The sequence below is a fragment of the Parus major genome, chromosome Z, assembly GCF_001522545.3.
Source record: "Parus major isolate Abel chromosome Z, Parus_major1.1, whole genome shotgun sequence".
NCBI lineage: Eukaryota > Metazoa > Chordata > Aves > Passeriformes > Paridae > Parus > Parus major.
Window position 1 is genome coordinate 41381627 of NC_031799.1, and position 288358 is coordinate 41669984.

Here is a 288358-nt window from a genome sequence, read left to right on the forward strand (position 1 = left end):
GTGTGTGTGTGTGTATATATATATATATGCATAAGATCAGAGATTTCCCTTACTAAATAGGTCATACAACCAAGCCACATGAAAAGGCTACACATCAGTCCAGGGGACAATTAAGAGAATTTCTCTTTATATGAGAGTCCTTTGCTCAGGATTACCAATCTACTAACAAAAGAGCTGCCTAAGAACGCAGTAAAGATTATGAAATCACATAAGAATGTACAAAGATTTCAAGCAAGGTTATAAAGATACAAATATATTAAAAAACACATTCTCATGCATCTCTGGGCAGCTCATCCAAGGAAAACAATCAAAATATTTAACAAGCATGTGAATTTGAAACTCAGACATCCGATGCTATCTAAATATAAAAGTGACATTTATTGTCCAGTAGATGAAACAAACATTTTATATCCAAAATGGCAAATCAGATCATTGAAATGCTCATGAGAAGCAACGCCTATTTTGCTAAGAAGAAAACAGAGGGGATAGAAATTATATAATGACACGACATTTCATGCCCAAGCCATGGATAACATTGATGCTACCTGTGATTCTACATTAAGCATTCCTGGTTCTCAGTCCCAAAATGGCATTTGGAAACTTATGTCCATACACTGAAGGGTAAGCAGTAATAATAAGACTTTGCCAGAAAGTTCTTCAATATCAAAACAACTGTCAAGCTCTAGCCTCATCATGCAGGAATGAAGTTCAAAACAGGAAAGTATTAAGAAGCACAAGCCCTAAAGCCACATTCTTTGTCTTGAGATACGTTATGAACCACATAACACATCCTGTGCCAGCAGATTTCAAATCATGTCAGGCATGCAGGGAATAAAGAGATTATCAAAACTGGGATGAACTAAACCCATGACGTACAACCCTGCAAACGATCTGCTATTCAACAGGTGCCAGTACAGAGCTTTCTACACTGGGGACAGACTTTTGAAATGCTTAATGGGAGCAAGAAACCCTGCCTCTGCATGTTGAACCTGCTCCTGGAGCATCCACAAGTGCTTGGCCAGGCAAGTTCAACAGCAGTTTAATTTTCTCTTCCAGGAATTATGACTTCCTACACAAGATGCTAGATCTAGGTGAAATGCTCAGGGTTTATGCTTTTGAATAAGCAAGTCTCTGGCAGCTGCATGAAATTTGATTGTTTTTCGCATATACAAAAATGGCAACTCTAAGCATTGCAGCTAAAAGCAAACATGAGAATTTGTTACAGAGCATGTGTACTCACAGATTAGTGACCTATGAATTTAGTCGTATAGTGTATTAGGAGAAAAAAATGTGTTTAATAAAATTAACTACATCTTAATAAAAATACAGTGGCACATATTTCTATCACTGCAAACAAATAATCTTAAATATATCCTCTTAGGTATTGGGGGATGGTCCTCTTTTCATCATCACATTTTACTGATAAAAAAATCAAGACAGCAGCTTCTTGCATGAGGAACTTGTTATAATTTACATGTAAAAGAAAATTCTTTCCAGCTGTAACTTTGCTCCTGTTTTGGGCGTGCATGATTCTTTCAGGACCTTGAAATGGGAGCAGGATTATTTGAACTAAGGCTTAAATGATCAACTAGCAAAAATAAGCATACTTTCCTCTGTTTGACTGGACCAATGAAAATACATGCAAACATATGATCCTACTCTTTTATTTTAAGGGGATCTGAAAGTATTAAACACTTCTGACCTGCCTTCTTAATAATTAGGAGATCTTCTTTAAATGAATAACAATATCAAAACAATTAATTTTATTGGCCTACAGAGTCTGTCTTTGCTGCCAAGAGATTTTTTTTTTTTGTCATATCCATTACTGGGTTTTTTAAGGATTAATTTTTCTAGATAATACCTTGGGTTGATGTCTTCTTCTTTGCCCCATAAGTTCTGCCCTACAGATTTTTTTCTCTTTATTTGGAAAGTAAAATTGAAAAGGTTTATTTTGATCTGAAAATTAAATAGAGAATATGAAATGGAAAGAACATACATGCACTGCCCTTCTCTCTACATTTTATCTTGAACTTTCTGTGTAGGTGTCATGTGGACACTACAGTTTATGGTACAGATGCTAGTAACATAGCATTCTTGTACCAGAATAGAGAATAGAGAAATCAGGAAAATATTTCCCATTGCAGAAGATATTTCACTTTGCACTTAAAAGGCCACGCTCCCCATCAAAGGAATCTTTGGTCACCTTTTTGACATCATGATAAGTACTAAATGTAAAGGATTCATCATGAAAGAAAAATGGACAAGTTGATATTCTCCATATTTGTATACTGAACTCCACCTAGAGAAAGGCTTTAACAGTGCTTAGGAGGAGAGGACACCATTAATTCTTTTTGGAGTTTGTCTCCCACAGAAAAGGGCTGTTTGAGAAGCATTGGATTTTTCCTACTGAACTTTCTATGACCTGCCTATTTTAAAATGTCACCAAAGCAACAAACTGCCTTGGATATTCACAGAAAAGTCCAAAAATCCTTTCTCTGGATATTTGAATAGAGGTGCCTAGGGATCTTGAAATTTATGTAGAGACATTAATGTCTGCACAATGAAAATAATTTCTCAAGCTTTCAAATGTTTTTTCTAGCTTCTCATATTTCTCCAGACCTGTGATTCCAGACTTCAGTCATTCTTTCCCCACCTCTTAAAAACTAATGTATTAGACTGCACAACATTCTTTATTCCCTATTACAGGAAAAATAAATACAATTGCTCCTGCCTGAAGTATTCTTTTTCCCAGTAAGCCGCTCCTCCTCCCTGTCCAACACTGAATTTAAATCTGATAAACATGGTGAAGAATCATACATTTTGTGCGATCCCAAGTCATTAGGGAATCAGCAAGTACTTTTCTTGTATTTTGCAGTAGTGCTAACAAAATACATAATTGCTAGAGTTATTTTTTTCTTCTTTGTAATCAAAGGCAATTAAACAGTATTTACTGTGTGGTCAGTATGAGCCTGAATAATATGAATTACAATCACAACAGAGCTTTTAGGTGAGTGGAAAATAGCAGCCATGATTTTTTTTCCTCTCTTTAAAAAAGCCTAACAAGCAAACCCAAGAACACAAACACAATACCATTTTAGTGCATTTCTGGTAATACTTAATTAGAACTACACAGCACAAGTCAATATTAAAGCTCCATAACAAATTTATACCTTTTAAAAATTCACTGGGATTCAAATGCAAACAAAAGCTGCTAAGTGACAGAGAAATAATAGAATTACAGCTGTATGCTAGGATACTGGCTGTAACAAAGGATGATGCCAGTCCCACAGAGGTTCCAGTAGAATTGATTCCTCTCCTGCTCCAGAAGAGAAAAACAAAAATACAAATATTTTCAAACCTGTTCCAGCTGTACAGGTGTTACATACTTTCTAAATGAAGTGTTAGTCACAGAGTTTAGAGGAGCAGGTCCTATAATACAAAAGATCAATACTTTGAACTAAATTCTCTTTTTAAAAATGTAGGGGGATGTCATATGGCATGAAAGTGACAAGTACCATGCTGAAGTATACGTTTAAACTTAAATGTTTACTCAAATACCATGCTGAAGTATACCGTAAAACTTAATAGAGAAAAATTTTAAGACCACTTTGAGCTTTTACACAATATATCTTCATTAGCAGCAACACCCCTTCTACAGACATCTTCATTTTCATAATAATTGTTCCATTTTGTTTCAATACAGAAACATATTCAAATTCAGTGAGCTTCGTGTGGAAACAACCTAGCATTTGTATTACAAAGTAAAATGACCAGCAAGAAACCTGGTCCCAGTTAATCATAGCTGCAGTTCAGTTTCAGTTTTTTCTACATGATATTTTTACTGCATAGAAACTTTTTTCTCCCACCCATCCAGTCTTAAAAATTATGTCTGGCCTATTTTTTACAGCCACTCACAGATCTTTCTCATGGCCCTTGACAAATGCTGGAACATACATTCCCTGTTCATTCACAGCTGTTCCTTTCTGACCTGCCTATTCTTCTCACTGACTGTGTTTCACATCTGCTGTAGCTTTTCTTCTTCACGTCAGCCTAAGATGAGCTCCCTGGCTTACCTACAGTCCATCCTCTCCTCATCCCTCCCTGTGTCTGACTCCTGCCTACACACAGTCAGCTACACCAGACACTGCTTTTGCAGCCAGCACCATCCAGCTTTTCCAGAATCTCCTCTCAGAGATGGAAGGAGTGCTCAGGGAAGGGACAGCAGCCGTGTCCTTTGTGGGGATGCTTGGTCAAAGGTTTTGTCCCTGCCATACTCATCAGTATTGTCTCATCAGTATTTCTTCTCCAGGTACTGCTGACTTGCAAGAGAGACTTAATGTTTGATGTTGCAAGACCCTGCAAAGTGACCTCTGTGCTGCACCAGTTCAGTGATTTGTGGCTGGTGGTTGTCCCCAGCCCCCTGGGACCCATGATGTTAGTTGGCACTGCTTTATTAGCAAAGAACCCAGAGCAAGGGTAGCAGCAACTCAGAGAGTTCAGATCTGATTATTTTTACATTCCAGCTTTTTATTTCCTTTGGTATTACTACCTTTTTAGCATAAAATAAAGCTGTTTTTTAAACCTGATGATATTACAGGGCTGTGAGACAGAACTTATGAAAATCACTATTAGCTTGCTACATGGTGCACAAAGCACTTTAAGCATGATGTTTGCACAATTCTTCCACTGTAGCTGGTTGAGCAAAGACATGACATAAAGTCTGTGTTTTAAAAATGTCACGTAACCAAAAATTTTGCTCAAGGAGTTACATGGCAGAAGCATGAAATAGTTTTAATATAAAACAAAAAAAACCCTGACTTTGATCAGTACTTAGAAGTGAAAGCTATCCCTAGGCCACTTCTTTGAAACACAGGCATCAGGAGAGCAGAACAGCATCTTGTTAGAGATGGACTAGGCAAAGAAGGTGCTAAATGAGAATGACCTTGATAGACCTTTGGTACCCACTGCTTACTAGAGACCCAGTAAGTGTCTCAATCAGCATACCTCCATGGGAAACAGCATTTCATCGTCCAGTGTTAATTATACCTTCTTATATACTAAATTCTTCATCGGTGACCTTGCTGGTTTTCAAAGGAAATGTGAATAAGAAAAGGTTTTGCATTCTTTCTAACATTCATATTTAATACACGCCCTGAAGTCTGAACATGTTTTTAAAAATGTATTCAAGTATAACCAAGATGTGGCAAAGCAGATCATACATATTAAAGTGCACTGTGGATTGCATATACTGAAGTCTACGTATCTATCTAGGCACATAGCTGGAAACCAGCCCCTTGCCAGAGATGCTTTGACTAAGCACATGCATCCTAGATGTTTAAACATTTTGTGGTGCAGATTTTCACCCTTTAGGTTTTGGTGTGTGAATTTAATTTTCAAAATAAATGTTTGTGGATTAGTTTTGGTCTGCAGACTGCAATTTAGCACATGGATGAAAATGAGACAGACTCAAATCTAATTCACACCATAAAATGCAGCTGGATGTACTGAAGTACAGCTGGGATGCAAAGGCATGGAGTTTTCTGATGGTTACAAATATTGTGAAGTATATGAGCATTTCCAAAAGCAGTGAATATAACACTATGAAATCACTTTTTTTTTTTCAGCATTCTGTGTTGAAGAATGAAAGGTAGAAATGTGGTCTGTTTTGTCTTTCCCAGCAAAATATTTCTTCCCCTTTCTATACAATTTATGTTGAAAAGAAATGATCAAGCTGATGAGATTTACTTTTTTATACACACCATACATCAACACAATCCTGAGATGAATTTTATGTTCCATAATCCTGTCCAGAAATGTTTTTATCATGAAAAAATAAATGTCCTCTTGAAATTCAAATCTGTAACACATAATTGAGACATTAACTCTAGAATCGAAAGAGGATATATGGAACTATTTTCAGTTGCATTGAATTGCACACGACTGTGCTTCTGAAGCACTTAGCACATGGGGATTGCTGAAACATTTTTTGAAGGGGATAGGTTTTATAGAATGATTATTTCCATAAAGAGATACATCATAGGTTTTTACCTTCAGTTTCCACAACACACATAGTAATGCCTGGGAAAGTTAAACACATTGTAAAGTAGTCAGACTATCAAAAAAAAATTAAAACTGTGTTTTAAACATTTTACACTGGCACTGACATTGCTTTATATATCAAGAACAGAGGATGCGCAAATATTTTCTCAACTGGCTCCTGAGCTGAAGATGACATGACTGGAAAAAAGAATTGCTTATGCAACTAAAATTTTCTTCTGAATAGTTGTGTGTGTGATTCATGCAAAAAGTGTAATTTTAGTCTCCTTTCGCTTGCCCTTGAAAAGCTTTTCAGGAAAACCTTAAGAAAGTCTAAAAGAGAGAGAAAAGCCAGGATGTAGAAAAATATGATTGTCTTTGTTCTCTCTGTATTTAAAGATGCACCGAAAGAGCTTATTGCGATTATAGGCCATATCCAGTAAAAGATGAACTACACAGTAATTTAGTCACAGATTAGGTGTCTAAATGGTAATCCCAAGAGATTTTCCTGTCCAAATCCCTTATGTCCTCATTAAACACTCTGATGTTTCATGTGCAAAGCAGCAGGCTTGTCTTGTGAGCCATGGTGCAGAATGCCACCTCTCCACCGTAGCAGGGGAGATGCTTAAGGTGGCACCAGGCTTGGCAGCTCTTTTCCCAGAAGTGGACAGCTCTCTGCCACTTGTAGCATCACCAGGCAACACAGCCCTGGTCTGCACCAGGCTCCAAAAGTCCTTCTCTAAAAGGAGACCAAAGATAACTTTCTCACATATCGAAATAGTGGATGCAACCTCAAAAGTGTATGCTAAAACGATCAGAGTCACCAGCCCAGGATCACGGTCACTAAAGGAAGATAGTTTTTATGGTGTGATGAGAAACGGCTCCATCTTTCAGCAGAGCTGTGAAAGATCTTGTCTGAGCCACACAGATGATACCAGCTAGTCAGAAAACCACGGAGGTGCCTGTCATCTCCCTGACTAAATACTTCATTGTACATGCATGCATACCTCTCATCAGCTGAGCCAGTGACCATTTCAGCACATTTCCTTGTTATATGTATTTATTGAGGGAGGGAAAGCTGAGTATTTCCAGCTTTTTTTATGCTGAATACTAAGGTTCTAATGCTAGGGAAAACTTGTCACCTGTCTGTGTTTATGCTTAAAGAATTACTGAAAAAACTTGTGGTGGAATGCACTCATGCTTGGGTTAAACCCCACCTACCTTTGACATAGTATCAGTCCACACTCCAAGGAAAGTAACGTAGGCACTTGGATGGAATATATTTTAAAATAGATCTTTTCCTAGCAAAATGTGATTTTATGGCTATTGCTCTGCAAGGTAAATATTAGACTTCATATACATTCAGCATATTGCTGCAGATAAGTTTAGTGAACTTATTTTGCTGAGCAGCTGAAATTTGTGTGATGTGGTTTGATTACAAAACACAAACCTTTGACTTTTTTAAAAATACTTATCAATTCTGTAGCTTGGGCATATTCAGTTTGTGGAACCCAAACATTGTCATTATCTACTAAAACAAATTTTTCTCTTGAGATTCTCCAGCAGAATTCTCCTACAGGTTTCCCTGCTAATGCAGGAGAGTTTTCTTATTGTTCAATTTTTGTTGCTGGGATTTTTCTAAAATGTCTTCTTTCCATATCTTGCAATGATCTTTATAACAAAGCTATTAGGTGTTTAAGGTTGTTAAACAATAGAAGGAATAAAATCCAGCCTGCCATGACCAGCCAAACTTTGAACCTATTACAGACTCTTCTTCCATAATGCTCTCCTGCACCTCTACTAGCAGTCCACAGACAAGATACATCATAACTCCTCACGGGAAGCTGAGTGTGTGCTCATGGTGCCAGCCCACCTACATGAGCACCTGGATTGGCACGACCACTTCTGACAAATACACTGTGCTCTTGTAGAGAAAACTCACCTATTACAGGGACTCAAGACTCTTCCCACCTTCCCTCTATGTTGTTTTAGACACTAATTTCAACAGACATTAAAGGAAAATTCCTTCAAGACGTCTATTACAAAGTTAATAGAAATTGGTCACCAGATTCAAATTTCTTAAGCAAAAAGAAAGACAGACAAGTAGAGATTGCATAATGATAACTCCATCAGGAAACAATGTTAAATACAGGTTCCTGAGTGCTTGGAAGTAATAATTACAGTTATTACCACTTAATACATGTTTCTATTAACTTTAACTCACTAAATACAAATAACCTGTGGAATTTTCAGTGGCTATCACCCCGTTAAGTTCATTTTAAAAAGAACTAAATCGGAAGCAATTGCAAAGTCACTAAACACAAAGATCCAGTTTTCAAATCTGAAGGCATAAATTAGCAAGTTTTCTGTATTAATGTCTTTAACCAATGTGCTAGATGGTATTTGTCACATACCTACCTACATTGTCATTCTACTGGAAATTTCAAATTCCTGGTATGGTCTTGGTCTCCTTGATTCACACAAAGATACTTGTATGGCAAATACATACCACATCTGTATTGGTTATACACAGATTGCTACACAGATTCTCAGTTAAAGGGTCTTGTATTTGTCCAGATATAAGAAACTACACTGCCTGCTTATGATGAGATATGTAGCAGATCAGGTAGGGCACATCATAAATTTTATATGACCACAAGCAGTGGAAATGTATAGAATAAATATTCCCTTCTGGAAAACTGGTGAACTTCATAAGAAGTTAGTAGGTGGCAATTCAAAGCAAACAGGAGGAGATGGTTCTTCATCCAACACATATGAGTTCAGTTGTTGAAGTTTTTCTCTCTGGAGATGATTGAAGATGCTACCAGACAAACTGACAAAACCCCTAATAATCTGCAAGCCAAAAATTATTCTGGAAAAGTATCTATTTCTTGGGCATTTGCTGCTGACCAGCATTTCCTCTGTTACTTTGTTTTGTGAAGAAACAGGATTTTATTCAGGCAAGTATCCATGAAGTTGCATGTGTCTGTCAAGCATTCCAGGACACAGCAACAACATCCTCTCTGCTCCCATGTCCTATGTTCAAGGCCACACCCTGATAGCTAGTAGTTACTAGAGCACGGAAAACATTCAGCCCACTATGGCTGCCCTGAACTCAAATTTTAGCAAGCAAGCAGAACTGGGGGGGAAAGAGACTTTCAGGTTCAAAACAGTTCTTGGATTCTTGTAAGCTGAGTTTTCAGTCTATTGATAGAGAGGCTCTAGTCCTCAAGCAGTACTGGAACTTGGTGCATAATGATAGCAAACCACAGTATACTTTGACATCACTTTTAATTAGCTACTTTATATGGAAGGAGTATTTTGTCTTGTTATTAATTTTCATACTAATTGTTTTCATATAATTTCTGTTCTTCGGAAGTCCTACCTCATAAGGTGTTACGTAAATTTCCTTACAAAACTTAGCACTTCTGTAACTGCTGAAATCACAGCAGTCAGAAGGCATCAATAGCGTTTTTTTGTCAGAACATATTTCATTCCTTAAATAAGGCTTTGCATAGCCCTTTCACACTAATGCTTTATAAATTAATCATCATGAAAGGATGCCAAGTAGGTTAATATATTTTCTTGGTAAAGGGGAAATGCAAAAGGCCAGTCTTCTATTTGCTCTAAAACAGAGGCCTCCTGTTTATATCTTATTGCCTATTTGATAGGAAATATTCTGTTTGTGTTTTCAAGAAAGTTCCCATGCTATTCTTGTGTTGCAAAAAAGAGACACTTTCCCAAATTAAATGCACTTAGGTTGTCCTTGACTTGAAGCATGCTCATTAGGTGTGCATCTATAAATACAAGAACATTCTATGCACATAATTTGTTTGCACAAAGTAAACTATGTTCAGGCAAATGAATGTAGTGTAATACAATGCACTTCACAGGAAGAAACAGTGAGTGTTTTTCAGATTAATTTTTTTGAAAAATGCCATTTCATATTGATGAGTGTGCTTACGACCTTCAGCATAAGAGGTACCAAATACAAGGGATTTTGAACATTTTTAAGCAAATGCAACATTTCATTGTTTTATCTGGAGAAAAAGAAAAAAAGTTTTTATAATTCAATTACATTTTAAAAAAATATTCTCAAAAAGAATGTTTCAGTTTGATAAGAATCAAAGTTACTACCTTGTCGAGATGTAAAATTGACTCAATAATTATCTGTAGAGTTTGGCTTATAAGCAAAGTTGAAAGGGGCCATTTGGATACAACTACACAGAAACTATTTCATTACAACCTGAATTTTACCAAGATAAACTTCTAAGGCCACACCTACAGAAAAATACTCAGAATTTACTTCTGTAAAAGCCTTAATCTTATCTGATGTTCACTGATTTATTTAAAAGTGAGCATCCATGATATGTATGCCTAGAGAAGGTAGTTGTCAAAAAATGTATGCAACTTCATTATTTTTTCAAGTCTCTTGAGTTTTATTGATTTATACATGCATGAAACCCAGAGCATATAAATTTTAAACTTTATTTAATACAGAATACTCCCAATTTTACAGTAGATAAGACAATTAATTTCTTGCATGTCTATATGCAGAAAGGAAGATTCTATGTATTGCAAAAGTAAAATAGTATAATAATATAGTAATACATAAAATATAGTAAAATAATAAAAAGTAAAATATAGAATATCAGAATTGTGTGGAGATCCTACAAAGAATGACTAATTAAAATACAAAATCTTTAAGCTCACTGAATTTCCTTTTTCAAGTAAGAAACACTCCGTGTTTTCCACCAAGGTTTTAAAAAACAAATTGCAGAGCCAGGTAGCTCCCCTAGTAATACTGGGATGGTGAGAATTTTTTCTTCCTATAAAGAGAGAACATTTTATTCAGTTTATCCAACTAATTCAGATCAATGCACTATGATACTTATAGCCTGAATGAGATATTAAGAAAAAAAGCAACAACATAATCTAGAAATTTGTCAGTTTATATGAAAACAGGCTACAGAACCTGAGATCTTCTATCAATAGGTCTTGGCAATGAGAACAATTCTTTCATTTTCATTTCTGTACACACTGCTTAATTTCTTGTTACTAGATACATTCATTTAGTGTCTAAATCATATTTTAACTTCAGAAAATGCATTACACAGCCCATACATTTATTATAGTGCTACTGCTTAATAGAAATATTTTTTTAAAACACCATTCGTGTTCATTTTAAGTGAATTCCTGCTCTATTCAAAAGCAATTTGGCATCAGTCATAAAGATAAGAATAATCACAGAGTAACTAGAAATGTATCATTGACTATTTTTAACAAAATTAGCTAAACTGTTTAATAAAAATGCACAGGTACATAATTGGGTTCTTGTTAGCCTTACATATGAATCTCAAAACTAAGTTCATTAATTTGATAATTGAAATGTTTAGGTTCTTACCAAACAATAACAATTTAATATTCTTGAAGAAACTAATATTTCTAATGCAAAAACGAACAAAAGAAAAAAAGAAATCACCAAAACTACTTACATCAAGCGTGCTTGCTTATTGATCTAAATCAATCTCTGTAAAAAAAATGGTTTGGGCTGCTTTAAGGTCTTGTGAGCTGATCCCTTCCCTTCTGCAAAGGAAGATACTAATTTTCAGAGAAGCCACAACCATGTAGATTGGTTGTTCTGTAGGTATAACAAAATGGTGTTGACACTCCTGTGTCTTAAAATAGGGCTATTATTTGGAATGTTTTCTGATAACTGAACCTTTACAGATCATCATAACATGATATTGGGATTGATAATTACATCAATGATTCTTCACCATGCATTGTACATGACCTGCATACTGAGGGAGAAGAGTACAAGTAAGGAAGGAATGTTTTCTGAACACGCTTAAACTCACCTCATCTCATTACATCCACTCTGTTCAGTCTAACTCACTCTGAAGACTGATGTAAAACCAGCAACACCCTAAAATCCACATTCTACATGCTGTTACTGCTTAAGTACTCAAGAAATGTTAAAATAATGATGAAATAACCTGAGATATACTGCTGAAAAAACTCCAGAAAAAATACTCTGACACAGATTCAGATTTGTGTAAATGCCTGCAAGATATTTAAGATTCAAGCTAAAGTTTCAGAGTTTAGACTGAAAAAATGCAAGTGAAGTACTTAAGCAAAATTGGCGTGATTTTCAGAGACACTCAGCAGTTTCAGCTCCATTTCGCTCACCTCTAAAATTACATAAAACAATCTATTTGTGTAATCTACGGCGTTGAAAAAAAAGGTCTCCTGTGATCTCTTGTAAAAGATTCTTGGCAGATAAATGTAAGTAACAGAAGAGACATTGTCTCTTTTCTGAAAGAGAGTGCTGAAAGTCCAATAGCTTTTTCAAATGCATTGTTAATATGCATTTTATTCAAAGAGGATGAACACTTTTAATGTTCTCTTTTCCTCAGAGTGTGTTTCTGTTTGGTGGCTTTCCTCCAAGTTTTCCCAAATTGTGTTGTGAAGGGATGAGGAATGCTGGATGGAGATAGGAATAGCAAGTACTACACAGAAAAGACAGCAATGACTCTGAAGTGATTGATAAAAGAAGTCAAAAATAGAATTTAGTTTTCTTTCTAGTTAGAAAGAGAAGAGTTCTGCTTCAGAATGTTTAGTCTAAAAAGGACACGGTATGTCTTCTAGGTGAGCAATTGGCTGGCTTGAAACATACACTATAGAAGTGTATATTTATATAAATATGTATACATGGCAACACACACATGTATCAGTGTATATTTAACTGCTGAATACAGTTTATGGTTTACTGCTTCATAATTTTTTATTTTCGCTCTTACTTCCACATTTTCATTTAAGAAACAGAAGTCATGGTCTTTGAGCACAGAGTCCACTGCAGATTCTGAAACTCAAGATTTTGTTTCCTCTTGCCATCATTAAATGACCTGTCTTTAATTAAAAGACTAGGAAATTATGGCATTGTCTACAAGCTACATAGACCTTAGGTATTAGTGTGCTTCTTCACTTTCAAATGCTCTTCCCTTGGACTGTTTCTGTAAGGGGGAGCAGCAAATTTGAAATGGAAGTGCACAGTATCTCACCAAGGGAAGACCATGTGTCAGTAGAACAGCCGAGCCCTGGGACGTCCTCCCAGGGCACTGCAAGATTACACAGGGCTAGGGAAGCAGCAAAGGACCTTGGACAATGCTCAGGGTGCCAAGGCTGTAGCGTGGGTGCCAAAGATCATGAGCTAATGTGCCTGTAAAATCTCTTCCCACACAATGCCCAGGGCTATGGGTTTACTTCTGTCTTGTGATGTGACACAGAAATTAAAGACAGGCAGTGTTGGAGAGTCACCTGGGCAGTAACCAGGTCAGACCACAGCTTGTCACCACTACAATTATGGTTCCCTTCTCCTAGGATGGGCCAACACTCCAACTAAAGCTGTTCCCAAAGATCTAATCTTCATTCTGCAAGCGGATAAAATTCAAAGAGAAGTGTAAAGAAACTTGCCTAACAGATCTTAAATGTGTTTTAACACAAAGAGCCCAAGAATATTTAACTATTCATTGGTACCTTTCCCGCAGCATCTGGAAAAAAAAAAACCAGCTAGTTCAGAGTAGACTTCAGGTTAGAACTCCCCACTGGGCTGTGGGAGATGAATGTCAGCCTGTGGGTCACAAGAGTCAGGGGAGCAACTTGATCCCAGGTGGAGCAGGTCTCAATATTCCTGTCCTTTATAGTGGAAAGGGAAGGAGCACAAAAGAATTCAGTTTTGTCATAATGCAGAGGGGAAAGGCCAAGGGAGAGTACACCCTGGCTTCCTTTCACCCTGCTGAGGTCATTCACATCAGTGCAAGCACTAACACACAACGCTTCCTTCCTGCTAGCTCTGCTCTCAGACTTTGGAATGTAACACAAGTAACCAATTTCATATTAATCTGTATTGGAGCACAGTAGCATGTTTGCCTTATTTACTTTTTATAAACCCTTAACAAAGGCATATAGGAAGACTGGATGAAAGGTTAATGTTCATATCTGCCCTGAGCCCAGGATGCTCTGTACCCAGCCAAAACAACACCCAGCTTACAAGATCTACATCTGTGAAATTCAGATGGAATTAACAAAGCTTGTATGTTCTTATTCATGTAGTCACTTCAGAAGAAAACACTTTTAATGGAATGAATACCATGTACTAGATAAGACAAATAAGATTTCCCCAATGACTACCTTCAAACTTTGTTTACAGCATCACTAAAAAAAAACCACCCAAAAACATATGACTCAATTATTTATCTACCCATTATTTATTCATTCTCCTAGTAGTAGCTCAGTAAACTAGCATGTGGTTTGGCTTCTCAGCTATCCCCTAAGGATTCTGGCCAAACACTCCTGTACAAAGGAAAGCCAGAGAGTATTTTCATTTGAAAACACAAAGAATGCAGACATATCTTTTCTAATCTCTTTCACTAAAGCTTTAACTAGTTGTGGACATATTCCAGACAGTCTAGTTCAAGCTTGGGTAAAGTCCTCAAATATTTGGAGACTTCTGAAGAACCATTGTGCTCTATTGTGTCCCTGAAAGCAGGTCCTAGAAAAACTCCTTATCTCTGGAACACACTGAAAAGGTATATTTGGTTACACATTCCAAATACAAAGAAGAAGAAATTAATGTGGGTTTAGACACACACACACACACACACACACACACTTGTTCATGTAAACTGAACTGGTTAATCTGAGGATATTTTTATTCTCAGAAAGTGTAACTTACAACTCCAGCAGGCTTGCACTGTCTCACTTTAAGTTCCCCTTTTTTGATTTTTGCTTGAGAAACATTTCTCCTGCCCTAGCTATGCAAAACTGCTGCTTTCACTTCATATCATTTCCCCAAAATTAATTTCTCTCTCTATCTTGTTTCTCTTTAGTGAAGAAGAAAAAAGATCTGTCACAATAAAAGAAGTATCAAGTTTTGTATTTCATCATTGTCAAAAAAGACAAAATCTATGGGGAAGGATGGATTTGGACAAAATTTGGTCAGGTTCCAGCAGAGAAAAATATTCAGAAGTGTGGTGAAATTCTTCCATAAGCCTGGGCCAGTCTTCACCATTAAAGGATCTCACATCTATAGTCTAACTACACCCTCTTGTAAACAAACCCCTTATAAGCAGAGTTCAGCATGAATGCACCAAAGCCCAGCCACCACAGCAACTCCCTGTTACAGTGAACAAAGAGGGGGAAATACACCCCCACCCCACCACCACCCCCTCAGACACATCTTCAAACTAAAAGAAGTCAGAAGTTGGTGGCTGGAGAAATGCAGCTCTCAGTGTAATAAATTTAGTGGGGAAGGTCTGAGTCTATGCCCTCCTTACTAAAGAATAGAGTTGGTAAAAGGCAGAAAAATCTAAATAACCTGAGAAGGCAATAGCAAGAAATAGCAAAAAACAATTTGGTGAAAGAATGAGAGCTGTAGTCAACCACTCACTTAAGCAATCTGTATTTTAAACATGATTGGTATGTTCGAGGACAACTATGGTTCACTAAGATTATATTATTTGGGTACATAGAGGCTCTGAAGTATTAAAAAACTCTGTTAGTCATTTCATTACGTAATCAATGTTATCTGTTTAATAGGTTATAAAAATCTCGATTAAAAAAGTTGTAAATTGTACTTAGGAATGAAAATCTTCACAATACTGGAATAAAGAGTAAGACAGCTAACAATGACTCTGTAGAGTATGGCTAAAAAACCTGTGTTTTTCAAGTCATCACCTTCACAGGAGGAGACAGTAAATATTATGGGAAGGCACACAGAGATGTTTTCACTTATAGCAAAGCAAATTAATCCATCTACATTTATTGTGACTCTTGACACTTCACTTCCCAATCCCAAGGTTTAATTGTAAAGTTCCTTGAAATCCCAGTAGATAGGGTAAGGCACCCAAGTCCAAAGCACTAGAATATTATAACGCTGCAGTGAAAATTAATTTCACCACAACTATAATTTAAATCAAATTTAATCACTGAATGCTATTCTTGTGGCAAGATGGTTTTGTCTTGGCTTTTTGTCCAAGGCTGATATTTACTTACTGTATATTTATCAGAACAAAAAGACAATGTCTAAAGAACTGAAAGAATTTCAGGATTTTTAATAAAACAAAACCTCTCTAATGACTCTGTAATTAGTGTAATGTAATTCAGGAATGCAAAAGATCTAGAGATTTTAATAAACTGAAACACTTCACTGCATTTGCTTTTGTTCAGGCATGTCCTGCGTTTACTTTCTCATAAATCCTCTTTAGACCAGCAATTTACCTAAAACTAGCATAATTGAGCATATTTGTAATAATACACATGGTAATGTTTCTCACTAGGAGACTAAGGTCTAAATTTTCTTATTTCAAGAAAAGAACAGTAAGTGACTTATTGCACTTCAGAATGTGAAGCTTTTAAATTGTATTCATGCACCTCAAAATATGACACCATCGTGGTGAGATATACGCCATGACAAAATTAATTTCTAGAGACAAATGCATTTTTGGTATGAGCTTGTATGGTATGGGCTTGTTGCCCATTCAGACTCTACAAACATACCAGCAATACCAACAGGACTGTAAAAGAATAAAATACCTTGCTCCTGGATCACATAACAAAATGGAGGCTGATTGTTTCCCTTGCCAATATGATTATTTTATGATTTTTAATTTTTTTTTTATTTTTTTTTTTTTAGATAGAACAGTTTCAATAAAATTTTGATGTTCTAGTGTTTCCTGTAAAAATTTTTAAAACAAAGTCCTTTTGCAGACTGGAATATGCAGAGGTGAAAACCAACTTGTGAGGCACCAATGTCTGCAAATAACCCAGTGATTATATATCTCTAAAGAGAAGCTTCAGACTGTCCACTTCAGAAAGGTTGGACAAAGCTTGATCACAGCCCTCTATTATTTCTCATAGATGCCATTTAGGCCATGCTTGCAGTTTGCCAGTTGTAAATTGTACTCTTATCATATTTTTTATTATTCCTTCCAACCTTATCTGACAAGCAAAACCAAGACATTTCATCATAGCCAGACAAGAAAGTATCTTTCAGTGCAACTTACAAAGAATTTGGATTGAAACTGGCACTACCTATCCCTTACCTTTTTTTATTCCCTCATAAACTCATTATGCTTAATATTTCAGAGGACTCCACTAGGGATTTATTACAAATTTTACCATCTTAGCCACATGAAGAGGGATTGGTTTGAGAGGGATTTTTTAGATGTCATTTTCTAATTGAGCATTAAGTGCCCATTGTAGCACTAAGTCCCTCATGGTGTAACAGATGCCTTTGTGCTTTAATTCATGTAAGTTACATGAATATTTATGTATATTAGTTAAAAACAATTCAGCTACAGCAGTACTATTCTGTGTTCCCTCGTCAACAAATAAGAAGTGCTCCCCTTGCCACATGCTTATCTCTCGGTTATTAATGTACAATAACAAATTCCAAGCTCTCAGCTGGGAACATTATATTGTAATTGCTTAGTAGGCTATTAGGGCATACCTGTCTGTCAGAATCAAAACACAAGAATTAACTCTCCTCATATGGGTAGAGAAAGATTGATTTCTTGTGCCATCTCGTGGAAAAATTATTAATTGCAAGACAATTTTAAATATATCACAGGGTTCTGTATATGAAGTAATCTGGGGAACATGGTTCAAGACAGCTTTGTTTCCTACACAAAAAAATCTGCTGCTTGTGAAGTAGTAATCTTGTTTGGTAATGTCTTACAGTCAAATATTTTCAATTAGTTGTCTTAAACTCAGTGGCTTATTTGCCTGTATGCTGAGTGGACTGTATATCATAAAGCTTTGATTTATTTTCTTTGATTTATATTTCTTTCCTACAATTTATTTTTAGGAATTCCTAAAATGTTCACATTTATACAGAAAGATACTGTAGTTCTTTTAAAATTCGTTGCACAACAGAAGCATTTATTTTCACCTGGACTGCTGGCTGGAATCTGATTTCTTTTCCCTAGTACTTTTTTTGAAAATCACAAACTGATTGTTCTGAAAATAAATATTCAGTGATTGCTTAATTAAACTTATTAAAATGCAAATTAAAATCCCAAACTAATGACAATAATTAAAAAAGAACACATTACCACAGTGATGAAAGATCAGATTTAACTTTTTCCATTATCCAATACAATGTCAATTAAGTATAATTGGAAAATGAGAAAGCACAAAAGAAGTCTGAAAACAGCTTTTGCCACAGAAACTTAGCCAGGAATGAGTTACCTCATAGACAGCTCAGAAGAAGATGGCAGTGTGTTATTCTGCAAGGGGGTTTTGATACTGTTGGGTTCTAAGTCCACTTGCAGTCCTTGAGAATTTGAAACACAGGTTAAATCTTCTGTCCTTTCCCCTCCACCCATAATATTTCGGCTGTAGGAAACTGAAACAATTTTCAAGATCCCATCTCTTTAATCTGTAACCACTTTCTAAGCTACATTCACAGAAGAATACAGTGGATAAGCTCTAGGAAACCCCAGTGGGTGTGTGGTGGAATAACAGTAATACTTGGGGATTTAGACATGCAGCTCTTTTTAGCATAAATGTGAGCCAATAAACTTAATCTCTATATTCCACTTTGAAACTATGTGTGCAAGGCTTTGAATTATTTCCCTTTTTTTATGGTTATCCTTTGATATCCTTCAGCATGTGAATATAGCAAACAAGATGATAGTGGAGTTCAGTGCCATTTAGTCACAGCAAAAGAAATGAAATAGAATTTCCTGGATGCAATCTAATCCAGCAAACATTTCAGGAACTGCTCCACCCCTCTCTCAGAAGCAACAGGCCATTTTGCTACATTTCTGATTCTTTCTAGAGCAGATATTGCTCTCTTACACTTCTGCATTATATTTCAATTGGTCAAGTATTTTCTACAGGTAATGTCAAGACCAATCTTGAATTGAGTGATTATCTAAATAAAAGCCACTTGATATGGCAAGCTACTGTGCTAACATATTACTGCATAGACCACCTTCAAACTGTAGTATTTAAATTCCTCTGGCTTCTTACATGCAGTTTGTGCATTGATGCTGCTGCAGTACCTGTGTAATAAAGTACAGGTGGACTTTTCAGAGGGGCTTTGGAAGAGTTTTTGTGGGAGAAAGCAGTTATTCTTCTGATTGTGTCAAGCTCTCATTAAATGTGGGTCAATGACATTATGGAGAAACACAGAAGCACCAACAGTTAACCCACTGCTGGGAGTGTCTCAGACAAGAAACAAGGTGGAGTCCCAGCCCCGGTTACCTTGGTCTCAAGCGTGTGGTACATTAGGAGACTACACAGACTTAAGTTCATACCTGAGTGCTCTCACCACCTTTATTGCATGCTGTTGTCTCCAGAGGATTTGTGATCTCAATAGCTATCTTGCAAATAGTGAAGCGTTGAATTACGAAGTATCCATACAGGCCTGGTCCAAGTCACGCTAACTCAAGAGCTGACATGAGTCAGTTTTACTCAGGCACAAATAATTTGCTTCTTAACATGGGTCACAGCTTACATACTGTTCTCCATACCATTTGCCTGTGGAAAGCTTTGCTCCATCATTCACGTCACTACCAAAACTGGACCTGCTGTAGGTGGTTATTGTTGACTTTTTTCCTAATAGGAGGAGAAGTGAAGTCCTATTCCAGTCACATAAAAATTAATGAGACTATAAAATTAAGTGCTGACAAAGTACAAAAGATGATGCTCTCTTCCTGTCAGAATGTGTAATGTATGTTCCTTTGTGGCAAGGGTTCACATAAGCATGCTTTCCCATTTGTATATTTTGCTGCTACTGTACATCTGTTGCAAATAGCATTGTTTTCTGGTCATAATCTCTCACCCATTATTTGATTACTACAGTAAAACCTGCTGTCAAAATGTTGTCCCTGATATCTCCTCAAGAAACTTCCCTGCCTTGCCTCAGGCGTGGCCCGCAGATCTGTGCACGCTGAGGATTCCTGCAACACTCAGCATAATTTCCAGACATTGGATCCATTCTCTTGACCACATGGACTCAGATGACTTATGGTTTGGGTAAGACTACTGGCTACCTGGAGTTTCTTGTGTTGCCCTAAGCATACAGAAACACTAACCACTGAAAATTACAAGATTTGAACAAACAAAGTTGATTCAAGGGAACTTTCTTGGGTTTGAGGTTTGGAAATCCTGTTAAATCTTGTTTTCCTAGCTGTCTTTGAAGGATTAAGTACTGATAGTTTCTTTTCTTCAGGTTTCAGAATTCTGCCAGATATTAAGTGTGAGACTTGGTAAAACTGTAGCTGCTGCAGTCCATTAAAAATTAAATCTAATTACCCTTAACACAGTGAAGTCAATGAAGTTTTCCGAGGTCAGCTTGAGTCAAAGGACAATTTGGTAGCTATGTTAATGGACCCATATTCAAGGAACTCAAGTACATAATCAGCAGTAATAACAATTCTGAAAGACAAATTAGGTGGTTAATAACATGTAAACAGAACCACAGTATTCAGATTACGTCATTAGTAATAGCTGTGCAACTTCGATGTCGTCAGAGGGAACACACACAGAGACCTAAATGGAAATTGCCAAACTGTTTTGTTGATAGGGAAAAAAGGGAGGAGAGCTGGATTCCACCCTCCCAGCTGTGTTGCTTGTGTAAGTTTAGCAGAGTGGAAAGTACTACAAATTTAATTTTGCTTTGGAAAGCCTGCCAATTTTCCGTATTCACACTTTCATAGACAATGCCTCACTCTTCCTCACTACTCTCTTACTTGCTGTCAGGCATTTTCTTTTCAATTCATTATTGCACTGCTTATTAACATGTTTTGTTTCTTCTGTTTAATCTTCTTGTACATAAAGCTATGGTGGCATGAAAAATGTCATCAGTTGCCTCAGAGAGGACAAGGAGATGACTTACAGCTCCTCCAGTCCTTCCACAAGGAGCCACAACTCTCTTTGGTGTTTAACCTTTGTGAATAAAGAAGAGGGTATGACCATCTCTGTCCCCATGGATATGACATTGGACACAATGCAATTATCTGTTGCAGCGAAAGCAATGTCAGCTTCAAAGTTAAACATTCTTGTTATTATAAGTCTATGCAATGACAGGACAGTAATACATATTTACCGAGTGTTTTGGTGAGTCTTTCTCAGACAGTTATAAATTATTTCTTAGATGAGAGCTTTTTATACTTGATGAATAGCAGATGTTTGTCACTACTTTACTGTTTAATTTTTAAATTAATTTGAAGTACAATTTTCCAACTATAAAGTGCTCTGAGACTACTAAGAAATTAATCACATTAAATGAACTTCATTATAAATCATCATCCTTACATGACTCTCAAAATCAGGCACTGAAAGGAATTAATGCATCAAAGTAGGATTCTCAAGGCTTTATTTAAACAGAAAATGTTTATCAGGTATGTACTGAAATTGTGGAATTGTGTGGAACTCCTCTATTTTATGTAAAACCTAAGTTTATATGTAGCAAGAGCAAACAGGTTTGTAACACCTATGAAATTAGAACTCATGCATTGAGGTCATATTATAAATATTTTTTTAAAAGTATTATAGATCTGAACAGTGACCTACAGTTTCGGTGTTATACCACAGAAACACTTCCAGTAATTACATTTAAGAAGACAAAAAGCCAGTCATGCATGAATAAAAGAAAATATGTTGCACTTTCTATGAAAAACCATGACATCTTCATATTGAAAAGAAAAACATAAAACACAGAAAATATGATTATTAAACTTACTAGAAAATAGCCATTAAGCTCTTTATTAAGTATTTATTTCTTATAAAAAAGAATGCACAAAGTTTAAAGAGACACTGGAGATAAAATATGATGCACATATCAAAAGCTATAGTCTGTAACCATAGTTTACTTTTCTGGCAAAATCCTTTGAAATTATAAAGAAAAAAAGAAAAAACTACTTCTGAATAAGGGAGTGCTAATTTTTTATAAGCATATGGATATTTGCAAATCTTTAGTGCAATGTCAGAAAGAAAAGGCAACAGGCTCTAAATACCCAAGCTATTCAGCTGAGGCAGCCATGCAGAATACTCATATTGAAACAGGAAATTATAAATTAATAAAAACATAAATTTCTTTTTTTAAAATACAATTTTAAATTATATGTAGATAAAATACAGAACTTGAGTAGGAAGTCTCTTGTGTTAGTCTTTCTGCTAAATGCTCAACTATCTAGAGGTACTATCCAGTGGCCAACACTAAATTCTAGAGACCACTATTATGATTAATTTAGAAACTTGCCTCTGCTCGACTCACCTATTTTTTCTAACACCTACTAGGTTGTTTCTTTTTTTTTATTTTGTCACATAGAATATGAATATAAGTCATAAAAGCTGAGTAAAAAATGAAAGCGAAGTTTGTAAAAACTTTTAAAAAACTTGTCAAAACAACAAACAAGAGCTGAGAGTGAAATGTTGGAAACCAACACAAATTAAATTTTAGATACCATTCATCTCTCCAGAATTATTTTAAAGAAACTGATATACAATACACAGATTTAAATCTGTAATTGCAAATTTGAGCATGTTTTTGCATGAAGCTTCAGTGTCTTATTTGTAAAAAGGTCTGCTTAAGGTGAACCAAGGGTGTTGCAGATCTATTGAACATACAGAAAAAACAATGCAAAATAAAAATTATCTAGATGCACACTAACTAGATTTAAATTTAATATGCAAAATAATTCTTAGACTTCAATGAGGTTTTAGATTCCACAGAGTTGACTATTTTTATCCAGCTGGTTTTTGGAATTTCAGGGAAGCTCTGGAAGTACTGACAATTATGGAACTAAAAAGCCAAAATGCTTCCTCAGTCTGAATGAACTTCCTAAAGTAACCTCATTTTATAAAGGTTTGGGGAAGAGTGGAGTTAATTCTTCTGCAGCCTTTTTTTTCTATGTGTGAGCAGACATTTCAACAGCTGAAAGCACAAAATACTTATGCACAGAGTCCAGACAACGCAGTCTTAAAAGGTTTGTTTTTCTTAGCTGGTTTATACCTACTTGATGAGGCAAAGGTCTACAAAATAAGTATTTTACAGCCACAGACTACAAACCAAGAGGCAACTTTGCTGCCCCTGACCCTATGCACCAGAAAAACAGAAGTAAAAAAGAAAAAAGTGTGGTAGAGGGGCTGCCTTCATTTTGCTCCAAAATAAACATTTACTTGCTTTTTAAAGAAGAGAGGGAGGAGGGAAGGAAAACATTGACTTAATGGAGCATAAAAGAAAACAAAGTTTGTTAAGTTCCTTTGTTCCTCTCTAGAGAATTACCTCATTTAAATACAAGACCCATTTATGGATAATGGGAAAAATAAAAGCTTTGTGAATGTAGGCATGAAAAATTCTTGTACTTGCAGAAAACATTGATGAGTCAATATCTACTTATTTGGAAGATTTATTTGGTGTAATAGATAAGTACTTTAATTAAAGCTTTCATCTGTGGAAGTTGGCAAACACTGCACCTTTACTGTTTTCTGACCGTGATAATGCTGAAGGGGAATGTTTCTGTGCAATAGTGTCACCAAGGTCATTATATGGTATTTAATTATAATGTTGAAAAAACGGAGCATCACACACTTATCTCTAATGTGAATGTAAATGTGACCTTTTCCAAAATTAAAAGGACATGAATATAAAGAAGGAGCAACATATTCCACTTATTTCACAGTATTTCATCAAGAAGGCAGATGTAAACCAAGAGTTGCAAGTGAATATGACGTTGCTGTAAGTGTACTTCAATTTTCAAAAAATGAAAACTGCAGATATAGACTGTATAAGTATGTGGGTATTGATATCCCAGTGTATTCTTTTGGATTACATTTTCATTGTATTTTAGTTTTATTTGCCATGTGTGCTGAAACTGCTTAACAGAATGTTCCTTTGTCACCAGAGGAAGTGTATCATCAAGATGTAGAAACACAAATTCTTTGATTAAACAGAAGTAAATGGTAAAAACAATGCTTTATAAGTAAACCTACTGGAGATACAAGGAAAACTGCAAAAGAAATATAAGGTATAATAGATTATATGTGGATTGCAAAATAAATACATAGAAGTAAATAAAATGTATGGGACTGGCAATAAAAGTGAACATATACCAGCATGCCATCTGCAAAAGAACACCACTGCCACTAGCATGAGAGACAAGATGCAGAAGTGGAAGATTGGAACACTGGTGTACAGGTAAATCAAAATTTATGCTCAAGGAACTGTATTACCCAAGTAAAGAACTTCATTTTAAAGGAGATAAACTAGGCAGCAAACGATCAACACCATTACCTAGTTTTCCATAAGGTTGTCATACAATTGTCAACACAAGATGTTTTGTTATATAACAAAAGATTCCAAATAAACTCATAGTTACAGTGCCATCATGGGTAAGACATCTTAATACTCCGCTGTTGGCAATGCTATGCTCATACAACACTTTAACCAAACCAATAAAAACCTTTGAGAAAGTGTGAAATGAAACATATGGGCAAATCGGTCTCACTATCACAACTCTGGGATATTCCAAAAAGCATCTGCCTTGTTCAGTGCCCTTCATTTTATTAAATCCTAGAGGTTCCAAGTGTTCTTTTTTCATAAAGATTGTGAAATCAATTGACAACATATAAATATTGATTTAATTGTTTTTACCCACAGTTTCTAGATTCAGTATTACTGATAATAGGCTTAAGCTTCAGAGAAAAATGCATGAATTTTGGTCTGTTAAAAAATTTACTGAGGAACTGCTGGAAGATCAAAGCACATTGATGCACAATTATATAAGTGGTTTTATCCCATTATGGAACACTCTACTGCAGAAGTTTTAAGTTCTCAATTATATGGAAGTAAATGTGCAAACTGAACTTCAAAAGTACAACCACGAAACATCTCACAATGTATCTCTGTTATCCTATCTCACACTTGCAAAAAGACATGGTATATTTCCTAGAACTGTTTCTGTGATTTATGATTTCTAGAATCACATTTTCTTCGTTGCTTCTACAGTTACTTAACACTGTCCTATTGCAAGCATACTCACAAAAGTCTACCCTTTTCCAAAACATGTCTGTATTTCCATGAAAAATGGAAAACCTTCAATGAAACTTTTCCCATGCTGCTGCAACTGTATCTTCGTTTTCAGAAGTAATTAGTTAGGGACACCCACACTCATACTTCATTTGATAAGCAAAAAACGCTTATTCTCTCCAGCTAAAAAATCACAGGCCAAAGCTGCACTTATGGTTGCAATACATCTTGAAATACAGCACATCCTCTAGTGATGCCAGCTGAAAAACGAAGTGTTGCTACAAAGGCTGTCACTGTCTCTAGCTACACATCTCTTTCCCCATTTGCTTATGTGACCAATGGCCCGTGCTACCACCTGTGACACAATAAACAGGGAAGGCCAAGAAAGCATGGTCATTACCTTTAGTGAGATGTAATTTCTGCACTGGCAGCAATATTCAGTAATGCTCAGTAACTTTCCAAGGTAATGGAGAAAATTAATTTTCTAAACACAACTCTTAGGACATTATCCCCTTTCATTGCATAACAGGTCTCAATTTTGAATATTGTGTTTAGAATTAGTGGAAAGGATTGGCATGAAGAATTAATTTTTTTTTCTTATGTTAAGCATATACTTCCAAGTCTTATCAGATGTGGGCTTATATGGAAAAGAATAGCAAAGAGTAAATGTCAAACAAGGAACCTCCTTCCTCTTTATCCTTTTTCTTGAAAAATGAGACCTAAACAAGGTTTTGATGAAGCACCAAGGTTAACTCTTTAAAAGGGTCTTCTATGAACAGCTAAAAATATTGGCCAGTTTTGCAAGTGTGTATTTATTCAATAGTCTGCTCAGCCGTGTGAGAGTACATAGGTACGCACGTGCATATGTGTACAGCAGGAATCCAAATAAGCAAGAATTTAATGTACGTGCAACTCATTTCAAATCATCTTGGCTTTATTGAAATTTCTGTGAAAAAGTATTGAAGAGGTTTAGCATTTCCTCAGAGGTGTAGCACAAATATAAAACTTGACTTGCAACCCAGTATTCACAGCAAAACCGATCAAGAAGAAGCACTAGGTGAAAGCGTGCACACAAGAGCACACAATGGTAACACTGTCTTGGAAAACTGCAAGTCAAAGATAACAACCTAGCTAAACATAAAAGTTATGCTATCTAAAGTCCACATTAAGAACTAGCATAAGAACTTTGTGTGTTAAACCCAGAAAAAGATCATGTAAATTCATTTTTATTAAAAAATCATCGATTCATCTAAACCCTGCATTTTACTTGCACAAAATGCTTTCTGGGACCCCAGAAAATGTCTTCTCCCTGTGAAGACATCCTCCACGATGACATTCTCCGTGTCATCACTGTGTCATGTTTCCCTGCTTTCAGGAGCCATCCAGAAGCAGAAGTGCTGGAGCAGCAGGAGAGGGTTTGCAGGGCTGTACTTCTGTCCTGGAAAGAGGAAGCACTAAAAACCCTGCCTGAAACCTGCTGGCAGAGCAGATCCCTGACAGGATGAAGACAAGCGTCTTCTTACTGTGCATGCATTTTCTGGAGTGGGCCAGGTGAAATCTCAGGAGCCCCTGAGATGGGGTCTGTATCATCCCTCCCCAACATGACACCTTGCACTGTGCTGGGCAGCTGTTAGTGTCCACCACCACATTCCCTGGAGCCACACAGAACACAGTGGTCAACTCTCAGTGTGTGCCATGGGACACACACCATGTATCAGGCCCTTGGAAGAATGGAATAAACACTAGCTGGAGGTCAGCAGGGGAGGGTCCAAGGTGGCCAGGAGATACTTGGGTGGGATGAGGCCAGTGTTTTATCCCTCAGGCTCCTGGGCTCACAGACTCCCCCCTGATGTTGTCTGTTTTAAACAAATGCTGCCCTGGGACAAAGCAAAACCCTACTCCCTCCATTGCTCGGGCATAGTCTGTCAGATCTGCACCTCAGAGTGGAGGTGGACCTCTTCCAAAGAGGCAGACTTCCAACTCTCCCTCCCCCTCCCCCAAAAGACCATCTTATCTTAGCACACTTTAAAATGCATGAACAAGGTAGGTATATTAACTCGCACTTATTAAAATCAGATAATTGCAAATATGTATGTGGGTTTCCAAGCAAAGTCAGAAAAAAAGGAGAGGTTTTCATGAATGTTATTTTGGCAAATATTTTTCCCAAGGGCATAGGCTAGTGAACAAAATGATTACAAGAAATTACAGTATGTACCGTGAGTACTTTTTGGTATGCACAGAACAATTTAAGGCATTATAATGTCACACTGCCATATGAAAAATAAAAATAAAAATTAAAAAACAGACTTTTAAATTTATTCAGAAAATCATACTCTCTGACTGATATAGAAGCTTTAAAAGCAAAGCAGGATTGTTTTAAACCATTCTTTGAGCACAATGTTGATTACAAGTTGGGGAGTGTTTATTTTAAAAAAAACAAACTGAAATTTTCTTATGGCTTTAATCCAAACCCCTTTGAAGTTGCAGAGTTTTTCCCAATGACTTCAACTGGTTCAGGCCTCAAACCTATTTTTTTATGTGTAACCACTCATTTCAGAGCAGCGCACCCCCAAGGAAGTGCTACATCTGCACATGGTGCACCCACAGTCAGGCAGCCTGCACCAAGCCCAGGGGTACCAGCAGCCTCCTAATCCACTGATCTCCTGGGGAGCAGAGGATGCCTTTGTGACATGTCTTGCATGAAGCCTCACCTACCATTCAGTGCTAATCTTGCCTGCAGTAAGAATTCCCTTTTATCCCATGTGTTTTCCTTCAATGTCTGAAGAAGCACCAGCAGTTTTGTTGTTTGCAGGAGAAACAACAAACCTAAACAACTTACATGGAGTCTCACACGGTGCCAAGTGGACATTCAGCCCAGAATTAACCCCATTCCTCAAACAAACATGATTAGGAAAAATACTCAGTCCCAGACCCTTGCTGTCAGCCAGCACCACCTCAGTGTCTCAGCATCTCCAATACAGCCAGCCAAAACGACTGGTTTGAGGCTGCAGAGGTAAAGGAGGATTCACACCGTTCCCTGCTTTGGCTTTTGCTGGGTGTCCCAGAGCAGGAGGAGTCCTGAGCTCAAAGCATCAAGTTTTGGAGGTGAATTCTTCATTGGTTTGGTTGTATTTGCTTCTTTTAAACTGGGGAAGCAGTCTCTACGAAAGCAGCAGACACCACCAGCACAGGACTGTTACAGGAGTCCTGCTGGATTACCTGGATAAAAGAACAGGTAAAGAAATCACAAAAATAGTCACTAATTATGAGCAAAGACGTGGAGAAATGCCAGAGAACATCCAGCACTTACATTTAATAGGATGCAAAATTGCAGGCCACAGCAAACTCAGGAGCAAACTTGTACTGAAAACCAAAGATCTTTCTTCCACACACCTTTTTATTTGGGAATGTTTGATTCTGCAAGTAAGGGAACAACAAAATTCTTACTCCATTGGCTTTTTAAAATGTTAAGACTGAGTCCATTCATAAGCATATCTATTTATATATATACATAAATTTTGGTTTTTAGTCTGCCTTAAGAGAACAGTTTTTCAAGTAGAGGAGATTTGATAGCGAATGCTGTCCTCTGAGAAATATCTAAGAGAAGACAAGGGAGAGGGATATAATAAAGGCATAAGGAACAGAGGAAGCAAAGACAGCATGAAATACCTTCCCTTCATAAAGAAACATATTTTTTATTCCCAGTGCTCTCAGTGTTAGCAGTATATACAGTTTGAAAGGCTTCCTCAGTAATTTGTTGTGAAATCATCAACTGAGCTGGGAAGAGAAGGGTTCACTTAGGAGACATGAATTTGGTGTGGACACAAGATGATGGAACAAAAATGGAGCACAACATCCCTTCTTCAGTATGAAAAGCACATGGCTGCTAGCATTTTGCAAGATAGTTCTCCCACCACCTCAGCTTAATTCTCATAAAAATATTTCATTTAAATCTGACATGAAAGTAATTAAATGGAAAACAACATCAAGTTATGAAAAAGTATCCACGGGATTAACAACAGAGCAAGACAATGATCTTTATCGTAACTGTAAAGCCTCAGACTACATTTGAGAATAATCAGCCTCAGCTGAAGTAATAGTATATCTAAATTAAATTAATGTACCTTAAATGTTTCTGGTTTTAAGTTACTTAGGGATTCACTTCTTTAGTTTACTGTCTGTTTTCCTACCCACTATCCTGTCTGTTAATTATTTTATCATTCTGAAAGGAATTGCTTTTCTTTCATAATGGTTGTGGGTATCAAATAGCTACTTCTAAAGCAGACTAAGAATTAAACTTCTTGATAAGATTTTAAAAACTGATTGTTATGAATCAACTACAACAGTTCCAAACACCTCCAGTAACTAGTTTATTAGTTTGAAAAGAAATGTACAAGAAGTCTATATGGAAGATGACTCCTAGAAAAAAAATAGTCTTCAGTAACAAAGTATGGGGTAACAAAAACACTTTCTATAAATCTCCATGATGTATTTTTTATTACTTGGTGTATGGAATAAACATTCAATTAAATGAATGTAGTAATTTCAATTTAAATTCCCTCCTTTAATTCCACTGCTTTTAAAATTAACAACCTACTGAACAGATGGGATTATTTCAGTTTTAGACAGAGGTTTTAAAAAGGACAGTTAAACCATCAGGTACACTGTAATCGAGATAAAGTAAAGTTCCTCTTTTAGATCAATAGAAATGAGAAGTAGCTACATGGGATTCTGCGTTCCCTCAGTATTTTATTATTTTAAATTCTGACTCTTCTGGAGATTTACAGCCCTCAGAACCCCATACTATTTCCATCTCCTGCCATAACCTCTCTTACATTACTTCCCCTGCTTGTGCAATCTTAAGGTATTCAGCTAAGATTTAGAGCCATATTTTTTTCATTTTAATCAAAAGTGGGGCCTAGATGAGACAAGAGGGACACAGACAGTGAAAACCCTCTCTGCAGTTCTGTGTGGAGGCAGTGTTCCATGGGTGCTGCTAGGGATTCCTCACATACGATTTGTCCTGTGAGTCTGCTCCTCACAGCCCCGAGGACTGTGACTGAGTGGAAGAAGTGCCCAGTAAACACTTGGAGAAATTGGATTTGGATTCAGAGCTGCAGAAGATCTCACACAGCCCTGGGACAGCAGCACATCATCCACGAGTGTGTCCGTACATTTCATGTGACCCCAAACACAGAGCTGTTGTCATATATTCCAGCGTATTTTTTCTTGCAAAATCAGGCATGTGAGCACAGAACACATGCAGGTGTTGCCTTCTATTTGAGGTTACAAAGCAAGCCAGGTGGCCCAGTCTTCTGCAGTGGCAACCCACTGCTAGGAGCCTCCCCTGTGTATTTTTTGAGAAATTGTTATGGACTCCAGACACTTCAACTTTACAACATCAATCAAGCCAGGAACAGTAGGTGCAAAAAGTTTTTACAGCATTTTTCTGGAAAGGAAATCCTGCTGAACCAATTCTCCTATATTTTATCACAGCTGACACAGTACATTTTGGTCTAGAGAAAGATCTGACTGACACAGATATTGCAAACTTGGTTTATCTTGCCAAGTGAACACATTTAGTATTGCTTAACAGTCCTTAGATTGTTTATAATTCATGTTGGTGATTGGTGAAGGACACCAAAACTTGTCATATCTGGAAGCCGTGCAAAACAAAAACTACACAAGGTCCCTTTTGAAAAACAAGAAACAAAATTCAGATTTCTGGCTAGGCGGAAGTAGAACTTATCCACTGAGCCATGCCATTGTTTGTGCTGTATACTACTACTATTCTAATATCAGTTTTCCATTGTTTGAGTAAATCCCCCAAACTTGAATCTACTCATGGAGTCCACTAATATTTATAGATTTATTTATATAACAGGAACATACATGGTTGTCCCTTACAATATGAATTTAGTCCCTTTCCTCAAAAAGAGGATGGTTTTGCCAGTTGATTTTTTTTGAGTTTTTAATTTTGGGTGACTGAAATTATGTTTTGGAGAACAGTTTGCAGTAGCATTTGCCTGTCTAGAAAGAGAATTACTTTCTATGCATGGTGAAACTATGACTTGGGGTTAATTTGAAGATGCTATTCTCCATGCAGCTGCATGTTTCTCCTCCTTATAACTATTTTATCAAACACCTCAAGGTCTGACATCTTTTGAGAGAGCTCCAACTCAGCAAATGTTCCTGAGCAGTCTTCCAGAAAGCATCAGACCTTTTCCCTTCACTCCCACATGGCTGAAGTGAGGCGATTCCTCTGGACACAAAAACCAGTGACATCTAATGCACTCCTTAGAAAATAAGTAAGAAAAGAAATCAAATTCATCTCTCTAATAAAGTTGGAGGTACTGTTACCATGATGCAAATTCCCTATGACTCATTATGATGTTCACAGCCATGGCAGATACAGAAGCAAAGGATTCTTATCTTAGCAGGCAGCTTGTTCCACTGGATAAGTCTTTAGGGAAATCACTAGATGAAACTAAGAGTAGTGACATTTAGATGAAGGAATGAACTGGCCTATCAAAGTTTGTAATAATGTCTGTTTGTACTTAACATCGTGGATGAATCCTCAGCTTTTATAGAGCTGCCTATACTGTACTCTTTATAGCCTGGTCTTCCTTATAGTCTCAGTGGGTAAAACAGAAGAAAAGACCCTGCAAAAATGCAGATCTTGGACAAAATCAGAGCAGAAGTCAAACTGGAGCTAGTGACACATCTATAGTCAGTTTCCCCATTCAGACAAGGAACCATTACTCAGTTTTCCTGCCCTGTCATTGTAAATCCATTCTCCACCTACCCTATATCCTTTTGTGAGCAGGGACCTTCCTGCCTCACCAGTGGACTGCTGTGGACAGTGTCAACGCCTAATCCACTTTTTCTAATGTCAGACCCAGTCTTCTTATGAAAATCATATAGACAGAGTAGTATGAAAGAGAAATATTTTTGAGCAATCTCACAGTGTTCTCAAAAATACCTTGCCCTTTACTGGCCATCCAGACATGTATTTGCCACTAGAAAAGGTGTTTTGGCTTCAAGAAAAATTCCAGCTTTGCTAGACCTGCCAGGACAAAGTACCTTTGCAAGCCAAACTGAGTAATACTGTGCTGGTTTTGTTTGGACCCACCCCCAATCCTTCCCTCACTTATTGCCACCTTATCACCTTGTCCTATCCACTTACCTCCACATCCTTTCCCTGATCTCTCTTCGGCTTTCTTCCAAGTTCTGGGGAGCAAAGGCAGAGTCTGACACCGGCTGGGGCTGTGCAGCAGATATCACCAGCAAGAGTAGTCTGGGAAGTTGCAGAACAAGAAGTTACTGGCAATCCATATGACTTAGAGTAGCCACTAACACGTTGGTAGTGGTGCTTGTGCTCTCAAGAGGTGAAGAGGTGCTCACCTGAAGTGCAGAGGAGGTGTTTGCATGCCGTCATGGCTCAGATCTTGGCAGCTCAGATGAGCCCACCCACATCAACAGAGGGGAAATACCCCACTCCAGTACTGTGTGTATTACCAAGGCTGACCTAGAAAATTCTGTGCGGCTCCTCGACTATCACTTTGAGAACACATCCACATTAAGTGGGGATAGGAAAATCAGTATAGAAATCTGACCCTTTTTCCTCACTGTAGTGAATTTATGAGGCTTAAAGAAGAGAATTAGGAGTTTCCCAAATTGTATTCAAAGCACACAAAGTCATAATGGTCTTTAACTACTAGAAACAGGCAGAACTTCAGACAGTACAGAAGCTTCCACTGACTGCCATTCATTTGCTTAGTTTTCTCTCACTGAGAAATCTGTGGTGTAACTTGAACCATTTGTTCTCCACTTACTTTGAAGCAAGTTAGCAAAGGAACAAAGAAAGTCAATGTAGTTTAATCAAGTTCATTTACCTGAGATAAGGAGACCTAGAAAAAAACAAAGAACTTCACATAAATAAATTTCACCTTTTTTTTCTTTTTTATTTATCCTTTATTCAGTAAAAGCACCCAAAGCTGCATTATATTAACACAAGTAATAAAGCTTTCATATTTTATTCCTACCAGTGCATTTCCAAGTCCAGGTGAAATGCCAGAAATAAGTAATGCTGCCACACCTTGAACACTGGTGTAGATCACAATGATACATGACTTACAAGTGAATCCCAATGTAAAAAAAAAAATAAAAAGTTGTAGTGTAAGTGTGAAACCTGTAACTTAAGCAATTGAGGCCATTTCTATTTCCACAAAGTACCATAACAAAACGGTGGCTGTAGGATAACATACTTCATCATACCCTTTGCATCACTTTATTGAATACTCCATGCTGGATGTAGAACTTATAGCTATAGTGTGTATTGGCTGCAATGCTGCAATGAGAATGTGTACCGCTTGTATTACAGAAAGGGGTCATGAAATGTATGGACCTGTCCACATGTTTGACAAAATGAAACAGCAACACCATAAAACTGCACTGCATGTGAATATTGCAGATGGTTAAGTTATATAGTCATTCATTCAAAAATCCAAATATTCCAATGAAAAAAATGTATATAAAATGTAGTAAAACATAAATTACATTTAAAGGTCTGTACATGATTCATCCCGCAAATAGAAGCACAAAAACAGCACCTTGTACATTATTGCTCATTTTGGTCTTCTAAAGTTCAAAGATAATTTTTACTAAAAGTCAGGAAAAAAAAACATGGTTTCACATGCAATCCAGCAGTAACTGTGGTAAATCAAGTAAGTCACTCACAAAACCCAACACTTTCACAATGTAGGAAAACACATGTGGAGCCCTCTTCTATACTTGATAACCAATTAAAGTTGGATTTATTAAGTTAGTGCACACCTATAATATCCCCTACAATATCCCCATTTTTGGTTAACAGTGTATTAAGGCTGTTTGCTGTTTAAAATACACAGCAGAGAAGGAATACTTTCATCCACAAATGCAGTCAGATGATCTCATTTGGAAGCTTCTGTCAGTCATTCACCCAAAGTGATGAAAGAAAACCATCCATTCTCCTCTCAGGTTATTCCACAAGCTGTTGTGGATACTCTAGCTCTATGTGAGTCCTAATCATTTGGATAAATCCATGGTAGAAAATTCCATCAAGGGCTATTTAACAGAAAAAAAAATACACTTCTGTCTTGGGAAGACCCTAAGCCACAAATTGCTGGAGGCTGGGGCAATATCCTGGGAAGTTTCTGCAAGGGAAATTGCCCTTGCAGTCTCTCCCTTGGCAGGCATTATCGATGGTCTTTCAAGACATGATACTGGGCTGGACAGACCTGTGGTCTTACTCAGCACAGTCAATTTTATGTTCAGTTTCCCCCATTTTCTTGTTATTGTAATACAAACACAGATCATTATTCTCAACTTCATTTTTCAGACTCAAAAAACAAACAATCTTGTGTCCATGATGTCGAAGAGATAAATACTACAAACTAAGCCGTCCATCACATCCAGGGCACTTCTTTATGCTTAGAGCAATTCTGCAACCATAGCTGGATTCCTTTTTGTGTTACTGGATTAAGCATAACTCACTAACATTACACCCATATATCAAGATATACATGGTGTGCAGTGCTATTCTGCAATACGTTGCACAGCAACAGTACATATTTGAAAAGCAGCTTCTCTCAAGAACTGTAGGACAGTAAAAAAGGTTAAATCCAGCAAGTCTATGCCACCATATTTGAAAAATCTACTGGTGGCAATGGAAACCTGGTATGTTATTACTGTTGCACTTTTAAACGGATGTAACTTTTTTTTAGTTTTGTTTGAGTCAGATCAAAATCACTCTATTAAGCCTAAAGATCTACTCTCTCCATTCATGGAAGTGATGTGGAATTCTCATCAATGAGGCCAAATTCCTTAGGCTTCTGATTGAATTTCTGCTTCATCCATCTGAAGTGTGTCATTATCTCCCAGCAATTCTGTTTCAGGCACAGAGCCCTCTTCTTCCTCCTCCTCCTGGACAGGGCTCTGGGCAATATCTTCCACTCCATTGTGTGTGTCATCCGTGCCTTCTGACAGCAGAGCAGCTCTGTCGGCCACTGATGCATTGGAAGGTGCTGTTGTTACATAGCCTGTGCTGGTAGATCCACTCCCACTGTGGTGGGAGCCCGGTTTGGGAATGATCTGGGGAGGTATTTGCTGAGGAGCCATTTGCATTGGAATTTGGACAGGATAAAAATTTGGCAAGTAAGCACCATAGGCAGGCATTGGCTGGTAACCATTAACTGGAATGTAGAGCTGAGGAGGTGGGACCATTGGTCTCATCTGGCCTTTCATTTGTATGAACTGAGGTTGAGGGAAGGCTGGAGTTTTCTGCTTTGGTCCAATGTATCTAGCATTGCTGACATTGCTAACAGGGCTTGTGCTGAGAGAACTTGTTTGTGTGGTGTTGCTTGCCCCGGAAGTTTGCGCTGAGCTGTTGTAATTAGAAAGGTTCCCCCATGTTCTTAGTCTGTTATGTATATCCTTAAATCTTGGTCTTCTGTTGGGAAATTCATTCCAACACTCCAACATCAATGTGTATATCCATGTCGGGCAGTCATCGGGACATGGCAAAACTTGTCGGTTCCTGATCATCTCAATGACATCCTGGTTGGAATAACCACAGTAAGGCTGCAGGCCATAGCTGAAAACTTCCCACAACACAACTCCGTATGACCATATATCCGAATCAATAGAAAACTTGCCATACATAATAGCCTCAGGGGACATCCACCGGATAGGAAGAAGGGAATTTCCCATCAATTTGTAGTAGTCAGCAGCATAAACTTCCCTGAAAAGGCCCAAATCAGATATTTTCACATTCAGTTTATCAAACACCAGTATATTTCTAGTGGCCAAGTCCTTGTGGACAACATGGTGGCTAGAAAGATATTCCATTCCTGCAGCTATCTGAGTCACAATGTGAAAAAAGTCTGCTGGTTCCAGAGTAGATTTTACTGTCTTGTCATCATCAGTGCTGCCAACATCTGAGTGGGGAGATCTCATCACCAGGAACTCATGGAGATCACTGTGGGAACAATAACTAAATATCATACTTATAGGTTGCTCCTTTGTCACTATTCCCAGCAAACAAACTATGTTTGGGTGCTGTAACCGTGATCTCATCATTGCCTCATGTTTAAATTCTTCCCGAAGAGCCAGTTCTGCTTTGTCTTTAAGAGTCTTAATGGCAACAGCTTGTGTCTGTTCACCTGGTGCTGTACCAAAGAGATGCCCCTTGTAGACTTTGCCAAACCTCTCCTCTCCTAGTTCCTCCATAAATCGCACAGTGGAGAGATTAATTTCTTTAAGCTTAGCCTGAAATGAAGAAAACACAAGTCAGTACAAAAAAATCACAATGTTTTCTGAATAACAGGATCTCTTATTAAAGAAAATCTCCCAGTGGTTAAATCTCCAAATGGAAGATAGATTGGGCCAAAAGGAGTTTTCTGGGTTTTTGTGTATTCACATCAGTACATTGATTTCACAATTAACATTGAAATGAGTTACACTACTTTCAGAAATATAAACTGAATTATACTGCAGGACAATGTATATAGTTATTTTATAAAGGAGTGGCCACACTTCCTGCATGCTAAATGAATATTGGGTTCAGAGTAAATCTGGCAAGAAATGACATCTATTAACTGCATCTGTACTTTCCCTGCAGACCAGTCCCAAGCTGCCCAGTGGATATCTGTCAGAAAAGCACAGAGGTTGAGGAGGTGGCAGTCTCAGAGTGAACTGAAACATCCTTTCCACAGAAGAAGGAACAAAACCTCTCTCTTTCAGCTCTGCAGTACCAGATAATGCCCTTTCTTCTCTGTTGCACTATAGGCATGGACCCTGCCCATGGGCAGAAATGTACAGTACCCCAGCTGAGGAACCTTCAGTTAGCTTCAATAAAGACAGGGGTGGAATTGGACAAGAAAGGGGAATTTCTCTCTGATACTTGAAGGAAAAGGTTGCAAACCCAAGAGTGGGAAATCCCCAGAGCCTTCCTCCTGCAGCTGGAAGGGAAAGCAAAGAAGTTTGTGATGGTGATGTAATGCATCTGTCCTGGTGGAGCATGAGGTGGAGGAGTCCCTGACCAAGTGAGGTGAAGCTAGTACAGCTTCACATGCAGGGCAGCACAGCATGAGGGAGCAGGGCAGGCTGGGAAGACACTTTAACAAGTGATTTGTGATCAATCTCTGATTTTTTGTGTCCAACAGCCTGTAGACTGGGCTGGAAAATTTCATTTAAATATTCAGATTAACACACAAAATCATCACAATTAGTTACAATTGCTAATATTCAACAAATACTCTACCAGTTTCCTGAACAGATGTTGCCAGCTTCCAAAGTAAGCATTGTTTTTAGAGTTTGCATCTTGTAAATGCTGTGATTAAAAATTCAACATTAGCTCTGAACAGGATTTTGGTGCAGAGATCAGTTAGCTGACCCAGAAAATCCTGTGCAGGAGCTGACATATGTAGACATGAGTTCAAAGCCATTTTCCTTTCAACATCTTTTGTGATACACAGCCTTGGAAACACGTTGCATGCCATCTCAGCTCTCAACTCACTTATGGATCAGAACACCAGAGGTCTTGAGCTGAAGGATTAGAACAAGAAACCCCACTGTGCATCATGCTTTAAACAGGCAAACAGGCCACACATCAGGCCATGTCATTACCAGGAGCAAAAATGAGCTGCAGGCTGAAGACTGGATCAGAAATAACCACTTTTTCAGTCATTCAGACAACAGGAAGAATGGCAATTGGTGGGTAAGGACAAATGCCATTAAATACTGTGTACTGAAAGCTGTTGTCCAAGGTCAGGATTTTTAGATACACCTACAAAGTGCAAGACCTGGCTTTCCCTGAAGTGGATAGCCTACACAGTATGAAAATTAGGTCCCAAACAACATGGCTCAGTTTGAACAGACAACCTGAGATGCTGAAAATGGCGACACATTGAAAATACGAGGGCCTAAGCAAATTGTGTAAGAAATACCTGTTTGTGTTGATTAATGAGTGGCATTTCCATGTCTTGGCTGGGAGATGCCATCAGCTGGCGGCGCTGAGGTGTAGCAGCAGATGCCTTCTGCTTGTTTCTGCACATGCAGACCAGGAAGAAAAGACAGGCTATCACCAGAGGGATGGCTATGCTGGGAACAAGGATGTAGAGGATTCCCATTTTGCTGTTGTCACGTGGACCTGTCAAGCACAGAAATGCTCACTGCTTACAATAAGTATTTTTAAGCTATTTGATAGTAACACAAATGATTATTAATGCTATATTTTAAACCAAAAGTAAACTATACCCTGAAAACAGAAGTCACATTACCTTCTTCCCCTTCTTCATAATTTTCCATTACATATTTCAAAAAAGCTTGAATGGACATAGCAATTAACAGTATGAAGATAAACTAGCAGCCCCACATTTAATGTGAGGGCTGTAAGAGTATGTGATTAATTTTACCTTATTTTTGAGACTTACAGTAGAGGAAACTGCAGAACACAGACCAGGGTATCACTGCACTATCCTGTTTAGGGTATAAAAAGCAACTGAGCAGTCTCTACCACAATATATAAACCAGAGAACTCAGCGTGACCCAGCAGAACAATGCAGTCTGACCCACTCTCACAGATTCAGCCATTTAAATCAACACTTGGCCCATTCTTTACCTCTACTGGTGCTACTTCTGCCCAGAATAAAATAAATTTCACTTCTCATTGGTAGAGATATTATTTGTTCTGTACTTCATATATTTGCAGATTTGATGTTAGAGATAGACATGAAAAAGTCACCAATACACTTAGCTCTGGAACCTTCCTAAAATACTTTTTCACTTAATACTTAGAGACTTCAGGAAAGTCTAGTGATGTCAAAAATGTTCAATGGAACTGCCTGGGATGTTTTCTGTAACCTGTGGTTTTGCTATTTGTGGCAACTGCTTTCACCACAACCACATCCCAGTGTTATCTTTACCCTATGGTACATGCAATGTAGAAATTTATTATAAATGTCAAATCATGTTTCTGCAAAAAAAAGTGAACTAAAAAATTTCAAAGTAGTTCTGGGCAGTTTTAGAGGTCCACATAAACCATTTTTGTGGCTTCAATGATATATCTGTATCTTGCTTCAGGAAACATTCTTTTCTTCCTAATGAAGCACAGTATTAACTGTCATATTCAAAGACACTGTCATATCCAAAGACCATTACCAATGTGTGAAGTCTGTAGCAATACAGAGAAAATGAGCAGAACTGTACTAATTTGTGAGCTTTACTTTTTATTTTTGCAAACAGTTGTGCTGTACAGAGCCACTAGCAGCTAGTGTGGGACTCTTCTGATGAGATCATCTGCTTTATGCACTCCAAACTGCTCTGTTTCTGCACTTGAAATGGTTTCTTTCCAATCAGGCGTGGTGCTATATCTCCCTCTATAGGATTTGAAAATCCTTGCTGCCTGCGAGATGTCATACAGAGCAAGAGAATATACCCTTGAGTAGCAGGAACAAACCAAATGCATACTGGTGATTTGCATGTGCAATCTGTCATTTGACAGGTCAAAATACGAACTGCAGCATCATCATTAATTATTACCTCAGACTAAGCCTCCAGTATATAATAAAAAAGCGTCACAATATCTCACAAACTCTGATCTCCAGAGAACATTAAACAATTACAATACAAAACAAAGTTGCTGCAAGTTAAACATTTAAAAGTATAACCCTCCTAAATGAATTGTAATAACTAGAAACATTCAAAATTACACAGGATTCTGAACAGTAGTAGGAGAAAAAAGAAAGAGAATACATACTACAAGAAGGTATGTCACACAGTTCCATGCGTACGTTTTTGTTCTTTGTAAAACACCAGGGACCATCCATTTGACCTCCAGGATTTCGACAATACGCATGTCCTCCACCTAGCTCTGGAAACTGTGTGCTTGTCAGATCATGGTTGTGGGGACTCTGAGAGTCCCAGAGTTGGCATGTGTGGCCAGACTTGGTAACACTGACAGTCCCTCTGTAGTCAGCTCCAGAGCCATTGTAGCACTGATGATCTAAAACACAGGATTTGGGAAAATGTTAGAAAAATCAAAACAATCAAGGGACATCAAGACCAAAACAGCTGAAGTTCACAGAACACGTGTGGAAACAAGTACTTAAATTTAGATGCCTGAAGATTTAATGAAAGCTGTTCATTTTGCAATTTCAGTTCTGTGTGTATCTGTACTTTTGCACCCACTTATTTCTGGATTCTGTCCTGGAATGCCTCGTGTATGGTACACACATCAGTATTCACAATTCTGAATTTAATTTGAGACTAAGAAGCATGTATGAACCTTTAGATACAGAACATGACTAAGTTAAAGTAAATCAGAGATAGGAGTTTCCCATCAGGAAAAGTCCTGAGTAAAAAATGAAAACTTTTATTTCTCATAATCTGCCCATCTTCTTCACACTGCTCACTTGCTGTAGGAATAAGGGCTGCATTTTCTAATGCCTCATGCCTCTTTTTCCTTATTTTCATCTTCAGAAAGAAAGGATTCAGGATCTTCTTCTCTTAAGAAGCATCATTTTCTTGTCTTTATTCTTTGTTTTGCTGCTTCATACTTTCTGAATGCTTGTCCTCTATATGCATCATCTGAGTTGAATCATGCATTTTCCTCAATATTTGCACCATTACCTTCTCCATAATCTTCTTCTTTTTCTGTTGTCCCGTCTCCAGACCTCAGGAATCCAGTTCTCTCAAACCCCACAAATACTCAAGTTTCAGCTGTTCCACCAGCACCACTGGCTCTGAGAATCACAGACAACTTTCACCAGACTTTTTATTTGGCTTGTTCTCACGCCTTTTGCTTGGTATCTCTTCCCTGTCTGATTTGTCTCTGTTGTTGCATTATTTCTGCTTCTCAACTACACTACGTTATTTATATAAAAGCAAAGACCTAGTCTTTCATGTCCACCATTATATCATGGTTCTTGCTCCTAACTGTGGATTCAGACAATGGATAGTCAGAATAATCTTATCACACTTTAAATACCTTTGGTCTCTTCAGGTTTTCTTATTTTACAATATAGGGGGTTGTGATTCATTGCTATGACATGGAGTAATCAGAAAGACTGTCTGAGTATAATTAGTGACAACAGAACAGCCCTTCTACTTCTAGATGTAAATAATATGAATTCATTGAAGCAAGATCCATTTTTCAGCAATTCCGTGCAGGTAAAGAAAGATAATTGCACCCCAAGTTCAATTTACAGGATTAATATTCTTGCGAATTTCCATATAGAAAGAATGAAAAGGTGGTTCATTTCCTGACAGATCTTCCAGTGAAGCTTCCACAAACTATACAAAGTCTATCGATAGGTGAGCAAAACTCTCTAATAGGCGTATGGCAAGGTTCATCCAAAAAGGCAAGGATTAGTGGAGGCAACACTCTGCAAATCTGCATCAAATCAGCCAGTGAACACAAAGTTTCATAGCCCAGGGTGGTTGATATAACACACTCTGGTACAAGCCCCATCCTTTAGACTTCCTTGTCCTCCCATATATACCTTACAACAGTGCAAGATTATGGTCAGTATTAACAAGACAAAAACGAGAAGTTCAGCGCTTTCTTTACAAAAAGAATGGCTGATAAAGTATTGTCTCTCAGACTCAACCAAGGAAGCAGCAAGCTGTACTTTTTCCCAGGGATGAAACACCCACACTTACACCGGCTCAGTCTCTCCACAGGGATCCCAATTCTTATGCAGTTGGCAGCTTCCAAGGTGTCGGGGCGCGGGAGGTCCTCACACTTAGGCAACTGCAGCTGCATCAAGATGAGGGGGTTTGACCTAGCAATGTTGTACTCCTGCCTACAGAGATCATTCTCCAGAACTTCACATTCATCCCGACACAGCTCCCGTGGCTTAGGGTTCCGAGAACGCTCGTCGCACAGGGGAAACACGAAGTGGCAGAAGGAAGGTATAGCGAACTGCGAGCACTGGTCAGACAAATGCGTTGAGGTGCCAATCATGGTGAACGCAGCTGCAAAGGAACAAAAGTACTGATATTGCATGGATTCACAGCATGGGAGAAAACTTAGTTTTGATGTCATTTGCCTTTACCACCTTTATTCTTTCACTGAGGGTCTGAAAGCCTATTGTGCAACAGGTAAATGAGGTAATTTCTGCTGTAAAGGACAGCTGACATGTGCAGAAAGAAAACCCAGCATCCCAGTGTCCTTCTGACATCTGCACAGAGCTTGTAGGCCTCAGTTCCCAGGAATTAACCCATGTGACTACCATTGCTCAGACTACAGGCAATTGGTTAATTTTAACTTGAAAAGAAAAAGAGCAAAGGCAAGATACACCTGCCAGGATACTGGCATATCCAAAGATCCTAATTACATAAAATCTGAACAAAAATCACCTAACATTTTGATATATAAATAAGTATTTTTCAAGTATTTTCAGGCAAAAAGAAGTGTATCATTGATATCTGTGGAGACATGGCTTATAACATACATGAGAAGCCTAACAGGCAGCATTCAGGAAAATTAATGTAATCAGTCTCAGCATGCTGATCACATTAAGATGAATGTCATAATGAGTCAGGAATGTAACTCTTCTCTTCAGTTCTCAGCACCTACACACTAACATTTAGCTCAAAGTTTTCTTGCAAATTGAAAAGGAAAGGCAAATGTATGTGTGCATCATGTATGTGTGCATCATGTATGTGGTGCTGAATCAGCCTTTAAATGTAGGAACGTTCAACTCCCCCAGTAAAGCATCATTTAAGAGTGAGAGTTGCCAGACTACATGTTCCACCAACTCAAACTGTAAAAAGAGAGGAAATGTCATTCAGCAGTCTATTTACAACCTACAAATAAATTCTTTCTCTCTTTTCCAGCTCTCTCCTTTCAATGATCTGTTTCCTGTGGACACATGGTACCAAGGCTCCCTTCCATGCCAAACATGCAACAAGCAGCTGCAAATCTAGCATTTCAGACTGTTTACACCTTTGCTTATTTTAATTCAGAAATATTAATGCAGGAATACAACCATTTACCAGTCAGGTTTGGAACACTGCATGCAAACAGACCATCAGACCTCAAAAAGCAGTTGTAACATATGCTTGTCCCAAAGACTAAGACAGAAAAAAATAAAACTGAAGGACTAAAGTAGTCACTGTTGGTTGTTTGAAACTCCACACTAAGTTTTGTGAAGGCACTGCATTACAGACTCTAGATCATCATGAGAGAAGAATGCACAATTTACAATTCTATCTTTATTTTGATGGAAGGTGCAAAAGACAGCAGTACTGTGTGGTAGTTTAAGGGGTTTATATTTTACTTATAAAACAGATGTTAAACAGGACAGCAGAGACCTTGCTAGCCAAACACAGACAGGTCAGGCATCAAGTCTGTGCACTATTCATTGTTTGCCTTTCACTTTTCCAAGATACATCTAAAGTTTTTTTCCCAGGAATGTTATTCTTTATTTAATCAAAGATTGCTATTCTCACACAATCACATGGCCAGGACCAAACAGCACAAGGGCCAATGGAGACAAAGAATATGTATTTCTCACAACAGTACAGCAGGGAAATGAAAATCCAGAATGAAAATTCCCCACAGACATAACCTTGCTAAATGCTCCTGGTGTTGGACAGTAGGTGTCCTCACTTCCCACGCACATTGAAACACACACTTACCATCAAAAATTCCATTTATGAGGTATGGGCAAAACTATCAGCAAAATCTCAGCAGCAATTATTCAAGTGATTTTTTTTTTTCCTTTAGCTAACAAGTTACTGCAATTTCAAAAACACCCTCTCATTTGGATATAGAGCACCCAGTCTTATGATACTTGCTTAACATATAATGTGACTTACAAGAACCAATAAAATGCTATGAAATCCTCAGGGTACATAAGATGTTTGGCATGACCTTTAGAAGTATGTTGTTTGAAAAAGCTGTATTATTAACAGACTGTCATTACTGCCTAGCTGGACATTGGCCAGCTCTGTATGGTGGTTCTCAGTGTCTTCCTGAAAGAGTACATTTCCATCAGGAATTCTCTCCAACTGCAGGAGAGTTCCAGCACCTTAGCTTTGGAAATCTAACCAATAATTGGTAATATTAGGAAAACAGCAGCCAGGTCATCAATTCCAAGTTCCATATCCCAGAAAGTAGTACAAGTCAATGAATAAACATTTCTGGATATTATCACAGTTTCTTTGTTGTTGGGTTTGATTTTGGTGTTTGAAAAGAGCATTATAAACATAATTCACAAAATTACGGATTTAATAATTTCAGATAGTTAACATTTCTAAAATATTTTGTTTTGTTGATGAAAAATTTCCAAACAGGACAGAGATTATGTAGCTGGCAAAAAAAAAAAAAAGTATCTATATGTATTATTTAATGACATAATGTTTAAAGAGTCTGAAATTACAAAAGATTACAGGAGAAAGGTGGGAGGAGAATGTGCTGTAATAGCATAAGTAAAGCACCTGGATCCAGCACCTGGATTTTGCCAACCCCAGAATCCGGTCACCATTTAAAGAATGGGGGGACAAAAAATGGACCTGGATTTCTGGCTTAACAATGAGTCTTTAAGGTAATATCTTAAGGGAGTTCGAGCTGACAAGTGAAGTTAAATTCCTTTTGGCAACTAATTATGCTGAAGTTGGAGAGTCCATTAGTGAGTTGTGTCTGGCCTGATGTAGACCAGCTCCTGCTGCACTGAGTTAATTTGCTATATATTATGACAGTTTGCTCTATTCCATGGGTTCATTTGCTTGCTCTTCTTTGTGTACATCAGAGTCACAGCTGATAATATAGTATAATATATTAATATCAGCTAACTGAGATCCAGTGAAGAAAACCCATGTTGACATACAGCCCATTAAAAGTCATTAAGGTTTTGGATGCATGTTTGCAACTCTGTACAAAAACTATGTTCAGAGAAAGATTAAGCATAGACAGAGCACAGGAAGGTCAGCTCTTGTTTTATATAAATCAATGTGAAATCCAGACTCTGCCAGAATTATGCAAACAGGAAAGAAGCCTGAGGGAAAGGCCACCATACACTTTTTCAAGAAAATAAAAGATCAGTACTTTTTCACTGCATCACAGATTCATTAAAAAAACTCAAAAGTTTTTAATCCGTCCTGCAAAAAGCTCCAGTATAAACTAGAAACTGTTAAAAATTCAGTACTCTGACATTTAACATAAGGATATGGAAGAAGCTTTACACATTACCACAGATACTCACCCTCCTTGCTCCAAATTTTACTAACTGCTCAAGCGAGAAACAGTCTCACCCCCTGTAAACCTTAATATAAAGATGTCTTTGTCATTGCCTGACAAAACTAGAAGGATGATAGCACTGTTTTTACCTGAATTGGATACTTCTATGAATGTTTCTTTCTCCCTCCTAAAGAGATGTGTAAGCTTACCAGTAATTCGGTTTTCAATTTCCCCTTGCATCTGGAGGGAGTCCACATAAATGGTTCTGTTTCCAATGATTCGTGCACACGCAATTCCCCTATACGGCTGACAGAACCCATCTTCATGGTAATCTTCTCTGCAAAAGATATGTTAGGATTTTATATGCAGATGTCTCTCTGCTGCCAATGGATTTTTACAAAATACATTCTTATAAAAGTGGAAACACTCAAAATACTGTAAATCTGAAACTGTCCCATTCCCAAGGTGCAGCTTTTTCCTCCAATTCTCTCTTACCTTAGAAGTATTAATGAGGAACCCTGTAAACAGCCCATTGCAGAAAGAAGAAAGCAAAACCCAATATTTATTTTAAAATAATAAACAAATAATAATGGAATTTGACAGATGAATCTATTAAAAAGTCTTTAGACTGAGACAGCAACATAGATCTAGTTACATGTCCTCATGCATTTTTGGCATCCAGCTGTACCACATAAAATTAAGCAGTTTGTTCTCTTCTCCCACTTCTCTCTCTCCTGCTCTTCATTTCCTGTAGTGGATAGCAGAAGAGATCTTGCCAAGGCTGAATTAAAACATGGAATAAGAATAATCAAGGCTATAACCTCTTTTCCTCTTCTCTCTAGTGAAAGTCAGTGCCAAATTTCTCTTTCAACATACATTTCAATATCATTTTCAATTCAGTGAAGCTTTGGGCCTTTCACTCCCTTACATCAACATGAATATTTTGGCACACATAAATAAAGCCCTAATAAATAAATTGAAGCCCTAGCCTCAAGTCTCAGAGGTTCAACACTTCATCCCCAAAGTCCTTGTAAATAATACAGAGCTGATCTGCATATCATAACTGTCAGAGCACTGAAAAGGGACTTCAGAGTAAATAGCCAGTATGCCATGCCTTTCCTCCAGCATGGCACTGCCTCTGTGCTAGGATTCACTAACCTGATGGATTTAGGTTATCATGCCATTTACTGCATGGTGGTCCAAAAATAGGTAAAAACATAATCTAAAAAAAGTGTCTCTAGAGTAGGACATCTAAAAACTTAATTAGCTTTTATAACTAAAAGGTTCAAAAGTTTGAAATACCTCTCCAAAACCAGAAACATTTGAAGTATTACTTCAATGTTCCTCTGCACTTTGTACTTTTTTATCTTCGGATATTAACTCCTGCTGTGGTCACCCATGTTCCCAATTCTCTTACAAATACCTTCACCCTTCCTTCAGGTACCATGTGAGCAGGACAAACTTGTCAGAAACTATGTGTAAAATTTCATAACTTTAGCTGGAAGAAATCAGCATGAAAGCCTTCTGTCTGACAACAGCTAGCCAGCATTACCTGTGCCTACTGCAGCCCCTTACACTGATACCTTACTCTTACTTAGGAATCTTTCCATTTTTACTCTGCTGTGTCTCCCTGATAAAGCCCACCTCTTCAGGGAATTGTTACCAATATTTCTTACAGTTTGGCAGTGGAAAGCTGGGCAGGACTCTCTGTACACTTTACCAAAAGGTGGAACCACCAATCACCATTGGTGAAGCTGCATCTCCTCTTCACCTCCCAAAAAATAATGACTTAACACGACTCTTGTAAGTCATGGATATAAAGCGTATCATGCAGTTGTTATCCAGATATGGCCTTTATTTCCTATCACAGTACTATTGTTAATATTCATAAAGCAACATTTTGTCTACAAACTCTGAAACAAGTTCTCCTTCCACAAAGATATATAAGTTTTTGATTAGGGTGGATGAAGTAAAGGAGGAGTCATAGGATCAACTACTCCCTTCAGTGACATTCTTTCATTCTTACAACAAAACCTGTAATTTTGCAACAATTGCATCATGCCTGAAGGGACAAAAATATCAAAGTGTTTTGTCTGTGCCTGTTTTATGATCCTTGACCACTTCAGTAGGAAGTCAGCAATTCCCAAAAGGAGCTGAATGAATATGAAACCTCTATTTGACCTCCTTCTTAAGAGTGAATTCATACCCCTATCCTGCGGAACAAAGTCTGCAATGTATCTTACTGAAACTGTATCTCACACTTCAGGTCTCAGTTCAGGGTTCTCTTGTCAGTAATAAAAAGGAAAAAAAAAAAAAGGAGCACTCCAAACAGCATGGGTTTGGTGACAAAAGCAGTGTGATCTCTTACTTAGCTCCGTTTATTTATTTCTGTCAAGAACTTTTAAACACAGCTTAGATACTATAAATACACACATATGCTCCCCTCTCCCATGTTATAGTCAACCACAGATTATACTAAACTAGATACGACCATTACCATGGACACAAGCTAAAGTAAACAGTAACCTGATGTCAGTAACTCTGACAGAAGCGCGGCTGTTTTTCTACATGCATCTTTGTCAGGTCAGGAAACTCGGTGAATGCTGTTTGACCAGTGCTAGCGCAGAGAGAACAAAATTACATAGTCTTCTTAGGGAAAAAAACTGATCTCAGCTGCACAAGTGCCAGCAGTAAAAGTCTCCTTACAGCTTACTCTGTCCTTCAGCTACATGTACCCTTGGGACATGGCAAAAAATCTTCAACAAAAAGCAACCTGATAAGATAAAGATAACCTATGAGTCTGATAAAACGACATAGGAGTGTCATAATGCTCAGTTCAAATGGAAGACCTTGGAACCATGTGCAGCTTTGAATCTTGCTCCAAACCATATGCCAGCAATTCAGTTGCTGATCAGAGCAGTAATTAAAAGCTGCTGAAAACAGGCAGAAGTACTGACTCCTCCATTTCCTGCTGCTTGAGCTATAATGTCTGCTCTGATCAAGAACCCTGGCAAAAGCAGAAATCTGACTCCACAAAAGGAACCCAGAAGAGTTCAATTTGTTCCACTTGCAGAAATCTTACAAGCTGTCCACCAGAGGTACTTTTTTACCTTTGTTCTTTAATTTGTGCATGCTTAAAGGCAGCATTAACATTTCTCTATTTTTTCCTGTTTTTATAGTATTTACTTCTTTTTACAAAATAAATTCCAGTGCATGTTAAGCATTGGTCTTTTTTCCAACTTTGCTAGAAGGCTGAATCAAAGACAGTGCACCTGGAAACTGAATTTTCTCAGCACTCAGCATGGAGGTAAGGTATTCTCTTACTGAGTGAATTCTTTTACAACTACTCATCATATGTTTGACCAGAGTTTGTATTTAAAAATAAAATTTTAAAGAATATGACTGAACAGACCTTCTATTCCTAAAATCCCAATTCCCATAGCTCAGGATCAGTGTCATCAGTTTACCAGGCCCACAAGGTGACCTTCTGTCTGAACAATTCAGTTTAGAACTAGGCTATCTAATCAAAAGCAAAAGCAGAAGAACCTACTACCTCAGCCACAGGTAAATAAAACCAAAATATTGATACTGTTTTTATGTAGAACATGGAATTTGTACCAGGCCACATCTTGACGAACCAAGTGCTGATAAGCATTTACAAGTTCCCTATCACACATGCACTGCAACACCTCATAAAATACATCCTGCCTTCAGGTTTGTGGGCAGAAGTCCATATGAAATGGAGAATTAACCAGGCAAGAAGTGTAGAAGAAAAATGTAGATTCAATCATACAGTGGTACTCCTCCGTAACTTCCAGGAACATCTGGGTCTATAAAGGAAGAACTGGAAGAACCAGGTACATCTGAAGAGGAATAAAACCTAGCATGATGAATAAGAAAACTCTCTAGATGGAGGCCATGCAACTCTTCTGTAAGACAGCTATCTGTTCGAGAAACACATAAAGAGATTTCTAGATGTCCTGGAAAAAACATAGTGGACATCTAAAATCTCCACCCTCTCAGTAAGCACTACTTTAGTTTCACATATGACACAGAAAGGGCACCAAACAAAATACTACAGAACAAAACACATTAGCAACAAAGGCGCTTTTCTTCATGGAAAATTTGAAATGCAGAAAGAATACATCTCTGCACAATACACTAAATGCTGTCTCTGTAACACCACCTATTAGTTGCAACTGTCACAGCTGAACAGACCAGAGGGCATATGAGACAAAAAAGTCACAGTAAAAAAAAAAAGGCAACCACAGAAACCTCTGTTTAATACTAAAATAACCTGAAGCACCTAAATCTGATGAACATTTCCAGTATGTATTTAGTGCCCCTTAAAGCACAGTAAATGCAGACCTTGTGGTTTTCCTCAGAAACAGAGAAAACAGATGAAGCTCAAGCAGTTTTCAGCAAGGATTCAGAAAGGGAATTATGAAAGGAGAACTGAGAGGTACCAGATATTCATTTGCTAGTGAATTACCTTTATTCTGATTGCACACCACAAGTTTTACTTGGAAAGACAGCAGAAAATTCTAAATGAAGGCTATTTCCCTGAGAATAAAAGAGACAAAACACCATGCACCAGCCACAGAAAGAAACTCATAAATTCTTCAGAAAACTCAGAAAGAATAAATTTTTCAATTGAACATATTGTAAAAAAATCTCATTTAGTAACACCCTACCAACCATACCTACCATACCAGTAATATGGACAGACGTATTCTCAGCCTACACTTTACTAAAGTAAACAATATAAGCCAGTTCATAGACTATAACAGGATATTCCAAAGGTTAGCCTCTAAAAGGTAGTAGCAACTTTGTTACAGAAGTTTCCCACAAGCAAACTACATTCAATTATAATTTCTTGTAAATTTTACCACAACAAACAAACCTGAAGCTTTGACCCTCTTCCGTCTTGTCCAGGGATTAAGCAGCTTTTAATCAAGATCTGTTAAATACTGACAATGTTAGACCTCCCCACAATGTTTCATTACAAGAGGAACAGCAAAGCAAGGACAAATGCACAGAAAACCGCAGACTGTGATAGATGAAGGAAAGGACAAATTATTTATGTCAGTCTATTTGCTATCCTTAGAGAAATACAACATTTGGTATACAGTTGCTCATCTTATCAGGAGGTCTCAGGATTTTTGTTACAACTTGATAACTGATGTCAGAAGCTGTGTAAAGAGAATGATCATGAGGGACACTAAGATCAGAGGAAAAAAGACAGGTATCATATTTCAGACTATGAGATCACTTAGCCCAGCGTGTGTCTTCTTTGTAAATATAAACCAAAGAAATCAAATTACCTGCAATACTAAAAATAATAAAGGAATAAACAGTCTATATTTAATCAAAGAGAAGCAAATCTCTCTGACTGGGAAGGGCATTATAAAGAGTAAAAAAATAAGGTATTTCTGGGGTTTTTACATATTTATTTACCTGCTTGTTTGTTTGTTTGTTTACACACACACATATCTATTTATATATTCATGGTTTTTTGTACTGAATCTCAAAATCAGGACATCTTATAACGTTGCATTACAATCCTCGTAATTCATTACCCTTACACTTGACATTTATCATATATCATATCATAGTGCTGGGGAGCAAAGTCTGTTCACAAGAAGATCACTTTTCAGTGATTAAAATGATTTTACATCCCCAAATATTCGCTCCCTCAACAAGTCAGATGATATCTGAGAGAAATGTACTACCTTTGTCATATGCCATATCGCATCTGTAAGATTTGCCTCCTGTCAAAAGCGTACTGAATATATATTAATGTTACCATTGAAAAGTACTTGGTACCTTCTGGCCAGGTTCCTATATTTCTATATTACAGAGAAAATATCAAATACAACACTCAATTTCTTGTTTCACCATGAAGTAAAATTTGTCAAGAAATTCTGTATTTTAAAGGAATAGTTACAATGAGCTTTATGATTGCTTGTTCTCATAGGCTTCCCATTGTGCACAGATCATCAATGGAAGTTTTGCTACTGACACTCAAGGCAACAGAACTGGGGTATAAATATTAGGTGGAGAAAAAGAACATATCTTTTTTTAAAAAGTATGGTTTGCACTATTACTATCCATTGAAGGGCCAGGCTAATGCCAGATATTTCTGACGTCACCCATAACACAGGGAAGAAATTCAGTAACACACAAATAGGTTTTTGGTTTTAGGGTAGTTTTGAAAACCCAGATGTACAGGAAAACCTCAAAAAAAAAAAAAAACCCCAAACCCACAAACCATAAAAGCCCCAAAACTCCACACTTGCACATTTGTGTCGTTCCTTCTGACACCAAGAAACTAAAGGGTGGCATGGACAACTTGACTGCAGCATTGGCCCCTTGCCTGAATGAAGGCCACCCTGAACCCACATCATGAGAGAAGGGCACAGGCTTCCTGCCCTACCTGTATCCATTGTCTGAACAAACAGTTTCATCCTCCGACCAAAGGTTTCTGCAAATAACCCACCTTTCCGGCACTTAAAATCCTTGTTTGCACATCTTCACCTGCTTGTAAAGATCAGTGCTCCTGGGATATCAGGAAATCCATACTGATGTACTTAACTCCTCTGAGAGACTTAGAATACTACAACAGTAAAACTTTTCCATTGCACTGGAGGAATGTAAGAAATACCACCAGAGAAGAAGGGGAGTCTAGTGTTAAAAAATAAAAAACTAACAGGCAGGGGAATTTGTATAAATAGTCATAGCTCAGTTGAAGTTAATGGGCCTATGACAATTTACACTCACAATGGATATGGCCCGTGACTTCTGCTACCAGATCCTTATTGAGTGTAACAACAGACCCAAAAAAGCAATATTCCTTTACATTGAGCACACAGCATGGACAAATATTTCCTCCTTAATATCTGAAAAGTAGTACATCACAGAATCCCTTAAAGAATTCACTGAAAGTTCCAGTTACTGAACAGAACAATTATGTTGCATTTGACTTGAATATTTATCTACTAGTTACTAAAAAAACAACCAGTATGAACTGAAACTCCATATTCAATGCCTAAGATCAGTAAAAAATAGCAGCTAATCTTTATTCTACAGATTCTATCAGATTATGGACTTGTTCATATGAATCAAGGTCTGAGAGAGCATTTTAAGCCAGTTAATAAATAAATTATTCACTGTATTTATTATTAACTATTATCTATAAATTATTATAGATGAAGTAACTAATTGAAATGTCATTAGCAAAAACACAGATACAAATGGACCTAGTATTTGTGACAAACTAAAGAGAATATGTTTGTTTGTCAAAGAGCAACCTAACTTTGTTGTAAACTTTACAACCTAATATATAGGCTGTTGAAAATATTGCCAAAATGGATTATGAAATCAGTATTTTTAAATACAAAACTCAGGCTCCAAAGTCTGTCTCTAAAACATAATCCAAATAATGTTTTAAACATATATTCTAATTACTATGGTAGGAGGATTCTTTTATTACTAAATATTTAAAAATTATTTGAAGACAAGAAAGGGACAGAATTATCATTAGTGTTTAATCATAGGCCTTCACTGATTCTTGACACAAACTGGTTTCCTCAGTAGGCATTGCTTTAAGCAGGTGTCAGCACTCTTAGCTGAGCTGTGTCCTTAATAAAATATACTATGATCAATTATTTAGGTGGATAAAACCAAAGGAAAATGGTGTTGCCTTCCTTTCTTTCACACACTCATCCATCATTGCTCCTATAACATGATAAACAGCCCTCACAGGCAAATATATACAAGAGAAAGAAACACATATAAAGGTGGCAGGTCTCTCATTAGATAACTACATGCTGCTATGGCTTCTTGGTATCATATTCAGGTATTTATGATTGCTTTGCACCTTTAGAAAAGTTTTCAGTGTACATGTAAAACATGTAGTAGTTCCCAAGTACAGCACATATGGAAGCATAGACATAGGTGGCAGGGTTGCTTTTACTACAATAACCTGGATAAAACAGTCAAGGAAGCAAAACTAAACAAGGATGTCAATGTTCTGAATTTCTGTAAGAAACAGATGATTGTCCCTAGCTGTATAACCAGCCACAATCCTCCTGATTAACACATGTAACTTCAAACAGATGATCTAATATTCTGCCAACAACATTCTAACTTCTGCCTATGAACTCCCTCTTTCAGTTTACTCAAAGGACATTTTTGTAAATTCTCCCTTGGCTTTCATAGGTGTTAGCACGTTGGGATGAAATCTTGAAATTACATGAGTCAGCTGGCAGTCCAGGGAGGGCTGCAGATCTGTTTTGCTGAGTGTCAGATACCTTTAACAGAAACATTTCTGTTACAACCACAGTTAGTGAAAATTTGAAAATAAAAACCTTCAGAAAACTAATTTCAACATATGGGAACACAAACCTGGCCATGCAGCATTCCAGCTTCTCACTCACCAAAGAAGCCATTATGAGCCTTCTTCCCCACCCCTTTATTTCAAGGCATGTTATCCCCCTCAGTCTTATGACCGTCTAATAAATTGTCTTTCTCTGACATCTCCAAGGAAAGTCAGCAGGGCCAACAGACCCTCTCTGAAGAGCCTCTAACAAGCTGTTCCCTCTGCTGACAGAGGAAAGCAAAATTCATAGCAGTTATCTATCCTCATCCTGCCATGCCGCCCTGAGTGAACAAGCACACGCAGGTCAGCTCCAAAAAGGTCTTAGAAGAGTCCACCAGATGGAAATGTCATTATAACTGCTGCTGTGTCAGACAACAAGTAAAACTGGCAGGGACCATCCTGGGCAGCTCAGGGAGGGCTCCAGCACTGGGGTTGCTCATGCCTTGGGGTCAGTGCTGGGGACCAGGTGGTTCCACCTGCTTGGATAGGCTTCGGCAAAGGAGGGATGTGGCTGGGGGGACAGAGCTGAGAGATCATGTCAGCTACCAGAGAAGATGGGAAAGCCATGCAGGGCAAGGAGAAAATAACTTTGATGGCTGCAGTGCTGAGGGAGCGGGGGAAGGGCTATCTGGCCTCACCAAGGGGACTGGTCTGGGAACTGGGGTCCCTTCTCACCCTGCAAATGTGTGACAGAAGGACAGCCCACCTCCCACCAGGCTACTCTGACCTCGTCTGGTGTGATCCCCACACCACTCTCTAAATGCCACCAGGGATAAGCACAGTTTGGTGATTACTATCTTTTACAAAATCCTTTAAATTTTCAGGTAGATGTTAATGCATTGTGATTTAGCTACAGAAGCAGATATTGTGCACAAAAAAGGAAATTTTTAATATATTAAAATATATACAATAAATAGATTAAATAAATATTAAAAAATATATATATTAAAGTGGATTTAAATCCACTGACAGAACTTTATATATATGCCAGGAAGACAAGTAGGAAATAGAAAAACTTGAGAGAAAAGACTGTGAAAGCATGTCTGAAAATTGCAAGTTATAAAAATCCAAAGAGAAAGGGAGGTTAAAAGTAGAACAAAGGAATGATTTAAAACAAAAAAAAAAAAAGAAATCCTCTGGACATGTCTTAAGCTTTTCATTTTGGTTGTGGGGTTTTTTAGTTTCTTCAATTATGGGGAATATAAGCTTTCTACAAAGTGCTTCCTGGCCTTTTTTTCAGAGGTTAAAAATTAAAATGTTTCTGCAAAAAGGAAAAAAGTCAAGTAATTAATTTTTTTCAGAATTAAAAATGTTTTAACTGACCATGCCATTAAAAATTTCATTTTTGGAAGAATATAAGCAAATGAAAAAGTGAAAATAACTGTACTGTATAAAAAAAAAACATATTTTTTTCTTCCTTCGGAAGAAAGAAGAAAAAAAAATATGCCAGTACAGTTAAAACAGAACAAAGGTGGCTTTTCTATCTCAGTTACCACAGAGATTACACATCAGATAGCAAACAGCTTTGCAAAACACCTAGAAATGATCATAGCACCACCTATAAACTGACAATGTAATTATATGTAGAAGTGTGCATCTTCAAAGTCTTCTGCAGAACATTTTCATTAAAACTACAGAAACATCGGGTATTTACTGAATTGTCAGTTTTCCAGTTTTAAGGAAAAATTAGCATATTCCACCCACTTGAAAAACTCAACATCATCTAAATTATGTCTTTAAAAACATCCAAGTGACAATATGAAATACTTGTGAGTTTCTCTGCTACTTTTCATTTATGCAAAATGAAATAATTCTAGGCAATGTTGCAGAAAGTTAGTTTGCAATTACTTCCCAATATTACAGACAATTATCATAGCTTCTCTTTGATAAGGCTTATTTGAAATTTTCCAGTCTGAAGATTTTTATTTTTATTTTTTTACTTTAAAGGAAATTATTAGGTGTTTCAAAAAATAAGGGAAGCTTTTAATATTTCATTTCTCTTCAGAAAAAAAGTAAATTTAAACCCCAAACACAACCAGTACTAGTAGAAGGAGCAAGCAGCCACTTGTTTGTGATGCTATTACATTGTCTTGCCATTGAGCAGACACATGAGACTCTCATCAGCCCAATATATGAGAGTGCACCTGATATTCTCCAAATACTGCGTATACAGCAGGCTTTGCATGCATATATGACAAAAGAAAACTGCTTGGCACCCATGGTTATCTCCTAAGGTTGACTGAGGCACTGCTGTGAGGAGTTTGCGGGGGGCCCAGGATGGCAGGGACTCTGGAAGTGGGATGAAGAGGCAGGGCAGGGATGCATACAGTGGCTACCACCAGAGGAGCACATGTCTCCCTCAAATCTGGAGCAAAAACAAATGATTTTTGTGTCTCACCATTTCTTTCTGTCAATGGGCGAATAAGGATGTGTCTCATGTTCTGGGATGGTCAGTGCTGGAGACAGCAGTCTCTTATTAGTGTTCCCCACTTGTCATCTGGCTCCAGCAGCCAAGGTCTGGCTAGAACAACTAAGGAATCCAGAATTCATCAAATAATTTTGGTGTGTTGTCATAACTTCACATAAGAGGTTTGTTGGCTTTTTCCAAATTAGGAAAATTAGCTTTTTCTCCACAGGAAATTCTATGCCAGTTTCAATCAAGGCCTCTAGAGTTCTCAAAAATTAAAAATAAACAGACACTCTTCTATTTCAGCCACTGGAAAAGGGTGGAAATAGCTCTGCAGCTTCCCTTTTCTGGAGTTGGAGTAAGAGCACCCTGAATCACCCAAAACTGCTGGGAGGCTGAGATATTCATCCAACCTTTACATAATCCCAAAGGTAATTTCCCCTTACATTTCTTCCTTTGGACTTAAAATTACCTACTGAATGTTTATTAGACTGTATTTGCAAAAACTCCTCACTTCTTTTTCTTTACTTCCTGTGTATAACCAATTAATTCCTGATTGTCACATTTTTCCATTTAAATCTTTCCTCAATATAATAGTGGATGCTGGCTGCATTGTTCCACAGGCAAAATAGCTCACATTCCAAAGTCAGAATTAATATATTTTCAGATGCCACACACATGATGCCATGCAAACATCATTAGCTAGATACTCTCTGAGTAGCAATTGTACCAACACCCAGCTGTGTAAATTAATGTAATGGGGTTTAACATTAGTAAACTTTTCATGAATCAAAATATATGGCAAACTCAATTAGGAGAACAAATGCTTACCCAAGTTTGATACTTCAGCATTTAGTTCTCAATGCTTATAAACTGAGATTCTGTATATACTGATGTATCTGTCAGTCTGAATCACAGAGTATATAAAGGCACAATGATCACCCACAGCGCGTTATTGATGGAGTGCCTGGAACCTGAAACTGCTGATTTTGTGTTACATTTTTGCTCTTCTCTCCATTCCTCAACCTGGTAAAAAAAAATATGCAGCTTCATTGCTGTATATGTAACTTCATTACACACTGAGGTGGTCTTTTCTACATTAATTACCAAGTGCAGTATGAAAATGCTACTTTCAGCTATCTACAAATGAATATCACCACAGCAGCTCCAACCTGAAAAGTGACTACAGCTTCAGCTCTCTAACATGGCACACCTACAAGGATGCCTTAGTTATAAGATTCAAATTCCTGCATAATTTAGCAGACATTTGAGCTGAGAATATGTTTTTTATGTAATGAAGCATTCATTGGACTCTGTGAACTTAAGGGTCTTTTCCTCCTTAAGTGAGTCTATGGCTGGGAAGCAGCCCTGCAGAAAGGGATCTGGGGGTGCTGGTCTGCAGCAGCTCAGGGTGAATCAGCAGTGTGTGCCCGGGCAGCCAGGAGGGCAAATCCCATCCCGGGCTGCATCAGACACAGCATCACCAGCTGTGACTGGGATCATCCTGCTGGATTCAGCCCTGCTGCGGCCTCACCCCGAGTCCTGTGTGCAGTGCTGGGCCCCACAGACTGACAAGGGTGGGAAGGGCCCTGAATGCTCCAGAGGAGGACAACAGAGCTGGTGGAAGGGCTGGAAGATATATGCCATGAGGAGTTGCTGAGGACTTCGGATTTGGCTGCTTTTGGAGAGCAGGAGGCTGATGGGTGACCTCACTGCTTTCTCTAGGGCTATGAAGGGAGGAGCAGAGGGAAGCGCTGGTCTTATCTCCCTGGGGTTCAGCTACAGTACACATGAGAAAGGTTCAAAGCTGCATTGAGGTAGGTTCCAAATAGATAATCAGGAAACATTTTCTTACCAAGAGGGTGGTCAAACTTAAACGGGCTTCCTAAAGAGAGGGTCTATGCCCTGTGCCTGTCAGTGCCTTAAAAGGAGGCATCTGAACAACAGTCTTAATAATGGGCTTTAACTTTCATCAGCCCATGGAGTGATCAGGAAGCTGGAATAAATGGAATAACTGTAGGTCCCTGCCAACTGCAGCTACTGTATCATATTATGCTGTATTGCATTATATTTTATTGTATCATATTTTATTCTATTATTTTCTCTTTTGTGTGTTTACTTCTCTGTTACTTACTGTGCAATAATAAAATTACTTTGTTGTGATTAGGCAGGCAGAAAAAAGGAGGTTTGTCAACATAATCTTGCAAAACTGAGTCATATATAAGTATAAGAATATCTATATGCAGGTCAGACTGCTGAACTTAAGAGATATTTCCCAACTTGAAGGAAAGCACGGTGAGGCAGGAGAAAAATGCTTTTTGGCATGCAAATTCAACAGCTGGGAAAACTTAGGATGGGTGGAAGTATGTGTATGTGTGTGAATAAATATTTATAAAAACAGAGATTCTGTGATATACCATTGCTTGTGTCCCATCTAAAGTACTCCTTTGCCTCTATTATGTTATTGGAGTGAACAAAATGAGAATTTGGATGCTTTAGATTAAGCTTTTTGCGTAGTATGAGAAACTGCTGATGACACATGCTTCTTGCAGCCCTACTTTCAGAGTAGTATTACCTCAAATATTTCAGATTTTAGACTTAACAACGCAGTACCGATTTAAAACAGATTTCCTTTCTGAATTTTATTTCTTCTTCTCCAAAAATAATTCCTTCCATCACTGCTAATGCTATTTAATTTTGAATAGAATGGTTCAAATGTTATTGGTTTGTACCATCTGTTTGAGGGTACATGTTTTTCTCATGTACACTAGATTAGCTGCATCTAGGTTTTTTGGCTCTTTCAAACTGAAATAGAGAACATAATAATACAAAAGTAGGGAAAATCTAACCATAAAGCCATAAAAATTGAAAGGATGATTTATGGTGTGGTGTTCCAGCATTATCTCATTTTGTTAAATTACCTACTTTTCATTAGAATAGTCTTCCTTTATCTTTGTGCCTAACTACAACATTCACGCTTTCCTTGTATGCAGTTAGACGCTATTCAGTCTCCTAAGGAACTCTAATTAAACTCAATGTGGCATCAAATGCCTACAGGAAGTCTCAGGGACATATAACTGTCCTTTTGTAAGACGTACAATAAATACTTTGAAAGCCATTTAAGCTACTGAACAAATGAGAGTAGGGGAGGGATAGAGGGAAAAAGTAAAATCTAAACACACTAAAGATTGCTGGTTGTATCAGGGATGTCCAACAGCTGCAGTAGCTACTTGCCAAAAGCCCAAGGGCCATTACTACTTTGAATATCAATTTACATATATCCTTAAAGGGAGTAACAAGTGTCTTACTTTGCTTGCAAGGTCTTTGGTAGTTTAATACAAACTGTTTCTCTGAGCTACTAAAACCTAAGCACCTGCTGCTGATCCGGAATTTGCTGGAAGAGGGCGTGTTGGGGTCACATATTTACAAAGAGCTGTAAACTGGCTCTTTGCCATGTGTTGCACAGCTTATGAGTCGCACCTTACAGCTCATCTGATGTAAAAGCCCAGGCTTTTTTGGCTATCAAAAACCAAGCCACTGCTCTTTAGACTAGGAAGCGGGCTGTGAGTGAATTCTCATCCACAGAAAACATCAACTCCCTTAAATATTCATATACAAGCTAAAGTTCTAAATTTTGAAAAAAGAACTCTTAGGAAAGAAAGTATTTGTGTTTTTGGGTGTAGTGCATGCTTGTAGCCCTACATATAATGAATTACATTCAGTACAATGCATGATCCAACCCATTTAAAAGCATCTCGATGGTACTGCTAATAACAAGTGGGCAAGTGTTTCCTACATTTAACCCTACATTAGCTTAACTGTAAGAAATGTAACTAAATACCACTTCTTCATGAGGTATTTAGAAACCTTGCCCAGATACAGGTCAAGTCCTGTAAGGCTGGTTTTCTGTCTTTCCCACCAGTCTGTCTCAGTAAAGCAATGCATCTGCATTACACTTTAATTTACACAAGGGCATTCGATTTATACAATAGCAAAACAAAGGTAAAACTTTCATGAAGATTTATTTTTCATCACCTGTGCATATGCTTGGCTTCCTTTGTGTTTTGGGGGAACAACATGGGCTAGAGAGCATAGCAGATTGAAACCAACCATTATCCTGTTTTCTCCCTACCTATTCCCTGTAAACTTCTTTCTTCAGTTCTTCCCTTACTCTAACGGAAAGGAAAGAACCTACCACTTGTAATAGTTTCCCCAGATAACAAGCTGCAGGAATACAGACACTTGTGGTATGGATATCAGTTTAAATACACACCTGGCTTTTAAAATTCATCAACTTTGTATGTGCATTGAATTTCTACTTCTACCACTAAATAATGTAAAATGCATTAAATTGTTCATTATTTATTTACTTGTGATTAGAAAGGATTTAAGTGGAAGATTAAAGCTGAAGAAACAATGTCATGCAGGAAGAAGTCGTGATCTGGTGCAGTGCAAAGCAATCTGAAAGAGTATTTCCACTGCTCTTTAACCCTGCCTTGAATTACATATGTTCTGGGGGTTAAAATGAGAGGGGGAAAAGTATTTTTTGAAATGCATGAGTAACATTAAGATAAAAATTTCAGGTTTTATTACAAGATAAACTGTCAGCTTCCTCTGAGTACATCTTACATCTCTGGGCAGAACAGAGTATAAATTTTAGTTATATGTTAATTTGTGATGTCATAAACTTCTGAGCCTTTTTAGGCTGTATCCTCCATAACAAGAGGAAAAACTGAAAAATTGCACTCTAGAATAGATAAGAAAGAAAAAAATTTAGTGCAACCTTTGTTTTAGTTCTGTCCTTCCTCCAAATTTCCTGTCTTGGCCTGAAGGGCTGTCAAAGGACATTTAAAATGATGAAGTCAAAAGCAGATCTGAGATTGTGGATCAAAATCCCCTGAAAGGAGCCCCAAACCCACAGGAGGGTGAAATACAGCCTCCCCCTCAGCCTTGAGAGAAAAGAAGGAAACTGACACACAGGGGCTAAGAGGGAATTGCAGCATGTTTCAGCCAGATCCCCAAATTGGATTGTCAGGGAGTCAGGAAACCTGCCAAGACAAACACATGCTGTTTAATGTAGACCAGCCCAAGATAATCTGTGCCCCAGTTCCTCACTCATAAAACAGGATAACATTCCATGCTTTATGGGGAGAGGAACGTACCCAAAACATTTTGAAATAATCTGATCCCATAGCAGAGGAAGGCAAAAAATTCCCAAGATCCACCATGTCCATTTGATGTACAAAACATGGAAAGACAAAGGTTAAACAACTTGCTGCAATCACACAGAGACACAAGTACAGTCAGAAATTAAATCCAGACCTCTGAAATTACAGTCCAGTGTTTTAATCACAAAATTCTTTTTTTTTCCTTGATTAAAACAGGAAATGAAAACACAAGTATGAGCTTATTCTGTAACTTCAACATATTACCACAAGCATCTTAAAAAAATATACATCCTAAAAAAACATGGCTGTCTCAGCCACATGAATATTTTGATGAAACAAAAGACATGCATGTCATTCTGGAGGAAGCACATCATCAAACACCTGGTCCTTATGGGCCTGAATAAACACTGTAACCTCTGAGTTGAAACAACCTTGTATTGTTTAAAAAAAAACATCTGTTTATGTGAATTTTAAGATAATCTTGTATAATTTACAAGATTAATAGCATTATCTGTGGCTGAACCACATTGAGAACAAAGAAATTTGCCACACCACTTAAGGAAAGAAGAAGATACAAGTGGTGCTATTATTTGACGGTAAGGAAATTCTTTCTTTTTATTGTGATGTCAGATACCTTTGGTTTGCCAGACAAATTCAGTTTACAAAACTATTTTCCCCCTCAGTTACTGTCTTTTACATGGTAGACTCCACTCAGGGTTAGGGAAACAACCTGTGGGTGAAGGGCTCTCATGATCCACTGCTTTCTACCCTCTTTCCCAAGACCTTATATTCTCTTTTACATCTAGTAATTCATGATGAAGATTCATCACATGATGCAAATGACTTTGTTTCTATCATAAAGATATACGAGCACCCCTCACATCATACAGAAATTCCCCTTTGGTATCACAGAAAAGGTGTGCTTTAGGATATGGAGACCATGGAGAATAAATTGCACAGGAACCCAGCCTCGTCGCTGGAGTTTTAACACAGCCACATTACTGGTTTTTAGACATTCTGTTTTACACTGCTTGAAAGAACGTTTCTTTTTTCCTAACTACAATTGCTTCATCATTTTTCTTCAATGGACTGAATCTTAAAAAATTTCCTGTTATCCCAAATTACTTGAAAATCAGGCATAAGGACATGCAAATTTATTCTGGATGATTAATACCTAAAAAACTCCTCCACAGAGTACTGTTGGTTTCTATTTGGTGGCAGAGTTTCCTCTCACCTATTTCTCCTAAGAATCCAGCATACAGACATCAAAGGCTGCAAACCCATAACTGATCTTAGTCAGAGTTCAATAAAACAGGGACTTCCCAAAGTTTCTTGGAAAACCCAATTCCTCAGCATAGGGAAAGAAATGTTCAGCTCCTGACATCCTGAGCAGATTTCAGAAAGGTCACCTAGGGAAAAATGCAGCAGTGACAACAGAGATGTTTCCCATACACTTGGCAAGGACTGAACTTAGGGTCATTACTTTCAGACTGCATTCTGTGTGCCTTCCTTACTTTGCAAAGGCCTCATCAGATTTTCCAGAAGCCCTTAAGAGCCAACAGACTGAATATTCAAATATTAGATGTCTTCCATCCCTTCAAGGTGTCACTAATATAGTTAAACTTCTTCAAAACAGGAATTTCCTCAACGGGTAAAATTTAATCTAACCATTCAATTCAAAAGAAAAATACTAGACTAGAGAGCACACAGTCTTTTAGAATGATGTTATCTTCTAAGAGCAACACTTCTAGAAGGAAAAACAACTGTTTAATTCTTCTGTTCTTAGATGCCAAGATATTAATGCCCATTGCTTTGTTTTAAATCACAGTATAATATCTCTGGTATTTGTCAAACTTTTTTTTACATTCACACACTTGTAACTTTCTGAAAGATAGGATGTCCCTCTTTTGAGAGGCAAAGCTAAAAATATTAATGATGCAAAAGGTAAAAGCGTAATGCAGTGACAGAAAGGACTGCTAAAGGGTTGTGCTCCAGTAAAATAACCCTTTAGTAGCACAGTCCTCTGGATAGCAAAGACTAATCAGAAACATTTTTTTGACCACATTTTGATTTTATTTTTTGTTAATTGATTAATTTGATAAATAGAATAGATTGTTACTACAGAGAAAATCCCTAGAAATATTTACACATAAAATAAAGACAAATAAATAAAATAAAATAAAAAAAAATTTTAAAAAAGAAAGTAAAGACATCTCCAAATAATCTGCAGCAATTTATGACTATGTATTTAGTTGAAAGTTTTTACATTTAGATTTTTATGAAAACCTCTCAGCTTCTTTACCTGAAGATCAAGATGCTCTTTTGTGCTGGCAAGTCTGACTGCATAACACACATTTTCTCTCCGGCAATCTTTAATTGCTGATTAATTCTAAGAATCTACAGCATGGTCTGCATAAAAATACCTTGCTAGATAGTATCTACATAGGTAATGTTTCTTATCCCTTAATATTCATTAGGTATAATTTTAAACCATATTACAATGGTTTTATGTTTCAGGTTTCCACTGAAGCATGTCTTTTTTGAAGCACTAATACCAACAGCAATAGCTCTTGTGTGCGAGGCTGCACTGTGCAGACAGTGAATGGAAAGAGTCCTTTGCTCCATGAGAGATCCTTCCAAGCAGTTAGATATTTCTTTGCCTTTTTCCACCCTTCCTCTTTTCTGGCTTACAAAATAACCTGCATGATTTTATACAAAATATTTGGTTTTTAAAAAATCATGATCAGTTTCTGAGAATAAAATGATTGTACCACCAAAACATGGCATTTTATTTGAAGGACTGATTTTAAGAAAAACTGATACAAGTAAGCATGTAATGAGGCAAAGATCTGTAATCCCTGAAAGTTCCTGGGCCTCATATGATAAGACCCTTATGACTTCTTACTAGACCTTTGACCTGACCTCGTTTTTCTGAAGTTTCAGGTTTCCCTTGAATCTAGTGGATATTAAAAAGAAAATAATCCAATAGTAGTGTACTCTTCACCTTTTAATGGCAGGTCCAGAACAATGATGGCACACTATGCTTCCAACACCAACAGTACAAGACACAATGTGAAGTATCATAACCCAAATGACAGGATTTTTAAATTATTTTTTTTCCTAGTTATTTATTTATTTTAATTTAGCGTTCCAAACCAGCAAAAGTTGCATAGCAAAGCAAAAAAAAAGTAGGAAAAACCAGGATTAAGGATGTTTTGGGAACCCTAATTTATATCCACCTGAGGAAGTCACATATGCAGTAACTCTTCACTCTATCAGTTGAAATGTTCTACTTATGTTGGCATATGTGAAATATTTAGAAGTTCATTCTCAGTACAGGAGAAGCACTTGGAAAACACTGGGAAAGCCAAAAGAAAATTAATTACTTGCTCTATAACAAAAGTATCAATGTAAAATTTGGTTCTCAGGTCTATTGGTCTGACAGAGGCCAGAAAAGAGAGGCCAAGGAAAATGTACCCTGTGATAAGCAACAAGGACCAACTGGTGGTGGCTGATACAGAGAAAGATGAGCTCTTCAATGACTTCTTTGCCTCAGCCTTCACCAGCAGTCACCCCTTCCACTAAAGACCTTGATCCTCTCTGTGGCTATGGGGGAGTGAAGTCTCTCCCACTGTAAGTGAAGTTTGGGTTCACTCTTTGAAGCTGAATAGCCTCAAGTCTATGGGACCTGATGAGATACGCTCCAAAGTCCTGAGGGAACTGGCTGATGTTCTTGCCATAACAATATCATCATATTTGAAAAGTCAAGGCAGCCAAGAAAACTTCCTGGTAAGGGAAAAAGGGAAACATCACTCCCATTTTTAAAAAGAGGAGAAAGGAAGATGTGAGGAACCACAGACTGGTAAGCCTCATCTCCGTGCCTGGAAAAATTATGAAGCAGATCCTCCTAAAAGTTATCCCAGAGTATATAAAAGACAACAGATTGACCCAAGGCAGCCAGCACAGCTTAACTAAGGGCATATTGTACCTGACCTATTGAGTGGCCTTTTGTGACAGAGTGACAGCAACAGTCAATAAGAGAACACAATAGATATCATCTATTTAGACTTCTATAGGCCTTGATACCATCTCACATGGCATCCTTATCTGCAAATTGAAGAGACATGGATTTGGACTATTCAGTGGAAAGGAAACTAGCTGGATAGATGAATCCAGAAAGCTGTGGTCTAAGGCTTTGTGTTTAGATTAAGGCCAGTGATGAGTAGTGTCCCTCAGGGTTTTCTCTTGGGACTGGTGCTCCTCAATATCTTCATCAATGACACAGACAGTGGGATCAAGAGCACCCTCGGCAAGTTTGAAGATTATGCAAAGCTGAGAAGTGCCATTGGGACAACGCAGGGACAAACCTGAGAAATGGGCCCATGAGGACCTCATGAAGTTCTACAAGTTCAAGTGGCAAGTGCTGCACCAGTGTTGGGGAAATCCCAGACATGAACACAGAGTGGGAGATCAAGTCATTGAGAACAGCCCTTTGAAGAAGGACTTAGGGATTCTTGTGGATGAAAAGCTGGATGCAACCCAAGAGTGTGAGCTCTCAGCCCAGAAGGACAATTGTATGCTGAGCTGCATCCAAAGTGGGTGTCCATCAGGGTGAGGGAGGGGATTCTACAACTCTGAACGTTCTCCATGAAACCCCATCTGGAATCCTTGGTCCAGCTCTGAGGTCCTTAACACAAGAATGATGCAGACCCCTTTGAGAGGGTCCAGAGGAGGCCATGAAAATGATCAGAGCGTTGAAGCACCTCTCTGTGAAGACAGGCTGAGAGAGCTTGGGTTGTTAAGCCTGGAGAAAGAGAAGGCTGTGGGGAGATCACACTGCGGCCTTAAAAGGTTCTCTATAGGGAAGGAGGGGAATTTTTATACTGGTAGTGCAGGACTAGGGGCAACGGCTTTGAATTGGAAAAGGGCAGGTTTAGATTAGATGTTAAAAATAAATTCTTTACTCAGAGGGTGGTGAAAAGCTGGAACAGGTTGCCCTGAGAAGCTGTGGACACTTCACACCTGGAAGTCTTCAAGGCTAGGCTGGATGGGACTTTGAACATCCTGACAAAGTGGAAGGTCTTCCTGCCCATGGCAGAAGGGTTGGAGGGGGTGATTTTAAGGTCACTTCCAATCCAGACCATTCTATGATTGTATGATTCTTTTTCCATCCTTATAACTCAATCAAGTGAGCCCAGGTGTCTTGCAGAAATTACCAAATCACCACTCAAGTCAAAATGACACTAACAAACAAGGAAGTTTTGCTTAGCTACTCAGTGACAGGATTCTAGTCTCATTTTACCCTGCTCTTCAAGTTATAATAATATTACATGGGTAAATTTGCAACCACAGCAACCTAAGCATTTTACCCATTCATTTTTAACCATTCTTCTAGCCCATACTTGCCCTGTAAACAATTACTGTTCCAACTTGGCTTTGTGGTAATTTGCTTGTTCAAAACATGAAATAGGCAAGCAGAAGTTGCTGAAGAATAGTCAATCAAATCAACCCCCATTGTAACACAATGCTACCTCTGTCTAAAATAGTTGCATCCATTCTGTGAGTTTTTGGTCAAATTAGATACTTCTTTAGCAAGAGCACTGTGGCTGCAGACAGCATTTACTGAGTTTCTGGACTAAATTCTGACAGAACAAAAGTAGTCAGTGTACATTAAGTAATTTTCCAAAGAGTACTTACTGAAGATTGTGATTTGGGCTGTTTGTTGGACCTGCAAACATAAAACAAACAAGTATTACTGACAAGTTTAGCTCAAGGACAACTTAATAAAAAAAGTCAACAGCAATCTAAAGGAAATTGTGTCTTTAAAGAAGGTTTATCTCAAGATTCAAACAAAACCTTCTGCATTCCTGAACATAATTATATATTGTTATTTTCAAAGCCATAAATAAAAATCACATCAATCTACTATCTGCTCCAGCAGCAACTTGAATGGACTTAGCTTTTTTCATAAAATATTTTCCACCACAAAAACACAGGCAGCTAGACAAGGTGTTATCTTGACACATCACCTACCTTTTAATAAGCACCAACTGAGCCTTACTATCAGAATTTAGGATGTGGCAAGGGGCTGATGAGCTTTTGTCAGAGCAGGAAAAAGGTTCAGTACTCAGCACTTCAATACTCAATCGTTACAAACTAAACTGTGGAATTACTTATTTGCGTTACAAAATTAAAAAAAATTAGAGAAATGCATCTAGACTTTTTTTCTCCCATTGATCCAAGGGCAAGCTACATAAAAGGCTGGCTTTCAGATTGGATTATTAAGTCTCCAAAATGCAATACAAGGTTTGAAAGGTGTGGTATACCACATGTCACATGTCAAAGGACAGAATTTGAGGCCATGCTTCACACAGCAGTACAGAGCTGATATTCACAAGGATGGGCCCAGAACTATGAACATTGCATAGAAAACCACTTCTTGTTCTTCTCATCAGTTTTTGTTTTTTTCACAGACTGAGTTCAGCAGCAGAGTGAAAACTACAGGCAATGAAATGCTACCTTTTTGTACTTTTTACTGACAGTTCTTTAATTTTTTCTTCACTGAGTATTTACAGACCTCTACATCTGTATTTACTTTCTTTTATTACCACTAAAAGGGTATCAAGTTCAACTGAGAAGTTCTGTGCTGGGAGAGAGGCCCCAGGCACTGACTTTATTTTCTTTTGTGCTGAGAATTTTTCTTAAAACATTAAATTCATTTCTCATTACACTATGGTTAAAACTAATACCTAGTCTACAAAGCAGTCTGAGTTTTATGACTATAAAAGCCAGGAACTCACCAAGCCTGACAAACAGAACTCCTGTTGCAGTTATTGTCTTCATGCCATTCGAAGCCACGCACTGGTAGTATCCTGTGTCTGTGGTATCCAGATCCTGGATTCGCAGACGTGAACCATAATCTGTTTTTCTGATGATGATCCGTCTGGGCTCCTGAACCACTGGAGCATCGTTTTTAAGCCATCTGACATTCGGAGATGGATTTCCTGCTACCTTGCAGTGGAGGATTGCTGTTTGCCCCTGGACGACAGTGATATTGTTTACTGGTTCCAAGAAGGTCAGGAAATAACCTAAGAGGAGGATAAAAGGTCATAGAAGATCAAACTTTACTTTGGTTGAGGTAAAAGCCTGCTCAAAAGTACCTTTGCAAGAAAGAACATTGGAAACAATTTCAATTTTCTTTCAAGCTCAAAAAAATGCAATTCGCTGTCCTAAGGACACTGTGGAATCACACTTCAATTTTGTTTCCAAAATGTTTCATTGCTGACTTCATGTTTGTGTGCAGATAGGTATGCAGATTTGAGGGTCAACCAATCAATCACTCCACAGTTTACACTCCTAACTGCCTATTTGGACACCTATTTTGAAGCAGTAGTGACTTTTTCTACATCTGACATGCTAAAATACTAACCTAACATACATCTGGTGATGTTATGTTCTAACAGCAAAAATACACCCTTGTTCCATAAAACAATGATCCCAGTTTAAACCACATTGGAATATCATTGTGATTTTACCACATAATCTTCCTGCATGATCAGACAGATTTGTCTCAAAAAGAACTACAACTGGAAAAGTTACTTTTAGATATTAATTTGACTTCTTTGTTACTCAATCTTAAAATTAGACTGATGTGGACAGGCTTATATTATGATAAATTTTCAGGATTATATGTCTCACACTCAATTTGAAGAAATAATGTCTCAGTTGCTGAAGTGACCTGTGATACAGAAGGGACCCATAAGCAGATTATAGACTGCCATTTTTTACATCAAGTCAAAATAATATGGTCAAGGAAATGTCTGTATGAATATTGTGCAGAAACATTTTGTAGTTATTTTTTAAGTGAAAACTACAAACTCTAATTAGTGGTTTGTTGAAAGTAAAGGGCTTATCAAGAAGGCTGTATTGGTGATCTCTAGGGATGACAAAAAAAAGAAAGAATTGATGGAAGAACACTGTCAAAACCTGACAATCAAATCTTTTGTAGGTTATTATTTATAAATTTAATTTGGTGTTAGGAGTCCTGCAACTGATACACATCACACACTGAAAGCTTGACAACATGTAATTCCACTGAAACAGTAATGTTGTTGTATTACCTTACAGAACAGGTAAGAAAATTATCTAGCTGTCATGCTCATATGTTTGTTCCAGTAAATTTAGACCTTCTAGACATGAAGAACCAGGAATTCAAATTACATTATGTTTTTATGGAAGTTGGATCCAAACATCAAAAAACTTTGATGGATGCCTACATGTGGACATTTCCTGTCAGATTATTTTGCAGTTGTTTAATTAAGAAATAGCATATGACAGTACACACATCCAACACCAGTAAAAAAATGGTCTACGCTGACAGTCTAATTGCTGAAATACCTTAAGAAAATTGATGCTCTGCTTTGATTTATATTTGACAGAACCATGAAATCAGTTCCTCTATAATAGCTAAGTATAGCATTGGAGAAGGGAGCAAACATCATAATATAATAAATGTACAAAACCAGACATTACTGGAAAACTGAGTTTTGTGTTCTTTACCATTGGCCTTTCAAAAGAAATCCTGTTATAATGAGTAGTATGAAAATACAATGTAGGCAAGTGAGAATTAATTTGTCACTAAATAGAAAATTAAATAAATCCAAGTACATAGAATCTCCAGATATTAAAAACCTACAGGAAAATTACTTATCCTTTTTTGTCATAAAATAATAGATTATTGTTTATGTAATTTTACATTAGCTGCCCCTATTTTTAATTTAAAATCTTTAGCAGACTTCAAAACATTCTGACAGAGCACAGACAATATCTATTTTCAAATAACTTATATAAATAGGGGGAAAAGTATATTAATGTTTTCAGCAATGTCACACCACAACATTGTAATTTGTTATGGTTTCCAGTTACATTTCATAGCTGAAAAAATAGAAATACTACAATGACATTCTGGCAGGGAAAACAAAACCAGTAAATTTACTTCTTGATATAGTCAACTGAAGCCATTGATTAAAACTTCTACTTAAGCTAACATTTTACGTACATATTTCTAGCAGCATGAAAGAAAGCATGACCTACTACAAGTTAGAAAATTATTTTATATGGCTTTTTCACTAATAGCTTGCTATTTAGAGACTAATTTCACCACCTTTTAATTATCTCTATGTAGTTTATTCTCCTAAGCCCCATTGAGATACTAGGCTGCATCCATAGGGGCATTACCTAGCAGAGACAGAGATATCACAATCCAAATCAGCTCAGTGCCTACCAGGCCACACCTGGAGTATTACATCCAGTTCTGATCCCCAAAATTCAAACATAACACAAAAAGACAGGAGAGGGTTCAAAAGAGGGGGTATGAATATCATCACAGGGCTAGACAACCTGTCCTGGGAGGAAAGACTTGAAGTATTTAAGTCTCTTCTCCCTGGAGGGGAGAATGGCCAGGAGGGCATCATCACAGTTTCTCAGTATCCACAGGCATGTACAAAGAGAACAGGACACTCATCACTAGAAGCTACATGGAGAAGACAAAGGGCAATAAGTGAAAGTAGCCAGGAAATGTTTTGTTTCAGTGGAATAAAGACTTTTTTTTGCAGTGAGGATAATTATTGACTGGAAAATGAACTGCCTGGAGAGATGGTAGAGGGCTCATCACTGGATGTTTTCAAGATGTGACTGGACAGAGTACTAGACAGTTTTGTCTAAGCTTTCTTTCCCCAGAAATGTTGGACTGGATGATCTTTTGAGGTGCCTCCCAGGCTGGAATGTTCTGTAGTCCTTTAGGTCTGTGATTCAGCAATCATGGGGGCAGGCTGAATATGTTCATAACAAGGGAGGCAAATAGACTGGCTTAAGACCTTTTTTGAGAAGAAGCTGGGCCTTTTCCAGCATGGAACCAGCACAGAGGTGCATTCCTCTAGCCCAGAGATGCTTCTGATACCCAGGAAAGGAAAGAAGCAGAGATCTGTCTAAAAGGTGAGACCAATTCAAGCACTGTAAGATGACAGACAGGGACTGTGGTTTTTCTGGCTCATTAATACATTTTTTCCTCTTCACATGTAAGTGCATGAAAGGGCTACATAGCTCTTGTGCCATTGGTCAGCTTATACCTTACTCAAACCCTTTCACTATTTCACTTTTTCTGATTTAAAATCAACTAGATGGAGTCTTCTTTTTGGTATAGTCATGGATATTACATTCAAGTATTTTTGGCTGAAAACAGATAGAAATTTTATTCATTAGGACTTATTAACTCAGGATTAAATCCATGCTAGCACTTCCCATTTTACTAATTAAAACAGAGCTACTGCAGGAAGTAGTTAGATCAGTATCTTTTAAGCCATCAAAATATTTAATATGAATCTATTATTCTGATCCTAATAATAACTACAACAAAACTATTACCATGAAAAGCAACGCCTAAGATTTATGGGTTAGTTCAGACCCAGTGCAATTAGACAGACTTCACCTGGAGTGAGCATCACTGCATCTATTTCCTGCAGATCAGAATTCAGCTTTAGTTCATCATAACTCTTGCCAATTTTACAGCTATTTTATGCAGTGCTTTGTATTACTTTGTTATTACAAACCAAGTAACATTCTAATAATATTAACCTAATGACCTTTGAAGCATTTCTGTTTTCCAAAGTTCCTCAGAGATGCCGAAGAGCAGTAGGGCTCTTTTCTGCCTCTGTCCACCCCAAACTGCACACTTTCTATTTGCTGGTTTCATTGACTCTTTGAGAGGCGAGGTTTATGTATCCACTGATTCTGAAGCATTGGTATGATGGAGCAGCCAGCCATTTCTTGAGCTGCTCTGTTATTTGGTGTCCACTTTAGATAACCCATAATTGCAATTCTTTCAAACTAAGTGGAAAATTTAACCAACCATATTCTAAAGAATGTTTTCTTTATTTAATTTCTGTGGTGATAATCAGCAGTTACATTTTTGGTAATGTACGTCACACCACAAACACAGTGTAGATGCCACTTTGATTGAATGATTTGGGGAAAAAAACCAAATTTTCCCAGGATAAATTAGGATCCCAACAAAGTGCAAAGCAATTTTTTTTCCAGTGCTGTTCTCCTTCTGTCTTAGTAAATCCTAATTTGGACAGGTATGAAGGAAAATGAAATATGAAAATTCTAGAACTTGTATTTGATTTGTGTCCTGTATTTTGTGTTAAGCATCAGTCAAGTAGAATTTTTTAAAACTGGAACACAATTGTTAATCTGTGTTAATATTAACATAATTTTGAAGCCAAAGATAAATACTCTCTATAAAATTTTTTGTGCCTGATACATATTGCCAAACTTATAAATGTCCTATTGTAAATGTCATATTATAAAGAAGTATATTTTATTTGGGAGCTGGATAACAAATACAATTTTTTTTAAAAAAATGCAAGCATAATGTCCAGAAATTTCCTGTGTTGTGAAATTAATATTGTTATATACTGTTTTTCATAATCTGGCTTGTTTCCAAGGGTCATTGAAATGAAAATGCTTCCTCTGCCTTCAGTGATCTTTGGCATGATTCAACTATGTCAAAAGAAAAATCTATCTGGTACATATTTCTGTATGTGCTGTAGGCAACAATGTTGTAAATTAAATTTCTCTTTCATTATGGTTTCTAACATAGTCTACAACCAATACTAATATTTATTTTGCTTGAACAGATTAAAAACTGTTCTGTCAAGAAGCTATGAGAGGACAATGCAACTTAATCTATACATTATGTTTTGCTATCATATTCTATGTACTCTATGAATAAGATAGCTTAGGGAAAAGATTGACATGAATTCCAGCAGAACTCTTTCATATTTGGAAAACCTTTGTTAGGTTGCCAGTACTTCATATTTTTAAATTGAATAAATTTGATATAAATATATCAAACAGAATCCCACAGCAAATCAACATTAAGATGACAGGTCTATTATTCATGTTTTGGCAAGAATATAAAAATAAGCTTTTCCAGTATGTGTCAAATCATTGTCAAGATATGCACAAGAATAGATACTAAACTAAAAACCTAAAGGGTGCAACTATCCCTAAGACCTCACATGCATATTGTGTTTCTTAGCTTTATTTATATTATTCTGGCACTTACATGTCCAAGTTATTGGCTTAAAACATATGTGTTGTTCTTGGCATGAATACAATATAAAACTATTGCTTTGCTTTTGTTATTTTAAGATTTTAGCTGTGATTTTGAAGTTCATTCTAAAACAAAATATTTTAAATCTCTTTAGTTATTCTAGATTGTGTAAATTCTGGCTTAATTGTTTTTAATTCAAGTTTTAGTTCCTGTTCATCTTTTATTGGTTTAACTCCTTTTTTCTTATGTGATTTTAAAAATAATTATGCATTCATAATTTTTAAATGAGCTTCAATATGGCAACCATGAATAGTACTTAGTAAATTTTTTTTCTTTTTATCTCAGAACTTGCAAATCGGTTATGAATATTGAAGTCTCCTGAGATGGGATGATACCATCACCCTTATTTTCCAAAAGCAGAAAGCAAAGCATGGGGAGTCTAGGTGATCTGACAAGTTACACATGGACTGTCAGTATCTGTGATACTACACTGAGATTCACATCTTCTTGTATTTTTGAGACAATGATGCTTTGAGATAATCATCCACTTTGACTCATATCCAAGCTGACTCACCTTTCTTTCTGCACTGCACAAGGAACACAAACACTGTTTTTGGGGAAAATAAAGGAAAATTGACTCATAACTTGCTAGATACCTGAAGATACAAAAGTCTTTTCAAACCAAGTAGTAATAATTGTGTATATGTATTATCACTTGTTAGAATACTTACTTCTCCAGAAGACATATATATTTATTTAAATAACTTTATGCAACAGTCAAAAAAGCCCATAAAGCCATCAGTTTGGCCTTACAGAAAACATCACAGTTTACAAGAGTCTTGGCTTGAGATACTGAGAATTAAAAATCAGCTGTTTTTTAAAAATGACAAATGCATTTCTTATGCATAATTGCAAAAATTTAAACAATTTTCATTTATTTAATGGAATAAAAATTTCTAGTGTTCAAAATCCCTATGAAAATATGTATATTATGATTTGTGTAAAAAGCAATGTGGGATTTTTTTCCCTAAGTTTTTTTTGTTTGTTTGTGTGTTTGTTTGAATGCCTTCCCAGCTTTTTCACTTTTGTCTTCAAATAATCTTTTCTTAGGTATAAGTAAAAGAGCATGATCTTTCTTACCACAACTCTTTCAAATGTCAAATTTCTCCCCTGGCATTTTAAGACTAATACAAACTTAGATCCAACACAAAAGGGGACAATATTTTGAATAATTAAACTAATTATATTTCCACCATAAGCAAAGTCACATTTTCCCACAATAAGCCATAATTTTTCACCTAGGATGCATGCTTTATCTTATGGAATACTGGGGAAGACACCATTGTTCTAAAATTTCCTGTGTTATGAACACAGTACGAAGCATAAATTGTTCACAAAATTGACAGGTAATTTATAAAAAATATCCAAGAGATGCAGAGCTTCTTAGGCTTATAAAAGAACTGAAGACTGTAAAAATAGGAAATGTATGTGAAAGGTGCTGAAATTCAAGTAATATCTGTCTAGAGGTGTGTAACAGCATTGCTGTAAGTACATGAGTTCAGGGGACACGAATCACACCACAGCATCTTGTCAGGTCACCACTAAAGGGACTCCTTCCACAACGAAATCAGAACTCCAAATAAACTGAGAAGCATCATCCTACTAAGGAGGGTAGATTGATGCAGAAGATTCATGATTTCTTGCACAGGACATTTTCCTAAATAAAAAACAGTCTATCCAATTCTTCACCCTCTGTTTTATTTAATCCAAATACGAAGATGAGTGATTTACAGGTTATTTGAGCCAGGTCAGAAAATGGAAGGAATGTTGGCAGGTCTCTTAAAATACACATGAGTAGTTAAGGAAACTACACTATTATATAATGCCACATAATATTTCCAGATGAAATGATACCTTTACAGCCTAATTTAATCCAATTTGCATCTCATCCTTCATCTTATTTTTTTTACCTCAACATACAAAAATCCATCCAGAAACATGTAAAATAAGTTGATTCGGTTCACATCCTCTTGACAAGTCCTTAGGAACAAGGAATGAGCAACTGACAATCCAAGAATGAAGCAGAATTGCCTTGAAACACTGTCACAATGTGTACATTGTTCTCTCATCTGAAATCAGTGGGTTTTTAGGACCCAGTGGGAGTATGTTAGAGTGCTTGTGCAAAAGAGGAAGAGACCAGGTGATGCTTACTTGTAAGTTAAAGTAAGATTGAAGAAACTATCATCTTTGCAAAGACTGACTGGACTGAGAGAATGTACTCATTGAATGTTTTATTTTTATTCCAAAGCAGACCTTCTACAGCAAATGCTCACTGCTCTGCACTGGTCTTCAGTGAAACATTGCTCAGAGACAATGCTTTTTAGTCATTCAAGTGCTCATTTAAAGGAAACAAGGAAAAATAAATTCTCCTCAAAGGCCTAGCCAAGCTAATCCCTTCTCATCAACTATGAGAAGGCTAGCTTTACTTGTAGAAAGAGACTTGCAACATTTTTGTAAATGTACATTATTAATAATACCTTGCTAAAACTGGTTTTTTCTTTGGAAACACAACTATTTCTCAGGACTTCTGGAAGATTCTAGAAAAGAGGATGACTAACACACTTGTTACTTCTAAAGTGGTAGAATTTTTAATTAATTTAGGCTTTTAATTTGGGTATTATTAAAGCTGCTTATATCCATGCCTGTTTCGAATCTATTCTAAAATAAGAAAAATTTTAAAAATGGGAGGCACAAGCAAATCAGAATAACTAAAGATTTTGGAAGAAGGAAGAAGGTTGATGTGATGGAAGGGCTGAAGAACATTTCTAATGGTCTCAACAGTATGCCCAAGCTTTGACATAGGACTGTCCAGTTTTGGGATTTTTTTGTAACATAGCCTGATACCTTACTATGACACAGAAACATGTGGGCTAACATTCCAACTAGTTTGTTTTTGGAAAAAAAAAAGGGGGGGAGCAAAATGAGGCCATTTCCAAACCAGGCATGCTGGAAACTTTACAAGTGATTCTGTACCGGTGAATAATTTAAGAACTTGGGGCTCTTTTTTTTCTTCCTTATTTTTTTTCTGAATGAAATATACATTTCTTATGGTGTAGAAATGTTTGAGATGTGATTAATTACTTCCTCAGACAGGTATTGCCTGTGGCTCTGCAAAAGAAGGAAATAACTGGAACTCCTTTTTCAGCAAGAATTTAACCAAGTTCTGTCACATGAGTAAAAACCCCCTCTTTTATGTCTGCAGCCTTAAAAGGTCAGACATAACAAAAGAAAAAAGTGAGACCAACTTGCCAAGCAAACAAGCCTATCAGATGCAGTTAAAAGTTATACATGGCCCTTTTCATCAAAACTAGTGTGTACTTAAATGTGAATAAAACAACTGGTAATAGAGTGCTACTGACAGGAATGACTACTGCTAAAATTTGTCCCCAACATACATGGAAAATTCTAAACTTCTAAAATATTTCACAGTTTCAGAAAATGGCAGAGTTGAAGAATGGAGTAGACCAGATCTTCTTTCCAAATAGGAGGGACTTAGTCCCACGCTGATAATCAGTAGCAAAGTGGTTACACATATGCAAACAGAAACACACCTTTTTTACCTCTTATGGACAAAAATTAAAGAAAGATTCCATAAAAAACCTCTTAATATACATAGTTAGGGTAAGAAATATAACTACTATTCAGGAGGACAATAAGGATTAGATAACACTGGATATCTATGAGAAGAGAGACTATATTCCAAAGCACCCTCAAAATTCATGTTCCTCTGAAAGACAAACTACAAGAACATCTGGTCAATACCAAAGAGCTCTGTAGAGTTCAACATGTGTTCATTAAGGAAGCTGACATTACTATTTGACACTTTTCCTTAGCATAACGGTTGACATTGCTACAGCAATGCACCCATAAAAAGATTCAGTATACAACTCAGAACACAACAGAAAATATGGTTCAGGTAGAATACTGAAAATGTCTCGCTTTAGAAGCATGCACCAAATTGCAATTGGAAGCAGAATTCTCTGTAAATATGTGCATTTTCAGATCCAAGAATAGCATTTGGATCTACAGTTTTAAATGCTAAAGTATCATAAAATTTATGTTAACTAATAAATAACTAGAAATTCTGACACTAGATTCAGTTGAAAAAAACAAAAGCACTAATGCTCAGAGCTACTTAAAAAGTAGGTATTCTTGCTTTGTAATGGGCTAGATTTAATTACCTCAAACAAAAGACACCAATACTCAACATTTCCCTAGAAATGGATGCTAAGTGTGGCACTGTACAAAATTAAATAAATTTCATGGCAACAATGTGAAATAAAATGTGCTAGGAAGGTAATAATAGCACTCTGTGTTTGAATCAAACATCTAACCCTTGCATGTAGTGGGGATTCAACATGCATCAAAATGAATTTTTATAAACTCTTTTAACCTTGGTATCCCTGCTTGGAATCAGAAGTGCTAATTCACAAAAGGAAGGCTTCCTTCCTTACAGACTTGTATTAATTGAAAAATACAGGGAATGTACATTTACAGGATTTTTCTGATCCTTTCTGAGGAATGTTTGTACTTAAGCAGGGTGATGAAATTACGATTCATTTTACCTTTAGGTGTTGGAATTTGTCTATCAAATCCATCCACATGACCTAAGGGGTCATTTGAATCTGGAATTTCCATTTCACCTACAAAGAAAAAAAAAAAATTGTTGAATTGAGGTGGTGAGCTAATCTTTCTGTTAAATAGCCTTGTGTAACAGTGAGTACAGCAAACTCTCTCAGTCCATATTCTGCCTCCAAAGTAGCACAGAAACACAGCACACACAAAACACATATCAACAGAGTCAGAATTTATCCACTGCAGATTAGAAAATGCTACAGTAATTACCTTGTGGATTACTTGGTGTTTGGCAAAATAGACATCTTTTAAAAACTACATTCCAGTTCTTAGCAGAAAAAAAAATCACACATTTTCACAAAGAATGTAAACATCTCCTCAGAGTAATGCTGGCTTAGCAAATTAAGTAGTACTTGAGCTTTACAGACAATCTTAGTTATAAAATGGAATAAACTTGCTTTTAAACATACATCATGGTAATTCAGATTGTATCTCCAGAGGTCAGACTCATTATCGCTACTGATTTTGCTATCCTATTCACAGCCTCATCCCTAAAAGATATCTTTAGAAATAAAACTATAACTGTTTTCCAAGGATTTCAAAGTGTGAGGAAATGGAAAAGCATCTTTGGTATGCACTCCTGTTTCTGTGTCTATCAGTACAAGCTAGCACACTGCAGGTAGTACTTTGAAGTTCCTTTGCATTTGCAGGTCTTGCAAAACTGCAGCTATTATAAATCAGAAGCTGACCTGCTGGCTCTCCCTTTTAAAAATATTAGGTAAGGAACAGAATGGAACTTCTAACTCAGATGATGGTATTGATGTGCTTTAACTAAAACAACTTCTAAAATAACACCCCCTATTTTTTTTATGTTTTCTAAGTTATATTCATTCATCCAAATTCCTTACATCCTTAGCATATCCCCAAGATGTGTAAATGTAAGGTCATCAAGATCTAAAGTGAAAGATCTGGCATTTATTGTAGACTGTTAAGAGTGCTCATAGTATTGTTTGGGGTGAAATTAAGCTAGACTCTCCCTCTTCCTATTGTCCTCATTACCCTTTCTTCAAACTACAATGTCACTCTGAATGCAAGTAAAATACAACTAATCTCAACCATACCTTACACCATATTATGAAAGAAGAAAATAATTGAGACTCCTTTTTTTGTTTGTTTCTTCTTTCACCTATTATTTGAGAACAGATTCAGCTGACTCACCTTTAACTTTGCCAGATAAAACACAGAAATCAGAGAGATTTTCTACAATGGATGGGTCTGAAAGTATTTTTTTTTGTCACAGTAGTGATCTTGTCACTACTTCATCTCTTCCTTTATCTCCCATTGTTTGAGATTCTTTTCCTGGCAATAGTACAGATTCCACTTGATTTGTGTGCTCATTCTCAGACACCACAATTAGAGTGATGGTGAAGGTGGTGTTGTACCCTTGGTAGCACACTGTTTTGATTTAGCACAGATAAGGCTTGGGCAGACACACTCCATCTTCTGCCACTCCCAGCACTGGCCAGTGGAAATGATAGATAATATTCACCTGCAGACTGAAGGGAGAAATGGAGATGGGTCTCCAAGGTGACTATTGCCCACCTTTGTCATTGAAAATCCCAACATGTCTTCTTACCCCTGCAGGCATGGTACAGACTTAGCACCTGACTTAGCTGCACAGAAGCTTTGCTGTTCGATGCAGTGTGAAGTGGTGTATGCATGACAGGCATATTCTGTCAAATTTCAGCAGAGATACATCACATCTTGCTCTTACCAAAGGGCAGCAAGACAAATTCACCTCTATCCCTTGCTCCTGCTGGAACTTCTCTGTTTCAGAGAGGTTCAGAAGGGACAGCAGCATCTACAGGCCACAAGGAAGGCAAATCCAAGATGAGGCAGCCAGAGCAGAAAGAAGAATAGGAAAACCAACCAGTTTTTTAGTCTACAAGTACCTGCTCATATCTTATTCTGGATAATAATCCAGCAGCATTCACAGAATGGAATTATTACAAACCCATTTAAGGACACTTGATTGCTTAGCACTCAGCTCTCCAGACTCCAGGCTGCCTGAGATCTGAGTGGCACTTTTGGTGCATGACCAGACAAGACTTCAACAGAACCAGAACTCAGCTTGAATGCCAATGGCAAGTACAGGACAACATACATGCTAGATGTGCCACATCCCAGATACTAAGGAATACCTTATTAATCCTCTTTTCAGGGAACACACAGTCAAGTAAAATGCAGGTGCTGTAAAAAGTAACTCTTTTAAACTGCTCACCCAGACAAAAATTATTTCTTAAATTTTCAAAGCAGTAAAGCAAGCCACATCAACTTATGGAAAATCCCACTCTGAAAGAAAACCCATATTGAAAATAAATATAATAATCTATATTCTTATGTAAAAAGTGCATTCAGATCCTTAGATTTATATAGCCAATTGTAGCAAGGAAACAGGTGATACAGAAAATTCTTTTTCTAAAATAATTATCACATATTATAACTTATTTTTTAATTTTGCTTCACTTGAAAATATGAGAACGACCTTCTTACTGACAAGATCCAGCACAGGTAGGCCCATTGCTCTATTTTATGCAATGACCAACAAAATACAGAAGTAAATATCCAGTGTTATTGAGACAGAAAGGCTTTTTTACACTTTTGAAAATTCAGTTGCCTAGCTGATCACAGTATCAACTCACAGGGTATGCACCACTCATCACAAAAGAGCTGAATTTTTTCTTCTGGAATGGTTATGACTTTGCAGATCATTCATTACTTGAGAGGTGAGTGCAATAAACAGATTCCAAAATGCTCATGGCCATAACCAGACATCAAAACAATGCATCAATCTTCATCAAAAAGCCGGTCACAAGGAGGGGGTTACCATAATTGATACCAGGAACAAACCAAGGCCTCAGACTCACACAGAAAGAGAAAAGCAGCACTCAGGTATTTTCAACCAGAGTGGGCCTGATTGATTTAGAGCAGTTAAGGGGTGGCTGATGCAATACCATGCAATGTTATTAACTGTCTTTCATTATTTGCAGAGCACAGATGAGATCTTAAAAGATGAGGAATTGCACAAACATTTCCTATTATTTATTAAAAAGGGTAAAAAAAAGGAGTGCCAGAGAATTATAGAGCCATCAACTTCAATTCCTGGAAAAATAATGGAACAAAGGAGTTATTTTTAAGCATTTACGATAAAGCAGAGAGATGAGTAATAACTAAAATAGAAGCCAACGTTGACTTGGCTGACACTGATTAGAATCAGACGTAAGTCAACAATTGCAAGGTACTGCAAACAAGGCAGACTTCACACAGAACACATAAAAAACAGTGATCTTCCCCATGTACTCAACCTAGTAAGGCTCTAGACTACTTTCTCCATTTCAAGATGGATGAGAGCAAAAACTAAAATACAATCACTAGCATCATGAAGATAGTCTACAAAATATGGCTAAGAAAATCAAAAACATGATGATTACTACACCTGCTTGGTCTGAAGAAGATTAGCTATGGACAGAGAACAAATACTCTTCAAACACAGAGGTCTCAGTGCATTAAATCATCCAGTGTGGCAGATTTGGCAACTTCATATGAATACCAATTCATATGATACTGAAGAGGCAAGAGACACTTCTCCCAGGTGAAAGAGGACTTTTTAAGATTGTTTTCAATCTTGTGATTCTATGAATGAGCCATCCCTCTACCATTGTATTTCATATCCCATAGCTTACAAATAAATCCTTCAACACTAAAAATTACACAGGTCTGCAACTAGAAAAACTGCAGATTTTTATTCCAACATTTCTGCCATTCATCAATACTCCTGTTGCTGTAGCTGAAACTATTTTCAGATTTAAACATCAATATGCAACCTTTGCTTCCTACGGCTGTAACCTTTTACTCAGGTTCTAACTTTCTTCCAATAACATAAAACTCCCAAACTCTCTCTCTACAGCCTAATACCCTCTAATATTCTGTTCTTTTCTTCATAAAACTTTGTTGACCTTCTGTCAATTACTAGCCTCTGGAGCTCCCAAACAAAGGGCCCACTGTACCTTTTGATTCAGCTGCCAATCTGATTACTTTGGCTGGGGGAGGCAGGCTGCTTCGGTTGCTGAATCAGGGCCTTTCATTGAAATTTCTCTTTTCCAACATCTGCAGCCCCTAGCAACCAATTGCAGAGTGGGCTTGGCAGACCTGTAAAGGGTGGTGAATAGGCTACAAAAGATGCAGTTTGTAGCATAAAATCAGTGCACCCCTTTCATAGTGATGGCAGATTAGAACCTTCACAGCGCACGTTTCTTAACTGCTGCAGCTTCACATAAAAATAACAGAAAGGGGGGGAAATAACATTCACTTTCTCTTGCTCTACTGAGACAACAGTGAAACCTGCAAAACAGTCACTTTTTAGCTGGTTATCAGCTCACAAGGCATGCTGCTCATAGTTACCATGTTAACCAATTAAATGTATTCCTTGGCCATCCAAAATTCTTCAAAATTACTTTCCGCTAAATTCATAGTAATAAAAAGTTCTCACCACGAGACCATTAGAAAGGGAGTAAGCTCTTCTAAGCCTGCTCTGTTATATCAAAATAACATTTAAAAAGTATGTTTAAAATAAAAGCAATACCAGCCTAAAAGTCACAGAGCCTTCAGAAAGGTAGGTATATTACACAGACAAGAAACCTTTTTAAAAAGCTAGGGTTGAGTTATGCAGAATACATTCTCACAATTCATAATTCATTTAAATTCCTTTTTAAAGCAAACATCTTGTTTCATTAGCATGGATTTTCCCCTCTATAGTTTTTTTTTTTTTTCTATTTTGCCTAATAGCTAAATTGAAATGTTTTCATTTCAGTAAGTTTGAGGAAAAATGTTCTATTGCAAAATGTGGGAATTACACTACAGGACAAAGGCAGATACAACGTTTATGATCCGTAGCAATAAAAAGAGTATCATTATTTGATGGAAAATAAATAAATTTTAAAGAAAATTTTAAAAACCCCTAGACATTTATTCTGCTCAGTGAAGACTCATTTCTCCAGCACATGTTAAGGGAGATTCAAAATTTTTCATTTTGTCACTTAAATACATAAAGAAGGAAGCTGCATACTGCATTAGTCTCTGTTGCTGAGAATGTTTGTTCACAGATTGATCCAAGACAGACTAGTAGTCTGCTTTGGAACACTTGTTGTTAAATGCATGATGAAAAATACACTTTATAAATTTCACAATGTTCCTGCAGCAACTTCTTCATTTAATTAAATAATCCTTACTAACCTCCCTCTGAAAACACAGTAAAAAAAGACCAGTTGGTCATCAGCACAGAACTATAGAGAAGGAATGATTCTTGATTTTCACACAGAGCTGCAATAAACCCTCAAAACAGAAAAAAGTATACTAAAGATGCAGTTTATCTTCTTAGTCATCAGCCAGGCGCCTTAGCAAGTATGATGAAGTCAGTGTGAGAAGAAAGAAATCAGATAAGTTATTTAAAATATTATTAACAGGGATTCAAGCACAGACTTCAATGAATACCTTGACTTATTTCAACACCTCATACTGTTAAAGTGTATTTTACATTAACCACACAGCTGCATTTTCAATTGCACTGTCAATTTTTATTCTTTCATTGCACAACTTTCATCATAGACCTTAGCTATTAAATAACTTAGACACTTCCTCCTGCAGCTCCTATTTGCCACTTAAAATGAGAGTTCAGAAACACAAGTTGTGAGAGTTGAGTTGTCTCACATAGTGAGACAAACCAGAGATAAAGATTTGTTCAGATTTCAGTCACAGAAGAAGTCTCATTAACAGCTGTCAAAACATTAGAGTGAAGCAAACATGGCCCATGGAAGGTTCTCATTTTGAGTCAACATTTTCAGTGTGCAAGTTTTCAAGATATTCAACTCTGGATTACAAATTTTTGTATTGATTCACAGCCAAAACACTCTGATAAAGTTGCAGTAAAGCCCAGGTCCTCTTATTTTATATTGCAAAGTGGAGAACATTTAACATAGCCTACAAAATGAAGGAATATCCAAATCCTATTTTAAATTCTTAGCACTTCCTGCAAAGTCCTGGCCAAGTCACCTTAGGCCAGATTAGAAAAGAATTTGATGCCAAAAGATGCAGACAGATGTCTACCAGGATTTTCAAAAGCTTGTGGGCACCTGAATCTCATGTCTGCAGTAAATATCCCTTAATCTTTTGTACTTCAGTTGCCCAGAGGCTGAGAGGGGAAAAGGTTAGCTCCCTGATGTGGTTCCCCACACAGCTGCATGAGTGTTTCAGTCAGCACAAAGAAGGGAGCAGTATGGAAGCAAGAAACTAAGACAGAGAAAAGGAGGAAGAAGAAGTCTTTTCTGGAAGACTGTTGTGATTTATATCACTACAACTCACTACAGAATTTCAGACAAATCTGTGACAGAGAAACTTCACAGTCTCCCAGAGACCTAGTTTTGCAAGAAAAGCAAAACACAAAGCACTATTTGGAAACAAATTAAAATAATAAAACTGTTCTGAATGTTTAATAAGTAAGAATTACTTCATGGTATTTACAGTGAAAAATACCTGCGGTTTTTAAAGCCACAAATGGATTTCAATGTAATTTCCAATTTAGCAGAAATGCAGCTAAATCTACTAGCTATCACAAACATAGCTTTTCTGTACAATTGTATGCTAAACAGAGACAATATACCAGAGAGAATATAAAAGCTTTGAATCATAGGAAAAAAAACCAAAAGTAATTATGGATTTCACAACAAATGGTATTTGTTGCTAGTACATTATGCTTTGGGGGGAAAAAAAACCCCGCTTGCAATTGTGGGTACATTCCAAAGCTCTTTGCCACCTCAGTTGTAAAATCACAGTTTAAACACAACCAGTAGAAGCTCTGAACACACCTGCAGTAGCTCAAAGAACACCAAGAAACATGATAATTATCCATGGCATTATTACATGATTGATTATTTTACTGCTTCTGGCTGTGAAAACAAAATAATCTCAACCAAAAGGTTGAAAACAATCATGATTTATGAGTGTAACACTCTATCAACTGGAATAAACAATTATTTTCACAGTGCTCTTTTTTTCTGAAAAAAAGAGGAGTAGAATCCAAAAATGCCAGTCCTGTTTGCAGCCTTAGGCTGAAATACTTAACACTTCAGTTCAGGAAAACACCCCGAGTCAGAAAAACACTTGAAAATGGGCTTATTTCTAAGCATGCTCTTAAAAGCTTTCCTATATTTGAAACAAAGCAACAATAATAATATCCCTCAGCCTAAGAGGCAAAAAAAGCCCCAGCACAGACCACAGCCAAGTGTAACAGAATATAGTAGAACTTACTACCTATTCTAGTAATTATTCTGGGTTGACAAAATCAGGGGAACGGCCATTAGTGCAAAAAAACCCTTCCTACAGTTGCCTAGTTTTTGTTCTGTAATTGTACTTCAAAAGCAGGAATTGCAGCACCAGTCTTTGATGGTAGAGAGTTTACAGCTAGCCACTCTGTAGAAAACAGTGAAAGTAAATAGCCTGTTCATATTAATCAGAGCACTTTCTGGATTATTTATATTAATTATTACAAACATCTCCCTGACCAAAAGGATATAGCGAAAACCAAAGAATAATTAGTTCTCAGACACTAGGAGATGTTTCTAATTTGAGAAACCTGGGCACCTAAGCAGGACATCTGGGTTATCAGTGCTTTAAAAACCAAGGCTGGGAAGTGAGCCAATGATAGGGCATCATTTATCCTTCAATAAAAATATTGAATAGATGGCCATGCTCTTTTCTACCAACAGCTATCACAAACAGATGTTCATGGTCTCTCCTATCACAAAGCAACAATTATTTTTAAAGACTCGAGTAGATAGAATATACTGTACTGGCTATCTGAAGCTTTATCTAAGTACTTGGGATTTGTCTGCTCAAATTCAGAGTAGAATGGAATTTTACAGAATTGCACTGATAAAATTAACTTTGAATTGAATTGTGTTCAAAGAGAAGGAGTTGATCACAAGTAAAGTTTACTGCTTCCTATTGGTTTTGATGATGTCCAGTAAAAAAATGAAATTAAATATACCAGATTCAATTGTTAGAGAGGGAAAACATCTCTTTGTCAGAAAGTATTTTGGTTTTTAGATCAAAAGTTTAAAAATAGTAATTTTCCACTGGAAGTTCTCTTTATAGTGAGTAATTATCTATGGTCTGTATATATAGAAAATATTAACTCCTCCCTCCAATAAACAGTACAGCTGTGATGGCCATGGAGCAAGTAGGGAGAGATAAAGTTGATGTGCAGTTGGTGTGGCCAGGCAGGTCACAAGTGAGCACTCCCAGAATTTTTGACCAGATCAAATATTGTCATACCTAAATATTACTCTGTGTGTACCTGTGCATGTGCATGTGTGAATATTTTCCTCTGTGACTTGAAAAGGAAGGGAAAAGATAAGACAGTGTGCCAGGATATAAAAGAAAATAACACCTGATCTATATTTTAGCCATTGAAAAATGCAAAATAGTTATCCTAGTTGGAAGTTCTAAGATACGTTATTCATTTGTTTAGTAGGCTTTACTAATTTCCCACCATGAGGTTATTTTATTTAAATAACACTAACAGTAAAGTTTAAGTAATATTTATATCTCTTCATTTGACAGTAGATGCCTAAAGCCCAGATTATTTCTGTTGACAGGTTTTATCCAGTCTACTTTGGAAATATGTTCCTCCTACTTCATCAGTTTGACTTTTTGGATTATAACTGAGTGCACACAGTGAAGTACTAATACTTGTCTGGTCTTAAAGAAACTCCCATTTCTCTTTCTCCTTTTGGTTAAACTACCTTTTCTTCTACAGAGAGGGGGAAAATGTTCAGATGCTTAAGTGGACTTTGATATCGTTCCTCTTTGTTATTTAATTAACGGAGCTAAGCAAGCAACAGTCTTCAAAACAAAAAGAGATGGCATATTATTTGCTTTTATTCTCAAGAAAAATAATAAGAGTAGAGCTCTGAGGTGAAAAACAGTGTGTTCAGAATGATTCCAGATGTGGATACACACTGTTTTCAGTGAGTGGACAGTGAAAGAAAATGAAAATGGAAAATGAATACTTGGTGAGAGTCCCACTGACAATAGCCAACATAGTCATAAGGATGCACAAGAACCCCTTTCAGCTGTGCCTGCCTGAAAGCAAAACAAGGAACAGCTTCATTAACCCTACAGTGCAGACAGCCCAGGCATGCAGTCACTAGCAAGCAAGCTCAAAGCATGTCGCAGTTTCCACCCAACTCACCTATTTCCCTATAGCAGGAAGGGGTTTCCTGTGTTCCCACTATCACTGTTCATTACCCAGTTTAATAACTGTAACTGGTCACAAGATCAGAGTTAACCATTGTATTAATATTTAGTTTCAGCCACAACATTCAAGGCTGCCATGCTGCCCATTTAGTGCTCTGAAAGGAACACTTGGGTACAAGTGCAGAGCACTTTAAAAGTTTTATCCTCTCCATCAAAGAGCTCTGAATCTTACATGTATAAACTTTTATTTTACAAACTACCATCTTTTCCACCTTTCTGTTGCTCTGACAGCAGGACTGACATAGATTTTTGTTCATCACATTGTCAGTCTTGCTTCTATGTCCTCAAAAATACTGTTTGTATTTTTGTATTGTATTTTACTGTATATGCAGTAAAACACCTGTTTTCCTGACGTGCAAGTCAGAAACAATTTTACATTGCAAGGTTACCTCATGGCCCAGTGCTGTGACCTTGAATTCCCACTTACATATTGAACAGAACTTGTCAGAAAGTCACATACGACCACAGCTGAGATTTCACTGGATAGGTTTTCAGAAACACACTCACTTGAAGAGATAGCCTCTTATTTTGAATAAATGCAACAAAAAAGCTCATTCTGATCATGCGGACATGATCACAGAAGGAAGTGGAACAAGCTGTGTGGAAGCAGCAACTTTTACCACTTGAAAATTGGTCAGATCCACCCCAGAAGTGCAAAGCACACAGAAGACAGCAGCAACTGCATGCAACTGACAAATATGATGGTCTTAATTCCTCACACTTCTGAGCCATAATGCTATCTAACTCTAGTAAGAAGGAACTAGAAGCAGACTATATCTGACTGCGCTGCAATTAAAGCAGCCATTATAACAGAGAGTAACATTAAGAAATTACATGATTTTTGGTACTTGTAGGAATCTGAGAATTTGTTGATAATGAAGCTTCAGTGAAAGTGTCCCATTTTGTGTGATGCACATGGAAGTAACATTTGTATAGCTGGGACTTACTGTGCAATATAAAGACAGAAAACTGCTAAGCTTAACAGGCAACTTCTTAATGGCAAATGTTTTTCTTTATACTCAATACTGGATATTTTGTCAAATACTAAGTGGGTTTCCTCTGGTTTAAAAAAAAAAAAAAAAAGTAGAATCAAATACTTCCATCCTTCCTAGCAATGCAGGAAAAAGCACTTTCTCTGTGCTATGTGAAATTCCCAGGTCTGGCTGGTACAGAGCCCATCAGATAATTACCAGCTTGTTCTGCACTCCTGTGCAGGCTATGATGTGCAGTATTTGGCACAGCAGCAGATTCAGAGAGGGCACTGCCACAGCTGGAGAGGACAGCATTTTGAGCTCACCATGGACAACTGAGGGGCTCAGTCAAGACCAGAATGAGCAAAGGTGTAGGAGTGACAGCAGCATGCCCTGTCAAGCAGGATGGAAGAGAGAAACTCCCAATGTTATGAGACAGCTGGCTGGCAAGCCAACTTGAAACCAGAGTGCATTTCTTCTCATGCATCTGACTTCTTTGCTGCCCACACAAGTCAAAATTAATACAAGGTGAACAGTTGTTTCTTATCAAAAATATAAGACTGCCTGATATGAAATAAACCCAGTCACCTGGGTTTAACCTGGCAAAAGGTCACAGCAATAGAAATAGTTATCTAATTGTTGCCCAGGGCTTCAGCTTCATTTACAGTAAATGACCTTTACATGACAAAACTCTAAAAATTAGCAAACATTAGCTGTTGTTGCTAGCAGACACAGAGATCATTTTAGTGGTCAGAGTGATCTGTCATTTTACCTAAGACAAGGAAACTTTATTACATGTGCATCAGTTTAATGAAAACAAAGTTTTTGCTCTCTAGTATTATCAGGCATTAATTTCTTAGCACTTACCTTCTAAAAATGTTTGTTATTTACACCATGTTTTTTTCATTTGTGAACATCTAGTTTCTCTTCCTCACTCTGTGATGTGTGAGAATATACATCTTCCTATAAAAAATTCAGCTACAGATACAATTTTAAATCTTGGTGGAGTATCTGCATTAAGTTGCAGTTACTGTGTTAACTAACAGTAGTGAAGGTTATTTTTCCTGGTGTTCTCAAGCTTTGGGAAAACATTTAGGAAATTTTGTTCAAGGCAGGAAATGAGATGCCAAGCACAACCTAACCATTAGCTGTCTGTTGTGGTACTGAAGAAAAGCATCTTTGAAAAGTCTGGAAGTGGCTATTTGCTTGTGCTGCACTTTCTGTTGATATATATGAAATTATGAATACACTGCAAAAAAGCTCCTGTGGATCCTCTACTATGTCCACTACTTACTGCCTCTCAGACTTTCTACAAAGCAGCCAACTTGAAAGAGACTGGGTGATTTACAGTCCAGCTCCATGAATGTAGATAAGATCTGGTCAAAGATCTAAAACCAAACAAAGAACTCTGTATTACTCTTGGAATGGATTTTCAAATATTTAAAACTACAATGACCCATAGAGCCGAACGATTGATATATTACCCTTGACCTTGTATTTCTTAGCTGGTCTGTTTTGCTCTGCTCTGTCTCTGTATTCTGCTTTGTATATATTAATCTGAAATATCTAACCTCTCTTATTTGATAAAGTAAGCACTGTAGAGACAATTGGTGATATTAAGTGCTCTGCTCAGTTACTTGGCTGTCCATAGGTATCTCCTGACTGTGCAATACAGCAGAGACATTTTGTTAGTGTCACTATTCAGAAGAAAAACATCATTAGAAAAGCCTATGAAGATTCCTTTGAAGGATAATGAAAGCAATACCTAAAACATATTCTAAGGATAATTCTTTTCATTTGTATATTAATTCAATAAAATTATATAATCTTTGTATTTTCTCTTTCTTGGAAAACATATGCAGTGAATTAATTTATTCATCAAAAATAAAATTCTCTATATATTTATAAACATAATTATCTTAAATAATATTAAATGCTAGTCAAACTGAAGGAAGTCTTATTTATAACACAAGGTAAATGAACTCCATTTTCTCCTTATATTTTTCTCCCTAACACAGTGGTAAGCTTGAACATGTAAATTTAACATGGAAACCTAAATATAATAAATGAAAAAAAAAATCATGCATATAGAAGAAATAAAATAAACTGCATTACATATATATGTTTCTTCCTCCTGTTTTTCTCTTCTTCTTCATGAAAATAAGTACACAACAAAACCCCAGAACAACCTGTGAAAGAATCTAAATTTCACAGCTCATGCAAAAATTGGAAAGAAGTCATAATTGAGTATCTTTCACTGCAATTCTTGTAGGCTTACAACACCTAATAGGAGTTTCAGAAAAAAACTATAAAGATGAAGTCTTTAATTGGCATGAAACACTCTTCTGGATTTCCTGGAAAAGGTCTACAAAATGGCAAAAGTAAGATTAAATTACAATGATGAAGAAGGTCATTCACAGACTGTAAAATTCAGCTTTGAAGAAAACATACCTTAGCCACAGCACTGCCACTCAACTTTCAGTAGACACAAAACGACAGAATTAATTTACCATAATCCACTTTCCCACCCACCAATTACCATGAGACAAAGGCTACCACAAACTTTCAAGCATTTGGCTTGGCAGGAGTTTGTGAAATTACTTCATATACAAAAGAAGTAGCAAATATACAGTATTATGTTACCATAACAAGGCTTTTAAGCAGATTGTAAGTGACCTTATTGGCCTAAATCGTAAAACGGTAATTCTTAGTGGACTTAACAATTCATGGAGAAATTTGACATGAGCAACAGCCCCTGACTGCTTTAGTTAGTAGAAAAAGCTATAGCATTTATATATATATAGCTAAATTCTGATTTATTGCATTATAATTCCTATGCTTTTAATTTATTTTTTAAAATAATTTGTAACAATGTTATTAATAAAACTCCAGTTCAACAGCAACAAGCAAACCAATAATAGTTTGAAATGCATTTTTATTTCCAAATAACAAATACAGCACTCAACACCAACCTCAAAGTGCTACCATATCAGCTACAATCACTGTATCATCATAAGATCCAGTTATGTCAGTTCACTGCAAGTGTGTCTAATGAAGCGTATTCAGCAAAATCATTTATTACAGAATTTAAGTATAATTAAAATACTGTCAAGTATAATTAAAATACTTTCCCACATCCCAGTGACTAAACTTTGAAAAGTGAAAGTGTTAAGCACAGTAATGCTTAACACAGAATAATAAAGTAAGGTGAAGCCCTTGTGTTCCAGCATTGGGAGAAACAAACAACATTGAAGACATAGATGGTCCTGGTCCATTAATACATGACTCTGTGACTGGTGTCACCACCAAAATGTTGTGGCCTTTGATATCAGTGAAATATCTCAAAAACATTAAGGGTTGTTTCTCTACAAAGATGACATAGCCAGCTGCCCTGCTGAAGTGTCTCTACACCAAGGCATGAAGCATGAGCAACAATCAGGAGTTAGACGCTGCTGTGATGCTCAAAAACTATCACCTATTTGCCATCACTGCAAATCACTTGGTGGGACAAATGCCATATGCGGCTCCTGAGTGCAGCTATCAATGGCTGCAGACTGTTCAGAAAAGACAGGAGTGCAAGGAGGTCACTGAGTCAGTGTCAGGAGGCCTACTGAGTGTGAAGAGATATCTCAGAAGAACAGGCTGGAAACCTGAAGGTAAGAATCAGAGTCTAAGGCAACAAAAGGAGCCTTGTGGATAGCGTCTACTACAGGCTGCCTGATCCAGGGCATTTTGTAGATGAAGCCTTCTTGCTTAGCTTATGGGAAGCATTATGCTCAAAGACTTGTCCTGCAAGGAGCTTTCAACCACTCTGACATTCACTGGGAAAGCAGCAAAGCAAACTTTATACAACCCAGGAGCCTCTTGACACTGAGAGCAATGACCTCCTTCCACTCCTGTCTTTTCTGAACAGTCTGTAGCCATTGATAGCTGCACTCAGGAGCCACACATGGCACTTGTCCCACCAAGTGATTTGCAGTGATGGCAAATAGGTGATAGTTTTTGAGCATCACAGCAGTGTCTAGCTCCTCCTGATTGTTGGTCATGCTTCATGCATGGGGACGTCAAGACAGAAGGCAGCCTGGGCTGCGCTGATCATGCACTGGTGGAGTTTGCAGACTTGAGAGATATGGGAAAGATTAGGCAAAGAATAAAGATAGAACCCTGAACTTTAAGAAAGCAAACCTCCAGCTTTTCAAGGAGATAGTCAACAGGACCCCTGGGGAATTGTTCTCAGGAAGGGAGCAGAAGACTGTGTGTCTTCCATAGAGTGGAAGACCTCTTGGTTCAGGAGGGCAGGAGACCAGCATGGCTGAGTAGGGGAGAGAGCAATTGCTGGTCAAAAAAAGTGCATTTTACTAAAGTAAATGCACAGGCGATGGAAGCATGTATCTGGGGAAGAGTATAGGGATGTAGTCCAGTTGCATAAAGGTGGAATCAGGATGACCAAGGCAAAGCTGGAGCTGAACTTGGCAAAGGATGCAAGGAATAAAAAGAGGGGTTTCTATGGGCCTGTGAGCCAGAAAAGGAAGGTCAGAGAAAGCATATTCTCCCCACCCCTCCCCAACCCTGATAAGCAAGGCTGACAAACAAGTAACAATGGAAGAAGAGATGGCTAAATAACTCAACATATTTTTTGCCTCAGTTTTCATGTGCAACCTTTCTTCCCACAACTCCTGGGACCACAGTACACAAGACAAGTACTGGTGGACTGAAAGTCTCTCCCACTGTAAGAGAAGATCCTCAGGTTTGTGACCACCTATCACCACCTGCTCTAATTCTGTATTTTCTCTCAGTAACACAGCACAGCACCTTGATAGTTTACAATTAGTTGTGTAGCCATTTTCAGATTAACAAACGGTAAAGGAGGCTGTAACCAGGTGAGGGTCAGCCTCTTCTCGAAGGCAAGGTACAAGAGAACAAGACAACATAGCCACAAGCTGCACCAGGGGAGCTTGAGTTTGGACATCAGAAGGAAATTCTTCACTTTTTGGGGGTTGTCAAAGTATTGGAATATGTCTGGGGAGGTGGTTGAGTCAGTATTCCTGGTGGTGTTCAAGAAACGACTGGACGTGGCACCCAGTGGTGTGCGATGACACAGTGGTGTTCGGTCATGAGTTAGACTTGATTTTGAAGGTCTTTTCCAAGTTTAATGATTCTCTAATTCTATAGACATCTGTGTTTCTGTAAATATTCTGGACAAGAGCCATAAGAAATGGACAATTCACTGTGTATTTACAAAATTCCCAGGGGTAAGGATACGTTTCACCTTGGTAGGCTCATAGTCAGTCAGTTCTCTCTCTCTTTCCATCCATCTTTCCCACTTTTCTTCCCCCTCTTTCTCCCTTTTCCTCCCACTCAAGGAAAGCTCTTGATTTTCCTCATGTTTTCACTTCACCAATTTAAGCCAAAGGACTTGCATGAACCATAGTGAAAAGTATTTAAATTTGCTGACATAGAAAGTTTTGTTCTCACTAAAACTGACCAAATTCTAAGTTGTGGTTAAGTTATTTTCCACTGTGCTTCCCTTGGGTAACAGGTATGCATATAATTAATTTAGGGTAGAGGATAGAACTGACCTGCTTCCATTTATCTCCTTAGTTATGGGGTCTTAATGACTCAGATTCAATCCCTCAATTTTCAAAGCATAAAAAACAACAAACCTGTTATATTATGATTTAATTAGATGCATAGGTCTGCCTCAACTAGTTTTTCTAGTTTTTAGAAATAAATTAATTTCAAATATTAATATGTAAATAAATAAATTTCAAATAATATTTTTCCTCTCCTATTTTATCCAGAGAAAAGATGTTTATGGCCAGACTTCTCTAAAATGTTGACTTGTTACTCATCAAGCAGTAGAACATTGGGGTCTGTTTACACCACTGCAAAGCTTAAGGCATTTTGTGGAATTTTTTCTGCCAGATGTTGCCCTATTCAAAATTTGTACACAGCAAAAGAAACATAACAGTCAAGTCCTGCCTTTTGGCAAAATGACAAAATAGACATACATTAAATGTCAGCTTTCTAGAGTTTACATCACTCACACCCTTCAGTCTACAAGGACCTACAAATTACAGCTGTCCAAGTTTTTGCATAACCTAAACTTTCAGCTCTAGAGAACCCTTACTTGTCTACATTTATTTATATTCTTGGTAATGGAGTGGTTCATTATTTATACTAGCTGTTTAAACAGTAACTGGGTTGTTTTAGGAATTGTGCATTTGTGCAGAGATGGGCTGTGCATTTTATGTGTCTGAAGGAAATCAAGATTCCTCGACAAAGTAAGTAGAACTAAAATTGTGCAATCATAAGAATAAAATATTTTCCATAAAATATTTTGTAGTTTTTGCATGCAAAGAATGTACTTCTCACATCTACTAGTCAAGTTTTTTGACAGCTAGGATTTAACATTCTTAAATTTATAAACAGACACTGCTACATTTTCAGGTCTCCTTTTATTTTTAGAAATGTGTAACTTTGCTCATGTATAAACAGCTCTGGAGATGTGTTATGGAAGAGTTATTACCTACACACTAAACAATCTCCTAACTGAACTTAAAGCTGAGACTGGTGCTCTGCAGACCTTCAAAAATAGAAATGGGTGAACCATTTAAAATAGGGAGCCTTGAATCTTGATGATTCAAGAGTCCACAGAAGTAGAAGCTCTTACATCTCTTATCTCCAACATTTTCAATTCATGTTTCCTTTCAAAATTGACAGCATCAAGAGAATTGATCATTATTTTTAGGCAATTGGAAACATGAACAATGTGTGAATGAAATATAGTCTGTATTACATTGCAAAGAGAATATTTGAATAACCTGCATGTGCACAAATATGCACACAGTAAATATTAATTCAGATTATTTTTCTCTGCAGTCCCATTCCTCTAGCATCTTTTAAGCATGCACATTTTAAAAGATATCCAATGATGTAGAAATTTGAGGATTCTTCTGAAAACTAGCTCAAGAAACTAATAAAACAGCATTCTGGATTCCACATTTCAGATCTTACACGAACTTAACAAGAAGTTAAGGGTTTCATGATAAAACACCAGTAGTGACCATGTACCTAGCACAAAGGTGAGTGTTTATGACCTTGGTGAGATGGGATTTCCATTTCCTTTAATGAGCCAAGACATCAGACTCGCACTCTTAACTCACGCAAACACAGAACCTGCCCCTGGGACAATACGTCTGTTTCTGCGGAAGCACAGGAAAGTAGGTGTGGAGAAGGGGGGAGGAGAGCAGATGGAGATGGGGTCCTGTGTAACCAAACCCAGACAGAGACAGCATCTGTGGCTAGCTGATCTTCGAGCCAGAAAGAAGAGGAAGAAAGTACAACTGTGAAGTTTCACATTGGGAGCTGATGGTGGCACCCCTGTTCCCCAGCTCTGGGTAGCACTGCACGCATTTTTGTTCCAGAGGCTGACGCGTCAAAAAGTCAATAGCTCTGATTACTGCGGAGTAGTTTTTGCAATTTGTTCTCTCTGGAACAATGGCTCTTGAAGGCACAAAGCACACTATATTTTTCAGAGCTGTTTGGGCTTTGAGCTTGGGATGGCAGATGCTTGTTACCTCAGCTTTCCTGTCAAAACATTCAATACTGACAAAGACAGTAAAACCAGATGCAAACTATACCGACGATCATATGTGGTATTTATTCATGTGCCTTGTTTATTCGTGTCACTTGCTTCTTCATTAAGTCAAATGATACACCTCAGACCTACAACAGGTGTGGGCAAAGTTAAAACTCTGCCTTTCCCCACTGAATGTGGCATTTAGCCGAAGAATCTCCAAGCAGGCAAATCTGTTGGGATAGTGGAGCTTGACTGCTGAGTGAGGAAGAGCACATATGCCAGCTGAGCAGCCAGATGTGTCCCTACACATACAGATGTGTCCTTGTCCAGCAGCACGTACTGCAACTTCAATCTGGCAACAGAGCAAAGGGGAGGAAGTCCATATGGAGATGAATAAAAAGACAGGCAGCAAGGAGAGACTGCAGGACTCTAGAAGAACAGGTTAGATGTAATGATATATGGGAAGAGGGAAAAGAAGTCACTTCAGGAGAAAACAAGAAGCCAGCCAGTAAGTAGACTTCTAAGCAGAACACATACTCACATGTCTAGTATACCATAAGCTCCTTTCACCATACCACCTGAGCATCCATTTCTCACATATCAGAGATGTGAAAGCTAAAAGTAACCCAAGTCTTGGAAAGCATTGTAGAAAATATATCAAGGGTTAAGAGAAAAAATAAACTGTGGCATTTGAAATATAATTTGGAGTAACTAATAGAAAGCACTTGATGGAAAAAACATAGAACGTCAGTGCACAACTTCTTTGCACAAAGGCATTCATAAATTGAAGAGTACGTTGTTTTATTTTTAATCCCAGACTGAAAGGATTGAATCTGCATGAACACTAACATTGAGATGGTTTCTAGAATAATACTCTAATATCTTAATTTGCAGATGAGACTGAGAGATACTCAGGCAAAACATTTTTTAACTACAAAAACAATTAAAAGTTGAATGGCTAATCCTCTTCCTGGAGTTTTCAATTTCTTATTATCTGTGAAAAACTACTAACTGAAACTCATTTGTTGCAGCTGTAAAGTGCCATAAAGTGCCAGACTGAGTCATGTCATTAACTCCTGTTTCTGAAAGAACAGCTTGCTAATTCTGTAAAGTCTTTCAACCTCCTGGTAGTATGTGAGGAAACCTAACCCAACCCAAATCTTTCCCAGCCACTCTTTCTGAAAACAGACTGGCAGTACCAGAACCAAAATCAGGGAATGGGAAAACTGCATATGGCTTTTATCTGATCTCTCAGCCTTTGCCACAAGGAAATGTAATCTGCACACAGAAGAAATTACACTCTAGTCAAAATGTTTGTTTATGTATCTGCCTCAATTTTGAGCAGGGTTTTATTGTAATCTACCAGTTCATGAGATCTACACAAGCCAGTTGTTTCACAATCAGAATAATGGAGCTTCTGCTATTAGAAAGAATGTAAACATTGTTTTGGACAAAACAGCCAGGTAAACAAAATTTTTAATTGTCTTGCTTATACCATGTAACCAAAGTGGAAGAAGAGAGCAAGGAAGACAAAAGGATTTTAAGGAAGCAGAAACTTTAAATGGCTTTAATTCTTAGCAGCCTACACTCATCACTTAATATAAAGAGTTGTGACTGATGTAAGAAACAGGCAACTACTCCTTTTAAATCAACCAGCCCAGATCTCTAAAGCTACACATGCTATTTTATGTGTGAAAAACTGCTACAAACCTTTATCATTCATTATAATAACCTTACACTTCAGTTATTTTCTTTTGAAAAACAACTTTAAAATAAGTAAACTTACAAAAGCATATTTTAAACTCATAGCAGCGTGACTCAAAGCATCTTCTTTCATTCATTCATTCATTCATTCATTCATTCATTCATTCATTCTTTCATTTCATTCTTTCATTCATTCATTAATACAGTTTATCATTTTACAAAAATATATACTAAAGCTATTTGTATTCTACACAAAGCTAGAATGTAGGACTTGAAAAAGAACAATCAACATTTAAGATAAAATATGTACATTTCAATTCCAAATGAGGCACTAAATCAGCCAAAGCTTGTTTCTGATGGACTAGTGATAAATTATAGGATTTTCAGTAATCTTCCAATAAACAAAGGGAACACTGTTCTTCACGCAGAAACTGCTGGTTAAATCACACATGACATAGATCTGGTATTCTTGCTGGAAAATATGACATTGCCTTGATTGTCAGACAGCCTTCTAAAAACACTCAATATTCCAGCCTGCCTCTGTGTAAGCACACAGTTTAAAAGAAAAATTATGTGATAGAAGTCATAAACATACAAAGCCCCTACCTAGCTATGTAGATCTTGAAAGAGTTTTCTATACTCTGGATCAAAGGCGAAAAATACTTCCATAAATATACTGTGAAGGAAGGAAGAAAGATTACATGAAGCTGGAATTATTTTGCAGAAGAAAATGAAGCCTGTCGTCCTGTTCTAACAGCCTGTAAAGATGCCTAACACTAAAAAGGGTGTCTTACCCTTAAGAGGTAAGAGTTCTGTTCTTTGGAACAAGACCTGCCTTGCAATGGTAAGCTCCCTAAATGTTTGGCAGGGAAACAGTACCACCTGCAGTATATGGCAAAGCTTGTTTATTTGTGTACAAGACCAAGATCACATACTCCTTGATGAAACTTCTATTTTAAACATGCTTGTGGAGCAAAAAAACATGGTACATTTACTGCTTCGTGCTTTGAAGTGAAAGTTTGCCATGGCAGGAGTCATTCACAAAAGAATCTCAACGAGGACATCTATTTTATCTTTCATACAAAACAATTCTCTTGTATAAACGGCACTTTGACAGAATAAAACTACATTCCTTCTTGCATCTGTCTGTTTTCAAAGTGATGAGCAAAACTATGTTTACTGAAGTAGAAAAATCTGTAATTCCTTACGATTAAATTTATTTTCTACAAAATTACATTTTCTCAGATCTCTGAGGGGGTTGGGGAGGGTAGAATTTTTTTTTTTTTGATAGCTGCTTTTCAGATCTTTATTTAAAGACATTTTGTTTTGAAACATGCTATTTGTATTTAACCATTAAAATATTGTAATCTGTGCAAAGCAGTAACCTAGTAAAAACCATTAATTTAAGCTACAAAAATATTCAGTGGTATTTAAAGCATTCAAGAAAAACCAGATCAATGAAGAAACAGAAGCCAAAGACAAAGAAACTGGAGCTAGAATCAGCTTTTGACAGAAGCAGACTGTTCCACAGGTGCATTGTGAGTCTTTGCTTCATTCCAAATTTCAAGTACTTCATTCAAAGCTGAAAAACCAACTGGGATTTTAAAAGCCAGGAGGAAACCTTATTTTTCTCTAAAATGAGGTGAGCAGCTGAGATCCAGATTTTAAATCTCAAAGTTCATGGTAACAAGAAACAATCAGTTCAATTCACTACTACAGATAAAACTTTATTTACTAAGTCAATATGTTTCAAATTAAAAACATATATTAGGAAAGTAATTTTCTCTTCCATATGAATGTTAAAGAGATTTTACTTTGCTATGGTTTTTTTCCAGCACTTGTTTTATACACAAAGAGCACAACCATGGATAATAAATTCTTACACTAACATTTTTTTAAATCTTGGGAAATGAGAAAACATAATAAATGTATATTAAAGCACACTAGTGATGAAGTGCCTTACCCTATCAGAAAAAAGGGGTACTAGTAACATATTCATAAACCTTTAAACTGTTTTAATTATCAAGGACAACAAATATTACCCTACCAAAAACAAACCAAAACAAAATGAAGATTAAAAGTAACAGTTTTACTATTTTCCAATTTAAATTATAGTCAGAAGCACTTATATTAATTTTTTCCACCCTGTTTTTCATTACCTAGAACCTGGAGGAAAAGGGAATGAGTTACACTGATTGGAAACTGAAGGGCACAAGATTTCATTCTCTTCTTTTAATTAAATATGGCAGCATGAAGCAGACACTGCAGCTTGCTAGTTGGTACCACCCTCCCCATTATCTCAACTTGAAAAAAAATTGAGCTAATTTCTGGTTTAACACAAATTTGTTCTTTTTCTCATGGTAAAGGAGAAGTAGTTTCACTTAATCTTTCAGCAAGGTATGGTGTACTGGGGGGACAATAGAGTGAATTTCACCAAAACTGAAGTACATCAGTGAAAATGACAAGAGAGGCAGTAGCCTACCTACTCCTAAAGTCCTAGGCTGGGAGCATAATAACTGCTTTGATATAAAACAACACCTTCATAACTATGTAGATTGTATAGCAAAAAGACTTCATCAAGTTGCTTTCAGTTAAGTCATTTATTGTTAGAAATTCATCTTCTGTTTCCCTATGAGAAATGAGGAGACAGTTGAAATGGCCTATTAAGGCTACAGGGAGGTGTTTTCTGCAGCCATCAAGTTGTCCAGGTAAAGTCAGAACACTTCAAATGGATGGTGAGGGCCAGGTGCCTAGCTAGCACTTGGATTCAAAGAGTTTAATATTAATTAATATTGGGAAACATGTTAAGAGAACAATTTAATGTAAAATAAAGGCAGAAACTAATGTTCCTTTTTTTTTTTTTTTTCCCTGTATAAACATCTAACATACTGTTACAGCTGTGTTTATCAGGAGAAGCAGAACTAGCTTAGCCAGCTTTGTAATTACCTAAAAACCCGTATCACTGGCTCAGTTAATTTGATGCATACCTGATCCCAGTCTGAAGGTCTATATTTTAACCAGGCAATTACATCACTTAAGCAAAATATAAGTTGCTTAAGAATGGAAAAGGCATGTTGTGATATAATGTAGGTGTTCTTGACCAAAACCACAGTACTAAGATAAAGGTACTAGATTTTCCCAGCTATTTTTATTGACTTTACCAATTCAATCAAGCTTTCCTCCACCAAGATTCTCTTCTGTGTTAATATTGGCTGGCATAAAATTTGAATATATATTTCTGTTGTACTGTTTATTGGCACTTATTTAATAATATGTTTTCCTTACAATTTTGATCTGTAATAGCATGTGATACCATACAGTTTATTTACAGTTCTACCAATTCCACTGAAAATTTTCAGTATCTTCTTAGGATAAAGTTATTTCTATTCAAATGAAGACAGTCCATTCAGACAGCCACCTGGTAAGGCATTATAAAAAACACCAAGGCTTTTACTGCAGATGTGTTCTCTAGATATGTTGTTGAGCCATAAATGTAGGTATACATCATATATAGTTGCTTATTACAACCATATATGAATAAGTTTTAACAACTACAAGTTATCAGGGAAAAGCAAACAACTTATAAAGCCTGATTTGCTCACAAACCAGAATGAACTACCTCAAAGTTATGAAGCTGATCCTGTTTTGCTATGCTGATATAATGAGCTTCAGCCGCCTGAGCTGTGATACCATATTAGGTAGTAAAAATGTTGCAAAATGGTTAAGAGTGTACTGTTATAAAAACATTTGTATCCACGACCTCCTCAGGTACCAGTAGCCCTGCAGATTTTGTGGTGGCCAGTGGGTGGCCAACCCTGTCTTCCAGCTATTTGCTCGCAGGATCAGCAAAAGAGGAAACCGAGGACACGTGAAACGGTACCAAAGATAAATGACAGCATGTAATGTATGACAACAGTAAAAGTTCTTTTTTTGGCTTTCTAAGCTTTTCCTCTCTGCACACCATGAGACTCAAGAAAGTAGTAAAATCACAGAAGAGCAATAACCACAGAATAGTTCCAGTTTGAAGGGACCCACAAGGATCATGAGTCCAGCTCTGAAATCAATGACTCATATACAAATTGAGTCTGTGACCTTGGCATTGTTAGCACCGTGCTCTAATGAATTGAGCTAATCTCCAAGGGGCTCTGGCTGCTCCCAGCACTAGGCATTTGCAGACACTGCACAATACCAGCCACTAACCTCCACTAGGGCAGGAGTAGAAATGGTGTTTTGAGGCATAGGATGAAGGAACAGAAGAGCACAGCTGAGTGATGCTCTCTGTGAACTCTGCCTCTTCACCTTCTCCCCCACCCCCAAGCTTGCTTTCCACTCAGAATTATCTTTCCCTTCATCTTCCTTTACAGAAGCCTATGCATTGGCCTTCCTCAGACTCAAGGCTGAGCAGAGGAAACATTCAAGTCAGGAACCTCTGGCTTATTAAAGTCCATGCAGCAGTAACTTCAGGCAACGTAGGAGCCTCACTCTCCCATTCACCTTCAGTATCATGAAAGGTAGCTACTTACACCTTGGGGTTCCAGAGGCTGAAACCTGGCTGTATTGCAATGAGTTGGAAACCTAGTCAGCTTGCTAGGGTAGAGGTTTGCTGTGTCTTTCCTAGGAAAACCACAATAGTGACAGCACTGAGAAGTGGTGACACAGCATCTGACCTAAAACTGTATGACTGGACATGGCTACAACTGGTACAAGTGAGACAGATTATCTTCTGGTACCCAGAGACAGATCCTTTTTCCCCAGTATCCAGCACAGAGCAATAGAAACAGTCTTCTGTCAGACTGTAAAAGGGAGACAAGGAGCAGAAGTATCTAGGAACATGAATCCTGCAACATCCAAAAGCAGATGTGAAGGTTAAAGCCACCTCCAGCTGGGTACAAATTAAATAAACCCTACACACTCAGTTCAAAAATACAGCTATGCCTGTTAAACACAAATCAGAAGTGATAGCAGTATTTGCTTAATCCCAGAACCTATGTAGCTCAGATACATACAGCTAAAGCCAGGTTATTGCTATTACATACCCTGCATTTGAGACAGTAGGCATTCTTCCACCATATCCACATTAAAAAAATCAGGCCACACTTGAACTGAAGTAGAAATATCTGTGACACATTCTACCAACTGATGTCTTTTTTCATATATTTCTTAAAAGTGATACTTTCTTTCAGTGACCACTACACATGACTTAAGATGTGGACAGGACATCCACAACTGATGTCACACTGGTTCTAACAGTCACTGAACCATCACATTTCAATTTTCAGTGTTTTGCCAAGCATGTAAGTTCTAAGAATAAAAACCCTGCAGCACTGTAATTATGCAGTAGCAGCAATATAATTATAATTGCACTTACCAAGCAGGGGCAGTTCTGGGGAAGAAAAGAAATGGCAAAAACTATCACGGTGTAACAAAAGGGTAAATACAGGATCCAACAACATAAATCCAACACATAGTGTCTATCTTCTGTCATTCAAGCAGAACATGCCATAGAAATCTAGGAGACCTGACTAGAACTCACTTTAAATGCACTTGCTTCACCATGTTTAATACATATTTCAGAGCATCTGGTTAAGCAGGTTTATTTTCTCTTTCTCTATTTAAAAGGAATAGTTTTAAGACGCAGAAATGAAAACCTGACCCTTGGTAAACACTGCAGAAGCTAAAGGCTGGACTTTCAAAATAAGTCAGCCCCTCTAATCTCTCTTTTCACAGCTGATGAGCACTGAGAATATGGGAATCTTACCACAGGGGTTTTATTTCCAGTTGTGAAATTTTGCACCTGCATCTGTATTCAGAAATAAAAGCTGGAAGATCAAATGATGCTGTGTAATACAGATTTATTGGCTCAAACCGATGCTAAACCAAGTTTCTTGGAGATTTTGTACTCAACAGTGCCCCTGGTTTTGCTCTCATTTACACCTTTGGTTTATGTTTCTATCTTCTGAGCAAAGCTTCTTCAAAATTCTTGAATACTGTCTTTAGCACAGCTATGTGGTAGTTAGAAGCTTTGTCATCTCTAACACTTATCACTTCAAAAAATCTCAATGAACAGAGAGAAACAGTCTTGGTGGTTGGAATGTGTTTTAACTGATACTCAACCATTTTAGAAAATTCATTAGAGATCTTTCTGAAAAGATCTCATCATTTATTAGATAGAATCTTAAAAGTATCAACCTAGCTAAACAAGATCATCATTATTGAATATTAATTCTGTTATTTTTGTATTTTTAATGAGAGTTTTAAGCACATTTTTGCTCATCTGTTTTCTGAAGACCTAACAAAATATTATGAATCTTGTGCTACACTACCTCTATGAAATGAAAGAAACAAACCAGCTAACTCTTATGCTACTAGGCAGACATTTTCATACAAATGCACATTAGAAGTGTTCTTCACAAGCCAAAGGCAGGTCCCTAGACTAATATGAGGAAAGACAGAGTTTGCATGCCTTTTATCCATCTCTTTCTCCTTATCTCATTAGTTATATCTCAGAACTCAATTGAATCTGCAGTGTCAATCAGCAGTAGCTATGAACTTGAGTGGAAAACTGTCCTTGAGTTAAGGACACTGTAAGAAAACTTAAAGCATCTATCTTCATATTAAAGACTTTCCATTCTGTTCCACAACTCTGTCAGCAGAACCACCTGAAACAAACATGACTTAGACCACTACACAGCAAGTAGGTGAGGATTCCAGCTGTTTCAGGTGAATTAAGAGAAGGTGCTTTAAGAAAAGCCTTCGGGGAAAGTGATGTCTTTGGTGACTCAGGTACCTCAGAGACACCACTGCTCCCCTGAATTCAGCTGGGGATATTTGATGAGAGGACCTCAGTTCCTGGAGTAGAGAAAATAGCAGCATTCAGTTGCTAACATCTGTAAGCACCAGAAAGAAAACCCTGTGTCTGAGGCAGGTGAGGCCCTGGCCAGCTCCTGAGCAGCAGCAGAGGACATAGTATGGACATGGAGCAAAAGGTAGCCAAGTCCCTGGCATCAGAAATAAGAAATAGTGGTTCCAGGTCTTTGACAAAATAAGCAGGGTTAAAAACAATTGTGTAACTGAAAAATATGCAGGGGCTGAGAAGACACTTGTCTTAGGAAAACAGATTGAGAAAAAAGATCCAAAAATTTAATTTGTGAAATTTAATTTGTGAAACCTAGAAGATTCAAGAGATGCCTCATGCTAATCTACTGGACATGATCTTCTCCTAAAATGTGTCTGTAAACAGCCTCAGTTTTCAGTTCCCTGCTAAGTGTCTCTGCCCTTACACGTTCACTGAAATCCAGAGCATGCTTGTAATGCAGGCGCAAGGCACCGCTTCACAAAAATGTCATTCAGAAATGCAGAAAAGTTTCTTTAGACCTTTATATCCAAAATGAAGACAGTAAGGTCCAGGATAGCTATCCAATGCACCTACTTCTCACCAGCTTTATGGTCTGTTCTGTTTTCTTTCAAGCAGTGAAAAACTGTGCCATGTTTGCTTTTCTGCTCTTATTTGTTTTGTTTCCTATATTAAACAAAAACAAGCAACAAACAAACAACAAGGTGGTGATAAAGAGGCAGAAAATAAAATAAATGTAGTAAAAAGCACCCAAAACATAGTAGTCTGGTAAGAAAACAAACCACTCACAATAAACCTGGACATCTATGAGCTGAAGGGTTAACAAATCTGTTGCTAGCCTTACTTTCCCCAAACAGATGTTCCACACAACATTAAACAGGGGCTAGAAAGAGGGGGGAGGCAGAGAATGAACTTTGGCGCAATATGGAATTTTTAAAGGCATTTCCTTCCCTGTGAGAGCCAAAAGCTGTGATCACTTAAGTCTTTGCTTTTTTAAATACATATTAATTTTGTAGCTTTTGCCAAACTAAATGAATCCAGTCTTTGAAAGCCCCTTTTTAAAATAAAAAGAAATCATAGTTTCCTCAGTCATACTTGAAGCCTGAGTTTTTTCCAAGAATGCCACCAAAAATGTATATGAATTTCTCTCTCTCAACAATGAATTCTTAAATGTTCAAGTGTGCAACACTGTTACAACAGTAACTCAGTGTTACAGTTCTTAAAACTTTCATATCTAAGTAAATTCATTTCACTCAATAATTAGGAGTTTCTTTATTTTGGGGGGGATTTTTTTGTTTTGTTTGTTTATTTGTTGGTTGATTTGTTTTGATTCATTTCTTGGGGTTTTTAACTGGGTTGGGTTGGTTGGTTGATTATTTTAATTTGCTAAAGATAATATTGAGCAATGCTGTAACAGCTGCCCGTTCTGAAATTCAAATATTACTTATGAGTATAATGTAATATTAAAAAACTTTATTAATCTGCATGAGTATTTTTCTTACTGAATAATTTAAAAGTTGATCATGTTTCCAAACACTGATCCAGTTTTCTGAGGACACAGATGTTTGATACACCTTCCTCTTCCTTTGTGTGAAGTATAAATGAAGTATAAATGAAATATAAATGATTCAGAAAAGTGGACTCCCAAATGAACTATCTCTTTCACTCCTGGAGAGCTGTAATTTATTTTTAAAAAACAGAACTTGAAAATATTAAATATGTTTAAAATGTTTAAAAATCAGAATACTGTTATTTCCCAATTAACAACGTACCTCAGAGACCCTTGTTACGGGAGAAATTTCTCATTTATTGCAATAGTTATACATTTGCTGAACTAGATGAATTACACAAGTTAGAAGGAAAAAAAATCACAATAAATATGAAAGATGTATGTACATTGCACATTGCTAGCATTTTCCATGTTCTGCTCTCTCACCTCCAACCTTATGCCTTTTACATTTAAGAAAATTAATCTTGAAAAACATTAGCCAATTTTAACCGGTATAATGGGAGGCAGGTGGTAAATGAAAACAACAATGATGAAATATGGATGATGTGATAAAAAATTCTTGCTAGGTAGGGCCCCACATTTATGTGAATGTCGAAAGTGTTCACTGTAGAAACAACCTTTAGTATTAATGGTAGTGAACGGGACTACAACATAGGGAAAAAACAGATGAATTAGTTAAATACTTTGAAGGAAAAAAAAAAACCTTAGATGTTCAAAACAACAAAAATCAAAGTAGTATTAAATAATTCCCATTCAGTGTTGGTGAGGACCCTCATGTAAGTGGGGATTCCCAATGCAGGTCCCACCTAGGCATAGAGCAGGAACCACCACACCAGTTTTGTTCTTACACAGAAAAGGTATACGTCCTGGAAAACAAACAGGAATTCTTCTTCTGCTATGGATAATGCAGTGGTCAACTCTTTTCAGACAGATTTATTTTTCATTAATTCAGTTCCAAAACATTAATGGAATGAAATTTACTGTTTGCTATTTTCCCTTATTAATTTGTATAGAAACTATGCTTTCATCTCCCTTAATCAGTTTGCTGTGTGTTGGGAATTTCTTTGTGTTGCTAGCTTCTCTTCCAACAAATGAAGTATTTTGTCTCTTTTACAAGGTCAAAGAGTAAAGAGCATTTATTTCTCTGCCTATATGCTTGATTTATTTTGTCACTTTATATCCAATAGCAAAAGTCAAAATAAACAGAAAAATTATCAGACTCTCAGTAAATTTAGAGTAAATTGTGGTTTTTTGAATGCTACATAGTCCAGCACACCAATAAATGCTCTGAAGGTCTGTTATGTTACAACAACTCTCAGCTTTTAATGCAAACTTTTATCAGAAACCAAGGCACTGAAGACAGTGAGGAACTTCCTGGTTGTACAAAGAAAATAATTAACATAATAAATAACATTAATAAAAAAAAAAATCAACAATATAATAAATGTAATCACTACTGACTTGGCAGGACACCAAAGTTCCTGACACTGTAGTGCTACTTCAAACGCTACAAGAAAAACAAGTGCATGACACAGACTGGGCAGACATTGATTAAATTAAGCCCTCAGTATCAGATTTGTATTAAAATTATGTACTTTCTAGAAATGTAAGTAGCATACTCTGAAAACAAAAGCCATTTTATTATAATGGAAGTACCAAGCCTGGAGTCAGACAGAACTCGATCCACACTCACAACAGGGAAACTTTAACATCCCACCCTTAGGAAAACAGGCAGCACAAATCCAGAATTTCTGGGACTCAGATAAGACATAGTTGTACTCTTGCAAGCTCTTGCAAGCCATTTTTCTGTCAGTACCTCAGACCTGAAGGAAATGTGGATTTTGCTTCTTCATATGCATCACACATGATGAAAAATAACAGCAAGGAAGAAAAGAAACACAAGCTGATTCATAGGCCACTCACATTTCTGATTGAAAGCATACACTCACATCTTCTGTGAAACAGGAGACATACCAGTTGCCTTTTAACTGTGAGGAAATTCAGCCCAAATAGCCAAGATTTTTCATCAAGCATAAAATAAAATGACCCTCACTTAAAATAACAGCTTGAAACTCTCTCTCAAAGCTCTTTTTTCTATTAAGCATGTGTAAGGAACTTTGTACTATCTGGTGATGAGAGAGGTAGCTGAACAAATGCCAAATACCATTAAGAGTTGTTTCAAAATCTCTAATCCTCTGGAGATTTCAAAACTGGTTCTGTAGACACCAAAAGTTATCATGGGGCTGGATGGCTGCTCATGACAACACCCCAAATTCTAAGTACCTGATTACAAAAGAAATTACTGGTAATAAACTGTGATATTTTTCGAAAAGCTAATCAAAATAGTCCTCAGAATATACTGGACATCAATAAAAATGGAAATTGTGTTCAATTTTCATCAGTGTTCTGGCAAAGGAATAGTAACTACACATCTATATTTTTGCTCATCATTTCACATAAAAAACAAAAAAACCACAAAGAAACAAACAACAAACCTCCCAGACACTGAAGAGTGAATAAACTGTTATTTACATGAAAATTACTAGAAACTTGACAGGGTTTTTTTTTTTGTTGGGGGGGGGGGGGTTTATCTTGTTCTTTTTATACAAACATGACCCTTCTGGAGGGGAACAGTTCACAGGGGAAGAGAAAATGAGCTATGTGTTCAGTGCTTTAAGGCAGTGATGTCAGGGCCCTGCTGTGTGTAGGCCAACATTTGTATTACAGCCATTACTTATTCTTGCTAAGCATCAAGTAACACTGAAAAGATAACACAAATACACAAGATTTTTGAATTCTAATCAAATTTCCAAACACAGAAAATACACTCATAGAAAGCAAAAGTAAACTGTCCTTTTTAATTCTTAGCAATGCAACTGCTTTTTCAAAATCTTTTTTCTCTTAGCATAAACTATTTTTATTGATATATTTTGGGGTGCTCACTGCCTGCAGAGCAGCTGTACTTTGTCACACTGTGATAAAGCAGACCTGCTTTGACAGAGAGCAGGGTTACTAAGGGCTGTCATTCATATATGCTAAACCAGAGCAGGAGATCAGTGATTTTTGAGTCCATGCCCTGCTCTTTATAAATATTTCCATGTGTTTGCAATTAGTTAGTGGGCTATACTGGCAGCAAAGGTTATTGAAGGCTGTTTTCCAGAAGTGGGTTGTTTCTTTTTTCCTGGTCTGTACAACTAAAACAAAACCTAAGCATGTTTAATAACAACCCAGCCAAACAGTAGGCTCCTGTACATATATATATATATATAAAGAAAACTTAAATGGAAGAGTTTATCTGCCTTCCCTTGCAAAAACTGGATGCACTTTAGATCCAGAGGGCTGCAGAATGCAATTGTGTAGCTTTTAGCAGCCTGTGACCAGGAACTGAAGCCTCACATGGGAGAAAGAAGATTCCTGAAACATGGTTTTAACTGCAATAGTGTTTAGAGGGCACTGGACAGGGGGAAGGATTTGACCCCTGCTGATCTGAAATTTCATTATGTGAATTGTTTAATTAAGAAATTAAGTTATTTCAGTATTGCCCTCCAAGACATGCAAGTATTTGCCCAATAAATGACACATTGTAAGTTACATCTCAGAAAACAGATTAATTTGTTCCTGACAGAAGTGCAACCTATGTCCTCCTGGAGCAAATCAGCACAGCCTTCAGAAACACGTGGCATTACATACTACACATATATCAAAACAGTGATTGTTGTTTTACACTAGATGTTACCCTGTGTTCCATAAATTGCTTCCTTAATGAACAGCTGTGGAATGATACATAGGAAATACCCTCAACCATATACAGTATTCAGGACTATTCAATACTATGGATTATGTTGGATTCAGAACTAGTACTGAATAAAGAAATATAACAAGATTAAGTACCTTTGTAAACAATTGCTTGCACTCCAGCAGGCTGATTCTATTCCTTGGTGAAATTAAAACCATAGTGTTTACTTTAAAACCTTGGATACAAAAGGTAAAAATAAACGAACTGCAGAGTAAAGGACTATAGTGTAAGAGAAAGGTCTTATGGGATTACTGATTTACCATTCAAACCACCCTTCACAGTCTATGTGGCTCATGAAGTCAGTACAGTAAGAACTGAAGATGTAGCATTAAATAATTGGTTTTTTAATCTGACCTAACCATGTAACTGATACTCTCATATCAGAGAGTACAGTTCTGCAATGGCTAAGAGCATCCAAAGAGAATTTGAATAAACCTAATTTAACAGCTAATATAAACCACTGTTTCTCATCCACATCATCCTATTTATTGGAGTCTGCCTCTTCACTGCAATACAAAGAAAGGCAACTGAGTCAATAATAAGCCTTGGATATACAGTCAGTAGTAGTAGAATAACTCATGTTGTTTTGGCTGTAACAGGAACCATTTAAAAAAGCCCCACCATTTTCAGTTTTTATGGAATTCAGAAGGAATTTAAAATACATGAGATTAGGTAAATCTGCGATTGTGGAGCTATCAAAGTCAGGACAAGTTCAACATGTTTCTCCTTTCATTCTCATACTTACAAGCTAGGCCAGAAACAATTAAACAAAAGGAGAACAAAACAGGTTGTTCTTGTACAGCACCACTTATGTATACCCACTTTAAAGAAGATCGTGAGAGAACAGAGTCAAAAGAGTTGACTCTGAAAATGTCTTTGTAACATTGAGTTACAATCAGTAGAATTACTAACATGACTACTTAAAACTCATGTCATAGATAAGGTTTCAAATTAAAAAAATGTCAGAATTAGCTCACACACAAGAAGGATGAGAAATAAGCTGGAAGAAAGAGAGGACTCTAAAATGATAAAATCTTCAAGCATAACACAGTGGTGCATTTAAAAAGTCTGTTTAAAGGGAAAATCATTAGATGATTCTCAGCTTCCATAACTAGACATAAACCATAACCAATTAAATTTGAAGCATATCTCCATATTATATATTTAATACAGATGTGTAAAAAAGCAAGCCTACCATCTAGTCCTCTTCAGTGCCTGGAAGGAAATAAGAGTTTGATCCTGAAACCAAACGCAATCTAATTTTTTCCAGTACCAACTCAAATACAGACGCAACCTTATGAAATATTTTGGTTTCAAGATACTTTTACTTCTAGGGAATAAAGTAGTCTGATAGCAGCTTCCAGGAATTCAGCATAATTAAAGTCAGGCACAACCAAAATCAGGCTTTGGGTTAGTTAGAGACCAGACCATAGGTGAAACATCATTCCAATCAGCCCTTCAATTTAATCTCCAATATTATAAGTGCATGAGAGGAACAGACCTGACTAGAAATATAAGGATATCAAGTGGCATTGTATTTTCAGTAGTATTCAGAGTTGTGATTTTTTTAAAATGCTTTAATTACATAATGAAGGGAAAAAAAAATTAAACTGAGTCCCTCATGCACAAAAAGATCAGTCAATACCTACGAGACATTTACAGTCCTAGACTACAAAGACTGAGAGTACTCCACAGAGAAGTGAAAATCTCTGTTGCTGGTTCAGTACAGGATTGAACTTTTCTGCATCCACTCTTTTATAACAGTCCACAAACCATTTCACCACTGTGCAAGAAACTAGATGAAAATTCCTGTCGCAAAATATTCCAATCACCAGCAGCTCTGCACAAGGAGGATTGCTTTAAAAGCAGATAGTGTAGCTTAACTACAACGCTCTGACCTCTGAAGTCAATTCAAGCCCCGCTGGAATCCAGCCCAGCATCTCATTCATAGTCGACTGTTGCGAAGGAATGCTTGCAATATGAAGGAGTAAGAGCAAGCAACCAGATAAAATGCAGTAGGTATGGCCAATATCATGATTGCACAGAATATTCTGCATTCATCTTGAATTTCCCATCAGAGAAACAGTTGTGGTCTCCAACAGCATTTGCCACCCTTGAAACTGAGTTTCTAAGAGATGTAAATGTGTAACAGATCTCAGTCATTCATCTCTCTGCCAATGAAGAATTACTTCATACAGTATGTTTTCTAGTATTTTTCCAACTCAGCTTTATGAATTCCAAGAACTTGAACCTCCCTTGAGAAACTATTCCTGACAGAAACAGAAACCACCTGATTTTACAATGCATTGCATTGACAGTAAAAGCACAAAAAAAGAAAACCAGCTCCAAAAAGCCAAACTAACCAAACCCAAACCCAGATATGTTTATTATTATTTTTCATTATTTTACCATATCCCTTTTCATCAGTGATGTTTACACCATTTTAGTATTTCTTCACTCGCATGTTCCGATGCCATCCTCACTTCCTCCAGCTTTGTTGACACCTGGCCAATCCTCTTCATGCATTTGTACACAAATACACAGGTCTGATTATTTTTGCTGCTTTACTTCAAGCTCCTTTCAATTCATATTAAGATCTCTCTATTAACAGCACATTCACATCTGCAACAACTTGCACACACAACCTACAACACTCCTTCTCCACAGCCTGCTTGCCAGTCCAGCCCTTCTCAGGAACATAAAGAGACCTTTCCTTCTTAAATCTGTCTATCTCCCCTATCCTGACCACTTTTTCCCAGTATGACTATGACAGCAGTGTATCAGTTTATCTAGCTATGCTGTGACTTAGGTCAAGTGACTAACCTGGTAAGAAATAACACAGCAAAAGATTATTAAAGTTATTTTTAATGTAAATCAGTCTTCCAATCCAGTTCACTACACAGCTGCACACTCTGTTGCACTGGTTGATGAGGTGATCTCTAGAGACTGGAATAAGCAGTGGAAAGCAGTGGCAGTAGTGCAGAATAGCACTGCCAGAAAAGGATACAGCTATGAAACTACACAGTCTTGCCAGGAAGTGCCTGGAACCACACATCATCGCCTGCCCAGTGAGTCCTGTGCTGTGATGAAGTGCAAAGAAACACTCATTGGTGCAAGTGAGATACTGGCTAAAATCAAGTCTATTTTTATTCTCCATTCCAAATAAAGCAATGTATATCTTTAAATGTAGAATAAGGCAGCGTATTTTCGCCACCAGTAAAGTTAGAATAAAAATCTATGTCCTTCCTCTCCACAGAATATTTTTCAGTCATTTCAGCTATGCTCATGCAAGCATACAATATGATACTGATGCTATGGCTTAGAAATATCCCAGCTTAGAGAAAATACATTGTTCATTTAAAACATCATCTTTTAATAACCTTCAAAACAAAACAAAATCCTTGAGGGAAAGAAACAAAAAAACACACTATTTCCCATGGATTCATTAAAATAGTTACATATTTATATGTAATTTTGATCCAACTGTCTGTGGATTGTGTTTGGCAGAGATTGTCTTTCCAGTGACAAGACACCAGAACTATAATAATTCACAATGGTTTAATTAATTTCAATAAATAAAACAGAACCTCATCTAAGATCCGAGAACCTAGAAGTCTTTACCTTTATCTTATTGCTTTAAGGTTAAAAATGTACCCTGAAGTTACACAAAGTACAAATTTACTGCCAGAAGGAAAAGTCACCTGCACACATTCTCTTTTGGGAAGTGGCCAGTTGCCAGTGCTCTTTCTGCCTCATGCCCTCATCTGGCAGGAAGGCAGCTACTGTGTTCACACTTCCTGCCATGCCTCTCATTCCTCATGCTGGATTCCTTTCCTCTTTTCAGAGCTCTCTAGCCACTATATTCTCCATTTACATCACTGTTTTTTAGTTTCATTCTGCTCTCCTTTCACTCTTTACAACATATTGTTCTGGATTCTCATAAACTCTCAGCTACAGTTCCCTCATGAGAATTCCTTCTGTAGCCCTTCCACTACAGCCTTCCAAATGAGGGCTCAGAACCTACTTAACCATCCAAATTCTCAATGTAATTGAACGTATTGACTGTAATTGAATGTAATTAAATGCAATTGAACTTCACCCTTCCCACCAGAAAGCATAATCAAGAGACCAAGTATCATCTTTATGTAGACTGAATAGTTTTTACTCCACACCATGCAATTTAGCAATTTTATTTTTAACAGAATTTTATTGTTGAATATTCTTTCACTTAAACAAGGACAATTTCCTCTTTCCACTTCAGGACCCCCAAAAGGTAGTGACTGATGTTTAGTTCTGATACCATAAGTTTTTATATTCATTTCATTGTTGTGACAAAGCATTTCACTTTCTGTAACTGAGAACTACTGAACTCCCACTGTGACTCAGGGGAGTCACATTATACACTCATAAAAGAATGCCTAACTTCCTTGACAGGATCTTTGAAAATATATATTTATCAGGAAGAGAATTTCAAGCAATTTTAAAGTGGACAATTATAAGTAAATTTGAACAAATACTGATTTTAAATCTTACAGTGGGATCAAACACCTTGCCTTAGTCAGATGTCCAATCCAGAGATGTCCAAATCAGAGGTTAAAAAGACATCACTACAGGAATTCACAGCCTGTAAAATTTCATATGATCCACTTGATCAAACATATATGAAAAGACTGATATCCATGAACTAAAGAACTCCATTTTGTACCAGATGATACAACCTTCAGTTTTGAGCCAAGCACAGCCCACAGCATTTTCATACCTGCCAGGTAGTGGAGGCATGACATATCCTCACCCACCCAAAGATGACAGAATATTGTGGAAAGGGCTTTGTGATTATTCAGTACAAAGTAGACTATGCCATAAAAATATTCCAGTGCTTGTTGCAAACCTTCTCTCTATTATGTGGAAGGCAAACACTATGAACCTAATGATCTGCAGGAGGAATTATCTAGTAAAGCTCTAACAAATCATACTGCTACGTAATCTGGATTTAAAAAATACTGCAAAGGCGTCATTGCTGATCCTGCAGAGGCAGCTTCTTCACTTCCCTTCATGCTCCTTGTTCCACATTCGTACAGTGTTCTTTAGAAAACCTGAAATTCTCATTGTATGTGGCTTCTTACTTGTGCACTACAAAATTCTGCCTCCTATATTATTATATTCACCTTAACACAGAAAGTGAAAACCTGCTCCTCAGTTTTAGCAGCATTACCTGCATTCCAGGAACCTCCTTTCCTGTTCTGAAGGACATGAGGAAAATAAAACAGCAATTCAAGAAATAGCAGGCTGAGTCTTCATATCTCAAAAGACAAGAACAAAGACAGTGCCACAGAATAACAAAGCCCTTGCTCTGATCAAATTTATTTTGTACTCCTAGTCTTCCTTTTCTGAACAGGACGAATGGCAGAGAGGCTCTGTAATTCCCCTATTATAGAGATGCAGATACTATAGGAAGAGAATTTTTTGTATGATTTGCACTACCTTTGTGTGTTTACAGGAAGCCAGCCACAGAAAGCTAGGTGCTACATAAACATAAGCAGAACAAGAGACTCAGCTCAATCTGGGGATACAGACTTCTCTAAGTAAGGCTGGCATGACTGATAGGAGGAGTCTTACACCAAGCAAAGGGGGAAAGGTTGAAATATATCTGTAATTTTTGTACCTATTACACACTAAAAGGTAAAAGTGCCAGATAAGAGTAGAGCAATAACAAATAAAAAATAGTAAGTAGAGAAGAGAAACTAAGTACTAATATAAATGAGAAAAGCTATCAGGCATGCATAAGAAGTAATTCAAAGGGCTGTGTCTTATATAGCTCTGATTTAGGGTGTAAACAATCAGAAGTAACCAAAATGTGATCTAGGAATTTCCAGGCCTGGCTTTCATTAACAGCCAAGATTTCAGAACAGATTTGCAGATCAACAGCAAACAAAACAAATCATAACAGGATCTGTAACAATTCTATCTGTTTTACCGGGTAGACTTTTCTAAGAGGAGTGCTATATGTTATAGACAATAACCTAGCTTTGCTTAAGCAAAATATTTGACAAAATGCCTAAGAAGAAATGACCTTGAGGTCTGGATCAGAAGAATTGAATGAATCAGTATAAAAATTGTGAGATCAATGAATAACATAGAATTTCCCAGTTTATCATTTAATCTAGTTAAGGACTGGTCTAAATTATATTGATGTGAAACTGTAAATAACATTCTTAACAGAAAATAAAATTCTTAAATATATCAGGTGAGACATTGCAACACTACAGAACAACTAGAAGTTCTGTACAGATCCTTGAATTTATGTCACATACATTAAAGAATGAAACAGAAAATAGATGCAGAAAAAGGAACTGAGAGACAGTACTTACTGAATACATGAAAACCAGGTTTGCTTGTTTCCCACAGCAAAGCAAAACCAAAGAGAACTGGTCTTCATGAAAAGTTCAGAGAAAATAAGCACAGGATGAAAAATAACTGCTTGCAAAAAAAATAAACAGATAAAATGAGGAGTGGATAAACTTTTGCTCAAAAGTGAAGACTCAGGTAGGAGCCTGTTAAAGCAATCAAAACCTAGGACAGCCTTTCCGACAGGAGTAGCAGAGGCAAGAAAGCACTGGCTGGTTTTCATAGTGACTTTGATAAGTTTAAGGAATGGACTATATGGCACAGTGCCTTCAACAGCAGAAAACTGCTCAGTGATGCAAAAGGTTCCTTATAGTGCTAGGAAACTTGCTTTTTTTCCCCTTGGGTTCAACAGCTCATAAAGATTTTGGACTTCTACTCTCTCCCTTCCAGCTGATCCCTGTTACAACTTATTGGCTGTGAAAAAGGAGTTCCTGAGACAGTACAGAGTATGACCACCAAGAACCAGAATGATTAATGCCAGAATGAGGAGGAAATAAGAAGCCAGCAATATGCTTCACACTTCATCCTGCAGATGTGGACTGACCAGGATATTCCCCAGATAGATCTTGCCTGACTGAGAAGGTGACAGGTGTGTCACCCCAGCCACAGGGTCCTGTTTCATTTGAGACTCTAGAAAAATGCTGCTCTGAAAACAGCACCAGAGTGAAACAGCTGGGGTCAGAGGGAACATGACTGCCCCTTCTAGCAGCATCAATATTACATCAGCTTAACTGTAACATCAAATCTAAAGATGTGCTGAATGTGGGCTAATTCAGGGCAAGACCAGCTTGGGTGGCTCTGTTCTATGCTTAGAGCGCTGGTGCTCTGGGGAGTGTCACGTGGAGAGAACCAAACACTCCTCTGAAAAGTCTCAGCTCAGTCTGACTCTCTGCTAGCTGATTCCAGCACTCCTGCTGCAGATCTGTGCAGCACATCGGAGGATAATAAGCCTTGGCTGGAGCTTTTGACTTTTGGGCCTGGCATGAGAGGCTAAAGAAAAAGGGTTAGGTTCTTTGAATTTCAAGCACCACTGTTTTCCTCAGCTAGGCCACAGCAAGCTGTAGAGCACATAGGTCGTGGGTTTTAGTGTCGTAATAAAATCTGCACACAGGCCCTTCCCCTTTCTAAAAGCATGCAGCTTACCTTTCAGAGAAATGCATCACATAATTCTTAAGTCCTTCTATCAAAGCAGCGATGGGCTTCTGAAATGGATTTATTCTTCTTTGTTTTCTATTTTTTTTTTGTCAAGAGGCAATTTCTGAATTGATCAGAAAGCGATTTCAAAATGAAATGAAACATTTCTCCACAGTCCCATACTTCATAAAGGCAAAACCTTTAGATGCAGCACAAGCGTTTACCTAAAATTTCCATTTCTCTTTACTCCCACAAGGCTCAAGATAAACAGTACCCTAATAAAAGTTGATAGCACGGGCTCTGTTCAAGCGAAACCACTTTATAACTTGACCAAGTTTGTTCTCTGCCAGGAAATGATTGCTTTTCCAGTTCAACCCAAGAATGCTGCTCTGCCTTATGTCTGCTGGCAACAACTTCTCTGTTTATGGGTGGGCTAAAAAAGGAGGATTCAAAGACTAAGGTTAGGCCTTAGCTAATGGTGCTCTAATTAAGAGTTGGTCCTAGATTTTACCATACCTATCATGCTGATTTGAGAAGATGAGCAGACAAGCAAAAAACTTACAATAACATGTTGCATAGTTCACAATTCTTCTCTTTTTCTTATCCATATATTTACTTCAATACCTCTCCATACAAATCAAAATCAGATCTACAATATGAATGCAACCACTAGCAGATTCTATTTTCCTATATTGCATTAACATTAGCACTTACTTTTTTTCTGCCAAAGTCACTTACTTTCTTGTAAGTAAAACCCTTGTACCTTACTGCAGAAGAGTCTTCCTGATTTGCAATGCAAAACCAGCACTGTAACTGGCAAATGTACTGCAATGTACCGTGGCACTTTAATGAAAAGAAGGAAATTTGTTCCTCCCAAAAGAGTGTAACTTAAGAAGAACTGCTGCAGTACGCCATGCAGCACCCTTGGCAGACATGTGGTGGAACACGCTGCCAGTATTCCCCACACCGCTAACAAAGAGAGTGAATATGAAAATTAAAGTATGCCCTCATCCTGCGTCCGAAAGCAAAGCACCTCAACATTAAGCTGCATGCTTTTAATGCATTCATAGGAATTGTCCAGGTCTGAGGAATTATGAAGGAAGTCTAATAGGAGACAAAGTGTTAAAGTTATACTTCCCTGTTTGAAAGCTTTATGTAATCATCAGCTAGATTTAAAAAAAAAAAAATTATGCTACAAAGCCACACCTCATTTACTGTTCTACCTGTACACTGACTTCTACTCTTGGAGAAAAAAACACTGTTTTCTCAGAAAAAAAAATTCTATTACAGGCAAAACTGTCTGCAGTTGAGGAATTGTACTTTAATTAATTTATTGCCATGCAACACAAATCTCTGATCACTGACTTGAACACTGAAGAACATAAACTACTACATTTACATAAAGAAATAACTTCTTCCTTGCCCAGTCTCAGTTTACATGACTTTCACCAGAGATTAAGCTCAACCCATTCACATGGATCTAGTGAAGCAAAAGGCAGTGTAAGAGGTTGAAGCAGTGCACATGACAGATTTAGTCTGCTTCTTTGTTCTTAGGATTTCTGCTGCCAGATGCTGAATAGTTTGTTTCAGCTTCCCATTACTGTTTCTACCCTTCTGCTCCTCAGTGCCTCTGCCTCAACCTGGGTTGTTCTGGTCTGGCTGTAGGCTGCAGTCTTTTTGGAGGTGTCCTGCTCCATGTGACCCACCCATGGGCTCCCCAGGAGTGATCTGGCACCACTGCTGCCCCCTCCTAGTTTACAGCCTGTGACATATTTGTATTCAACCTACCACCCCCACCCCTGCCAAGAGCATCTCTAATCCTTACTAACAGGAGTCAATATCCTAGAGTCTGGACATGTTTTTATTAGACATTAGAGCTTTTGGAACAGAATTATTTTGGCCAGAACTGCCAGAACAGTTGCAAGAAGAGTGATGGGTAACAGAAATAATTAACAACAACACAGCTTGGAAAATATGCATAGCTATGTCTAAGCAAGAACAGCAGAGGAGGGGGAAAGAGCTCAAATGAATTTCTACAAAGAAAAACAAGATTGGGACATTTGAATCTAAATGTGTCAATAGCTATCTATCAGAAAAACAATTTATCATTGAGCCTTTTATATATAAGGATCAACTCCTAAAATAATTCCAGAGTAGCAAGGCTTACCTTCACAGTAAGAGCAAAAAACCCCAAGCATACAAACATAGAGAGCTTCCAGTAATTTGCAGTGGCTTCAGCAGGGAAAGCAGGACAGAGTGACCTTTCCATTCTCACAATTCTTCAGATCTCTACCCCTGACTGCTCACAGATGAAGCAGATGTCCAAGTCTACCCCTGGAAAGAAATACTTCCTACCATTTAATACAGCTACAGAAAGACATGTGAAAGCATGCTTCATTAACAATTTATTCAGAACTGAGAGCACTATTAGAAATAGTCCAGAGATAAATCAAAAAGGATCAGAATATCTTTATGCCAAACCTGTGTCAAATGATGGAATTGACCTAATTTATAACAACTGTGTTTACAAAGACACTGCACCAGTAAAAAAAAAAAAACAACAAAAAACAAATAGATTCTTGAAGTAACACAAAGCCATAACAGACACTTGGGAGATGAATGTCAAACATGCTATCCAAGCAAACACCAGCTTTCTTAAACTGATACTTGGAGGCTCTCATTTAGCTTAAACAATTTACTTCCAAGCCCTCTTCTATTATTGAGCTTGGTAATACAGACTACCCCTGGGAAGCCACTCTCATACAGAAGAAGGACTTTCTTTAAATCAAGCCCTCCTCAGACACATCTGAGAATATCTTCCCTCAGCTGCCACTAGAATTTTTTAATTGTTTGCAGCATAAAGATTTTTATTGCAAATGAAGAACAGGGGAAAATCAGCCTTGGGTGAAAAGACTGTCTGTAGAAGAAGACATATTACAGTCTTAACTTAAGGAATTTAGGATTTAATAGCAGACAACAGATAGACTACACAAGTATCTTCTGAGAAAGGAAGATATAGAGACCCAAAGGACACTCAGCTGTCAAAGGAATTAATACATTAATGGTGTGTTTCTAGAGGGTTCACATATAAAATAACTAGGCAAAGTGAAATGAGACTTTTTCAAGCACAGGGACAAAAATATATCAAAAAGAATACTTGTGTGGGAAAGAAAACCACCACAGCAGTAATATAATAAATTCCAGAGACATGACCATAAGGACAGGAAAAAAAGACAATCTCTAGTGTATGAAGGAAGAGCTTTTAAGGTGAAGAGAATAACGATTCAGTTTTTAAGGACTCTTAATGGACTCAGAAAAAGGTTAAAACTCTATAATCTTAAAATTCAGCACCTTGTAAAGAGAGAATGTAACAATATATCTGCCATGTGATGCAGAGGAGCATCAGGAAAGACTTAAGGACAAAACTGAAGAGACAGGGAGGAGAAAGAGGGCTGTGAAATTACAAGGATTTAAAGAAAAAAATAAGGCCTTATTTTAGATCATGGAAAAGGGCAGCAGATTAGCCAAAAAAGATGTCAGAATCTCCATTCAGGAAAACAGTGGTAATCTGATCTGATGACCATACTAATAATACTACCAAATAGAAATATTTAGAAATTAACTAGGAAAATAATCAAATGTTCCAAAAGCATTCGAACAGAGCCTTGGGAAACATGAGGATATTTAGTTTATTTTTATTAGATGCTATTGACATTAATGTGACTATCCTTGCTGTTGAAAAAATGGACAATTCTGCTCCAGATCTTCTCACACTTTGACCACAAGTAACTTTAGTAAAGTCAGATTTGCTACAGAAACCTGTGGTTATAGCCATCCTACATTTTCAATCTTAGCATCTTACTGATATATTGTAAGAGCCTGCTGGATGTCCCAGGCAAGCACTGACATTCCTTCCTATACAGGTCTGATCTGATTTCTGCAGCAAGCAACTGTCTCAGGTTATTGCTGACACCTAAAAGTCTTCCCAAGAGTGCATGGAACAACAATTTTTGTAAGAAAACTAACTTCTGTAACAACATATTTTATATATATATATAAATAAAATCATTTTGTTTGTTTTAATGCCTGTATTACACAGGGGAGTTATCACATTCATATATTCCTCCCAGCTGAAGGTTGTTCAAATGTATCATTTTATGTCAGCAGTTTATCATTTCTGTGATCAATGAGTGTGGAAATATACCCAAGGTGGGAATTTTTGCTTGGTATGAGGAATATCCAGATGATGTCTGGTCTGTAATTCAGTCATCAACCCAGTATCCACTATAAATAGTCTATGTCACAGTGTCCATGAACATTAGCCTAAGAGCAGCTACTCAAAGCCTAGGGAAGAAAGTAGAAAAATAACTGCTTGGAAGGAAAAAACATTCTATTTACTAAGGTAGTGCTTGTTCATTTAAGAGGCGCTAGAGTGCATCTAAAAACCAATAAAGCTGGTGAAGAGTTTGGAGCACAAGTGCCATTAGGAGCACCTGAGGAGCAGGGATTGTTCAGCCTGGAGAAAAGGAGACTTTGTGGGTCTTTACAGCTGCCTGAAAGGAGAGTGTACACAGGAAGGAGCTGGTCTCTCCTCCCAAGCAACAAGTGACAGGATGAGAGGAAAGGGACTTAAATTGTACCAGGGGAGTTCTAGACTGGATATTAGAGAAAATTTCCTCACTAAAAGGAACAGGCTGCACAGGGGTCACCATTCATGGAGGTTTTTAAAAGACATGCAATAGATGTAGCTCATAGGGATATGGTGGACTTATTTTGATTAGGTTTTCAATTTGACTTGATGATCTTAAACAGTTTTTCCAACCTAAATGAAGCTGAGATTTTATGATTAAGCTTTGTTAAGTCTTGCTATAAAACACACACAAACTGCACAGAGAACAAAGGCACATTTCTATTTCTTTTCTGACAGGGGAAAAAAAATTATCATAGTTCCAAAATGAACTGCCTCTAAAATTAAGTTACATTTCATTTCTATTATATATTATTTATTTCTGTTTAGCTGATGATACATGCCAGGTTTGCCAGTGAAACTCGTGAATCACATTCATGAATCAGCAAGGAGATCAAAGCAGCTTGAGCGCCATTGGCTGCTTATTCATTTTGGGATGAATTTAAAGTTCTGACTTACACCACTCTCAAAAAAGAGAGCTCAAGACACACAACAGAAATTAATCAGATAATTTCTCAAATATTAAATGCTACTTCTGAAACTCTCTGTCGCAGCAGATCATACAGTTACATTATGTTCAGATGTAAATACTCTTTCTTAAGAAACTCTGATTCTTACAAACTTCCCTTATAATTGCATCTTACCATAAAAAAGAGAAGAGAAAACAGTAAGAAGGATGGAGACAGCAAAGAAATATGAAGAAAGTACCATGCAAAACACTTGACACAAGTCATCTTAACTTTACCTGTAGGACTATGATAAGAAAAAAAGACACAGTGCATCTTTTGGGAATCTAATACACTGTCAATGCCAGCTGGCTCTTTTGTATGGTCAAGTGCATTTGTATCAGTGAACTCAGGTGGAAGCACAAGATACAGAGATGCATTCCACATTTTGGATAGTGTATATTGACACTTGACTACTGACTTCAGCAAGGCTTATGCCAAATTCATGTGACGTGACCCTCCTCAATAATCTCTCCAGTCACAGAGTCTCAATGTTAAACTGTGACACTGGAAGATGTCAAACACAATTTCACAGCAGATAGAATCACCAATGAATCCTCTGAACACACTATAAAGAAGCACTGAAAGGAAAGATGATTTTTGCTTTTCTTACAGAACCAAATTTCTTAAATCCCAGGTGACATAACAGATAAGGAACTTCATGGAAAAGAGATCTTCCTGCACAAGACTATTATTTGTACTACAGCAGCTGAATTCTTTCTGCAGAGTTCCGAACTGCTGATGTCTAGAAAAAGAAAAGTAAAACTCTCCTTGGGACTGATGTTTGTAAGGGGTATCATTTCACAAATTTAAAACGAGAATCAGCTCAAGATTAGTTCATAACAGTGGTAAATCATTTGAATGTTCAAGTCATTTAAACTGTTTCAAGTTGTATGTCTTTAAGAAGCACTTCAACTATTTCATGATACACAAACTTACAGGGAAAATTTAACACAGAAATACGATTTTTTTTTTCCCCCCATTAGAATTTTTAGTCTTCTCCCAATGTCTGTTCAGTTTTTCCTGGTCCCTGAGCTAGATATTCCATATGTAATCAGGTCTCCAGAACACAAACACAAAAATATAGAAAGAAGTCCCTCAAAATAAATATACACAGCTTCAAGCAAATTAGAGTGGAAAAGAATACAGATAGCCTTTCCTAATCTTACCTCTTTTTTTCTTTCTTTGCAAATCACCAACTCCATAATTTGAGACCAAGAAATTCTTTTTTGAAAGAAAAGCAAAAGACTTCAGTAAAAATTTCAATCACACTTTGGTAATAAAGGTCATATTCATAAGCAATTTTCTTCTTACTTTGTTGACAGAAAAGGCCAGGAACTGAAAAGAAGAATAATTTTTAGAATTAGATTTAAGTAACTTCTTTTTAACTATAAATTGCTTATTTTAATTTCCAGTGTACCCTCCATAAAGAAGCTTTCTCCTGCAATATCTGTTTATAATGCAAATAGAACAAAAGAAATTGTTTGAAGAATTAGAATAGAATTATCTATTTTTAGATATTATTTATATCATTATTAAATATTCAAAGAATTTAATAACTTCTTCCAAAAAAATTTTGTACTTTTAGTTGCATTCATGTTTATCTCTTTTTATCATGAAGATGTTGAGATTCTAACAGCAAGAAAAAAACAGCAGTAAAAAAGAAAAAGTGCAGACAAAATGGTCATGTCTGCACACCGTAACAACAGCTATAAATGTATGTAAACTATATATTGATGGCTTCCAATATCCCAGCAAAATTTAAAAGCATAAGAAATCCTGAAGAAAGAAATTATGTCACTGGCAAAAGCCATGCATAACTGAGCAGAAAGTACTGCAGAAGGGTAGCCTTTTGAGTTATATCTGTTATATAAAAAACAGTTCTTGGCTTGAAGAAAAATCTAGATTCCTTAATTGAAGATTCCCTTCATCCTCCTCACATTACTTATGTGAACTCCTTATGTGAACACACCTTGGATATTTCTTGTGTTTTCCACGTTCTTTTTATTTTCTTAATGAAATAGTGATTTATCAAATAATTTACCAATAATTTATGAATGAAATAATGATCCTAATTAAATAATTTCTTTTATTTTGTTAATGAAAAGCCTACACTGATATATGGGCCTCTCGCCTCTAAAAGAAGCAACTTTCATCTGTAAAAGACAACTACCATTTATAAAACACCACTGAAAAACTGAAAGAACTGAAAGAAATACCACTAAAGAACTGAAGAAACACTTTAATTCCTCTTTCTCCCCTAAAATAGATGGCTGCACTGCAGAGAACTAGGGGAAGGAAGCTACAGCATTCAGGATCTTCAGAATACATGGATTAATTATTCTGCTTAATTTGCAAAGAAGGCAGGAAAAGGTATGGATCTCTGCATTCCAGTCTTCATTTGTACTTGTAAAGGAGCAGGAAAAATTTTTGGTTCAGCATAAATACTTATCTTTTGAATTGCACAGTTCTCTGGAAAGCTGAGCTAATGTAAGAAAAAATAAGTTATTCGAAGATGATAGTCATTAAAATTTTTCTGAAATCCCTTAGCTAGCTAATTTCACTGTAACCTGTTCTCTTTTTTCTGATGTTGATTGTAAAACATTTGTCTGGCTCTTTATGTATGATGATGAACACTCTTGATTACAGTCTCTTATCAGAAAGGATTTAAACATGGCTCTGCTCTAACCTTAACAGAAAAGTGTTTGTGATTTCCCCCACAACACAGGGGACATTTCAGTTCAGTGATTTAGTCCACTGGGTGATCAAAGACATGCCTATGAGATAACACAACACAGTGGCCAGTACAAAAATCACACAACCCAGCACGGCATCACTCACTTTGGTAGAGGGCAGGGATGGCAGCTGAAAGGCTTCTGCCACCCACAGCTGTCAGGGCTGCCTGCAGTGCTTCTGTATGGCATCACCTAAGGCTGTGCTTTGCAGGCATGGAATCACAGACTTGTCCCCTCGCACTGGGGAAGAACACAAAAGCTCTTGTTCGGAGCTCAAGCTGTCTCCCAAAACCAAGACATAGATGGATTTCTTTTTTTCCTTAATGACCACTAAATATTTATTGAGTACCTGATTATAAATAGAAGCTGCATCAAACATTAAGGGCAGTGGGGTTACACTGTGTATGACATAGCATAACACACTGTTCTCAATAGCATATGGAGTGTAAAGCCTGCGCTTCAGTCTAAATCCAAGCCCAACTCACAGAACTCGTTTGTATGTCTTTGCAGGTGGACACGCACACATGTGTGGTGGGATGCTCTCACATGTTTTGGTTGGGGTTTTTTTGAATTCACATAGCTGGGCAGACAGAGTGTGCTGATGTGTAGGAGGAGTATGGATGAGTGGGTATTTGTAGATGTGTGCATGCAAGTATGTGTGGGTATAGGGGTGTACCTGTCTGTAACCCCATGTGGAGGTTCCTGTGTTGGTGGAGGGATGTACAGCTACGTGTGGGTAGGTGAGACTGAAATTATTTGTGGGTTTCTGTGAGTGTGTGAGGGGGTTGGTGTGAACAGGTGTGTAGTTACATGTAGGTAAAGTGAGTGTGGGGGAGATGTGCAGGGGCCTGTGTCCAGCTAGGGGTGTGTGGTCCAGCACCCAGGAATTAAGCGTGCATGTACAGGTGTGGGTATCACAGGAAAGTGCAAAAGTATGTATGCAGATGGGAAAGCACTGGGGGGTCTGTGCTGTTGTGTCTGCAGGTAAGAAGGCGGCAGAGGTGTGGGAGTGTGTGCACACAGCATAAGCAAATGTAACAGCATTTTACAGAACACAGATTTTCAATACAGAAGTCCATTTTCAAGCAAACATTTTTGACAGAACTTAATACTATCTTATACTGATTTTTACTTAAGGCTGATTTAGAGTTTGTTGTAATTTCTGTGACTTTTATCACAATTAAAGAACTAAGTATGCATTTGGAGAAACAGTAAGTACACATAGCCAGGTAATTCAGAGATTACCCATGACACTGATTTATATGATTTCACAAGGAAACTATAAGCAGTCAATTTCTTTGAGAGGCTTCATAGCTCTGGTGTGTCTAGATTAGTTTCTTGTTTTAGCTTTGGATTTATCCAGAAAGGAAAGACTCTGTATTTTTCAGCACTCATGTAATTTTTTATCTCAGAATTTTATAATAAACCATCATGCTTATGTGAGCACTGAGTTCTGAGAAGTTGTAAGTTTGTGCCTTCTAGATTGATTTATCAGGCTGCCATCTATCATGTAACTGAGAACTCACCATAAATAAGCTGAAGTTTTTATTCTCTATAACATGCACTGCACTGAAAGAGAGTAGGTTTAGACCATGTATTAGGAATAAATTCTTTGCTATGGGGGTGATGAGATACTGGAACAGGTTGCCTGCTTATGGATGCCTCCTCCCTGGAAGTGTTCAAGATCAGGTTGGATGGGGCTTCGAGTCATCCATGTTAACAGAATGTGTCCCTGTCAATAGCAGGGAGGCTGGAATTAGATGATCTTTAAGGTGCCTCCCAATGGAAACCATTCTGATTATATGAAAAGCAGTATCTGGTTTTGAATTCTCTTGCTGCAACACCCTAATTTCTAGGCTTTAAACATATCATATTTAAAAACATCAAAATCACCCACTTAAAGCCCTCCCTGTTCAGAAATAAACTACAGTGTTTCAGCACAGAAGGGAAATAACTGTATGAAAGAAAAATTTTAAATGAAAGAGCTTATTTGTAAACTCAAAAAAAAAAAAAAATAAAAAAAAAAAAGACAACATTGAAGGCACTGCTCCCAATGCAATATTTTTAAAGGAGAAAAAAAAATCATAGCATTGTGATAGCAGCTGGAGATCCATTTCTGAAAATACCGATGCGATGAAAATACCGATGCGAATTCCTCAGCATGTTATAAGAGGTGAACATAGGAGCTATACAATACAGCAGCTAATTCTACTTGCATTGCTTTGGTAACTATGAAAACATACACATGTGAACCAAAATGTGCAAGGAATTATTGACCTGAGTGACAAAGCAGGAAGCTCAGTCTATCCCACTTTCAGTTGTCAGGCAGTTCCTGTTAAGTACTAAGGACAAGGACAGGATGTTTACCCCAGAACATTTGTCGCCATTTCAACTCGGGTTACTTCACGTCATTACCTTCAGGAACTCTAGGTACACAAAGGTCCTCTGCCAGAAGTGCAGTGCTATGAAACCTCCACTATACCAACTCAAACAGCTCTCTAATACAGGGGAATGGGACAATGTTCTAGACATGTTAGAATTAAGAGATACCCAGGAGCCGTTCTTCTCTTCCTTCCTCTTCCAAGTGTTGCTGATTTTCTCAACAGTGAGCCGTGGCAAGTATTGCAAAGTAAATACTGTTCTCTTACTATATTTTGCCTAATATTTAGGGTCACAGCTCTTATAACCTGAGCAAAGACTTAATATTCAGAACATTCAGAAGGGTTTTTTTGATGATGAACAAGGAATGAAGCAATGAAACAGCCATAAAACAATTTTTGTGGGAGAAACAAAAGAGAAAAAAAGAGATAGATAGGAAGTTAACATTCCAAAAACATTGTTACTCAATAACAAAGATTAAAAGGGCAGAGAAAGATCACTTCTCCCTTTTGCAAATGTTGTTTCCCTAGGCAACCATTTTTGAAGTTATCTGTGAAATGGGTTCCCATGTTTAGGGGAAAGAAGTAATACTTTCACCAGGAGTACAAATAAATGTTTTTTTCTTCTTGCTAGAATGCTCTTCTCCTTCAGCCATGAATAAGCATTTGTGATTGGTGTTAATGGTTGAATTATTTACAGTGAAGAGTAACAGATTTACCACTACAAAAAAAAGATCACTAGATAGTTGTGCAGCTTCTTTTACTTGGAAGGCAGGTGGTAACTGCACACACACACAGAAATTTTTTCAAGAGAAAGTGAAATTAATCCACTGCAAGACATGAATTTTGACACTGTAACATGAACTGCCCTCTTTCTGAAGGCACTTACTCCATCAGATTTTGCAGCCCAACACTCACCATTCAGGTACACAACATGCAGTTTCTGATACACTCATCTTTTTTGTGGAAGGAGCTAAAACTTGTCTGAAGATGTTCTTCAGTAATTAAAGAAAATCAGATTTTTGTACTATGGACTGTAAAGAAGATGCATTGCTGAACCCGCTGAAGTCCATACCATTATCACTACTGAGGCTCTACAGGTACTACAGGTACACTGATACAAAAGGCCACATCAAATAAAGGATCTACATCCCAGAATACCCTCTCTCCCTCTGTGGTCCATGGCAGTTATTTTGAAAGCAGTATTAAAAAATAAAGGCAGTTTATAATGACATCTCCAGTACATTCTCATATCTATTAAGCTGCCTGCAGCTGAAAAGCTTCTGAGCTAAATGTGGTTTCTTGTTTAATAGCTTCTGGAAATTCTGGAGACCTCTTAATGTGCAGACCTGGAACAAAAGGTAAAACTTACTCCAGTTTATATCTGTGGAACAAAGTTGCTAACAAACAATGAAAGCATACAACTGGCCACATTACATCGGATCAAATTAACATTTAGCCCTGCACCTAAAAATCCTGGATCCTGGTGATATCCATACTCCTCACAAGCAAGGTATATCTCAAAGCCCATAATGATTCAAATATGGAACAGTAACACTGAAAACTTAAATGTAATAAAATATCAAGCAATTTTCACTGAAAACAAAACAAAACAAAACAAATCTCACCCCCTCCCCCCCGCCTTTGGTCTGATTCCTGGCGCCACTGGTTGAACAAGGAACCACAAGCATAGCATATTTACAGCAAGCTTTCCCCATTCCATTGCAAGAGCCAAGAACCTTTTCTGTAAACTGAGGCTCCAATCTACCCCACACATTACATATTGCAGCTATGTGCCTTTAATAAAGCTTCACATTCATATTTTGATTTTTCTCATTACATTGTTTATATTACCCTGCATTAATTTCCTCTTTGTAAAATCCCCTGAACTGCTCATAAAACTGCCATAAAATGAAGTAAAATGATACAGCTCGGAGATCAAGGAAGAGAAGTAGGAATATTTTTCACTGGAGACATAAATAACGGGAAAATACGGGATGACTGACTTCTGTAGAAGTCTTGTCAGCAGATAAAATTTTGGGCTCTTTCATCCCAGAATTTGTCCCAAAATGGTAGATGATAGTGTTTAAGACAATCATATTTCAGAAGGCGTTTCTGAGCACAGAAATACAGATGCACATGATGAATAGGAAAACGATAAACAACCAAATTTTGGTAAGCATCAAATTCATATTTGAAAACCAAGTCAGACATCCTGAGTAGTCTTGACAGCCCCAAAGGTTCCTATGTACCCTGACACTAGGCCAGAATCACTCACCTGGAAAATGAGGCAAGGTGTTAGTAAATAACATTTTGAAAAATAACTGCTACAATAAAAAAAAAAAAAAAAACCCAAAAAAACAAAAAAACCCCAAAAAACTTAAAACTTATATTTATTATAAAGGAATAAACACACAGACCAGAGAGACAACTGTGCTCATACAGCTATTCCATACAGACATTTATTCCTAAATCCCTATTTTCATAAATCTTCTTAAGTTTAAAAAAAAAAAAAAAGAAAAAAAGAAATAAAAGAAGAAAGCTAAAAGGCTTAGACTGATGACAAGCCCACTTGGCAGGAGCTACTATAAATATTGCAAAGTTTCCATTTCTTTCTCTTTCAAAAAAAGAAAAGCACAAATATAGCCCTTTTATGTCCCCATTTAAGTAATCACTTCCAGGTTCCATACAGATCCATCCCCATGAGACTTAAAGTCTGCTATTATGAACAGAAAGGATAAAACTGCCCTTTGGCAGAAGTATTATTTTCATGTAGTTAAGTCTTTTGGATTTCTACCACTTCCCTTGTTGGCTTCCATTCTTTCACCCATCCCTACTTGCATACTGGACCTCAACCTTGCACTGCCAAGCAAACTCCCTCCAAAGAGTACATCAAGGGCGGGGGGAGAAAAAAGTGGTAAAAAATTCCCCAATCAACTTTGCTTTCCAATATTCTGTAACAAACAAGCCACAGAAGAATTTTGAGTCAGCAGAAAACATTAGGCATGTTATTTTTTTTTGCCCTGGAAGTGTTCTGTCTTCTGCCCAGAAGGGAAGCTACACCCACTGGAGTTCCACCTATGCTGCTCTGGCTTAGCTGATTCTCCTGGCGAGTCATCATTGCATGGGAACACTTAATATCATACCCCAGAAAACTATTAATCGTAACATGGTAACTGAAAACTTATCATAGAACACAAATCACACAATCTGAACAGCAGCAGACATTCAAGAGCCAATAATCATCAAAATAAATTACTATCAAAGCTCCAGATTTTGCCTCTGTGCTGACTTACCCTAAACTAAGCCATTGGATTCCCAAACTGCAACTGTTTTGCAGAAAACAAAACTAACATTAAAAAATTAACTAGACTTCACTCCAGATTTGTAGATGTTAATTTCAAAACTAATGATGTTGCACACCTCCACTTTTGAATAATCAATGGGACATATTCTAAGGAATATGTTTTGGCAAAGCTGCTTCATGAAAATGGGATCAGGCATCAAAAATAACTTGATTCTTCAGACAAAATATTGTCTGAGAATTATAGAAGGGACAACTGGGAGATTAACAGAGCAACATGCTCAACATTTAAGATGTTTGTACAGAAACATCAGAAATAAGGAGAATAAACAGAAAGAACATTAAACTCTTTAGAATCAAAAAAAATTGCCACTAAATCCACCTTACAAAGACTGCAGATAAATCACAAATCTGGAATTGCTGTGGAAGGGTGAAATGAATTTTACTGGTGAAAAGGTACAGGGTTGAAGAAAAATGGAGACGGTTCTATGTTACCACACACTTGCTCTGAAGTTCAGGAAGAGTCAAGAAGCAGATTACTGAGTATCTCTAAGCAAATATAAAGTGTGAAAAGAGTGAGGTGAATCACATATTCTTGAAAATCTGCTAGATCACTTATCAGAGACAAGGATGCATTATGCTTATCCCTTAAGTAACTAGAAGCAACACCCACAATAAAAGAGATGATAGTCTGGGGTCTTCATTGAGAAATACAAGGGTGAGGAGGAAAACAGACAAAAAAGAATATACATATAATCAAACATCATTTTTGAGGAGATTTCTCAGGTGGGGTTGACTTAAATCCGAGTAAAAAAGAGATGAGTCAAGAAACACAATTCAAAACTATGACCAAACTAGTGGTCATAAAATGACATATTATTTATTCTGTAGAGGCAAAAAACCAAGATTGACAGATATATTAAACTTTTCTTAATTTTTTTTTTTAAAAAATTAAATAACCCAAACCCTAAACCAACCTCCAAAACTGTTGCAATAAAGAATGTTGTATTCAGAAAAACATAAAACATTCTAAGGATACTGGTAAGTGCCTGTTGATAAAAATCCTGAACAAAAAGAAGACAGAATTAGTCTCAAAATGGAAAGAACAAGAATCACAGTATGGGACTTACGCAGCTATGTAAGGGCCTCTTTATAATCAGGAAATATAAAAGGAATATTTTTTTTGAGTTCAGAAATAAGAGCCTGTGATGAGTGATTAGTCATAGTATAGACGAATTACATAAACACATATGGGTAAAATCAGAAAGGACAAAGCATACCATGGGCTAGAGTCAGCATGGATACAAAAAGACAGTAAAAATATGTTCTCTATAAATGGTATGTTGAAAGAAAATATAAAAACTAAGGTCCTTAGTTAAGTGGGAAAGAAAACAAACATAAGAATAAAGTGTCAGAAGTTGCTTTCTCAAACAGTAAATTTCTTAATCAGTTTAAGTCAGGTCACAAGAACTAATTGTGACCTGTGTTTTGAACTAAGGAATACGATCACAAGCTTGGATAAGCCAATGCTATACAAATTGAAGTTATTTTCAGATCGTTATCTGTATCTAACCTTTTATGCCCTATCCCCCCAGATTCTGCCATAAGGGCCCAACAGATGAGGGCAGTGTCCCCAGGTTCCCACCTCATGGATGATGTCCTCACAAGGCAGGACCGTGTGTGTGTGTGTGTGTGTGTGTGTGTGTGTGTGTGCGTGTGTGTGTGTGTGTGTGTGTGTACAAGGTGAGAAGAGCAGCAGCTGCCTCTTTACAGGGTTATGGGGCTGTCAGAATACAGAAGGCATGTCTGAGTGGCAGTCATGCAATACATCTTTAGTAGCACAACTTCTGACCGTCTCTTCAGAACAGGCAATCGGAACAAAAGCAGAAAGGTAAGTTAGATGGACTTACAGCAAACTGAAAAACTGTCTGCCCAAAGAGTAATTCAGGCTGCTGCAGAAAGGTAAGCTGTACATGCTTAAGATTTAAAAACCCAATAAATTTTACTAAGTTATCATAGTAGGGTATCTGGGTGGATTACTTTGTTCTACTAGATGCTTGTGAGAACTGGAAATAATTAGTCCCCTGATTAAGTGCCAAGGTCCTTGTCCAACTTTGGGCATCACTGAAAAAGCCATAATCACCAGCCAGCTCCAAAAGCAAACAGGAAACATGACTCTTAGAAAAAATAAATGCATGTTTAAGCATAAAAAAGACTTAGGTAAGCACTTGTCCAATGTAAAAAAGGTTGCTATAAAGAAGACAAGAGAGCGTCTATTTTGATTTCTGCTATATGAGCAAGAAGATGAAATCAAGACAATTTGCAGCCTAGAGGATTTGGATTAGAATCTAGAAGAGGATATGCTATTCTGTGGACAGGCAAGCAAAGGAACACACAGTTTCTTCTCTGGAGATTGTCAAGGCTTGCTTTTAAGTACACAGAGACTGATTAGAACATGAGCCTGAACAGCATCACTTCTTATCTGTTTTAAACTTTCATTTTTCCTAAACCCTTAATTACTTCTTTGTAGTTTTTATCCTACAACTGAAATTTCTGCAAAGAACTGACAATAGTTTTAAAATTTTATTTTAAAAGGTGTTTATGTTCCTAATATTTTAGAAGTTCCTTCCTAGAAAAATCCTAGCTAATTATTATGCTAACCTTCTCTTTCCAGGTACATGCTTGAAAGAAATGGAACAGCTACCTATGTTTTTCTTGAAATTGACGGAAGACAGAGAAAATATATAGGCAAAAAAATTGCTGGACATAAAGTAATCATATAATGGGCAAGGGAAAAGGCAGTAAAGGCAGGAAAAGGAAGGTAACAGAGTAGGGCTGAACTATGGATAATTTGAGGGACCTGTGGAACTCACAGGTCTGAGACACCATTTCCCAGGTCCTGGAAAAAAGCACTCCAATATATCACTTTAATTTAAAGGACATAAACAAACCAATCAGTAAAATTTCATTCTCCCTGAAGAGTCATGAAGCACTTTAAAACAGTAAGAACAACCTGGAATGTATCCTCCTTATGTTTGAAGACAGTGACATTTCTTGTACAGGCTTTCGTGATTTACCGTGCTTGAATTTGGCTTTAACAACAGTAAAAGAGGTGCTGTCAATAAGCAATAATCTGTTGTCTTTTCCGTTCCGTCTCCCTAACTAAAAGAGCAAAACTAATATGCATTTGTCACCTGTAGACACCCACTGAGCCTACATTAGGCCTGAATTGTCACTGGAAAGAGATGAAAGTAAATTCTGGTCACAGTCCAGAAGCTGATTTAATCTGGGACAGGGGGGCAGAGCTAAATGAGCACATTAATTCCAGAATTTAGTTTTCTAAATTCTCTGCTCATCTTTGCAGCAGGAAAGAGGTGAAGCTAGAAGAAGATGGGTGAATATACTAGAAAAAATGCTTAAGCACATGAATCAATTTTCAGAAAAAGCATTGAGTCTTAAACTGCAGGCTTGCACAGACTAGAGAAAAGTGAAAACACACTTAGTTTCCTCTTATTAAAAATGCAAAGGTGGAATATTAGAGTCTTTAATGCAGAATTTCTCCACTGACAAAGAAAATTATACACCAAGATAATACAACCAACGGTAGTACAATAGAAATTAAATAACTGTGATTGTCTTCTATATAAGTGATTATAAATTTGCAACATTGAGTTATATAATTAAATAGGAAAATAATAGTATCTAAAGCTACTTAACCTGCACTTACATTAATAACCATCACTCTGGTGTTTTGGTTGCCTCCCCAAAAATCTTGAAAACTTTGAAAAAATTAACTTTCACTACCATAGCAAAGATTCCATGATTATTATAGAGGCATCATGGCCCCAAAAAATAAGTTCACCCTGAGACTGTTTAGGTTCTGTCCTATCTTCCTGTTATAGAAGTTCTCTTTCAACAGGACTGATCTATCAAAGCTACCTGTTTTGTACGTCAGATTCCTCCACAATCTACTTAATACTTCTGTACTTTCCATAATAACAGCAAAATACAACAGCAGTTGTAAAAGAAAAATAAAAAAATTGGTGTTTCTACTATGCTGCTACTTAACCTTATGAAACTTCTAAGTGATCCAAACATGAAGAAATCCATATGCTTTTTGTATTGCCAAGTACACTTTCTTCATGTCTAATTGATCAATGGGTGGTCCAGCTACATGATGGCACATTCCACAACAGTCTGGTGGACAGACAGAACAGGAAGCACATGACCTGACACCTACCATTCACTGTTTTTTATACAATTAATTTCTCTCAGTTGCTGACATATCTTTTATAATGCTTTCCAAGAGTTTTCTTTGGAAACCAGTGAGATTTTTTTAAAAGAACATGGATCTCAATCTGAAAACATTTCACTGAAGCATATCTATTTCTAAGAAATGCAGATTGAAATACAAACCTTCCATGAATCTGAGGACAGGAAACCCTTCCCCCCTCAAAAAATTATTATTCTCATATGATGAGCAACCCACATTCACTCACTTTAAAATTACTGCCAGTAGAAGGATTTCAGTACAGATCTAATTCATCAGCAGGAAAATGTTCAGTAGGAAAATTCTATTATTCACCCAGAAGGGAGGGGTGTCCATAAATGTGTGGGTGATACATGGAAGTAATCATTTTGCTTTGCTTTGTTTCAAGTTACTGGCTTTTAGCCCAGATTTTCAACCCATCTAATTTGTTGAAGTGGCTAATTATCTCACTGTCATGAGCACTTAATAAACATTAAAATAATTGCTTTCTGCAGAGTGGGTAACCCTGAAATGATTATATACTCTCTTTCCTCCCCCAAGATGAATCCATTACTTATCATTTTGTCTGCTTACATCTGATAGCATGATGTATCTCAAACTACAAATCTCCAAACCACAGGATCTGTGCTGGACCGTTTAAAAGCACAATTCCCTTCTAAATCAAAAAATTAACTCTGCAGACTGGGTATCCATTGCAAAAATAAGCAAAGCTGGGATTTTTTAAAATCATCTCTATATTTACCATCCATTACATATGGAGATGTCTCATCTTCTAATGTGGTGAAGATGAAGGTTACTAAGCTACTACCATTACAGTGGCTATGCCATAAAAGAATGATGCCAGCGTAAACACACACAAGAAATCCAACCTTGAACCCCCACATTCTTCAGCCAAATTCTGCCCAATTCTAGAACCATGTACAACCACATTATTGTTGCTGTCAGGCAGCAATGCTGCTATGCATGGCCACCAATGCTAAAGTTGTGCCTCACCTCTACTACTCAGGCTTGTCTAGCCTTGGCTTCTGTAGCCTCTCAAAGCTGGGCAGGGGCTGAATCCAATTATCTCTCACCAGAAGCAATTCCCTTCTCTGCAGCAAAGAGCCAGCAAAGACATTGTGCAGTTGAGTAAACCATCGTGCAGTTTTTCCACTTCTGGTGATGAGCACCTGACATTTAGGTTAATGGCGAGCTGTAGAATCCCATGGCCCATAGGAGAGAAAACATACCCCTAAGTCACTAGCAGGACATCTTGGGGAAGAAAGCAATCTTACTCTCTTTCTTCACAAAGAAATCAATTTGCTTGAGACTGGAAAACAGTTGATAAGAGATACAGGAGGAGCAAAATAGGGGAAAAGGCTTAATTTTCTCTCCACCTCCTTCCAGAAACTCATTCTCCTCCCAGGAAAAGGTTTAATAGGATAGCAATCTTTCCATGCTTATTATGGCAAGTCCAAATGAAATTCCAACTATCTCATTTCTATGCCAAATACCCCTGAACTGCAAGCCAAAGAGGCCAGTTATCTTCTGACCTACCCCAAAACAAAATCAGGCTCCCTTTTTTTGTTTTTTTCCTTTCATTCGGGCAATTTCTGTATTTACACATTGTGCCAAAGATAAGCCAGAAAAGTTTTGTCCTCCCAAATCTGACTTACTTTATTGCACTGGATCACAACAGTGACTGAAAAAACAGTTAAAAAGAAATTCTGAACCCTCAATTCTAACACCAGAAGGATATTATCTTTTGTTGCTGAACAATTACTACCAGTTATATCCCTATATGATCAGAGTAGCCCTTTGTGGCTCAGAGTTCCTCTGATGTCAGGGGAGATCTACTTTTCAATTAATTCATAAAGAGAAACATACATATTTCTGTTGCAACTCCCAATTTAATATCTCACAAATAGTACATAAACTCTCTGGTAAATGTGGAACAGATGAGCTTTAAAATAATGTTATTGATATCATTGAATGCTGTCAATATCACTTAGTCTTTCAGTCAAATTGAGAACTAATGTTGTCTTATCATCTGTCACTCTCCATTAATGAAAGCTTAGTACAGTTATTAAAATTCTGCATGTGATGGGGAAAGAAGAAGTATTCTTTAATAACAGAACTCTTACAAAAATCTAATGACAGTTCAGACCTGTAAATCCTTAAAGAGCAAGTTAACAAGAAAAACAATAAATAAATGCAACAACATTTTAAAATGTTGGAACTTAAGAACAGGTTGTTTAAATCTTCTCATTTTGATACTGATTACAGTTCCATTCTGGGCAACTTCATAAGAGGCATCACTTCATTCCAGGGTTATTGTCTTAATGATTTCCAAAGGAATCTGTTCAGTTTACTTTCTTGCTCTGTAAACTTGTTATAAAACTGAAGTACTTCCTCCCTGTATAAAAATCAAGAACGAAGATGAGCAAAATGCTGACATAGTTACAGAAAATCTATCACCACCATCAGCATAGCAGATATTGTAATTGCTGCTGTAATTGTCAGGAAGCCAGGTAAAAGATGAACCATAAGGAAGATAAAATCAGCTCAGGTGGATGACAGAATTACAAGTGTAGGGTGTTATTGCTTGAGGAAGAAAGAACCATCTCTGATTTTAAACTTCCAGGAGGTAAGATGGCAGATGAGTTAAATCATTACATGTTCAACCAGATCAGTCCATCATGCATCCAAACAAGGCTCAGCCATATATACTCTCAGAAACAAATAATATAAACTACTAATAATTTGCTACTCCTGCTACTGGAATAAAAGATTGAATGTACCAAAATCTTCCCTCTGAAGCCAAAGACAAAGCTTCAAAAATACTGAAAAAATGGTGTCTAATCTGTCTCACCCACAGAAAGTTGTTTTTTTTTTCTAAAAACTTTCTGATCCGTAAATGAGTTATGAACTGGAATATCCTGCTGTCAGATGTGTACCAAACACCTATAACAGAGTACAAAGGGGAATAACCAAGAAAAAGTACCAACAGTGGTACTCACAATTAGCCTTGTACTACTTGTACTTCAGAGTTTCAAAAATGCCCACATCACAATCCAGATTTGCACATGCATGAGTAGAAGCAGAGGTTATTATTTCTTAGGGGAATTTTAAGGTAATGTTTGCAATATGCTCTTGTATATATATGTATATAATGTATATATCTGTAATTTCTAATGGTAAATTAGCTCATACTGTGTAGACAAATACTGCATAGTTGTCCTCACAGCATTAGGAGTTGATAAAGACCTGATATAAACATAACTGTATGGCCTGGGCCAAAATGCATCAAACACTATTGGTACATATAAAGAGAGAAAATGCACAAGAGATCTATTTATTTCTGTTTCAATTTCCAGATAGCATTAAGTACAAAGAATGCAGCCAAATCTGCATACAGAAAGAATTCAGAACCTGTAATTTACTCAGCTCTTCCTTGATTTGATACTTGAAAACAGTTTTTTCTTTGATAGAAATTATTTCAAACTTTAAATGAGTTAGAAACTTATTTCAAACTTCTAAAATCAGCAGGATACAAGATTTTTTAAATTACCGAAAAAAATATAATCAACCACAAAAGTTCAATTATAGTTTGTCAGAATACACTATTTTGCTAGACAGACGGAATAACCCAGCAGCTATTGGCTTACATTTTCTCTTCACTTTTTAATGTTCTCTTAAAAAATTTTATCCAGTGTGTTACTGCCTGAAAGTAACTTCAAATAGATGAAAGCTGACAGCAACAGTGGAGTTTTCTCTGCCAGAGGTATATATTAAAAAATAAAAAATTCTCCAAGCATGCTATGCTGTTTAAAATGAGACTCTAAGGCACCACAAGAAGAAACCTTTTATAAATCAAGGGCACACTGTATACAGTAATACACTTACAGTCCTGAAGAGAGAGATTGTTAAAATCTACTAATCCATTCTTGGCATGAACTGCAAACAGGCGATATAGTTTACAAATACAGATTATAAGCACTGTTGCTAAAGCTGCCATTCTTGTGATCTCAGGCAAACTCTGAAGCACGTTGCTTCCTTTCTGAAAAGCTTAAACATGTTTCCTCCCCCCGCACACCCTTAGTCTGGACAGTTGAATCATTCTCACAGCAGATAAATCTTTCTGACTGCTGATTATTCTGACGGAGGGGAAAAAAGCCATTTTGTGTGACAGGGTCCCTTTTGTTTCACTGCAGGCACAACAATCTGTTTTCCATTGAACAGAGGTTTTAGTTCTCCCTCCACAACATTCTTCTTTAATTATGATAAAAGACAGTAACTTAATCAGGCATAAATCCTGTTCAAGCAAACACATGAAAATAAAGGGGTTAACTTCAGAGGCAAAAAGCTAGACATGTGACTTCTCAATTACAAATGTAGATAATAAACCACTAAAGTACTGACAAATGAAAATTTGTTTTTTCCTCACATTTGCACTTAGTATCACTAAAGAAGTTAATTAAAGAAAACCACAATCATGTTTATTTTGTTTAACAAGATTGCCTACAATGTAGCTATTCAGTTTTAAAATTATCTTGACTTTTACTGCAATACACACAGCTGCTCCCAGAGAAAAACGTTTTTTTGTTTTGACCAGTACCTCAATATGCCAAATAAGTTGGTTACAAATTAAGATATTGGGACTGATACCAGGAGGGTACAGTATACCTCCTTCACTCCTTGTGTGACACATGTAATACAGATGTACGTGAAGAGTAGGAGCAGCATCCTCAGACTACAGTCAGTATTGTCATCTGCTGCCAAGTCCAAGAACTGGCACAGTAAACTGTGGCTTTAACTTGGTTTACTTGTTAGACAGAGAGCACAGCTAAACTGCAGCAGGACTGTTCTCTACTGACACAGCTACTTTCCAAGATGTGAATAGGCTGCCTGTATTTTAACCCACTGCAGGGAAGCAGGTTGAAGCAGGAGTCCACCTCCACTCATGTTCTGTAGGAACTGAATATTGCAGTAACCCAAATGACTCACCTCTTAGGATTCAGAACACAGTGGAAGAGGGAGAACACGGTTTCAGCAGAACAAAGTGAGAGGATACACCAACAGACTTGGTGTGCAAAGAAACACAGAAGTAGGGACAGATGAACATGAGTTGAAAGAAAGACGTGGAGGAATAGTGTGACAAACTATGGAGTTAGGACATTTTCAGGAGGAAGGCACAAAGTGTTGCTATACACAAAGAGGAGACAGCACAGAGAAGAAATTTGAGAGCTGAAATTTGGAAGTCACTGGAAACACAAATAGGGTGTACCCAAAGTATTCTAACTGAAGGTGCTGGATCTTTCTGAACAGAAAAGGCCAGGGACAGTTTTTTGGCCCTGAGTACAAATGAAATATGAGTGGTCATGTCTATGTATCTCCAACCTCTCTTCTCACTCCCAAGAGGCTGGCCACATCAAAGCTAAGCCTGGAGACACGCCTTGCCACATGTTCCTCCTCCACATCGTGCTACTGCAGCGCAGGCTAGAGCCATGGAAGAAAGCTCCCCAGTAAACTGCAGACTGGTGTCAAAGATTCAAACAGATCCTCTGTAGTTATGGTAAGAATGTAGCCCAAACTGCTGGAGTTCAAAGGGAAAGACAACGGAGACAAACACTCATCATTAAGGATAAACTAAGGGCTCGGGAAGTTCCCTTAATGTGGAGGAATGGGAGGATCAGACACAAAGGCCTAGGTGGACAGAGTAAGTGGATTGCACAGATTGATGCACCAAGGGCACGGGGCAGACCCTGCAAAACACACAAGTGCTTCATTCCCCCTATAAGTAGCAGTAACTGCTGCTACCAGTGAAAGCCCACAATCATCACACTGAGATTCCATTTTTAGTCTCTCACATCATGTCTGGTTTGTAGCTAGTAGCTTCTTTGCTTAACTAGCAGGGAGACAGTTTCTGAGACTTCAGTCTCACAATTAAAAATAGGTTTCGTTATTTAGTTAAAAGATTTCTGAATAATACATTCCATATTCAAATTACAGGTTCGATAAACCCTTTGGTCATGTATGGGGGCTTTTGGTGGGTTTTTTTGTTTATTTGGGGTTTTTATTTGTTTGGTGAGTTTTGTGTGGTGGTGGGTTTTTTTGGTTGGTTGTTTGCTTGGTTGGTTGGTTGGTTGGTTGGTTGGTTGGTTGGTTGGTTGGTTGGTTGGTTTTTGGAATTTTTTTGTTTGTTGGTTGGTTGGTTAGTTGGTTGGTTTGGGGCTTTTCTCTCTGACCAGTCTGGAGTGCATTATTTCATGCAGCATGGAACTGCCTCTGGCTATAGTTTACAAAGCAGACTTTAAATGAAAGCTGGTGTTGGTCTGCATAATATTTGGTGCACCTGGGGAAAAATATTTATCCAAGCAACAGCCAAATCCATGGCCACCAAACTTGTTGAGCACTCACTTGTATTATTTTCAGTGGAATATTTAAACACACCAACTTGCTGTACTTGCTGCTTTTAAGCAGGTTTCTTACCTTCGAAATACATGAACGAAATCTGGCAAAAGAAATATCACACGGAATTAATTATTAGGATATCACACAATGCAATCAAATTTGCTACACGGTCACTCTCATAGTATGCATTTTCAATATGACATTTAAAATTACAATTTAGGTCAACAAATGTCACACATGTAATTAGTTTTACCCTATCAGGCATTTAGTACCAGGCATTTAAAAATGTGAACACCTATTTAGGGTTTTCATATCTTAGTATAAATCTGCTGTTCTAAAAAAGTCCTATACAGACTTACTCGAGCATACTAGTGGGGTTTTTTTCCCAGCACAAGCATTCATGATAAAGCATACCAGCTTTGCAATAACTCAACATCCACATGCTGGACTTTTTGGGTGTGTGATACTGTACAGAATCAAGAACAGAATCACCATGCTTCCTTATCAGGAAAGCAGACACTTTAAAATACCAACATTCTTTGTTTATATGGAAAGATTAATATATAAACTAGCATACATTCCTATGCTTCCATGCAGTCCCAACTTCTCCCTGTTCATGTTAGTGTGTTCCTGCCCCTATTGCATTAATTAAGGCACTGGGAAATTTCAGTTAATATCAACTATATCTGAACTATTCCAAGTAGTTCACCTCTATTTTTTATTTTCTGGAGTAAAATAAAATATGACAGCCATCTCAAATACATCCAGAGCTAAATGAAAGTTTATGTTGTCCCTCCCCATACATTTTGAAAGAGCTCTCTGTAAAAGAAGAAAGTGTCTGTTGCACAAATTCATTTAGTTACCTTCCTAATCCTGAGATAATTAAAATCTGCTAAGGTAATAAGGAACTCAGTCTGTTAAGAGTTTATTGGAGAAATGCTCTCTGCATTCTGAACAGTATCTACAAAGTTTCCATTGACATTCATGGGGTTTTTTTCCTAATCAAATAAAAGTACTTCTTCTCAACAAGAGCAAAAGTGGAATTGCGGAACCAAAATTTATGCACTAGAGCACAGCTGCCTCAAGCCACGTCAAAAAGCATCCTCAGCACATCATCAGCACGGCCCTGCTCTTTAGCCACACACTCCTCGGAGTAATTGCTTTCTAAAAGAGCTCAGACTATAAATCACCTCTGACAAATTGACTTTCATTTTGTCTTCTAAAGTAGTAAGACCAGAGATGCCACTTAAAATTACATTAAAGAGATTATTCCTTGTTCCGCAGGGACTACGTTGCCTGGACTATACCAAATGCAGTATACAAGCCATCTTTTCCTACTTTCTGACATTCCATTTATTTTACATTCATAGGTAACCCAAGCTGAAGAAGAAGAAAATTGCAATTAAAATCTTTTAACTCTGACATCTACACTACTAACTGAAACACACCTTTAGTCCCAGAAATTAACACTGCATTATGAGAATATTCTCATTATTTGAGAATATGCAAAATTCTAAGCAAGAATATTTCTTTCAAATTTCAGTTCTAATTTACAAATATTTGCAAGTGCTACTAAATTTATGAAAATCCTTCCAGACCAATCCATCTCAAAGCAACTTATCCATTTAGATACAGCCACAGTGATTTACAGAAGCCTGAAATAAGACAAAGTGGGCATTTTAAATCTCAATTCATATTTTCAAAGTGACAATGTTTTACCAATAGATATTTTTCAAGATGAGGGAGGTGCAGGGCTAGAATACACAGTGAGAAGTAGAACTGTCTTCTCCACCTCTGTTCAATTTTTATTATGAATTATTTGCATTGAGGGATCACTGATGAAGATTTTGCTGCTAAGCAGAATTCCATGAGTCTTTTTCAGCATTTATTATGTGGCAGGACACACTGTTTGGCGTATGATTGGTCCAAAACACAGAGCACCAACTTATAGCTCCTGCTCTTTAGTCTCCTTTAATTTCATAGTCTGTCAGTAGAAGAAGGATTCATATGTTGGTTACTTGCACGAAAGTGATATTACACAGCCCAGAAGCGTAAATTTGGAAAAAGTGAGGAGATGCCATGCCAGTGAACAGTCTTCGATAACTCACTAGGCTAACAAAGCATTAGCAGACTAACACATCAAGATCTGGAGAAGTCAGATTTCACCCTCTCTCACCCATGAATATAAACCATTATTATGAGAGCCACAAAGTGAGGGTGACCATTAGCTTCAATATTTCACTGCCATATGTTACCCCTCACTAAGTTCTGCTTAAAGGCTGAGACTTACCCTGATCAGATTTATCAACAATCATCAGTTGAAACATCACTACACCACACCAAATGAATAAAAATTTTTGTTTACAATAGACAGATGAAATGCTGGATTAAAAGCATGAGAGAGCAATGGCTAAAACAGGCAAGTCTGAACCAAAAATTGCTGAAGAGTCATTCTCAAAAATTACCAGGACAGAAACACTCTTGAACATCCCTAATTTTTTAATTCTCCCATCCTACTTCTTACATATTACTATAACTGTTTCTGAAAAAAGAACTGCTCAGTAATAACAGTCTGTTTTGCTATTTCTTGTCATAAATTTTTGTCTGCTGCCTTTTCAAATCCTTGGTCAACTGGGAAAGAAATATTACAATTGCATTTTAATCTGTTTTTACCCTTATTTGTTGAGAAATTGATGGATTAGAAGCAAAGAAAGGTTGGTTGGGGTTTTTCTACTGCCTTAATGATTCATTTGGCAGAAGAAAGAAGCTCTGATTGTTGGCAGTGAGGAACACACTTAGAAATCTATGACTGGGCCAAAAAAGTCACTTCTAGTGCAATAATGGAAAACATAAATGCATTGTTGGAAAAAAAAAAACAAACAAAGGAAAAAACCCCTATCAAGCCCTTTCAACCCCTATCAACTCTTTCTTAAAAGAGGGACTCATGTTATCTTCTCTTTTAGTAATTCTTTACATCTATTTAAAAAATGAAGACTAACCAACATCATATCTAAGCCCAGAAAATATGGCTGGGGGAGTTTGTGGGTCTGGGGTGTTTTGTTGTGGGGGGGAAGGGCGTCCCATTGTATTTCTTTTTCCTGAAAATTTTGTGCTTTAATTTTGAAGTGCAATGCCTGTTCCTTCTCTGTCCATCTTCTGCTTGCAAAATCACACTCTTGCACAAATAGTATTACAAAAAACAAATGCAGTACTCGCACCCTAAATTCACAGCTGTGATAACACAGTTATCATTTAGAGTCTTAGAAAGTTTACAACTGCTGCCTGTAACCCAGCATTGTCACATGGCAGTAAAACTGCCATGAACCAAGTCAGCTTCCATAGTTTACAAAAGCTGTGCAAAGATGTGAAATAGGGAGTTCAAGTTACTATCTAAGGAGAAACACCCCAGAGATAGGCATGGGGCCATAATTTTTTTATCTGTGTAAGCTTATCAATGTCCTACATGTGCCAGCTTCATGTGTTGAGCTGTACGACTTCTAGGTCACCCACACGGATACTCACTCTCTTTCTCCTGCAAATTCTGCAGACAAAATAATGTTTACAATTTTACCAAGACACCATCATCCAGAAGTGCCCGCATTCACGGAATAGAAAGTGATGAGACTGAGAGAAAACAGAAAGTCACCGCCCCCCACAACCCACTTCCAACAATGTTTTCTCTGCTTTCAGACATATACAGTTAATTCTTGATCAAACTCAACCCATTCAGCTTTTCACAACTGCAATTCAAAGTTTCTCTCAAACTGAAAAGAAAATGAGTTGAAAGTGTATGCTGTAGGTTTCAATTTTCTGGAGCTCTTAGCATTTCAGTCCTAAGCTGGTCTTCTGGGTCGGGCAGGAAAAACTGAAAAATTTCGAAAAGTCAATACTCACAAACCACACACCACAAACTGGCAAAAATTTGTGTGATTTTTACTAGGAGCAGGAATGATCAACTCTATGGGGATCAACTCAGACAAGCAAACTTTTGGTGTTTACTGTGTAGTCCAAAGGTATTCAGAGAGAAATGGTCATATGAAAAATTGAAGGGCAGTTGAAGGGGGTTTTATTACATATTGATTTCATTGCATACATGATGAAATATTTGCATCATGCTGACATGTCTTCTCAATTATGAACAATGTGGAGGTAAAAATATTGTTATGATCTTCCATGGAAATGTAAGAAAATGATCTTACATGGAAAATGAGTAAGAAATGATCTTACATGGAAAATGTGATAGGTAGACATGCTTAGAAGAAAACAGTTTAATATTTTGAAAAGAAGAATCTGAAAAATTAAGAAAAATAAAAATATTCTAAAACAGTAAATATTTTATGTGCAAACATCTTATTGAAGTTTTCCAATGACAGAATCTCTACCTAAAACAAGAAGTTACATCATGAAAGAAAACAATTTTTGTCAAGTTCCTAAACCAAACATATCTAGTTTTGCATCACCAAAAGAAATTATGTAAATGAGCACTGTATGAAAAAACAACACACATTGCTTTCATAAAATGATTTCAAAATCAGGTTGATATTTTCATTTAAGAAAACATTTTAGCAAATCATGATTTATCATGAATATATCATGAATTCCATAGCAGTTCAGATTCAACAACATTTTTCAACATATTTTAGAACTGTTGTATACATGGGGGACCATAAATATATTTTTACCTCTACCTCAGATAGCATTTAAAACAAAGACACAGATGTTTTGTACACTATCATATATACATTAGGATATCATATATACAAATGCATAAAATATACTATCATATATACATTTTGTATACTATCAAGTTTCCAGATCATACTTCAACTGCTATATCCCAAGAATACTGAGTTGTTCACTTTTCAGTTGATACTGGCAAGTGCCTGCAAGCTGCAGGAATTTTATAATTCCTTTTTCCCAGACCCAGTTAACTTTCTGAAATAGCTTGCAAGCTATAATAGAGTTTTCCAGGAACGTACCTTCTAACTCCATTTCCTGTTGTATTTAAAATCCTGCCAAAGGAACATTTCAAAGCAGAATGCAGGATGTAAGTGTATGACGGAAACTCTGCTGATGGTTTCCAAAATCACAGAAGGAGTCATTCTAATTTAAAAATGAGATGCAAAATTCTCTATTAAAGAAACATGGACTAGGATATTCAAATGGGTCTAAGAAATAATGCTAACAGCATTGCAGCCCCTACAGACTTGTTTTTGATTTCACGTAAAAGGTTGTTAGGGAAATATAGGACAAATGTTCCCAATACTGTTTTCTTCTCATCACTCTGCCCTCTCTAATATTTGGAGTGAAACAAGATTTGAAGAAACAGCCTTTAAAACACTGCTTTCTGCAGACTTTGGACAGAGCTATATTTGGCTGGTGCTGTAATTCACAACTTGTAGCAGCACCACCACAGTGCATCAGTCTGCCTTGTCTGTGTGGTGCATTAAACAGCAAGCTCAGAGAACAACTGAAAACTCTATTTCAGTGACAACTTACAAGTTCCGTGACAACTTGACAAATTACCTGAAGAAGGTATCTGAAGTTATCTATTGGCAGGGAAGATGTTTCAGCCATTCTGCTGCAGCAGCAGGTGTGTTCTTGACAATGCCACAATCACTCTACATGAAAAGAGGGCAAGCTTTTGGCCACATATCAGCAGTGAGCAGTACCTGTGCCTGGCACACAGCTCCCAGCAACAGCTTCTGAAACTGAGAGCATTTTCTCTTAACGGGGTAACAGAGGTGCAGAGCTCAAAAGGACCGACACTGCAACCCTTCAACAGGCTGGAGGTTTTTTCATTCATAAAATGAAAAAACATGTGGGTTTATTCAGCAAAGGCAAGTAAAATCCTGCATCCTTGTACTACTGATGCAAATTCCTTCTGAAACCGTCAGACTTACAGCGAGAAGGAACATAAATGGGTTGTATTTGTAAAACCTTTTTTCCAGCTGACCATGAGCAGAAAGTTGCAGTTAGATATTGGACTCACTGAGACACTACTGATAGTAAGAAAAACAGTGCAGCAAATGAGTGAATGTAAGAAGCTGTTCAGAGGAACAGACCAAAGCCTTCAAAGCATACAAAAATGGAACAAAAAATTACATGTGCTGACATCCTAAAAGCATTAAACTTGGCAGCATTGAGTACAGTGGCTGTCCTAGCTAATAAGAAAATATTAAAAAATGCATTTAAGAGAAACTGACTTGTTTTCTAGTTTGCTGTTTTCCATAATATTCTAATTTACACATTCTCTTCTTCTAGGATAATTAAATATGCTTCCCTATTCAGCAAAAAAGACTTGTAGAAACTTTTAATCCTGAACTTAGGCTAGTTTGGTTGCAACCCTTTCGAATGACTGGCATTAAATGTGGCCTTTTTAGTAATAAATAAATAAATAAAAATGCTTTAATTTTTTAGTATTTGGTTTTGGTTATTTTTGTTGTTTTGTTTTGCTTTATGTTAGCTGTTACCTGTATTTAGGGAACAAATATTAAAAAAGGAGTGATTTGCTAAGAAAAAAATCCCCCAGGATGGTTAAAGAATTGAATGCAGATGTCAAATCAAAGGTAACACCTCTATTGTAATCACAGGTCAGTGCTAGTTCTTCTAATTTTCCTATGAAAAGTATGTTTTGAATAATACTACTCATGGCTTCTTTTAAAGAGACATTTGTTTCTGACAGCTGCTTTCATTTTATATAGAGGAATAGTAAAGTCTTTTATTATTACAGAGAATGCATAATTACAAAAAAAAATTAACATTTGCTTTCAGATGGTCCCCAGATTTCCCCCATCCATCCCCATCGTCTCCACTACTATGTTATTTTCGTGTAAGAGGCAAATAAATACTATACCATATAATTTAAAATAGTCTGAGTTTAAATTATACTAACTTGAAAGCATGTCTTTAAAAAACTAAAAAAGAATAAAAGAGTTATTTTAATCCTGCTGCAATTCTGTTTTTCTTTAGACTTAGAATTGATTAAAACAAAACAATGCTCTGGCCTACTGCATTCTTTTCATTATTTTCTCATCCTTCCAATATCATCCTAAAAAACCATACTCTTACAATATGGAATTCTCTAATCAGTCCTGACATGCATCTACTTTTTACTTGGCCCAACCCCAGCAAACACAGTTGTGCTCTACTACACATCATTTCTCTCCATAACCTGTTTTCCTCTGGGTACCATACTTCATTTCAAACCTCCGTAAGGGTTAAATTAGAGGTTGGGTAACTAATGCATAAGCAGAATTCTGGTTCCATTCAGAAAAAAAATATTAAAAAATAAATATATAAAATATAAGTCTATATTTTACTTCTGCTACGAGTATCACCACTTGAGATCTCAGCTCAACACCACCAGTACAAACCAGACAATTTTCCAGTACCAGACCACTGGCAAATCCAAAGATTCACATACATTTTTCTTTTTTTTTTTATATTCACATGTGTTTTTCTAGAAATGCTAATGTAATGGTATCACTGAATCAGTGATCAATAAAGCAAGAAGAGATCTTCAAGGTCATTGAGTCCAACTGTTAAGCCAGCACTGCTAAGTCCTGAAACTAAACTATGTCCCTAAGTCTACATGTCTTATAAATACCTCCAGGGATGGTGACTCACTGTGCAGAAGCACATCCTTTCAGAGAGCAAGTCTGCTGCCACTGAAGGAAAAAAAAAAAAAAAAAAAAAGGAAGAAAGAAATCCTTTTTCTTAGAATAGGAATACTTAAACTCATATATCAACTTTCCTACACCAATGGGTTTGAACCAAAATCCATTAAAATGGCTATACATCTGTTTCGTACAGTTTTAAGAAGGAACAGCCCCCTTCTGCCTCTTTCTGGAAAGCTGTTCTACTGCAGATGAGACAGCATCCACTAGTTCTAATTGAATGATATTGTGCTGTTTCATACTTAGATTAGACCAAGAAATATAGGTAACAATACATCACAATAGAAAGACATCACAGAGAAAGACTCTGAGGAAGGGATTTTGAAAATACCTGGTCAAAGTCAGAACTGCTGTAAACAATTGCCTTGGTGGCTGGGAAAAAAAAAAAAAAGAAAAAAAAAAGAAAAAACACCCCAAAACCAATCTTAAAACACCAAACCAAACACTGTGGAACTAAGAATTAAACTTACCAGTTCTTTATGAACTTGTATAGGAGCAGATTATGATGTGATCCTGCCTTTAAAATAATCCTTCACATTATTCCACAAAAGTGCTCCAGTCAGGAGCGTGTAAACAATCCATACCATCAACAGGTCACATGCTGAAAATGCAATGGATGCTCATGGTCATGAATACACGTTGTGTTACTAATCCTTTTTTGCTCTACAGAAGAATTTTTGATGGTTATACCAGGCATCAGATTTACACAGGACCTCTGATTTTTACAAACAACACATCCATAATTTTATTTGTGTAACAATAATTTTAAGAATATGGATACGAAATATTCATAAACTCTTGATCCACCTCAGAAGCAATGTTCATGAAGTAATTTTATGCTTAGAAAAAAAGTGGGTTTTGAGTCTACTCATACTAACACTTACACAATGCTTTCCTCCTGTGATGCAGAGTCAGGAGAAGAAGTTTAATAATTCCATAAGAATTTGTAAGAATCAATAAATTAAATATATCTTATAGAATAGTAGTTTGAGTGGTGTTTTTCCAGCAAAAAATATGTGAATCATTAGAGAAAATTAAATTCTTTTTCTAAGGCTCTAGAGCCTGAAGTCCTTAAAGCATGTGGCTAATATGCTTAGGGCTGTATGTTGCTTCTGCAACAAAAGATGAAATGCAGCAGCCACAGGAAGAAGCATGCACATCTTATGAATAATGCAACAGACAGATAAAACTGACTCTACACACTGTTGACAGGGGAGGCAGAAACCCCCTCCAGGCAACAGGAATGGAAACAAGGAGCTCCTGTTTTTGTGTTGAACGTGTCCTTTCTAAAGGTCTTCTTCCTCCTGGATAAATGAGGGCAATCCACACATGTCCTGCACAGGTGGTGCCTCATTTGCACACTAGACAGAGCAGCTAGCTGAGCAAACAGAGCAATGTTGAGTCATGTCATACAGCCTGGTCAGGTTGGGACACATTCATGCAGCTTTTGTACCAAGTAAAGAATAGAAGACATAGCTCACCGTTCCTTATATGTGCAGCATTACTTGCACCACTTTCCAAGGCAAAGTAACTCTGATATTTGGCAAGCCAAACTTTAGTCTGGTGCCGAATGGAAATCTCTTTTGATCACAGCCTTTCCATATCATAGGGTGTCCTTAAGAAAACAAAAATAATAAGAAAACTGTTCTTTGCCTTGACAAGTCAATAAAAACAATCCTACTTCTAACACTGTTATGGAACTGTAAATACTTAGGAACATATGAAAATGGAGATTAATTCATTTTCATTTGATCACATAAACAGATCAAGGAATACTTCAATTCTTTTTGTTTAGGAAAACCTTTAATACTTTGTTTGCTTTGTTGTCAAAGATAACATTTTTTCACTCAGTTAAAGATAAACCTTATGGCTCTTGTTGAGATAAATTATCAGAATTCCAAGCCTGATGTTTGACCCTAATCAGTAGGGCCAGCCAAGCAACTTGGATGTATAACTTTCTAGAGCCAATTTGTGCTAACTTTTGCTACAGGGTTTATATAAAAGCAAAGGTCAATAAAGACAAGAATAAAAGGTCCTTTATATTTGCTCTGAACTAAATGAAACTTACTAAGAATTCTGTTTAAAATACGTTCAAAGCAGAACAAAAAAACTTTTAATACATAAGAATGTAAAATATAAAAGAAACTAGAGTTTGCAATACAATAGGTAATAATAATGGAATAAAAAAATGAGAAAAGCTGTCTACATTAAGTTAAAAAATGTTTTGTTGTTCTGTTAAGTATTTTCTACTACAGTCAGAAATGCAATAATCAGGTTATGAACCCAAGATCATCTTCCTTGTAACATGTTTAAATTCCAGGAATAGAATCTGGCCTCAGACTGGCAGCCACCAATTCCAACCACTTCTCTTGAAAACAAAACTTTGCTTCCAGATTTCTGAAAACAAGTTTTTTTTCCTTATTTTGTAGCCTGTTTTGAAGGGAGGGTGATGCTCATCATCTGAAGACTTGGGCACACCCAGAGAAGATCCCAAAGGAATACCATGAAAAACATCCTTACTTTAAGGATGTAACGCAGGGCCACCTACATTCTTTTCCCATTCTCAAGTGATCCTCAGGGGAAACAAAACAAAACACAACAATTGCATTCATTTAGACCTAGTTTTAGGGAAACACTAATCTATTTCATTCCCTCATGACCCTATATAACTCATCAACCATGTTCCAAGAGGTGATAGAAGAATCTCATGCTTCAAAAGCATCTAAGTCACTGTATGTACTACTCAAAGAGAAAGAAAAGTCTGAGCTCCCAGAAGACCAGCAGTGGTAAATGTCTCCCTTTAAGGCTTTCTTCAGAATGTAAGGTACTAGGCATCTGCACATAAAGACTCTTCCCAAAATCTTCAATAGCAATACTAATAACTGATAAGTAACAATTATAAAAAGTAGTTCAGTCTGCAGGTTACAGGTAAACTCCTAGCAGAACAAGCAGTAAAAATGGTTCAACTCAAGTAAGACTCAGCCTGAAAAACCAATCTCATGGTGTCACAGTAATCTGAGAACCCCAGGAAATGCCAGAGTTGTCAGGCCACCACCTTCTCAATAACATTTCACCCAAATTAGAAACTGGATACACTAGGTCACTAGCTGGCAAAACTCCCAGCCTCAAATGATGGCCTGTCAAACAAGAGAGAAGGGCACTCTTCCATCTCCTGCACTACTAACAGGAGAGCATGACGGTCTCTGGAGAGTTGAATCAGCCCTTCACCACAAAAAAACCACAGCAACATATTTTGTTTTCTGTAGAGTACTGCACGCCCCAGCAAACAAGTTCTTCAGAATTCACAAGACTAATCTTATTTTCAAATTGTCTCACTATTATGGTGATGGACAACTTGATCGATTGCTGTGTAATATACTGCACTGAAACTACAGTTTCAGTAGTACTTGCAGCTAGACATTCATTAGGACAAAAGAAACCTGATTATCATGGTGATAAAAACCTGACAGTAATTCTGTTGTTAAATATCTTTTAGGTGTTGATCCCTTCATAATAATAAAGGTGGGGGAGGATGGAAAATGGAGCATTAATTAATGGTCACTCCTTCTAATAAAGTTTGTGGAACAAGAAAAACAGCTGATTTTAAAATCAGCATCCAGTGTCAAGGGTTTCTTTGCTCACTTTTATCCCTCTCCTTGCCAGCTCTGAAGACGGGCCACTGCTATAAAAGCTTTATCCACACATATAATATCACACATTATGAGAAACCTAGTGCCGCAGACACACATGGATATCCAGTCTGTCTTTATTTTAGCTGGGTCCTGAAATGTTTATGTGACCCTCTGTGGCAACGTAAATGCCCTGGCCACGATTCACAGGAGGGGAGTGTGATCTCTCTGCATCATGGGGAATGAATGCTCCGCAGAGCACACTGTGGCAGTGAGTCAGCAGAGCACAGAATCTGATGTACATCTTCATTTCTTCCCTGCCCAAGAACCTTTCCAAAAGGAAATAAAATACATGGGACCAGTGCATAATCTAGTCTGATCCTGACATTGAATCACAGCACATCATGAGTGAGAAGCACATCAGGAGACTAGGAGGAACACAGGTGTCCTGAAAGGTGTTTGCTGCCATGTGCAATGAACAACCATTGAAGGCAACAGTGAAAAAGGAAAGGGCAACGAAATCATTTACACTGCTGAAAATTCAGGTAACCTCAACTAGGCTATGGTCTATTCCTATTTATGGAAAATGGGACATCAAAATTAAGGTGAGACTATAAAGCTTTCTGGAACAGATATTCTCCTGAAATGCAATTTTGCACAGACACACTGTTCCCACACACTTCAAGTTAAACATTTACTACACAGCTGAGAGAAATGAAACACTAGCAGAACTAGGGAAAAAGAATCTAGTAAATTCTTTCCAAAGGTCATATCTATGGACTAAATGTCAATCAAACCATTGTTCTGATAACCAGTTGTGTAAAAATTGCCAGAAAAAAAAATAAAAGAGCAAGATTCTAATTCCTTCTCCTAAAGATTGATTAATTATTTAATTCTATCAAGATAAATCAACTAGAAAACTCCTTTTTGAGAATATTTACAAGGGTTCTTTTTCCAGCCAAGCTGAAATTATCACACTCAGTACAGCAGAAAATAATCAGAAATAAGACATAGCACAGGCTTTCAAAAATTCCATTACTTATATAGGATTGTGACCTTTTTTTCTTTTGGATGTAAGCATGGTATCTACAAGAGATTTCCCATAAAACAGAATTGATAAAAGTATAAGACAGACATATATGCAAGCTTGAATCATTAATTCTTTTTAATAAACAGTAACATGCCAGAAACTTGTGAACTATATAAAAGCTTAAATAAAAGCTTATTCTAATGGCAAAATAATTTGTACTACTTCTCAGTGAAATTACAGAAATGGCATATGCTCAGGTGCAGTTTTTGGCATCTACAGATCTGGTTTTGGGATAAACTAACTTCACTGTACCACAAGTGGAAGCCAAGCCTTTATCTTAAACAAGCTGATTGAAGAGACAGATGCACTAGTCTGCAAATTTAAAAACTGTCTTTTGATGAGGAAAACCAAACTGCTTGAGAAGAAGGAGGTGGGGAAAAGTAGAAGGGACTGCATCAAAATGTCATCAGACCAATTCTGTTAGGTAAAATGGATATTGCACATACTCTGGCTTTCTGCCCCAGGATGACCTATCCATCATCACAGGAATAGCTCTGGAAAAAGGAAATACATCTTCTTATAGAACTCTAAAATATGTAGAGCACCAAGGATTAGGAAAGAAGAAAGAAGAAAATACTAAGCAATGCTTGTAAATTTAGCTCACAAATACCAGCACCTATGAGAAGGGGTTGCTGGGCATCTTACAGCAGAGCAGCCAGCTCCTCCTCTGAGAGAAGGGGAGCAAGACTGGGAAGTGTAAGGTAGGAGTTTGTGTCACAGAACTGAAACATGGATCTGACAGTAAAGTGAAGGGGTGCCAAAAGGGGCAACAGGTGAGTGAAATCCTTGAGGCAGCAGGAGCCAGTGCCTTGCAGGCCACCTGGACCCACCCAGCTCACATTCTCTGCCAGGGGAATCAGGCAGCTGTGCAGACACAGACCAAGCAGGCACAGCTGGGCACAGGGCTGTGGGCAACCCCCACCCTGGAGCCAGACACCACTGTCTCCTGTTAGAGGAAGGGTGCAATTTGAACTGAAGGTGTTGAGGAATTCTGTGAAGACAGCAATACAAACCCAACCAAACCTGAGATGGACACCTTAATCCCTCCCTTCCCGCTCTGCAGTGCAGACAGCTGGTGCCACTGCTTGGCCACCTGGTGCTTCTCCAGTAGCTACTCCCAGCCAACACCCACAACTTGGAGCAGAACAAAACCCACCCCTTCAGTCTTTCCTGACTACACAACACAGACACCATATTAACAAAAACCATGCATAAATCAGAAATAAACTGAACACTGGCTAAAGGACCTTTTTTAAAACATAAAGGCTGAAGAACAAGCACCCAGACTATGCAGGTGAATGATCACCCAAAATGTGAAAATCTGTTGTCAAGAATTTACACCTTCACACAACATGAACAAACTTTTCACCCAGTATTCTTGAAACATTATGACAAACAGAGCTAAGCTTAATTAGCACTACTCAAAGTTATCTTTACAAAATCCAGTACAAAGAACCGCAGTTAATAGACTACAAGCTTCATTACAACACTTAACTTTCATATCATCAAAGGCTGAGTGATTTTGTATTTTGAAGACATCTCTTGCCACCCTCCAATAATTAGATTGGAGGCCACTAGAGAGAAATACAGAGAGCCGTGCAGGAGACCTTGGAACCATGATATAATTTAACTCTTGAAATGTGTTTAAACAATATTTCAGTGTGAAGAAACAGACATCTTTACTGTGCACTACATTCCTGCCATTCCAACCTGTCCACAGGTTCCTGTTCATGTTCTTTTTCCTGTATATACAGAAAGCGTTCTTTCTGGGAATACACATTGCACAGGGAAGTTTCAGAGCAAGCTACACTTTCAGATGACATGCTTCAAAGTTTGAATTATTGAAAAAATACTATCCTTTAAGGCAGGGGAAAAAAAAGACCAGGAGAAAGACATAGACCAGATGGTGTGGGAGGCAAATCAAAACAGCACAAGGGTTATTAAATTGCATCCACTTGGAACTATTAACTGGCCAAGAATCAACAAGTCAGGTTTCCAAGTGAGCCTGAATACTCAGGCTAAAATCCAGGGCCTTGCAGCAAAAAATATTTGAAAAATAAGTTTCAAAACAATGACACTGTAAATACACAAGAAAAAAAGAATATTTTGTGTTTAATTTATATGCTTCTCACGGTTACAACTTTATATTGGAACTGAGCCATCTTTCTGATGGGAGAATACGAATGCTGACTTCTATGCAGAGTACGATCCTCTACCAAAAATATTCTTCTTGTGCATGGTATGTCACAATACAAGTAAATGCCATAAAATATTAAAATTTTAGAACCACGTGGGTTTTTTTCTGAAGAAAGTTGCAGATAGCCTATTTTTGGAGTTACTTAAATTTTACAACCAATTTCAAGCATCTAAGTCAGAAAAATTCTGGCCAAATTTGGCCACTGCATACAACGTAAGTGTTTCTCAAATTTGCAAAATGCAACACAAAATACAGCAGCACACATTTAATAAAATGCAAAGAAGTCATTATTCCCTTTTGTTCTTATACTCTGAACTGCACAACTTTACACAGTGTCTGCTGATCACAGAAAATGGGAAGAAAACTCTTCTGAAAGGCTGAGGAGTAGAGTAATAAACCTGAAAACATTTTCAAATTTCTTGGAGAAACAGAAGTTCTAGGAGGGCATTTACCTAAACTAAATTAGGAAAATATAATGACAGCCCAGATTCTGCTGGTCAAGGGCATCACAAAGAGCAGTTGTTTAAATAGAAAAACTGCTCTTGAGGCCAGGCAACACTTTTAGCAACCCTTTTTCAAATGTAGTTGAAGTATAACATGCAAATAAAAGAAATCAAAAAATGTTGCATTGCCTGCTAAAGGGAAAGGGCTTAGGTCAGGTATTATCAGTAATTACATCTATAAAACTTCATCTTCAAAGCAGTAAACAATGAAGATCTCCACTCCCCACTGACTCAGAGTATCGTTCCTATTATGCATAGAGAGAGAAATTAAATACTGATGGCAACCTCAGGCTGTCAAATCAGTCCTCATGCAGTCAAGCATTACAGGTTGACATTTGACTCATATTTCTTTCAATTCAACAGATGATTCTTGCAGAATCAGAAGAAAAGGAAATGTGAAAGCAGGAAACTGTAAGGGACTGTGAAGAGAAATGAAAAATGCCTTAGTGATACATGTCTTTTCTTTGGTGATTTAATAGGCAGAGTACCCACAGAAGTGTTAGCCCTGTTTTGAGGCCTGGATCCCATGAGGAATTGATGTCCCTTTCAACCCTAACTTTCCCCAAATGATGTGTATTTCCACTTCATTGTCCTATTCAGTGTCGAGCCTAACTAATGTTCAATTCTTTTCATTTTCTGTTATTCCTTGCCCTGTCTCACATCTGAACATAATCCATCTCACAACTGAACATCAGTCTCTTCAGGATGACTGGATCATTGTAAATCCAATCTGTCAAGAAAAACCCCACAAGTGACCATTGGCTTGCCTGTGTAATTGACTGCTCCAGCATTCTCAGAAAGCCTTCCCTCAGTAAAATACAGAGATCAACCTGAAGATAAACAAACTACTGTAAATTAAACCAGATTTGCGAGCAAAATTTCCAGTGAGACTTGTTCCATTGAGATAAAATGCAAAATCAAGTTCTGTCAATAGGTATAGGACAATACACTATGAAACTAAGCCAGAAAAAATTACATTTAAGCAAATTAAAGTTTTCAAGCTTCAGAGAAGACTAGAATTCATTTACAAACATATTTTCATATATAAAAATATACACATAGCACAAATTAGATGCACAAAGCAAAATTTTTCAACTTTCTTCCATTTTAACCAGTTTGCCTTCAGAAAAAATCCCTAGCCTATTAGTACCCTAAAATGTCCCACCTTTCTGATTTACCTTTGGGAAAAAAATGAAAAAAAGCAAATCATAAATGGCTATAAATTATAATAAGGCAATCCAAACAGTATCATTCGGCCACCATTCAAATGAAAGTTAATAAAAAGGGAAAAACAAAAGAAAACAAAAACAACAGATATCTTGAAATCCAACTGGAAGCAATTGCAAAGATATGCAAAAATGCAAGACTAAAAATTTCTTGCATTTTGATAAGACACAAGAGGAATGTTGCTATTTACAGCAAGTACAGTGTTTCAAGGGAAGGCCAGTTTGCTTGAACATAGACTTTCTAATCTAAAACACCTTCAAGACACAGAAACATGATCAGTCAAGTCTAAGACAGTCTAAATTACTTAATAACACCTTCACTGTAGTTTCATTGACTGTAACAGGATCATGCCATTTTATAACCCGAAGATGTGCAATACACTTCTTGTAGTATTACCCTCTAGCCAGCAGCAGCCTTTGCATTCTACAATCATATAAAAAAGAGCACAGGATGNAATGCCCTGGCAGTGTTTGCTACTCCAATGGTCATCAGTATCTTAAAATTCACTTTAAGAAAATGAACTGTTCCACCATTTCCATTAAAGATGTGCAGGTTTTGCTGTGATATAAAATGGGGGAAAAAAACAAACCAAAAACACCCCAACTCAATTCTATTCTACAAAATAAGATACCAACAACAACAACGACTGTGTCAGTGAAATGAGACTCCTTGTTCCATTTTAGATGCTGAACACTAATGGTGCAGAAGACAAAAATGGGTATCTGGCAAGTGAAATGTTTTCCAGTTCACATTTTCTATAATCATTTAGGTGTGAACTTTTATTTTTGTACATCTTTTATTCAGGTAAAATAAATTAACACTTTATGTTCACAAAAAAATATGGTTCCTTACAGAGTTAAAAACTCATTTTTCCTTTATCAAAGAGGTATAAATTCTACCTTAATTAATAAAGTTTAATTGTGTACCTTATACAAAATGTAGAGACTGCTTCCAGAAGAGAGCTGCTCCTCATGCAATTTGTAATGCCACTACATGAGAGACAAATGAATGTTTTCATCTTTCTGTAAGATAACTGTTTTAGAAGTAAAATGGAAAATATGCCCATGAAACTAGATTTTTTAACATTCATCCCAGCAGACAGCTGTTTGGGGGAGAAATGGCAGAACAGTCTATAGATTTTTGTACAAACAGTTTTGTGGGATCTTAGGTATGAATAAGTCATGGTTCACATTCTTCCTTAACCAAGCAGTCTCATGGAGACATAGTCAAATTTGTCTTTAGATGGTTCTCTCATTGTGTCTCTCACTGTTGTCCAGTTCAACAAAACCTTACAGTGAACTATAGATCACCTTAATGAAAAAAACACATATTAGTTGGAAATCAAATCTTCATGAAGACTTACTTTCATTCAGATGTATAATTATACAAATGAAAACATAAAGAACAGAAATTAAAGCAACTATTCTACTCTGCACTCTACAAATGTCTGCCTCTCTAGATGAAGCCAGGAACAGGCACTCCACAGAAATGGCTGTTCATGTAAATTAAATACAGGGAAATTAAGTTTCTGAGATTCCAGACAGAACTATTTCCACAGAGCTGGGGTAGCACTCTTACAGCTAATGAAACATGGCCAATGAATTAATGATGTAAGACACTAATTATTCACTTATCATGTAAGTGCTAGTCTGTATTTACTGCAAAATTCAATATATCACAGATCATGCCTGACATAAGGTCTGCTGATAAAACAGCTGAAGACAGAATTGAAGAGAGCTCATAGGGAATTGATACACAACTGAAAAGAGGGCTCACATACAGCTTTTTGTAGTAAACATGAGAGACACAGAAACAAACCACTGCTGCTGTCATAAATTAAATACTCAACCATGTTCTTTCCGAAACTTTTTTATGGTGAAGCAGTGGTTCATGCAGAATTCCTTTTAAAAAGATTGTATTTACTCTGCATGTCTGGGAAACACACAGAACACAAATACTTCTACTGCCTGTGCCTTCACCACTATGGCTGTAATCATGTTAACCACCAATAAGAACTATGCAGAAATTAGGGAAATATCTGCTGATATCACTGTTACATGGCAGACAAAACAATCCCAAGCAAATATCACAAATACCAGCTTCAAATATTTACAAGGATTTAGCACAGTATTTGATAAGCTAGTAAAACAAGTCTTGGGTACCAAAAAAGTGAGCTCAGGAATATGTTCTTAGTCTTTAGCTGTGTTTTACAATCTGCACATACTATAAAAGCATTAACTTGGTTTCCAAACTAAAAAAAAAAATAAATAATCCCTTCCTTGGATAGCTACTTACAATATTAATTTATATGAAATGCTTTTTCTATAGCATAGGTCAAATTACTGAAGTTTTGAGCAGTTCCAGACACACTACATATTTAGGGGGTTACTAAAAGATTAAAATTGTTGCAGTCAATTTTGACATAATTTGAAGGTGAACTGCTTTATTTGCTAGTTAAATAACATTTTGCCCCACTCTAGAGACTCAATTCACCACAGCGTGGAGAATTCTTACCACTTCATAAATACCTTGTTAACAGCTAAACTATGACCTAGATAAGACACTTCATCATGAAGCAGAACATTAAATCAACTTAACTCATTTTTGTTAAGGCAGCAAAACAAACGGTGGCCTTTTCAGGAGGAAGGACAGCCGTAATGGTGAAAAGAATGATGACTAATTGTATAAATGGAAATATTGGCTTTTTTCTCTTAGGACTCAGGAAAGATCCATTCCAAATTATGGTTTTAAATTAAAGACATTTGGAGGTCTCAAATCTTGTCCCTTTTGGACATATATCTAAATCCCTAAACCACCACATATTTTCTGAAAACTTGGCAGTCTCTGCACAGAAAAGCCCAGGACTGACCCAACTGACTCAGAATTACCAAAGAGAGTGGTTTCATCAGTTCAAAGGGAGAAAAGAAAGAAAGCAGGGAAAGGAAAGGGGGAAAAGAAAGGAAAGGGAGGTAAAAGAAAGAAAAGAGGGGGGGAAAGGAAGGAAAGGGGGGGAAGAAAGGAAAGGTGGGAGAAGAAAAAATAAAAAGGATGAGGGGAAACTAATCCCCACATTAGGAAAAACAGCAAATGAGGGAGGGGGGTGGAACCACAAACAGCTTTTATATGTTAGACATGTACAACAATAAAGGATGCAATGATTTTCACTATTTCATAACTATGGTTTTGGCATGTAGCAAAACAAAGCATGGGTTTTTTCCTGAACAAGCAGAGTCCATTGTTTTTTCTGCACAATTAAGGCTCCCAAAGGGTTAGAACCTCTAGATGATAAAATCTTCCTTCACACCTCTACTCATGCTGAGTGTTTCAAACTCAACATGGCTTTTGAAATATGGCCTGGCCATCACAGTGGACTCAATTTCACTTCCCTTCTTTTTCTTAAGCAAAGCTTGTATACAAGCAGGGTGAAAGACATGGCCATTATTACTCTGTGTGTCCTGAAGAAGAAAAAGGTAACCACAGTATAAGGTAAGACATTCCCAAAGACAGCACTGCAGCAATGGTGATGGTTGTGCAGTGGCTGAAGTTTCCAATTCTCTGCCACTCCACACTCATGAGCACATTAAACTCCCCTAAACTTGCTGTCACACATTCTTACAACCCTAACCTAATTTCTACATCCCACAGACATTATTTTCCTTATAAACTGGATCACAGTCCAGATGCTCTGCTCAGACAAGTCCATCATCACCAGCCTGTTCCCATACCACTCTTTCCACGCTTTAGTCTTCTATTTCACATTAAAATAAGTACAGGTGCTGATACCAGCAGCTTCTCAAGCAACATGAGCTATAAAGGAACATGGTAATTGCTCAGTCACAGAAAACCACCTCTTTGGAGGCATTTATCCTATCTGCTGTCCAGGAACTTCTTTTCCAGACAGCTAGGAACAGCCACTGTGCATCACTGAAGTATTGTCTATCATTAGTAGGCATCCATAGCATGTCTGTGAATTACTGAGATCTGAAGTGCTATTTAATGGGCAAGGAATTAGTCAGAAAGAAAACAAACAAAATGCCCAAATATCAGAAGGAAACATGCTATAGAGAAAAAGATTAAATCAAAGAACAGAAAAATAAGATGAAGGAAGAGGATGGAATGATGAGGAGGAAAAAAGGAGAACCCTGTAGAAACAATGACAACTACACCTATTTATTCTCACATCAGCTCTACAATTTTAAAACCAAAACTTATTTCACGTAAGTATTAATGTTTAAAAATTAATTTATATCATATGTTTCCAAAGACGGAGAAGATTTAGTTAATTGCCTTGGTCTTGCAGCAGGCAACTACTCACTAAACATGGGCCTTAGAAGAGTAAAAGAAGTAGGAAGACATTATCAAATGTGAGCTTAAAGGGTACAATTTTAAGCCATGGAATTGATGCAGACATGATACTAAGATTGAGAGAGAGAAAACTGTCATTTGCAAAATTTTCTATGGGCTTTATCTGAACTCAGAAAAAAAGAATCAGTTTCTGAAATAGGCAGGTATGAACTCACTGCCTTTCAAATTAATGAATCTGATATGATTCATATACATACTACAATATGAAAATGTACCTTACCAGAGCTATAGAGATGAAAGTTACAGAAAGGCAAATTATTTAAGAAGGAACCATAGAAGCAGAGACTTACACGTGTTACAAGAGTTTCTGCTGCTGGAAGTTTAGCTCCCGAGGCCCATAATATGATATCTACTGTCCTCTGTGGAATGATATCCTGAAGGTGCTAGTGGGGAGGGAGCTATTCTCTATGACATCGTCTTAGGTGAAACATGAAATTTTATATAGAGGCAAATGACAGCTCCCTAGAAAACCATTACAGTTAAGTCTTGGTGGTTAACTAAAGCGATGAAGCCTCACAAGTTTCAGGGCTATGGATATCCGCTTTACTGAACTCCACAAGCAACACAAGCTTGTTAGGTGCTCCCAGCATTCTGGTCTTAGTAAATGGAATCAAACACCAGCAAAAAATAGTGTGGAAAGGGTGGGAATAAAGATGGGCAAGAGAGTGAAGACAGGCAGAATGTTTTCTGCTTAAACCATTTCGCTGGTACCAGACAGGGACTTGGCAACAACTCTTTGTGGAAGATCTGGAGTGGATCAGAACTTGAGCAAGGCCACCCTGCCACAAAACAGTAAGACTTCAATTTGGGAAACAAAACGTCATCTGGTAAATATAGGAAGCAATCATCTTCCTTCAGCTGGTCCTGGTACAGCATGAGCTAGAATATACCAGTTTTGGTTAGCACACTTCAATAAAGATGTCTTGGAGAACATCCAGTGCAGAAGAATGAGTGCAACCATGAGATTCAGAAAATAAGATACAAGAGGACAGGCTGAGAAAACAGTAGTGGTGAAGGGGGTGTTAAGAGAGAGATATCTGCAAGGATATAAGATAATTTTTAGGAATTATTTCTGTAAAAATTTGTGGAAATGTTTCAGAAACCACAAAAATAAAATCAGGTAAAATTACAAGAAGTAGAAGAATAAATTGTAAAAGGAAGTAATGCACTCATATTGCGAACAATTATAAGTAATCAATAAGCCTGCATGCCTGCCTGTAGAAGTCACTAAATCTCTGTTCTTGTCACCTCTGGAGATAAGGCTATGCCAGCTAAAGTTGATTCTGTCTTGGAGAATAATCCAGTCTCTCAAAGTCCTTTTAGATCCTTTTGCCCCCAATCATACTGTGGTTACAGAAGACCTTGATCTTCCTAGAAAATATAACAGAGGTAAAGGCACTTGAAAAATTTCTACAGAGCCTAATGCCACAGTATTGAGATTTGATTTTTCTCTATTTCTAGAAATGATAAATCACATGACAAGCTGATTTAGTACAAGTAAAGATGATATTACAAGTATTTCACTGATCATTAAGGCCTTGCCTGCAAGAAGGAGACTGCATCTAGTTTACTCTTTGGTTTCACACTGAACTAAGACTTTCTAATAATTGCCTCTGTCGACATAGTAAGTGTTCAGTAAATGTGAGATAACATTTTCCAGGTTTTGTAATTCTGAAAATATGCTATAAATCAACACCTTTGTCTCTGCAGCCCTTTCCAGCATAAACACATCATCCTTAAGGCCCAGAATCAAAGCTGCTCCTGACTTTAAATTTGGCCTTTGGATTACAGACCAAATTCTGAATTTCAGTTTCTGAAACTTCTCTTTTCTAGCACTACATACTCTTGTCTTTGACTAGCATGATCCTCTTCAAAATATTTTCTACATATGGTATGTTCTTAAATAAAACACTAGCAAAAATAAGTGTTTTTTTCTCAAGAGCAACATTATCCAAAAGCTCTCTAGACATAAAATTAGAAAGAACCACAGTTGGGTTTTTTCTATTGCTTTGAAAGCCACAGTATCATGAACTTTGTAACAGTTTCTCTACTACCTCTGTTAGAGAGCAGATTTCTGAATCATATTTCTACACTGATCCAGAGAGAAAAAGACAAATGTGACATCAGCTTTAGAAAAATGGGTTGAATTACTATCTGTAATTTCAGATATAAACATCCAGATTCACTGAGTTTGCAAAATTAAGCCTAAAGAACAGACTCACCCTTTCAAGGTATTTATTAAGTACTGCTTCTGGTCTGGCTGGAAATACTTTTTTAAAAAACAATTTGTTGTATTAAATTGTTTCCAGGCAGAGCTAAGAAGCACAGTTATTTTTAAAATTGAAACAACAGCAGATATGTTTTCCTCATGTAGGTTTGGTTCAGATCCTACTCAAGCTTGCAATTTTATCTACTTACTACCACTTTTCCCTTTGTAAGGTATTCTGGTCTACCATGAAAGGAGTCATCATTAACCACCACTATAACAACAATTTTTAAAACATTTTTTTATGTTTAAGCTCATCCTTCAACTACAGAGTTCCTAGGGTATCATAAATTATTTTAATTTCCCACTCCACAGTAAAGGAAATTCTTATATGAATGCAATTCTCTGGTTTCTCTGCCATAGACTCCTCCCATTTTTCTTTTCAACTTGCTGAAAGAAATGTTTCATATCTACTCAAAAAGAAGCATGATCTGTATTTCTGCATGGGAAGTTGTAAGATTTAAAGGAGTAATTACAGACAGATGCTACAATATTCTTGGTATTTTCAACTTATAGAATACTCAGAAAGCTTTGATAGGTCTTTAGAATTTTCACATAACTTGGATTCTGTCCATTTCCTTTATTGTGTGGAAAAAAAACCAACAAACTTCACTGCTTTATTAAGACCTTTAATTTCAAAGATCATCTATTCTCACCCATAATGCAATTAAAAACTCAGTGGACTCCTGAAATGCCGCTTTAAGCAACAACTGCTGAAGACTCAAGAGTTCTAACGCAAAGACAAATGGCTAGGACAGTTTGTGGTGAGAATCTGACAACTAATCAAACACCTGTTTGCAGACTAGACTTTTGAGGCTGGTGAGAATTTTCTTACTTAAATTGCACAAGTTCAGCTTCACTCTGCACAATTCAAATCTTAGACAGCCACCAGTTACAATAATATTGTGGAATCATCTCCAAAATGTCCAGCTCATACAGCTATGTCGATACTTCTGCATATCCAATTTTCTGTCTCCAGGAGTAAATTCCCATGGCAATTTAAGCTGCCCTGCCAGGGCTGCCACGTGCTTGCCCTCCCAGCCATCTATTGTCTCTTCCCCACACCAGTGCTGGTGGATCCATGGGACTGGAGTGAAGCCAGTTCAGGGAGCCTGGCCAGAACTGGATCCTGCAGGGTTAATTTTTGTTCAGTCAGCTCTCTGATATGCAGTTTCCATAGTTTTCTATTACTTGACAAATATCCATCAGGGTAGCATGTGTCAAGAGGATATTTTGTTAAAAAAACAGGTTTTTTTTCCTCTAGTTTGTCAGCAAGATGTGGAAACCAACACATATTTGGTGTCAGAACAGGATTGTTACTGCCTGAAAAAAAAAGGGTACATACTATATTTGGGCTCCCTGTCTGAAGCCTTCACTCGCGTATTTATGCTTTTGGATTTTTAAGAAGGGATAAATTTTATTAAATACAGAAATACTGCTGCAAGGTTACCAGCTCTAGTGTTATTATTGGGCTTTTTCTGTAACACACTTCTGCTGTATCAATTTTCCAAACTAGAAACAAGCACAGCCAAACCATTTGTTAACTTACATCCCATGCTCTCTCATTTTAAGCAAAAAAAAAAACATCTCAGCATTCTCTTTACGTCCTATAACTTCTTCCTAAAACCCAAGATGATGAATGGCACAGAAAATTTTATACATTTTTGGGGGCATCTTAAGCTTTCAAAGTTTTATTATTGGCTCATACCATAGATTGACAGAACCTACTTTAAAGTTACTTAGCTGCTGTAGTCCAAGACTTCCAAGTAACACCATTTTTCTTTTTTTTTATTTTCTTATTTTCACACCTTGCTCTATTCAACAATACTTTTGATATATTCATATGAATAATTTCTCATGCAAATCCAGGCAAATTGAATTAATGTTTCTAGAACAGTCCTTCTTGGCTTTTTTCCTCCAGAGACATCTTATTCTTATACATCAGACCTTTGTTTGCTCTGCTTCTGAAGAGGAAGAACAAACAAGCAAGGTCCCACAACACCATCTGATCTGAAGTGGCACTGCTGCATCTCAGACCTCCTGTCCCTCTATGTGCAACCCCCTCTGCCAGCACTGGCTGTCCCACAGGCAACTAAAGTTTTATCATACTGCTCTCACATGGACATACTGTACCAGTTTCCAATTATTATTTCTTTACTTATTATTTCTTTGTAAGGGGAAAGGAGGTAACTTCTTTTAATGATGCCTTGCCATGCAAAAAAAAAAAAAAATTCAACAATTACAGTTTGTTAAGGGCCTCAGAAGTGAAAGATTAGTATCCTTCAAATAAAAAGGAGCGATGTTAAAATCTTCCTGAGAAACATGGCTCCAACATCTGAGGTGTGTGTACTTTGAGTTAACCTGCTCCTAGGCTGCTTATCTCTGCCCCTGAACTTTGTTCTTCAAAAACATCTTTTGTGTCTCCTTTAGAAGCAAGTTAGATATAAGACATCCATCTATTCTGTTGCAGACATGGAAGAAAGCAACCTCCTCCATTTGTGCAGCAGCCTGCCACTTTCACAAATTGCCTTTGGTAGAGCTCTGCATTTCCTCTTTTAGACTTATATACAGTATTTTTTGTTTGTTTATTTATTCATTTGACTTAGGAGAGGGTTTCTGACTACCAGAAATCGAGTTTGTTATTTCCAAACCATAATTTTTTTTTTATTTAAGGACACATGAATAAAATTCTTCCTGTTTTTTGTGGTACATTATCTGTTCTCTGTCCACACAATAATTGAATATGTGACTGTGTTATTGCTCTGGCAGAGAACTAATCCACTGATAGTTTCATGTATGATTCAACTAGACAGTTGTGTAGATCATTCTGAAAAATAAGCCCTCAGAATTTTAGAACTCTTACAGAATTTACCTCTCCTTTATGCAACCGGTCAAGTTATTCTTCTTATATAGACAATACCACAGGGAGGAAAAAATAATGTTGAGGTGTTAAACTGCGAAAAACAAGGAAAATATAGAAACTACTTCACCTTGAAAACATACTTACCAGATGAATTGTTAAATGAACACCCTAGAGCAGTTCTGATGAATACAGGTGGCAAAGCATGAAGAAGATAAGTAACCTGGAGTTACAGAATTAAATGTTTATGCCATTTGTATAAAAGGAAGTCCAACAAAGGAAGTACATGACAGAAATCTAACTTCAGTAGAGATTTCATAAGTATGACAATATACACATGGTACTTTTTGATCAAGAAAGAATACTGATTGTATTTGCTATTGACTTAAAATCACATCTGACTAGAAACTTAAAATCCAAGAGGTACATTAGATGTGTTTCCCATGTGACACTGATGGATTGCTCAGGGAAAAAATGGCAAATTGGGGATCCATTCTAATTTTCTGATTCAGCTACTCCCACTTCAAAACCAAATTCTGGCAAACTGTGACTCTCAACTGTTCCCCATTAATTTCACTTTGCTGTTTCTGCAAGCTGTATCCAGACAAAACACCTTCCTGATGCTTCAACAAAAATCATTACATTGGAAGAAAAAAATGTCCTTATCTGTTGTGCTAATTCTCTGTCCATGTATTCTTCAACATTTTTCTCTATGGCTACTTTCCAGTGGAGCCAGCTTGCTGATTTAACTAAATAAACCAAGAACTTCAGGTGTATGTGAAACAACCACCCTCACCAGCCACACAGCATTCTCTTTAGGAGGTGTCAGTGAACTCTGCTCTGGACTCAGAGGGACAGGCACATTCATTCTTTGAATACCTTCTAGAGAACCATTAATACTATGACATCCTTCCTTTCCCTCAGCTACTATATCACTGTTCACCATCAAAGGCAGGCACACGTTATAGCAAAACCAGAAGGCACTGAGATACATGAGGGAGGGCCAATTCCATCAGCACAGAAGAGCGTGTTCCCTGTGCTTCATGAAGCAGCACATACACTGATGCATGTGCACAGTGACTCCAGGAGATACACACAGACTGATTTAAATCCAGCTCAGAAGGATGAAGTGCTGGATACTCACACACGGTCTTCAGCATTGGTGGAATTCATTTACTTATGCCCATCACAATAATAGTGCACTACTTAGTGAAATGTATTTCTATTGTGATTTCTTGTTCTTACTGATACTACAATGCAGATTTGTTTGTGTTCTTAAATGAAAGTTTTGCCCACTGCCATCTAAAAGACAAAGTCACAATTTATGGCAAAGAGATCACCTTTTGGCTTTTTGAGAAGTATACTTTAAGGCTTGGAAAGTCATGTATGGCCATTTTTAGTTTTAATAAAAAGACCACTGGCTGGCATCACTTGGAAGAGGAAATGGAAGTCCTTTCCCAAGCTGGTCAAGGAGGACAAACAGATGTCAAGAGAAAAAGCTTGTTTGTGAGTCAAGTCTGTGGAAAACATCAGCAAAACTATCCAGCAGGATGCTGCAAGTGAATATTGGTGTATGGCAAAGGCCCAGAAAAAGTAAATGCAAAAAGCTGGTAAGGGACATTTCACTACTTACGTTTAGACAAAACCAAGAGAAAAGACAGTAATTCAAGTAAAATCCATGTTTGTCTCAAATGATTATTAGCAACGCTGTAGCAGTCTTTAGTAAAGTAACAGCTTAAAGTAGGATTAACAAACAATGCATTTTTTTTCAGTGCAACAAAATCCTGTCGTTCCTTTTCTTTGAAGCGTTAACTACTTTGTAGTCACTGGATTAGAAGACTTGAGTGCTTGCATACTTTCCAGACATGCTGAGCCTAATGACAACTTCCTTTATAAAGCAACAGCCTCACAATGAATAAACAAACTTAAATAGCAAACCATTCTTTGCACAGAGTACATAGTGACAGATGCTATAAATTAGATGGAATACTGTAAGTAGCATTTCTTCCTTCTGATCAACCACACAAAGCAGCAGAGAACATCTATAAAAAGTATTATTATTTTTTTTCAAAAATGAAAGAAAGTTTGCCTAATATTTTTTCTTTGTCTGCAATGTTAAAAAATAAATACAAAGAGACCTTCAAAATAAATTCTCTCAATCAGAAGTATAATAAAAGCTTGAGATGCTGACTGCTTCTAAAAGACATTGTTATTGACTCTAAAATGTGAAATTAAGACTCTGAAAATAAGCCATGAAAAGGACTCCACAAGCCTTCTGTACAGAAGATTGTCGCAGCTATCAAACAAAACTCAGTATTTCTTACTATTCTTTCCTTTTACTCTTCCTTGTCACTGGTTGGTGGACTAAGACTGTCAGTTTCCCAATTAGTGGTCAAACATATTTCCATGCCAATGCCTGAAAGCTGTTCACACCTTAGACAAAGTGCAGTGAGTTTAGAAAAAAGATTAGCTCCTCTGCAAACAACTGAAAACTTACTAAATAGGATTAATTTGCCTTGTCTCTCATCTCATCCTTTTCTTCCAGCATCTTGCATTTCTGTGCTGTTTACAGCAACAAAGAGACTAAGGAGAAAAGTGCCATTCCACTACAAGAGCTTAATTTAATCGAGTCACTCAAGGGGGAAAAAAAAATATCAGTGACAACTCTTGACCCAAAGATAAACTTCGTTACTAAACTAAAACTTAATTAACACTAGAAAGGTTTGATTAAGATTTGACTTAAAAATAGTTAATGTGGTCAATATAATTTATTAAAAGCTATCTGCAAACTCCTTGTACTCAACGAGGTACTGACTTTTATCAGGTGACCTGTGTATAATTACCAAAGCTGAATCTCTTTTATTAAAGTCAGGGTGGAGCTAGAGCTAAATCTTACACAACTTTCAAGATTTAGGTATTTTATAACTTTTTATAGTTCGGTATTTAAAGACATTCGGAAGTAATCCGTACTTGTATTTATTTCTCCACAAACATTGTAGTCTCAGAAATTAGAAAACTTTTTTCTTTTATGAAGTTAGGTTGAAGTTTACAAATTTCAAGGTTTTCAAAATCATAGGCATGAGTTACCATTATGTTTTCATTCCTAGACATCCTGTTGACAGTGTTTTGGTTGTTTCTTTTTTTTTAAACTCTGCATTCTGCATATTTCCCAAGTCACATGAGCATTAACTTCCAGTTGATTAAATGTCCTTTCCTATTTAATGGCAAGGGGACAAAAAAGTCTGCAGGCTGAGTCCATTGTGCATCAACATTTTCAACATTGCCTCTCACCTGGCCATATTCTAAAAGTGAACACTGAAAAGGCTGAAATAACATTTTCAAAAATAAATCTTTAAATGAAATGTAGATTGCAAATCTCTGTTTACCATTAAGCAAATCTAATTAAACAGAAGAATGCCCCTCAACAATAGAGGTACACAAGAATTTATTGCTGTGATTATGGGCTCTCAACCACTGTGCTGCTTATTCAGAGAAGAAAATGGAGTCTCAAACTTCATGCCTATCGAGGTAGAGTGGGTCCACACTTTCTACAGGTGGTTGAGATGATTAATTATCACAAGCCTGTTATAGGGTAGCGCTGTAGAAAATAAAATAAAATAAAATATAATAAAATAAAAGATAAACCTCCAAAACACTTTTAATGGTAATTTTTGACGAGAAGGTTGACATGTCTCCTGAGAGCATATAGAAGCGGACGGGGCAGTACCCTGCCCACAAAAGAGGACGGAGGCACGCTGCCACACTCCCAGCGCCTTTCCGGCCCGTTTTCCCAGCGCCAGGCTGCGCTCCCGGCCAGAGCATCCCGGGACCCCGCACCCCTCCAGCCTGCAGGGAGCCGTGGGGAGACCCTGGGACGGCAAAGAGAGCCTGCCCGTGGCAGATGCACCAGCCTCGGTGCTCTCGAGCAGCCGCGGGGGGCAAAAGAAGGAAGGAAAGAAGGAAGAAAGGAAAGAAGTTCACGGGACGCTTGTGCACACCTTCCTCCCGCTGCATTCGAAAAACAGACCGAGCTGCTCAGGGTAAAGGGAATAAAGCGGGGACGGGGACAGACAATCCGGCATCTCCTCTCACAAGAGTCAGAGGCCGACCGCCATCCTCCCTGCGGCCCCGGGGGATCCCCGGAGCCCGGGACCCCTCAGGAGGGGCCGAGCAGCCTCTTCAAAGGGAGCAATAAAGGCTCTAGGAAAAATAAACGCGACGGGAACTGACCCCAAATCCGCGAACTGTAACATGCCCGCCTCCTGCTCTCGCCCCGGAAAGCTCCCAGACCCCTAGCTTTCTGCTGACCCTCTCCCTTCATGGCAAGGCAACAAATGGCAAGACCCCGGAGCTGAATAACAGGAAATATAGGCATCTGTCACCTCCCGGGGAGAGCTAAATGGATTAGAGAAAGCAACAAAGGGAAGAAAAGCTCTTTCAAACGTGCAATTGATTAACAAGTCCCCTCTAATCTGCAGCATCACTGTTTTTCCTTAAAGACATCATCGGTCTCCTCCAGCACGTCGGTGCAATTAAGTTAAAACCGGGAAAGGCGGGGGAGGAAGGCACTGCTAACCCGCCGAGCTCCCGCGCTGCCCGGTGAGGACAGAACGGGAAGGGTGACAAACCTGGCATGGAAATGGTGCAGCCTTGTCATCTGCTCCCTCAGCCCCTCGGCAAAGACTCCCGGGAAGGACTCTGAGAGGAAGGTTTATCTGCTGCAGAGGGGGAGAGGGCAATTTTCCAGAGAATGGCTTCATGAAAGATCAAAGAGCTGGATCCGGCAGCTCCTACCTCGACGGTGCATTTCACATCCCAGAGAAAACGAAAATGTTAAGCCTCCCCTTTCCTGCTGTGAAAGCACCACACAACTTTGGCGCGAGTGGAGGAGGGAAAAATTTTAAGAAATATCTTTTTAAAAAAGGTATTTATGCGGCTTCTCTAACAAGAACTGTGTCTTACACCATCGTGGCTCTCCAGACCCGCACGTTCCCTCCAGGTCTCTGTAAATCACGGCGCTGCCCTCGGAGATGCCGGACAAAGTGGCATCTCTTCAGCGGCCGCACCGCTGCTGCCACGGCGCCAGGTCAGATGTTAATAGGGATAGTTTATTCAGCCCTAAAAACAATCGCGGAGCTCATTGAACCGCGCGTCCTAGTGTTTCCTGAGCCCACAGTCTGACCTCCTCAATCCCTGAGGGTCGGCCAGGTATACAGAGAAAATGGGACCCTCTAAAACCCGAAAACACACAGAAAGAAATCCCGCCGAGCCTCCATGAGCTGCAAGCACGGCGGCTGCCCCCTCTCCCACTCAACTTTAATCCCCTCGTGGTTCCCGCTGAGATTCTGGCAAGACTCAACGTCCCAAATAATAACACATTATTATAACCATTCCGAGGAGAGTGCTGGAGGGCGGGCAGTGAAGCAGGAAGCTCCACTCATTGCTATTCACCCTCGGCAATAACAAAACCCCGAACTTTTCCTTTGTTTTCTCCTTTTTTTTCCCTCCACCCTGCACCCCCCCACACCCCCCAGCGGCTACCAACCAGCCTTGGAGCTCTGAATCGGCCGAAAAGAGGCACGAAGCGCCTGCTGCCCGACGGGGGCAGAGGCGCGGGGATGCGCTAGGGGTAAAAGTTTTAGCTGCCCTCGCCTCCTGCCAACCCCCGCCCCCTCGAAAAGAACGCAACATCAGGTTTCCATTGTGCCAAGAAGAACAGAGGGGGAAAGAAAAAGAAGGAAGCAAGAAAGAAAGAAAGAAAGAAAAAGAAAAAAGGACGGAGGAAAGAAAACGAGAAATGAAAAAATAAAAGAAAGAGGGAAAATAATTAAAAGAAAAAATATAAGAAAGAAAAAGTTGCCAACATGAATCGTCACCTGGGGATGCTGGAGGCTCCGCCGGTCCCAAATGAACACGCGCAATTCTCCTAGGAACAGGAGCAGCTTTCCCTGCTTCCCCTGTCCCCACACACCCCTTCTGGAAGAGCAGAAGCATCCTCCCCTCCAGGCAGGGGTCCCGCTCCTTACCTGCCGTTCGGAGGAGAAGGAGCGAGGCAGCCGCCAGCAGGAGCAGGAGGCGGCCCGCCGCCCCCCGCAGTCCCGCCGCCGCCGCAGGGTCCATGCTGCCCGCCGGGATGATCCCGCAGAGCCGCAGGGAGCAGCGCCTGCGGGCGGAGAGGGCTCCGGTGGCGCCGCCGCGAACTCGTCCCGGGCACCGCCGCGCCGGCCCTGCGCTGCCGCTAACGGACCGACCCCGACTGGGGGCGGAGGAAGCCGCGCTCCTTTCCCCTCCTCCTCCTCCGCCTCCTCCTCCTCCTCCTTCCCCAGCATCCGAACGTCACCCGGGACCCGGCACAGGGGAGGGGAGCGGCGCCGAGGGGCGGACAGGACAAGGACAGTCCCTTAGCTCCGGCACCCTCTGCCGGGGGCAGCCTCCGGCCCCAGCCCCGGCCCCGGGCGAGTCCGCACACACTCTTCCCTCCGCACTCGATCATCACCAGGAGCCAGCAGGACTTGGGGCCCCCTCTGAAAGGCGAGTCCTGTTCCCAGAAGCCTCAGGAGCCTGCAACCTTCCTCACAAAAACCCCCAGTAAAACAAAAAGAAGCGGGCGAAGGGCACCTCGGCCAAAACCGCTAGGCTTTTCTCCTTTGCCTTCTTCCTTCCCGCTGCACAACTGAAGAGTTTTTGCACCCCTACAGAGTTAAAAACAATTGATTTAACATATTTTCTCCTGCCCCCCATAACGCCCAGGGGCGTCATCCCCGCGGCACGTACTCCGAGAGGCAAGGGCCACCACAGCTGGGATCTTCTCGGTGCTCTACCGATTCTCTCATGATAGGGTGTCAAGAGTAAAGTTTGCTTTCTGTCTTCAGCAGGCAGTTTATAATATTCTGCAGCCAGTAAAGTTTCAAAACATTTCCAAGTTATTTACTACCAGAAATAAGAGCATTCTGAGCATAATTTAAGTAAGCTTTTCCAAGTGATTTTTTTTTGGGGGGGGGGGGGGGGGGGGGCGGGAAACGAGGGAAGAAGGAGTTGTCTTGGTTTGGGTTTACGGTTCAAAGAAATCAGTATTCTAAGGTAATGCAGAACTATCAGCAGGCTTCTTTTAACTACCACATATAAGCTCCAAGAGTACAGTTCAGCCAATTAATTGCTGCACTTTTATAGTTATCATTTAACAGCATATTTAATTAGATGCCTTCTCTGTAAATACATTTGTTTTAGATTTCATTTCTAAAGAGCTGATGTTGGGTGATGCTGAACGCATACTAATCCCTTTAAGTTTTTCTCTAAATCAACCTCTAAATTCACAATATTTTTTGTGAAATTTATTTTCTATTAAATTTACTTCTTAACACAAACAAAGGCAAACTTTACAACATGGTCTTTCTTCATCCTTTTGCATCCTGCTTCCTTCCTCTCAAGTTTTCTGTTCCATCTTGAAAATTCTTCTGGCACCTAAGAATGACAAAGGGAGGTCCTGATCCCTCTTTGGCAGGAATGTAGGACTGACTGACTTCAGCCCCTTGCCATCACAACAACACATTTTAAAATCCCTTTCATAAACATATGAAACCCAAGGTAAAAGTAGTGATGATCCTTTTTATAAACTCCATTCCTTGGATTAAAGGCTGCTCCAGAGTTTGCCTCTTTTATATTTTTTGCCTCTTTTTATATTTTTTTCCTCCTAATTTCCAGACTATATGTATTCAGATCAGTTTATATTCCTTCTCCCTTGTGCAACTACTATTCTTCTCCCTATGACATAAAATGACAGATTCACACCTCAACCTTTACGTTGTTATACTAAAAAAACCTAAACTTTTTAATTTCCATTGAGATGACCAGCTATGTGTTCCCTGATCACCCCAATCCTTTTTCCTGCCACACTGAATTCCCCCCATTCCTCCAAAATTTTGGGAGTATAATTTAATCTTCCTGATGATGAGTGACTTGAGCTCAACATAGGGCTGGAGATGGTTTCTCACTTTTAATTTCCTCTCTGTAGTGAAAAGACTGATGCATATCAGTGATTTACAACACCTCACCAGTTACAGACATGCTATGACCACTTAGAAAATCTACTTCCCTTTTTATCTTTTCCAGTGTATAACTAACAGCAGAGACCTGCATCAAAATCCTGACCTCACAGCTCCACACACCCCGCCTTTTTTTGTAGCTCAAGTCATAAAGATCAATTCTTTCTGCACCTTCTTTTATTAAGAACACCTCTTAGCACTGCATCAACAAAAAAAATTGGTTACACACTGATAAATAAAATCAGCTTGAAGAAGTGTCCCCAAGAAACTAAAACAGAGACAGTGCTATGACTTTTAAAACAAAGTTTAGGTGGTTAAAAACTGCAACAATTACCTGCATAAAGGTTACAAGTTCAAACTCCATGTTCCTCTGAAATTTATGATCATACACCTGTGTTACTTGCCTCTCAACCTTAATAGGAAACAAAAATATCTGCATAAATTAGTCTACATTTTGCATAATCATCCCAATAAGTAATATTTTTGATTTTTCTCTTACGCTTTCAAAGATCTCAGAAAACAACTTTTTTGCATTTGGGAATAAATTAGCATTTGATAGAAACTTGGGTTGTGAATCATTTTTCTGATTTGGGAGAGTAAACTGGTTTGTCATGAAGGTTAAATGACTAGGCCAAGTTAGCTACTGAGAATTAAGTCACCTTCTGCCCCACAAATTATTTTGTCACTAACCACAAAAACTGCTATTTATATTTCACATTGCAAGTGAAGTCACTACAGTGAAGAAACCACAGTACAAATTCTTTCTCTGTATTGTAGAAAAACACGTACAGCAAAGACACATGGAACATCTGCACATTCTGAGCTGGTTCCCCCAGTTCATGTAAGCCATTAGTGAGATCACTCGTGTTGTGCAGCATATGGCCTCAAACTTTGTCACTATTTTGTCACTGTTTGAGAACGAAAAAGCTGTGCACATATCTGTTTGCATGACCATATGGTAAGTGCCTGATAGGAGCAGTTAGGAGCAATAGGCAAAGCTGGAATTCAGCATGAACTTTCTTGGGAATCCCTGACAGAATTTGGGTGATTCCCTATGCCATTTTTGTCTGTTTTCATAATAAAAATAACAAAAATGACTTTCAAGAAAGTGTAAGATTAAATGTGGTCCCAACTTGAAGGTCTTAGTGTGTCAATAACCACCCTGCAAGGTTTTAATTGGTACTCTATCCTTAGTAAAAAAATGAATTCCCCCCCCTGATCGTTTTACTCTTCTGATGAAAGCAGCACAAAAAACATTACCTACCTTTCACATTTTCAGGATCAGCTCTGGGGCTTTCTTCTCCAAAATTAAAGTACATACAGATTCCCACCATTGGCCAAAACTTAAAAAAGGATTTGGACATAAAATACAGGATTCAGACACTAAACTCCAAATTTGTAATGCAAGAATGCATTAACCTGTTTAGCCTTGAATATTCATTCTTAAATGAATCCTGTTAGGTGTAAGCATTCCTTGTGTGATCAGTTATTCACGTTCAGAACAGCCACAGCAACGAAAAGACCACTTCCACAGAGATCCAGAAACTTTCCTGCCACAATGCTTGAGATTCCTGACAAGCCATGCCTGATTCTGACCACCCATACAACTTTAGTCACTGTCTTCTGAAGAGCACATTTTGCAGGAAAACTGAGGTGATTATGCTCAGTGTTATGTACTGGCCCAGCAAATACCAGCCTAAGCCATGTAGAGCTGGGCTCTCAACCTCAACATCTAGGTCCTCAGGGACTGATTTGGTCACAGTACACTGTGCAGAAGAGTAGGACGCGTTCTACTCCACTTACCAGAGCTCTGTCATTGTATGCAAACAAACTGGAGAGCTTGGGATGCAAGTGGGAAGGCACAAGGGATGGCTCAGAGACTGAGCATAGCATTTGAATTCAATGAGACTGTTGGTCATCTGATAAATGTTACAGTTAGTGAAACACTGAACAAAAAGAAAATAGTTTGGAGCAGCTATTCATATAAAGAACTGTCTGTTTACAGTTTATCTGTACACTTCCGTGGGTTGTTGTTTTGGTTTTTTTTTAAATAAACCAAACCTTGTAAATATTAAAATAAAACACAAGTTAAAAACACTTTTCTAATATAAAAGATTAGAAAATCTTTTCCTGCAAAAAGAAAAACCAGGTTTTGATCCACACTTTTGTAACAGTGTTTCACATGCTTTAAATATACATGATTTTGAGAGCTACATGTGTGCGTCTATGTGTCTGTGTGTATTAAAATAGTCAAAATAAATATTTTGAAGGAATTATTTTACCTTCAGAAGGTAAAAGCCATTTCTACATAAGCTCAGGAGCTATCTCCTTGCTTTTGTTCCTAGGTCAACATACACAAACATGTTAAGTAGTACTGCTACAGGAGCCAACCCACCACAGAAAAAACAAATCTGCAAACATTCATACCATCAGCACTCTTATTAAAAGATCACCAAGGATATTTCTCATGACCTACAGGAAACAATAAACAAAGTGTTTCATTTGTCTTATAAGTTAGACTGCAGACAACACTCCGAAAACCAGAGCCAATTGCCCTAACTTGTAAAATCACACTCACCTGATGGTTTGAGCATCCTGCAGTGTCTCCAGACTGATGCACCCTCAAACCTATCTAGCCATAAAAACTGTAAGGGGGAAAAGGCTGCATCTCTCTTCTGTATCCATTATTCTGACAAGTGAAACAACTACAGTGTGACTTATTGAAGATAAAAATCTGAATAGGGACTGGGGTTTAGTTTTTCACTGTATAAATTAAGCAAGAACATGAGTGTCTGATTTAATTTATGACTCAAATACTCCTTGAAATTGTTATGATTACACTAAAGAGTGATCTTGGCATTTAGTCTCATGCTCAAAAAAATAAAACCGAGGTTCTTTTTCCATGCAGTTTTCATTATCATCTTGTTGGTGGTACTGAATTACTTAAGTGTATTTATTTTAGTTGTTTACGTCAGCCATCCCATGTCACTAGCATGTGAACAATTAAAATTGTAGCTATTTAGCTTATGTAAACTCCAAGGCAAGTTCTGGCTGTCAGACTGAAGCACCAACTGTCAGACATTTGACTGACTGCAAAGTGAAAAAAAAAGGCTGGCTATTCGTCCTTGACACCCTAGGTTACTTGCAGAGTTCATAAAGAACTATAAATGTACCACCCAAGCTCACAGTACTGGGATAAAGTGCTAAGTACTTTACTAAGTGCAATTTACAAGGCAAGACCAAAAAGACATCATTATGTCAGTGGGACAGACACAACCATGCCAGTTGATCCTACACCAGAAATCTGTACACCATACAGAATAAAAATACAGTTTAATTTTAAAATGCATCCAATTTTTGCAAGTCATCAAAAAGTTATATATTATTTCACTTTGAAAGATCATCTGGATGTGAAGGTGTCAAACCCTGAACTGAACCAAGAATTTAAGTCAGCACCCAAGGGGTATTGACTATGGAGAATGTTTTTTTTTGAGGGCCTATATATGCCTGTCAGTTTCTAAAAGACAGCGGGGAGAGAGAAAATAATAAAAGATAAGCATTTTCTGTGGTTTTAATTCAATGTGGTCTGGGTTTGGAGGCATTTTGTTCGTTTGTTATCGTTTCATTTTTTAAAGGTAGCCTAAGCTAGAGAACAGGCAGTCTTCAGGATTGGAAGATGGAGGTTCTGGCCCACAGACATATGGATATACTTGGGAAAGAGGTAAAATTTGTAAGGAGAAACCAGAAGTAGTCATCACAATTTATTTTTTATTGTGTTATAGACGTGAAGTTTCTTGCAACTCCTCTGCCTTTGGAATCCCAAAAAGCCCCCAGATATTGATATATGAATATTAAAATATTTGTGACCCAAAATAATAATATGTAATTAATTTAATTATTAATTATTCAATAAATTATTTTAATTAATATTTAAATATCATTAATAATAAATAAGCTAATAATGTATTTTACAGCATCCACAGAACATTACACCTAAAGAACAGGAACCTGTGAGAGTGTCTTGGGTTCAAATAGATTTACAAGCTTGAATAAAACTGCTTCACACAGACATAACTAGTTAACAATAGAGACAGTAAAGACTTTGTACATAAAGCATATGTGATTGTATTGGATTTTACCTTTAAAACATTTTAAAGACAACTTTTCTCCTCAGAGAGATTTGCAAAGCCAATCACTTGGAGCAAAAACAAAAATTGTGCTCCAAGCTCCCACAGCAATCATTGAGGTTCACTTCTATTAAAAGTGGTGTAGTAAACAAGTAAAATTCTTTTAAAATATACTTTTTCATTATATCCAATTGCAAGGTTGAATTTTGTCTCGTCTCCCTAATCACTTTTATTTTGAGGTGTAACTATCTTCTATATAGTATTTTTTCCTTCTTTTTGTTTGCACCAGTCCCATAAATACATGAGACTTTACAAGAAAAATCCACAAAAAAAACAGTAAAGTGAGGCATTTCTGTTTACTTAAAGAGGCTCTCTACTTCATCTCATTCCTTTTACTGGTATTGGAGCAATCTGAACAGTTAGTTGCTACACAACTACAAAATGGAATTTGTGCATTTTCCAGCTCTCTTTTAGAACTGCTTTGTTTTTCTTAAAGTGAATTTTTAATATCTAATTGTCCCATCTCTTCTGTATACAGGCAGAGAAACTTTATCTAAATATATTTTGCCTTCATGATCTTATCATCCCTTTTGCATCCTGTATTTTTCATTTACAAAAGAGACACAACAAGGCTGGAGACAAGTAACAGTTAGAAAAATGATTAGTTTTGTCTTATGTTTAACTGCAAACTCAGTCTGACCTACCAAGAGAGATAGGCAATTGTCTCAGCCTAAGGGGAGATTAGATAACTCTCCTGAGTGCAAAGTTCTTATACCCATACACAAGAGACAGAGGAAAGGATATTTCAGTCAGGAAGTTTTTTCACCTTTTATTAGGGAGTCAGTATTTTTGTAGCTGGTCTACTACTTTCATGACACCATGTTCTGTTTCACTTTAGGACTTGTGAGAATCCTGGGGTTTAAGTCCCAGATATGAAACTGAATTTCTATCTAATTTGAGGCTCTGCTTAGATGGATTGGTACCCCTGGCATCAGTCAACATTCCCACTTTTAGCAAACAGGCAAGGATGGATCAGTTCAGTCACTACTGTTGTCCCCAACAGCTGTAATTTGACCACAACCAACCTGGAGAGAAAACTTACTATGGCTTCTGTATTGGTCAGAAATTCCTAAGTCATAGATTTTGATAGAAGCTTATCTTACTTGCCCCACATCAGCAGCCGTGCTACACAAGTGTCTATCTGCCTTATCTGAAAGCCTCTCAAATGAACACTTCTTGGTATCTTTCTTTCCCAACCAACCATATCAGCAGCAGCCAACTTCTTGCAACAAATCTGTAATTACATTAAATAGCACAGTTAAATTGGACTCAGATGCTCTGAGCTATTGCATAGACTTGATGATATTTCTGAGACACCAGTGTAATTTTTGTGGAGAAGAGTTCATCTGAAATTCCCTAGCATGTGCCAGTCTCTGCCTTGTGCAACAGCTAACATTAGGCAATGCTGGGCCAGTGAAAATTAGACCCTCCGCACCACTGTCCTCTGTCAGGCTCTCAGCAACTACCAAGCAGTGTGGGAATCAACCCCCACTAAGAAAAATACCAAATGGAGAAACAGGACAGCTCATTTACAACTCTGAAATGAAGCCCTCTGAGAATGTCAAAGATAAATGTGAAGAATCTGAACAACACTTTTCTGTTGCCTGCAAGTTGTGGATAATAGGAAAAGCAAAAGACAATGGAGGGTAATATTAGTTCTTCTGTGTGGTTTGTTCTGAAGTACTTGGTATTTAATAGCAGCTAAGTCAGACAAGAAGGCATAGACTGATTTGGCAGAAAGCTTGCTCTAGTATATAACATAAAACATATGAAGGTGATCTATTTAACCTCTGCATTTCTACCCTTGCACAGCTTTTAATTCAACAGGAAGTGGGGAAAGACAGCATATATATACATACATATATATATGTGTGTGCTTTTGACAGGGTAGGAAAGGAAGATTTTGTTCTTTTGTGACTTACAGGGCTGCTCATACTGAAAAGAACCTCAGTGGAGCAGAGGGCTTCTGAGCCACACATGGCAATAGAAACAAAAACAACTAAATAAATATATCTGGGTGGAAGGAATAATGAGAAATCATTTTTTTCCACTGTGAAATGTGTGTATGTGTGTGTGTAGCTTCAAAATTTTATAGCAGAACTGCAGCTAGTGGAGATGAGTTTGAAATTGACACCTTTCCTCGGATATTAACCTCATTGAGGAATCTTCTTTGTGGACAAAAGTTCCTAGAAAACATGGACCATATACTGGGTATTTTATTAATGATGTATCAGAGGCATGGTTTTATACTGATGTGTATATTATTGAAATAATCTTAGGAGACGTTCTAATGCAACTAACCACCAGTATCCTAAACCCACATTTTTTCCCCTTTTTGTTTAAATTCTTTGGAAACTGCCATTAAATCAAAAGGAAGAAGACAGCATTAATAGTGCAGTAAGGAGATGATAACAAAAGAAGCTACTGATGTTAAGAATTCTGGGGCAAAGCCTAATCAAAAAATTCCTGCCTATAGCATTGATAACAGCCAAAGAACTGTGATGTTTAAGGCTTTAAAGTTAGCCTTTCTATTACCTACAATAAACTCCATGGAATTTATTTTGTTTATTTAATGGTATATAAGGTTGGGGTGACTTCTGCGATAACTTGAAGCCTACAACTTTTTCAGTTTTCATTAGCATTTGTGGGAATCACATACATGCATCAGTGTCAAGATAAACTCTAAAAGAATTAATCCTTAAATAAGAAGGCACACTTAAGGACAGATTTCTATCAGGGCATTTTACATGACTATGAAAGATTTTGATTTCGTCCACACTCAGCAGGAGTGCCCGTTATTCAAACCATGTGGTATCTGCTTGGTATGCAGGGCATAAATACTGCTGCTGTCAGCATTTGCTTTAAAATCTGATGCAATATATTACAAAGAAGATTTGAACAATCATAACTAGAATTTGTTGGGAAGACTTGAAACAAAGGTTTGAATGAAGTTGAAAACTTATGGAAACAATAAAATCTGAAATGTTATAAAAAGAAACTTAGTATCCACATGGGAACTATTCTACAACCTTCTTAGCAAATTTTAATCAGACATGCTTAACAAAAGTAATACAACCATTTCTATATAAACAAAAACATGCATACCTTCCAACAAAGGGATTAAATAATGCAGTTTACGTTTTTTAGAACTACCATATATAGGAATACTTGGTGCAATCTGATGGCGCTAAACTTACAGAAAAATGCACAGCCAATTAGCAAAATAGTTTCCAATACGTATCTGTTTATCAGATAATTTTTCACTATTTTCCACTGCAAAATCTGTATTTACATTGACATTCACACAATGTAATTCTAACAGCTTTATTCCATCTACTTTTATTTGGTCTTCTTAAACCTTATGAGACACTCCTCTGTCCAAAATATATATACTGATAACCACAACCACCACAACCGGTTTGTGTGTCACAACCTGACATATTTAAATTTATTTAAAGTTTTGCTATCAACATTGCTCTAATTTGATATTTAGACAGGCCTGTCAGAAGTTGTGATGGAGTTCAGATGAAACAGTTCTTTCCAAAAGAGATCTAAAGATGTACTATGAAATACACAGCAGACAAAAGACTTGAAAATAGAGATCTCTTTCATAATAAATATTTTATACTGCATAACTTATTGGTCCAGAGGTTTTCAAAGTCTTACGAAAACATTAATATATGGAAGACAAAATTAAAGAATCTGTATTAACAACTTTTTAGAGATGAAGAATCCATGGGGACACTGATCAGTGTTTTACAAAAATCATGACAATAATAGAAATAAAACCTGCGTCTCTGATCAGAATATGAAAACACATACCACTTTGACATTCAGTCTGTGCTTCAGAGGACTGGTCTTCATGTACACACAAAAAAATCCTTCCTTTTCCACTCAAGTAGCGAAGTTTTCCCTGCCAAGCTTCTGTTGCATTAATTTTAACGTATTGAGGGTTAAAAAGTAATGTGGAAGCATAAGGGAACGCCTAAACATATAGTGTACAATGTTTCCAAACATGGAAAGAACTCCAAGAAGGACATTTGAGATAGTAAAATATATTTTGCATTATTTATAGTGATATTAAGCAAAGGAAATTAGATCAGCATGGCAGGGTTTGACTAATATAGATGTTTCGTACATTTAAGATTATCAAGATCTTAGGAAGCAGAAAGGATACTCTTAGCTGAGGTAAAGTCATCTTTCTTATAGGTGTCCTTAGTCTGCTGTAGACAGCAATCTGATAACAAGTTCCTAGGCAGACAGACCTGGATCCAGTATGATTAGTCTTTAACTGTGTTCAGCAGAAGTATGCTAGTATCAGATAAAGACTAGAATTTACTGTCAACTATTGATATGTACTTTATTCTTCTTCAAAACAGATTACATGGCCTTTTGAGATCCCTTCCAAGATAATTTTTATAAAAACAGCAAGCTGGGTCTTATTGTTAATATATAGTACAAAATCACTGTGTGTGACCACATTGAAATGCTGAATTCTACCACCAGAAAAGTGTTTTTCACAGATATAAACAAACACCAAAAAAATCGAAGTTTGTTTATAAAGACAAATACAATGAAGTTGAGTCTGAACTGATGACAATCATCATTATTTATATTTTATATAGTTACATGTCACTGTCAAGTATACATTTTATCACAAATTATGAAAATAACTTCTAAGGGACATGTTAGTATTAACCAAGGATAAAGGTTCTGGTGACAGGATGCCCCATTATTCTGATAACAGAAGAAAAATTTATCTGAATTGTGCTTTTCTTACTTTTTCCCTTGTTCAGTTTGACTTCAACACAGACATTTCTATTTGCCAAGACAGTGACATATCCCTATGGAGACATCCACAAAAGGAATACCTTGAAATAGAAAACTCAGGTATTTTCCTCCTCCTTTTGCCAATGACAAAAAGTCTGCAGAAACTTGTCAGTTTCAGTTCTCAACTCTTTTCCTTCCATTTATATGGATTATTTATTATTTCTTAAATAAAAAGATGGTTTATTAAAAAGTAATGATGGTGCAATAATAAGAAAACAACAATGTAGTAACAGTAAAGTAAACTGTGCTTTATTATTCACTGCTTCATTCTCATCATAGGAAGCCAGCTTCCATAGCAAAAAAGGACTGGCCAGATGTGGGGATTTGGGGCTTTCTTTTATGAGTTATTTTCCCTGTGTATCTAGATGACTGATGTAATATAGCAAACATTTATTTTTGTGTTAGACAGATAAATTATGGTATTAAAACACAAAGTTTCTTAAAGAGCAACATTGTAGGGAATTCACTGACCACAAACACAGAGCCATCTGTCAGACATGGTACCAGAATGCATACGTTGTGTGTTTCTGGCATCAGCTTTCTATTCTTTTTGACTGCCAATAAACACACCACCACATGGTAAGGATACCCAACCCTTCTGGTTGTAAGACATTATGTGCAAAAGCAGTCAGGCAATTTAATGACACAGTCTCCATAAACATTGATAACTATCTAAAACTACAATCCAGTCAAACTCTACAGAGAATTAAAAATTTTATTATATAAGCACAATACTCCTAAAGATGTTAATCCTATCTCATCGCAGTTACCCATTTTGCACCAAACACATACCTCCTCTCATTTCCTTGCTTTGATGGACCTATGCCATCAGTTTTATCCCTAATACCTTGTATTTCAGTACCTCACTTCTTATTCTGATGGCCACAATAAATCACCTAGAGCTAACTCTTTTAGTGGTAAAAGGAAAAAAAATTGAGATGGAATTTCAAAGTCTATTAAGTATTTCAGAATAATAGTTTGATGAGCCTGAGTAGAAAGTTCAGACAGGAAAGACTAATATCCAGTGGGATTCTGAGGGCATGTGGAGTGGTATGTGGATACTGGTTAAATTTCCAGCTTTCCTGTACTCCATGCTTAGACAATACAGATTTTTAAACACTACTATCCAAGGCAAATCCCCAAGTATAGTATTGGGCACATATGCTAATAATGTGATCTGCATATTCCTCAATCCAGCCATAATTTCCTATTTACAATTACAGATCTTGTTTGAAATCACGGTCCTCAGAAGCTGGGACAATGGTGGTAGAAGCTGTTCTTCAGGTTTTTTTAAATCACAAGAACTGTGAAAAGAGTACAATTGAAGCCATAGTTTGGGTATAAATAATGACTCAGACAAATGTTTTTTATTTTCATTTTTGTTTTCACTGACTGAGAATGTAAATTGAACTTTAGTGCTATTGTGCTTTGTTCTCCCTCTCTGTGAAAAAATGTGTTCTGCATTAAATTGCATGGATAAACTCAAACAGCTCCAAATATCACCCTTCAGCTTTTGTATAACACAAGAGCCAAGAAAAGATAGAGAATGTGGTTTTATGACCAACAGATGGTGTAATTGGTATCATAGATGTTTTTATGTCAGGGGGTCGTAGGTTCAGTCTCCATCTGGAGCCTTCTCAGATCTGCTGCGTAGCTCAATGATTAAAGAAGCTATATTGGGTCAAAGACACAACCACCTGCCTGAGGGTAAAAGAATTGCTTTCTTGATCTAGCTGTTATACTACAGTTGCCTCCTATACTAAAGTTTTCAAGCCAACCACTGCAGCAGTAAGAAACAACAGGACTGCACAAAATACTCAACACCAATTTGTTCTTATGCTTCGAGTTTCTCAGGATCTTTTGACAAATCTCATAAAAGTAAGCCTTGTCTTGCTTACATGAGTAAAAAGTTATTCTAGCTCAGGATGATAAATAATTGCAAAAGACAAAACCCCAAGGAAAAAGAAAAAGTGGGCTGGATAGACCTTGAGAGATTCAGCATTGTTCAGTTGGTCAAGAGGGCTCACACCGCCCAGTGAGAATCAGACACACTTGTAATCTGATGGTAAAATGCAGTATCAGTGCTCAGCACATTTCGTCTTAGCTACAGTTTATGGAATAGGATCAGAATACTAAGAAATGCTCTAATCCTACACTATTAGGTTTGTATATGTTGTACCTGGCTAAAGGGTGCACACACAGATCAAACACAGTAATTCATGCACACAATGAGATCATCAGTTTCCTTCCCTTATGGTGTGAGTATCAGCAGTAACAAAAGCATAAAACCAGTGAAATTGCAGCTTCACTAGAAACCAATATTGTGACTTCCATGAAGCTGGGATTCTACATGCACAGAATTATCATTATTATTACATAGGGCACCAAATTTGCCTGGCATACCTCATGATTTAGTTGCTCTCTATAGAATTGGTGCCAGTGTGTTTACCTGGCTAATACTGGAAACACAACAAGTATTTCTGTCTAATTAAAAACCACCTTGCAAATTACTAGTTCATGAAGTTTTTCCAAAAAGAATCCTATGACTCCACACAAACTCTGGATAGCAGTATCCCTGTGGTAAACAGAAACCTATCCAGGATTTAGATGTTAAAGACAATGACACAAGTATGAGTAAAATTATTTAATTTACCACATTTCACGTGCTTACACATAAAAGAACAGTAAAGTCAAACTCTTTCAGAATGTTAAAATATTCCCTTATATTCCTTTTAAGGATTTTCCCATGGTAATGATAAATTCAGTCTATAATAGCACTTTAAAATAAGCTTTAACACAAATTAAAAGCTAATATTAAACAGACATGTATACTTTTAAAATTTAAACACAATACCTTTTTTTATTGATTATAAATACAAAGAAAATAACATGTGATCTCATTACAAGCTTTAAGAGTTCTCCTCCCCTGTATGACTGAACTGACGCCTGCTAGATCACTGTAATCACTAAAGACTTCTCTGGCAAACTTACATCTCTGAGGTCAAGCTTCAGTATCACAAATTTCAGCTGTTGATAATATGCAAGATTATGTGCTTCTTTTTGCAGATCCCTAAACAAAATATACATATGCATGTGTCTTCAAAAAAGCAATTGCAGATGAAGTATAACTGCATTTGCTTCAATGCTAAACATAGGTATGTTTGCATGGGGTGTCATTCATATGACACATCTTTGCTGCTGTAAGAAAAAACTGAGATGCAGTAAAAGGTGAAAAAAAGGTGTATTTTCCCTCTCATATCACAAAAATATGCATTTCTACTTATTTTTACTTACCACAAGCAGTGAAATATTTTCCTTTAACACAAAAAAGATATTTCTGCTGCAAAGCACTCTTCCTAATAGGCTATGCTATGGGAAGGATGACAATTGCACTTCAAAGTAATAATATATATTTCCATTCCAGTCACCTCTATGTAGCTGAGACATTTCAAGTAGGGACAGGATTTATAAAAATGAGCAAATTTAACTGACCAAAATATCCATACTAGCTGCTGAACATATTGCTTAGACTTTTGAGTACGGACAAGTGGGAAACATCATCAACGTAATCATTCAGCAGCCAAAAAAACAAACTTGTTAATTTAAGTAGTTCTACGTGAATTCATGTAGCCTGTCCTCACGAGTACTTTATGTCCTCTTCTTCCACTTGTCCCCTCAAATCCATCAGCACTCCCTTTAAGGGATAATAGACAAACACACGTTACGTACTAGCAGTCTAAGATTCTTCTGAGACTACTCTTGTTCACTGAAAGTAAAGGGCTGTGTCGGCCAGGCCCTTCAGTCACCAAGTCAGATACTCAAATGTTAAATAGCTTAGGCATTGTGCAAGTTTCATGCTGCTCAAGAATGCACAGTAAATACACCAAAGGCAAATGCTTTGTTGCCATTTTATCAGTTTACAACAAAACTCCTTCATCCATGAGTTAGCTCACTAAATATTTCTCCTGTCCTGCTGCCTGCACAAAGAATCTCTTTGGCTAAAGCAGTACACAGATGCTGAATTTTTCCAGTTTTTTCATTTCAATGCTTGAAGTGACCAAAACTTGTTCAAACTCTGCCATTTGAAATACCTTTATCTCTGGTCAAAACTGTTGGGAGGTTATGGAGAGGTTTTTTGTCTAGCTGTTTTCAACAGCTTTAGTGGGGTTACATCAGGCTGATGACTGATCACTATTCCCCGAGGTTCCACCATAGGCCCAGCTCTCTTCAATATCTCCATGAACAATTTGCATTCAGGACTCAAGGATACACCAAGTCTGACAGTGGGAGGAGCTGTCAACTCCCTCAAAGGCAGTGAGGCCCTGCAGAGACCTTGACAAATCAGAGGACAGGGCAATCACCAACTATATGGCATCTAACAAGGAAAGGTGCTGGATTCTGCTCCAGTGACATATCAACCCTGGATGTGTAGACAAACTGGGCAACAGGATGCTGGAAAGTAGTGCCACAGAAAAGGACCCGGGTGTCCTTGTTGAGGGCAAGTTGAACATGAGCCAGCAGTGCCTTGGCAGCCAGGAGGGCCAAGAGTTAAGACATTATTTTATCCTGCAAACAGTTTCTGATTATGTGACAATTTGCAGCACAAGCTCACCATTCTCCAATGTACATTGCTACTGCCTAGACTTTGAAGGGACCAACAATGGGTGAGCAACAGTTCTGGAGACAGAATCGATTAGTCTCATTACTAATGATAACAAGGATCCTTCTACTTTCTTCACTGTAGTTCTACTGCAGCACCTTGCATACTTAACCAGCATTTAATGAGCACTTGTGTTTTGTGTTCAAATTGAAGGCTCTTCAAATACTACCAAATTCAACCTTTGTAAAAAACACCATCTTCCACCATCTTCACCTCATAGTATTCAAAACATGTTTCCATTTTTGACCTGTAACTCCAGCATATCTGACAATGCAGCTGTGATATTTTACCCACACTTAAACTCTATGGTTTCAAATTGGAAAAAACATTAAAGTGCAAAAACTGGCCTTCTGTACCTAGAGGTGATCATTGACACCTTGAGTACTTGCTTCCACAGACCTCAACTTACATTTACCATTCACCAGCACTATGTGCCACAGAAATAGATCATTATACTTTCATCAGCATCATCAAATAAATCAAATTAATTTGTACCATCATATTAAAGCAAACATTCATTACTGGTGTAATTTTCAAGCATCTAGTATTTAGTGCTAGTGTCTGTCCTGAAAAATGAAGGACAAAAGCAGGAAGATGACTGGAAAACAAAAATGCAGGATATATAAAAAGCTTCAAGAAACAAGAAGGCAACCTATTTAAAAGGTTTAATATTTTAAAATCCTTAAACATTTTTAAATTCTTATTCTCAAAATAGCAATTCAGGTTAAGCATTTTTTTAAAGTTGAGCAGTTAATGTATTTTAAATTACTAAAAAAATTAATAAGAAAGTTTTATTAAGATTATTGTGCCTAGTTCTTTTATCCATAAGGAAGCCAGGAATCACTTTCTTGCGAATGATGATTATTGTATAGCAGTGTATGCAGCCTGTCTTTGAAAATCTAAAGATGGATAAAAAATAGACCTATAATATTTCACCAATAAAATGGTTGACATGGTAGTGTTTGGTCAAAGGATGTACTTGATCTCAAAGATCCTTTCCAACCTTAATGATTAGATTCTATTATGCTGTCCTGGCACTGTTCAAGGCCAGGATGGATGGGGGCTGGAGCAACCTTGTCTTCCTGGTCTGGAAGGTAACTTCAGACCATGGCAATGATCTTCAAGGTCCCTTTTAACCCAACCATTTTATAATTCTATTGCCCCTTCTATTCTTCAGTGGCTTGCTATGAAGAGAGCTTCTGCCATCTTTGTAGATTCTGTGTAAGAACTGGAAAATTGTCCTTCAGTTTTTCTCTCTTCACAGGGCTTGTTCTCCAGCTCTTTGGTCATCTTCATGGTCCTCCTTTGGAGTTTCTCCAATCCTTGTCCTTGTCCTCCTTGAATTGTGGATACTAGAACAGGATCACAGTCTGACAAATGCTGATTAGAGTTAGACAATCACTTTTCTTTGGCTTATATAAAATCTAAGTTAAACAGTGGATTACGTATTTCCAATTCTACTTAAGCTGTTCCTTCAACTCCAATACTTACTGGTTTTTGCCAGCTCTGAATTCTCTGCTAGAAAATGCAACTCAGTTATACAAACAGCATACTAAGCTAAGCGGTAACACCTCTAATAGCAGTGGAAGATAGGGAAATCTTATCCATAAAATACGGTAGGCAAAATTGCAGTATATTATCCTATATTATCCTATAAAGGTGTCTCAAAGCTGGGGCATGTCATCTGGACTCAAGTTTGTTGATATGCCAGTAATTCTACTCTGAGTCACAACAAAACTGTATCTGGCCCAGTAGTGGTTTTCAGCAAGTGAGTGCTAACAAAGTATTAGAAATTGGACATGTAGAAACTGTCCTTCCCTGATAAGTACTCTTCAACAGATTTAGTAGTTTCTGTGATTTCTACTACACATACTTTGCAATTACCAAGTACACAAAGGACAGGAAACCAAAATCTGGAAAATCTATCAACAGCAGAACAGAGTAAGTCCATTACCTTATTACCATGAAAACTGCCAAAGAACTTAAAAACACAAGAAGAAATGTTATCCAGACATTTCCTTTTATTAGGACACTGAAACAGTTTAATGTACAAATGCTTTGTGTTAGTTGTAAATATTTCCTTTGTTTAAGCAGCATTTACAGCTCTGTACATTTACATGTGCACTTCTCTAGTCATCTTAAGATGCAAGACACTTTTGCGGTAGCAACTTCATAGATCAGTGAATGCCAACACGCCACAACCCTGTTTAAAATAATAAAGTCCAGATGGAGTGACAGAAAGGAGACAGTACACCATTCTGTGCATTGACTGGGTTCATATTTCAAAAGTGAAAAAAAATAAAATCAAAGTTATTCAGCCATACGTCTCTTTCTTTCTTAATACCCTCCTTATGCATTTCACCTCCTATCCAAAAATAACAATTACTATAATAAACAGAAAAGGTATCTGTAGTTTTTCCTATAAAAATCATGAAACTACACAAATAGCAATCAGTTATTTTTAAATATTCAAGGAAAATAAATCTCTTTATTTAAAATAGGAATATATATATCATGTAGACATATTTCTTCAAGATAAAATATTTTCAAAGTATAAATTCTTTCCAGTCCATCCCAGTCCTCACGTATTGTAAAAAATTGGTTTCAAGACAATTTCAATGAATTGCCAATGTTTTACAGTTAAAATGCCCTCCTTCTCAACTACCAGATATTAACAGTCAATTAAAAGAAAATTAACAATTTATTTTTGATCACTATTTAAAATACTGGATTTATTATCCACTTAGATGAAACTCTGTTCCAAGTATGTGGCACAGCAAAATATATAAATTAATTTAAACAAAATTTATTTTCAAAAGATACTTTGAAGTTTGGGATACGGTACCCGTGTTTGATTCATTTCACAGTATCCTACTTAATATCTTTACACTTATATGAACTCCAGTCTCATGCCCACATCTGAAGAAATGGATGGAAAAATACCAATTCATCCAAATGTAACTACAAAGCAACTAACACAGATTTGTTCATATATTTATCAGCCAAGAGCACTGGGCAGTAAAGCACCTTAACAGGTTTCTGATTTTTCAAATGTCAGAAGTTTAATCAGAATCACCTGTTGTATCCCTAACCCAGATCAATATTTTTCCCCAGAGCCACCCATTTCATCATCTACTTGCCATGACAGAGACATTCATCAAAAAAGTCAAAATGAAGAGGAGCCAGACATGCTTAAACTGACCAGAGATATCCTTCTCCAGCAGTTACATCTCATAAGTGTCTTAATTTTTCAGAGACCATGCATATAACCTGTCAGTAAAAGACATATTATGAGAGCACTTCAGTGGCTATCAACCAAGCTACCCACTTTACTGTGATTTAAATGTTTCATTCCTATATACTGGTAAAAAGTAAAAAAGTACAAAGGAAGTTTTACCAATTTTTTAATGATGGGTATGTGTTTGTCAAATGAATCAGATTATGGTGCCTCTTAGCAACATTTTTGAACTTATGTTTCTTCAGAACCACTAAGTCATGGCTTTGAAATTGCTAGAAATTTCATTCTGTTTCTTGCTACCTTAGTTGTCATCACTTCATTTAAAAGCAAAAACACCCACCAAACCAAGAAAAGTAACAACACAAATCCATGTATCTAAAAGTTATTGCTAGTTCTTTAAGCACAACAAAAAATCCACCCCATTTGCAAACAACCTAAAATAAAATGAAAGAATGAAATATAGATTCTGCAACCTAGGATTTCAATGCCAATGGTTATTTGCTTACCTTCCCAGGTTTAACTTAACTCCAAAACCATTTAATATGCTGCACTAGAATCAAAGTATCTCATTTGTTCCAAGTTTGTACATCAAAGGCTTGACTTCACTAGAATTTGAAGGTTTCAATTATGCAGCCAAAAATGGCTCAAAAGTTCAAAGTAGAGTGATAACATTTAATTTCCATTTCTTGCAGTCTCTGAGAGTCCTCAGAATGACTGATCTGCACTTTCAGTTCCAGTCTGTAAAATGGACGTCAGTTTCATTCTGCACATTTTTCTCTTTTAAACTGCTGGCTTCTCACTGGCTTTTACTCAAAGTTAACAGAGAAAACATATAAATGTCAGTGAAATAGGGATACTCTTTCACATTGGGATGAAGGGTTTACAATCTTGCACAGATAATGATTTGACTATTTCAAACAGCAACAATCACAGAAGTGCCCCAACACATTAGACGTTCTGTTTGAATGTACACAGACCAAGTTTTGAAAGCCAGTGTAGAAACAGTCTCTATGAACTGGAGGCATCATAGACTATGCTCAACTAATGCAGAATATTTAAGAATATATGGTCAACCATGCTACAAAATCCAATTGTGTAAGTAAAAATCTGAATCAAACATGATTAACTTTATATTTAACAATGATGTTTCTCAAAAATAGTCCTGTAATCCTTGTAGTAGCAACCAAAAAGCCACATAAGTACAAAACAACTCAACACATATTAGGCAGAATACAAAATTTTTAGACAGGCATTCTTAAAGCAAAATCATGAAATAAAAAGCTGTATTTTTTCTTTTATAAAAAGGTACATACCTCCTTACCAGTTTCCTGATTGAAGAAAAGTGTCTGTATACGTAATGTCCATCTGTGCTGATTTAAAATCCTGACAGCACAACCTCCAAATATTACTTTCAAGTTACTTGGGAATTTCACGTGCACAGACTGGGTTGTGTTTCAGTAGTATTTGTACCATCTAAACTCTTAGTATCTGTCTTTGAGTCTTCCCTTCTAAGGTATAGATGTTTACAGATAAAACTAAGCACACATCATTTTTGTGCTTAAAAGTAGTTTGACTAAGCTAGCACTTAGCTGCCATTTCAAAACCTTGGCTTATTTTTCATGTTGCCTCTTACTCCTCTTCAAGACTGGTACAAAGCTCCCTTACCTGAACATACATCGGTTTCACAATTCAGAGGTTTGAATTCAGATATTTCAAAGTTAATAATATGAAAAACCTCACCCATAATATCAAACATGCATATAATTACATATGGAATGCAAAAAGCAAATAGTATTTTATATGAATTTACTATCTGGCCAGGCTTTCTTAAAACCTGGCTGCCAAAAATGGTTAGAGAAAGATGTATTAAACAAAAAGAATTTAAGGTCCTCCCTTCTATAATTCAATAAAAATTACATAATACAACACAAAATTATGTCTTAAAGTGTTATCCTTTTGGCATTAATAGGAACAGTGTATTTTCATTTGGAAGATGAGGAGGGATAATTCCTTGACATTTATTTGAAGTTCCCACGTTCTGAGAAAATAGAGAGAAAACAACACATTTTACCTGGTTTGGGATAAAACTGAATGTTCATACACATTTTTGAGACTGTTTAAGGGCTTGAGGAAATAAATTCAAAACTTTTTATACTAACTTATGAAAGAGTCATGAATGCAATAGTGATGTCCCATTTTAAGTAATGCTAGTAAATGGTAAAGTTTCAGTTGGAACAACACTGTCATTCACCAACTCCAAAATTCAGCATTCTTCCCCTCACTGCATTTGTACCACTTCAGAACAATTTTGTTGGTCAGGTGTCAATGCCATCAGTGGAAGAATCTGGAAGTCACTATACAGTATAAAACACTTATCCTGATAGTGTAAGGAAAGAGGAATCCACAACCAGGAGTCTAATTCAACACAGACTGTGCAGCTTCCTTAAGAAGTGATGCAGCTTTGTCCAGTTCTTGTTCTGTTTGTTCCACTGTTATCACTACTCGAATACTAGAAAAAGAAAACCAGAACATACACAGTAAACTTTACTTCAAGGCATCAGCTTTGTAACTATTTCATATTAATTTCAACACATTAAGATCACTATCTGTAGGGAAATTATTACAAATTCAACCAAAAACAAGGCATATGACTAAACAGATGCGGTCAAACTAGTTTTTGCCCTTGCTCTGCCACCCTAACATACACACTGCAGAAGTCTGTTATCTTTTTTACCAGTAGAGGCACAGCTCATGGAAATGTGCCTGCTAACAGGCTACATGCTGATCCCCAAGATACAGGTAGTTATTTCATGGTAGTAGCAACCTGTAACAGTCACTGAAAATACACCTCAAAAATGCAGCCTCTCCCATTTTTCCAAGAACCAATATTCAATCTAGTCTACTGAACAAAACTCCGTCATTGTATGGAAAAAAGATGGAAAGCCATAGCCAAAAAAAATCAAGTAGCACATTAACTTTCTGCTAACCTGGGTGGGGGAAGTGATTTTTCTTCTTTCTCCAGATAGCGAGCCTGTGTTAATGCAATACCACTATTCATGCACTACAAATAAAGAAAATACAGTAGTTAACCTGGGAATTTCTAATGACACAAAATATCCTTTTGTGTCAAGATAAATGCAAGTTATTTCCCAAATGGAGGTTACAAAGATTGTGCAAAATCATCTCTAATTTCAATACAGCTTTACCACATAAAACAGTTTAGGGTGCAGTGTCTTTAGCTTTCACCTCCATGTAATCAGGCAAACATACCATTTGTATCAGGAAATTAAATTATATTTAAGCATATTTTCAAGGAAATTAACTTCAGAATTTCTTTTTATTATGTAGTCTTGTTTACTTCTTCACCTGATATATAAAGTTTTCCATCAACTCTCATCTCTTCACGTGGGACAAAAAGAACCAATGTGTATTGAAGAAGGGAAAAATACTACATATAGAACAGGAGATTGTTCACATATTAAAAAAGCAAATTCACAGACTCAAAGAAAAGGTTGACCTTAAATGGTTAAAATGCACCTCCAGAACACTCTTCTTATTAATGTTACAAAAGTTGTCTAAGCAAGAGTTTTATATACAGATTTGAGCATTAAAATAAATAACAGGAAATAACTATTTCCTGAAGTAAATAGTCTAATATTAGTTTTTTAATGCAGAGCTACAAACCAAGCTATAGGCAGCAAGAAATGCTTGAAAGAGCTCTTTAATAGAGCCATATAATCAGCAAAGAAAGTATGTTTCTTGCAGCATCCTTGCAAGATATTTCAACAAGTTACCTGACAAGCCTCCCTACCCTTCCTCAATTATTAACATTTAAAGGCAATGATAGATTTTAATGACTATGGGGACACTTACATAATCCACAACTCTTTTGAGTAACTTCACATCATTTTCTCGAGATCCACAGCTCTCCTCCAACTGTAAGTGCAATGCTGGAGAAAAAGATTCTCCCACTACTTTTAAACCAGAAATCCTAAAACAAATAAAAAGCCTTTGATGTACATACTACTTGAAGACATGTTGAAACACATGATAACAAGTACTTCTCCTTTCTAGGTGGTGAGTGGGAAAAGATGGATATTTCACTTTACTGACAGTAATGCAGACAAAAACATATGTGCATTTCAGCTTGCATTACATAAAGATAATGAAGTTATCAAGCAAAAGTCTTTTCTAAGGAGTTTCAGTAAGTTTGTAAAACAATCCTTTGGCAAAAAGGATTAATAATTCAGAAACTTTTGAAGAATCCTTATGAAGATGTAAGAGATATGTTTGTGTTAGGCCTGTAAATTGCTGATAAAAACCCAGCTAGCTAGATCAAGTCACCTTTTTATCACTTAAGGGACAAGGAAGAACAAAAGTTTTGCTGGGGTGTTTTGCAAAATTTGGCAAGATTTATGATTTTAAATTATTTTCTGTAGAATCTCTTTACAGCATCAGCTGTCACTTAGTCAGAAGCTCCTCTAAAATTAGTTATATGACTACATAACTAATCTATACCTAGTTGTTGTTAACTAGGTTTCTAGAATTTGCCTGAACAACTGACGTTTGATTGTCATAGTCCTGACACATCACAAACATTTAGGACTGAGTTATTCCCATCCAAAAATCTGTATTTAATAACCAAGCAAAACCTCTGGTCCCCAAAATTAACAGGTCACATAAACACATATCAACTATCAGGTGTAATTTTGATTTCTGGACTTTGATAAGCTTGCCTAATACACATTTTAAGAAGAACAGGCTCATTTAATGGTAGTATCATTCCAAAGAAACTAGTATAATCAATAATGCATTAGAGATTTGTATGAGGGTGTTTGAAATTTATTAATTTCTGTAATATGCAACACAAAATTGCTGAGGAAGAAGAATTGTAAAATGCAATTGCACAAGGACTGCACATTAAATGGCTGTTGAATATCACAGCAATATCTGTATCTTTTTAGTATCAAAACCCAACAAATAAAAAGTCAGTACAGCCATCTTTTAAAACAGCGTAGTGTTAGGAAATGTTAAACCTTATTTTTCAGATAAATTCAAGTAAGCTTTTCTGTGCCTCCAGAGCAACAGGTACTTTATTACTGTTTTAACACTCAAGTCTAATATACAGGAACAATATTATATTCAAGGTGATTGAAAGGTGCATTGAGTTGTCTGAAAGAGTATCTGCTAAGCTTCATCCCAAATGCTTTTATTTAGACAATTTTCAAAATGCTTATCAACACTGTTGTGGAGAGTTATCACATTCTCCTAAAGATTTTAATGTGTAAGAGATTGCAGACCTCCTCAACAGTCTTAGGGTATAATCTCATTTCAAAACCTGTAAAGGATTTTAAAAACTTGGACTCTTTTCAATAGCATAACAGAGAGAGTTGGGAAAGAATCATTTTCCTCCTTTAATACATACATAATTGAGTGTATATATCCCAATCTAAGCACCTGTAAAACCAGAAACAGATTTGGGCAAGAAGAGTTTCTTTAAAGTTTTAAAGGCATAGCCAAATAAAAGCCAGAAAGCACCAAACCCCACACTTACCCCTGTAAAGCTTTGTGAATCCGTTCACATTTGGCCCGGAGAGTCTGAAAAATGTCTACACACAAAAAACAACAACAACAAAAAAAACAAAACAAAACAGAAAATAAAAGGCTTAGATTTCCTGTTTCTACTTCGCATTTCTCTAAGATTTCAAAGATAGCATTTGGAATCAAACTAAGGTATGTACATCCATTGAACTAATAAGTCTCTTTAGTACTCTTCTTAATGTTCCCAATTCCTATTTCTGCCAGGAAATGACAAGCTTTTAAGTTCTGACAAATGCACTACTTCCCTTTATCTCATTACTCCAGCTGCATATGGAGCTGCTGCTGTTCATGATCATATGGACGGGATGACATAAACACTTTGTAATGGGACTGAAATGGCAGGTCCAATTTATAAATATCCATAAATATCTATTGCCATTCAGACTTTGCTCACTGATTCTTTCCCCAGTTCACTGCAGATACTTAAAAAGAAAACTGACTCCTGGATTTGTAAACCATGGCTCTTTTCCTTGGTCAAAGCTAACCCTCCAGTATACCTAACAGTCTTGTAACTTACTCCTAATTTTTCCTTTATTCTACTTTACTTCATACAACAGGGCATGGGCTACCCAGTAATTTTTACTTATTTGTCACAAATTAAATACTGCATCTTTGCAGATGTCCTCCAATCTGTTGACGGAAATGAAGGTTAAAGCAAATTTATACAATTCCACAATTTGCCCAATTTTGTCCTCATTGCCCCTTATTTCCCAGGTGTTCTAGTAGCTGGGATTTAGTACTGCTGTGGCCTGGGATCAATTCCCAGTCAGCAAAAAGACTTTTTAAGGCTGGGTTGGATGGAGCTTCTGGTCTAGGAGTCCCTGCCAATGGCAAGGGTGCTGGAACAAGATGATCTTTAAGGGTTTTTCTAAATTGACGCCTAGAGCAGAACTTCTGTCTGCCAGCTTTATACAAATGCCCCCTATCTGATCCCTCGTAAATCGCAGGCAATTTGCACCCTGATCATTCTTGAGATTCTTGCCTGAATGCTTAACTAGAGAAGGAAAAAACCCCTAATTATATAGCACAAGTGGAAAGGAGAGGATTGCTCTGTCCTCAGGAAATATACTACCATTTGTTTCTATTTAACTTTCTCTTTCTTCATTTGTGCTGAAGGAATATGTGTTTAAGGAAGAGGCACTGATCTAAACAGCAGAGTAAAAATTTCTCATTTGCTTTTTAAAAACCATCTGTGTCCTCAAATAGCTTGCTTATTTTCCAGCTGGAAGACCAAAAGAGATGGAAACACTGAAGAAGGAAAGAAGAGCGGGAAATACCATGAGGAAAAAACCATACATGTAAGATGAATTAGCAAAAAAAAAAAAAAAAAATAAAAAGAACAAAAGGACATCAGAGTAAAAAGGTGAGGAATCAAAGTAGGGAGAAGCACAAGTTATTAGTTTGGAGTGAAGAAAGACTTCAGAAGAAGGATAACATTTTCCTAAATTAAGTACCTGGATTATCTTCCATAATATTCAGAGCCTCAATAGCAGCAGCAGCTAACAAAGGAGGTAGGGAGGCAGAAAAACAATACCCTTGACCAGACAATCGCTGCGGCAGAAAAGGAAAAGAAAAATTATAGTAATCTAGAAAATGTTTTAAAAGTAATTCATGTATATATTTAAAATCTCTCCTCCACACCTACAGGTACATGTAAGGATTAAAAGTAGGTCTCTGATTCATCTACAATATTTCATAGGAACCAGACAGCTTCTGTGTAGAATCAAATACTGCATAATCATCTATATCATACTTGCAAATAGATATTAATAATTAACTCTCACATATAAGTAACTAATAGTGCCAGACTACTTAAAAAGAGATCTGTCTTACCTGATGGTCAATAATAAAAGATCTTCCACAGCAAAATCCACCAATAGAAGCCAGTGAATTTTCCATGTTTGCACTAATAAGATCTATATCATCAATCTGTCAGTTAAATTAAAAACTGATTAAAAGATGCTTTTGATTGCATCAAGACTGTAAGTTAATCTATTAAAGATACACCTTGTTTCATATTACCAAGAATATTAGAGATGATCCACCAAACTATGACATAATAAAATGAAAGTACAAATGAAATAATAATTTTAAGCAATACAGAAAGGACCTTTGAGAAATCGAGATTTATGGATCTGTAAACAAATTGCATATGATCCCTCTCTTCAAGACACTGCAATGTGAAGAATACAAACAGATAAAATAAATTATTTAGATGCTGGTGACAATTCCACAATGCAATCAGTGTGGCAGTGTCCTTTAAGTAGCCACTCTGTAGTCAGTAGGAGGTAGAATGCAATTAAAATTAAGTATAAACCTAATTAAAACAGAACATTAAAAACACAAATATCTTTCTTATTTCATTTGTTAGCTGCAAATATTTTCTTTTGTCAGGCTTGGAAAGATTTTGCCTGTAAATTAATTTAACGTAAAAGTCAATTAATTGGAAAGGAATTTAACATAGAAATCAGACCGCAATTGGCATGTATCACAGTAACACTGTTTCATTTTCCAAATTAATTTTCTCTTTTCCATGTTTGGTATTAAGTGAAAACAGCAAGACAAGGAGGAAGACAGAATGAATTCTCTGAATTTGTTATTTCACTTCCCAGCTGAATTCAGACACTGTCAGAATGCAGTGAGGTGCTCCACACTGGAATACTAGCTAACAAAAAGCACTTCTTCCTTCCCCTCAGCCCAGGGGACTGTGGTAGTAAGCAGCTGCATAATACCATTCTGGATTTCCGAAGTACTCCTCAGCTGCATAAACACCATGGAAAGTAGACCCTTGGAAAGAGTTTGGCTTAATCTGCCAGGAAAGTACTACCTTTGAAAGAACCATTAGAAGCTGTATTTTTCCCCACTGGAGTAAAAGGCAATAGAGCAAAATATGATTGCTATATACTGCAAAGATTTTTCTTATTTACTCCAAGACCTCAGAGTGGCACTTTTAAGTGTATGTGGCTGGAAAAGACAGTGTTCATTATCTCACTGAGTTTCCAAAAATAGAATAGAATTATGCATTGTAAAAAAATTCTTTTGTTATCTTCATTGCTGAAGATAAGTAAAACTATTTCAAGTAAGCACATGAAAGACTGCCAAGACATGAAAGCTCTAGGACTGCTAAAATAAATACTATATTTAAAAATATATATATTTTAAAAAACTGTAAATTTAAATGTCTACTGTACACTACAAAACTATCTGCTAATGGCACAGGTATTAGGAAACAATTTCACAACTTGTTTCTGCACAAATCTCTCATTCACAACAAAAGAGTACATACATTTATTCCAAAGTGTTCAGTAATGCCTCTTCCGTGTTCTCCAAGGACTCCAAAGGAAAGACTCTCCTCCAAAAATATTCTAACTTTGTATTTATACTTCAATTTTATCTAAAAACAAAGAAAATTTTATAAAACACAGGTCAGAATTTGGTGACAAAATGCATGGGAGAGATAAGGTAAAGACAGACAAGGACAGCATTCTGAATACTACATAGAACTCAGTTCTAGAGCTCTGTTCACTCATTAAAACATTTTAAAAGCCTTCAAAACTATTCCATCATGTAATATTAAAACAAATTTCATAAATGTTCGTATAGAAAAAAAAAACTCTTTTTTAATAGGTGCTCTAGTACTTTCAAAACAATGCATTTTCACACGATTTCTTCCATCATCTACAAGAATAGAGCCTGTATAAAAAGCCATTTTATGCTGAAGAGCAAATAGTTCCCTGGAGTCACTATTTCTGACATTTCTATGAAGGTGTATTTGAAACTTTTTTTTCCTTTTTTTTTTTGATATAACCTAGCTTAAATACCTAGTATCACACAGTCTAGCTGAAAATAAAGTATATTTTACAAGATAAAAATTAAGACCACAGCCAGACACTATTTCTAAGTCTCAGGAGCTTCAGAATCCTAATCAGAAATTTCAAAACAAGATTAATGTTTGGAATCACCTTTTGAAATCATGAACATATGAGAAAGCAGGAAGGTAAACAAAAAAGCTGCATGCTGAACTTTTCTGTGTAGGCTTAATCACACAACACTGTTATTTCATTGGCCACACACTTTCATATGCAATTCAAAAGGTGAACTAAAACCACTTACCAACTCTGGAAGAGGGCAAATGTCTCCTGTGTTCATATACAATCCTTCCACTACAATAAACCTTCGAGTTACACGGGCCTTGCGAGGATTCTTCAGAGAAAGATACGGTTTTAGTTTATATCAATTGTTACTAAACAAGCAAAGTTCTAAATATTTTTTGGATAGGGAAGATCTTTCTGAAGAGAATGGTCTCTTGTCCAACTAAGTTGTTACTTAAGTTTAAAGTTAGTATTTTTCATCTGTAACAAAAGTTGAAATGCCTCACTGGACTACTTTTGTCTTTTATTTACTTTGTAATAATTTCAAAGCTTCTACACATGATTTAAGAGGCCCTCTTTTGCAACAAATCACAACCAATCCATTTGAACGTTATAAATAAAATACAACCAATGTAACTACAGAACAAATACTACAAATCTTGGTCTCTATTATACTCCTCATTAGTATTTAGCATTTAGAAGACTTTTCAACAAGCATTTTGTGCATCAGGATTCACAATGCCGCAGAAACCCCTTACAAGTAGTGCCTTTGTAAAACACAATGCAAAAGTATTCATTTCACACTCATGTCACAAAGTCCTTGTGTGATCTCTGGATACTATAGAGATCATTAAAATATCTTTCACTTGTTTCTGCTAAATTTCAATTGGTATCATTTCAGTTTTGCTGTTTTAAGATGCTATTGCTCTTCTATTTTCTTTGAAGCTTACTGATATTTTCTGAAAAAGGATATTTAGTCACACTTCTTTCATTTTTCAGTCCTTGTAAAAAGATTCAGAAACATCTATTTAACTTTTCTATGTGGTAGGTACCAAACTAGTCACAGTACAGGCTTTATCAACTCTAATGATACGAGCCTTTTCTAGTCAGTATGTCTTAGTTATACACACATGGTCTGTATTAAGCTCTTGCCCACCAATTTTATGTTCACATTCAGCTAATTACAGTAAGAAACTTCAACCATGTAGCTAATTCAAAGCATTCTGCTCTAACAAACCAAATGTGTTACACAAATTAGTCTGAAAACCACATCTAAAAACTCATGTAAAGATTATCTGACAAAATGTATTTTCCATGAAGGTAGGTTAACTAGTATGTTATCTATAAATCTGCTATTAATCAGATCCATTACTGATTTACACTCATGTTAAGCTGATTGACAGTTTATCTAGTTTACTTTTTCTATGTCTTATCACAAAATCAACTTTCTTTCAATTGTCTGTAACTTGCCAGCATTCTGAAAATAAACCATACAATCATGACAGCTACTCAGTTAATTCTTTTAATTCTCACTTAATCAAGTTATCTGTACTTTCTGATCCTGATCTTAGTAACTGCTTTTGGACATCCTTTTGCTTTACTGTCAGAATGAGAAGCAAGCCATCAAACTGACTCAAATTTTTCAAGAGAGAGAATATCTTAAGAGTTGAATGTATGATATGAGAAGACTGAGAAAAAAAATCAACCATATTGATTCTATAAAGGACTAGTAATTTTTGTGCTGATTTTATAGTGTAGCATTCAAAGTGATAGTTAGCTTGCATGATGTATTAGGTAAATACAGTTACATAAATTCCTCAGAGATCCAAAACTGAAAGAAAGCTCTGTAATAGGTTTTCAAAAAAAAGAAAAACATTATCTCATATCAGCCATCTGCTTGTAAAGATAGTTCCCTGTTACTACTACCTGTGAGCTCAGTTCTAATGGCTAAGAAGACAAATGCAAATAAATATTTTAAAAAAAAAATTATCTTAATTAAATAAGCAACATTAACTGCTCAATAGAGAGTTATGAAAACCAAGTAACTGCCTTTAAACACTACATCCATTCAATTACATGACTCAGTAAAAAAATGTGGGGGATGTGGCACATAAGAGTACAAATATTTCTTCAAAGGAATGGTACCTTTTGATCTTCAGTTTCTTGTTCTTTCAACAGTCGTTCAAGGTCAGCCATATCATTATGCTTAAATAACTTGATGTTACTACGAGATGCTTGTAATCCCTTCTGAATAGCAAAGCAGGCAGCTTCATCTCTGTAAATATAGCAAACCCTTCTAAGTTTGTGAAACTCAGTGCAATTATTCAAAGAAAACTGGCTATTAGGACTTATTTTTCTTTTGAACAGGTATTTGTACTTATGTGTAGACAAAGCCAGATGTTTTAAAGCACTGTATATTTTATTTACATTTTTACCTCATTTCAAAGATTTTCAATTTTGTATGTACTACAGACACTGAAAGCAAGCCAGCAGGTATTTTTCTTATTTTTTTTTCTTAAATCTACACTCATCCTTTTGTTTGTATGTGACAGAAGTTTGAGCACAGCATTCCATGGACCAGGTAGAATACCACAGGAATCATCCCAGAAACCTCTCACTTCATTTGCTCTGGGTCTTAGAAAAAAGCACAAAGATGTGCCTGTAACATTTACTGTAGTCCTCCAAATACTCAAAACCTCCATTTTAATATTCTTTGACAAATAATATATCAAAGTGCAAAGATGGAGGTATTATTTCCAACACCCATTTTTAAGTGTTGGAACAGCAAATTTCTGACTATGATGGGATATGCAATTTCACAGCTGCTTACTAATCTTGTAAAGTGGTAACTAAACCAAACCTGCATATGTTAAATGCAGTAATTTCAACCAAGTTGGTTTCAAATACAGTGAGATCTTCTGTCAATGAGAAGCTGGAACAGTACGAGATAACTAAATCCAGGGTACACAATGGCATCCTTGAGTAGTGTGTGCACAATCCAGGTCATTTGTCTCAGAAATGCTGATCCAGAAGATAATCAAACACAGTCAAAAAACATGATTAAATTATGAAAGAACTTCTGTCAAGAGGTCAAATAGGCTGCAAGCCTTACACTTAGAAAAGACAGCACCAAAGAAAGATTTTGGCAGACAAATACAAAAGTACCATTGTGTTGTAATTTAACCACAGCAGGCAGCTGAGTCCAACATTGACACCCACTCCCTACTCCCAGGGGGAAAAATGCATGGGGAAAATCCCTGTCTAAAAATCAAATGCATCAACAGAAATTAGTAGGTATTATATTTGAAACAGGTATTTCTTCACATTTTTCATAAAATGTTCAAGTTAACCATTTGCATGTGATAGAAACACTGAGGATATTAAAGACTTAAGGTACTGAGAGAATCAGAAGACAAGAAAAATCCATCAACTCTTACTAAATCCAAACCCTCTTCTTTCCAGCAGTAAATTGAATAGAGTTACATTGTTTCTCCCAGTTCTTGAATCTTCGCTAGACAAATCATGATTGGCTATTCTTAGGTACCAGATACTGGGCCTGCCAGACGATTTACTTGATTTTGCATAACTATTCTTCTGTTACTTTATTATGTACCAATATTTATACAAATAATCCACTGCAAATAGGCATGAATGGAACAATTCTCCTGGACGAAGGGTGAAAAGCCAGCAATAGACATGAGAAAAGCAACTATAACTATATTGTTTAAGAAGAAAATTAGTTACTAGAATTACATTAGTATTTGAATGCTACATTATTTTGCTTTTTTTTTGCAGATGAGTGACTATATCTGAGCTTTCACAATGAAAGCAATAACTGATTTGTAATATTTGGCAAAGAAAAAATATTTAAACTTTGTACTACATAACACTTGATCAAAACCAGCATTATTTTTAAATGTTCAACAATATGTTTAGCAATCATTAAAAATAAGAAGAAAAAAATTAGAAAACAATACTTACACAAACACAATGTCCCCTCTCTTTGAATACGCAGGAATAGCACTGGCAATTGTTGCAAATCCATATGAGTATATAATAGCTTCCTCTGTCCTCATGAATTTTGCTAGCCGTTCCTCTAATTCTAAGTGCACATCTATTTGAGAGAAAAATCAAAAATACTGAAAAATTGAGAAATAAAAAATACTGAAAATATTGAGAAAAATAAAAAAAAAGTTAGCTTCTTTTTTATACTAAAAAACCTCATTACTTTTAGAAACCATCTAATTGAAGCAAACAGAACATTGACTTGTAGGAAGAGTATTAAAGCAAGTAACTTCCCAAAACCCAGTTGCAACCAATCCAGCTTCACTGAAACTGACAAGTAACCCGTTATTAATCACAGGTTTTGACAGAGCTGAAAATACTTATGCAACATATTTCTCTAATGTTCTTACACCAAAGTTGTTAAAATCTACTTGTAATTAGGCCACAAATAATGCAGCATTCTTGGACTGCAACTAGAGAGCACAGTTACTACGGTCAGAAAACGAATTATGCAATTTATCGCAATTACTGAGGTCCTGTTGGCAGACCATCAGTTCTTCCAAGCTGATGCTTCCACTACATAAGCACAGCTATCATTATTATAACAGAATACTGCTCTTGTGAGTCTCAAATGATCTCCTGAACACACTTTAGCCCACTGGAAAGGTCACACCAACAAGCCAAAGATTATTCATTCTTAAGATATATTGACCCAATCACACACACAGCATTTCCCAAACCAGTTTGGTCAAAATGACCCACGTCAAAAATCAAAATATTAAAAATTTTAATACCACATGGTGAGTGGATTTTTGCTGTAGAAAGGTAACCACAGAATTGACTATTCTTCCTAAGCAAAATAGCCTGTATCAGGACAAGCTGTTATTTTGATTGTCTAACTCTCTCTCCACTATCTGCTTCTGCTAGCAATAGAGAGATAGTTATGTCTTTTATTAACTGGAAATAAATAAGATTAAAATGCAAATAGAGATCATTACTGAGTGACTTGAAAGATCACCACTGGCCAAGTGTTACCTTTTAGCAATTACTGGAAATTAATTCAAACTAATATCAAATAAAGTAACATCAGTTATATGTACGGATTCTTCCAACAGAATATAAGGCTATGATGTCAGTGTTGCTCTTTCTGGCCAGACACCAACAGAAAGGGTGCAGAAAGAAAGGATATCATAAAAGCCCCAACTCTGCCATACTAAATGTACTCCCCAAAAGGACATAGCCACCTGATGTATTTATTAATAAAAGCAAATGGTATTTATTCAAACAACAGCCTCACAACCACAGTAAAGAGCAATTTTATTCATAGCATGCAAAATATAAATCCTCAACAATACTTTCCTGATGATTACCTGGGCATCAAAAAATACATCAGAAAGAAATTTGCTTTGCCACTGCTTTTAAATGAAAACAAACAGTTAATCATTCATGATTTGGAAGTCTTCTTTTGCATCCTATAATTTTGATCCAGCTGCACTAGATATACCAAATGTTCAGGGATTTCTAGAACAGCCTTTCCTCTCCAAAGACTTCAGAATAAAGGATGCTGACTGGAATTACCTCATCTACTTTCTGATTGAGATTGTAAATAGTCCATTTCCAGAATCTTTGTGTCTTTTTCTTGTGTCATTGCTACATGGACTTCAGGATCAATAAACAATCTTCAATCAGGCTTCCAAAGAGGTGGGATGACCTTTGATTTATTGAACGAAAAGCCCAACAAAGATCGGCAATTACAAAATTTAATAAAAACAGACTGGCCACATAGCACTTAAACCATGCAACATAAAAAACATGCAGTCCAAAATGTTTGTTTTTGAACTCCCATCAGTAGAGAATAACAAATTAGGGGAAATAAGAACTGAACTACTACTTTTGAGTGGTCAGCCATTGATACCTAATGAGGAAAATTTATTTGAATGACCACTTACACAGTTTAACTGAAAAAGATTGTAAGACCATCACTGCTCCAAATCAGAACCTGCATCTTTATCACTAAGCCTTATTCGGAAACAACCACCATTACACTAAGCAAGGTCTAGGTAAAAACAAGTATTGTCAGTAAGGGCAGCTAATGAATATATTAAGGTTTGTGCTACAGAAAGAAGTTTTGTAAGCCTAAGTAAATTTTGCAAAGGGGAAGAACACATAAGTTCAAAATAACACACACTTGATATATCACTACACAAGGGTATGAATACTTTGTATAACCATGAGGTTGAAAAGTGCTACAGCAATATTAAGGCTTCACTGTGATAAAATCCAAATACCGTCTGACTTGCCTTTGTTGCAATGATTTGCTTTAGTCTGATTACACCACTTGGATTAGCCTATTTTAACTGAAACTGCAAACACCACCTGAAATACATTTGCACAGAGGAAAACACTGTAAGAGCTTTCTGTGCAATTATGAAATGTTAATAAAGCTAATATTGTTATTAACTGTTATGAAATGCCTTTTCAGTGCCTAGTACGTGTTCACATGGAAGTCAAAAACAGAAGAAATGAGAATTATGGAGAAGATACCAACAAATACTCAGTTATATGTAGATATACAAATATTTCATGGTCTTTACAGGATAAAGGCACAGATAGATATTTCAGAGATACAACACAAAGTAAAAATTTCTTAAAAGGGACTCACTGCATCTATTAATTACCTTCTAAGTAGCATAGATATGAAGAACCAAATCTCCATTCAAAATAAATCATAACACAGTATCTACATTTCAAATAGAGATCTCTAATATTGATATGAAGTATCAGCTCCTAAGAGGGGATAAATCTGAGCAGTAACAATCAACAACCGTTAGTTAAACTCTACACAGGAATGTAAGAGGAAACTGTGTTAAGTTCTGCATAGAACATGACCCATTTACCAAAGCCACAGGACATAAAAAACTGTGGGAAATGTTTAAGGCACCTGATGCAAAAAGTGTTTTTTCTCACAGATTCATAATCCTGCCACATTCAAATGTTTAAAGTTAGATGCAAATCCAAAGGCACTTTCAGATTGAACAAGTAGAGCAGGAGTCTGTCTACCATTTAAAATGAAACCTCCATTAGTTTATGTGTAAAAGATGATACCTCAAATGGGTGAGTATAGTATCACTTCTTCTCTACTGTCAAGTAGCAATGTCACAGATTAGATTCTTTGCACTGTGCAATGGAGCACTTCCCAAAAAATTTCAGAAGCCAATGAATAACAAAAGCTATAGTTTATAGTTTGTATTTTAGGATTAGCCCTCCAAAGGGGGCAGAAAACAATCCAAATAATCTCCCATTTACCAGAAAGAAAAAAAAACCAAACAAATTTAACCTGTTTCAAACAATTACTAGAAACAAACCAAGTTAAAGAACTACACAAAATTTAAAATCAGCTTGCATTCAAAAGGTTATTATTATTATAGGGTTTTTTGAGCATTGCGCTGTTTTGGAGAGAAGGGAAAAGCCTATATGAATTCCAAGAGACCACTGCTGAACTGTGATCACTGAGTAATCTAGTTTCCTATAAGTTCTGTACTTATCAGTGGGTCATTAGTACTTTCCTCAGAAACAAATTATAGTTCTAAGCTAATGAATAATTTCTAAAAGTGATATCAAGACTCAACCCTATTCTGATAGACTTCTATCAAATCAAATCAGGTATAGTAACTAGTTGATCACTTATAGGACTAGTTTAATTAACCAAGAAAAGCTCAAGTTTGTCTTGAATTCAAGTCAAGGCAACAGGAAGCTAACTCTATAAAATAATTTGAGTACAGACCCCCTCAGAATTCCATCATCTCTGGGGAGAGACTGGAAAGTTCACAAAATTAGTTGACGGTTTTATCCTGTAATTGTGCAGCTATTCATGTAAAACTCTTTGGTTTACATGCAATATTTCAAAATATAAATGCCTGTAAAGAACAATGCCCAGAGCCCGATATTTAACAACTTACTATTTCTTAAAATGAAAGAAAAAAACCCCTAGGTAAGACCTGCTCAGGTCACAAAAATCTCTCAATTACAACATAAAGTTATCAGTGGTGGAAAACTTCATTCTGGCTATAGCATTAGTAGTCACAGAAGTAGTCACATTAGTTATCACAGAAATCAGACTGCCCCCTTGTGGTGCCCATAGAAAGTTTAATTTGCACTTATATTTACACTTCCAGTCACTGTGTATTATTAAATGCATTATTTAATTCAGGTTTATTTTCTCTTTTTACGACGGTTACCAGAACCAGAACTACAACAGACTATAAACTTTACAATTCTCCTCAAAGACCAGCATTAGAAAGAGTAAGAAAACAGATAAAATAATAAGAAACAAAGCCAGGAAGAATAAACACTACCAATCCTCAACAACAGTAAAATGTGCGTTAGAGGATAATTGTTCTTCAGAGCAACAGAAATAACTTCGGCTTATATATTGGACTATTTTGGCTGGCTTACCAAACTAGTCTGAACACCTTTAAAGGCAGATCAAAAAGGTTACTCACCGAAAGTACCATAGAATCCTCTGGGTCCACAAGTGCCAACACCATATTTCTTCAGAGAAGCCTGGGCTGCACTCTTTAATAGGAAATAATGACATTAAATACTCCTACATTAGTTTTCCTATACACTTCACACTGACAATTGTACATATACACAGATGACTTCTTCTATCATGCAACATGACCTGCTTCACAGAAAGTATCATAACACACAAAATCCTAGAACTAATTTCACCTCAAAACTACTTTAGACAAGTGTTTAAGCCATTTTATTCTAATATTTAAGGACATTAAATAATAACCTAACTAGATAATCAACTAGATATGCAGTAAGTACACCAGATTAAACTTCAGTAAAAATACAAACTTGAATAGCACAAGATTTATAATCTGACCTCCTGCTTTAGCAGAATATGTTACTGATGAAGTTCATGCATCCTGTATTCTTTATCTTGAGATAACACGCAAAGTAAAAGAGGAAAAATCACACAAATAGAACAACTGGAAGAACTCACCTTAACTTTTTCGTTATTCAGAAGTCCAAGGAAATTAAATGATGCAAAGTTTATACATTCCTTGCCATTAACAGTGATTATATGGGTGGGAGGACTGAAAAAAAAATTACAGACTTATTGTTATGAATGAACATTTAATGAATATGAATGAAAGTTGTCATTTTCAAAAACACTTTATATAGAGTTCTGTTTTTCAACAACAGAAGGCACAAAGTTTTTTTAAGATTCTTTATTTCTACTTACTCTCTTGCAGCTGCCAATCAGCATTTAAGTTCAGTGTCAAGTCACAAATACATTGAAAAAAACCTATATTCCTGTAATTAAATAAACTGTAAATATGATTCCTTGTTTAAAACTTAATTAATAGAAAAATGAAGAGATAAATAAAGAAGAGATAAATAAAACTTCTCCTTTAAAAGCAAAGTGATATCTATTTTCAAGAAGAAGTACTAAAAATGAAAATTATATCTCACTGCTCTTACTTCCAAGTGAAAAATTAATTCAAAATCAATGTTTTTGTCATAAAGCAACCCCAGAATACCTATCTTGTACCAATATGGCTACTGAAGTATAGGTAGTACCTGTAAGTGAACAAAACTATTGTATTAGCTATCACCTAGAGTTTCCAATTCAGCTTAATCCGTAATGATTTGAGTAATTTATGTAATCAGGAAATGAAGTCTGAAAACACACATTACTAGCAAATGCATAGAGCATAATATACATGAAGCAAAGAGCAAAAAAAATTTCTGCTGTAAACAAATTATGATTTAGGTAAACCAAAAAACGAAAACAAACCAAAACAACAAAAAAAATTGGGATAAGTAAAATGCTATCCCTTTACATATAAGCATCATGTCTATATACTATAAGCAAACCTGTTTTGGCAATTATACACATCAATACAAAAAGTTCAAAAATTTCCATTAATCACTTGGTAAGTTAAGAATTCTCAAATCTAAGCCAAATACAAAACTCGGTCTGCCCACTTCTATCTATACCTGCTGTCAAGTATTACAGTTGAGACTCTATGCTATTCCTCAGACACAGTAATTTCCACAAGCTTTTCCCATGTGGAAAACTACCACTGGGCAATTTTCTTGATCAAAATTAAACAGGGCTGTTCAAATGTCAAGTGCCTATACACAGCTGTTCCAAATCCGGTGGCTGACAATATTTAACGGGTTTTTTTGCACATTTGGTGTGCAAAACAAATAACTTTTAAGTCCAAGGTATTCACTGCAAGTTAAGAAAAACACTGAACTGCCTGAATTTCAATTTAAAAAACTCTGTGATTTCATGTTGAATCTGTTCACCTGAGAAAACTGAGCACATTCCTTCAACTAAGCAATTGCAGAAGTTTACTAAATAGCTTTGGAAAGCTTTCTACTAACACAGTGCTTGTGCATATTTTGAATGCTGAGCCTGTCCCCACAAAGGAGCTGTCCTGCATTACTGCAGTGCATTTTCTGCACAGTAGTAGCATCACAGAAATGTGCAGCAAACTGTCTTGAGAAACTGACTGCCATTAAAAATAGACCTGAATCTGTTTCTCTGTCTAGCTCTTCAATGAGCTGTACCAAAGTCTGGATGTCCTACTAAGTGAAATAATTACTTAGTTTCACAGATACTCACCTGGTCAGTCCTGTGTGTGTGTGTGTGTGTGTGTGTGTGTGTGTGTGTGTGTGTGTATATATATATATATGTATATGTATATATATGTATATGTGTATATATATGTGTGTGTGTATATATATATATATTATGTACACACATTTTATCATTAACATGAAGTTCAGTATATTCCCAGCATACTATCAAATCTGGCAAATTTACAACAATTTGCCTCAGATTCACCTCTCAAATCCAGAAAACACACCAGTGTTCACCAACAACTTGGCCCTTATAAAGCTGTAGCCCTCATGAAAACTTGGCCACCTTTTGCTATCAGAATTTTACCCAAACTTCTAAAGAAACAACAACAAAACCATATATGGAAAAGGTTATTTTGGTAAATAATCATAACCAAAACATGAATATTGACTGCATCATAAACCCTGCCTTGGAACAACAGTAAGTCTTTGAAAAAGGAAAACCTTGAAACAATTGATTTTTTAATCTTTTCATGTATCTCCTCCTAGTATAACAGCTCATTAGGTATCTTGGTTAGGAACAACAGCTATGAGATACTGAGTGATCCAGCTTGAACAGTAAATAAAAGTATCACCTCAAGCTTTATTCAAAGAACTCGCAAGCAAATCCTTCAGAAATTCTCTTCTAAGGACTGCTAGTACGCCCCACAGCCACTACTGAGTTCTTGGGCCTCTCACTTAAGTGTTTCATATATTGAAATAAATATATTGAAAAAATCAGTCACAGAAGAAATCAATGTTAAGAAGGTACTAATGATATGATTTTTATTTTAAAGCAGAACAAGAATTAGCATAAACATTTTTCAGATGTACCATTTTAGGAAACAGATTTACATTTTCTGGGTGAGATCTCATACAACTAAGCTATCTTGCATAGATAGTTATCAGAAAGGCTACCACAAAAAGTAACTAATTTCTGAACTCTGAAAGTTGTTGTGGGTACCTTCTTCAGCATTGGTTCAAGATGGATCACTTTTTTGGTTAGGACATGTCTGAGATTTTGGCTTTCCACATCATTTGGCAGTGTTAATTAATTATGCAGAAGGGAGAATATGAATGCAGGGTACAAACTGCACAGCCCACTGAGGGAGGAAAAAATCTGCCTCGCACACAGAGCACGTCAAAATTTTTACTGAAATACTTAGTTTTTCTGTAGTGGTTATGAGCTTTCATAATCCCCACATATTACTGTAAACACACAATATTAGAAAGATAAGTTAGAGTGGTGAGGCACTGAAACAGACTGTTCAGAAAAGCTGTGGATGGTCTATCCCTGAAAGTGTTCAAGACCAGGAAGGATGGGGCTCAGGTCATCTGGTCTAGCGGATGGCGTCCAAATGGCAACAGTAGAAATGAGATAACCTTTAAGGTTCCTTCAAATATGAAATGGTTTATGATTAGCATTTTTGTAAATCACCATTCATGACAGACATGAAAATAATTGAAAGAAGACTACCTCAATAGATAGGTTCCCCCTAAACTACTAGTTAAAAAGGGGAGACACTCTTGAGGTGAAATCAGGATGCTGACATTTTTCTGTATTAATTCTCAAACATGTTTTAAGTTTACAGTCAAAGTTACAATCTACAGCTGTTGAGCAACTTGCAGGGAAGTAGTGAGTTGGCAGCTTAAATGTTACAAGACAAATGTCAAGTTTTCCCCACAGCCACTACTGAGTTTAATAGCCACAACACATTAACATCCTGTCACAATACATTTCCTGGCTGTAAGCACTGAAAAGTTCTAATAATTTAAACATTTTCTGAATCACTTTAAAAGATACATTTGTTCTATTTTTTCAAAACAGCCAACACTTCCTTTAACTCCACAGTACTGCTTATTTCAAAATTCTGAAGAATAACAGAAGAATTGTTCACATCACAGTTAATTAAAACTGGCATCACTTTTATAAGGCAGACTTTTCTGCGGTAGCAGAACCATCAAAACAGACCTCATTATGACAGTAAATAATTGTCCCATCATTTAATTGTTTCAAAGTGTCAATAGAAGGACATTATGAATGCTTACAAAGTAAAAGTTATTGATGCGCAAATCTGAAGACTATAAAAAGAAACTTCAAAGTAATTTCTGAAATATTGTGACTCTTGCCTAAGTCATCAGACATTTTAAAAGCCTTGTAACACAAGAAAGTAGCACTGAGCCATAAATTTCCTCACAAAAAACAGCTTTACCATCCAGCATTTCCAATTCTGATTGCCCAAAGAAAAACAATTTTTCATGAAGTATGTGCTGGGTTTAGGGTAGTCAATTTTCTTAACAATGGCTGGTAGGGAGATGTGTTTTGGATTTGTGCTGAACACAAGGTTGAAATATAGATGATTTTGTTATTGCTGAGAAGGGCTCACTCACACAGTGCCCGTCCTACTTCTCACACTGCCAAGCTGGCAAGGAAGTAGGAGGTGCACAGGGTGTTGGGAGGAGATACAGCCAGGAGAGGTGACCCCAACTGACCAAAGGGTTCAGACCATATGGCATGCTCATTATATAAAGTGGGAGAAAGAAGGAGAAAGGAGGGTACATTTGGAGCGATGTCATTTGTTTTCCCAAGTAACTGTTACATGTAATGGGGCCCTGCTCTTCTGGAGATGGCTGAACACCTGCCTGCCCATAGGAAGCACTGAATGAATTCCTTGCCTAGCTTTCCTTGTTTGCATGGCTTTTGCTTTCCCTATAATACTCTTCATCTCAACCCTTGACCCTTCAAATTCTCTACCCACAGATGGGGGGAGTGATTAGCTGTGCAGGGCTTGGCTGCTGGCTGGGGTTAAACCACAGCAAAGTGCTAAGTGGCTATACACAAAGTAAATTGCTTTTAAACTGATTAGTGATGATATAAGAAGGTTGTACCCACTTTTGGAGGTCTAAGTCTATGCTTCCAGGAAATATGAAACAAATTAATACCAAACAATAGAGTATCACATGAAGGCAAAAATACAACATTCCTTTTTCTACCCCCAATATTAAAAACCAAAAAAAAAAAAAAAACCCCAAAGAAACAATAAACCCAACAACATTTAAAGAAAAAAATATTTTCTTAGTAACATAGTTCTTGATAATCTTACAATACCAAGACCTCTTCAGAGTCAAATTCAGTCCTGCTCTCTAAAAATGCAATTTGTTTATGAAAAGTTTTAAGGATTTGGAAATGCTCAGCGAGCTGTATGCTTTAAAATGTGGATATCAAGTATTTGAGTCAAAATAACTAATTAGAATTTATTTTGGTTACATTTACCCTGAAACAATGTTGTAATTGAGAGCTGGGTGATCTTTTGGCACAGGAGGTACAAGAGGCTCAGGCTGCCATTCTTCAATCAACTCTTCTTTTTCCTGATCAGGAGAAAAGAAATACTGTTTGAGAAGGGAATTTCCCTAGAAAATACATTATGTACTAATAAACAGTTAACAATTAGCAGTTATATATATATTATATATATAATAAACAGTTAATAATTAACAAATAACAATTGTACTAGGAATCATGTATGCTAGCATGTATCACCTTTCTGAAACTTAAAATAGATATTATCTCAGGATTTTTAAACGAGAGGCTCACAATTATGAAATCAGAAAGGGAATAAGACATAAAGAAATATGGACCAGATGTGTCTGTGTGTTAAAGATCTTACGATAATCAAGAGATGAGATACTAGCATGACGCCCCTGCCAAATTTCAATCAATACTGAGAAGGATACACTAGAGAAAAACTGCCACGTGCTCAAGAAAAGGTAACAATAACTACTAAGCCACATATGGAGACAATAACAATTACTACACCTAGCCATGGAGGAATACTGAGCACACATTCATTTTCAAAGTAGTACCTAAATTCAGGTTAATCTCAGAGTGGAACCACAACTATAGCCCAAGAGAGAAAATTCCATCCATGTCTCACAACACTAGCAGGCACCTCTATACCACATTACCATCTGGGTGGAAAATAGAAAACCGAAGACACAGTTTTACACTTAGGGTGCTGATCCACCGAACTGCAAGCCAGCAGCTGTTACTGTGCAGTCCTCTCCCATCCAAACATTGCTGTTCCTTGTGCTGGCAGAAGCAGTTGCAAAGCCAGACAAAAGCCCTATTGAGATCCAGATGAAAACTAAGTTAAGAAAAGCAGGATGGGATATATATCTATACTAGAACCCACAACGAGAGTCTCAATCCCAACCTAGACTGGCTGATGCTATTGGGAAACCGTATCCTGAGTTGCAGTTGCCCAGTAGTATCTTATACCTTTTCACAATAATTCAAAAAGGAGTTCTAACAATCATAAAGCAGGACATATGCTCATGCAGCCTTCACTCTGCTCCTACAGTAGTTGTTGAAAGGCCCCAAATCCCTAATGTATAGTGTACCAAGATACACTATACATTAGGGATAATGTATAGAATCAGGAGTTTTCCATCAATTTTGGAGCACAGGTTTGTTGGTTGGTGTTGTGTTTAATTTTGGTTGGGGTTTTTGTGGGGGAGGGTTATTGGGTTTTGTTTTAACTAGGCAGTAGAACAAATCAGGTGAGAAGTGGGTGCAGCCTGTCAGTTATGGAAGGATAAATAAGAAAAGCTTTACTTGACATCAAATGCCTTAGAGGGAAGGACTTCAGAAGCATGGTGTTTTTTCTGTTTGAGACCTGAACACAGAACATTTCAACAGCTTTAAGGCAGAGCAGGCAACATAAAATTCATTCTCTTCAAAGAAAGCAGAATTAAAACTGTGTAAGCACGTAGTTAGCTTTTTCAATAAAGTCTAAATTTCTTTAGCTAAGTGTGCAAAAAAATCAAACAGTTGCTTAGCAACTGAGGACACAAGCTCAATTAAAACACTTTGGTCAAGGAGTTTAGCAATTAAGAAAAAAAAGTATGTATAGACTGACACTGTAACTACAGTAAATTAGCACATTCCCATTGCAGTTAAGATCATGAACATAAAGATAATGAACAATTCCAAATTAATGTTCATATCCCCCACTCACTAATTTCTAAGAAGTTTCTACTCCTCCCTTTAAAATCTTTGCTGCGCACAAACTTCACAGCATAGGTTAAAAGCCACAGATGAGACATGGCAACATCCTAATTTTTCTCTTAATACAACTTGGAATATACAGAAGTGTAATTGTCCTTTCAAACACCAATTCACTAACTCTAGGTCACATTCATTCCCCTTGTCCATTACACAGCATTTTGCTTTTTCATGGACATAGACAAACATTTGCATATTCACATCTTATGTCATCTGTTTCCACCAGTTCTAAGCAGAGGAGGAGACTGGAGACACTGATGGTTAAAATGATCTAATCTAAATCTAAATCTAAACCCACCAACAAAGACATGACAGTGCAAACCCTTTCCTCCTTCCATTCATCAAATACCTCAGTACACTGGCCTGTCCTCACGACTGTTCAGGGTAAACATGACCATCTGCCTCTGAACAAAAGGACAGGGAAGAAACAGACTTTCATGCAGTGACCCAATCAGAGTACTTTTATCTTTTACCTCCTATACAGATAAAATTTCACACCAATATCAACAAAAAACCTTAATTTTCAAAATACAGAGAAACCATTTTTTTAATTCACACTGTAACATTCTCAATACGTAGTTGCTTTGCATTTTTCTTAGTTTGCTGCACTGAAAACATCCACTTGATGAAGAGAATGAACTCAAAACTCAGTCTCCACTTTCTTGGACTGCAATGTATGTGAACTCATCCCTCAACTTCCCTCAAGAAGCATGACTCTTGCCCTTTTATAATTACTTGTAATTTATATAAGCAATAAATATAATATAAGCAACATATAAAGTGTATATATTTTATTTTATGGCTAATACATAAAAAACATGCAAGCATAATCTACAAAATGCTTATATTTTATAAATTACAATATACAAAACTTTTTATAGATTTAGCTTTAGGCTTTCTATCTCTCTGAACTCTAACCCCACAAGAATCTTGAATTTGTTTGTGCATATTTATATATAAAAACATCTTAAATCTGTTTATATAAATACACACAGATACCCATATATACATATGCAATGATTTTGGGTAGATGTATTCTGTTGTGGATTTTACTTTTTAATTACCATATACCCTGGGTAAGGAAAATACCCAACAACACGAATTATTTTAAAAGTTTCCTTGTTTACCCATGTTCTTAAGAAATTTTGTTCGTGAAGACAGTTCTTAGCTAGCACTAGTGTTCTGAAATGATGTCATGAATGCATATTCTACATTAACATCAAAATATTAATAAAACTTTTTGTTTACTGGTCCTCAAATAAGTCTTCAATTTTACAGTATTTCTAGACTCATGTAATATAATGGGATAGATAAATTGGTGCAAATAATGGGCACACCACTTAGAAATTTCTCTCTTTTCAAAGTACGTATGTAAGCTCACAGATAAGAAATTTTACCTACCATGGAAGTCTTGCCTCAGGATTACTGAAAACTACAAGAGCAGACTGCCTCTGCCATTCACTACAGAAAAATATCTGATTAGTCTGTGAATGCTGTTCCTGCAAAACAGAGCTCTTAAGGTCTATGTGTTTCTCAGCCACAAATTAAACATTCGTCTCCAATAGGAACTTTCCAGACTCCTGACTAGGATCACTTAAATAAAATGCATCCCATGCTACTACTGCAGTGGAAATTCTAATACCAAAGGCAAAAAAACTATTCCTCCCATTTCCAAATGGGAAGATGTGACTCCTAGTATACTTCAGAGATTTTGAAAGTAAATCTCAGTATCATTTCCATTTACTGCAGACTAAAAGAAAAACAGGGCAGCCTCCTTTCACCCATAGCTAAATGCTGCCATACAAACCCCCACAGCCCACTCCAATCCTCATTGTCACTTTCACTTTCTACAGGTTTTATTTTGTGTGAAAGTCCATAGGTAAGAATCTATGTCTAGCACCCTGTATGGCCACAGATTTATTTATATTCCTAAAACGTTGGACTATCAGGAACTTACAGTATCAGAGAAGCACTCGGCCTATTTAGTTAATGATTTGGGAGATACTATTTCCTAAAAGAAGCAGTAGGAATACTTAGAAACACTATTACCAAAATGTGTTAGCCAACTGAAAGGTGATTTCTGCACTGGATTTCATAGTACTCTTGCTACACATTTGACTGAACCTAGAATCCACCTTCAGGGTGGATTTCTTCATGGCTTTAAGAGCATGACTTCTAAATGCCCTAGGTTGCACAATATATCATCTGCTTCTCATTCCCCAGGATTGACTTGTCCTAACAGATCACTAAGATGGCTGTGCAGTAACTGTATTCTTCTTTAATATTTATTACATGGAGCCACGTCTGCTCTGGCAGCATTCCCAACAATAATTCACAAAGAAACTTCAAGTTTACATGAGTGGCTGGCATAAAGGCAGTGTGTGCTCTACCACCTGAACATGCCTGTCTCCAGTGGCTGTACTTGAGCAACCTACTATTTCTTTCTGGTGTGGTAAAGACTGGACACCACAGCATGACTCAAACTAGAACAAGTCAGAAGGCAAATCAGCAGTAGTCTCCTTGCTGAACAGCTGGCATGTTTCTACACGTAGATGAACACACACACACACACACACACACACACACACACACAGAGAAGCCTGGCTGTATGGGACCCTGTACTGTATGAAACAGACTGTACTGGGTCTGGCTGTGATGGTGGTAATTTTCTTCATAGCAGCTCACCACAGTGCTGTGACCGAAACAATGTTGGTAAAACACTAAAGTTGTATCTCTTGCTGAACAGCCTTTGCACAGCGCAAGCACCTTCTGTTTCACACTCTGTTCCCACAGTGAATACATTGGTGCATGCCCAAGAGATTGGGAAAGGACACAATCTGGCTTGAACTAACCAAACACAGATGTCATACTGTATGATGTCACACCGCAATAAAAGGGAGAAGGGAGGTTTTAAGGAATTTAGTCACCTTTTGCTCAAGAGCTGTCTGATAGTGGTCCATCCACAGGAGGTGGTGAGTGAGACATCACTTGTTTGTTTCCTGTCTTCTTACACTTTCCTTTGCTCATTAAATAATTTTATATTCACTCACAAGTTTTCTTGCTTTTACTTTTCCTCTGCTGGGAGCAACTGCACAAAGTTCAAGCCTACTGGGGTTAATCCACAACACAGACTAGGGCCAATAGGTGCAGATTTTTTTGTGAAGTTTAAGGAGACAGCACATCTCTGTGTGTTCACAGCTATTCCCCTACACAAAATGCATGAGATCTCTTCACAAGAATTATTTACACTGTAGAAAGGGAAATTGAATTATTCCATGACTCTGATGTATGAGTTTGCTTAACTCCTCCAACTGCAGAAGATGTATTCACAATAAGTTCACTGCTGTGTTTATGCTTACTTTCAGTGAACTATCCACAGACAAGACATTCCCTTCCAAATATAGTTCTTCCTAAAGCAACCACTACTTCCACCTTCAAAGGTCAATGAAATAGTCAACTACTCTAACTTGCACCGCCTTCATGGCTTGAACTTGAGGATTAGGACAAAGCGCATTCACCCATGCTACTTCTTTTGCCATCAAGATAAAGGTAACAGCCTGGTGGTGTCTTTAACAGTCAAACCCTTTGCTGCAATCTCGCTCACAACACTCTGTCACTTTTTGCCACTGTAATCTGCAATGTGAATCAATGTATCTAGTCTATATACAAGGTAATGCTAGATCCCTGGTTGTATTTTTTGCTAGTATTCACATTTCTTTTCACCCTTCAACGTCAGAAAATTTTGTGTAAATTTGATAAACAAAAGTATCACAGCAATAACATATTTGCATGCTTGTATTTTTCCGAAAGCCTGTTGACAGCTGTCCTGACAGTGAATTTTAATACTGTCATCCTGCAAAAGTAAGGTTCTTTAAGCCTAAGCTATTTCCACATGTTTTTCCTCCTGACACCCTTCTAAACCCTTGCTTCCACTGAACTGTAGCAGACTGGCCACATGTGCCATCCCCCAGTTGTTTACGCCCCTCGGTTAAACACAGAACAATTTTCTTCTCCACACAGCACTGTTAGAGATTTTCTGCATACTTTCCTCAGCTTCAGCAAAATGATCAGTCATGAATTAAAATGATGACCTCCAACTGCATGATAAAATACAAGATACATATAGAGATATATAAGTGAATTTCTTACTTGGTAAGGAAAAAACAGGTTTCATCTTTTTTGTTCTTTTTTGGTCACCAATTATCCAGGAGTTGCAAAGAGCCTTTTCCTGCCTTCTACTGCAGAGATAATTGCTCTTTAAAACAAAAAAAAATCATATCCTCCAAAATACTAAAGATGAAAACTATCTGATGCAGAAAAACTCTAGTAGATGAACTGGACTGGATGGACAATCAGTGCCTACTCTAAGGCTGCAGCATGTCTTCCTAGATGATATGAACACTCAGTGTTTTACCACACTGGAGCTCTCTTTGCACTCATCCCTGCTCTGTATTCTTATCAAAGATGGAAAACTTTAAGTATCCCAGGATCAATTCAAACTCTTCCAAACACAAAACCATCCATGAACCGACCATTCTTGATTCCTGCTTAGTTGACTTTATGCCTCCAATCGTAGAAGCATTTGGGATGGAAGAGACATTAAAGTGATCTGATTCCATTCCTCCCATTGGCAGGGACAACTTCCACTAGACTTCCACTAGACTAAGGTGTTCAGAGCCCCATGCAATCAAGCTTTAAATACTTCCAGGGATAGGGCATCTAAAACTTCTTCGAGCAATCTGTGCCAGTGCCTCAGTAAAGAATTCCTTCCTAGTATTTAATTTAAACTTGCCACTTGGAAGCCATTCCCTCTTGTCCTATCACTACATGCTCTTGTAAATAGTCTCTCTCCATCTTTCTTGTAGGCTCCCTTCAGGTGCTGGAAGGCTGCACTTAGGTCACCCCTAAGCCTTCTCTTCTCCAGGCTAATCAATCCCAATTAATTCTCTCTGCCTTTTCTCCTAGAGGTGAATAGAGGTGCTCTATCCCTCCGATCATCTTGGTGGCCTCCTCTGGACTCATTCCAACAAGTCCATGCCCTACCTGTGCTGGGACCCCACAGCTGGATGCAGGGTTCCAGGTGGGGCCTCACCAGAGCAGAGCAGAGGGGCAGAATCCCCTCCCTTGCCCTGCTGCCCTTGCTGCTTTGGATGCAGCCCAGGACACATTTGGCACTATGGGCTGAAAGTGCCCATGGCTGGGTCATTATCTCATCCACCAGCACCCCCAAGTCCTCCTCCCTGGGGCTGCTTTTGATCTGCTCATCCCCAGCCTGTGCTGATACCAGAGGCTGCTCTGATCCCAATGTAGTATCTTGCACTTGGCCTTGTTATACCTCATGAGATTCTCATGGACCCACTTGTTCCCTCAGGTGTGTCAGCCACAGCACTCAGCTCGATATCATGTGCAAATTTGCTGAGGGTACGCTTGATCCCATCATCTAAGGCACTAATTAAGATATTAAATTAATTAAGATATTGAGATAGTAGGTAACAGTGATCCCAGTACAGATTCCTGAGGGACACCACTTGTCACTGATATCCATCGGGACTCAGAGACAGTGGCCGCTACCCTGTTTGTAAGACCATTCAACCACTTTCTTATCTACCTAGCAGTCCACACATCACATCCATTTCTCCCCAGCTTAGAGAGAAGGATGTTGAGGGGGACCATGTCAAAGCTTTACACAAGTCCAGGTAAATGACACCTGTAGCCCTTCCCTTATACACCAATGGAGTCACTCCCATCACAGAAGGCAACTACGTTGGTCAGGGAGATTGCCCTTTGTAAAGCCAAGCTGGCTGTCTCAATAAATTCCTGGTGAAGTGTTCTCTAGAACACTCTAAGCTCGTTTAATAAGTGCTCCCCAAATGAAGACACCACCTGCAGTTTTGTTCTCAACTGCAGACTTGTGCCTACAGCCTCTGCATGCTGTTCACTGATTAATTACCCTAAGCACGCATCCTTAATGTGCATCCATACTGAGAATAAGATCAATAAAGCATGCAAACACACCACATAGAGGGGAATTACATACACACATTAAAAATACCCATAAATCTCTTTCACAAACTTTCTTTAGTACCGTGAAGAAATTTCAGTATTCTAACTTATTTATAAGGGATATCACTACTCTGAAGCTCAAATAAACTAGTCCAGGGAGATCTTCAAAACAAACTTCACTCATTTCTCATAGTCTACAGCCAGAAGTGAGGAAGAAATTCCAGTCTTCACAAGTACGGCTTTTTTATTTTCCCTGGACAATATTGCAAAAGAAGAAAACAGCTGCTAAACTACAATTTTTGTGGAACCCACTGTAAAGTCCCAGAGTTGTCACTCATAGACACTGCATACCCTGACTATTTTCCTACCATCTACAATCTTAGAGTTCATTTTGCTTGGTGGAGTTTTAACATAGCTTTCATTTTTAAAATAAAGCTCTCCATTGAGTAGAGCTAATGACAATGAGCAAATGAGTTTTTCATAGCTTAACAGTCACTGTCATATCCGTTTTCTTATTTCTCAGACTCTCAAATACAGTGCTACTTTAAAAAGTAGCAAAAACTGACACATTTAAGTAATAATCAGCTCCTGAGTACTTCTTTTATTTGAAGTTAAAGAAAAAAAACAAAAGAACCATTTATAATGCAGCGGTGGTTCAACACCCCATATACCAAGTGCTATAAACTGTTTCTCTAAAGAGAAATGCTTTTTCACCATACCTTAAGTGTTAGATCAGATCGTTCTTGAAGCTTGTATGTCTTGGAGAAAAGAAGTCTGATTATCCATAGTATCAGAATTCCTTCTAAAATGAGATGGTAAGCAGGAGCCTGAAAACAAAAGAATTAGTTTAAAGAGAATTATACTTGAAACAGTGTGACACAAAACAACCATTTTGTACCTACTAGCACACTCAGAAAAAAACCCAAAGCTGATAATCAGTTGATATATTTCTAAATCAGTAAAAAAATTTAAGTATATGAAAGTGGAATGTTTTGCAGCTATTACTTGTAGCTGTTGACTTGATTTTGAATGGATTAGCTCTGTTGTTCATAAACAAGGCACATTCTAAACTGATTTCAGTTCCACACGTAATTTGAATACTGAGAGTAAAGGCAGTTAAGTCATACAGGTTGCACCAGACAGTACCCTTGAAGGCAGGCAGCTTTCACAACAAGAAGTATTCCGAGAGCCTGAAAGTCTGTGTCATCTATACAAAGTCATTTCAACTCTCCAGTTTTGTAATTTACAGTCCACCAGCAGGGACAGCCAGTATTTAAAAGAAAGCCAATTCTGTTCTTACAGCCAGGTTCTGTCAGTTTTACAGGCACTTCATGAGGTATAAACCGAGTCAGCTCAACTAGTTTTCTCCTTGTGTCCTTTCCTCTCTTTTGTGGACACAAAGTGTGGGAACAGACAAAGCAAACCAGAGTTGATCCAAGTTAAAGTTAGACTCTTTGGGTGCTTGGGGGATGAAAACCAGTTTGCTCTGGCAGCACAGCTAGTTTGAAGTAGATGTTCAGTTATGGCATCAGCATGGGACACCTAGTATTAATGATGAATTTAGTTATTCCATTTCAGAAAGACTCCTGTCTATTATTTTTAAAAGGCACACAAAATTATTTCTAGAAGTGCACACAAACAATCACACTCCTTCTTCAAGTCAGGGGAACTGCTCCCACACATCAACACTTTTGGCTGTAGCTGACCTGCCAACGAAGCGGAACTTATCACACATCCAGAAACTAAAGTAAATTGGACACAAACTTTTAAAACCAGTAAAGAGTCCTATGGCGCACCAAATTGCAAATAACAAATGTTACCTATTGCAGAGTACTTTTCACTTTACCAAACATACATGACGTGTATGACATGACATCTAAAGAACACACAGTATACTCCCACTGAGGTCTCTGCTTTTCAGTGCCTACAATTATCCTGGATTCAGTGCACTAGAGCCTGCTACCTGCTTCATTGGCTAAGCACTTCTATATTTGGACAGCAAATCTTGCATACATTCTTTAAAAGTAACCACCCTTTGCCAAAGGAAGGGACATGAAAACATTGCCTATCATCAGGACATCCTTTTTAACATCACGAAAACACCCAAAGCCTGGCTACAAACACGCACAGCTGATCTCCACCAGGAGGAAACTCAAGCCTAAACATTTAAACGCCATTTCTTCCTTTGCAAACGACATTTATAAGTTAGAAACCTTGACCCCAGAAAAGTACTGTGAACTTTAAGGCTTAATGCTCTGCTACACGCCTTAAATGTCGCTTTTTAACCCGCAGAAATAGGACGTGCGTGTATATTTTCAATACACAGCCGTGGTGCACTCACACTCCCGATTCAGCGAGTGCAGCCCGACCTCCGCAGCACTGACCCGCACCCAGCTCCCGATTCACCGCGCAGCACCGCCAGCCGCCGCCGTCCTCGGGGCAGCTCCGGTGATACCTCCCCGCTCCCTGCGCCCCAAGCCGCTCTCACACCGCCCCGCCACGCTCGGGGCGCCCGCCCGGCCTCACCTCGTAGAAGGCCTGGACCATCTCCACCAGCACCCACTGCTGCCCCACGCCCGCCGCCGCCATGGCCGCGCCGCCGCTTCCGCCTCTGCGCCCACGCGCGGCAGGGCGGGCCCGGCGCGGCCCACAGCGCCCCCTGCGGCCGGAGCGGCCCCGGCTCCCCCCGCGGCCTCCCGGGAAGAGGCGGTTCTGGGAGCCGTGCCCGGCCTTCCCTGGGCCTCCCGGTCCCTCATCGCTCCAGCCTGCTGTGTCGTGTGGCGAGCTTGGTCAGAGAAGGTCACTGAATCGCTGCCTCTCAGAATCAGTCAGATTGGAAGGGACCGCAGCAGGCCGCAGGAGGTTCAGCCTCCCTCTGCGCCATCCCACGGATGTTGTGTCGAGACAGTTCTTGGATTTCTCCAATAAGGGAGGCTTCACAACTTCTATGGGCAACTTGTTCTAGTGCGCAGTGAAGTTTTACTGTCCAGGTGGAACTTCCTGTGCTTCAGTTTCCACCCATTGCCTCTTGTCCTATTGCTCAGCACCCCTGAGAACAACCTGGCTCCATTCTCTTGGCGTCACCCTCTTTAAACACTTATATACAGATATATAAACCCTTCAGTGCTGACTAAACGAAATCAGCTACAAACTGGACTTGCCTAAGAAGGTAAACATAGACTTATTAATGTGCACTTCCTTACCACATTTCAAACCTGGTCCGGTTTGTTGAACTTGCTGGACTTAGCTTGCTGTTGCTTCCTCCACACACACAAAGGCTTCCTCAGCTCCATGCTGCCCTAGGTGGAATGGGACAGGGGGCTGTGCTTTTGTACCTCATTCACAAGTTACATTTACACTTGACACCCCTATATCTGTACCTGGTTAATTCATTGCTGGAAGGAACATTTGCTTAGATACTTGTCTAATGAAAGGAGCAGCAAAAGTAAAACCTGAGTATAGTGGAAATAATGGGTAAGTTCAAATAAGAGTAGAAATTACTACTTTAAAAGCCTTGCCAAAGTGAGTGGCCCTAAAAGCCAAAGATTGCTAGGGAGAGATAAATGCCATGAAGAGAAAGAATAGCGTTGAAGGCCTTTCCCCACAGGTGCACCTAGATGTGTGGAAGTGACTGAGCTGCTGTGCATAGCTGTGCAGGATCTGAGCAACTGCCTAAAAGTCAGTGGAGAAGAGAGGCAACTGGAAAGAAGACTGCTTAGGAACTGAGGTAGCTGTTAAAAAGCAATGTTTTGAGAATTTCATATTGAATATATTAATATATTAATTAATATTTAATTGATAATTAGCTCCCTGGAGCTACACAGCTGTGGAGAGTTTCTGACAGTCTTCTTGGACAACACAATGGAAGCACACTCCTTGGGGTTTCTTTCATTAGTGTTCACTGTGCTTGGGTGAGAGAAACCTGGGGTAACCGTTGACGAAACAGTTGATAGCAAACAAGTTGTTGCTAACTACAGGCAAACAATAGCTTACAATTTTACAGTTGTGGATAGTTGAAACCAGTGAACTTCACTTTCACACTAGTGGAAATGCATAGTAGTTAATCTCCCTGAGTTTCTGAACTTAATAATATAATTGTAAAATTCCAATCTCTGCACAGTAAAGAGAAAGATCTGGTTTGAGGCTATCTGAAAAGTCAAGAGAGACAATAAATATCTCTTTTGGCTTTGACATGAAGATTCTTGTCTTCACTGCTAAGTTCTTCTTTGGCCATTGTGTCATGTTGGAGTCTTGGACTCTTGGGAGATGGCTGCTACTACCAGCCTCAAAGAATGGGTCTGGTATGCAGTCCCAAATTGCCCCCAGAAGAGTGGGCCACATAAGTTGTCTTGGTGGGCAGCAGATTGAATCACATCTCTGCTCTCATCAGATGCTGACTTTCAATATTTGACATATATATGTACAGCTGGGAGGCTAAAAGATTGATTTTGTGAAACACTGGATGAATTGTTTCCCGCATGAAATGCAGTGAAGTTAATAACATACTAACCAGTAATTCTTCTGACAGTTCCTGGTCTGGATTATCATAGTGCTGGGTCTCTCATAATAATGAGCCTATCCCTATTGCTCAGCAGTTTCATTGTTTCAACACAAGGCAACTGCTGCTAATTGCTTAAGGCTGCTTTACTTCTGACAGTAATACAGCAAGGGAGGTAAAGGGATAAGTCCTTTGCAATGGAAGCTTATGACAGGAAAGAAAGGGGAGAGAAAAAATATCTCTGAAATTAAAGACCTGATGAAAGCTATTGAGATAGTGCCCTATAGGAATTCCTGGTCTGTATGTTTCAAATTCTGTACTCCCCCAATTCTCCATTTACACAGTATTTCTAAACAACTCTTAATTTGGATCTTCCTCACCAGCCCACTCATTTCTCACACCCGGCTTTGAATCCCCAGCTCAGTTCTACTGAGTCAACACTGGCATTCCAGCTATCTGCTGTAATTCTCTGGTCACTACAGAAACCAAAAAATAGGACTTGGTATGGCTAAGAATTTTATTTTTTTCCTAAATGTCACAGACATAGTGTCAGTTATTTTTCTCTCATCTTTGCTCTATTAGTTCTTCCTCTGGCTTCTTCATTTTTGCTTTGTCAAGTATGAGACAGACAGTCAGAGCTTCTATTGACCTGATATTAACTGGGAAGGATGGCATTGGGAAGTGGGAGGTTACTGTGAAGGGATGGTGGAACTTGCTGCCATTCTAGTTGTATTGCTGTGTTGGAGGTATGTGTATGGTAGGCAAAGAAATCTGGGAACTGGTGGAAAAAGTTCCTGAGGGTTATTTGCTTCTCCCCTGCCTCCTCCAACCACACACGCAGAAGAGGGATGACGGTGTTGGAGATTAAGGGCATAGAGGAGTGTTTGCAGCTATTCTCACACATTCTAGGTGATGAAAGTTTAGTTGAGTTTATTGTGGTTTTAGTGTGCCTGGTTGTAACATGTTGGCTTTGTGGCTACCCTGAAAAAATTATCAAAAAAAATAAAGTGTTGGGAAAGAAATCCCAAAATGGCAAGGGGAATAGCAGGATAGTACTAGTTAGTCTTTTTTAGTCTTTGAAACTTGATGCCCCACTGAGATGATGCTGGCAGCAAGCACAGAAAACTTTCAAAGTCAGTTGAAAGCTGCCTGTTAAGCCAGAAATTGTATCTCAGCTCCTAGTGGGAAGCTGAAAGGTGTTGCAAGAGTACTCTGTAAGTGCCAAGAAGAACTGGAATATCAAGTTCTGTAGTTTACCCAATATGTGGAGGAGTAATTGTGCACAAGGCAAGCAGAGCATGGGATAAACTTAGTGTTATCTATTTTTTTGCACCATTGCATCTCAGAAATGTGCTTAATCCAAGTTCTATAGTGAATTAGCTTTGAATTAATTATTAAATTAGACAGCAGAAACCTGTCTCAGGTGTGCGTGGGAAACATCTGGAGATCTCAGCTTTTGACAAGATTTGTGAAAGCATGAGTACCTAATGGTCAAAGCACTAGTTCATTCTAGCTATTTCTAACTCTTCCATGGCACCTCAACCAACTGCAGTGACTAAATGTCATAAAGTGAAACTGCTGTAATATTTTCCTAGAATATCATGAGGACCAAATTTAACCTCAGCTGCACTTAATTGGGCTATTGCAACCATGTAAGAATGACCAGAATCTTCTTTTTAAAGTATTTTCAGCCAAAGGTAGACTTTTGGAATGAAAACCTAACATCAGAGAGATGTATATGGGCATAGCAGTCTACCTCCTGTCTACATCTCTTTTCAATGCTTGTCCCCCATGTGGGCTTGGCAGCACTGGACTAAGCACTTTAATTTCCATTAGATGGCTGAACTAACCATCTTAAAATGGAACTGACGCCAGATAAGCCTAGTTCTGTGATAACTAAAGAAAACTTGTATTAGGAGCTTTTAAGAGCTGTGGGAACTACTGACAGAACATACGCTATTTAAATGAGAATGTTTGCTTTGCAGACAACCAGTTACCATATGTGGTATTGCAATATTTCTGTTGCAGAGTTAGGTTTAGTTTAGCAACCCTGTATGGTTGAATATCACGTATCTCTCATTCAGAACTTCAGACGTACTCAGATTGGGGATTTGCAGCACAGGACTTCCACCTGGGTTGCTTGTCTCTGCTGCAGGACAAAGTAGATATGTAACACATTTGTTTCTCTTCTTCACCTCAATATGTAACTGAACTGCTGTCCATCCTTTACTTAAAACCTTAGCCCAAGCAGCACATTATTTATTCCAAATTGTGTCAGTTAAAAATCTCCTTTATTTTAGAAACATAAGCACTGTATTAATAGAACACTTCAAATTTGTGGTCACTTCTTGTCCCACTTTTTGCTTGTACTGAATTGACTAATAATTGACTAATATGCTGTTTCCCTTAGCATATTTGAATTAGAAACATAGCAGACCTTATGAGCAGATTTGTACTCAAAATAATTTTGATGGAGTTAAAACGGGTTGACCATAATTAGGGCAAGATCACCACAGCAAGAGTAATTCAGCCAAAATAAATAATGCAGCGTGTTTTGAAATGCTGTCATCTCATCACATACAAAATATCCAAACTGACTAGATTCAATATGCAGAGTGAAAAGATGTGTCTGCATGAGACTGAATTTTCTAGGCTGAAAACTAATTTTCATACGCTGTTTCTAGGTGGACTCATCTGATATGAATTTTAGGTAACACATATGATATGCACTGTTTGCAAGGTAGAGCTTGAGACCTGCAAGATGAGAAATAAAAACACAATTGGCATAAATTCTAACCTTTGGAAGAAAGACAATTAATTTTTTTCAAAAATTCTGCAGTGTGTATTGTAGATTTCATTTGCCTGCAAATAATAGGAAGATGAATAGTTTACTACACAATCATAATATTATAGGTAGTGGCTACATCCTATTACAAGAGATCTTGCAGAGTCTGTGAAAGGTGCTATCCATATCAGAGGATATGGATACTCTTTCCTGTACTGGACTCTGATTGTAAGTGTTCCCTGAAATCAGGTTTTGAGTGTGGTTCAGATATAGCAAATCTCATGGGAACAGTGTGTGAATTTAAAGCTGAATTTTTAAGATTAAATTGGCAATTTTGTCCTCTTGATACACAGAAATGCGATAACTATCTTCCAGGACCAGTCTTAAATTGGTTTGGCTCAGGAACCACAGACAGTTCCTAGCCCTAAATTTGAATGCACGTCAAATTCATTCAGTTAGCTGATAATTTTTAAATATTAACAACAGATTTAGCCTTCTCATTCTGCCACGGTTAGTTAACAACAAATCTTTGTGATGAAAAATAGAAAAGAACTGTTGAACTTGAAGCCTATTAAATTGCAGAACTCAGATCAAAACCAAAATTGTACTCTGTGCAGTTTGACTATTTTTGTCAGCCTTAGAAAAAAGCAGAAATATGGCCCAAAAATAGAAATTTTTGCTGGAAGCAATATCAGCTTTTGATCATACCTTCATTGTGGCTCACATGGCTCAGTATCTGGTAGTGTCTTACATCCATGTAGCACTGTGGGGCATTGAAGCATTTTAGAATCCCATTCTCTCTTAACTATCTCTGTCTAAATGTTTGTTTCAAGTTAAGCTTTTAAGCAAGCTGTAAATCTTCACAAACCATTTCCAGGAGCTTTGAGAGTAGATTAAGCTGTCTATGATAACACAATCTTTTTCCCCATGATGACTGGGTTTTGCAACTGAGGTAGGCAGAATAACATGCTCTCGGTAACACCGTTGTGCTGACTAAAGCAAACATTCATTACTAATGCATTTCCTGACAACTACAGATGGTGGGACTTTTTGTCTTTGTGTTTACTTCAGTACAGCTTCTTTGCTGTTTAGGTGGCCCTGCACTTTAATGGTAACAGTGCTTTCTGCAGTGTGTGATTGTAAAACTCTTACTAGCATACTTGAGTTTAGAAATAAGAGAATTCAGGTGATGTTACCAGAAAGAAATTTGAAAAGTCATAGAAATGTTAACTTTTTAATGCACAGTGATCACCATGGAGTCTGCTTCCCTGAAGATACATATGTAAAAATGCCTGTGAAAGAAGCAACAAAATTTCATCCAGAAACACAAAATATCCCTTTGCCAGGTCATCATTCTTGCCAGTCTACTGAACACAGAACAGTGAACAGCACAGCACAGAACAGGACTGTATTGTTTGCAGATCCATGTAATGCAAACCAGAGCACTAGCTGAAATTCTTTGTGGTTATAGGTAAAACGTGTGTGCATGTGTTGGCAGACCTAGTCTAGTCTGAGAGGCAACACCTTACGTATATTTGTTACTCAGAGAGTTGCCACATAACTTCTACAAATTCAGACCAGATGTGGCTAAAAACATTTTTTAATTGGTGGACCAATGCCCTTTCAAGCACTGAAATTCTTACCTGGCTTTTAAATAATATGATTTTACCTGAGCAAGGCCTGAGTAAAAGCACCATTCTGCATTCAACTGCTGTTTCATGACAAATTAGTGGAATATAATCTCTCTTTTCCATAGACAACCCAGGTATTTCACAAAACTAATTGTAAGCAGTTAACACCTAAAAGATAAAATAAACTAGATAAAATAATAATAATGTTGGGGAATAAAGTGACTGAGAACCCCTCCACACACTTTCCAACATGGAGTAACTGTTGAAATATACCTTTCAGAGAGACCTGAATAGGATGTTGAGACAACAATGCAGTCTTTGTTAATGAGCGAGTATTGGTGTCTTTATATGACAGAATCTTACCTTTCTGACACCTCTTAAAATCTAAGTCTGCTGAAATCAAAGAAGAATAGCTTGGTTTTTGACACTTTTCAGAATTTCACAGTGCATCACAAAACAGTGGGTTTCCAGCTTCACTTCTGTAAGATATTTGTGTTGGAAAACAGTTTGCTGTATGTAGTTATTTATGCCAGTATAACTTGTGCTTCATCTGAATAGTCTCATAATTATTGTTGCATTACCCTATCAGATTTTCCTCCTTCTCTTGAAGAAAATGTCTTCAATTTTGTTATTCTAATGGTAGAATATTTTTAATAAAAATTGCCATTTATACCATTATTTCACTTTAAAATTCACATTAAAAATAGAACTGGTGATGTCTTAGAATGGTCTTCTGAGAAATGCAGCTCATGTAGCTCATGTAGCTCATGTGGCTTGTGCCTTTTTGGTTTTGAAAACAAGCAAGCTGGTTTCCAGTTCCTAATTTTTCTTTGCAAGTTTTATTTCTGTACTGCTGAGTTACATTCTGAGTGATTGTTTTAAAAGACAACAGTAGTCTTAATTAAGGTATAAAATGAAACAGCAGCTTCTGATCAGTGGGTCTTTGCTTAAATATAGTAAATGGAACAACTCCAAATATAATGATTGATTTTTCCAGAAGACGAGAAGGGACAAACATTTGGGGCAGTTCACAAGTAGAAAATAATGTGAGATGAGAGCTTACTTTCTTCAACTAGTATGAATAACAGAGACCACTGCTTGATGCAAATGCAAATAGTTGATCCTTTGGGGGAAGCAAAAAAAATTTGGAGAAAATTCTGGTAAATTATTCACCCTTGGAAAAGATACTTTTGGCTAAATTTCCATACAAAGCTGATGAACTCTACCTGTTCTGTTGATTGCTATCAAAATCAGGAAATAAAGTAATCCAATCACTTTCTGTCCTCCTTGGCTTGCCACATTTTTCCAATTATAAAACATTTACATTTCATCAAAACCAGAAAACAATTGATAACATTTAGAGGTAGTTCTAAGCAAATCTTAGTTCCTTCTGTACCTGGTAGGTAAAAAGTCTTGTCAGGATTCATTGGGATGTGTTTGTAGTTATGTAGAAGGAAAAGAGAGCCACTTGCTAAATTCTGTGGCATTTACGTAGTGCTTGAAAATTCTGTCTTCAGTTTTCTGATGCTGTAACATTACCCATGTTTTTTTCTGCTCCAAGAACAGCTGGTGAGAGAAGAATAACACATTGTTTAATTGTCAATAGTCTTATCATGAAATGGGTGGCTTTTGCAATAGGAGTTTTTACAGTCATTTCATATTTCAAGGGTTTTTTTGTATATGGATCTCATCAGGAAGTGAAACAATAAGAATTTGGAATTGTGGCAACAGCATTCCCAGACACATTTTTTTATTCCATATGGAGAAAAATATGCTTAAAAAACATATGCAAAATTGCAGTACGTTTTCCAAGTGATTTTTCTGTGAAATATTTTAACCAAAATCAGACATATGTGGGTAGCTACAGAAACAAGGCTTGTGACTTCCCCCCATCTCTGACCTTAAGCACACATATGTTTGCTCACAGAGAAATTTGAACAAAACTTCTGTCCCAGATTTTTGTTCCTAAGACTGCAGAAGTATGTTGCAAGGTTTGAAAGAACATCATTATTAGGTAGATCCTGAGATCTCACCAACAAAGCAATTCTTGATGGGTGCTGCAGACTTCTACAACCTCACTAAAGTAGCTCTAGCAGCTAATATTGGTTGTCTGCAATCATTGACTCAGGAGGATTACTCTTGCTACCACTATTTTAGACAACCTGTAGTGTCCTGATATCCAAAGCAGCAAACTCATGCTTACTTAAGCAGTGCACACTTGGAAATTTAGCTACTCTCAAAAATGCAGGGTCAAGTAAAAGACATAAAATCCAAACTTTTCCAATTTTTGTATTTGCTTTCTGATTTGGATCCCTAATCTGCTAAAACCAGGATATGAGGGTGGATATTTAGGGGACCAACTACATAAATTCAGGTTCTGTGTTAGAAATGAAATATATTTAAATACCAACAAGGGAATCCCAGAGAAGATTGACTGACTCATTATTTCTGTGGCAAATTAGAAAAGGTAGCTAAGAATAATCCTCTTCCTTTTATTTTTGTTTGTTTGTAAGCATGAAGTAAAAACTGAATTGAGATTCACAGAATTTTGATATTTTCTCTTGATCTTTCAGTTTTACATTTACACAAACATAGAAACAACACATTTTGCTTATTTCTGGACCTTTGTGGAAATGAGTGAAGTAAAATTATTATGCTGCTCAGCAGATGAAATGCCATTTCAGATCTAGTATTTTTTACAAATGCAAAGTGTTGGACACAAGGGGACATCTGCTGCCAGCAAGAGGCAGTGCACTGAAGGCATTTAAACTTTGAGTTCATGCAACAATTTTGAAGGAAAGTAAAAGTTACAGATGTCATCAACCAATGCAACTAAATTATTTTTTAAAGTATATGGAACTTGTGTGGGATTTGATAGCACACTTGCTCCAGTACCTAGAAAATACATCAATGGATAAAAAGCAAAAGTAATACTAACATACTTCTTAAAAATCTGCTTAATATGGAAAGTATGTCAGAATGATTGTCAGGGGAATTTTAGACTGGGGCACAGTGATATTTCACTGGGAAAAAAGTGCACTATTCATTCTAGATATTTTGTCTATTTTTAGTTGTGTAATTTTCATAGAACACTGTTATGTTAGTTTTCCATTTGGAAAATCTGTACCACACTATGTCTATCATTAGACAGCTGCTGAAACTTCTTTCTTTCAAACGTACACTTCTCTGTTTTTATGGTGTTTATCCTTTAGGGGGCTAAGAAAATGCATTCCTCTTAATTCAGGGCATTTAACCTATAAGTCAAGAAACAAACAATGCACTGTAAAGACAAAACCGAAATGTTAAATATAATTGTGTTGCTCACATCAACAGGATGTCATAAGGATTTTTCAAATATATTTTGACTTCTGAGTGCAGCACATCGTCAGTGTGCTCAGTATCACAGTTATAAGCACCATTTCATGTGCTTTGTTGATGAAAATATTGTGGCACTAGGGAGCTGCTCAAGCTCAGCTAGTTAAAGCAATTTCAGAGAAGGCAAATCAAAATAATCACAGGGATCAGAAAAAAAATGTGGAAAACAACCCAGAGCTTTGAACTGTATAGGCTGGCTCTATTAGAAGAAATCCAACAAAATGAAAACCAACCGACTAATCAGCCAACCATACAAAAAACCCACAAAACAAAAAAGAGTGTAGAAGGCAGTTCAGGATGGCATGCATCCCCTATTTTCTAGACTGCATCTATGATTTAATGTATTAATGACAGAAAAAATATGCATACACCACAAATTTAAGCTACCATACACACTATACATAGATTTTAGCCTTAATAGTGATCAGAAATTGAACATTGCTCTGCTTAGTGCCTTGCACCAAATCCATAGGTAATTGTGTCTCTGGTTTCTGCCTGAAACTCTGAATATTGGAACTTTATCTGTGACACTACTGTGTGTGGGGTAGGACCATCTCCCATCCATAAGGTAATACTTGAGGTGTGTTCTGCCACCCACCAAGGGAACACTGCTGACTTAGTTTGTCAGGATGAGTCTGAACAAATTTCCCTTTTTTGGACCAAATTTCTAATAAGATAATTTTCCACCTGGGCCACAAGGAACCCCACCCCAACAATAAAAGCAAACCGCCTTGAAAACAGAATTCTTCACAGTACATTTCCTCCCTGGGGGAAGGATGAAAGTACAAACAACATATGGTTGATGTTTTAAGCCCTAGCAGAAGCTGAGACAGCATGCTGAGTGACGCACAAGCAGTAGAAAAATGGTCTTTAGGTAATTTCTGAGGGGGATTGCAAGGTGCTGAAATGGAAAGTCACACTGATGTTGCATTTTTGCAAAAAAAACGTTTTTGTTGGGATTGTAGGGAAATAGACTGTTGAAGGGGGAGCTTAACATATGGTGAATAATCGATCACATGTTTTTTACTATTCAGGTTATAGCAGTTGTCTCTCAAACATTTATTAGCTGTTTAATGCACTTAAATTTCATATAAATGAAAGGCTTTTCTTGGTTTTCATTGCTGGGTTTTCTGAGGGAGGAGTTTGTGACTTTTTCAGGAGCAGGAAAGGTTGGATTTTTTCTTTTTAGCACTATTGATCTATGTTTAAATCAAGAGATTAGTAAATATTTTATCTGATGAGGAAGAATTGCAGTTGTGAAATTTAATTTTTAATATTGAGTGGAGACCAGAAAAACCCCCAAATTATAATTCTACTTTTAAGGGGGTGACGCAGTGCCAGATTTCACCCAGCCAGCTCCCAGGACCGTGCCAAGGAGTGGGCTGCCCCCAGAAATCCGCGCAGTCTGGGGTGCAGCTGTAGGACTCTCGCTCTACAGCATGAGTTCTATTGTGTGCTGAGGGTGTTCTATTGTGTGTGTAGGGGCAAGAATCAGGGAAGGGTCTTTTGTGTGGCTTCCAAAAAAAGGTTCATTCTTGGAAGGTCCAGGGACAAAAGACAACCAAATACGGTGCACAACAACTTATAAACAGGGGAGGATCAAGGGGTACAAATCATAAACCAATAGGGAAGACTTAAGGGAGGAGTTCAATGTGGGGTTCACAAAGCATGGACCAATGAGGGGAGGGAACAGTTTACATAATCCAATGGGGCATTAAATATTGGGTGATTGACTGGGAAGGTTCCAGAATAAGGGGTAGGTACAAACTAGGATTGACAATTCAATGGGAGGGAGACCAGGGAAGGTTCAGGAACAAGGGGTTGGGTTTACAAGATTGATAGGGAATGTACTGGAAGAAGGGGTTGGGATACCCCGTGGGGAGGAGGATACACCTTGGAATAAACCAACAAAGTAGGGGGGGTGTAACAGAACAAACCATGTACATAAAAAACTTTAGACTTATTGAAATAAAACCACACCACAACAGGGGGGTTAGACAGTCACAGTTTTCCATTCTTATGAAATGTCCTTTATGTTTTCTTATAAGTCAGTAAACATTAAAGCCCTAAAGTGATGAATTTCCCCCAAAGGATTATTGCTTATTTTTGCTCAAACTGCCAATTATATTATGCTGTTGTGTAATTTTTCTATCAGTTTAAAAATAAAAAACAACTAATATATGGAAAAAGATCAGCCAGAAAGGTTTAAATGCTGACACTATTACACTGGAAAAAATATCATTCCTGTATCTGATACACTGTCTTACGTTTTTCCTGTGGCTAGTAACTCATTCCTGACTGTCCTGCTGTGAAGAGTGTTGTCTTAACCATGAGGTCTTCCCTCGCTTCTCCACTGTTCAGTGTTTCTACTTTTTGTGATCACAACTCACTCTCCCGGGTTTCATGCAAGTATCTTGACCCCCCTATGAAAATCTCAGTTTGCATATATGCATGTCTTCCAGCTTCCTTCTCTTTGACCTCCTACAAAACATTAGCCCAGGATGTTTTGAGCAATTTCTGTGCTCAGTTAAGCTGTGAACAACACTGCTGTGACTCTATTTTTTCAAGTTCTTTAGAAGTTCTGTGAGTATGTCTGACCCAATATTTCCTAAAAGCATCAAGTTATATCAGTACTAATTTTACAGTTGTGGGATACTGTTAACTTAGGGCTGGTTAACTAAGGTTAGCTAAGGACAGTCTTATATGCTTAATGCAAATCTTTTAGTGTTGTAAAAGTGCTTTTAAACAACACTGTGCAAAAGGAAAATTGCAAAGTGTCATATAATAATGTGTAATATACCTTTGACAGATGGTGTGAGTAGAAGTGGAAATCCTTGGTTAAATACAAAAATTGATGTGTATAACTCAGAGCTGAGCTACATTGCCACCTTATGAGGGCATGAGACTTCCTTGTACACTTACACTTGTACACTTATGTGTATACACATAGATCAGCCAGGGAAATGCAGATACATATGTTTCCTTACCACTTAACTGTCCTCAGTAGTCCATTGGGAAAATTCAGGTAACTATTCTGAGCTGTTTTGAAGCAGTGATTCCATAGGAAATAATCTCTAGATTCTTTTTAAATTTCAAGTCTCAAATTGTATTAAAAGTTTGTTACTTTGAATTTAACATCCATCCTGATGTAAATATTTCTGTAATTAAGTTTAATTTGTATCCTTTGACATTACAGTATAACTTTGAGCCAAGATAGGTTTAAATTTAGTGCTGCTGGTATTTTTTTTCATGCTGTAATATAATATTGTGGGAAATAGCAACAGATGCTTGGACAGTGGCCACCTAAGATATATCTGAGGCAGAGCAGCTATGTGTCTAATTGTTATACAGTTGAACAGCTTGCTTACCCAGGAACTAGTTTCCCATAACTACTTTTGTTTCTTTACACAAAGCAAAATACCTGCGTCTACTTCACACAGGCCTTTGATTTGCTTTGTACAGCAGCCTTGTCATAGCAGAAATCTGCAAGTACTGCAAAATGCAAGGAGTTTTATACAAACATGAAACGATTTTATTGCCCCCTCTAAGTTTCCAGGGAGAGCATCTTCTACACTGTGCCAGCATAGCATGTTTTTGCTAGTTCAGCACCTGCTACTCTGTGATGACTTTGGTTAAAGAGACTAGTCTGTCTGTCTCCCTCACCCTGGTAATTATGTTCAGCAGATGACACACTGGTGCCTTAGATTGCTACCTATTTGGGGCAGGGATCAGCTGGCTTTATTTGGGGTCTTCTCTAGTTAAAAGGAGTGTGCAGCAAAGATATATTGTGCAGAAATATTTCAGAAGGAAAGTGCTAAAGGATCAGCTATTTATAACTGTTCTTGGTAGACAGGTGCACAGGTGTTTGCACATGTAATTAGGTAAATGAGAAATTAGTTTCTTATGGGGAATAAAACAGAGAGTACAATGGAACTGATAAAGGAGTCTGATATCCTAGGCCTGATCGAGCAGAAAGCATGGGAGAGACAGACACAGATAAATGCTCCCTGAGCAAGAAGTGACCAGGAAACGTGTCATGAAACTTTGTGATAATGTTACCAGGTGAAGTGATGTAGTGAAGAATGTGTAGCCAATCAGAAATTGTTGCCAAAAATAGAACCCTGTATAAATGCCATACAAGCAAAACCCTGTATAAATGATTTGTGTACTCAATAAAATCGGCTTCTGATCTCAATTCGGATGTCCCCATCTCTCAGTCGCCAATAGTCCCTCTTTCAGAAAACAAGAGTCAGGACTTCAGATGACATAAACCTTTTGCTACAGTGATTCAAAAGAAAACTTCCAAAAGCTATTGGTCTTCCTTATCTTCCCAAATGTGAGAGCTGGCAATTAAAAAAGTCAGCATGCTCTATGAAGTCTCTGATTTTTATGAAGCACAACCTCATTTTTTTGTATTTACCCACTTTTTTCCACTCTTTTTTATTTTTCCTTCTCACTGAATATCTGAGAAACCCACCAAATACCGTACAACTTTACTGACATATGAAGAACTCCAAATATTCCTTTGAGCAGCAAAATTCTCTTAACTGTTTATAAAACTCAATTTTATCCTACCAATATGCTCAATTTTATTCTGCCAATATGCTATCAAATATCAGGTGTCTTGGAGGCTATGGCTATGGCAGAACTGGTCATCACCCTCTTTTCTGTTCCAGTCAAAAATGCACGCCTACCTGCAGCTGAACTTCTATGTATTAAAATGGCCAGTGTTGGGTAGCATTTGCTTCCTGGACTAGAAACTAGTAGTTCATTCCTCACCCATGTATCTATTTCAGCCAGGTACTGACCTATGGAAGTTGTGGCAAATTTAGTCAGTCTGCTGCAGTTTAATCTACCAGTGTTCATAAGTATGCACATATCTGTGTGGGAATTACTAAAATGAGGAATGAAGTAGCTGACAAGCTAGAAAGGGTTGTGCTACGCAGTCTGATCTAAACACAGTGATGACGTCAGAAGCTAATAACAAGGTGTAAAAGTTCTTCACAGTGAAATGAGCAGACTCTAAATTCAGTTGTATTCACAGTCTTTCTTAAAGTCTCTCTTGGAAACTTCTGCAAGGAAAGATGTCATTAGGGAATTATTAAAATGATCTAATAACATTGTTGTCTCCTATTTCTATGGTTACTTCCTAGTTTGAAAGGGGAGAAATGTTACTGACAAGTAATAACCTGCATGTGCACTGACAGTTGACATTCCTGTCTTACAGGCTTTCAGGCTTGTTGATTCAAATCTGCTAAACTCATTCACCATTCATGCCAGTAGTACATTAGCTTTTTTTTTTTTATTTTTTAAATTTGTTATATTTCTTCTTATGATTTTCCACTGTACCTCAATTGTATTTTAAGCTATATTAAAAGAGATTGATCTGGTACAGATAGAAAAATTAACTAGAATTATCAGATCTGGACAGAATTATACAGTCTCAAGTTCAGTCACTCAAATATTTACTTTATTAATTTTTTTTTTTCCTTACTACCCTCTCTGCAGAATAACAATGAATTTACTTAATTACCTCAGGATTAACTAAGAATTTTTCTATAAAATTGCTTTGGTAATTTTTGCCACTAGAGAGCAGATTTGCACTAGAAAGAGTAAAAGGCTGGGAACAGCATCGTGTAAATAGAACTTTGTAATATGCATATATTAATATCTTCTTCTGAAAGCTACTTTTGATTCTTCCCTGATTATTATAGATAGTTTCTTTCAGAAACTATAATTGTTAAAAGTTACATGTTTTCGAGGATTTCAATGAAATTCTACAATTCTCTTCACATTACCCTGAAATTCAGGAAGCAACAAAACATTAATTCATACCAAGTAAACTACCCTGGTAAACGTTGCATAAACTAATGGAAAATAATTAGCTAAATTTAGTTTATGTCTAATTCTTAAATGTTTCACTCTCTTAAATCACTTTTCCTTTACTTGGACATTCTATTAAGCTGTATTTAGAAGCAATTTGGTAATACCTTTTGGCTATTGAGGTATAGCAAAGTATCTATGGTGGGGTGGGGCAGGGCTTTCACACTCTGTTTTCAAGCTTTCTGACCATCTGAAAGGAACAAGGACTTGTCAAAGACAAAAAAGGAAAGCTGGAAAACCCTGCTGTTTGTCCAAATGCACCACAAAATTATAATATTCAGAGGGTAATTCTGAGTCTATTGGAATCAGTAGTTGTGCTAATTATTTGATAAATTAGGTGTACACCAAAGATTTACTGTGAGGCAAATATCCTTACACATGTTGCATTCTTTAACTGAAGAGAGTGAATAGATATCAAAAGTGATATTTGGTATATAATTTGTACATACTTTGAGGTACTAATTTGATATATATTGATATATATTTTTATAACAATGTATGTTTTTAAATACTTCAAGATGTTTTTCTTGCTTCACTAGCACATCATGGAGAAAAAAGCGCTTCTGAACAAGATCACAAACTGACACGGTCAATGTGACAACTAAGATTCATGGGCTAAAGTGATTTATCCCTTACATTATTGTGGTAGTACATACTCATGTACGAGGTAGTACATATTCTTCATATTCTTCATATTCTAGCTGAGTCAGGAGCCCAGCATGCAATATGATGTGATCACCGCAGGATGCTTGAAGAACTTCAACAGTTAATTTTTTTCTACTTAATTTTCTTTGTGGTGTTCTGTCAACTCAAATGTATGTCCAGGTAATAAAAGGCAGTATTATAGCTCTGAAGACTTGAAAAAATATCTGTATCAAAGGCAGAGAATGTTTTAAGTGTCCTATGATCTCATTTAAGATTAGCTTATAGATTCTAAGTACAGAGAATCCAGCCTATATAACAGTTGTGTATCTCTTTTGGAGGTGTGGCTTGAGTTTTAAGAACCACAAAAATTTCAAATTAAATTTTAATCACCTTTGAGTTATGTGACAGATCCTTTCTGTGAGATAATTGAGAGAGGCATTTATCTCACTTAATCTTGTTATACTCAAAATATGGATGAATATATTCTTGAACATTCTTACCATATGCTTGTTCTGTGTTTTGGCTGAAGTGACTATGGAAAATAAATTAAACTGAGATATGTAAAATATGACTAGGAAGAAGAATTCAAATGCATGTCCTCAGAAAACTTCAACCATAAAAGCTTATGTAACTCATATATTCTAAAATGCTGCTGCAGTGCATCAATTCTCCCAACTATATTTCTGCCTTTGTGAAATCCACTTCCTACTGGAGAACAAGATGATGGGGAACAGAAGACATATCTCTCTGCTGCCCAGAAAGGTACAACTTGTTGGCTGCTGTGCTGTACATAGCAAGTATATATAATTGCTTTATAAATATTAGGGTTTAATGATACCCTAATATCATTTAAGCAGGATTGAAGGTTCCTATGAGTAAAAGAGAAGAATGGTGAAATTCACTTCTCTTCAGCGTTTCAGAAAGGAAATATGAAAATGATCAGATATGGCTCAGTCTTGTCATATGAGGTGCAGTGATATGATGTCTCATTTGCTTTCTTCCTAAACAATCGAACAATATATTCATTTTGTCACTCCATGTGGTTTATTTCCCTAGATTTCTCTAGAGTTTCAAATATACTAGAAGATGTCACTATCCTTGTCTAACAATTTCTCTGTCGGTGATGGGGATCTGAGTATTCCGCAACCAGTACCATAACCATAACCCTTGCTGATGTCACCTTGATGATGTCATCTAGGGCTCACTGAGAGAAGAACTGGACTCCTCAACAGCTGCTGGCAGAATCCAGCTCAGCAACTCAGGACATGTCTGCTTCTATTCCTTTAAGACATCATGATAAATATTGAGTAAGGAGAGAAGCCTCAGCAGAATTTGTGCATACTGCTATAACTAACTTAGCTATGCTAGGACTCTCAAATGGATGTACATGGTATGGTTTTAGTATTTTCCCTATTACAAGGAAGGCAGAAGCTGGTCATAAGCATAGCCAACTCATCAGAAATCAGCTGATCAGAAACCAGCTGTTGCCCTGAAATACTTATCGCAGTATGAAAGTGTGTCAGGTGTAAGTCAAAGTAGTATTTCTTTGGGCACTAATGAAATCAGATTTATTATCTGATTTCATTCTTCTCTTTTACTCAGTATAATTATATTACTGGGCTTAATTATAATTACAGTATGTGCAACTACCATTTCTCCCCCACTTTATCGTTAATGACAGGAAAGCAGCACTGAGAGGAGGTGTTCTCTGACTGGTGGTTTTATAATTGCAATTATATTTATTGCCATTAATGCTATGGGAAATTCTGATTTCTCGTATCACATCAGAAAAAAGGAAGCAAAAAACCACTTCCTCCTGTCTTAGTCTGTCCAACTGAATTTCCTAACATTTGCAGCTTTGCAGAAGCTAATATGCTAAGTCTGGTTTTATTTCTGCTGACAGAGTACAGCAGGTTTTTTAAGTCTGTACTCTTTAACTTTTTTAAGGAATCAGAATATATATTCTACCATTTGACTGAAAAAAATTTAGCCTAGATTAATTGACCATTTAGATATTCACACTTACAGCCTAGACAAGTAGATTTTGAGACAGGGTGATGCTGAGCACTGAGGTGCAGTGGATCATGGAGAGTGGACTGGTATATGCAGTAAGTTTTGAGCTAGCTGGAGTTCTTGCTTCTCTTCTTCCTTCTAATCATTTTGGAACGTTTTCTATCCTCCTTAGTGTAGTTTTCCTCCTTTTTGGCATGGAAATGCCAAGCTCATACACCCACAGATTTTTGAGAAATAGATCTTTAACTAGTCAGAAGCTTCTCCGTATTGCAGAGAAGTGTGATTTCTTCCTGTAGTGTCAATTCCTGCTATTCCAGAACGATCTTTGAGATTCAGGGGGAGATTAGTAGGGGCTATTTTAAATGTAATGTTAATGAAGAACTACCATACAGTGACCTAGTTCTAACTGAGAACAGTCTCAAAGTATTTCTGATTATTTCTAATAAACCCCTGTTTTTTCTATGTGCCAGAAATTTCTAGGAAGATGTCACAGTATTGCCATTATGCTTCTGTCTTAGGACATAATGGTTTCACAATGTGCAACAGTATGTTTTAAGCCTCCAAATAACAGCACTTAAAAATTATATGCCTTTTTTTCAAGGAGTAGTGCTCATCAAGAGTACCTTCAAACAGTGGCAAATATTAAATAATCAAACCAAGATATCTTGATATATTTCTAGTGTTAAGGTGCCAAAAGACTGGCAATGAAATATAATAATGTATAAATATTGGAGCATATTAACTAAATTTGTTTTAGATGTTCAAATTAAATTGGAAGAGATAAACTTTAGTAGATATGATTTATGCACATTCTTTAGGCTGGTTGAAGACTTTGTGGTCACATGTGCTCATTTCTTAAATTAGGGAAGACTCCAGAAGGAACTTAATTGAGGATCCCAGCCATTTTTGCTCTCCTCTAAAGGCCTCCAGACTTCAAGCATAGTAAATATGTATATTTAGTGCAGTATTTTCTTACAGCACTGATGACTTTTTTTTTAACATTATGTTGATGTTAGAAAGCACTGTTGACTTTTTTTTAAGCTTATGTTGATGGTAGATAAAAGGTTTGTTGTATATGTGATGCTGCCTTTCATTGCTGTGCAGCAATTAACACATTAGTCAGAAATTTAGGAGGATGAAGTCTGATTCTCAGCACAAATTATTATTTCTAAGTGTCTCAATCTCACTTCTCTTTCAGAGAAGTACAGATAATTTTATTTCTCTGGTATAATACATCATAAGATTTTGAGGTGCCTACATGCTAAAGAAGCAGCAAAAAATACTTGATATTGAATGCACAATTTTAATATTTGCATAGAAAAGCTACAGAGTAAGGATCACTATTCTCTCTTTACCTTGCAGATATTCAAGGATGTTGAAATGACTTTCCTATTAATGTGAGAAGAAAAATACCCATACACGATATATTTCTTGCAAACCTTCTTAGTACTCATAGCATACAAAAAGAAAACTGTAGTTTTGTTTATCTGACATACCCGTGTATTTTCACTATTTTTTTCAAATATTGACAGCAGTAATTCTAAAATATTTCTGTCCTAGGATGATTTCAAATAAATAGTGTTTTCTGCCACTACGTGCAGTCATATTGCTAGCACACTTCTTTTAATTCACTGTTTATTCACTTCTATTTACTTATTTATGTGAGTTTAAATTATATATATTTTCCTCTGAAACTAGAATCTATGTCATTGTTTTGCAAATAAGTGTCTTTGACTTAAACTGCAAACTTCTCTTAAATTGAGTAGTATTGAAGTTATTTGGTTCTTTATGTAGAGCTAATGAACTCCTCAGATGTTACGGTCTTTTTCCTTTGAAGATAGTGGAAGAGTTATTTTTAAACCAGTAAGATAATTAAAAAGCACTGTGAACTTCCTTTCAAATTATTCCAGTTTAATTTGTCCATATAACTTTGCTGTTCTTTTTATCACTTGTTAAAGACACATGATTTACAATATTTATTATTGTGCAACGCTGCTTTTGAAGAAATGCATTAGATTTCTGAAAGTGATTGCATAAGTAAAAGACCCTCTGCCTCTTGGGGTTCATTCATAACCAGAACATAAGTTTAAAAAATTTTTCTTCTTTTAGACACTTCCTATAATGTCTGTGTGTCACAGAGTAAATTCTGCTTTGTCTTGCTCAGTTGTTTTCTTCCAGAAGAGACCTTGAAGGAAGGGCAAGTTACATGGGTAGTGGTTAGTTTTGGGAAAGTACCTAGAAACTTGTGCTTAAGCCTCTAAATGAAGTTTAAAAAAAGAAAAGAAAAAAAAAAGGTCCTTATGGGCTTTAATGCCTTTGCTACTGAAATGGTTTACATTTGTGCAGTGTGAATGATTCATTATCATAATTCATTTATGCAAATTCAGGAAAGAGAAGAGAAATGCATATTCTCTTACCATTGAATTCACTTGGACAAGAGATCTATAATGTTTTAGCTTTTTGGAGAATCAATGGCTCTATGCTTTATTCCATGCATTTATTCCATTGCATTTAAAATAAGACATATGTAATCAGCATGAAAATCCAGAACCTTCTTTATCTGAATGTTATGTAAATAAAAAGCTGACCTCACTTGGATGCTTTCATAATTAAATACTTTGAAAATAGAATGTATATTCAAGAAACACACTCGTGTCAATGGCTCAGCTGGTGTGTTGAAATGAACTGGGAAGCCTGGCCTGGTAAGGTTGCTGAATGTAGCATTTGGTGTTTATGGAAAAATACAGGGTCACCCTTGGTGATGGGGAGATCCACCTTCACATCTCCCCCACTGTTCCCTAGTCCTGAACTTCAGAATTGTCAAAAAAAAGAAGAAAAGAAAAAAATCTTCCTTATTGTATTTACCTCTTAACACAGAGAGCAAAGGCATGAAGTGTAACATAGCAATACACCCTGAAATACACACCAAACCAGGATGTACATTGCAGGCATCAGGGGGGAAGAGGATTCTGCCAGCACAAAAGCGGTGAACCTGGTATGTGTTGATGGTGCTGCTTGCTCTTACTGTAATGGGTGCTGATGAAAATTGTCATCAAGAAGCAAAAGTGACAGAGCCAAATCCACTTCCCATTTCTGTAGATACTGGAAGATCAAAATAATAATGAAAAACTGAATTCAGAGTATTCTTCTTCCACCTTGTCTGGTGCTGCCACTAAGCAAGGGGGAAAGCTGTATTGAAGTAAGAAAATCAAGAAAGCTCATAGGTGATTGTTTAATTCTGATTGTGAAAAGCTGTGGATTAGGGTTCCTGTTTCCAACAGCTGGGAATTTTTTTAGTTGGTTTGATTGGAATTTTTGTTGGTTTGTTGATTTGGGGATTTTTGGGGGAGGTAGAGAGTTTCATTTTGTGTTTGTTTGTTTATTTGTTTGCTTTTAATTTTGTTTTCAGAAGTGTTTTTGTCCAAAATGAGGTTTTAATGTGAAATTATTCTATAAAGGACAAAGTAAGCTTAAAGACATTTTTGAGTATTGATGTGTTCCAGAGAACTAAGAACTGAGTAGAGTTTTAGTTGACATACTACTTTTTAGTAGTTTGTCAGCTATTACAGAAAAAAACTAGGGTCATCCTTTCATCCTCTGGCGTACTCCTTTGAGAAACTATCAAAAGTATGATTATATTGCATTGCAGATCTGGAGGCCCTTCTTCTTTCATGAGCTCCAAATACATGTGGGTTTTTGGGCAGCCTTCCATCCTATGCTGGTTTTGAAAGGATATTTGGCTGAAATTTAATTTTGTCTTGCAGCAGAATTTAATTAACCTTTATCCCTCTGAGATGAAGATTTAAAACTGTCAGGAAGTCTGTTATCTATCTCAGTTTTTGCAAGTAATTGCTAAATGTAGCTGACAAAATACTCTATCAGAATACTGTCAATTTTGGTAGCAATCTGTGAGGAACTCTTCAATTCTAGTAATTCTTTAGAGGCAGGATCTGGTAAAACAAACATAACCATCTCACGTTATGTGTTCAGCTTCTACTGATGACTTTTTTCTACACAGAATGAAGACAGGATTATTGGCTAAACTACACATGTCCTTTCCCAAAAGGCACAGTACTGTAAGTACTGTTTAAACCATAGTCCATAGCATAAGATACTGTAAGGAACAAGGCTGCCTCTCTATCCCTTATTTATTATAGCCAAACCACATAAAAGGATGGATTAAAATTAATTAAAATTAAAATGCTGCATCAAGATATCCCTAAATTATGTCACCATTATGTTACAGACTTGTCTCAGCAAAGATGACTCAGCATTTTAGTGGTGAGGTAATTTCCTAAATTGTAGCATAGCTAGAACATGACATACTTTGACCAGAAATTACAGATGAAGGCAGAAGGCAAGAGAAGTGATGCAACTATTTTTCTTCTCCAGATTTCTCCCTTTTTTGTTTGGTTGGTTTTGGCAGTCTCCCAAGATGTTTCTGTTGAGCTAAACACCAGGTACTTAGTTGCCAGTGTGCAAACCTCTGGTGATTTCAGGCTCCATCTTTTCAAAAACAGCTATTGATCAGCTTTTGATCTTGGTGGCAAGTCAGCAAACCAAGATGGATTTTGTCAGCCATAATAGAGCCATTCCAGATAAACCATGTTTTAATAGATCGGAATCTGGCCTGCTTACCAATTCTTTTTACTGTAGTATTTGTATAAAGTAGAATGAGAAAATGAGAGAATTCATCTTGAAGGAGAAGAGTTTCCTTAGTTGCCTAGTACAAATATATAAAGGAGGAAAGTAACAGGACAACAAGACTCTTTTTTTTGCCTCAGTTGCAGCACCTCAATGTCCTGATACAGGAAAACAACATAATTAATCACAGAATATACTATTACTTTCTTCTAGAAAGAGAATTTACTTAAGGACTTTATTTGGTCAGATAAAAATGATAGATCCTTAAATTTATGTATTTCTTTCTTTGCCAGCAAAAAAGATCTCAACACACACATGTTCACGTAGACTTTTTCAAGGTATTTGTCTGTAATAGTTTAGAACTGGTACTCACAGTATTTTATGTATGTCTTGAAGCTGCATTTTACACTAAATTTGCTGTCCTTGGAGCATCAAGACATTCCCAACCACCATACTATTTCCCTCAAAGGGCACTTCACAACATATAAGCCTGGGGGTCCTGCAACTTGTTACCCTCAGCTCTTCAGTCTTCACTGTTTTGCAGCAGATTTAAGTGGCTTCATTTTACTTTCGTAGACTTTTTTTACAGCACTTTACCTTTTTTTTTACAAGTGTCTTTTGGCTTTCCAAGAATATATTTGGGCAATTTCTACTGTCTTCTCAAGCTCTGTAGTTTACAATATGTTACATAGAGCAATTTTAGTTTCTGCATTTGTGTCCTGCTTCATTATTCATTTGAATGTGGTGTTTTTCCCCACTAGTCCCATAATCCAGGAACAGGTGTCTCTTAAAATCTGCAAATGTTCTTTCTTAGTGAAAATGAAGACAATAGCACCTGATGGGTTACAATTGTGTACTCCATACCTTCAGATACTTCTTAATACATGAAGTACAGATGGGCTTGAAGAGATACTAAGTCTGCAGATGGAAGGCAGAGAGACCTTGACAAAACAGAGGGCTGGGCAATCACCATCTGTATGAAGTTCAACAAAGGCCAGTTCCGGATTCTGTACCTGGGAGGGGGCAACACTGGATGAGCTGGCAAACAGGGGAATGACATGATTCAGAGCAGCACTGCAGAAATGGAACTGGAGGTCCTGGTCAAGGGCAAGTTGAACTCAAGTCAGCAGTGCCCTGGCAGCCAGGAGGGCCAACCCTGCTCTATCCTGGGGTCCATCAGGCACAGGATCACCAGGCAAGGGGGAGGATGGTCTCACTCTGCTCTGCACTGAGGCTGCCTCACCTTGAGTGCTGGGGGTTCATATTTTGGCAGTTTTGGGTCCAAAAAGATAAAGAAGGTATTAAGTAACCAGGGGCAAAGCAGGGCTACAAGGATGGTGAAGGTCTTCAAGGGGAAGCAATGTGAGGATTGGCTGAGGTCACCTTTGGTTTGTTCGGGCTGGAGAAAAGAAGACTGAGGGGAGACCTCATTGTGGTCTTCTACATTCTCATGGGGGTAGGTGTAGGGACAGGCACTGATCTCTTCTCTGTGAGGAACAGTGTCAGGGCTTGAGGAAATGGCTTGAAGTTATGCCAGGGAAGGTTTAGGCTGGATATCAGGGAAATGTTGGACTTGTGAGTCCCTTCCAACTCAGAATATTCCTTGGTACTATTTCTTTTTACTGAATACTGTCTCCATCTTTCTCTTACTTGACACTGAACTCTGAAAACTGACATTGCCCAGCTTGGAAAGCACTCTATTATTTGGGTTCTTTAATGGCGCACAGAAGGAAGGCCAGAAAGAAACTTAATAGGAAAAGCAAATAGGAAGCCCTTGAACTAAAATAATTCTAAAGTAACTAAATAGTGAAACTATTAGGTAAGAAATGCCTTTTTCCTGAATCTATTTGTGGCAAGAAAATCTCTGTCTGAAAGTTTGTGGTCTCCTCTGTCTCTGTCCCATGCCATTCCCATTGTTGCTCAGATGTCAGCTTTGTTGATCATAAGAAGTATCAGTCTAAAAGCTTCAAAAAGTGCTTGTGCAGCACTACTGATTTTCTATATACTGCTGCATGTTATGTGGAGTACCAATCTTATGCTAAACCTGGTGCATGCCTTACAGGCAGGAAAAAAAGTGTATTTCAGATGCACTTGCAAGAAAAACCAACCAGAAAACCCAAACCCCAGCCCCCCACACACTGCTCTCTCTCTCGATACTCTTTTTCCATCAAATACCAGGCAATTCTTGTGTGTGGACATCTGTGTGAAGAACTGAACATTTACAACAGTGTGTTGTAACTTTTTATTTAACGTCATAAACTTCCTTTCTGATGCCAGCGAATTAGCCATTTGGGATTTTTTCAGATAACGAATCAGAAAAAGAAAATATTACAACACAATGCTGAATTTTTATAGCCCTATCCAAGTGTTTTTTCTTCAGATGCAGTTCTCAGGATCACACATGGTGATGTTGTGCTACAGAAGAAAATCTCTTGGCATTGTATGGGAAAAAATAGCTCTTTGCCCCTTCCTAAGTCTGATCAAGAGTAAAAGGATTCTTTACAAGGAGTGATTTGTTACTTTTGTGATTAGGCAGTCTCACACGAATGGTGGAAGAGTAGAGTAGTTCTTTGTACACGCATTTTAAAGGGGGAAAAATAGGTTTCTTATACATAAAAATCCTGTGTACCTTAGACTTGTAATGACACTTAAGCAACATAGGTGGGAACCAGAGCAGGGACTTTGTTTCTCACACTGCATATGGTATACAATGACAAAAGTGTGGAACATTTCTATTCTTGGCAAGCACAGAGCTTCAAACTCTCTTGAATGCATTTAGGCCTTAAAGCCAGAAAATAGTTGCCTACTGCCATAGTATAGATTCCTTTCAATAAACACTTCAACACAATTTGAAAGACATTCTGTTGAACTATTGTGAGTCTTTGTCTGTAGAGAATGAGTTTTTGGGAAACACAGAATATATTTCTCAGTCTGTCTGAGCACAGAACTGTGAACCAGTGTAAAATGACCAGGTTATATCCAGAGCAGACCACATAAAGCCACTTCTGAGGATTTTGTGGGTGTGTCTGGCTCCTTTATCCAAGATTACTGTGAACTGAGTTTATAGTGGGTAGGTGTAGATGTTTTGTAACCAAAGATATTGGGTAACCCTGTACCAATGCAAATTGAATAGGTTGAGCAAACTCAGTTCTCCTGAACAAGACGCCTGAGCTGTAAAACCTCCTGAATGACCCAAGAAGAATGATGGAAGAGTGAGTAAATCAGGAAAATTAATAAAACTTCAACATTTGGAATAAATTTCCTTTCGACCAGCTGTGGTGGGTTGACCTTGGCTGCATGTTAGGTGCCCAGGAAGCTGCTCTATCACTCCCCCTCCTCAGCAGGATAGTGGGGGAGAAATTCAGATGAAAAAAGCCTTGTGGATCAAGATAAAGACAGTTTAATAAAGGTAGATCAAAGGCTGTGCATGGTAGCAAAGTAGAACAAAACATATATTTTCCCCATCTCATCAGCAGGCTATATCTAGTCAAGTAGAGTCTCAGAACACATAGCAGTTGGTCCAGAGGACAAACATCTAAAAAATGAATGCTTCCCACCCCTTTCTCTTATATTTTATTGCTGAACAGATGTCATAGTTTATGGATTATTACTGGATCAGTTTGTCTCAGCTGTCCATGTTGGAGGACATCCTTGGGTGAAGGGCAGCCTTGAGTGAAGGGCATCCTTGAAACTCCCAGGGTGGGAGCCCTGCAGCCAAAACACTGGTATGTCATCAACACCCTTCTAGCTCCGAAAACAAAGTACAGCATTATCAGGCCTGCTATAGAGAAAATTAAGTCCACCCCCTACAGAGCCAATACACAAGCTGGACAGGATACCGCAGTGAGTCCGTGGCAGAACTTTTGTTTGAACTAGTTTTGGTTCAAACACTAGTTTTGAACCAAAACTAGCGTTTTTGGTTCACTCTCCTAGCCTTGTGAAAGATGAAATCTCCCTGGCAGTTCAGACAAATTAGATTCCTAGAAAATCCAAAAATTAATCTAAACCTATAAAATTAATACACCCTTAAGGGAGGGAGAAATTAGCTGTAAATAATGTTTCCTACATATGTTATTTGGAGTAGCATGGCTCTGTAACAGGCTGCAATATAGGGAAGAATGAGTAGATCCATATCCTGGAGTAAAATGTACTATACTGTAACCAAGTGAGCTGTACTGTTTGTCTGAAAGTAACTCCAAGAACGTGGGAAAATTACTGCAGTAAGTAACTAAAGAAATGTTGTGTAATGTGGTGATATCTGGACCAAATTGCTATCTGGCTGTACAAATATAGTACTGTCCATATGCAGACCACTGAAATAGTCTCCAAGCAATGCTAATGCAGTCTGTATTCAGCTAGGCAGGACCACAGTGTGCACAGGGGACCTAGTGGTTTTAAGAGGAACCTTCTAGCTGGTGCATGTGTGAGATCAAGCTAAAAATGTTGATCTCTTTGGGATTAGAGTATTGTCAGTGATCTACATCTTTTTCTGTAGAGAATGTTGGAGTAGGTGTAAAAGAAATTTATCTGAAATAGACTGAAAATTATAGCGAAGCGAAATATTATGTAACCTGAAGAATGTATGTCGAGGTCCCAATTTAATATTTAACATAGCAGCTTTTCATCTTGTGTCTAAAGTGTACGTATTTTGATCTCTCATGTCAGCACAAAGAATTTTTAAGTGAGAATTTTTCTCACTGGAATCTGTCAAACTAACCTCTGTTAGCTACTCCTTCTCCCACACAGTCATATCCTCAAACATGAGACCTTCTACAATCATGCTGAGCCAAAAAAGTTTGGAAGTCTCACTGGTTTGAATTCATTAACTACCCTGTGTGCCAACACAGCAAACAAATGCATATTTCAAAGATATACACTATGTCTTTTTACCCTACTCCTTTTAACCCCAGTAAGCAGAACAGGACCTAGCCTGTTATTTTTTTTTTTTCAGATCAATCAGTCTTTTGATGCATAATGTTACCTTCTTGTACCAGTAGTGAATTGCTTTAATGGAAATGAAAGACCCAGAGCAGCTGATGCCAATTCTGCTGGCATGCATATGAATAAGGGGCCTTCAGAGCAAGTGTTTGTCCATGGGAGGTCAGGAAATAGGGAAGACTGGATGCTAAGGTCATGACAGCGAGGATTTAATGTTTTACTGGGCAGCAGCCAATGCTACACCTGCATGAATATGTAAAGTTAAATTCTCAAAGAAGTAGCAGCATTGAGATGTCTCTCTCAGCACCTCATCTGTTACATCTGCTCTCAGTTCCTAAACAGCTATGTACATCCAGGAAGACTAAAGTGACTGATGCCATCTAAACTGTTGGCAGAGATAGTACTGTGGTGCCTGATTATTTGCAGTTCTCTGCACATGCATAAAGAAAGCTCTACCGTCTTTACACATTTATAACCTTTCTAAGGGTGTTCCCTACAAAAGTATCACATATACTTTAGGTATAAACAGACTGCAGTGGTTTATTTCTGGTGAGCAATGATCCCATTAGCCCAGCAGAGGGAAATCTGGAGACATTGCCAGGACATATTGAGTTTTACAGAAGTAAAACCAGCTTGATGTCATAAGTACATCAGAATTAGCTAGTGAATGCCTTCCTTTTTGATTACATGACGGCAGGAAATGGTTAGCTGATGTTATTGCTTAGTATGCATTTCAAAATACTTGTTTTTTAGCTGCACTCCCAAGAGTGTAGCTCTTGGACCTTTTTTTTTTTTTTAATCTGGAGCCTTAAATTCATCTGTGGTGTCACCTGACTTTCTATAAAAATTACATCTATTTTTGTAAGTTATTCAGACTTCTAAGTTATTGATAGAAGTGTGATGCTGTATTTGGGATTTTTTTTTCCTTCTTCTTTATATATTTCACATGTACCAAAAGTAGATAACAGATCTTCACATAAAATAAAGAAATTATGCTTTACTATATTAAAAGCACCAGGTTTTATAGAAAGGGATATATATTATTTGATGAATACTCTTCTGGTACTTAATAGAAAGCTACATTGTAGCAAGGGGGGGTTAAAAGTGGGTTTTTTCCCTTTTTTTTCTCTCTCAAGTATTCATCTTCTGCAGAAACAAGAGACAATGTAACAGTATCTCCAAAAGGGAATTCTGCTGACCTACCTATGGTGGACAGTAACAGGAACTTCAGATGCCTGAGAAACATGTAAGTGACAGAAATCTAGAATGTAAAGATAATAATGAGAAAAAAGATTCCTAATTAGTCATGAGAGTGAGGAAGAAAAATTACATGATTATTACTGAATGTATTGAAACTGGAACAGAATGGCAACTGAGTGACTTAGGATAAATTTTATCTCATGTTCTAAAGGGATGGAAAAGTCTGCCAAAAATACACAGTGCCAAGATGGAATTATTCTGAACTGATAGGAAATAAAATATTTGCAGAAACAACCAACCACAAACTTCTACTCAATTTACTGAGCAAGTCTCCTTGGCCTTGTAGGCAAGCCCTTGCCACAAAACTGCACTCCAGAATTTGAAATTTCATTTTAATACTACTAGTTCTGAAAAGGAAAAATAAACATGTAAGAAATTGAACCAGATGAACACTGCTACTTGAAGCTCTTGACTGCTACTTGAAGAATGCTGACTTGCCATTGCAAGGAACTTCAACTCCAGTGGTTGATTTCTCTTCCTCCCTCAAGCCTTCCCCAAAGACTATTGACCACAGCAGTGCAGGAGCATGTAGTGCAAGCATATATATCTTCTCCCTATTCTCTTCAGTTAACATAACGTAACATAACATAGGCTAAGGTCATCAGCAGTTTATACCTGTGAGGCTGGAAGCAGTGGTAGGACTGTAAAGAATATGCCATCCTCACTGTAGAAGTATATCATGTATCCATGGGTACCTGACCCCTGAGCAAAGCTACTGGTTTTTATTTGCTTGTTTAAGAGTTAATTTTAACCTTAGTCAGTTCCTTGATTTTGTCAATTGTGGCTTTAGAAGCAGTGTCACAAACTTCGCAACTACCAAAACTGGGGGAGAACACGGCAGGGGGAAGATGCCAGGGCAACAGGGAGGCAGGAACTGCTGGCTTTGGTTTTGCCAGGAAGCTTCTCTGTCACCATGGCAGGGCAAGGGACAGTGTTGATTGCAGGGAATGGGACGTGCTTCTGTGCCTGCAGCTGAGGCTGCTGCAAATACAGTTAAATAATGTCTGTCTAGACAACATGTGAACTCCATAATTTGTCTCAAGGATAAACTGTCCCAGCAGTCTATAGCAATTTGTGTCGCTAGCCAGCTGTTCTGCAGAATACCTTGGTAATCTTCCTAGCCCCATTCACAAGTGCCTTCTAGGTGTTAAACCAGAATATTGAACTCAGAAACTGTGTGTTTGAGCAACATCTTTAAGATTTCAATGTTTAACTCCTTATCATCAGTACATAAATCTGCACTGACCTAAAGATACAGATGATAAAAGTGCAAAATCATATCAATGTATGCTAATTTAAAAAAAAAAAAGAAAAAGAAAAAGAAAAAAGGAACTTGATGTTTAGAAATTTCTGAATTTCTGCCCTGTAATTGTGGAATGGCTTTTAATTTTCTTAAGCAAGTTGACTTTACCCCTGAGACCTTGAGCCCTGATCAAAAGCTTTGCTATAGGGTCCTCTGCTACATTCCTATAACCTGTGTATCTGAGAAGTTTGCCTGTCATGTCAAAGCTGAGGTGCTTTTACACAGAGATGCCCTTTTCCTGGGACTCGTTATCTAGCCTGCATAGCAGGTCATACTACATTGTGCTTATATACAATTGAGGATAAACACAAGCAATTCCTGACTTTGCATGTATGTGAGCTAGACATATTGGCCTTTTTAATTGCTGCTTCACACAGTGTAGATGATGAAGGTACCATGTTCTGTGCAAATACTCACGAGAAAAAAAAATCCCATTTCTACATCACCTGGAAACAGCTAACCATCAAATTATCAAAAAATGTGTTACAGGTGAGTCAGGAGAAGACAAGGATTTTACACCCACTGAGCAAACCGTTGCCAGGCTAAGTCAGTATATCATCTTTTGTTGGTGGCTAAATATTTAGGATAGAATAGTGCTTACTCCACATTTGTTGGCAGGAAACTTGTCATGTGGAAGTACCACAAAAATTAACCAGGATGTGCAGTTTAAGATACAATATCTAGATAACAGGCCTTCCTAACTCACAGTGCTGCCCAGAGTTTTGATCTATCTCTACAAGGACTGAGGGTAGTACTAGTACTAACACTATATGTGGTCCCACAAGATAAGTCTTTGTTGTCTTGGACAAAGCCTCTATCTGATCAGCATTTCAAACCTACCTGCAAGTGCTAGGTCAGCAGGTTAATTGGAAATTTGTGACTGGTTTGACAATCCAGGAAAACTAGAGTAATGTCTCACAGGTTTGTATTTGTAAGACACAAATATGTTGAGGTCAGTAAGTCAAAAGCCTTAGAGAAGCATCCCCAAATATTTTCAATTCCTGTGTCAGCAGAGCACTCTTACTATTTAGTATTTTGAGATTTACTGCCAACAGGAAACCTCTAACGCTAAAACCCCTAGGGCTTGTGATTGTATAATTCTAAACAGTGTAACAATACATTTTGTAGCTTTTACAACTCTGGTGCCTGAGGCAGACAAACTTCAGTTCTGTGAGGTTTACTTCCTCAGAATGATTTAGGACAGGGTATTTCAGTAGCAGAGATGTTCAAAAGCCATGAAGAGAGTGATCTGTATCAAAAAAGAGAACTGGAAGTAAGGGGGTACACATTGGGCAGACATCTCATTCTGTTGCTTTCCTCCTCCTGCTGCTACTGTTTTCCCATGCAAACCAACAGGCTCCTTCTGCACAGTGATTTGCTGCTCCTGTAGCTCTCCCAGCCTGTTATTCATTGCTTCTGGCATATCTTTTCCAGCTGTTGCTTGGCAAGAGCCTTCCTGTCACCCTGTTAGTGTCTCAGTCTCTAGTGGAATGTTTGAAATGTGTATGCTTTTGGAAAGGCATATATAATGATGGTCCAGGCAGCCCCTTGACGGTAGCTTCAGGCAAAAAAAGGACAATGTGACTAATAACCAGTCCACATTTTGTGCTCTTACTGTACACCACAGAACACAGTAATGCCTTCAAAATTTCTTTTCACTTTCATTAAAGAAATATATTTTAATTTCTTTTACAAGATTCCAGGATGTTCTTTTTCACAAGTGCAAAATATAGTGTAAGCCTTTTTGTTTAAATTTATCTTCCTTATTCTGTATGGAGTATTAACTTTGGTTGTCTTTAACACCATGAGGCAGACATCATAAATTGTTAGGGGACTAAATATATTCATGTTGAGATGCAAAGTTCGCCTCTTTGTTTCCAAGCTTCCTGCCTCACACTAGGCCAGATTCTTAAATGAAGAAAGGAAGGAAGAAAAAAATCCCTGTGGTCCATCCAAAGACAAACTGATGCTTTAAGTCAGATGATATTTAAATCTGCATTTGCACTTCCTTTACAGCCTTACCCAATTTTCTGTCTGTAGAATTTGTCTGCTTTGGAGGAATAGCTACATGGGACTGTGTTTCCAGTGCATGTTCCATGCTATGATGTACCTAATTTTTCAATTACTCTACATAGAAGAGGTAATTTTTGCTACCTGCTGAACTTGCTCTGTAGCTTTGGGCTGTTTTGAATTAAACCTGTTTCTTATCCCCTCCTTATTAATTTCTTAATAAATCATCAGTTTCTGCTAGTTCTTAGATGTGTCATATTTGGTTAGAAAAAATGGAAAACAGATTTAATTCTGGTATATAAGATTTCCTTGGCTATGGTCTGTGTATGGAGAGAAAAAGAATCTGCTGCCTTCCCTATCAGAAACTTCTGCTCAAGGCAATTAAAAAAATTTATTGTCAAAAATCATATCTCATTTCTTGGAAGACAATAAATGTGGGTAACAAGAGCTAATGGCTGTTGGGTGAAACATATTTAATTTCCCCATTTTAATCATCCATGCTAAAATTCAGTGCTCAGTATTTAACAATTCTGCTGGGAATTCACAATAAGAAAGGGCATTTTGGAGGGACAATTTAATTATTCCATCACTGGTGTGCATGATCTTGGCCCAGAATATTGATATCTTTGTCCATCAAGATAAACAGCTCCAAAAATTCCATAAATAACTCCATTATTGTTTGGGTTGTCTGATCCATATCCTTTCTAATATTTTACTGTGACATAGGCATATATACAGAGCCGCAGAGAACTGGTTCCTCACGTTTTCTTTCTTCATCAAATGCCAGAGGGTCCTGCTAATAATGCAACAAATCTTGTGAATTAGTATATCTCCAGATTTATAACAGTTTTCTTAATGTTCATAAAATGCACATTTTTCAATAGCTTCTGAATTTTCTCTAATAAAATTAGAGAACAAATTGTTTCATTTGGGTTTTTTGTTTTGGTTTCACTTAGGGTCTTCTGTTTGTTTGTTTTTGCTTTTTCCTTTCTAATCTTACAGATTTGAAAGAAAACTGCTATACTGAATATGCAACACTTGTGAATTATCCAATATACTTCTTTGGAACAAATTATGATATTTGTCACCTTTTCTCCCTTGCTAAGTTGCTAAAGACTTTCCTGACAAATCTGAAATGAGTACATTTCTGCATGTATTTGTGTATTGTCAGACACATATTTGAAAATATGGAGAAGCTTGTGTTTCAGCAACCAAATCAGTGTGCTTTCATCTGGCATTTTTTACACACATGGAAAATATCTCTGTATACTTGGGAGTAATTAAATCTCTTGTTTGCAGTAGCATTTTTTTGCTGACTGAGAGGTCCAGGATTAGGCAGGCTTGCTTCAGCCCATGAAAAACTTGCCAGTCAACAGAACAGCTGACTTAAGGTACTAAACAAATAAAGCCTTTACTAAATGAATGGTTTTCAGCCTTTCTGTACATATACTCCATTATTTTAGTTAAAATTTAGTTTTTACTAAGAATTTCATTTGTTGAGCCTCTTGTCAGCCTTAGGCCTTAGGCTCATGAAATGTCAGTTTCGCTCCTTTAGTCTCCTAGAAGAAACTCCTTACACTTGTGCATAAATGCCTCTACCTGAGCTGGGCAAAAATCACTTTTTTGTTTAGCAAAGGGGTTTGGACAGCCAGAAATGCTTTGGTGCCTCTGAAGAAGAGAAACATGGCACACTGGGTTTCTTGATATAGTAAGGGGATAAGAAAGAAGAAAAGGTAGATTTGGTTTGTCTGCTATGAGGTTATTCTAACACCATTGTGTAGTAAAATAAGGAAATGAGACATAAAGAAATTATGAGTAGAATGTACATCAGATCTACCAAATATGAGCAGATAATACACTTGAGAAAGCCAGGTTATTTTCAGAGGGGAAAGCACATTGTAATGGATACTCCCTCATCTAACTCCTACTTTTTAGTAGCTTTTTTCTAAGGAATATTTTTTCATTGGGAAGGATTCCCAAGAGCTATCTCTAGGAGGAATGATAGAGCAACCATTGTGGTTTTCCTTTAAACTAGCATTTAATTACATCAGATGCCACTTACAATGTACTAAGCCATCTGGCTTGTATTTCTTTCATTACTGTAAGTTGGCTTATGGGCTAGATTGGTGCCAGTTCAAAGCTTGGACTGGCACACCTATCACCTAGAGGAAAAAAACTACGGTGATGTCAAAGTTATTTGTCCAGCAATTATTGTTCAGTGCATTCATGGCATCGGTTATATTCTGTAATAGAATGGAAAGGGAGCACAAAGCCTTTATATTTGACATGATTTTAGGACTGGTGAAAGAAAATCACAAACTGTTTCTGCAGAAATACTTCCCAATTTGGCCTGTTATCTCCTTCACAGGAAATTATGCCACGACCTGAAGGCACTAAATTTTTGGGGGTGAAAAAGAGAGATTATTTGTATTTTTGATCTAACTCCCAAAAATTACATCTTGTCTCTTGTTTTGTTGGTTCAGATTTCCCTGGAGAGCTTATAGTGGCTACACTGACTATTCAGAGCCAGGGTGAATTTGTAGATATCATAAGGCCCTTGTTTTCCCTTGAGAGTCAATTTAAGTATATTAATTATTTAACAAGCATGACATTGCAGATGTAGTCTGAAGATTGCTGCTAATACACTTCTCTGTCCCATTGGTCACTGCCTGTCCTTGAGGGAATGCATGCACTATTCATGATTGTAAGTCAGAACGGCACCCTACTCTTCTGACATTGTTTGAAAGTTTAGTTGGCTTGAGCAGTTAAGAAAGATTTATAGCTGAGCAGAGAATTCAGAAATGTACCAACCCCATTATTAGCTAGGGAGGCTGTGCTCTTTTATTTTGGGTTTGCTTCTAAGTGGAAAGGAAGAGTGGAAAAACACAGAAAAGGTCAGAATGACCTGACCTGACTCAATTCCTCTCAATCTTTGTCCTACACTTCTTCCTCCACAGTCCCCAAAAATGTCAACAACAAACACTCTCCAAATTTCACTTCAAAATAACTGTCCCTTCTCAATCTGCTGTTAGTTTAAAGCCAACATTACACTGTTCATGCTTGCACATGGTAGTGATTTACTTAATTTGGCAAGATTGATAACTATCTTTATATATATTTGTTAAAAGAGACATGTAGTTTGGTACTGAAAGTGTAAAAAAATCCAACAGCTACTAAGGAAAGGAAGAAGAAAACCAAACCAAAACTACACTTTTCACATTTTTGGGAAGCACTTATTTTTCTGACCCTCTGGCTCCTCTTTTGAGATAATTAGACTTTTCTGTCAGCATATTCTTGCAAAAACACCACAGAAGGTGTGCAAAAATTTCAGAAGTGTCTGTAATGAGGATTCATTGTTTATGGGAGCATTGACAGCTCAGAGGGTATGTGGATCACACACATTTCTTCCGTACAGCATTTACTGCTATGAGTCATGGAAAAAAAAATGAATGGGTGCTCCAGCAGGTTTTCCAAAACTGCAGCAGCCAAGTTCCTTTTGGTAGTAATTTCTTGCTTATATATGCATACTGTACATAGACAGATTCAATTTGATCTACATCTTAAATACAGAGGGAGAATATCTTGTTAAAGACAGAGAGGCCAAATGGAGGAATACCAAATATAGGCATGTGGTGCCCTATATGTCTCATCAGCTACTGGCCAATGAGTATATACTTTTCACCAAGATGTTCAACCCTGGCTCATAATGACAAAATTTTAAAACAGTTCACCCATATATGAATGACAGAAAAGAAATTAGAGAAGCCTAACTATCCCTGATGGCCTTTGCCCATTGTTACTTCCTTTAGTTTGAGTCCTCATATATATGTTTTTATTGTGAAGGCTGGAAATTTTTAGTTGAATTTAGTAGAAATTCTTGTTAATTGTTAGTAGCTGCAGGCTGCATTCAGTCCCTGTTTTCTCTTAGCTGGCATCAGGCTCTACACAACCCTCAGCCTCACAGCTGAGCTCACAGCTGTCCTGTGATCCTGCTACATTGTGCCTCATTTATTTTTTCTTATGAGAGACACTGCTGGAGTGCTGTTTCCTCATCCGTAGTAAAACTCTTACCTAAAGAATCAAAACCTTAAAAAGAAAATACGGGAAAAGAACTGACTGTACACTTAGGAGGCTGTTCAATAACATGTATGCACATTCCCTACACTACTGCCTGCAGCAGAGGTCACCAGGGGTTGAAGAAATCACCATATTCTGCACAGCATGCTTGAAATACAAGTGTAAAAGCTCTATCTTCAGTGCTATTGCTTTGTCAGTCTCTGTGCTCTCTCATGGACTTGGGAACTCTTACTGTTAAAACTGCCTTGCATCTTTCCTCAAGTGTATAACCACTTCTTAAGTACTCAAGAAAAGCTCATAGATTGAGTATGGGTAATCAAGGCACCCTTAAGTTTTCACCCCAATATTGCACCACTTCCTGAGACCTGCCAGCCTGAGGAAGCTCCCTTACAGTAGATGGACCTGAGAGAAGTTCACTCAAAGGAGATAACGATCTGTGGAAATAACTCTAGCCTAAGAGGTAAGGACATGTTTCACCAGAGATCAAGGTGTTCTAGTAGCTGAAATATTTCTCTGCAGAGCTGCTTTTGCCAAATGCTTCATTGCTATAATGAAGAACCTTAATTATATGAGCAAGACTTGTGGGATATCACTTACAGAGAATCTAATTATCAAAACCTAGAATATGTTGTTGCTGGTATGGGACTTATGGGACTTACGGAACAGTGTACCTATTATTATAGTTCCAGGTGTGTTGTTCATATGCTCATTCACTAATCTTCCCCCTCCCCTACTTTTTCTTTTTTCTCTCTCTTTTTTTCTATGTCAAAGGTTGAGAAAATAGAGTTGTGCTTTGCACTGTCCTTTTCTTGTCATGCAGAGAGGAACTGGAAAAAGGGAGGCACACCACAAGGTTCTGCAACAACACCAGAATAAAAGAGGGCAAAGAGCAAACAGAAAATCACCATGAGCAGCACGTGAATGAAAAAAAGTAAGGGAACTATCAGAGCATGGAGACAAGGCATAAAGAGCACAAGGTGACAGCAGTAGCAGACTAGCCAGAGCTCTGGCCACAGGGTCAGACCTGTGAGGAGAGGAGGCTTGAGAAAGTGGGTCCTTCTGATGCTACTGACCCAGAGCTCCCCTTCAGATTACAGCAGAGCTTTAAGAACGCTCCTGTTCTGGTGTTTTTGTTCAAGTCTCTTCAGTCACATTTAGTTTGATGCAGTTGACGAGAAAACTGAATTTTTTTTGTCAGTGTATGAGGAGTGTGGGGACAAGTAGGAGTTTGGAGAAGAAACCAATTGCTGCACAGATATCTTGATGATTTTTATGCTACACACTGGCACAAGGAAATGGATTTTATAGGTAAATGGAACACACGTGTGACAATTTCCATGCCCTATATTTGTAGCATACCTTGTTCTGGTTATTATTTTGCAGAGTGCTAACTTTATTTTTTCTTTACTGTGGGAAGCACAGCCCTTATCTGTGTGATACATCTAACTGAAACCTTCTAACAATCCAAGGTGTGCAGACACACAGAGTGAAGGGAGGGAGAAATTGGGCGATGTGTATATTGATGGAACAATGCACGCAGTAATCCCATTGCCACCATATGCAGTGTGCAGGAAACAGCCAAGACAGCAGAGCTGCATGAAGCACAGAACAGCTATTCCCTTTGTAGCTGAGCAGAATTGTACCTTCAGTGTAAATGGCTTCGTCAAGAATTGCAACAATGCCCTGTAGATTGCCTAGGCAGCTTTCACATCTGCTCTTTGAAGAAGCATGCGTATGAGCTTTGCTGTTGCACAAAGTGTATATTCCTAGGGTTGAGAGGTGGCAAACTTTATTTTCCTGGTGCTGGTAGGGAACTTCTATATGTGGTGCTAGAAACCAGCTTGTCCTCATGAAGCAGCATTTCAAGGCAAAGCAAATGCAGAGGCCTAGAGTGGGAAATGCTCATTCACTCTGCCACTCCCCAGTGGAGAGAGACTGGAGCCTTCCCAAGGGAAATGGCAGTATCAGAGCAGCATGAGGCCCTTGGGATTACGGCAGATATGATGTGATCTCTGTGGGGCTCCCTCTTTTGCCTTTGAGCTGTTCATGCATCTTGGTCCTGCATATCCTACACTGCTAGGATCAGCTTTAGGACAGGAAAGATGGAGTGGGATGTGAGAACAAAGCACTGCACGAAGACCTGAGATGTGGCTGGAAAGCTAGTCATGCTCCCTTACTACTTAATAATGTTTCATGTAACCACTCTCACAAGCAGCTTAGAGCCAATGAAGCTCTGAAAACCTGAGAACCAGGCATGCTTATGCATGTACTGTTTTGTCCTGTGTACACTCCTCTTGCACAGCATGTTTCAAAAATGGTATATTTCCTACCTAGTTCAGAATTGCCTTTATTCCACCTAGACAGAATAAAGGTTGTCACACAAACAGGTTTTTGAATTTATCTATAGGGAATAACAGATATCAAAGATGTCAAAAACCAGTTCAACAGTGCTTGCCAGGTCAGCTATTTGCCAGGTCTAAGGGGACACAGGAGATCAAGAATTCAGCCAGACTTGCTGGGAAACCATAGTATCATAGTTTAAATAATGCATTTTCTCCTGCCTCATCCATATTTTTGTGCTAACTAGGGTTTATTTCTGACAGCCAAATGCAGCAGAAAATGTGTAACTTTTTTCTTGGTTATGCACATATTTATTAAAACTTGTTAAGTCTCTTGCTGTGGGGGAGAGAAGAAAAAGCACTGTCTCTAGTTATTCCTTTGGTTTGGTCCTCAGAGATTTAGGACAGTCTTAAGGGACATGTGGAGAAGCTATTATATTTCTGAGATAGTAAATATCTTAGAGCAGTAAAATGTTTCTTTCAGTGTGTCTGGTGGGAAATGGGTAGTCCCTGGGTGGAACTGGTGCTAAAATGCCTGGGAGTCAGGCTCGTAGCTACACATGAGGAGACACAGTGCAACAGAAGGTAGGGCTTCCAGCAGAAAGCCATTGGCACTGCCAGTTAGGATTTTCAGCTTTAGCTGAAGCAAAAGATTAGAGCAGACAGTAATATGGTACATAAGGCACTGTGTCAAACAAGCAACTCTGTTTTACCCCTTAGAAGGGAACTTGGGCTTTGCTGCCTTTTTTGCCTCCCCTTTGAGCTGAGGGTTCCGTGAGCGTCATCACAGAGCTCATCATAGCAGGGGCTAAACTCTGCCTGCACTGCCGAAAGGCACAGTCCAGAGGAAGAGGGGCTCACGGTGCAGATGGACACACGGCAGGAGTCCCAGTCTCAACCAAACCACCCACTGTAAGCTGATTTGTAGCAAAAGTTTATCAAGTGTCTGGGATGTAGTGGATAAGCAATGTCACACTGGGTTTTTTCTTAATTTACATTATTTTTCAGGACTTCAGACTGTTGTAAGGCAGGCAACCAAATGCTCAGTGGTAAATGCGGTTGCCCTATGTGAGACAAGTCTCCATGAAGCTGCAGAGTATTCTGCAATGGCAAGTGAAGTCAAAGGGGAGAAAAAAGCATACAGGGTTTTATTATCCAGATATTGATTCAAGAATTCTTACTCTCTAGGAATGAGAAACCTACATACCAACCATGTCAGTGCGCTTCTCAGCTTCTTTGTGGTGCCTTCATCCAGAGAGAAATGCACAGGACCAAGGGCAGCAGCACATCACAGAGACTTACATGGTGACTCCCACCACCACCACTTGCAGTATGCCAGAGGACCCTCTGAAACCTTGAGGTTCTGCACCAGTTAAAATTACCATTATACTCTCAGAGGTAGGTCACCTGTTAATATGAATTTTGGTAGCAGACATCTTATACCACCTGTTCCATGCAGTGTTTTGAAGAAAATTAAGCTTAGCAGTCACCAGTTCACCTTGTCCAAAAAAAAGGATGATGTCTCTCCATCATATTTTTCAAATAAGCTTTCAGGTACAAAGGAGAGCTTAATACCAGGGGTATATTGGGGTTGCTGGGTTTATGCAGCAAGGTTTTGATAGAAGGGAGGACTGCACGGTTGGCTTCTGTGAGGTGATGCCAGAAGCTGCTCCCAACAGACAGGGCCAGTTCCAGCTGGCACTCAGATGTACCCACTGCTGGCCAAAGCTGTGTCCATCAGAAATACTGGTAGCAGCTCTGTGACAACATAATTAGGAAACGGTAAAAAACCCCACTGTGCAACAGCAACTGGGAGAGAGGAATAAAATATGTAAGTGAAAGAACTCTGAAGACAACAAGGTCAGTGAAGAAGGAGGGGAATGAGGTGCTGCAGGCACCAGAGCAGAGATTCTGCTGCCCCTACTGCCCCTGGTGAAGACTATGATGAGGCAGGCTGTCCCCCTGCAGGCTTTGCCCTGAGGATGTCCACAGCGGAGCAGCTTGTGGAAGACCCCATGCCAGAACAGGTGTATCAGCCCAAAGGAGCTGTAACTCTGTGGAAAGCCCATGTACAAGCAGGTCTTGTCAGGACTCGTGGTGCCATGGGGGATCACGCTGAAGCAGTTTGCTCCTGAAGCACTACACTGCACTGTCTGGAAGGGATCCAAGCAGGAGCAGCTTGTGAAGAGCTGCAGCCTTTGAGAAGGACCCATGTTGGAGAGATTAATGGAGGACTGTCTCTTGTGGGAGGGACCACACACAGCAGAAGACTGTGAGAATTCAGCTCGCTGGGGAGGGAGCAGCAGAGACCTGTGATTAACTAACCCTATTCCCTGTCCCCCTATGCCACTGCAAGGGAGGAGATTGAGAATTTGGGAGTGAAGCTAATCCTGGGAAAAAAACTTTACCTTCTCTGGATCCCTCACCTTTTTGTTATATTTTCTTTGCACTGCCCAGCTGAGGAGGGGAGGGACAGAGCAGCTTCAGTGAGCACCTGGTGTCCAGCCAGGGTCAACCCACCATAGCTGGTGAACTGACACAAGGGTCAAGAGTAGAGGGAATGGAGCTGGACAATGAAACTTCTTCAGCGTTATGATTCCACAGACTATGTGTCAAGGTGAGAAAACTTGATGGGGAAATCAGGGTTGGAAAAGACTCCTGCAACAGACTAAATATCTCAGTTCATCAGCAGATACCATTATGTCTTTCACTTTAGTCACCTCTGCATCAAACCTATCACTGCTCCTCCTGAAGGCAGCTGCTGAGTTCAAGGTCAGTTTCCTGTAAGATTTAAAGAAATGAATGTCACATAGCCTGTCATCTTCCTTGAGTCCTGGTGCTGATAGTTGTGTCATCTGAGATTTTCCAGATTGCCATTTGTCAGTCCAGAAGGACTGTCTCAAAAGGGTTCCTTCCTTCAGGGACCAGGTCTGGGACTTCTCCAAAGACTCTTCCCATTTTCCTCCATCTAGGCAGTTCTACCTGACCAAAGGAAGTGGAAGCTGGAAGTGCAGTAGCTGTTGTATTTTCCTTTTCTCACTCTGCTGCCAAGGCTAGCTTGATGTAGGCTTTTGAGACCTGTGCTCAGCCTCAAAGCAGCTGGACAGCTTCACTGTGGGTCTGGCTTTTTAGAGAACTGCTGATTCTGCAACACACACCTTGTAATGCACTTTCACCTCCAGGCAGGCTGGGATTTTTCTGTTGCTCCCCATAATAGATGAACAAACATCAAACTCACTTGCTGATTAAGGAATCTCAAACAATCAAAATCAATATTGAAGCATTTAGGTCTGAGGAGTACATGTGCCATGTTCACAAAAGCATTCATCAAATAATCACTCTCTCTGTAAGGAGAACAGGTGGTATGTTTTTCACACCTCTGTTCTCAGAGATAATAGCTGAAGATGGTATTACATCAGTGACAGTGTTGTGTCATTTGGGCTGACTAAGAGGATGTCTTAGTGTTGTAAACAACTTCTCTGATGATCATATGCAAGCATAGAGTCAGAAATATTTGTCAAAACCATGCAAAGTTGCACAGCCAGAGCGCTCTGAGTCTTGCAAAGAGCTGGTGATATACTGTGACATTGTGTTTGAGCAAAATGCCAGATGAGCAGCCCTTGCGGACAGAGCTCGCAGTTGCAGCAGTCATGACTGTGACAGCCACCCTTCTGATCGCCATTCTTTTCCTCTCCCTGGAGGTGTTGGTTGTAGCAACAGAGATCACATCCACCTGTGTAAGTTCCTGAGACTTACCCCATGTATTTTGGTGTTTCTTTCATTGTGTCAAGATGTCAGTAGCAGGACTGTCTCTGCAGAAGCTTGGCAGAGGACAGATCTTATTCCTGTGCCCCCAGAAATGTATAACTGAGATAGATGTCACTAAAAGCTGTATCTGAAGCTGTATTATAAATGGAAGTTTCTTTCTTTCTTTCTTTTTTCACTAGATGATTCTATGTGTTCTTACTGATATAAATGCACAAAGTAAAAGTAAGTTGCATTGACCTCTGGTAAGACCAGTTGTCCTATCCTGGCTTAATTCCTGCAGTCCTTGTTCAAATAAATCTTTTTATTAAAACAAATGAGGCTTTTTGACAAGAATGCTGTGACCCTTTTTACTTTTCTCAGAGGATCTATTTTTTCTTATGTTGTGGTAATTGCTTGAAGCAGCAGAGAACTCTCTTGTTACCCTGCTGCTTCTGTAGCAGTCTTATCTTTCTGACTACAGAACAAGGCAATTAGTTTATGGAAAAAATGGCTGATTTTATATAATTACTACTAAAAAATAAATGAGTTTTTCTTTTTCAAAGTGTCTATTATACCCTGTGTGCCTGTGCATCTCACTAGGAAGCTCTGAAGTAACCTTACAATAAGTATTACTGATGAAGTGAGGGTAAGGCATTGGGTGCCAGGCATTTGATGCTATGTTAAAAAAGCAGAATGTGGCAGTGCTGTTACTCTTTAGAAGGTTTTAACCCCCAAACAAATTTCAAAACACTGCTGATGCTACTGCTTTAGGAGCATTGTGGATATATGGGGCCAGTGTTCCTTCCTATGTTTGCTATTTCAAGTCTCACTTAAATTCATTAACTCCAGCTACGTATTCCTGACATTCCACTGAGATACGGCTATGATGCCATTTATGGTGGGAGAATTAAGACATTCCTCAGGTGTGAAAAAAAAACCAGCAGTAGCACGTGAAGTCTAGAAATAGTTCTTAGGAGCCCCAAAACCTTAAGTGGTACTCAGTGAAAGAATAAAAATGCAGATAATGTGGTGTACCTGCACAACCATGGTAAAAGGTTGTGCAGATGAAAAAGCAAAGCACTGAAATCCTGAACTATGGAAAAATACTCTTAGTTCTTTAAAATTGTCTAAACTCTTTCCAGCCCTCTGATTCCAGATTCTCTTGGCCTGATTAGAAAAAGCCATTTTTATTTGCAGGTTCATTCATGGTCAGAGGATTGGAGTATAGATTTCTCAACTGGGAAATAGTTCAGTGTGCTGTGAAATTGGCTTTACCATGAGACAACAGGGAATCCAAAGCAGTTGCCCATCCAGAGAGGTTAGTGGCCACTTTCTCATTACCTAAAAACTTAATAAAACTTTTGAAACATATTTTAATGTGAACATCAGCATTGTAAATAATGGGACAGGGCAGGGAAAGTTATGGGCCCTGTGGCATGGTTTGTTGGACAGGACTGTGGAAATTTCTTGCTTAAAGAGCTTAAATTTAGAAGGCATGTCTGTTCCCTGGAGGACTTTTCATCGTGGGTGTGGATAGCTTTCCTCAGTGAGAAAGCTATTCAAATGAGCAGCTGCACATACTTGATCACAATTTTCCAAGCAGTGACAGCTCTGATTATTGTATTGATAATAGCCAGCTCCAGTTGCCCTTCCATTAGCTGACTGTGCTGGCATAACCCTGCTATATGGGGGCAGGGAAGGAGGAGGACCCAACTTTCTTTACACAGAGTGCCCTTTCTTAGAAAATGTGATTCGAAAGGGAATTTATTAGTGCAAAACTGTGCAAATTTGCACTTGGGAAGACAGCAATGCAGCCCAGGAATGTGATATAAATGCCCCACTTAGTGTGTGGGGAGGCTGGCTGAGTCTGGGTCTGTCCCAGTCGCCCCTTGAGCAGGGCAGCTGCTGTGGCAGCATGTGTTGGTTGAGCCTGCAGGCCCACTGTGCTGGGGGCATGGCACTTGCATCAGGTTTTACCTGCTGCAAGCACCAACAAAAATATCTATGGCTCCTTTGCACCAAGTGGCTTTGGCACTTTGGTTTGGGATGCCACTTCCATCCTATCAGTCCTGTGCTGGCCTCCACACTGCTGTGGGATGGATGTTTGAAGTGCTGCTCCAAAAAGGGGGACTCTAACACAGCAGCTGAGGAGTACCTTGTGCTCTCAGAAATTGCTATTTCTTCTTAGAGAAGAAATTATTTTGTCTCCTTATGGCACACATATTGTGGGCAGTATGGGCAATTGATCTACATAGGTCAGAAAGTTTTAATTTTGCTCTATGAGAAAGTGTGTTGTGAGAGGCTTAAAATCCTACTGTTTTAGTAAGCAGTCATCTTCATATAACCTCACAGTTCAAGACTTAACAAAGCTGTTGTTTTAGTCACAGTATTTCCTTCTGTATTTCCAGTGGTCTGGTTGTGATTCAGAGAATGAGCAAGGAAGCTCTTAAATCAGATCATGGCATGGCAATTTCACTCCCTTCCATGGACTGGGCTGGGTGCATTTTGGCAGTCTCTGGGGAAAACAGCATCTGTGCAATTGCAGTTAGATGTAAGACAGATGTTAGGTAGAAGTGGGTGGTTCTAGTAAATAAAATGAAATAGTGGAACTTGAGTCTATAGCAGTAGGTCCAAGTATCATCTTAATTTTGTCCAGCTCCACTAAATGAGTTTGGAAACAGACTTCTGACTAAGTTTTTAGAGATGTTAAAAAAAAAGTGCTGCATGGCCATCCATTCACCATCCCATGTATGTTCACAGTAAGAAAAATAGTTTATATTTAATCTGGACTTTGAAAATTGTCAAAAGGAATCTCATTTCCCAGCTCTGTTCATCACACAGCCCTGTTGCCCTGGACTGCACCTATTACCCATTATGACAGACCCTGATTATGCCAGCAGGAAATCAAACATCCATAGCAATGTACAGAAAGAGTAATTGTCTTGGAACCTACTACCTCAAACAGTGAAAAATGAACAAACCTTGCAGCACTGGGCTGTTTTTTGCAGCTGTTGCCAATACCTCCTCCTTGAAAAGAATGCCATGGGGAATCCATACAGTGCTTGGTCATCTGTCAAAGTTTACCATTCTCCCCCACTTATTCTTCTTTCTTTTCACTCACCCATCATTTATATCTGCCCTCCCCGCTGTCCTCCATCCCTCCAAACCTAAGACTGCTTACTGAAATGTTATTTTTTATTCCTTATTTCCACCTTTGTAAATGTTTTTTACCATTATAAATGTGAAACAAAATGCCCTCATATCAGTGCATTCCTCTACTGCTTAATACACATACCATACATGAGATTATTTTTACTGTTCCAGAATGTGGAATTTTGACAAGTGAAAAAATTTGTGGAGTTCCAAAATATTTATTAGCATCAACCACTTTGAAACAGTACTCTTTTCCAAGGTTTATGGTTCTTCTAAAGTTTTATTGATAGTGTAAGATGATTTCCTAAGGAAAACTCTTTCAGAATAGCCATTTACCCACAGTTGCCACATTTCAAGAAAGCTGACTTCAAAATCAATTTCAAGCAGTACTCATTTTCTTCCTTGAGGCAATGTTTTAAGAATTGGCCTTGCACAGCAACAGCCAACCTCCCTGATGAGGGATCAAGGTGAGTGACAGCAGGTGTAAAAGTTAAACCCAGGCTCCTTTGTAGTGCATGATGGTTCCTCACACCACTGCTCTATCAACAGGCGTCATTCACGTGGAGCTTCCCATCAGAAAAGGCACAAATTCAATATATGTTTATTTTGCCTGGCAGATTATTTCAAATCGATTTGGATCTAAAAAGACTGATGTAGTCATATACATTAGTGAGAGATGTAAAAACTGAAAGCCAGCAACCCCTTCCTGTAACTGAAGGCATAGAATAGGTGAAACAAAGCATATTCCTGGGAAACAGGACTCTGACATGCTGAGCACTGGTAGAAGAGTAATAACTCCTGGAATGCTGTTATCAATATATAAAGCTTTCTTACTGCTTAGCACTTTGAGGAAATGTGACGTATCCATAGTGGGCGTCTCACTGTTCCATGCTGAAACAGCTCCTACCCTCAGTCATTTGCTGGACTAAGAATGCTTACTATGATCTTTACAAATATCAACACCTTCTTGACCTACTGGAGAATCAGAGTAAGCTAATTTCAGTGTTACCTATCAAACCTCCAAGCCCTGCTTTGTGCCTGTCATGGCATACCAGTGGTGTTTTATATAGCAAGCCAAGTCCAAAAGTGATTTTCACTTCATTTGAAAGAACTGAAAAACCAAACATAACACTCCTGTTTTTTTCTGATAGGCTCTGTTACTATCTTGTATATAAAAACACATAATCAAATTTCTTGAAGAACAGTCCCAACAAACCATAAATTTGTCTCTAGACAATGAATGCTATAAGCTTACCCAAATGCATAAACAGCTACAAATGAATGCACGTTTTGCATGACAACTTAGTTATTCATAAATGGAGTTATACCATTCCACATCATATTTAAGGAAGCAAGTTTGGTATTCATCAATTTATTGCCAACTCAACTAGCACTTTGACTTTTACAGGCTTAATAGAAAACTTACTTGAAATCTGAACTTATTTCTCTTGGCTTGTATGAAGGTAGGAAATTATTTCTTGTACAGTGCTGATAGATGGAATTATCACTGATAGTAGAAATTAATCATACTGCCTAAAGGTGGCTGACTTGGTGATGATGTGGTTGTTCTTTTGGCAACACGTTCAACATGCTCTGTGCCCCCAGACTGAACAGAATAGTCTGGACAAAGCTAGGGAGCACAGAACATGGAAAAAGAGTTCCCAAAATGTGAAGGAATTAGTCTTTCTAGTACATGTATTCACAGCTGCAAAGGCTGAATGTTCTGTTTTGGGTGGGCTTTTATTTTGTTTGTTTGTTTGTTTATGGTTTTGTTTGGGTTGTTTGTTTTGGTTTTGTTTCTTGTTTGTTTGCTGATGGTTTTTGTGTTTGTTGTTTTGTTGTTTTTTGGTTTTTTTTAATTCAGAAAAAGGGTGATGCTTTTCTATAGCCAGATTAAGCTATCAATGTTCCCTGTAACAGATTATCTCTGATCCCATGACACTCACTCCCATGATTACTCTGAACAAGCACTAAGAAACTGATCCAGGTTGAAACTTAACAATTTGGTCATACAACCCCAGCCTTTACTATAGGTCAGTATCCCAGAGCTAGCTGTCGAACCAGTGTCAGGGCTAGTATGGACTGTAAGGGTAAGTAGATGGGACCGGTCCAAATCAGTTTCACTGGTATGCCTTTGAAGTAATCCTACTGATGACTGGCAGAACCAGCACATAATTTTTAATAAGCTTAATCACTGAATATGCACTTACAGTGGAATATCTGGTCTTCAAGATATACCTTTGTAGACAGTTTTAAGTGTCTATAATCTCAGCATTTTAAAAAGAAAACCCTTTAGTTGACTGGTATCTCATGGATTTATCTCCATCTTTATTTTCCTTTAGAACTTTATTTCCCTCTAGTTGCCTTTTTTCCCTCAACTGGCAATTGAATGGACTTGGCATGAGCTAAAGTATTCATTATCAGTCTTTAGAACAATTTGGCATGAAATTTAAAGCAGTAAGTTAGTGCTTAAGGAATAACTTTGAGAGTGTCAAATATAAAAATCAATTGACCCAAATAGATATTTGGCAAGGCAATATTGTGCCTTGCAGGTACATTTAATGCAGATGAGCATACTCTGGTGACAAGTTTTTTACTGATCACCATAGTAATCTGCAGCACAAACAGGAAAGTAACATGCATATGAGTTTCACGTCAAAAGGAAAGATTTCCAAAGTATTTTTAAGACACTCTCCCTTTCTTGCAGAAGCCCCTGGCATATATGTTAGATCAATGTAATAATAATACTGATAAAATTATGGTTTAATCCATTTGGCAACAAAAGGGTCAAGTGACATGAAAAAACTTCAAGCCTGCAAATTATTTATTGACACTAATAGGTTACTCCTTTCACCACAAGTCTGTCTGTAAGATGCAAGTGTTTTTCTAATGCAAATATAATTAATGGAAAGGAAAAGGGTAGGCCACCAACTGAAAGAAAACATTTATTGAATCAAAGTCAATACTTTCCTTTTAATATCTACAAGCCAACACTGAACTGACTTCATTCAAGAATGAACACAATGTACAAAAAAAGTATGTCTGTTATAAAAATATGTCAATTTTTTTTCCTGGCTATTGAGCTGAAAACATTTTGGCAAGTGCAAGGTTTGGCAAGCAAATTTAAGCTATTACCAATAACAAAGATCAAATAATTTTGTGATAGTTTTGTAGTATATTTAAGAGTCATTGTTAAATTGGCATTGGAAATGCTAATCCCTAAAAAAAAAATATATGTATCACTGCACTGCCATGTGTTTATGCATCCAGACAATTGAACATTTCATTGGGAATCAGTATCTTTATCAGTGAATACTAACCAACCTAATTTGAACTATTCAACCAGATAAGTCACATCTACCACTGAAATATAACCTAGGGAAGGCAAACCACCTCCATGGCTGTGTATTTTACGTGTTGTTTACAAACAGAGAGAGAAGATTAGGTAGGTTCATACATATTTAAATCAACCAGACAGCTGCTGCAATGTGAAATCAGGGAAAGGATAGAAATAGAATAAGGAGTCATTTGTGACAACAGTGTACATGCATATTTGCATATCAAAATGGATTTGATTAGGCTCAGATATGCCTTATTGGATGGTTTGGGTGCTTTTCCCCCATAAAAATTTCATGTAACTAGGCCTCAAATAATTGACTTCTCTAAAACCACCAGCAAGAAGCAAAAAAAGGGACCATTTATAGAGATAATCTGAAAACAGTGCAATATTAAAATGCAGTTTCACAACATGTGAAAGAAACATGCTTTGGAACCTGAGCAAAAGGCATTTTACTGACTTAGTAAAAAGTCACCCTGTATGTTGTTCTCATTGGCACCTGTTCTGCCAGATTAGTATGTCGCTCTTAGCAACTTCCATGGCCCCTAAATATTTAGTACACAGAAACTGCCAACTACTTAGAAAGGTCTGCTAAACTCTTCAGCCAAAATTGCAGGCAGTCTGACATGCTGCTACTGGAAATGACTGCACAGGTTGAAATTAAGAAAAATTGTAGAAAGAAAAAGAAGCAGCCAAACATGTTGCTCTTCTGCTTTAAATAGACTATAGCAATTCCACAACACTTAGATACGGTACTACACTGGTTTACAGTCTCAAGGTCAGCTCTTTCAAAATAAATATACTGAACATTTACAACAAATGCCTCATGAATGCAAGCTCTCTCTTTATTATTTCAAGACCAATTGGGTAAAATCTAAAATAAAGACATAACTCTGAAGCAGCTAAGTTACAAGTCCTTTTTCAGGAACAGGCATGACTTGGTGTCACAGCAAAATTTTTCAGATCTGCAGTAAGCAATTTTTTTTTTTCTTTTAGCACCAAGCAGGCCACCATAAAAAGCAACCTCACAAAGCATGCGGTCATCTACTCTGTTGATTTTTTATGAAATAATTATTTGTGCTTGCAGGTCTCAGACCTTTCAAAAATTAGGTGAACATTAGGTGACTGAAGATATTAGGGGAAACTCATTCATTTCTAAACTACTTGAATGCAGAAAAGATTAAAATACTAAAAAGCAACAGAATTTTGTGCATTAGTATTTCTGGGGAATGAGGAAAGCTAAGGTTGGTGCTTTAATTTGCCTTAAAACAACTAAAAAGTGACAACCAATCCTTAACAGCTCTACGTCCATGATACTGGTAGAGGCCAATGCGTGCATGCCACTGAAAGGCACAGTTGGACCAATCTGATAAATGGCATCATCAGAGCAGAACAGCAACTTTTCACTGGACTAATCACGAAGGGTGAACAATGAGCCATCACTTCTCTTGTCATGAGCACAGAAAGCAGTCACCAAGGCAAAAGGAAAGAAGATACAGGAACTCACATAAACCTAAAAGACAGAAAACACACATTAAACCAAGTTTTGAGAATTCTGAGTGATGATTTTCCAACTGCAATACTGCTATACATTGACTTAACACCACACATCTTAGGAACTACTGCAAAAATGGTACTATAATCATATCACAAACTTCTTCTTATGAAATTTGTTTTACAACTGACTTCACCTGTGAAGATCAGCCTACAATATCATCTTTGGTTAAAACATGCTTGAAGTCAGACTGATACAGTCAGCACAGTCTCCTGTCCATTCTATGAAAAATCAACATTCTTACAAGATATCTAATTTTTTGCTCAGGAATGGATTTTAAAATTGGTCATCATAAAGACACGGGTTTTTATAGGGAGATAATTATTTGTATGTATGGTTGTTTTTCATACTGCTCTAACAGTGCCTAAAAAGCAGGATGAAATACTTACAGGTAAATTATCCCCAAGGTTATCCTGCCTTTGTATCCACGAGTTGCATTTGAACATTTGCAGATATGCCACCTCCATAGCCTCCCTTGGATTGCATCTGATTCTGAATTGAGCTGACCTGGGAATAGAAGGAAAAAGGGGGGTAGAGGAAAGAAGAAAGACAGTGAGCTGTAGCATTGTCTTGCTTCTAATTTTATTTTTTTCTCTAGGTTTAGTTTTCAAGTGCTCCTTTATTACCAGTAAAACTACATTACTTTTGCACAAGGACACGTGCATCTAAGGCTTGCTGAAATTTTAACTTTGGCACGCTCAGCAGAAGAGATGAAAGAAGTGGTGCTGAGACAAAAGTTTTTTCCTCTCTCCTAAAGAAAACTGATTCATGGTTTCACTGACCCACTTGATTAATTAAAAAAAAAAATAAAAAATCAAATCTTACTGGCATTGATTCCACCTGAAAAACTAAAATTTATCTTGTTATAGGGAAAATGTTCAGTGGCAAGTACGATGAACTGTAAGTTCATCATTATGTTAAAAGTGTAATAGCCAACTTGAAATATCTGTATGACTAATTCAGATCATTAAAACAGGGCAAAAGTAGGATTTTCTAAATCAAAAAAGACCTTTTGGTTTGTGGAACATTTTTGATTTTTCTATTTATGTGATGACATACAATGCTTCCCTTAATTGATACTTAATTGATTAATGTTCCCTTAACTGATTAATGTTCCTTTAAATGGGCATTTATTTTTTAAACCACATTCAACTTGAACTTCCCTGAACATAGCTGATTTGAAGGTATTTTTATCCTGATGCATATAAATACATAGACACACCCTTTGAGCCCCCTGTTTCATGCCCCATGTTTCAAGACATACACACCCTGATGCTCTCACTGCCTCTATCACCGAACAGAAAAGGAACCCATAGCTCTTTCCTGCTTGTGTTGCATGAGTCAAAATAATCATGTCCAATAATCATGTGCCTGCAGGAAGACAACTTGAATCTTAAAGGTTTGAGCCTTTTTTCTCTGCATCCCACAGCACACATAACAACTACACAAAGAGTGGAAAATAACATTCATTCAAGGCTATGCCTGCAGGGAACCACTTGCAATTATTTCATCTATGCGCCTTCTTCACAGAGACCTAAAACATCACTGGAAAGCTGTACTAAAACAGCACAGGAGAAACATACCCAAGCAGCTTCACAATATTCTTTGTCTACAAAGACAAAAGAAACATACTTTTTTTTTTCCACATCAAGCAAAACACATGCACATGTACAGAATGCATCAAGACTTGTTCTTCCACGCAGTTTTTCAAACATTTGTGACAAAAGAGCCTGGTTTTGTTTTTTTTGATCTTCATCTTCAACAATATGGCATATTGCAAGGCTATGCAAAAGACTGTGTTTTTATGTATTTAAGTAGTGCAATGTAAAACCAGTTTATCCTTTGGCCTTCTGCTATAGTAAGTGACAGAGCCACAGCAAAGCAATATTACCATCTTATTTTTCTTCAGAGAACAGTGTTCAGAGCTAATTTTCTAGTGCAAATCACATCAAATTGACATCAAAGACTACAAACTCAGCAAAAGAACGTGCCAAAGTGTATGGGGACGTATTAAGAACTTTCATATTTTACCAAGCTGCTCATCTTCACCAAGCATCTTTTGCTGCCCGTGGAAAAAAACAAAGTTTGAATTTAGTTTTTTCCTCAGAAAATAATTAATCTACACAGAAATGTATTCGCAAGAGTGAATACAGGATGCTGTTAATTTTATCTGAATGAACCCTGACTCCAGCAAAAAGAACTACAAAAATCTCCAGGTCACATCACCCTTCAGCCTAACAACTTGCTTACAAGACTTGAAAATTTTGTAGAGCAGCAAATCAACACGAATTGCAAAGGTAAAGTGTAAGTTTTTCTGAGTATTTCTGAAAGTTAGACTAATGTCTCATGTTCATGAGTCACACACGAGTTACTGCACAAGGAAATGTCAGTCTTAAATGGAGAGACCACTGCCCTTAAAACAGAGAATGCAACAAATGAAACTACTCTGCATCAACAGTTCAGTAGCTACTTTGTGTACAAAAACTTTTGTAGGAGACATACAACATTAAAATTGCTGAGAAAAAGAGGTGTAACATCTGTAGGCTTAAAAGGTGTCATTCTTTCTGAAGCACCCTCATTTTGAAGCTGTTTGAGTAACAAGAACTTTACTGCACTGTAAAATGCAGGTTTTGGGTTTTTTCTCTTAGCCAAAGATGCCACTGCCTTTCTTTGATGATATGCAACAGCAAGGTTCTTCTCTCTTATATCTAATTTAGACACAACTTAAGGATTTTAAAGATTCTGGAAAGGAAAGAGGATTGTACCCATTAAGGATCATGCAAACTGTTGTGCTGCTTATCTATGTCATTAAATTTCCTTCTTCCCTTTTCTTTCCCCCCCCTTTCAGCATTAGGAAACAGCACAGACAGACCCTGAGGAAGAAAACAATGGGAAACTACATGAAATACATGAAATCAAAGACTGAAGTGAAGAATATGAAGCAGCGGAAGAAAGAGATTTCACCATGGACTGTGAAAGCAAAATAGGGAGAAAAGGGAAGGGAATGAACAAGAAACAGTGCACAGAGGGCTCCTGCTGTTTAAGTACACCTCTCACAAAGAAGCAAGGCACTCTACAGAGGAGGCAAACAAAAAAAGCAAAATATTTCACAAATATTCTGAATAGTCAGAAAACCATTCAGTCAGAATCGTAAGATGTATAACAAAGAATAATGCTGATGAAAAAAGGCATGGGGTAGACAGAAAGCGAATAAAGAAGCTAATTTATATGGGCAAACTGTAATTAAATTGCAGGTATTCACTATTTAGAGAAAGAAGCTATTTAGAGAAAGAAGGCACAAAGAGGTTCCTGAAGGAATATAATGTCCATACCATGAAGGAAATTTATGCAGCAGAATAACATGTGAAGGTTAATGCTGTTCTCTTGGAATTTACAATGCGAAGAATGAGTTTGGAGGCCACCACAGAAGAGGCAGAAAATATGCAGTGTGAGAAAGTAAAGACTTGAGCTTCTGAAGCAGGGGGAGTGGGAATGATTATTTTTTTACATACAGATACTTTCATCTAGGATCAGAAAAATCTCTCTGGTCACTAGTGCGGCATATTATGGAAATGAAAAAAGAAAAAAAAAAGGAGAGAAAGAGCCACTCAGGCATTCAAAATGAAAAAGTTTATGTAGAGAGACAATAATAATTACCTACTATCTGGAGATAAATTGGGTAGTATGCAAGACAAAGGTGAGGGCAAACAGGAAGAAAGTGAAAAAATAAAGCTTCAGGCCATCTACACAAATCTCAAATAAGGCAACTCAGCTATAAGAATGAGGAAGATTCCCTCAGGAGAAACAACAAATATTGAAAAAGCAAAACCCATGCTTAAAAAAAGTAATCAAACAAGCTGCTTACATAATTATCAGTTTATGACTTCAATTTATACTGGCTTTAAATATTAATGCAATATATCACATTAAATAAGGAACTGGCTTTAAGTAAATTTTATCAAGTGGAATCTGTGTTTGGCCTTTTAACTTGCTTACAGAGGTTTCACTAAAATCATTTCCAGTCCACGCTGCTTTGTTTCTGGGACAGAGCACTGCATTTTTTCACGTTGATTTTTCTAGCTTTGCCCTTCCTCATTACATGCTGAGCTACAAAAATCTTTGTCATATCTCAGTAAGACCAATTTAAACTAGTTGAAACTACAAATGACCTCCCTTACTACATTAAAACTGGCTTTTTTAGCTCTGCTTTCTATTCTGATATGTCTGACAGAGATTTTTTTCCTCTTTGTCAATAAGTGTTTATTATCTCCAAGTATGTTTTCCTTAAAAGATGATTAATAAAATCAAGAACTATTGTTCATCTACATACAGCTGTTTTCTGTATTTTATATTATTGACCTTAGAAACAGATGGATTTCACAGCAATCTGAAGATATACAAGATAGATTTATTTCCGTAAGCTCATCTTCATTATCTCTCTTAGCTTCTGTTTTTTCACTTTCAGAGAGCCAAAAATATTTATTCTGCCTATCTTCTACAGGAAGTCACAAAATCTTACCTGTGACACTGCTTACTCTAGAAATAATTCACACTGCAAACAGGGCTACAGCATATAGAAAAAGCTCAGCAAGAACACCAAAACATTAATTTGAGTTCACCATAAACTGAGGTAAATCAGAGTTTTACAGGAACTATATTTAAAACAGCTTGAGGCATTTAAGGTTAGAAATCTAGTCATCTATAACACACTTAGATTTTTCTATATAATACCTGCGTATATTTTCAAGTATGTATCTGTTTTGATTCATACATACAACCAGAGTGAACTTTTAGTTTTAAAAGTATTCTGTATAATTTATACAGCATCTAAAATTCATTATCAATAAATACAAGAATTAAAATAATTATATTCCATATTCTTGAATATAAGTGTTTAGGACTTGGAATTAAAATGCTATTAGGTCATTCTTCAGTTTCATACAGGTGCTTCCTTATAGCTGAAAGACTCATTGCTTCAGCTACAACATACAAATACAGTGTTCCTATAATATGAAAAAATATGAATATTAATGTAAAATACAAAATTATGTTCATCCACTCACGCTTACCGAATTCATTCCACTGAATAGGTCTCCAGATCCTACATGAGCAGTGTGAACGAAGTTTGTCGGCTCCCCAATCATGCTCCGATCAATCCGCCGTCGTCTTTTCTGAAAGGAAGGTAAAGAAAACATCTGAGATTCACTGAAAAGGCAACACCAGTATGTGTCAAAAATGCAGAAGTTAACTAAATTAAGTAATAGAAGGATATTGCATACTCTGTAAGATATTTCAACAGACTCAAAAAACAGAGACCAAATTCTGAGGTTAACCAAAACACTAGTACTAACATCCTTTTTACTTGGAGGATGTGTGCCAGACAAACATGGGTACCATGCCTAAAGTTTAGGCCAACAAAACGTTTGTAAACAACCTTACTGAATTCCACATTTATTAACTGGTATTTACAATATTTCATACAGTAACTTCTGCCTATATTTGTATTTAAATAATCAGATAAAATTTGAGTAATTCAAAACAATAATTAAGGGTCAAAGTGTGTTAGAAAGGTCTATGAAGGCACTAACTGACGGAATTTCTTATTTGCATGCCCTGATGTCACTATTTGTAATACACTTCATGGCAATGTCCACAGTGCCTTGAGTTTGATCAAAGTTTTGGTTTTACTGAACTCTGAACCCATACACTCAAGGTAACTTCCAGCCTGCATGATTCTCAACTGTGAGCTGAAGGGGTGCAGTGCAGCAGTAAGGCAAAATGCCAGTTCAGGGACTCTACTGTGTGACAGAAGGCAAGAATTGCTTAACCTCTGCTTCTCAATTTCCAGAGTCACAGCTTCATTTTTTAGTCATCTAATAACATGCAATAAAAAAAATTAGAGGCAGTAAAGATTTTCCCTAATTAACGCTGCTTTGGTTGCCTGCCTCCAGCTAAGGGTTGCATCTAAAAGAGAAAAACAAGAAAGCCCTATCCTCATTTTCTTAGGCTAGAGCCAGAACCTTACACAGAGCAACTCATGCAGTGTGTAGTCACTGTATGTCTATATTCTGAAAAATGCCTGCATTTGGAAAAAAAAAAAAGCAACAAAACACAGTTCCAATATCTCAGTTTAAGGCATATTGTACCAAGTACAGTTTAACAGCTAAAAAATTACTTGAACTCAAGTGAAACTTTCCCATTACCTTAAAGTTCACTCAGTCTTGTTTTTAATGATCTCTGTTTCTAACTGGCTATGAGATTGTAAGACCACACAGACTCAAGGCATGCAGGTACATGCCTCAACTGGGCTAGCTACAATTTCAATAGCTACAGATGAAATCATTATGAATCAGAGCCCACAGCTATGAGAATACATCATAGGGTTTAGCCACCAAGTACAAAACACATTTAATCCTGTCTTGCACCTTCTCCCTATTACAAAAAACAGATTTCAATAGGTTTCAGTACCTTCTTGCATGCTATGAATAGCTGGGATGAGGAAGAACACATACAATTCTTTAGAAACAGCTAAATACAACAATCTGATCTATGCTAAAACTACTAGTCAATTCTCTAACTCCAAAGAACTTTACAAAATCAATCAATCAAATAAAATATTCCAGCCACAAAAAAACCCCTGCATTTACACCATCCTGTACTGTAATATGCTGTGATGTTGACAAGAAAGATGATCTAGACAGCTGTATGAAAATACACTGCTCTAATTAAAACGCTTAAAATTGTCTTATGTCTGCAGGAGTTGCCACCTCTCTCTTTTAAACAAATAGCAGGCAAATGCATGTATCTAAATAATACACCCATAATTTGTTAATTTTAATAGTTTTGATGCAGAGAAGATGTAGACAAACCTAAGGATTTTAGATTTTTCTTATCTTGTTTATGAGTTTTTAAGACAATTTAACTTTTTTTGTGTGTGTGTAAAGTAACTTATTTTACTCCTTAACTTGTTGCTAAGATCATTGGCATGCCAGTAACAAAGTGCTGGATCTTGTGACTGATTGTAAATGATTCTCCACTAATCATCAGCTAGTCAACCAGTAACGACTAGTTAAACTGCACTGCTACCAAACCATGTCTCTTATCTTAATTGAGTTCCTTATCAGAGGCCATCAGCTCCTCATGTGCCCACCTTGACATGTGCCCACTGATATGAGCTCCATTAAGCTATGGAACAGTATTTAAATGCAGTGCCACAAAATAGTTCACTGTGAAAGCAAATAAAAAAAATTGATTTACTTTTTTTTTTCCCTGCAGGATTAACCAGCTTGCATTTACATTACCGTTTTAGGATTCTGAGAATGCCGAGAAGGCTTTTGAAGCAACTTTCCCAGTTCTCACTTACCATTATTCAATATTAATTTCAGACTAACCTTGTAGTACACAAATTAAGACTTTTTTTAGATGAAACTGAACTGGAAGACTAACTGATGCTCTCTCATTGCTAACAGACACTGAGGCCAATAAACCAGGTGAGCCAGGCCGGAGTAGATCACAAGACATCTAATGCACATCATGACTCCCCAGTGGCAACTGTTCTGCTGTCCTACACAGCTGATCCTATTAGAATGTGCTGCTCCTGTAAACATGGTCTCAGCCAGAACCAAAATGACCAATTAGAATGTGTAAAGGGACATGGGAAGCACTGTAAAAAATCACCTCCTTACAAGGAATGTAAGGAGAAAGCAGTAGAGGAACATGCCTGTAAAGGTTACAAAGCTTTTACAGAGGACACCATAAATATTAGCATGCCAGGCTTTTCTCTTCAAGTTGTATTTTCTGAGGTTTTGTATCTGTAAGAATACATGCATAACAATGTTTTATACACAATAAGAATTAACACACAAGATTGATTTTTTTCAGTAAACTGAATTTGAAAGAAGCTGAGAAGCAGCACATTCATCTCCTACTTAGGAGGAAATTAAATGTTATGATCATTTCCCTCTACCATCTGTGGCTTTCCATGCTTTCTCCTTGTGCAGCTCACAAGCCTTCTGGTGTCACTGATTTGTTGAGATGAAGAACTGATTTTGTGTTCTGGGAATTAAAAGTACTGTGCTTGGGAAGTGGTCCCTGTATTCTTCAGGGCCACAGAAACTGAGGCTGATCAACTGAGGTAATCGCCATGACTTTCAGGAGGGGAAGACACATAAAACACTTGGCACTAGAAAGAAATAAAAAATGCTGACAAGGCTCAGCAATATTTAATCCCACTAGGCTTCACTCATACCTCAAACTGGTTGATATCATACCATAAATAATTACCATTTGAATGCATTTACACATCATTAATCTAAGTAGTAATGAAATGTGACTAAAGCTCATCTACAAAACAAATGAATGTTCATGACAATAGTGCAAAGAACTTCAACATACACACACCCCCCTGAACATCTGTACCATCTAAAGCTTTGTTCTCAAGAAGTTTCTGACAAAACAAATAAATGCCATGTCAGCCTAACTGTGAGTCCTGTGTCCTCTATTTGAGTTCCTCATGGATTTTTTTCCTAGAAGGAGGGAAACAGAAGTAGGTTCATATTATGGTTAGCTAACTTGACTGTTACCTTTCTTGGTAATGTTACTAAAACACTTGGTATCAATGGACAAAAGAACTTTAAAATTTGTATTAAACATTTTTCCCCCTTTGTCTTGTGCCAAAGCACTTCCCCTTTTACAAGGAGGGCAAAGGGTGACAAGAAGCACAACAATGATGAGATGAGAGGAAAAGATATGTAGAAGGATTCTGGAAGTGGAATATGATGCGTCATCATTTAATGGCTTTACTCAGTTTGTTCCCTTGACAAAAAGCTGAAGAATTTGGACTGCAAAGTACATACCAGGCAATCTTTACACCATGAAAAGAAAAACTGATCTTGAAAGTGAAGCAGAAGAGATGTAGGCTTGTGTGTTAAATGTCTAGAGAGGAATGGAAGTAGTCTGGAGACCCACCTAAGAAGCCTTGCTTTCAACATGCACTAGATGCAATGAAACTGGATCACATTTCAGTTACCATAGAAATGAAGTAAAAATTGATCTTTTCTATTCTTAACCTGCGAGTGACGCTTTGCACCCACATGGTAGCATTTCCTTCGAAATACCAGATCAGAAATCAGAAAGCCTCCAACAGTTGCATCACACTAAGTACTTTAACCCTGCAAGTTTCTTGAAACTTTAAATAGTTTTAAACTTTTGCCTAGAAAGTTAAAAGTAGTTATACCGTGTATTCAACATGCCCTTCAGCAAAGTCACAAACATTTCATTGCAATGCTCTTTTTCATCGCTCCAAAGACTATTTGTTGCAAGAAATATTTGATGCAAAACTGTAATTTGTTTCTTTAAACACACAATTGCCACTGATGGGCCCAGAAGTATGTAAAATTTCCTTTTTACTCTCCTGTATTTTTGGCTTTTAGGGAAGAAATTATCTTTTTTGACCATCTCCAGATTTTGTCCAGAGGTCAGGCTGCACTTTTTTATCTCAAGCCCTTTCATAAGTGATGGCAACACTTCTGAATTAGGCAGAGTAACACCAAGGTCTAAAACACATAAAAAAATTAAGTGATATGACTTAGATCTTGGGAGGCTGACAATTACTTTCCAGCTAAAAGCTGAACCTGCAACTAAAGTCAACTTTTGTATGACGTCTCATACAAAGATACTCCAAAGTTAAGTGCCAGCCTACATTTGTTTGGTATCAAAAGCAAAGCAATCTGTTAAATTCCTGAAGAATATGTTTTGCTAATTCTGCACCAGATACTTTGAGATGGCTGCTATAAACATATCAGAAATACAAGTCTAAGTGAAATGTAAGTGACACACAGCATTGCAAAGGACTCTACAACACCAAAGTCTGTGTGGATTTTACCTGCAGCAGGTGGCCCTCAAATGAAAGTGGTATTGCAAAAGTGCAGATGAAGAATGTTCACCAAAGCACAAAGCAATACATGGTGGAAACTGAAAAAATTCTGGGGGGATGATACATTATTGCCATATCATGAATATAAAATCTCTGAAAATAATGCTTCTTTATTAAAATTCACACATATGGCACCTTTTTCCTGTTGCTTACCCATTTATACCATTTTATAAAACAAGAAAAAGTGCCAACTCTTTTTTCCACACAGAAATGTTCTGGCTGATGATGTCCTGGTTTTTTATATCTTTGGGATCTCAGTAAAGTCAGTGGTAAGATACCAGGCAACAGAATACCCACTGTCCTCAATGTCTGCACAAGCACCAAATCAGTGGCAGGGACGGGCTGGATCTTTGCACCTCACATTCAAAATAACAAAATTTGGTATTTAAGTCACAAGTAGTAAATCCTTGTTCTAGTCATTCTTTTCTAAAAGCAACACAGACACAGTTACGCTTCTATGGAGGAGAACTTTTTTTTAAATTAATACTTGTTAATATCATTAAGCTATCACAAGGGAAGGATAATATCCCTACTGGCAACTTTTTAGCATTTACCCAAATGTTATGAGTGCAATTTTTTTCATACATATAGTTTTGTCTTATTTCATATGCAGTAAAAATACATTCCACATACCATATTTATGTATTACTTAAGTTATATGTCATGAATCTGAAGACATTTTTTCTGTAATTCCATATTCATTTGTAGCCCAAAAGTGTAGGGCATAGTACAATACATTAGAAAGGAAATAACATGCTGATCTGATCTATCTGGTCTGATTTTGTGCAATGTGTTTCCAACCAGACCCACATCAATATGAAGGGTTCCATATATAAAATGCCAAGTGATACATCTTTCTTTTTTTGATCTTGTCTTTAATTTTAAAAATGTGCAGAAGAGGAGCTTTTGTCCAAATTTGTCACAATTTCTCCTTATTCTTCAAGACACAATTGTTTTCCATGACGTATTATTTTGGCATAATGAAGAAAAACAAAACTATGTACCGTGCTTTGGCATCTCAACTGATAAGAGTGAAAGTATCAGCTTTCAAGATTAATTTTCCAGTCTTGTATCAATTACTTCTCTAATTTCAGACTATTAAGAAAGTAAAAGGAGTGCAGATTGTGTATATCAAGGTATTAATAACACTCCACATTTGAGTGGGTTACGGCAGGAACATCTGTGGCTTCAGCGGGCCCCATTCATTTGCTAGGCTTGCCTTCGTGGACTCAGCAATGCTTACTGCTGGCTGGCAGGCTCAGCAACCTTGTCAAGCCAAAAAATAGTTTTCCCCTTTCTCTAAATGAATGCTGTCATGAAACAGGCTTATCTCTCTTGGCAAATGATAACTAAAGAATATTTAATTCCTCTCCGAAGCCTTATTCAAGAATTAATAAATTTACTTGCTAACTCCCTACATAGAAACTCTCCCTGGTGAGCAGAGAACTGAATGATCGATCTGCACAGTATGAAGAGCTGCTTTGCAGAATGGGTTTCTGTGGTCAGAGAGTAATCACTTAACATTTATTGCCTCCAAAAAGTTTTCTTTTTTAGAAGCAAAAAGATGACTGTGCTTTCATAAACACTAGGAAGTTACACAAGCTTTTAATGCTTGTCTCCACAACATGAGGGTCAATTTTGACTGCTAGCTCAGTCATTA

The 288358-nt window shown here is 37.4% G+C and overlaps 3 protein-coding genes across 6 annotated transcripts in view; all 3 read right to left on the reverse strand.

Annotated features, from left to right (window-relative positions):
• Positions 1-33017: 33017 nt before the first annotated feature.
• Positions 33018-173664, reverse strand: ROR2 (receptor tyrosine kinase like orphan receptor 2). Its single transcript, XM_019005344.1, has 9 exons — positions 173450-173664; positions 77998-78075; positions 68058-68345; positions 66955-66985; positions 45512-45639; positions 41780-42094; positions 39876-40121; positions 38065-38267; positions 33018-36385 (listed from the first exon to the last, which is right to left on the reverse strand). The coding sequence occupies exons 1-9, from the start codon at positions 173541-173543 to the stop codon at positions 34943-34945; spliced, it is 2826 nt and encodes a 941-aa protein (XP_018860889.1). The 5' UTR covers positions 173544-173664; the 3' UTR covers positions 33018-34942.
• A 17479-nt stretch (positions 173665-191143) lies between these two features.
• Positions 191144-226185, reverse strand: SPTLC1 (serine palmitoyltransferase long chain base subunit 1). Of its 2 annotated transcripts, XM_015615002.3 has the most exons (15): positions 226098-226185; positions 224291-224398; positions 215778-215872; positions 210873-210966; positions 210361-210433; positions 205835-205967; positions 203999-204128; positions 202095-202184; positions 201268-201375; positions 199815-199910; positions 199436-199532; positions 197935-197989; positions 196254-196371; positions 195368-195441; positions 191144-194889 (listed from the first exon to the last, which is right to left on the reverse strand). In XM_015615002.3, exons 1-15 carry the CDS (start codon positions 226158-226160, stop codon positions 194796-194798), a joined length of 1428 nt encoding a protein of 475 aa, XP_015470488.1. In that variant the 5' UTR covers positions 226161-226185; the 3' UTR covers positions 191144-194795. The 2 variants fall into 2 exon arrangements, with proteins under 2 accessions (XP_015470488.1, XP_033376285.1); XM_033520394.1 differs by lacking the exons at positions 191144-194889; positions 195368-195441; positions 196254-196371; ... (5 more) ...; positions 203999-204128; positions 205835-205967 and adding an exon at positions 207429-207569.
• A 48496-nt stretch (positions 226186-274681) lies between these two features.
• Positions 274682-288358, reverse strand: part of CDC42SE2 (CDC42 small effector 2) — an 81097-nt gene continuing 67420 nt past the window's right edge. For 2 of the 3 annotated variants that reach the window (XM_015653534.2, XM_033520258.1), the window contains 3 exons: positions 281834-281935; positions 277154-277271; positions 274682-276722 (listed from right to left, as the gene is read on the reverse strand). In XM_015653534.2, the coding sequence (XP_015509020.1) occupies positions 277173-277271; positions 281834-281935 (201 nt within the window). In that variant the 3' untranslated portion in view covers positions 274682-276722; positions 277154-277172. The remainder of the gene's footprint in view (positions 276723-277153; positions 277272-281833; positions 281936-288358) is intronic. The other variant, XM_015653533.3, reaches the window with a different exon arrangement.

Excerpts from the sequence above, each read along its gene's own strand:
- ROR2 (XM_019005344.1), bottom strand. The coding sequence starts at position 173,543 with ATGGACCCTGCGGCGGCGGCGGGACTGCGGGGGGCGGCGGGCCGCCTC. Across the intron at positions 66,986-68,057 it reads AGTTCTGTTTGTCAGGCTTG|GTCCAACAAACAGCCCAAAT; the intron begins GTGAGTTCCTGG and ends TTATGTTTGCAG. Across the intron at positions 45,640-66,954 it reads AGCCCAAATCACAATCTTCA|AGAAGATTACCATGAAGATG; the intron begins GTAAGTACTCTT and ends TATCTTTTGCAG.
- SPTLC1 (XM_015615002.3), bottom strand. The coding sequence starts at position 226,160 with ATGGCGGCGGCGGGCGTGGGGCAGCAGTGGGTGCTGGTGGAGATGGTC. Across the intron at positions 199,533-199,814 it reads CTTTTATTATTGACCATCAG|CGATTGTCTGGTCAAGGGTA; the intron begins GTAAGACAGATC and ends TTTCTGCCGCAG. Across the intron at positions 197,990-199,435 it reads TATTATGGAAGATAATCCAG|ACATTTTTCAGACTCTCCGG; the intron begins GTACTTAATTTA and ends TTTTGTGTGTAG.